The sequence below is a fragment of the Phaethon aethereus genome (genome assembly GCF_964289735.1).
Source record: "Phaethon aethereus genome assembly, chromosome: 21".
Classification (NCBI taxonomy): Eukaryota; Metazoa; Chordata; class Aves; order Phaethontiformes; family Phaethontidae; genus Phaethon; species Phaethon aethereus.
Genome location: NC_138597.1, coordinates 3929183 through 4217540, shown reverse-complemented (window position 1 = coordinate 4217540; position 288358 = coordinate 3929183). Strand labels below are relative to the sequence as shown.

Here is a 288358-nt window from a genome sequence, read left to right as displayed (position 1 = left end):
AAGATCTGGAAACTTGATTACTGAAGTTCAACAATATTCCCCCATAAACTCTTCCAAACCACCTTTAGGGTAGCTAACAAGGTGGCAGCGACACATAAATAAAGGATAGGTGGGAAGCTGGCAGGACTTCTGGAAATGAGAAGTCCAAAACCTTCGTAAGAAATTATTCCACACTGGGAGTCAGCAAATCAATAGAGGAAATAAATTCATCAATGAAGTTTTAGGAGAGACAGCCACTCTTCCCGGGAGCCGGCTGCGAGGACCTTCTGCGCAGTGCAGGGCGGACAGGAGGGGGCACACAGAAGGTGGACGTGCAGCTCCTGAAAAGTTTCCCCTTCCCAGCCCGACAGGGCAGGACGGCTCAGCTCGATCGATCAAACCCGCCGTGATGCGGAGCAGCCTCCAGCCGCAACCGACCCCTAAAAGTTTGCCGACGAAGTTGCCCGCAGCGCAGCCGGGCGGCCTCGGGGCGAGCGGCCGCGCCCGCCCGAGCCTCTTGACAGCTCGCTCGCCGCCCGGCCCGCCGCCGAGCCCCGCTCCTCCCCGCGCCCCCCGCGCCGCCGGGACCGGCACTCTGCGGCCGGCGGCGCTCGTGCTGCCGGCCCGGGACCGCTCCTCGCCGCACCCGTCCGCGCCCGCGGCCCCCCCGCGCCGGCCGGCGCTGAGTGACGGCTCGGGCACCTGTTCCCCGGCCCCAGCGGCTCGGACGCGGGCGGCGGCGGCTCCCCCGGGAGCCCCGGCCAGCGCCCCCGGCCCCGGGCAGCCGCCCCCGCCGCCGCTGGCCTACCGCGCAGGGGGCAACGGGGGAGAGGGGGAAAGGGGACGAGAGGGGGAAGGAGGCGGAGGGGGGAAACTTCCTGGCTCCGGATGGCAAATCAGCTGCGCATTCTGCAAATGCCACCGGGTAAAAATAACCTGCTGCTTCGCCCGGGGGGCCGGGCACCGGCTGCCCCGAGCCGCCGATCCCTGCCCTCCCCGTCCCTGGCGGGGTGGGGGGGAGGCTGCGGCCATCCCGCTGCGGTCGCCGGGCGAAGCGCTGCCGGCCCCGGCCCGGCCACTTTGCAGAAAGTTCCCCGGCACGGCTCTCCCCGCCGGCCTCCGGCCCTGCCCGCCGAGCGCTCCCGCCGCCGCTCGCACAACTTTGCCGCCGCCGCCGCCCCCCCCAACCCCCGCGGTGCTTGCGCCCGGCCGCGCCGGGACCCCCGGGCTGGGCGGCGGGGCTGCCGTTACCTGCGCCCGGCGCGGAGCGGGAACACGTGTTCCCCCGTCCCCTGCCCGGGCTCCTGCCAAAGTCCTGGAAACTGACGGGCGCCACCGCGGCCCCGGCTCCGTCAACGAGCGGGCACGGCACGGCGCTGCCCCGCCGCCGGCCCCCCGCCGCCGCGGCACCCCCCGCCGCTGCCCGCCTCCCGCGGAGCCGGGCGGCCGCCGCCGGCCCCGCTACCGGCCGATGCCCGCGGAGGCTGCGCGCTGCCCCGCGGGAGCCGGGCGCGGAGCGCGGCGCGGTGCCCACCTGCCGGGCAGCGCCGCCGGCCGCCCGCCCGCGCAGCGCCCCGGCCCTGTCGCCGCCGAGCCGGGGCTGCCGGCGGCGGGGCCGGGGCCGGGACCGGGCGGGAGCAGACGGGCTTACCTGCACTTGGGGCTGCTTTGGGTGACTTTCCAAGTCAAGGGAAATGTGTGTGTGTTTGGGATGGAGGCTGCAGCGCGCATGCGCCATCAAACTTGCCCTGATCCCGGATTTTTCCTCCTCGCGCTCCCCTTTGCTTTGATTATTGAATTTTCCTATTTCTAACAGGAGGGCGGGCGGCGCGCAAAACACGGCCCGGATTACGCCGGCGCCTGCCCCGGCCCGCCCGGGGAGGGAAAGGGGGGAGCGGCCGGGAGGGAGCGGGCACGGAGCGGACTCGGTCTCCAGGCTGGCAGGGCAGGCAGGCAAGGGAGGGGCACCTGCAAAACCCGGACCGGATCACCCTCCCCTGGCAAGGGAAAAGGCGAGAAAGTGTCCCCGTTTCCCAGCCCGCGCGGGTAGCTCCCTGTCTCCTGCCCTGTCCCGGCACCAGCCGGTTCCTCTCCCCGGCCCGTCCTCCTCCTCAGCGAGGCACTGGAAGTTCTGCAAATTTTTCTACTTTGCAGCCTGGTGACCTCTGCTCACCTTAGTTCCCTAAGACTGAACAGCATGGAGGCCACAAATAGGCTGCGTGTATTTCTTTATTCTCAAGCTGATTTTCCTAGGCATAATGTTCAGTTCCTATTTTACAAACTTCTAAACTTTGGTACTTTTCTTTTGCTTATGTTCTTCATTTGGATTTCACTCCAGTTTAGAACTAACCACTGTCTTTTTGCATCTACAACTATACTGTTTCTTGGTTTCGTAGCCTGCAGTACTTCCTTTGCTGGCATTTATGCACAGGACTAACTTTTGCAGGTCTGGATCCTAGAGAAAATGTCAAGGAACAGACGCGCAAGCCACGGACAGCGCCGTGGACTGAGCTGGTTTTGGGGGATGCCTTGGCAGGATCAGAGCCAAGGGTTTCCCTACATTTGCATGCACCTGAATTTCCAACAGGCAGCATCACATGTCTGTGTTAAGAAACCACATTCTTCAGCTCTACCTTTTCTTTCTCAGCTCTATCTTCTGTCTTACTGAGGCAGTTAGTATACGTTAATAGCTACGTGTGCACATTCTGTGGTGGTGGCTCTGCAAAACCATCCACAAAGACCCCTTCCTTCGTCCCTCAGTCCCCTCTATGAGAGCCAAGAGCCTCGGCTCACGGGCAGCCCTGCCCTCTGCGCTGGGGCTTGGAGGTACGCCTGCCTGCCTGCCCCTCGTCTTGGCATGAATTAAGTCTGTGGGACTGCGTGCAGGTGAACGTATCTGCCTCCATCACAGGGCTTGCAGGATTTGGGCCCTAGGCCCAAGCTATGCAAACCTGTAAACTCTTGAATAACTTTACTCATTCAGAGCAGGGAGCTCTGCGTCAGCACACCCACACAGAACCCCTTGCAGGAGCGTCTCAGTCTTCCCATGCGCTTCCCTGTCTGTGTCTGTCTCCACCTGTTGCCTCTTGTCCGATGCTTACACCGTAAGGTCTTTGGGGCAGAAACCATGGGTTTGCTCTGGATTTGTCAGTGCCTTGCACAATGAGCCCTGCTCCATGATCACAGCTCCTACGTGCTATTGCCACACACATAAATAATAACAATAATTAATAATAATAGACTAATTCCTCTGATTTTGATGTGACTACTCATGTGAGTAAAAGTGACTCACATACATGAGTGTTTGCAGGACTGCTGCCAGCTCTTGAGCTTTTATTGTGAGTCTTCCAATATTTGGTGTTCTCCTTTGATCCCCAGCTCCTGGAATGACATGTTTCTAGCACTTGTGTTTACACAAGGAAGCTTGGAAATGTGGCCTAGTGCTCCCAAAAGCCTCAGAAGGCAGCGGACAAATAAAAAACTTCCAAAGAAATGGATTTTTAATAGCTTTTGAGAAAATCTGTAATTTGGCAGCTCAGGGAGGGGGGCAGTCTGCCTCATGAATTTTGAACAGACCAATTTAGCAATGTACATCTATTGAGTTAAATATTTAGGTCCCTGTAAAGACTAGACTTTTACTAACCAGGCCGAATTTACAGTGGAGAGATATATTTCTGTGAAAATACTCAGAGTGTTTAAAGTGTCTGTGTCTTTGCAGAATCTGGGCTTTTGTTTATTTTAATATTGTTTGGTATTTGTCATTCTGTAGTTATTTATTTTTACCTGCTCACAATAAGAAAGCAAGAAAATGGGGATGAAAATGGGATAATTAAAGTAAATAGGACTGTGTGAGACTTGTGGCAAGTATTTATAAATTGCTGAAAATAAAGACCAAACTTCTTGAATTCGTATGCTGGAGAGACAACGCCAGGTTAAAAACCATGTGTTTCTGAAAGCAAATGTCCAAACTTCTAGTACAAAAGTATAAAAGAGCAGGTCCCAAGCTATGAATTCTTGCTTATGAGGCATCCCTGAAGAATGAAGGGTTGGGAGAATACGGCCCTTTAATTAAATCTGCATCGTTACTTTTAATTGTATTTACTTCTTATTTTCCCTTGTTTGCCTTTTTGCATTTCTCTCATCTGGGGTGCTGAACACAGACTGAATGGTCTTCCTTCTGCTTGGAACTTGGCTAATTTTGGAGTGCTGTGGAGTTGTCCTAGCCAGGAGGAGAACCTGGGGACAGTCAAGTGTTTTTGAAGCGGTCATGTGTACCACCAAAGAGCTCTCATGCCTGTGTTCCCCTACACGCGGCATGAGGCTCAGTGTCTGAGCTCTACCAACTGTACCTCTGACAACAGTTTCAAGCCTCCTTCCAAACCACACCTTGCCCAAAAGTGCTCTCTCTGCATGTGTTTTAGAGCCCCACTCCACATGCTTAACCTGTGTCTTTTGACCTTTTAGTCCCTGTTTTCTGAAGTTTGCTTGTGCAAAGCCCCATTTAGCCCATCTGACATTTGCCATCCTAGCTCCCGGTAAAGGCCTCAGGGTGCATGGCTCCTCAGTCAGATAGAACATGAGGTAATGACACCTTACACAGCCCGTTCTAGATAGAAAGAAAATAATTTAGCAAATTACAAATGATGCATACTTAACTATTTATGCAGCATCTTCCTGTCATCAACCCAAAGCAATTTTACTTCCGTGTTGAACAGTGGATGAAAATGTTCTATAGATTTAACCATTGCGGGAGTTCCTTTTAAGTGGTGCAGTAATCTCTCTCCAGCTAATTTAGTGTTGTAATAAGGCACCACCCTCACAAGTCCTTTGTGTTCTTGTGTCAATACTGCCCCCAAACCATAAGTGCTGGCATCTGCATCTATCATAAAACTAGGTCTGAAACACAGAAAAACTAAGAAAGAAGTGATATGGCCATCAGCAGAGCAATCTCAAGAGCCTTTTACCAATTCTGGACATACTCAATTTTCTTTGGATGCCTCTAAAATACTATTTACTTTCTCAACAAATCTATGCTACGGTTTAACAGCACTGGCTAATTCAACAATAAACTTTCTCTAACAGAAGCAGAGTGAGATGTACCTGAGGAGCGGGACAGTTCAACACAGATTCAGTTTTATTCTTGCAAGTGGGGGTTCCTTGCCTGCTGCTCAGGATTTGACTTGAACCAGACTACCTCTCTCTCATTGGGACTGAAGACCTTTTAACCAATGACCTCTAACCAAAATGTCTCTCGTTTTTGCTCTTTTCTTTTTTATGTATACAACCCAACAGTGGAAAAAATCCAAAAGGAGTCTTGGGCAATTATCATTCCCTTTCCCCTTACAGTTTCCTTTACTAGCATTTACTAAAACCAGTGAGACCTTACACAGTTATGGTTTCTATCTTCACTATTTCCTGCTTGCCTGAACATTAACAAACAAACAGTTCAGTTGCACAAGATCACTGGCAGCTCAGATTCCACATGCTCCTCCATCTCCAAACAGGTTTTGTCTATTCCCAGTCTTTCTTTAGCTAGCACAGCATGTAGCTATACCATTAGTTGCTGCCCTTGGGGAGAGGACATCCTGCTCTCTGTAAGCTTACTGCCCATAAGACATTGGTTGTATTGAGCTATATATTTCAAATAAATTTCCATGGACTGAAATTGTAGGACACCTTTCATGCTATTTATCATTCAGCAATTAGCAATAATAGCATCCAAACTCATTATTAGGTCGTCCTCTATGTCTGCTGTCCACAACTCTTGGTCGAATCCAGAAATTTCTCTCTTAAACCAAACTTTGTGAATGGTTCCCCCTTTTGCTCAAGGACCTCTTATTTCCACACCAGGGTGGTGTGGTTGCAGCCTTGTGGAGGCATGCTGCAATTACCTACAGGGTGCAAGGACACAGAGAGCGAATATCTGTCACATTCCTTCCAGCACTGCTGCCCAGCAGTGAGATACAAGCATGAAGAGGTAGTACAAGCCATACGAATAGAAGTGAACAGAATATTTAGACTGATGACAGGGTAGCTGTTGGTAAAGCTAGAGACTATGCCTCTAACTGTAGACTAGACATTAATGTATTTATTCACACCCAGTAAATGCCCCAGAACACACTCCATCTGGCTAAGCTGTGCAAGTGCAGCCTGAGAAAACTATGTACCCTTAAAAAATTACTCACACAAGAAAAATGATGCTAAAACAACATGAGAAGGGCCTGGATTAAAATGACAAAAGCAGAGAAATACATGCTGAGGGCTCTAAGTCTGTCCTCAGCTCACCCTGCTGTGACCTGCCTACTGCTTTTTTTAGAGGGGAAGACAAAGGACTGCAAAAGGGGTTCCTGTTGCTCCGAGGCACGTGGCAATAGAGAATCAGGCCTAGATGCCTTGTTCCTGACCACTCTGACCAGATGGCACGCTTTACACAGGCCTATATGCCACATTAATTCCTCAAAGCGAGACTTAATCTCTGGCAAGTGAGAAGGAGGCTAGGGTCTAGGCTGAGCAGTCTACCAAACTTGACTGAAACAGTCATCTGGACTACCCAAAGGCCACCAGGCATCACAAGTGACCTTTACCCAACCTAGCGTAGACCAAGGTGCTACCCAGGACCTCTCATCCTGCTTCACAACTCACTGGAAGAATAAAGAAATCACTCAGACATGCACTAGAAAAATCTTGTGGATTTACTTAGTTTCGTAATGGAAAATGAAAAGTAATTGCAAAGAAGGGGAGGCATTTTTTCAGTTGCAAGTGTAATATTATCTGCTTTCACTTTTTATCATAAGAGGGGCACAAGTAATCGGAGAGGGTCATGTGGTCATTGTTTGTCAAGTGCCGTTTTCTCACAGGCAACTATTTCTTTGCATACGTGCACTTCAGAAGAAAAAAGAAGTCGACTGAATCCCCACTGTACCCTGGTCCAAATCCTCAGAGCAGAGTAGGCATTGCTTCACACTGATGGCAGTGGGGCAAGACTTATTTATATTGAAGAGGATCAGGCCCCATGTTTTGAAACATCAAACTTTTCTTTAGAAATATATATAATGAATATCAGTACATAAGTATATAATCAAAATATTGAAACTGTGTGGGGCAAATCATAGGCTTACAGACTCATACTAATTTTTGGCTGGTATAAATGAGGGTAGACAAGAATTTACTCAGCTCAGAATCTGTCCTTATCTGTTTTATTTGCCTTAAATCTGTATAAAGGTTCAAGCAAAATACTTGGCATTTAGCAAGAAACATCTGGCATTTAACCCCAGTCCTGTCCCAAAATTTCCCAGTGACTTCACTATTCTGTGCGTCTGGGTAATACCCACTGCTTTGGGGCTTAGTCCTAAAGGAGGCTGCTAAGTCAATAAATAAATGCAGAAGAAAACAATAATAAATAAGCAACAACAATAACAAAACTGGAATTCAAGTGTGAAGTTGTATGTTTGTAATAGCCTGCCCGTGTTAGAAAATAATCAACTAAATAGCAATAAATAATAAAAATTTATATTAACAATTCATTTGTGCTGATACAGACCTTCAAGTTAGAGTTCATTATATTAATTTACTAATTAATTAAGCACTACATCACTTGGCACCTACATAGGTTTTATTACACTTTATAGATGGAAAACTTAAGAGTCTTGCCTAAGGACATAGTGAATCAGTGGCAGAGCCGGACACAAAACTGGAATATCCTCCACAGCTCTAAGTCTGTTTACAGCATAAAGTTGCCCTGATTTTCTGACTAATTTAGTTCAACAGATGCAATTCTCAGTGTGGAGACTCCAATTTGGGTGCAAGAGGGAGTTATTTTGTTTGAGCTTAAATCAGTTCTTAATTATATCAAGCTAGTTATATAAATGCAGTTTTAAAAATATCCTTGTAAACATCTACATTTCGGGCCATTGACTTCAAAACACACCTTTAGTTTAAATGCTGCTATTTTCCAGATAGGTCCCAAGTCACAACAGTTCTTTGGGTCCCTCCCACCTGCATTTCACCAGGAAGCTTCATCTACTAAACCGAGATATGAAATTTTGAGTGTGTTTCACTAAACAGTGCAAACACTGGTGAGCACCCTGATTTTGGTTAGACAGAGTTACTGCAATTTAGTCTGGCCTTTTAATAAATGGTTCAAACTTCTTCAAAGTCAGGCTTCCCAACCAGGTTTCAATTGCTTAAGGAGCTGCTACTAAGCAGCTGAGCTGCTCTGTTTTAAGTGCGCAAAGCCGAGTTAACTACAAGACGATAACCCTCCTACACTCCATCTCTCAGGTATCACGGAACGCTTTTATCAAGGCATATTTATCTATGGGCTTTTCTGAAATTTGGCTCTTTCCAATATGTGTCCTGGGCTGACACTTGCTCCCATGTGGCCACCCTGCACCCGTGTCCTGGGCAAAAGGAGGTCGCTTTATTATCTCTGCCTTGCTCAGTGTCTTCAGTGGTCATGTTGGCCCTGGGGCACAGGCACAAGGAGTTGCTTGGCCCTCTCCTTTTCCAGCAGTGTATGCCAGCCTGCCGGGATGGCATGGGGGGACTTCACAGAATGGCCAACTGAGATGGAGGCGAACCAAGGGCTGCGTAAGGAATGCATGAGAACTGCACAGGATAATGGGAAACATTATTTACAGCCTGAATGTAGAAAACCTCCCCTTCTTCCCCCCTCGTCAACAGACAAACCCATGTCCAGTAATGACAAAGTCATTACCTTTTTATTATTTTTCAATAGGGTGCAGATGTAGCGTGTCTATTCCTTACAGGCTGTCCTGATGGCTCTGGGCTCCCGTCTCTCTGAGAACAGTCAGATAAATGCACCGAGTGGGTGTGGAGTCACCAGCCCTGCTTTAGAAAATTTGGGCCTTACCCTCCCAGCAGCCTGTTATCTCACTTATTAAGGGAGAATTATAATGTTTCCCTTCCTCCCAAGAGGCATTTGGGACTACAATAAAGGCCTTGTGAGAACTGCTGCAAGATCAAAGCAGGGATCCCATTGGAGAAGTTCAGCATAGTGCTTGTTCCTGATAAGATACAGTTTTGGGGGCTCTTAATAGAAACTGTGGGCTTTTCAATATTTTTTCTAGCATGAATGCTACCCTTGAAAGAAATATTTTTTATGAGGAAATCCTAAAATCATCTGATCCTCAGATACTGAAAAGGTTGAAATTCTTTTGGATTTGGTAGCTTGCCAAGCTTTCCATCCCAATGTCCTATGTCCCATGAGAAGTTCCTATTCTGACATGCTCACTGATTATTTCACCGCTGATCATTCTCCAAAAACCTTCTTCCTTCTTCACCTGCTGCACCTCTGTAACTCCAATCCTCCTTTCTTCCTGCATTTAATGCCCTTTCTATGCTTTGTCTTTGTCCTTGTCTTTGTCTCCTGCTTTTTAAATGTCCTTCCCCCACTTTGTATCTCCAACAAGACCCCTGTGTGCGGGTATGATAACCCACGTAGCACCCATGTCTCTGGGATTTATTTTGAGATCTGCTTCTTGTTTATTTATTTCCCTTTTAGCACACCCAGCGAGGCCTGTGTGGCAGGAGATGTGAAGGGAGGTGATTATGGAAGACTATTTCCCCTCACCGCTCATTCATGACAAACAAAGAGCAATGATTGATGATTAAAAATGCATTCTCTGGGCTTGTTTTCTTTTGTTTTACCATTATGGAGATATTATAAATACTGAATACTAATCAATCCAGACCTGGCAGGACCTCACAGACCTTCTGCAATCCCAGGGCTTCGCTCTTCCTTACAATCTCTGCAGCTTTCCCTTCCCTCCTTTGTTTCGAAATTGAACACCTAGAGTCCTCCATCCCAACCAAAAAGGATTAGGTTAACTTTGGATGAATTTACAATGTCTTTTTGAATCGGTTGGGATCTATCTTCTCCCAAATAGCCATATTCTCCCCTGCAGGGACAGTCTCTGTGTTCAGGCACCCTGGCATTCCCTGCCCTTTTCTACCCTGCATTGGGGTCGAAACAGAAATTCACTCACCAGATCAAAGGAAAATTGGTCTTATTTAGGAAGCCCAGAGTGCCACAAATTCGCTTTCAAAGTGGATGCCTTCTGGAAAGGAGAAGAGATCAGGAAGTCTCTAAAAACCTCTCATTATTGCTAGCAGTAAGGCTGGATTTCTCCCTGGGCATTTCTGTGCAAAAGCCAGAGTGCCACATCTGATTCCGCAACATTACACAATGTCCAGATAAACAGCAAACTCGGTGGCGCTTGCATTCTTTTATCTTTATTCAGTCAAATTAACTGCTTTCTCTTTCTCTTCCTGCACACCCCCCCGCCCGCCTCATTCTCCCTCACTCATGTAAAATAGAGACACATCGCACTGGCCACTGCAAAAATTGATCAAAATCATCTACCCTAACTGAATGAGAAGATTCCTCTTCACTTTGGCCTAAACTACTACTCTTCTTTAATCAGCTATTTCCTGTGAGATTTTTCCAGTGTTCTGCTCCCTGCTGAAGTCAACATTAAATCTCCCCACACAGCAAAGCTCTGACTGACTGCAGTGGGAGCACAGTCAGGTTGAGGCTAAGTTTTTGCAAAAGTCCCCCCCAGAGAGCAGATTGAGGTCCCTTTTCTGCTCATTACTGCACATGGGCACTGACAGAGGCCCCACGAAGCAGCAGAGTGTAACAGCAGGGCAAGGAGTTGCCCATGCAGCTCAGATTACTGAAAATACACTACAGTGGGCACTGACATACGTTTTTCTTAATACGCTTAGGACCAGCCCAGGAATAGCTGAGCTCAGCTGGAGCATATCAAGAAGGAGAAGGAAGAGAATCTGAGCTGGGCTAGCAAGAAATTTTAGTCTGAACCATATGGCAAGAAACTGCAGTATGTTCTTATCTTGAAGCCTGAGGATTTATTTTATGCACATAATTCCCTGATCATCTTGATGTAGCATCTCTTAGGAGGATGGTGTTACACTATCTAACCACCACTGCTGGAAGTTGACAATCTCTCTATCATCTTGACTTTCTTAAATAATTTTAAATATATATCTCTGTTTATAAAATATCAAGGGCCTGATCCCATTGAAGTCTGGGGAAGGAGTCTAATCAGTTTCAGTAAGCATTTGGATCAAGCCCATAGATGTTCACTACTCTTTGTAACTATTGTATCTCTGCATTACATCTTTGCATGCTACTCTTCCCTAGCACGCACAGGATCTTCCTCTCCCTTTGAAATCTGTGAAATTTTTCTATGAGAACAGCACTTCTTCGTAATCTGTGTTCAAAAATGGAAGCCACTACTCCCAAGTAACAAGGGAGCCTAAAATGCTGATTATTAGTCAATATACTTTATCCCCGTGTGTCTCCAAATTTACTTCTTTTCCTCTTCCCAGAGCAGTGTGAAACCAACTCATGGTGGAAGGGGCTTTGCAGCAGGTAATAATAATAATTAATATGCTTCAGATTTTTTAGTCCAGCCTTGAGTCTGCAAGCAACCTTCAGTTGCAATGTAATTACCACCAGTTCTCCAACAAATTCTGTTTTGTGGACTCGTTTCACCAGATTTAGCACACAGATTGAGTCAAGCCACTCTTTGGTGAGCCTCTGCAATGGAATTATATCTTTATACAGTGGTCTGTTCAAAGGAAATATTGTTATTGCTATATTTTCAAACATATACACTTTCACCCAAAGATCCTAACTCTGCTGGCAGTTTATTTCAATGATACCACTTAGCATAAGCTTGGCAGAGAAAGAAATGCGTGTATATGCATGTCTATATGTATATGTATGCACATGTACTACACCCACCCACACAAGTTACTAATCCATTGGCTGATGTATTTATGGCTATTTTGCTTATAAACCACTGCCCTCTAAGAAGCTTACAGCCTCCTTCTGCAACCATGGGAGATACTTGCTTGCCTCAACAGTAAAAGACCGCACTTCAGAAAAAGAAAGACTCGGTTTGTCACCTGGTTAAGGACGGTGTCCTTCGTGCACACAAAGAATCAGTTTAGCAGTCCAGTCCAGACCAGAACTGCCTTTTGGAAACGTTACCTTTAAGTTTTCCTTTCCTTGCTGCCTGGTTAATGCACTACCCAAGCCAGTTCTCTGCAGTTACAGTGACCCCCAGAGGCCAGTCCCAAGGAACAAGAGGACCACCCCACCCCCCCCCCCCGGTCTGGTTTCAGCTGATGGCCACTCATTTCTCTCTTCTTCAGGTTTTTCTCATTATTCTTAACTCGCATGAAAAACAGACCATGTTTGTTTTCAGGTAGCATGGTAAAGTCAAAAAAGCATCAATCAGGAGCTAGATTACAGAAAACGAGTCCAGAATGTTTTCTCTGGAAAAATTAACCTAGAACCTAAAAGTGAAGAGGTGGGAAATACTGCTAAGTCCCACCTGAATTCATTTGCTAAAACCAGGGCAGGACTGCTTTCTGCTACATGCTTACCAGTGTGAAGAACAGAGGCTGGAGCAATTCTTCAGCCCATGATATGAAATAGGTCAGACAGAAAATCACACTGGTCCTAGGAATATATGAATCAGATTACAAGGTATGACGACACTGCAGAGTACAATGCTGGTTAAAGATACCCAAGCTACTGCTGAATAAGTACAGCAAGCAGTGGAAAATTATACCACACAGATCACTCTACTAATAGAGCTGTACTCTTCTGATATCAAGCTAGCTCAGGTATCTCTAAAAGTCCCTGCGCTGTGCAGTGTATATATATACTGAATACTGCAACTGGTACTTCTACTGTTTTGCCACTCTGTACCTCAGCATTCTCATCTGTAGAATGGGGGAAAACATCACTACCACATTCATAAGGAGCTATGAGACTTATCTGATGTTTTTTAAGAGCCCTGAAACCTCAGAGAAGGGCAATTTATTGTTTTTATTTTCCTGTGATCACACTATTCCCACAGGGATTGTTTATTTCTCAGCTCTGGGTTTCAATTTATTTATTTCTCATTGTGTTCTGGGTTTCCATACAGAGCAATTTCCACTAGCAAAGACTGAAGGGACTATTTTCCCTTTCCGGCTTCAACTTAACAAACGTACAGGCTGATAAATCCTCTTGTGAAAATCCTACAGGGTGAAACAGGCTACAGATCAAAGGGAAGGAACATTTGTCCTCTAGTATGATACCAATATGAGCAGAGCCTCCTCACCTTCAGAAAATGATCCTTCATGAAAGCTCATGTCCCACCCTCCCACTCTCGGTTCCCAGACCCAGACTTCTGACTTTGCACACATTTCTGCCACCCAGATCTGCCAGTGGAATCCAGCTCTATTGGCACTAAACGTTCCATTTATTTGTGAAAGACACCTCTGAAAACAGCAGGAAACAAGCCAACAGAGAACAGTACTGGATCCAGAGAACAGCCTGGATACCCAGGCTCTGGTATTTGGAGTCATTTGTGAGCTTAGGGAGAAAACTCAAGCAGCTCTATGTAACCGGGCCTAGCTCCACCTGTGAATGCCATACAGAGAGCAGCCACCTCAGTGCACTCTCAATCTGTGGGGTACTCAGATCTGTGCAGAATTTCCTTCTCTCTGCTTTGGTCTGGTTCCAGGTAGCTCTCCTTCCTGTTCCAACAGCACAAACATGCTGTACCTGAAATACCTATGGAAATACAAAGGTCACTGCACTGCTGTGTGTGAGTGTTTGCCAGAGTTTGTTCGCAAGCAGAAGAAGGTATGCTCAGCACACCCAAGGACCTGCTTCGATATGATCTCCATGTGATGTGTTCAGTCCTGGGAGAAGGTGAAAGCAGACTGCCAGGTAACCCCAACTCAGTCTTGCTCCTTCCACGTGCTGGAGCAGTTATTATGAACACCTCACGAATGGTCTTGGGCCCAGTCCCAAAGTCCTTGCTCTAATTCAGGTGTCAGAGAAGGTGCTGAAGTTGAGTTCGTACAAAACCTGGCCAAGGGAATCGGGATATAGACCTTGGATGTAAAATGGCTGGCCCATTTATACTGCCAAAGTCAGATGGGATGTTTAAGGTGGGAAGTGTCTGACATCTTTATATTTCACTTGACTCTAGTACACATGGAAGCCACAGACTAGAAGAGTAGCTGAGCACTTGCTTAACCAGAAGTACTGGAAAGGTCCCAAGTGGTATCAAAGAGTTTTGAGCAACTATTGAACCAGCTACTTATCTCACATTCTTAAGTCCTGGCTCATGATTCACAAACAGCTATTCCCTTCAGTGGATTTAGGGAAAAACTATGAGCTTTGATTTTGCTTACCTATCCTCTGTTATTAAACTGGTTCTCTCTGGGACCGTTACGAAGTAATCGGAATGTCCACAATTGGTTCATGTACTTGAAAAAGTAGATATTATGGTTATGTCATGAAAATTTGTAAAGGAAGTTTGGGGATTGCCTGTACACAAAGGGTATGTACAAATTATCTCAAGTGGGTGAATTAGTACAGCTTAATGTTCCCCTCTCCCCAGCTGAGATGCAGTACCTGACCGTAATCCTGATCAGCTGCAATGGTCAAGTAAACTATGTTTCTCTGAACCAACATAAATACCAACATGGTTCAACCAGGCAAATTCTACTCTGGAACTGCACTGATAATTACTGTAGCGACTTTACTGGTAACCTATTAAGCTGAGGTTTGACTTGAATATACCCTAATACCAATAAATTTGGCTTGGTGCTATTGCAGACACACTGCCTTTCCATGGATTGAAACAGTTTATCAGTTTCAATGGCTTATAATGATAAACTGGGTTATATAATGGTACATATCAAACTGTCCCCAGCAGACTTGCACCAGTTCATATAGCCAGGTTTTAAAGTCTTGTCTTTAGCTGAAGAGCTCTAAATTTTCAACTTCAGTCTCCCTAAGGCTTGAAGCACACTTAGACAATGAATGTGCAAACCAGAGCAAACCAGGGTAACTTCCTGCAGGTGACTGGAAACCCAGTGCAAACTAAAGTAGCCTTTGCCTCTTGTTATTAAAATTAAACTCTATGATAATCAGCACTTAGGGCGAGCATCTCAAAACTGACTGTGTAATTTCAGGAGCTCAGTGGGAACAACAATCGTAAATCCCTGTAGGCACTTTTCTAAAAACACCCCCTATGAGTGTAGCTAAAATGGAGAAAACAATTCAGGTGAAAAATTAAAAGGAAAACTCTAGAAAGCTTAGGTGAGACGCAGCTTCTAATCAGTCCAAAAGGGTGGGGAAGATAATTTATTGCTATAAAGTGGACTTATGTTCCCTTACCTGTGAATGTTATCATCTTTGATAAGCCATATGCATGCATATTTTATATTTCTATGCTAAAAAGGGAAGTACAATCTTATAATAAAAAAAAAAAAAAAAGCCCAGTAACTGCAAGGCCAGGTTGCCCATGGAGGCAGGTGTGTGTGTTAACGAAACGCTCCTTCCTCCCTGCCCCAAAGAGCCTGCCTTTATAGCCTGGTCACGAGCTGAAGTTACTGTAAACATGGCCTTCTAAAGTCACCAAAAAAGTTCAGCACCCCTTGCAGGAAGGATCAGTTTACACCATCTAATTTTTCTGTCTGACTAATACATTAAGTCAGATATCGTTTCCTGCTCACAGGCCGTTTATCCATTCAACCAAGCTTTCTCCCTGTCCTCTTCTGGATTACTTCTTGAATCTTTCTGCCCCTTTTCTGCTCCCTGTTTTTCCACTGTGCTCATTATTTTCCTCACTAGCCATTTCCCCTGAGCTTTTTCCAATATGAAGCTGAACACCTTTATGGGTATCTGTAATTCCCTCTGGCCCAAATCCTGAGAGACCCATTCAGTTTATATTCCAGAAAATTTCTATCATAGCCACTGGGAACACTAAGCTTCCAGCACATCTCAGGACCTGACCCGCAGAAAAAGCTCAGTGATCCCATCTGCAGGGAGAAGAGTAAATCAGTGGCCAGGCTGCAGAGATGGGGATAAGCTCACTGTCCATCGGTGACAAGTGCACAAAATCCCCACTACAACAGCGAGGAATGGGAGTGCTCTGTGGTGTGCACGAGTTGTATGTCCCTGGGCAAAGCAGCACAAAATACTGTTTCCTACTACGCTCCTGTGCTTATATAGCACAGAACAATTTCTGAGCACAGAATGGCTGTTGCTGCTACCAGACAGAGAGACGTCAGCCAAAACATTTAGGATTAAGGGAAGGCAAGAAAGAAGGGGCTAGTTTTAAAAATACGAAGGGTGCCACTGGGTGAGAGAACACTATCATCAAGTGCCTGCAGCACTGTACCAGTCTGCTGGGAAGACTGCTGGGAAGCAGACGAGTTGTACTTCTCTGGGAAGTAGAGGACACTCTGTATGTGCTGCCCACACATCCATACTGCCCACAGGGGGCAACAGTGCCCAAAATATTTGAAGATGGGCAAAATTTAATCAACCTCAGCCCCCAACAAGGGGTGGCTCTGATCCAGACACCTGTCCACTCACGGAGTCTGATTTTGGCTTATTCTCAATGGGCCAACTTGGGGAGGCTTACTCCAGGAAATTACCACTGATTTCAGCTGAATTTTACAGCCTCCCTGGCCTAGACCCGAACAGCTTTCAGCAGACTGTGGGGGTGTCCGCTTCTCTCTCACTGCGTCATGGGGCTTGAAGGAGAGGGTGTCCTATTAGCTCATACACTGTGAGCCTGCAGCCCCTTGGATGATCCTGGCTGGAATTTCACTAGTCCCAGTAAAGCTCCCTGCCGACAGAAAGGGGAAATAGCTCTGCGCTCTGTTCCCCTCCTGCACCCAAACATGGTATCTGCGTCCAGGGAACAATGACTTAAAAAGGACTTCAAAAACAGGCATTATTTGTCATCTGGAAGAGCTATAAAAAGAAACACTTCTCAAGTAGTGAGTGTGAATACCATTACTTTACAGATTCGAGGGAAAAAAAGCAGATAACCTTGGGGAGACCCGACCTTCAAACAGGTTCAAATAACTTTACCACGCTTTCCCTTCCTCTCTCCTACACAAGCACAAAATTACATACATGCACATGTTCCCACACGTATATACTCCCACATAAACACAAGTCTGTAGACATGCCTATGCCCTCTCTCTCTCACACACACACACACACACACAAAACCCCTTGCACATGTTCTCATGCACAGGCTCTTGCCCATGTTCCCATGCTTCCACGCGTTTTTCTGCACTTGCAATAGCACTCATCTGTGCGCACACATGCACACACACAAAGTGTAATATGCAAATGCAGTATGATAACTGCAGGAGAAAGATCAGACCTCTTAACACTGATTGTGTTGGAATTTATTTTGGAAAGGAATTCCAGTGTTTGTTCCATACCCAGAGTGTTTGGATCATCAGAATATAATCCTGTGAATTTACATAGTTAAAAATCAGACTACCTAAAAAATAAAAGCCCTTACTTTTGCAGTTTCCTATCCCTTCAAATCCAGCTTTCTAGCCAGTCTGGATCAGCAACAGATCCTAATACTTTCAGAGGGAGGTGCATGCCTGTCTGAGGAGATTCGCTAACTGTGCAGAGATTCACATCCAGAACAGAACTTTGCAGGATGTTGCTCTTGCAATCAAGCCCTTGATCTGACACTGGGGCGGATCTGCGTGGCTCGTTCTCATGCAGTCATGATTGTGACTGGACACCTTCATGCACTTTGCGTGTGCTAGGGGTACACCTATGATCCTCCATCAGCTACCCCACACATCTATCTTGTGATCATGCAAAGTACCAAAACAAAGGAGGAGATTCAGAATAGCTCCACTAAATTCTCAAAGCTGGCAGGTATGGCTACCCACTGTGTCCTCTTTTTGCTAGAACCAACTGAGACAAACATTCTTCTCTACAACTTTCAACATCAGATGAATATTCTGCTCAGGTGGGACTTGCTTAAGTCCTTGGCAATGATAACAAAAATGCTGTCTGCTCCTCTACTTCCTTCTATGTGAGTACCTCAAAGTTCGATGCACATACTCAGCGGCCTTATTCTCCAGTGCATTAGGCACCTTGACTCTACAGTGATTTCGATTTAAGACACAGGTGTTCAGTAGTTCAGAAAATCAGATCCTACCAGCTCATTTCACAGCACAGAGATAGACAGTGGTAAGTTTCCTACCCTGGCCTGTTATCTCAGATAAAGTAATTGTACTGTGGCACATGAACACGGTGTATGTTTTGAAAATAAAATATTATATAAAGCATGGTATGATTTCGCAAGTATGTTAACCGAAGAAAAGAATATGGAAAACTTTCCCCTCGGACCATGCAGTAAAGCAGTGGCACAGCAGGGTGAGAAACTCAGAAATCCTGTTTCCTAGATCCTGCTATAATCATTAGATAATACACAGTGTCCCTGCTTGCTAGGGAAAACAATTATTTCATCCTTTCCATAGAGGGTGAGTTTGGTGGAAGGTAGTGCTACAGCTGGCTTTGCATTTGCTTCTACTGCAAAACCAGGTATGCTGTTGCATATCTCATTTAGAACTCACTCAGCTTAGTTTCAAAAGACTGGATAACACCCATGCTAAACTTTTCCGTGGTTTAACTCTGATCTGCATCATCCTCTGGCAAAATGCAATGAAATCAGTACAATTACTCTACATTTTACCTATTGCCGCGAGGCACAAAATTCAGTGTTTTGCAAATTTTGGTGGCATTTAGTAAAAATTTCATGTCAGCTAGTAAAAAGAGCCTCATTCAGGCAAAAGAAATCTAGGAAATAAATTTAGTGTATGGCCACAGTTCTCGGAACTGCAACAAGGAGAAGAAACATTGAGGCTGATGTCCTGCTAAGATCCCCTTTCAAGCGGGAGTAAGCCTAGGCAGTACTGTGCTAGCTTTCACCATCCCATGTATCTTCTGAAGGTTTATCTGAAGACTGGTAAAGACTGGCACTCATGACAGAGAGCTATCCAGCAGCCTTGCTACCTGCAGTCATTGATATCTGGGAAAAATTATACTTGAATTTGAAAGGCATGAGGTGCTACTGTGGCCACAGCAAAGCTGCTTTCTTATGCCATTGCACTTGCCATAGGGGACAGATCAGCATTTATTGCATGGCTCCATCCAAAAGGGGAAGGTTGCAAGGCAGAGAGAATACAGGGCAGGATCAGGTGCTCAACTGCTTGTTTCTGCTGTCTTTTGCAAGAAGAGAGGAAAGACCTCTGCAGGGTCAGACAGCAACTGCAAAACTCAGGATGAAAACCCACAGCCCAGTTCCACCTGCCTCCATACACACCCAGAAACCTCAGCTGCTGGCTCCCTGCAGCTGCTGCTGAGGCTCTGAGGAGTCACAGAGTAAAAATCTACTTCTGGAGCGCTCACAGTGCAGGCTGACATGGGGCTGGGGTGGAAGACACTGCAGTGAGAGCCACTGAAGTGGTCCTGCTTTGTCACATAAGGCTCTGCAAATCCACTGGGGCTCTAAGGCCCAGGTTTTAAAATGTACTTGCTGTCCTGAGGAGCCGAGATTATAGTGCCTCAAGTACCAGTGCTCTTTCTGGCAGTCACAATGCAGTGTTTTCTCCAGTTCACAACCAAAACCAGCCAAGCCATCCAAAACCTGGTAAAGACTTTTCTCACTCCTGCTTTATGTGACAACAGTACAACTGTCCTTACAGAACAGACTTACCTGCTCCTCAGTGGGTTTGGAAAAGGGAATGATCATACTTCTTGTATTTTTATTGCCCACGGCCAGGGAAGCAGTTAGGAAAATCAGGAGGTTGGAAGGAAAGAGAAGACAGACTGCAAGGCTAGTCTATTGACACCAGAGTTTCTGCTGCTGGTCTAAACTAAGAAGTGTTATCTTACCATAAACTTTGACCAGAGAGAACTGAGCTGCTGTGAAAAAGAGAAGTAAAGCAATGTCAACTGTCACATGAAATACGCCTGGACTCTGAGAAACTCTTTGGGTCAGAAAGCAGTGCCTGACCAGTGAAAATCTTCCTACTGGCCCAGACATCAATAGAAATGTCTTTACTGACTCTCAGAGAGAGCAAGAACATGGCCTGGATGACTGCTAGAAATACCTGTCTTGGTTAACTGCTACAAAGGTTGTTTCAACCTGTAAAACAATGGGAAGACCTCTCTCAGTAGGCCTGGATGACTAGCAGAGAGTTCCTTTTGTCTGGAGAGTCAGCTGGAAACGCCTGTGCCTTGCTCAGTCTCAAAGTATTTCCAGCTTTAGAACAGAAATTATGTTGAGACCTTCACAGTTTGCTCCAGACAATGTGACAAAAGGCCTCCAGAAAACTTGTGAATGGCCAGTTTTGTCATTGAGCATTGCCTGCCTCTGCTGGCATCATGGATGTGATAAAAAATCTTGCAGTGGAATGGCAGTGAAGCAGAAGTAAAAAAAAAACCACCACCACTCTAGTGCCTGACATTCTTTTTAGGATGCCAATAAAAGATAATGTTACCTGTAAAATGTGCAAGCTGCTTCTAGCACTGTGCCTCCCTCCTCTCCTACACTCTTCTTCTGAATTTGTACTACCCCTGCAATGGACAGAAACTCAGAAGAGCACCAGGGCAAGAATGTCACAGACAGACCCTCAAGACTAAATCAACAGTTAAAGGAAAGAGTCAGTGAGAGAGGTGCTGTGAATCCGACAGCTTTGCCTCCTACACCATTTACAGCCTTGGTGCTTCCAGGTAAGATTTTGCACTCTCTGATTGAGTTTTGGATCAAGGTTTCTCTTGGTGGATCTTCTAACATCCATGTCAAATGCCAGGTATAAAAAAAGATGGGGGTGGTTAGGCTGGGAGAAAAAAAACACAGTCAGCATAGCAGAGCAGATCCACTGTGTCAAATTCAGCTCTGAGAGCACTCTAGTGGGTTGTGTTTGTCCCGGTGAGAGCCATTTCAGCTGCCTCACACTCATGCATAGTGAGAAGTTCAAGGACAAATGCTTTGATTTGGAAAAATTTTCCTGTTTGAGACATAAACTATTTAGTCAGGTGCTCAGAAAGTTTGGCTGCATCTCTTTTTGGTTCAGTTTTCCTGTGCATTTGGGATGCTCCTGCTATTGGGATCTCTGTATGTAATATAGATTAAATACGACTTTGTGCTGATGCAGTGAATTTCATCAGAGGATCTCACAGCGTTTGCAAATTAATTAATTAAACTCTCATGGTACCCTACAGCTAGTATCACCATCTTATTTAGATGGCAACAGAGGCACTGAGAAAGAGCTGCCTTATTCTGGACCACCCAGAAGGTCTGCACAAAAGCTGGAAAAAGAGCTCAGCATGTCAGACGCTAAGTCCCTTCTTCCACCAACCTGACCAATTCCCTCCCTGCCCATTATCACACAAGCTAAGGATCTCTGTTGCAGCCTAATATAACATGAAATAGTCCAGCAGAGGAGATTTTTGTGGGAGGATACAGAACTGCTTTTGGGCAGCAAAGTATGATAATTAGGAGGGATCCAGGGGGGGAAAAGCAGAGGTTTATTCCTTGGTCTGAATTGAATTGCACAGATACTGCCTACAAGACTTGTCTAACTCTGGCAGAGGACACCTTGGACTTGAGCTTTGCTGCTTTCATCTGCCTTGCAATGCCTCCAGTGAACAGGATTTATCTGAAAAAGGCATTTTCCCTATGGGAAGCTACTGCGGTGCCTTTAAGATTTGGAGTGATGCCCTCTGAAAGGGAAGCAAGAATATTTCAGAGGGACTCTCTCCTTCAGGAAAAAAGCCCAAACTGTGTCTTTCCAAGATGGGGTCAACTCCTCAGCCCTTTATCTGGAAGCACTTACTACACAATTAATGGAAGGAACTCTCATCAAATGAGGGACAAATCATAAAATTAGGGAGATGGAAATTAGGCATGGACAAATGATCCAGGTGCAGGGGAGATTTATGGGGGAGGTTGTATTATAGCTAATGATTTCTGCTAATGATCCTCCAAAGTATAAAGTGGCAAAGAGCCCACTCTCAATGGGACGAGAGAAAATCCTATGTGTACAGTGAAGGGCATTCCTCTCGGGAGGGGAAGCTGGACCCACAGCACAGCAGTAGCATCAGACCACTCTCTCCATCTCCTAACCCAGAGATGCTGGTTGTGGAACTTGCCAGCCAGAGGGATGCAAGAACAGTGGGGACCGCTGCCATGATGAAAGTCACCAAAAAGCAGCACTTTTTCCTGTGCCTCTCCCTCAGCTGCTTCCAAGAACATCCTATCCCAACTCTCCGCATTCTTTCCTGAAAGTAGTTCCTGACACAGCACTCAAGCAGACGGACGTTCCCCTGCCATCACCACCATACTGAGCTGGAATCTCACTGCTAAAAATGTGGAGGGGGAACCTGATCCTTCCCAGCTCTCCTCTCCCCTGCAACCTGCCTATCCGAGTCATGTAAATGATGAGAACAAAACAAGGTGGGTCAAGTTAAGCTCTAGTGTTCACGAGAAAGGGTCAGCCTCAAGCAGTAAGACATTTCATTAACTCTTTCATTTTCTGTTTGGGAATCTCTTCTACTGACAGTAATTTCACCTTCCCCCTGCAGAGCAGCAGAGCTCCATCATAATCCTGAAAGCCACTGCTTTGACTCTAGCAGAGATGAGGTGAGCTGTGTGCTCTTCACCAAAACTTATAGCTGGCACAGAGTAGATCTTTGCTTCCTGGCATTACAACCCTCATCATTGCATTTCTCATCTGGAAGAGGCTGAGCCTCAGCCTGCAGCAGCTGCAAGCTTTCCACACAACCAGAGCTCCTTGTGGCATCTGTACCAGCGTGGGCTTGCCTAAACCAGCATTTCTCTGTTGTTACTTGTACCAAGCCTTCACTGATGCCCTGTGCTATGTCAGTCTCCACTTCCTGGTAAAATTTGAGTCTAGAATGGTTGGGAACACCCTTTGCCATCTTTTATGATGAGGGGTGTAATGCCAAGAAATGAGGCTCTAGAAACCTGGGCTCTGTGCTTGGCTCTGGCCCTAGGCATGACATCCCACCTCTTAGTGTCTCTGAAAAAAATCATTGTGAAATGAAAATAATGATCCTGACCTGCTTCACACAAAGCTTTGAGATCTAGGGATAACAACAACGAGGTGTTCTTACTAGCTAATCCAAGTGGAGGATGTTATTAATGATTTGTAACAATCAGACTCTCAGCAAGCAATTCAGCAACTACTTTCAGCTACAAAGGCAGCATTATTCCAAATACATTTTCACAGGAAATGTAGATTATAGGATCTGAGTTTTTAGAAGAAAATATAGGATGGGAGAGTTATAAGGGGGTTGGGGTTCCTTTCCTACTGTCAGAGAAAGGGAAAAAAGAAAAGGACAATTAAAGCTGTGCTGCCCTGCACTCCCCTGGGAGCCCCCTGCTGCCAGCTCCAGTGATTGGTAGTTCAGACTATTGCTTCAGTGTTCTTGGAGTAATAAAAATTCCTGGTGAGTTTCATTGGGCGCTCTGATCACGAATGGCACAATGATTCACAGAAATATGTGTAGGATTGGATGCCAAAACAGTACCAAGTACAATCTGCTGAGCTGGTGGGTTCATGCATTGTGGGTTGTGTTATTCTCCCCCCCACCCCCACGAAGGAATTGGATCTATCTGCTACAGGGAGGTGAAAAAATGAGGGAACAAGGGGAAAATGTAAGAGAGAGAGAACAACGTTTGAGACTACGGAAGACAGAGCACATGGAGGTAATGGGAGTAGAGAGCTACACTGAAAACTGCAGGAGGAAATTGCAGTGGCTTAAATAGTAGGTGAGTAGACATCTGGGTCACTGATGGATGTTAGCAACTGATATTGTGAAGTAATACATGTAGAAAAGACATAAAGGAGATATTCTGGGTGTTAAGGCATAGAGCAACCTGGGAGGGCTAGAGATAGAAGAAGAAAGTTAATCCTGTTTGTCCAATCTCTCACTGAGCCCCTCCAATCTCTACTAGCACATGAGACTCCTCTTCAGGGCTTGTTTCTGTTTATGCCCTACTGGATATATCCTAAACTTGGAGCGTCTAACAAGAAGTATCTCCTTCCCTCAGCGTTGTCATTAACTACAGTCAGGGTCCTAGTCTAGTCTGTAATTTGCTTCAAAAGCCCTTTTGTACCCACAGCCTTTGAAGGAACAGAGTTTTTATAGAGACCAAAGAGAGCTTCAAATCTTCCCCTTCTCCTGCTGGGAAGAGTTTCGATTAACACTGACTGCAGTCATAAGCCATACACCTCAGAGAAGAGTCTCAATGAAGGGAAAAGACCGCAGGATTAATGAACAAGGAGAGAAGGGTGGTTAAAAATTAAGAATGTGGAAAAGAAAATATAGCCTAGTATTATCTTTGTGTATTGTTTTCTCTCCCCTGTGTATCTTTGCCCTCTCCCTAAGCCTGCCAGGATGAGGATTTTCTTAGTTTTGGTTGTTTGTTGGTTTTTTCCCATATAGAAATTCTTGTTTCCTACCTCTTTTCTTTTTTCCTTCCTCCCTGTTAAAGAGGTGAGGTTGAGCAGTTCTCCTATAACTAAGATGACATTCATTGTGTTCATCTTCCCAGATCTGCTCTCACCCAATGCAACACAACCCCACACCAAGTGAAGTTCTATATACCTGCGGCAGGGAAACAAGCCTTTGTGAGACCCTGCACAATATTTGTGATTGCCAGTCTATTTAAGATTCAATGCTGATGGGCAGCAGTACAAAACATTGCAGATGGACAGACAAACAGATAATGTTTTGTGCTTAAATAGAAAAGCTAATGAGTAGACTGAGATGTTGTAAACTTCTCTTTCTTTTTATCAGCCTGGTCTGGTGTTGGTTTTGTGCTCTGATTAAGCAGAATGAGCAGTACAAGCTGAACAAGATTGACCTGATGGGGAAAAGGGTCAGGGTGAAAAGGGTCACCTAAAGTGTATAAATTAAAACCTACAGTCTGAGTACATTCTCTCCAATTCTCTCTTTCAAAAAAGAAAGGAAAAAACCCCAAACCCAGAGCTAAATAACCTCCATTTATTGTTACCATACCACGTGTCCAGGAAAGTATTTTACATACTGCCAAATTTTCTCTCCAGGTGCCTACACCTTTGCCAACCTGTGCAGTGTTCAGCATTCCCACATTTTCCCATTGTGGAAATAGATGTTCAGCTGAAGTTGCTCTGCAAGGCTGCCATGCAGTAGGTACTGGCTCTGGTGACACAGTAAGGCATGCTTTTCCCCATTCACCTCAAATCACTTCCAGAGCAATATTTCAGCATGTTATGAAGGTCACAAAGAGGTATTGCTTGGATAAGCTCTAACTAGCAGAGGTCTCTAGTGTCACTAGGTTCTCACCAAAACAGGAATTTTATCTGTGGCATCCCAGTCAGAGTTAGGACTGACTGCCTTTCTCAATCTGTCCTGCTTTTTTCTAAATCCCGGCTATCATATCTACTGGGTACTCTGTTTCCAATAGAAGTGTAAATTCTGAAGCCAAAAGGGATCAATGGATCATCTAACCAACTGAGATTAGCTGTGCAGAGATCAACATGCTGTGTGCAGAGTAACAGTTCACAGTTCAGTGGGATCTAGTCCTAAATTCCTGTTGTTGCTGACCCATCCTCTCTTGGGCCAGATCCTTTAACATGTTCAAGGAAAGTTCATAGTTCAGTCATCACGTGATTTGCGTAGAGGATGGACTACATACTTTCCTCCCTCACAGGAGACTTCTCTGTCCATTTCTATGATTATCACGCTGGAAAGGATCCCTTTAGGTCAAACTCACAACCACCTTGAGTTTCTTTCAGAGAAGAGTAGTGTACACATTAGCCCACTCATTATGCATTTTTCCTGCTGCATCTCCATGTTTTATTCCCTCAAGGGTATTACAAGTTTTGACCATACGCCTGCAGCCCTTACCCACACAGAGAGACCCTCTGAAATAAATAGCAGCATAGCAGCCTGAGTCTGCTGGATGCTGAGACCTCCCAGCCATGGGCTGCAGGACTATATATATTGTGCAATTTGTATGTCCATAGTGGTATTGATCACAGCATTTGTAATGTTTCTCCATATACAAAAAGCAAACGGATGCTGTCAGTCAGAACAACATTCATTTTAGATTACATGAACAAACTAACTATATGCAAAATCTCCATGAGATAGCTCTGTATGTGAGCACATCTCTCTTTTTCTTCCTCTTTCCTCTGGCACGCTGCAATGAAATTAACTCAAAATAGTCCTTAAGAGCTAACAAAGTGCAAATAATGCTTAGCTCTCATGTAATGCTTTTCATTTGCGAACCTCATGGCAAACTTCATTACCCATATTGCACAGGCAGGGGAGCTGGGGCACGGAGGGACAAGGCGGTATGCCCAAGGCTGCAGAAGTGAGTGGCAGAGCTGGAAGAAGCCCCCCATGACCCTCCACTCCCAGATGAGTGCCTCAAAGCCCACCAGTCATACAGCTATGCACACAGCAGGCAGACAAACATGCAGGTAAGACCCACGGTTGGAACAGACGAAAGGCCCTTCTCTTTGCAGACCTGCTCTTTAACTTCTTTGTCCTCTTGTCAGATTTTATTCCTGAGCCCAGATGGATCTGATTATTGTGATTACTCACACATCACTGTGAGGTGAAATACACAGCTTCACCCCACTGACTAAGAAAAATAAATAGGACTCTCTCCCCACCACCCACACCCACTCCCACACTTTCCTCCAAACTTGAAATAAAAAACCTGCAAAAAGATTCCCGATGGCTTTGTCAGGGAGGGGGGATGGTGAGGATTGGTACAGTATATAACATCTCAGCTCTCCCGGATCAGTCACGCTTCCTAATTCAATAAGGTGAGAAGGAGCATAATTTGATCATATTTGTTTTGCATCACTGCAAAAACAGAAAATGAGGGGCTGCAGAGCCGCACCAATTTACTTCATCCGACCTTGATTAAAAGAAAATTAATTGCCGCATCTCTCAGGATATCTCAGGCAGCAGCCAATGGCTCTCCAGAATGGCACAAAAAAAAAAAAAAGAAAGAAAGAAAGAAAAAAAGAAGGAAAAAAACAGGGAGTGAGGCACAGAGAATCTTTGCCCTTTCATCTCATAGCACAACTGGAACAGCACGACTGGAAGTGTTGGCAGGCTGAGGGAAAAAACCAAGTGCTCAGAAAATCATGGGGAAGTCAACACAGGTTTGCCAGGGTTTTCAGCCTAAATTTCCCTTCTGGGTTTACCACCACGTTCCCAACTGTTGGAGCTTGTACTACTCTCACAAGGTCAGTCTCGTGAGGCCGCAGGAGCAAAGCTGGGAGGATCTCAAGACAAGACTTGGCTTAGGGCAGCTGGTAATAGGACACAGAAGCTTTTCTTGCTATACTTCCCCATTCACTTAGAGCCAGGTCTATGCTAGAAATTATTTATGGTAATGTCAATTAGGGCCATGATTTTTTAACTGTATTTCTACACTGTGAAAAGCTGTAGTGTAGCTGCAGTGATACAGGAACCAAAGTGCTTTTACCAAGATAGCTGATTTCCCTCAAGAAACTAATCTAAGCCATGCCAAGCCAACAAAAGCACTCTTTGGCTGATCCAAGCACTGTCTCACTAGTAGGATGTACTGACAGCAATACCAGCCAACATGTTCTAGCATCAATTAGGAAAGACAGCAAGATGGTGTAATGAGTCTGGCATAGTCTTAAAGAAAGGAGAATACATTTCAAGTATTATTCCAATACCCTTTCAAGAGGTATTCAAAAGAGCTAGCTTTTTCCCAGGCAACTTTAGCCTTAACCTTTCAACGCCAAGGAAGAAAACAGGCTGCCCCAGAGGGTGGCTAGATAGGCAACCAGTGGCTAGGTTGGCTTCTACTCTGAACTGCCACCTAGGCAAGTGTGCCTCTCTCTGTGTTTGCACAGAGAACGGAGAGATTAACCTCAATAGGCTAAAGATAGCCTCTGTGAACAGTCCCCATAAAGACTCCACCTAGAGGGAAGAACCTTTCAAAGACTCACTTGCACTATAAAGGCAGTGACTCTCAAGCAGCAGCTCCTACAATACTTACACTTTTGAAAGTGAGGTACAAAGGGAGAAAAGCATCTGTGTTCAAAACAACATACATATGTCTTTTTCTTGTTTGGTCCTTTGGATTCAGCCATCTGAGGTACTATTTAGTGGAGAGGGGTCGGACCCTAGCTCCTAATAGCTGGCTATGCTCCATGCTGTTGGTGCTACTGTATGCTCTTTTTGGCAATTTCAGTAGAGGCCACTGACTAAATAAACAGCAAGAATTTATCTCGACCTTGCTTCTACTGACTGGATGCAAAGGGATGAGAGCTGGTGGCTGACCCTGACCTTGCCCATTCTGTCCATGCTGCTGCGCAGGCTCCCCATTCGCCAGCTACCTGGAGACCTCACAAGCCCTCAGCCTGGGAACTTTCACCAGCACTAGATTCTCACACAAAATCTCTGATGGGGAAAAAAAGATGATGACTCTGGCTGATCCAGTGCAATTATCAGATCAGAAGTGCCTGCTGCAATCCCACTCAAATCTGTATTAAAAATTCATTTCAAGTGTTCTTTTTTTTTTCTTTAGCTGCAAGTAGAAGAATTTATGCAGCTGTTTTATTAGGAAATTAAAGGGCACATTTTTCTAAGTGATGCACTGGAATTTAGATGGACCATAACCATGACTAGTGCTAATGTAAGAAAATATGTAGCTGTCCTCAACATCCATCCATCCATCCATCCATCCATCCATCAATCCATCCATCCATCCCTCCCTCCCTCCCTCCCACTGCACACATTGCTGTGTTAGCTACAACCCAAGCAATGCTAAATCTTAGACTCTCAATATCATAGGAACATAGGATTAGAAGGGAGCTCTAGAGGTCACTTAGTCTGGCCTCTTACTTCTATGCAGGACCAACTACAGCTACATCATTCTTGTTTGCCTAGCCTGTTCTCAAAATTTTCCTCTGATGGAGGTTGTACAACCTACCTAGACAATCTATTCCAATGTTTAACTATCTTTATCATAGGAAAGATTTTCCTAATGGCTAACCTGAATCTTTCTTGCTGCAATTTAAGCCCATTATTTCTTGCAATTTAATTCTTACTTCCTGGGCCTTACCCTTTACATAGGAACATTTCTGCAAAAGTCTCAAAGTTTTGATAATTTAACATTTCCAAATTCCATCCTGATAAGGGTCAATCTTATTGAAACAGAAGAGAGACATCCAGTCCCTTCTGAGGTAAAAAGGAAAACAAACAGGTCATTCCACAGACAGAAAACTTTTATGCCTCAGAAGATTCCCATTTAAGAAAGAAACTACAATGTTTTAAATTTGTGTTTTTACAAATAAATTAAAGGCAGAGTGTTTGTTCTTTCCATGTTATCCCTACTGGAAAACTGTAGCTTAATGTATCATACCATCTGTTGTTTTGGAATGGGTGGTAAACGTTTAAAAAAAAAAAAAAGGCACAAATATTTGCTAAAGCGTCCTGATTTAAACATAAATACTTTGGGCAGTCCACAGTCCTGTCCTGGTCCCTGAAATCAAAGGAATGATCCCCACTGAGGTTTGCTCCATGTACAAAGCAGTCACAGATTTTACCCAGATTCCCAGCTGCAGAGTAGAATATGGGTCATAATTAGGATGGATGGGGACAAAGAGCAAAACTGGAATCAGATTTAATTTTCTCAGTGCTCCAGGATGCAGAGATACAAACCTTTGATTTGGGCTGTTATAGAGCTTTACAATAGCAACCACAAGGCCCAAAGACAAGACAAGGCACTGCATGATGTTTTGTTCCGTACCAACACCCCCAAGCAGAAATATGCCAATGAAAGGCCCAGTGCCAAAAAAGAGTGCTTCCCATTTGAACTCCTGCAGTCCCATTTATTTCCCAGATTACAGGAAAATTTTATTTCATTTATGAAATGGTGGGATTCTGCTTGTTTAAATTAACTGCTCCTTTGGGTGCTTTTGCTGGGCAGTCTTGTAGAGAAAAGAACAGTTTTAAGCCTGATTCTGCAAAATTTGAGGTGGCACTTAGCAATAAGCAATGCTGTGCAAACCCATCAAGTCATACTGAGGCCAAAAAGCGTCTTCCTGCACCAGAACTTAAACCTGTCTGTAAGTGTGAAGAATCAGAGACCAACAGAGCAGTTTGGGGAAACAAACACATTTTAGACATGAAATCAAATTAAAACTCTTATGGTCACGCAGACAGTAGAGTCAACCAACCATGAGAGGTACAGTGGAATTAACTTAATTAGCACTCCTGTTTTTAACTGAGCAGTCCACCTCCTCCAGAAAAACCCTGTAGACTGTAATGGAAATGGAGTTCCATAGAAATTTTCCTAAAACCCTCCAGTCAAATGGAGAATGAGGTCCAATTCAGCTTTTGAATCATTCTACAGATTGCTATAGGAAAGACAGAATTCTGTATTGAGTCGACGTAGTTAATCAATAGAATATATGCAAACACACACAGTGCACACAAGTATGTGTAGATAGACAGGCAAAGTTTGTAAGCTAAGAATTTGCAAGTTACCATAGATCTCAGCATGGGGTCATACAGGAACTTGCACAGGACTTTTGCTCAGTATGTATCGTTTGCACAAATATTTATGTAAAAATAGTATGAATTGTTGATTGCAATTTGGGGATGCATGAAACCTAAGAATACTGTAATAAAATATTTGTGTATCTATAAATGAGTCTGCAGAAGTATTTTGAGTAGTGTAAGCACGGTGGGAACAGGCTATATTTATCACATGTTATTCTATGTGCAACATTTAAGTACAGTATTCCAACTATTTGTGTGATACATACCAGGTCTGACTGCTTTTATCCTGAGTGTGTACGGAGTTTGGTATATAACAGATAACAAGGATGCACAGGCATATATGTACTGTGCACATGTAGCAAGAATATTTACAGACTCTGCTGTGTGTGTATGCATGGAAGCACATATATGCACATAAGCATGTGTTTGCAGTGTATGAGATGCAGTGGGGGATCTAATATCATTGCAACCACATGTGCTCTTATACAGAACATGTGTCCCAGAAAAAATCATCCTGATGTTCTTTCTCTGCTCTCCAAGGTTAACTTAAATAAAACAAAGAAAGCAGTTTCCCTTCTCAATAATTCATGGCTTGCTTTAATAGCCCATCTTAAAAACATACATAATTTCCCCCAATTTTCTGATACACTAATTACCCAGCTCTAAAGCCAACTGTGTTCTCTATTTGACCTAAGTGATACATTATCTGGAAATCCCTTCCAGCCCAGACACAGAACCATTTGCTTTCATCATCCATCACTTTTGATTTTCTTGGTGTTTGTCACCATCTATCACTTGAGCTTCCAGGTCCTGATCCTGCTTAGACTGGAGTCAACAGCACAATTCCAGTGGGAGCAGCACTGGAGGAATACCCAACTTTCCCTTTCTTCAACTCCATTCCTTTCTTTTTAACAGCAATATATCACACTGATACACTGAGGAGTTCCTCAAAGATCCCAAAGCACTCTAATAGACTACCCAGACAAGTACTTGCTAACTCAGTAAATCTCAAATCACTTTCCAAAAGAAGTTCATATTACTAGCCTCATTTTACAGATGATGAAACTGAGGCAACTGGCACAAAATGACCTGACTTCTTCCAACAGGCAAGGGACAGAACCGAGGAAGACGTGTTATCTCCTAAGTCCCCACTGAGGCTCCACCAACTTGGCCACGCTGCCTACCACTGCCCTTTCTGCCACGCAGCTGTCTCTGTGGTGGAGCACAACTGCTGCTGAACAACCCACAGGAACAGTTAGGCCAGTGCAGCCTGGAATAGGAAACGAAGGAGTATCCTCTTTGTAGCTGAAAGTGCCAGGAAAGTTTAAAGAGGTTGAATGCAGCTTCTCAGACTGAAATTTGCCCACAACTCCCAGACTAAGACTATTGTTATTGTAGAAGTGCTACTAGATCTTCCCTGTCAAACAGTGGGAAAGTCTCTGGAAGAGAAGATAACATCCCCCCAGCAGTGCTCCAGATATCGACTCAATGGCCAGCACCATTCCCCTAGCTTATTGTGTGGTGTCTAAATGGGAGCTCTTGAAAAAGCCCTCAATTGTGGGTGCAAAGTATGTGAAAATCTAACCTTGTAAGAACAGAAGTTTTAAAGGTTATGGTTACGGCCGTTGTACACTTGTATCAGAGCAAAGTGTGTAAGCAGATACCATTAATAGAGCAAATAAGTCACATGTATGTAAGCATGTAACGTACTCTCTGCAGGTGGGGGACTATATGGTGCCTACAGTGTGGGTATAGTGATGTACAATGTGATTCTTGGATTGCCACCTGAACTGAGAAGAGGCAGGGACTGAACGTAGGATATTCAGCACAAGAAAGAAAAAAAAGTAATATTTGCTGGCAGGCAGCGGTAGCCAATTCTTATTCTTTTACAAACTGGCCACAAGGAGGGGACAAACAAGCCATTTCTGTCTTTCTTGCATTTCTGTAACTGGGTGTGTGGCTCTAGAGGAGGAATATGTGCTATAACTTCAGTGCACACATGCACCTTCCATGTCCAATGGCCAAAACACATTGGTGCAATGCAATATGAACCCTCTACTTCCAAAACACAAGCTGTGTGCAATGTGGATTCAATAAGTGTGTGTTGCAGAGCGTAGTAGGTGTGACTCTGTGTGCATGAGTATTATATGTGCTTGTGAGTACAGTAGGTGTGGTGTATATGTACAGTACAGCATGTGTTTGGATTCTGGGAGTAGGGGATGTTTAGTAATTAAATCCCTTTTCATCCTTCTGCACCTGTCTCCTTCTGAAAACTGAGAGAACAGACGTCAACCGGGACAAGGGCTGGATTGAATACAGCCAATTCTGAAATATTTATTAGCTTGTGACACCACTCAATGGAGGAGAAGGAATGCTGGCTAATCCACCCAGCAAGTGCTCGCTTGGTGGAGGGGCATTTTTCTACAGTGCCTCATTATATTTCAACTACTGTCTACTTTGTCAAAAATGGTATCATTTTAATTTGTGTCTATATTTATTTTCAAATGCTTTTGCTAGTAACCAGAGATTTCAGAGCACTGGGTTCTGAATTTAGGCTTACCTCCTGGACACTCATGGCTTTCTGGCCATATTACAGAGCTGTTTTAGAGATTCTGTTTTGTGGGTGTATTTTCTTCACATTGCACTCTTCTAACTACCATTCACACCAATGTGGACCACGCAAAGTACACTGAACAGAGAAGAGACATCTTAAATTTCCTGGTTTTGCATTCATACACCTGCACTCTCTCAATTTGTAATGGAACATGAGGCTCCCCACAGCACTACAGATAGGACTTGAAACCCAGATGTATGCAATGCCTCACTCTCGCTAGCCCTTAGATTTCACATAAATGGAAGTTGCATGGTCTTCAGGCTGCTGCAGGACACTGGTCAATGCCTTATGGTACAGTAGTCAGCAAATTTGTCTGGATCAGTGACTATGAATTGACTTTAGCCTCGGGTATAACTGTGTAAAGTTTAAGTCATGACATGGAGACCCAGATTTTAAGCTTCGTTATATTTGGGAACTTTTGCATTTGGACCCTGGTTTTGAGTCACCATCTGTGCTGGCAAATGGATATGAACTTTCACTTGTTCCTTTGAAAAGGTTCCGACCCATATGGGGCCGCTGCTGGTGAAATCCTGAAGCATTGTGGACTGCCTCTGGGGCAGTGCTGGACCTCCCTGTACTTAAAGAACTTAATCAGTGCATTAAAGAGTATCCTAACCAGCGGGACTCCTCCCACCAGGGTATGCATTATATTTGAAACTGTTCAAACTACCACAGGCTGAGTTTGTATGTATCCATTTACCTTCCTATATATGTACACATAATGTATAGCTATGCATTCTTGCATATATATGTATATACATGTGTACAGGCAGGCATCCATATGTGTACTTACAGCCACATACCTGTATGCGAGCTTGACATTATCTTTGTTTGCTGTAAGTGGCCACACCCTAATCCCTGAGAAATGATGATGATTTTTGAAAGTAAAACTACACTGTGGGGGATGACAACCAGGACTTATAGTGTCAGAGGAAGGGTTCACATAGAGCCAAGACTAGGGTTGGCTCTTGTAGCAGCAGAAACGTTCATTTTCTTTCAAATGGGAGCTTGTTAGATGCCTTCTCAAAGACACTATCACTAGAGAGAGTTTGTCCCCTCCTGTTAAAGGGCATTCAGTGCCCTTAGAGATAACTTCAGTACAGAGGTTGACTTCAGTTGAAGGGGAGGACCAGACTTTGATTTCTAGTGGAGAGCAAAATCTGCCCACACCAAAAGCCTCTGTGTGCAGAGACTTCCTGGGAAGGAACTTTCTCTTCACCAAAGCAGAAAATAACCAGTGATCTTCATGGAGTTCAGTAGTAACATTCTCTTTAGGGTCTCTTGGGGATTTGACCGATACCAGCTAGATGCAGATACTGCAGGTCCCTGAATAAGAATGGGGGTTAAAAAGTTTTCTTACCAGCATTGCGCAAAAAAAGAAAAATAAAAAAAGGCAGGACTGACAACAAATCCCACTGTGTGAGGCTTATTCTGGATGGTTTTGGCATGATGCATCGTTGCAACTATTGTGTTTGAGCAGTAATTAGACATGGCCCTGGGGACTGCAAGTGCATTAGAAGGGACGAGGCTCACCATGAGCCAAATGGCTGCTCTTATTGTTCTCCGCAGGGTACTTAGGATGTTCTTAGAACCAAATCCTTCCATAATGCTGCAGAGAAGGGACTGCAGCATGAGACCTGCAGCACCACCAATTCCCTACATCTGATAAAACTCACTCATTTTAGCACTTGCACATGCTCCACTCACCCATTTACCTGATTACATGGACAAGAGCAATTCATCATGGTGGAGCAACCTGACACTGTTTCTACCTCACAGCAACGTGTTCACTCTTTTGCAAACTGTGTGCTATATACGTAATAACAAACATCCTTTAAAGCAATTTGCAGTGACAAGAATGGACAGCATGAGGGTTGAAAGCCAGAAGACCTGATGTCCCATCAATTATATCATTATCATTGTCTCCACACTCACTGATAACATTCAGTCCCTTTTCCAATTGATCACATTGGGTTCCTCATGTCTGTTGACCATATTAGACCTGTTGGTTGTGGAATTATTCTGTTTGTCCCACAGTGCGTCATCACACCAGCTTCAAAACACCATAGCACGTATTGATTGTACCAGGTATTCTCTGTCACACAGATTATACTGATTCCTTTCACTGCATGAATCATATTGGGCCTTCCTGTCTCATTTGCTGTACTGGCTTCCTCAGCTGTACTAATTATAAGGGTATTTTCCCGTCCCAACAGTTATAGCCAATCTCTTTCACAATGATACTGAGATCCAGTTATCATTGATTATATTGGAACCAAAGAGCCCCTATGTCCTGCTGCCTCAGTGACTTCATAGCATCTTTTCACTGAACACCATACTGCTATTTTATATGATATAATAGTCTATACCAAGAAGCCCACTTAGACACTTCAAGTCATTTGGTTTCCTTTCAAACTTGTGCATGTAATAAACAGACAACACCATACAGTTTCACAGAACAGAGAGAGAGAAATACTATTTCCCATAGGTGAATTCCTCTCTTGACCCTATTTCACAATTTCTGCTCAGATTATGTTGCAGCTAAATGGAGGGAAAGAGTGCCGGTAGGACCCTCTTACAAAGATGGAAGCCTCATCTTTGTCTTGATCTCAGCTTTTGAAGTGCTCACCCACAAACTGCAATCTCAGATTTCAGTTTCCCCTCTTTAAGACCCTGATTTCCCTCTAACATTTTGAAGAAAGCGGAAAAGGAGGACTAGACATAATGCATGCAGTATACCAGGAATTAGGACAGCAGTCTCATTTTAAGCAAATCCAGACAAGTATGAGACTGACCACTTTGCAGCTCACAACAGGACCTGTCCCTTCCTTCTTTGCTCAGTGTTGCCAACATGCCATTGACATACTGGCAAGAACCCCATCAAAAGTGAAGAGATTCTGGTTATGCATCTTCCACTTACGATGAAAGTCTCCTAGAAATCGCATGTCTCAGCCAGGCAGACACAGCACTCAGAACCTACCAGAATCAATTCCGGGGTTAGTGCGTGGGACAGCCTGGGATCGTCATGCTGATGTAGGTCATGGTGAGCACCATTCCACTCTGCATCTCTCACTCTTGCTTAAAGGGTCACCTAAAAGGGACAGGAGTCCCCAGACTGTGGCCACACAATCCCTTCTTGCAGATGGGCCAGGCCTTCTGTTGAGAGCATTAGGGCCTATATACTACTTTCCGGAGTGCTTCCCCTTTAAGACAGGACTGTGCAGTCTTTATTTGCTTGTTGAAACTGTTCAGTTTTAGGACAGGGGGGGAGGTCACACCTGTTGTGGAACTTGATAGAAGGCTTATTTATAAACTTTCAGAGCTTGGGATTCTTGCAGAGCTGAATGCGCTGATGTCCGGAGGGGAAGGTCACCGAAATGCTTGTTTATAAAAGCAGCAGCAACTGGAAAAACCATAAAAGTCTGAAATGATGAAATTAACAAGCTATTTGATCAGGCGCATCGGCTGTGTGCTCTGTGGTCAGCCAGAAAAACCTCGCACGTAAGAGTCTACCCTGCTGGCTGCTACCCTGAAATTCTCCTTCAGACAGGCGAATGCATTGCACCCGAAGAGGGCAAAAAATAATCAGCTGCTTAGTATAGTCTACTTTTGGGTTGCTGGCTGGTCCAGTCTTAATTTGACCTTGCATGGAAAGGGGAAAGCCTACTCTGCACTTGGTATCACAGCTAATCCACTCTTTTAGTTTCGCAACTTCAAAGAGCTACACCACTTGTTAACATGCAGAGTGTTCTTTTAGCAAGGAGTCAGTCACACCCCAAAAATCTGTCACTGTTTGGGGGGGGGGAAGAGGTGGCAACTTCTGTCTTCAGAAACACTTCCGGATTTCTGCAAAAATGTTGCATGAAAGGTGTTGGATTTTTTGATTGTTTATGTTGCTGTTTGAAAAAGCACTAAAAATATTACAGTTTGAAGAGAAGAAGTAAAAACCTTCCCTTGGGTTTTAGCTTTAGTTTCTATTCTCATTTCCCAGTAGAGCAAATTCAAAAGAATTTCCTTTTCTCCTCTCTTTTTTCTCTTTTTAGTTTTCCGTATATGTCAGAATCTTGGTTTAAGGAAAGCTTCATTTTCACTTGGTGACTGATGGCTGAACAGGTGGCTTCTGAGTTTGCAAGTGTCAGATGAACGAGCAGTTTAGAAATGGGCAATTTGCAGCTCACTTTCTCTTGCTGACGGCCCTTTTTCTGCTGACAGATTCTTGCCCCTACCAGCCAAATCATACACACAGTATCTGCCCTCCACCTCAGTGAAAAAAAAAAAAAAAAGCCTCCAAGAAGAAAAAAAAACTAGGAAGAAAGAAGGTGGTCTCTTGGGAGCTCCTAGCCATAAAATGGAAAGAACTTCACACTTGAAGGCGTTCTTGCCAGCTCAGCCTACTTGGACATAATTTATAAGAGGGGCAGGATTTTCTGCTTCATTTTCTTTCCTGGAAAGCTTGTTTGTTTTATGGGATATTTCTGCAGAATCCTGTATAAAGTGGTGGGATGCCAGTGACTGTCCGCTGAACATGGTAATGTTGTTCAAATACCAGAGCCACCAACCCGTCTCCACAAACCTTTTCCTTGGCCACAGCTAGCCAGAATCCTACCTAGAAATATTGCCAACCTGGGGATTCTGACAGGTGAATGCCCTTCTGCCTGTTAGTGATGAAGTCTCTCGATGATTTTAACAAGTAGGGTTGCATATAACTTTCTGCTGAGGCTTGTCTACAGCGTAGGCATCCCATCCCCACCACAGTCCTAATCCTGTCACCCAGGGACCCAGCACCCAGACATTAGCAAGCCACTGCTGGTGGCTAGCTTGTCCCAGAGGCACAGGGGAAGGTCCTGCTGAGAAGAAGAGAGCCAATATGGCCCGCAGAGCCCAGCAGGACCCGCACAGGTCCATTACTGCTGCCCAAGCTGACAAGAGATTCTCATGCCATACCTTTACATGATCTTAGGATCACCAAATGCTGTATTCCATTAATTAAAGGAGATACCAGAGTAACCTTTTTTGTAAACTGCATCGTTAAAGTATGGATTTACCTAAGGTAGCAGTTATTCTTCTGATGTTTGGCTATGAGCGAGTAACTGAAGAGCTGTTTTTTAAAGGATCTTAGAGGCTCTTGGTACCAATTTTTCAGAAGGATTTAGATGCCTTTGAAAGATAAGTGCCCAGAGGGGTCTTAACATTTTCAAGGCAGGCTACATTAAAATAATTTGAATTTATGTGCCTATCTTAAACAGTTTTGATAATCTACAAGGTGCCTATCTGAATCTTTAGATAAAGAGAGCACTTTGAAAATATGACACTTACGGACTTGAGGAATTGTAATCTGGAGAACGCATCTCAATGACTTTCAGGGGCATTTAAACTCCTAAGCTTCTCTCAGAAATTAAACTTAGGATCCTAAGTCACTTAAGTGCTTAAAAAATGTTGCTATGTGTCTGTACGAGCTGGATGAGGACAGATGAACAGGGAAGGATTAGATGCATGCATCTGTCTTTCCGTGTAGCTCTCATAACACTTGAGTGTCTCTGCATATGGATAAAGGTGGATTGATGAGTGCATGACCATATGCATGAGCATATAATATGGCCGATTGGATGGGACAGGGAGGAACAAAAATTGGGTGGAAGTGACAGGTGATTACATGGATAAATAACATCATCTTGCTGAACATTTATTTAGTGCTTTTCATCCAAAGGTACCCTTAAGTGCTTTACAAACTGTTATGGATATAAGAATGACTCCACCAGCCACAGCAGCTCTTTAAGAGTACACAGCCAAATTATATGATCAAGTTATGACCAGAAATGAAGAGTATCAAGTCCCACCAAAATTACCTAGAATTTTTGGCCATCAGCCATTTAGGATTCAGTCAATACACCCAGGTTAGAGCTGTTACACGGGGAGAAAGTGCTATGCAGATCTAACAATGACAAATGGGAAGGACCCAGTTTTCAACACCATTCAAAATAGGAGCACTGCCAACAGCCCATGAGCTAGGGAAAACTGGTTCAGGATTAATGCAGAGAGGAGGGGGAACTACTGGTTCTGCATGGGTGGCAAAAGCAAAGATGGGGAGGGAGATGAATAAATGGTTATATAGTATTTTGAAGGGGAACAAAGTTACAGGAGTTTGTTTGAAATTAACCTGCATAAAAAGAAGATGAGCAGAACGGTAAATGGATGGGAGATCCAAGGGGGAGAGGGGTAAAGTTCAGACCTGAGAGGTTTTCAACACTGTCTGAAGCTCCAAGCCCACGTTCTCACTGGGAGGAGATCCCATCTCTTCCCACATTAGCTAACCTGGGCTGTCTTTCTCCAGGCAGCACATGCACTCCAAAGAAGGCAAGTGGTGCCAGCTGCTCTCTTGCCAAACGGTGGAGTTAAAAGCTGTACAAAGTCATAGCCAGTAAACAATGAAACAGAAACGACAACAGCAGTTTCTCCTGCTGCCTCCACCTCTGTGCCTTGCTGCTTCCCTCTTTTACACTCTTTCTCCTCCTCTATCTGCTGAAAGGATGAAAACATGATTGAAACCATACTCTGTGACACAGCCTGGGGAAAAGCAGCTGCCCACTATAGATATTTATTTCAGTACACTGAATGAATCAAGACTACTGTTATAATACAACCTAAAAACTGCCGAGCACTGAACAAACAGGGAAAAATGTGTTCATCTTCTCTTCTACTCTCCTAGCTGCATTTCCTCTATCCACCGCATCAAGATAGCCATTACCTCTGACAAGTCTAATGCTAGTGAGGTAGTGTCAGGAAAGGATGTACCATTTTTGTACATCTAACCTGTACAGAAGTCTTTTCTCACCATAAGAGGGATTTTTGGAAATGCTACCATTGAAATGTATAGTTTCCTCATCACCCCAAGAAGGTAGTGATCCACTGAACAGAGCATGCAAGGGGCCAGCTCTGTCCTGCAGCTGTAATAAAGAATATCCTACTGCCATGACAAGTGAGTGCTGGCCCTTCATGGTACGGACATCTGTTCCTGAGTAAGGGCCAGGCTGTACAGCTCTCACACACAACACTCTCCTTGACTTCGGGGGATTCAGGCAATGGCTGATGAGTGACTTACAGAACCAGTCTCCAGTAATACATGTTGCTCAGTACCAGATGAAATCCATTGACATCTCTGTGTTGTTCCTTTCCCTTTACCCCTTCTGCAGCAAATACTACTGCATCTTCCCCTGCTCTGTCATTTCCAAGATCCTACCACAGAGCCCTCCTCCCTGGCACGCTCTCCTCTCCCCACTGCCAAACCCTTCGGGTTTTGCCAATGGTGCCTTGCACAGCCGTGCTCATTGCGACCTCTGCCCACCCCGCAATGCTGTTACGATTGGGTCTATATTTGGAAGTACTGCCTGTATAGCTAGGTCTAGTGTTGGGACTATGATTCTTCCCAGTGTAACTGTACTGACAGAGTCCAAGCATATAGGCAGTTATGCTGACAAAATAATACTCCTGGTGGTAGAGTTTATTTCCTTTGAGGAAGTGGTATAAGCTGCAATAGCTAACACCTTCATAGGCCAGGTAAGCGAGGTCAGAGCTGAGAGGCTCTGACAGCACAGCTATACTGATATATTCCAATTAGCCCTTCCTATACACAAAAGTTTAGCTCAAAAACTGTTCATACTTAGTACTGTTTTCATTGGGTCTCATAACTGGATCACACAAATAATAAATGACTAGTAGCCCATGCTAAGATATATTTAAATCGGGAAAGGAGGATGAGCTCATTTCTGAAGCAATGGCCTGTGAATCAGGAGATGCAGCTCCAGTTCCTAGCTCTGCCAAGACTCTATGGCTAGCCTGGACAAGTCACTTCCTCAGGGCTTCATGGTAAATGAGAGATACTCCGGCTTCCTTTTTCTGCTCGTCTAGCTGCAATGCAAGCTCTTCAGGTCAAGGACTGTTTCTAGCAATGTAGTTAGATGGTACAAAGCATGGTGGGCCTCAGAGTTGGTTGAGACTTTTATACTAAAATATGAATCTTAATTATTGCAAGGAAAATAAACAACAAAAATAAAACATGGTTGTGTTTTTGGTGAATGCTCAGGTTGCAGTTTTGTACATCAAAAGCAAATGAAAAAATTTTAAATAAGTTTTTTAACACCACTTGCTTTAGTCAAAAAAGCTGTATTTGGGGGAAAACTGATCATAAAAATAAATATGTTTTTGTTTTGCACCACATACTTTTGCCTGCTTACAAGTGCTCCATATTTTCTTGCTTGTGACACTGAGACTACAGAAGCAGAGACTAAGCGCAAAGCAGCTATACTAGCTATCAGCTACCAGACTACACAGGATATTGTCTTGGACACAGCTAAGAAACCACCTTTCACCCTGCTTGCCTATTTGAGTATTTGCTGTGTCTGCCTGGAAAGTACTAAGTTTCTTTCACTCAAGTTTCTCAGGGTGCTGGTGAGCATCCTGTGGTGCCCCATTGAGTTTCTGTGCAGTTGTGTTTTTGTCTACAGTTACAGATGTTTTCCTGTCTCTGGGATGACTACATAAACAAGAACGGGCCCTTCTGCTCCTTGAGTTTGCTTGCATTTCTCAGTAGATACTTTCTTTGCGCACAAATGGTACTTACTATGTTCATGCAGGAATGTTTTTGCTATAGCCTGGACTGTTAATGCTTGTGAGTAGACTTCGCTCGCCTCGTGGGTAAACAGATCTCCCTGTGCCTTTGAATGTCCGTAAGTGAAATTGCTTTGCTGCTCTTGTGAGCATTCTGCCCTGAATTTCTGAACAACTGGGCTGACTTAGTGAAGGACTTTCGCAAGCATGTTTTACTTATACCTGAATATATTTCTTTCTCTGTTATTTCACTAACTTTGTGTCATGCTTACCGAGAGTGAGGGAGGTCCACCATGCCTCATACAAGAAGTGTCTGCATTTGTGTATGTGTCATGACATGTTTACAACTGTGTATCACTATGTTTGTCAGTGTTTATCAGTATGTGCACCTGTTTAACTGTATTTGTGCTTGCTCCTTTTTTTTGGCTTTGTGTGAGAATCTGTGAACGTATTCTTTTCCTTTCTTTTTCACCACAGAAGTGCACCTTTTTTCCTGGGTAGGTGTCTATATATATAAAAGAAGTGTCCTTTTTATATTTGTTTTGCTCTTCGTATGTTCCCTTGTACTTGCATTGGAGTGTTCATGCAGGCATGTTTCAGTATAGTTGTGCATTGATATTTGTTCTGAGTCGTGTGTCTTTTCCCGTGTGTGTAATTCACTGGCTCTGCCTGTGTGTTTCTCTGTATTTTCTTTCTGTTTCCCCTGTCTATGCTGTATGCAGTTACCTGGGTTTGTGCATGTATGTATCTCCCTGTTTTTATTGTTCAAAGGTTGTTTTTTTGATGGGGCGGGTGGTGGTGAAATTGTTTGTCATTTTGCTTTGTATTTATCTTTCGATGTTTTCCCTATGTTTGCATAAAGTAGATGCAGACTACAATTTGGTGATGAATTCTATGAATACTAATCTTAGGCTACCCTTGACCCTGAGGTCAGCTAAAGATCAAAACCAAACCATTTAATATTTTCCTTTTGCAGATCAATAGAAGCATAAATTCACTCTCAATGACAACTATAATTTCAAACAGATCTATAGGAGGCATGCATGCATTTCCAGGACGAGCCGCTCATGCGCCTGTTGGGGAGCACAAAAAGAGTTTCTCTGTTGTTGTGGGTTTTGGTTTTGGTTGGTTTTGTTTTTTTTTTTTAACTATTGAATCTCTTTTGCCTTTTTTTTTATTGCTCTGAAATGCTATTTTCAGCAGCTGCTGTCATATAAATATCTCTTGTTTTTCTTCTCCTCTTTCCCTCCTGGTGAAAAGGGCAGGGGACCTATTGAAAATTCTGCTTTATCTCTTTCAGGAGAGTTCAAGTGCGGGTCGAACAATCGATTCCTCCTCCTTTTCTTTTTTAAGTTTCCTGTCGTTCTTTTGCCCAGATCAGCATTGAAGGAAAATAGGAAGGGCAGCTTGGAGTATGTACATCTATACACCCAGAGACAGGGAGAGAGAGCACGAGAGTGTGCATATGTGAGCATAAAGATGTTTTTTTATATACACACACACACATGCACACACATACACACATGTTTTCTCTGTGGCTATCTTTATGTCACAAACCCATCAGACCTTCTTACAGTAAAACTACTTCAGAGACAAGAAAAAAGCTGGGAAGTGGGAAAAGTTTGGAAGTACTATTCAGTTCTAAACCAAGTATTAACCCTTCCAAAAATTTTCCTCTAGGAATTGCAAAAGCTTTTAAGGAAATGTTGTAAGATCCCAGACAGTTCCTACAATTTTCCATGTGGGGGGAAAGGAAGGTTATTCTGCCACCAGCATTGTTTCAACAAAATAAATTCAGCTGGTAATCCACAAATCTTTAAAGCTGCATTTAGTCTAAAAAAGGTACTTTTCAAACATTTTCACCAAACCAAAGTGGCAGAAGGGGGATAGGGGGTGAAGACAGAAATATAAAAAAAGCAAAACAAATGACACCATTAATCTGCCTGGATTTTCCACCTCATAGAACAATCTGTTTAGGAATGACTGAAATAAAGTGGAATGTGGTTTAGATTTTTTTTCCTCTGCAATCTCTCTCTGCAAATTCCTTGTTTATGGAGAAACATTGAAAACAGGAGTTAGTCCCACCACCCCCTTAGCAAAAAAAAAAAAAAAAAAAAAAAAGGAAAAGGCACCATAAGCACACGGGAAAGAAGGAGGGGGGGTTTGCTTTGTGTAGGAAATAAAGACCGTAAAGTGAGGACTTTTATTGCTGGCAATCAGAGTATTGCTGCTGGCAGTGGCTAAAGGTGGAAAGCAAAGATGATTTAATTTATAGAAAGGACAAAGATGTCATGTAGCAGATTTAATCACTGAAAAGAAAAAAAGAAAAAACCTAGCTAACGTCATAATTTACATTTTGGGATAATAAAGAAGAGTGAAAGAAAGAAACAACTGAAAAACCCTGAATGGGTGAAAAAAATAAATGAAGGAAGATAAATAGATTTGCCTGTAAAACTAATAAATTTAAAAACAAAACCAGAAAGCAAAACACAGCCCCTTGAAAGTGCTGGTAAAATGGACCATCGATTTTGGAATTCATCTGCATTTTGTATTTTAATAATGCTTACTCTCTCTCTCCCCCTCTCTCTCTTTTGCAAAATATAAAAGCTGATCTGATAAATATTAATTTGAACCATCATAATGTATTTGAAAATTCCAGCTAAAATGTCACCACATGGAACATTAATGTAATATTTCAAGGCCCTGAGAGCAATACTCATATTGATTGCATTTATTTCACTCTAGGGAGGAGAAATAATTCTTCAATGTGGGACACATCTGGTAGCCAAAGATGCAAAAGGCTGAGGGTAGAAATGCAAAATTATATGGAAAAAACCCCATAACCTAACCCCCCAAAACAAAACAAAAGTGCAAGTGAAGCTGACAAATGCAACTCATTCAAATCTCATGTTTCAGTTGCAGCGATGTTTTTGGTTTTGGTTGGTTTTTTTTTTTACAATACTTCTCTCAGAATTTTCAGTTTTCGGCGGGGGGGGAAAAATCAGAAAGCAACAAAAATTCCCATCATGATTTTATGAATCTTTTGGCAGGAAAACCAACAATATCATCACCACTCTAAAGAAAGAATGTGTGTAATTAGATTGCTTATTGGAAACACAGAAGCCAGGCTGAGAAGACAGCACAGCACTTAATTCTGCAAAACTTTGACAGAGGTTTCCAAGAAAGATGCTTTTATCTGGGGAGCTTCCTCTGAGGTTGGGGTTTGAACTTAGTAACGGTGGTAACCCAAATGTGTGTGTGAGATTGGGGCTATTTTCCTGTGATTCTGCAGAAGGAGCACGGAGACACTGCCTGTCTGGAGTCCCATAAAACAGATCTTTTCCTTGTCATTAAGAATATTGATGTTCATTAGGCCCGGGCGTCAATGAGTCTTTGTGCAAATGAAACGAAATCTGAGTCAAATTGTGACCCTGAGTCCAACACATAACCACAGATTGGCTGCAACTGGGGGGCTGGGGATGAGAGGTTTCCCCGGCACCAAAAATTCACCATCCCTACTCTGAGACAAAAAAATCTCTGCAAACACAGTCAACGAGCCTAAGGAAATGCTCCTGCCACCCCCCAGATCACTCTTCATGTAACATGGTTTCTGATAAAGATGGAACAGATCAGGGCTACTTTTAGTAGTCTGTCAAGGCAAGATCTCCCCATGTAAGATAGCGGTTGCTCTCTGCCCCGGCTTTTGGCAGGGCATTATCACTTTTGCAGGTAACACTCTTCCCTTTTAATTTGCTACTACGGCTTTTCTCCCTCCACTGTGGGTCTGAGGTTGATATTTCTGCTGTATAAACTCCAGGCTAATAAAGAAAGCTCGAGTCCCGTAATTCAAGGCAAGCTGCTTTGACGGAGCACTTTTAGTGTTAACAGTGTGACGGGTGCTTTTCGGAGCTAATGTCTCACTGATATTAACGGCCATGCCCACAGAGCAAAATCTGCAATGTAAAAGCGAGTGGCTTGCTAAATATTTACAGGCTTGCACATCTCGCTGTCCCATTCATTTCCTTGACCTTTCATGAAGGGGGGTGGGGAAGGAGGAGATGCCAGCGAATGGCCCCTTCTGAGGTACAAACCCACTACAGCCAAATTGGCTGCTCAGCCTCTGATAGCGAGACCTTGAGCTAAGGTCCCACTCTTACCTCACCAGCAGTCCATAAAATTAAGTCAAGAAAAGCCACCCCAGGCAGTGGGCAGGCTTGGGCCTGAACGTTCTGAGTGGGGATGGGGGAATAGCTTCCAAAAGGAGAACAGCCCTGCTGGTGTAGGTCACTGAGGCGTTTCACTGCAGACCAGCACGGAGGCTGATCCCCAAACCCAGTTGATTCCACGCACAGCTGTTCCCAGAGGAAGGCAGCATTCCCAGGGAATTAAAGACAGGAACAAATCAAGGAGACTTCTCAATTCTGCATCCAGCTCTGCCACTGACTGACCTGCTGGATGATCTTGGGCAAGCCTTTTCCCATCTCTGCACCTCAGTTTCTCCTGACAGCATTTAAAATAAATAAAGGGTGTAGCAAACCCTCCCACATGAAGACGGGAGAGGGCATTGTGAGGCTTGTTTAATGCTTAGAAAGCACTTTGAGATCTGCAGATAGAAAGCGTTACACGAGCGCCAAGTATTATAATTAAACTTTATATAACCGGGCTTTGTAGAAACCTCGGGGGCAGGAGCAGCAGCTCCGGTACCTGCAGCATCGTGCAGCCTGGCCGCCGCGCAGCGGGGCGAGCCGGGGGCTGGGGCCGGCTCACGGCGGGAGGCCGCCGAGCCGGCGTGTGCCGGGGCAGCCGGCAGCCCCCGCCGCGGCCGGGAGCGACAAAGCCTGCCTTTGTGCGCGCCTCATCGCTCAGCCCTTGCGCGGTTGAACACCCTCCGCGTTCGCTTAAACGGCCGCTCCGCCGAGCTGCCAAAATATTGTGACGCCTTGTACCAGCGCTGCCAGGCAGCCTGCGGGCAGCGGCAGCCGCGCCGAGCCCAGCCGAGCCGCGCCGCCGGCTCCGGCGTGCCCCGGGCGCCCCCTGCTGCCCGCCAGCCCGGTGCTGCCGGCAGCACAGGCCGGTACCGGCCGGGAGCCGGGGCCTCGGGAGGGCCCTGGGGGCTGGCAGGAGGAGAGGGGCTCTCCCGGGCGCGGTAGGCGATAGCCAGCAGGACAGAGGTCGCGTGCGTGTTTCGGTTCGGGTCTGTCCCGGCTGCGCTTCCCAGGCGGGCTCCCTGGGAACCCTCGCCTCGGTTACACACCCTAGGCTAAGCGAGAGCTAGAGGGAGGGCTGTTTTAAGAGAGGAGTTATTAAGAGATTATTTAATTAAGTCCACCAGAATCTGAGCTGCTTGTATAGAGGAGAGGATACTGCAAGATTTCAGTGGACAGTACCTCAGCCTGGATAAGTCAGCCCCATGTACGTATGTGGAAAGTTACAACAGCCAAAAGAGTTTAGTATAAAATTTACCACCCATTTAAGGACCAAATATGCACAATACAGCTTTTCCTGCAGATAAACCTACAGGTCTATGGACTACCCAGCCACGTCAGCCCCAGCGCTCTCTCCAAAGACACAGCATCCCCAGACTGACTTTTATTGCCAGAGTCAGAGAGTTTGGATGGTGTCTGGAATGGGAGAAATTAACTCCCTGCAGCTGGTCTGCCCCTGCTACCTTTCAAATCCCTCTGCTCAGGGAACTGCAGTGCTTCCTCCAGGCAGAAGACAACAGGAATTAGTGCTTTCCCTGCTGTTCTCCATATATCCCCAAGCAATACATAAGACTTCTGGGAAACTGTAGGGACTACACGTTCAGGGGGTCAGAGGTTTTCAGTCCATCGGACCATAAGCTCCCACCACCTGCACAGCAGCAGTGTGAGCACAGGGCTTCAGGTGGGCCTGCAGTGCACTCAGGGTGGGACTTTGTACGGGTGGCTATACCTCAATCCACTCACAGGACAAATTCTGAGGTGACCCTTTGAGCACCATGGCCTCAAGAGTCATGCTCAGGGATGTGGAGATCATTCCTCCAATCCTTCAAGTATTGCACAAGGAAATGCCCTCCTCACCGTCTCTCCTCTGCCTGCAATTTCCTCCCTTGTCATTTACACAGGCGTCAGTTCCAAGTACCAGGGGCAGGACAGAGCTCCAGCTAATGAAGCAGGGAGGAGCCCAGACGCTCCTTCAGGCTTCCACTGAGTGTCTGTCACTAAAAGCAGGGGATTAAACAGGATAGTGGTGGAAAGGTTATGATCCTAGTCTTTCACATGAGCGGTCTGGGTCACAGAGGAAGATGGCTTTGGAGTAGCCTATACTTTTCAGAAAACCAGCACCCTGTCTGGCAACCTGAGCTAAAGAAAGAGCCAGGACGAGAAGAGCAGGTCAGGAAGGAGATGCAGTGGCAGAGCAGCATGTCTGTGGGAGCTTAGAGGGTGCATGCCAGCTTCTGGGATGCGTCAGGCCCACACAGAGGGTGATAAGCAGCAATGCCTGGGGCAGCATGCAAGGCTCAGGATTTCTTTCTCAGGATTCTTGCCAGGCACAGAAATGGGCTCTGAACACAAAGACCCAGTCCAGGTATTTCAAATTTGCTACTGAATTTTCCTAGTGCTTCATAAGACATGGATGAGGAGGAGGGAAGAACAGCAAGACCGACCATTGCAGAGAGAGATCATTTTACAAAGGCCTTGGGTCTCCATAGCTCAAGACCCAAGGGCTATGAACCTGTGATCTGTGGGCAAAAAACGGCCTATAGTAACAAAACAAAAAATGTTGGTCTGGAAGCTTTTCTGCAGCACCATCCTTCCTCCTACAGACCATGTAGTTGACCTTGCAGACCCTTAGCAAGGCAGCCTTACTGTCCAAAGCCAAAGTCCCTGGAAGGCCCAGCAAGTCCCCACCACCCAGGGTGAGTCAGGAGGTGGTTCCCAGGCAGCTGCCCTTGTTCGCTGGAGGCACAGCCCCAAAGCCTGTGTATGTGCTCGCTGCCATCAAAGGCAGCCCCACCTTGGGACTAAGCTTCAGAATGCCTCATCATGGCCCACATCTCCGAGATTAATGACTGCCTACACTAGGACTTCTCCTTTATCCCAAGATGATCCCAATGCATATTTCACATCCACACGCTGCCGCGCTCCATTCCTGCCTACATCTATGAGCTCATGCCTTGCTCACCCGTCTCTACTCCCTGCACCCCACCCAAGCCAACTTTTCTCCTTTTTCTTCTTCTGCCACACCTACCATATACTTGTCGCTATACCAAAAGTGGCATTGCAAGCCAGAGTCCCCAAGTATCCCCACCATTTCCTAATTGTTCCTGGAACTCCACCTCTCCCAGGAGGCTTGTGTACATGCCATTCCAATAGCAAACTTTCCCACAATTAGCAGAGGTGTCAGCATCAGGAGCATAACACAAACCACAGTGGGGTCAAGCCATCCCTAGAGAAGGGAGTAGAGCAGCTGAGACACTGTGGGATCAGGCAAGGTAGTCACATCCCTCTGGTTAGCCTCCTTTGTTCAACTTTAGAAAGAAACTGGTTGTGCCTTGCTCATCCTCCTTGTCCTTCACACCAAAGAAAAGTGCTTCCCCTTCTCCTGGAGCGGGGGTCTACACTGGGAGAGTTTTCCATACACTTTGCACTGAAGGGAAGAATGACAGTGCAGGATGAACCATGAATGTCCCACATGTGCTACTACCCCTAATACATAGAGGAGAACACCAAGATGGAGAGATTTGCCCACTAAACGTTAATGTCAGAGCTGAAAAGCACCCTGGGCTCCTAGGGCAGGCACATGGCTCATCAGGCTGGCTAGTTTTGAGTCTAGTACTGATCTATGAGAGCTGAGCATGAAGAAACCATTTAAAAAAAAAAAAAAATCAACATTACACCAGACAATTCGTGTGTTTGCTTTCTCCTCCTGCAGCAGCAGTGCCCTTCTCTGGAGTCCCTCCTAGGTGCTGAGGCATCTTCCTTTGGTGTGCACAGGGAGGGCCACAGGTCTGTGTAGTGTCTCAGTGCTTCACTGCTGAGGCTGCAACAGAGCAAGGCAGAGTAATGCATGGGGACAGTGCTCAGTACATAAATAAATAGTCACCTCTCCCATGCTCCGCAGGAGAGCATGACTTCACAGTGATGTGTATGAATATCACACAGGCCCTAGGAGAGCTACTGCTTTGACTGCTAGCTTGGTTCCCGAGAGGTTTGCTTCTCCTTTGCTCTCCCTCTTGAGCCAGGAATCAAAGTAAGAAGCTATACGGGTTGTTGCACACAGACATAATAGGAGTACTTCACCAGCCAAGGTATCTCCATGCAGTTGATGGTTCCCTGCCATCACACTGCAAAGGCTTCTCCACATGTATCTATAGGCTACAGACAGCCACACTCCCCCCTTTCTGTCCCAGACTTCATGACACATGAAGTCACCTGCCACTGCAGCCTCCTGCTTGACTGGATCCCCGGAGTCCTGATGCCTCAGTCTCCTCTGAACCATTGCCTGCACTAACACAGCAGTATGGGAGAGGACTGTAGCACATTCTGCATTCACTGCCCTGCTGAGTCCAGGAAAGAGAGGAGTTTTTTTCCAGGACAGATGAGGCACGGAAACTTTGCCCTCAAAACAGGTATGCCTAAATTGCAGCATATGCTGGTGGATCAGTGAGTGGCAGAGGACTGGCCCCCAGTTTGGTTTAGCACCCAAGATTCAAAGTAGTGATAGATGCATATTAAGACTGGGACACCTAGTTGGGACTGACCCCTGTGAACCTCGTAGCAGTTTATCTCATGCTGTGCCAGACCTTTGCTTAATGTGGTCATTCTTCTCAGCTGAGCCCATGCTGACATTACTATACTGCTTCTCTTGTTTCTGTGCTGAGACGTCACCTCCTGCGCAGCCCTGCTCTATATGCCACAGACCGAAGGTTGCTCTGAAGCAAAACGGTGGAAAAGAACCTGGGGGTGCTGGTTGACAGCCAGCTGAATATGAGCTGGCAGTGTGCCCAGGTGGCCAAGAAGGCCAACAGCATCCTGGCCTGTATCAGAAATAGTGTGGCCAGCAGGAGTAGGGAAGTGATTGTGCCCCTGTACTCGGCACTGGTGAGGCCGCACCTTGAATACTGTGTTAGTTTTCGGCCACTCACTACAAGAAGGATGTTGAGGTGCTCAAGCATGTCCAGAGAAGGGCAACGAAGCTGGGGAGGGGTCTGGAGCACAAGTCTTATGAGGAGCGGCTGAGGGAACTGGGGTTGTTTAGTCTGAAGAAGAGGAGGCTGAGAGGAGACCTTATTGCTCTCTACAACTACCTGAAAGGGGGTTGTGGCGACGAGGGTGTTGGCCTCTTCTCCCAAGTAACTAGAGATAGGACGAGAGGAAATGGCCTCAAGCTGCGCTAGGGGAGGTTTAGACTGGATATTAGGAAAAATTTCTTCACCGAGAGGGTGGTCAAGCATTGGAACAGGCTGCCCAGGGAGGTGATGGAGTCATCATCTCTGGAAGTATTCAAAAAACGTGTGGATGTGGCACTTCGCGACATGGTTTAGGGGGCATGGTGGCATTGGGTTAATGGTTGGACTTGATGATCTCGAAGGTCCTTTCCAACCTTAATGATTCTGTGTGATAACCCTCCAAGTGCCCTGGAGAGACCAAGGTGGATACAGTCATAGCTAAGTGAGAGCCTGTGCTCCATGTTCATCAGAGAATCAGATCAGAAAATACTGCAAGTCTCCTTTATCACTTTCTATGGATCTGAGCAAACATTTCTAAGCATTTGCCCTGCACTGTCCTTTCTGTTACCTTACACCTGCAAGCACTGGTTCTCCTTCACTCCCCACCACTGACTCATTCAGCAACTTGGCAGGGCAAAGGGGAAGGTGGACAGAAAAGCTGTGCTTAATTTCCTGCGTAAGTATTGTGGCAGGACAGGGAATGGGCTAGTGTGTAAGTGTGAGAGGTACCCTAAGATAGAAAAAGCTTTGCCTCAATTCACTATTGCCCTCAATCCTCTGTTTAAGGGGTATTTAGGGAGTGAGATTTCCCACGTATCCTCTATGGGCATCACATCCCTGGCTCACCTCATTTACTCAGCTAGAGCATGTTTTATTAATCTGGAGTCTCGACAAGGTTCTTTACTTCTATTAATTTATTAATATTGCTAATTAAATATCATATTCGCAAATGTAAATTTCCTAATAGTGTCCCTTCCATTTTCAAATTTAGAAAAAAAGAAAAAGCAGCAGCAGCTTGCTATGTTAGTCAATTGAAAGCAATTCAGCCTAATCAGAAGACTGGGGCTGCCTTGTGTCTGCAACAGAGGGAGGGCCACTGTTAGTTTGCTTTTGGACAAATATCCACCTTCTACCACAAGTTTTAACAATTGGATTTCAGAGTAGGAACAAAATGGGGTGTGTGGAGTAAAAGGAAGGGGGTGGGAGATGGGAAAAGTAGAGAGTACATGGGAATAGGTCCCAGGAAAATACCTTAGCAATTGGCACAGCGGGATTGATGAGGGCAGGGGGCACACAGATAGCCAGACCCCAGGGACAGCACTGGGTGTAAGGGAAGGAATAACTCAATAGCAGCCAGCAAGCCTGGGGAGTGGCCGGTCTTGTGTGGAAAGTGTAATGGGAGGGGACTGGCCCCTCTGCAGAAATACAGTTGGTGGGGGAGATCCAATCTGAATTGTATTTTGCATGTTCCCCTGATGACGTTTTCATCTATGTATTTACACATATATATTCAGGAAGAGGTGACAATCTGAGTGTTGGGATGACTGGGCTGGTGTTGCATTAAGGAAAGTTTTAAAAATACATTATATCGTTTTTATTATTAATGGTAATGATAGGGGCCTGCTCGTTATCTTTCCTTTTGTATGAGCACTGTAATCTGAGGATGCTGTGGCAATGTGAAATGGATAATGCAGTGGTACTGCTGGATTTGGTTCTATTTTAAAATTCCATCCTTCTTGATATTTATGATCAGAACCCAGAAAAATGACATTTCGTTGCCTTTTTCAAAGGGTTTATCAAAATAAAATAAAAGAAACCTTTTTCTTGCCTCCATTATGCAAAACAGACTTCAGTAAAAAGAACCTTAGGTTCATTGTATGGATGGAGAAACAGAGGTACAGACAGCAAAATACAAATCCTAAGATTATTGCTGAATGTCTCATCAGATCCCAACCCCTTCCCTAAGTTAGGTTCTAAACCATTTGCAGGAAGGCACAAAACAGTACAATGTGAAATATTTGGGTGCAGAATGTGGGCCACCCAGTATTTCATCTCTTGCTGTAAATGCTAAAAACTGCCCTAGCCCAAAGTATGACAGTAGTTAGAGGGGTACACACTGAACCAAGGGAAAATAGAGATCACTGTCTCCTAGCAAGTAATTTTTTTCTTTACACAGGAAAGAATTCCCAAATGTAAACCCACGGATGGCTACAAGATCCCTAAATGAAGAACAGTACTGACCAGGAGAAAAGCAGATCCCTTTCAGAGAGCTCTCTGGTGGCACAGACACATTCACTCAGATGCAGTCAGACCTGTACCTTCTGGGACATGGAGGTGGAAATAAGGTCCCAGACAGAACACCTGTACTGAATCCCAGCAGCTGCCCAGCTTTTCCTGGTGTGTTGCATTTCCACACGCACAGAGGCTGTTGAAGGATAAATACTCTTGCAGTCCGGTCAGAGTGAGGTATGTCAGGTGAAGGGGTACGATTAAAGGAGCAGAGAAGAAGGGAAGCAAATAGCCGCAAAAAAAGCCCTTCTCAGTTTTCCACAGACAACAGAGAAAACACAGAAAGCCCTGGCTGAACTGGAAGGAACTGGTTCTTGTCACCTCACACACACTGGTCTCCAGCTGTTAATGATCTCTGTTGACGTGAACATCATTTCCTCTGCGTCCTGGCGTGTATAATTGAGTGGGTCTGCGATGGGGAGACAGCACTGCCAGCTTCCCAGTCAGCAGTTACTGACAGCCTAATCTCAGCTCAAGAAATGTTGCCGAGGTATTGGCTTCTGATGCCATGTTATCTCCCCAGTTTGAGAAAGTATAGAGCTTACCTCCCCGTGCAGATATAATAGGAGAGGACATCACCTTAATTCCACCTCCATTAGACCTCAGAGAGTTGACTGCGACCCCACTGACCTCATCAATATTCAAAAGCTTAACAAAAAAAGGCTATAACTGGGGAAGTCAGAAATAATGTAATGCAGTATTGATTATTTTATGGTACGATTAGGTGTAATTACATCTCTCAAATTTTATTTTAATGTTACTTTCTACTACTTTTAGCCTTTTAAAATTATCCAAAACATCTCCATTTAATGGAACGAACATGCCTTCAATTTAAATGTGAAACACTCTTTTTCTGCTAAAGTGTGACCTCAATATATTTGAAAACATAAATTACTGCTATGTATAAACCATAAAAAATGAATGATGAATTTAATTCTGGTGAAGCGTGAGGGACTGGGAATGCAAAGGGGAAATACTGTTTATCCAGAGGATAGGGGACAGCCCAGATGGAGAGTAGGCAGTGAAATTTAACCTTCTCTAACACTGAATGGGACATGACATGCAAAGGACTTGACTTTGGACTTACAAACTAAGGGCAAAAATCATTTATTCCCTGGATCAAGTCCTCAGCTGACCTTGAGCAGCAGAGCTTCATTGCAATCAAAGGAGTGATACTGATTTACACCAGGTGAGATTTTAGTCCACTGTATTTGCTTGGTATTTGATTCCCTCCAGCTCTGTCAGATGAGCAGAGATGGATGTTACAGCCAGAGACCCATAGGATAGCCTCCTAACTTTTCACTTCATCTTTCAGGCTCTTTGCACTGCTAGACTGGTGTAAAAGGGCCTTTGCATAAACAAGAACAGGGCCCTAACAACCCAACCAAACCCTCCTGTCTCTCATTTGACAGTATCACCTCACCCATTATTAGAACTAATGACACTCATTACTGTGAGATCTAGGAGCCTTAGTCTTGAACCAGGGCTCCATTACTGGAGAGGAGACAACTGAGCGTCCCTATTCAACCTCTGCTACAGAACCTTCTTTAATACACCAATGTTTGGGTCCCTGGGCATTATCGCAAGACATACATTAATAAATAACAATAGCGCAGAACTGCTTCCTCAGTGACCACAGAGTTGATCTTGTTTCTCTGGGAGCCCTGTTTTAAATGTAAACTAAACCTGGACTTCACCAATGCTATCAAGTCCTCTGAGCACTTATTGTGCAAGGGTAAGTTGAGACTTCATAATATTCTCAACCTCCATCAACAAACATTTCCCTATTTTACCTCTTAAGATGCAGGTAGGGAAGAAAGTATGCTCTCACCCATGAGTGTGTATAATAGTTCAGGTTTATGCTTGAGGAAAGGAGAAGCAGGGTGGCTAGTAGGGTCACTGATAATGGTCTTAGAGTTCCTTTGGGCCAGTGTGAGTGACAGACTGTTAAATCAAAGTAATTTTCATATTAGTTCCTTCCCCACCTCCTGCCTCTCACCCACTAAAATCATTTAAGTCTAAGCTTTCTGTGTCACTGGGGGGTATAAAGAAGGTATGTAGGAGGAGAAATTAGAGAGACAGACAGACAATTGAAATGTAACTGCTGGAGAATCTCAGCTTCTGTGCTAATGTATTCCATACATTATTTGCAAATGGAAAGACTCTACACAATCAAGGTATCAAATACCTGGGGAGAATTATCCTCCACTGCATCTCTCAGCTATACACTCTGAAGGACATCACACACAATGCACTGTCCCTTATCCATGTCAGAACTGAAGAGAGGGTGGGTGCAGTTAGCAAACCATCCTGGCTGGGCAATCACTGATCCCTGAGGTAGATGACCAGGGGCTCCTAACAAGCTCCAGACTGCAGCTGCGCCGTTAGATAGGTCTTGCCTGAGCATAGGCTTTCAGGGCTAACTCAGAATTCTGTAAAACCATATACCAAGTCAGAATGAGTTCCTCTGGAGGAAAATTAGAAAGGCAACAGGTCTTACTACAGGATAAAAATCCACCTCTCTCCTTTTAACCTGCAAAGATAACTTTAGGCAAAAGCCTGTAAATTACCTCAATTGTTAAGAAAGTGCAGGAAACAAAAATTTATTCACCTGAAGCAATATAATCTGGGGAAGCTCTGTATTGCTGAATGATTTATTCAGTAAACTTCAGAAAAAGGTACTAATAAGACCTTAAGTAAATTATCCACCTGTGTAAGTGCTTCATATTCTGTTTGATATTTTCTTTCTGTTCATTTAAAAAAAAAAAAAATCACTGAGCTAGTTCTAGGCTGAGGAAAGCACCAGCCTATGATATGCTACACCAGCTTACATGGCAGCTCAGAAAGATCTGCCACCTTGAAAAATGCTTGTACGTTGCTTTCCACTAGCCATCACTGTATTTAGTGCAGATTCCTCCACGCTGGCAAGCATTGCCCTTTCATGGACATTTTTACAGGAGAAATCCTTTTGTAACGGGAATACTATCCAGTGATTCACACTCTGCTTACCAATTTTCTCCATAAGTCCTGGCAAAGAGTCAGGAGAAAGACCTAGGATCCTCTCTGCAGACTTGGAAATTCCACAGGTTTTTAAGGGAAATATACCACTTCTGCTTACAGACTTATGCCTATAGAAAGGTGGCATGCTTATTGAGTGCTCCCATATTCAGAAAATTAATTTATCCCTTCTGGATCAGCAGAGAGAGACTGTCATTTTGACAGTCTAGAATATGCCCTGAGCTGCTTAGCCTGTGCTATTGTACTTCACCTCAAAGAAGCAACTTTAGCAACAAGTACAAACAACTAAGTTCAGCCTCAGCAGCAGCACCAGCACAAAGTTGGTTGAAATATCAAAATATTAATCTGGAGGAAAAATCAGTGCAGCCTGGAGTCTTACAGCAGAAAGCTTACACCAGTAGAGGTCCATCTGGTTCTGAACTGTTCTAGACTGTTCTGAAGGAGCTACATTTTTGAACACTAAGCTAAACTGAAATCCACAAACCATTAGGTAAATTTGTTAGGTGGGTTTTCCCTGACACAGTTGAATCAGCTCTGGTCAAATTGTGCAAGTCCACTGAGAAGACAAAAGTGGTAATTCTAATTATGTAAAGCAAAGGCAATATCTAGTTTGATAGTCAGTCTGGCCAATTTCTGAGCTTATGCTTCTTCAGACTCATGTACCCCATCTTAGCACTTGTTCAAACTGAAAATACAAAGGGCTGTGTAAAGTTGTAATTGCAGGGATCACTCCCAATAGCTTTCTAAGGCTGGCCTTTGTTCCAGAACTACTGTTATGGACTTACCATGAAGGACCTGCCTGTTTAATCCACAACTTTTCAAAATACCTGCCAGCAGTTCAGTGAATTCAGCAGCCAAACATCCCAGGATGCTCATCAGCTGGACTTGCTGATTTGTTGCTATCCATTCTTTCAAGTGTTCCCTTATCTGCTTTACATCAACAGCCAGGGTGCCAAGATGCTCATTACTTCCTAATGGTCCATATTCCATTTCTATATTTTTCTTCTTAAAGACCAATTAAAAAAAAAGTTAAGTAGCTCAGCCATTTTAGAATCACCATTGATTCCAGTTCTCTCCTAATTTATTAATGGGCTTACCTTCTCTCTCGTATTTCTTTCCCCCAGTATACTTGGAAGAGCTCTCATTATTTATCGTGGCCCTTTGGGCCAACATTAACTCATTCTGTTTCCTACCTACACTGAAAGCTGGAAAGGTTTCTCCATTTGCCTGCTGGCTTCCTCCCCATTGCTGGATGAGTTCAGACATCTAAAGGTTGTCAAAGTTGAAAACCAAGGAAGTTCTTTATCATTCCTATTCAAGTCACACCAACTCCAGTAAGCCCTGGAGATTAAAAATTGCAGAAGTGAGCATGTTCTAGTCTCTCAAGAACACAGAAATGATACAGTATTTCAGGAGCAGTCTATCTAATCCAGGTTCTGTTACCCTCACTTAAGAAACCAGTGCTTTGGAGAAAAGCACAAGAAACCTGACAAAACTGGGGTAAGAATAGTTTTACTCCACCGAAGACTCCATCAGCTCCAACAAAAACAAATCAAATACACAGGTTCAGCATTACAAAGTGTCCCAAGGGAGCCAGGCACGTTAAGTTCTCTGTTTTTTCTCTGTATTTTGAGAGAATCTCACCCTGTGAGGATAGTTGCATTAGCTGCCAGGATTTAGTGGATTTTCAGTCTTTTCAGATGAGCAAATTATTCAGAAGACTGAAGTAGGGAAATCCACTCCTCCCTGGCCACAATGAAGTCTCCCATCAATTAGGCAAATTGACATGAGGTTTAACATTTTCCCACTTACGCTTCCAAAGTACTATGAAAACAACCCCTCAAATTTATATCTAAACTAACCTTGTCCTGTAAAGCAACTTCAAGAAAAGCTTTAGAATGTGAAATTGTTAACCAGAAAGACAGAAGTATATCAGCAGTAGAACATCAGCCAAATACAAAAAAAATTCTAAGAATAAAGGAGGGACTGTCTTCAAACAAAGTATTTCACACAAGCACTGAAAGAACTCATGGGTCAGACAAAAGATTAGTATTCACAAGCCCATTATAGAGAAAAATTATTTCTACAAAGATTTCAGGTGCCTATATTGTAGAGTAAGTGAAAAAAAGGATGCTTACAGACACGTGAATAAAAGGTACGGGGTGCACAAGGGTGCATGCGTGTACCTCTGTGTACAGCAGAATGTTTCTCCATAGGTGAATGCGCTTACACACAAACAGATCTTCTGCTCTTTCTCATTATTATTGCCCCACACCACTGGGTTTGCAGTAGTGACAGAGAAAAGGCTCACAAATGGACTTCACCACTTCACAACTAGTCATTTTGGTCTATATACAGACTCTGCTCTCATCCTGACTTAGATTTAGAGCAAGATGACTAGAGAATATCTTGCAATTGTGCTTACTCCCAGTTTTATCCATCGTTTTGTAAATCTCATCTGCAGAAGTAGGAGTGTAATCCAGTCAGCAGCAATGTTAATCCCAAGGGCATACCAATCCCTGGGGATAGCGAAGGCCCTGCTTCCTGTTTAAAGAACATGCAGTGACTGGTTAGGCAAATTGTGTGTCTGCATTTCCAATGAATATCCCTGACCATCTATTCCCAGCTCTGCTTTCTATTTAAAGTTGGCATGATGGATGTTCAGAGAGATCCTGGATGCTCATCCCTAACAGAGTACCAGTATCAATTCTCCTGAGGTAATTCAATTTATCCATTATCATCATCTGTAGCAGAGTAGCACCTAGATGCCATATAATGCTGAATGGACACATACTAAAGAGGCAGCTCTATCCAGAAAAAGAGAAGTCTGAACGAACAAATATGCAGAGAGGGAAAACAGAAGCACGGTGATAGAAAGCTTCCTCCCTTTGACCAGTCACACACAGCAAGCCAACGGCAGAGCTACAAAGGCAGGATTCCTGATCCTCAGTCCAGATCAACAAGTATAATGTGAACAGCTAAAGGCTTGAGCAGCACTCTTTTAGTATACACTCAAAATTCATTACGAAACAGTATAGATCACCAGCTTCCCTTCCCTGATGCTTCTATTCTTTATTGTATCAGCACTGGATGGCATAGAAACTCCAAATATAGCAGCTCATAAATCTCTTGCCTATTCCCTACTTGCCGGCAAAAAAGTTTGTTTTGATATTTGCAGGAGTGAATTAATTTGGTATTCCCGATAAGATCTCAGACACACCCCAATGACACTTACACCCACAGCCACAGAGGCTGATAACATCATCAGCTGACTTCTCAGCTCAGCAGCAGTCTTTTTCACTCGTTTCTAGGATTATGAAATACATATTTTGTGTGGCTGGCTAATGCCAAAGTTACAAAATCCATGTAATTAAGATTAATTTAAGAGCTGGATTGGATCAACTTGTGGCATCCACCCATTAATTAAAAGAAACACTTTGAATTTCAAGCGGCTGCCTTAATATTTCGCTCTGTGCTGGCACTGTTAACCTCAAATTGGCAAGCACGATGCGAGTGCCCAGGTGCAAGAGGCTGGGGGCCATTGGTTAAGAAAGGCTGCTTGCATCAGGAGACAGATGCCCTCTTCCGGGAGGTGTGTACATATTATCTGTACTGGACTACTTGATTCAGTGCTTGTATGAATACATGTACATATACTCCTGGCTAAATATACACAAGCATAAAATCTATATATGTTTACACAGACTTATGTACATGAGACACACATCTTCCCAATGCCACACATAGATGGCTACCTGCAATGACGACACATTTGACATATTATGTGAATATTCATGAGTTGTTTCTGAAAGTTTGGGCTTTTTACTACATATGCATATGTATATTATCTCCAAAGAATAGTATGTAATGCCCACATGTGCTAGATTTTATGAGCCACACAAAGACAACACTGAAATGTGTTCAAGGCTGTAGGGGAAGTATTCCAATGCCGTGGAAAAAAAACAGTGACAAACCTTCCGCACCAGTTTACATGAATGGCTTTGCAGGTTCTTTGGGGGTCCTTCCTGCCTGGCTCATCTCACCTTTCCATAAAATCTGACCATTGTTATTAATTATTCACCCTGTCCTAGCACCTAAAGTCTTAAACAATCTGACATTGCCTTTGTTGTGTAAACAAGTAAGGGAATCTACTAACTGCCCTGAAGAGCTTACAGTCCATGGTACAGAGCATTAAAACCACACCATATGCCGAAACATAAAACTTCAGGTCCCAAGATTACCTTTCATTTGGAATGGGTCCATTTACCCCTTGGGAATGAAATGAGAAATAACACAGATTTGGAATAACTTAGTCTTTCAATTTGACTATGTTGATCATCTCATGCATATATGGGAGTATGAACAAAGATACATATATGCACCTTGGGACATACTGATGTATATGCATATAAGCACATTAATTCAAAGAGGAAGTTCATTTTGATGAGATGATATACATGTACATAAAGTGTGTCAAATGTACAAGAATGTGGAGATATGTGCATATATATATAAGGAGATTGCATTTATACGACCATATGAACATGTCTATGAAGGTCTTTTAGCAAACTCGTCAGAGAGGACACAGACTATGTGTAAACAGCTTGAAAGATGCATAACACCAAATGTTTTTTCTTACTGTCACGGTACAAAAAAAGTTAAGAATCTCTTCCAAATCCAGATTTTCCTTTTGGATTCTACAGCTGCTGAGTCTATTTGTTTTATGTACTTTTTATAATCTGATTTGCTCTCATGTAAAGACATAATTTTAATTCGTTTAGAATATCCCTCTTCCCTTTATGACAGTGTCACATCTTTAGGGGAAAAAAGTGTGCCCCAGCACAGCATGCTGTTCTCTTCAGCACCTCCTGCTGGGTGCAATTAGACTGGTCTCTTCAAATATATCCCATCATTTAACCCATGGCCTGTGGCTGAATCAGACATCAATAAGTCCCTCATAACAGATTCTGCTGGATGAGATGTAAACCAACCACTGTCTTTCTGCCTTATTCTCTCTGTATCATTCCATCAGCACTCAGTGCTGTCTGAGTACAAGGCTTTGATCAAACTAGTAGTTTCCCTTCCAGACATCATTGTGATCCATATACAACTATCCTTCAGCAGGGCAGGCTCCAACACCCCTTATTAGTGGCTTTGTATTTGCAGAATTGTGGCAAGTACAGGCTGGACAAGAACTTGCATATGTTCAATACAATCTAAATAACTGAGCAAGTACTGGATTTAGTTTACAGATTTAGTTTACCAATTGATTATTCCCAATTCTATTACACTTCTTCGTTGCCTCTCCTGACACCCTGATCAACAGAGGTAGTCCAGTCACATTTCTGATACTAAAGCAAGTGACAAACAAATAAAAGAATCAGATATAAATGCAGGCAGAACCTTACCTGTCTGTGAAATGCAGCCACATCTGGAGTGCAGTACAGCAGATGTTCAAGAGAGCATGGAAAAACTGTGATCCAGTGTGTCTGCAAGGGATAGGAAGAATTTGGTTAACATGTTGTCCTGTACCAACTCTAAAATCACCTAACAGATTTTTTTTATTTTTTTTAAATAGGCATATCTGTATTTTTGCACCTATGTATGAAAGCGGGGTTGGGGTGAGAGTACATGTCCGAGGTTATCAACAAATGATCCAACAGTAGTTAGAATCTAGAATTAAGCAGCAACACAGCATTGTCCATTTTTCCAGCACCTCTGCTCAGTTATGTTTAAGACCTTTATACGGCCATAAGACCTTTAACAACCAGAGATGACTAGAAGGTCACCCAAACAAGACTGCAGAAGCTGCTGTAGCTGTAACTAATAACCAACACAAGTTTCCATGGTGAGGATTATAAAATAGCCACCTCTTCCAATACTAGCAGATCTCTGCCCTGCTGATATACACAAAGCCTACCTGCACCTGAGGCCAGGACACAGCAGCAGATTTTGAGGTGTCAGTGTACTCTACATGTGTTCTCATTCTTGGGGAAAATGTTCATGATTATTTCATTTTGTGGCAGTAATGGAAAATACATTTTAGTGCTTGTGTTCTGCATTTGCAATTCATGTTCCCATACATGATTACATTAAGTCTGTGTTCTGTCATTTTTGATGAATGTAGCTTGTTTTCTGTAAAAAACAGACTCTGGGATGGAAAGTGACAGAAGTGAAGCTGTAACAAAGGATGATCAATTTTTTATGGCCAGCACCAAATGCAGGAGAAGTCCCTCAATGTCTCTCCGAAGCTGGGGACCCTTCAGTCACAGGCTGAAGTATGACTCATTCTTGCCACCATACTGCTTCTGGCAGTCACAGGGCAACAGTGGCTACTACTGCTTTCTTCTTTTGCCAAAGTTGATAAACTAGCTTTTCATTAATAGGTCAGTGGCTGAGAGCGATTTGGCCTTGGCAAACAAGTGTACCCAGGTAAAAAGCAAGCAGCACAGCAAGCAGCAGTGGGTGGGTTTGATTCCCTTATTAGGCCAGTAACATCTATGATCCACAGATGCATTGTGCTAAATAATGAACTGAGACCCTGGAGCAGGGGCTCTCTCTCCCAAAGTCGAAAAGCAAAGAAACAGGTGGAGAAAAAAAGGCATGAGGAAGAGAAGATATTTACTCAGAGATAGCTGCTGGAGGCTCCATTGGAGATTAGCCGGATAGCTGGACTAAAGGTGACAACCCAGAGGACTTACTCAACCTTCCAGTGACTTCAGACTGGAAAACCAGAGTAACGCAAGTCAGGCATTCTGCTGGAGGCTTTAGCTGATCTGGTTGAGACTAAAACCCTGAGTAAGAAAAACTGACCCCACATATTTTTAGGAACAATGGGTTCTGATGATGGCAGTTCCAAAACCTGTCTTGTGTGTTGTTTTTGTTCAGATGGTCACGAGCCAGATCTTGACCTCTGAGACTCAACAGTAGCCACCTTGAAGTTGGGGAACTGACACTGGAGTTTTCCTGCTTCATAAAAGCTGAGAATAAGGCCTCTTGACACACATCTCGAGCTTATTCTGCTGGTTAAAATTTTTACTCAGGCCATAGTGGAAGAAGCTCTGGGGCTGCTGGATTTGCTTGTGGCCCCCCTCCCCCGGGACATGTGCTCACCATAAGCAGATGGCTTCAGAGATTAAGTTCTAAGGAGGCATTAGCAGGAATATCTGCACACAGCGCCCCAGCAGCTGCCTGCGCTCACACCTGTTCTAAGTTTCACAGCTTTCAAAGAATCAGTGTTCAAGGCTTTTTTGCCCTTTCCTTTTTTAGAAAATAGAAGCTTTCAGGGCAAATGCAAAGCCAGCTTTTACAGATGCTCAGGGGTTTCTCCCCTTTGCAAACAGATTCCCTGGAGATGCACCTCAGTCCAGATTTTTGGCTATCACAGTCATGCTGTGAAAGACAATAGAGCTATTTCCCTAATCCAGAAACTACAATAATAAAACAAGCTGCAACTTAGGTAGAGTCAAAAGCCCATATCATAGGAAAGGGAACTCACAACTGTTCTTTACTACTTTAAATACTAAAAAAATTGTTGGATCTCAGCTGAAAGACCAAGGGATCCTGTCTTCACATTTTAGTATATTTCCTTAGCCATGTTTCTTCTGATCATCAAATTTAATTCAGACAGGCAACAAGAAAAATGGCAGCAGGTAGCATTGGGGGCTATAACAGTGGTCTCCAGCTGCTGGGTGCATGGTTAAAGAATGTAACTCCAGGTTCTGCATTGCTAAGGATGGTGTCTTGTGACATGTGACATCACTAAATGAAGCTGGAGGTGCTGAGCTTGGGTCATTTTTTGCAGGAAACAGGAAAGGGATCTTCCTTCATAAGAGGAATTTAGGCACAACATAATCTGGCACCTGGAACACAACCAGTTCATATAAGTAAACAGAAAAAATAATCTTCAGCAAAGCAACTGTGCCAGAATGTCTCCTTGGTTTAGCCATACTCTCCAGTTGCTTGCCGTCAAAAAAAAGGGTATCTCACAGCCTACTGCGGCATCCAAGTTGCCACACAACAGATAGTGAAAAAAAAATCATATACATACAATAATGAATATTTCATTCATTCATGTGTACCTGACTGTGGGAAGCTAGGAGATGAGTAGCCATTCTTAAGTGTTCCTGGGGTATAAATAGAATTCCTAGTGCACATAAGCACTTACTAATGTATCTAGCACTCCTTAGAGTTAAAGCATTTATGTGCTTGGTGCACATGCTCCCTACTACTGCAGTTCATGTCAGTCCGTGCAGTCCTCTCTATGGTAGTGCTGCATGTTCTGTCTCCTGTTCCAATAACTGAAGCAACAGTCTAATTAAACATTCAAAAACCCAATCTGTTGAGCAGTGATGAATCTCTATCACCACATTTGGAATCAAAGATGTTTATCCTAGGTGATCCATAGCCCTCTCTCAGGCCTAGTGTAACTCCCACCCTCTTCTGTAACAGCCATCAGGAATGTCCTTAGTCTTCACTCCCTCTCCTACCCAACATGATCCAGTGAGGTGTAAACATGAAGGGGATGCTACTGGTAGCCAAAACCATTCCAGGCAAAGTCATGAGCATGAAATAACAAAAAAAGGGATAGAAGCAGCAGACAGAAAGAGAGTGGGGCTAGCACAGGAAACCAGAAGGAAAGTAAAGGTTCAGGGAAGAGTTTAAGACATTTAGACTTCAGACAGAAAAAAGGAATGAATGCAGACAGGACAGAGATGGTCAAAGGTGCCCTTCACTCTCCCATGGCATTGTGCCACTCTGCTATCCCACTGGCCCAAGCACTCCTCACTACTCGTTGCTTATTAGCAACGAGCCATCTGCCTCCACCACTGCCAAGGCACCAACCTCGGCAATCACTGCAGGTCTGTTGGTGACATCTGTTGGGACGGGCCGCAGATACCAGCGGCTTTCCACCGCGCGCACTTGTTTGGAACAACGCTCAGCTGGCACCCGCGCATACCGGCCGGAGCCCCGCCCCCTGCCCCCGCCCCGCCCGCCGCAAGGCCAGGGCGCCCCCTGCAGGCCGCGGGCGCTCCACCCCGACAAGCCAAGCGTGCGAGCGGCCCGGCCACCGGCGTCGCCAGCCCCAGGGCGAGCGGGCCGGTGGTTTGGAAGAAGAACCTGAGCGCTAAACTCGCCCCCTCCATCTACTGCAACAGGAGGATGGTCCTGAAAATAGAACCACGGCTTCACAATGTGAGCAGCATCGGACATCTTGTGGACTCCGAAAAAAAAATGGAAAGGCACAGCCACACTAGGCAGGACAGGAAATTCGTGCTGCTGCGTCACATGTGGCTAAGCAGGGTCTGCGAGTGGGCAAATGTGCAAAAGCTTCAATACTTTTTGCTGCCAGTTTCTTCCCTGTCTACCTGACCGCCTCTTCTCAGCCTCTTGGAGATGTGCTGGAGCTGTTCCGGAATTTGCACCTCCAGCTGCAAGTACACATCTGCCAATTACCGAGGTGTGCATTCACCAGCAGCTGCCACCAAGCTAAAGTGCCCTATGCCTGTGGTCCCCCAACAGTGCCAATACTCCATTCCCAAACGCTCAGACCCAGCTACTTCCTAACACTGTTTCTATATATTTGAAGAAAGAATCCACAAAAAAAACGGTGAAATCCACCCGATGAACTGCATTTGCCATACACACACTGTTCCCTTCAGATAAGATTTTGTTTCTACTCTTCACTTTGGAGAAGCTCACAAACAGTCATCTATAGAAAAAAAAAAATTAAAACTCCAGAAGCACCTGCATAATTGCGGCAATAGTCTTCCCTTCCCTCTCTGCTTTTAAAGAGAAGCCTGCTATCCCTTCCTTCCCTCACTATTAAATAGAAGACGGACAGAATTTGATATCAGGATTACAAACATATTTTGCAGACCAATGTAAGAGGAAGGCAAGGGAGCTCTAGAACTATTAGAGGAGAGGTAAAAGTGGTTCCTGCCTAGCAAGGGAAAGAATGTCTGTCTTTCCCTTCCACAGAAACCAACAAACAGATCTTTAATCATGATGACCTGGCACACAGAATGGCTACATGACATTTTGGTTAGACATTTCTACCATTGGTTACTTCTGTTTTATCCACACACGGGGTTTTATGGCTTTGCTTGTGACCCTGAGGCAGTAGGAGCTGACACTTTGCCAGATGAATAAGATAAAAAACTGGTTCCAATGCAAGATGGTAAACTTCAGAAAACAGTTCTAATGATTTTAGGTGAAATATAGAACATAAGCAAAAACCCAGTCAGATGTAGTGTGGCCTGAAGGAGTTCTAGACACTTGTACAGGAATCATAAAGGTTAGCAGTCCCTGCCCATCTCGGCAAACCTCTGCCCTCCCTCCACCATCAGCCATGCCACACTGATCCCTTGCCACTGACTCCCATCCCCATATGGTGGTTTATATAGCATTGCAAGGGCGCTCTGTGTGACACCACCAGCGTCACCTAGTGACATGGCTATGTCCTCTCCATTGCACAACAGACTGCCACTCCTCTCCTCGTCTATTGACCATTTCCTCACATTTGACAGCAATGTGTTCCACAAAACTGGCGAGCCACTCACAGTACTAGAGTCAATACCATATCAATGACATCTACTGCTCTCGTAAGATGTTAGCTCTATTAATGTACATTCCGATGCTAGATCATTTTCATCTCCCTCTCCATCCCAAGCTCTAAGGATGCTTGGTGGGAGAGAGAAAATGGCCATATAGCTTGGGCAGAGGCTTTAGCATCAGAAACCCGAGGACCAGCTCCCAGCTCTGCCACTGTGGCTCTGCCGTAATTACTTCACCCACCAGTGCCTCAGTTTCCCCATCTGTAAAATGAGGATAATGATAATGACCTACCTCAGAGGGTGTGGTTTTCAGATGGGTTAGCAACCAGCCCTACAGAAACACCCCCCACCAATAAATAAGACAGACTGGCACTGAAGGAACCAAGGGCACCGCATCCTCCCCTCACTGATCCTGCTAAAGAGAAAACTGCTTGCCAGAGCTCTCCTGCCTGCGACTGCGCAAATGTCCAGCCAGCTCCATCCTCATCGAACCATCCTGCGTCTATTTGATAAAGACGAATATTGCTTTTTAAATAAATATAAAAACTCCGCTTCCTCCTTGGCGAGTTCATTTTGAGTCATTTTATCTCTTTCCTCCCCCTAGATTTTTCCCCAAATAATGTGATTAAGTGAGTCAGCGTTCTGCTTTCCCTGACAGCCTCTGGATTTAATTCAGTTTGAGGACTGTGACCTTTGACTCCTTTTTACTATACTAACCCAGCTAAGAGAACACTTAGCGATTTCTCCGCTTCCTACTGGGAGAGTATCTGGTGGGGGGTGAGGAGGGGGAGCAGGGGTGGAGGGGGGAGGAAGAGAAACAAACTTTCACATAAAATTATGGTATATGGATAATTGAGAAGTTTAAAAACATGAATCTAATTGTGCTGTCCCTTGAGAAGCAGATATTGAGCCATCCTATAAAAGGCTTGGAGTATCCCAATGGTGATTTATTGCTAAATCCTAGTATTTTTCAATACATTATAGTTTTTAAATTGTGTTTAAATTGAGTGTAGAAGAGCAGAGGCCATTAGGAGATGCAGAAATGATGATTATATTTAAATATTCATGCACGCAGTACCTTATTATTGAATCTGAACACTAACAAAATCAATATTAAGTGCGGTTTGACATGAATTTATTTATGAATTTCGACTTTCTAAGTACTGTATTTTTTCACTCAAAAATTGTGAGTATAATGTAGTAATGATATCAAAACAGAGTGTCAGAGAGCATTAGCTGAGGAGGTTATAAACCTCCGTATTACAGGGCCCCATATCGCCCTCAAAAGTGCTTAGTGCACAAAACCATAACGTTTTTTTCTTTTTTTTTTTTTTTGAAACACGTAAATACACACACACTCACTCAGAAATAGGAAGGAAATTCTCTGACGGAAATTGCACTGCAGTGGCTTTGATTGCTCTCTGAGCCTGCTTCAGGGACCAGGCAAACTGGGATTCAAAGACAAACCTGAATGGAGTGCTCTGGGCATGTGGTTTGTGGGGGCACTTTGGTGCTCTGAGGAAAAGCTGGCAGAAAGAAAACAGCCCACAAGCACAGGGCATAGCCAGGGTCCCATCCAGAAAGGAACCAAATATATCAGCCTGTACCAAGAACCCACAACCCCTGTCCTACTCAGCAGCACTGGATGAGTCGCATTGGGATCCCAGAAGGCAACACCAGTCAGAATAATTCTCGTTAAAAGAGTCTGGTGGTAAGTTGTGCTCAGATTGGCTCGTTGGTCTGGTAGAAAAGGATGCCCCACCTCCCTTCAAAACGTAATGCCAGCAAAGAAAATAGAAACAGGTTGGAGGTCTCTATTCACAAACAGTGTGCAAGAAGGCAGGTACCTCAAGAATTTTCACTCAAAATGATCCAAAGATGGGGAAACTGCCTAGAAATCATCTCCCTTTGTCATCTCCAAAAAAAATGCTTCCTATATGTTGCATGCTTCCTTTTTAAGGTCTTGGTATCTCAAGCAAGACACTTGGTAATCAAGTTGGGACTTCCCCAGGAAAGAGGAAGACAGCTTTCGAAAGCTTGGCACTTGGTGCCACTCATTTACCCATGATCATTTAACGGTAGCACCATGGCAATCCCCCTGCTTCACTGACTCCTTGTCCTTTCAGTTCAGAGATTGCTGCTCTATCACCACTGCCACCTGTGGAGATCTGGTGGGTTTTCCATGGAGCTATCACTCCCTCCTGCTTAAAAGATCAGAGATTTCAGCTGTGGAATATAGAAGCCTTTTTGGTAATGGGGAGGGGAAAAGGAATAATGCAGACTAAAGCCTTGACATAAGAGGACACAGAGGAGGGGTTTGCGCAGATCTGTCTACAGATAAGTGATGTATATCAAAAGCTACTGCCCTTCCTCCCCCACCAATTCATTTCAAATGTGAGAATAATTTTGAAGATTTATTTGCTATTGACAGGAATCTGGACTGAGCCCTCCGCATGCTGTATTGTGCATCCTTCTTTGAGTCCAGTCTTGGTTGAAAATACTATGCAGCCCACAGGAGACACTCACCTCACTTTCATTCTTCAGTATAAAACACTCCTATCCTGGCATCAATCCCAATGGAAAGGGCTATCCTTTCCATATACCTACAAGTGTCACACCACTTAAGTTAAAATAAGACAAAACAATTTTGGTAGCTCTCAGTCCAGTCCATTGTCAGAAGCCCACAAGGGGCAGCAATAGACACCGTGACAGCAGGCTTTTCCTAGTCTTTGCTCTCTGTAGGGACTGATACAGAAAGAAATATAGTCTGATCAAAAAGAAACATCATTCATTTTTGTCTTTAATTTCCAACTATGAGCAGGAACTAATACTTACTGAATCCAATGCAATGCCAAGGGCCAGATATTCAAAGGGTTAGTACTTAGCCATTTCGTTTGAAGCAGATTGTCAAAGAGCACAGCCCCAACACACTCATAGTTTTCTCAGGCTTCTAAAATACCAGGTGTTGCCAAGCAAGAGCCACAGATGCCAAGCAAACCACGCAGTACAGGAATGGTGCTACAGTCCTAAGGGAAATCCATTCTGCTAGGAAGTCTTCTAGGTAAGCCCTTCAGCAAGGTGAACAACATTCTGCAAAGTACAAGCTGAAGACAATACACCCCTGGAAAGTTCTTTTTGGATGCAAAATTTCTGCTCAGATTAAGCTTTCTTTCCTCCTTATTCTCAGGCTTGCCTCTCTCTTCTCATGCTAGCATTTCCCAGTACAGCCTGTCAGGCTCTTAATGGATTGGCAACATTCTTCAGGGACTGGAATTGACACAGAAACCCATGTAAAGTATCCCCTCTTGTAAGGGGTTTGATCATGGAGCACTGACATGTGGCAGATCACACTGCATACACAGAGGCCGCACACGACAGGGCAAGCAGCAGCAAAAACATCACTCATTAAAATTAATTCCTTTCTCATTTTCATCTTAAAAGGAATGCTCAGATTTAGTGGTCTCAGCTGAGTCTCTGATGGATAGAGGTCTGCATTAACAGAGCCTAACATGCCCAGTTTGACTTGGTTTGTGCTCTGCAGAATGGATTAATTCAGTGACTTTTCCAGGAGTAAGAACCAGCGGAAGAGCCCAAGACTAGGAAACAGCATTGGAAGAGACTTTGTGGGTCACTCAGTGAAGTCCCTATTACTGCATGCATCCACATTGTATTATCTCTCTGTTAAATCCAAAGTGAAGCTGTAGGATTCCAGGGACCGCATAGCCTCTGGAAAACCTCCCATCTGAAATGTTTGAGATCTCTCAGTTCAACAAGAAACTCAAGCAGCAATAGCAGCTGGATGTCAGAAGCTGAAGCCTTGATCAAAATCAGGGAACCACAGTACTGAAGACAGTAAAAATGTGCAAGAAAGCCATCACCCTTTCTATCATGTTTGCAACCCTGCAGAACCAAAGGGTGTGACATGAAGAAAAAGGGCGAAAAAAATGTGTATTTTATAAGTGTAATACAGAGAACAAATGATGTGCCTAAGGTACGTAAAGCCTGGCACAGGATTTAGAATAAAGACTGGATAGCACGTGTGCCAGTATGCTGCCTTAACCACAAGATCTTGGTTCTGAACTCTGCGTATACCGTTGGTAAGAGATGCAGTATAAAGGGCACTCAGGCACATTCAGCACCCAACCTTACTCTAAGCTTTTGGTAAAAATAGTCAGGTCTTAACCATGCTATGGCTTCCATCAGCGCTACCTTCTGCGGTTAAGGACAGGACAGTTTAGATGCCATGGGAGAGGACACCAAACTGAAGTGTCACTGGTCTGACCCAGGTACAGCAATTCCACATTTCTCATGAGATCTCTTTCCCAGAAATGCGGAACACCATCTTGGAAACTCTGCACACAAGAGATGTCTAATGCTGGCATTATTTCTAACACTAACAACTCGTTAAGTTTTTCCACTATGCATCTGTATCAATATTTTAACACAACTGTTACAAGGAAAATTGCTTTTTTTTGTGTGTCTGCGTCTCCTCCCTCCCCTACTCTCTCATTAAATCAACATGACAGATTTTAGCCTATTCCACAACTAAGTGAATATCTCGGAAATTTAAAAGCCCCAAAGCACAGTGACGGGTTCTGAAAGCTTTCCAGTGGTGCAGAGTATGAACAAACTCGATGGCCTTCAACTGTTCCCTCCCCTTATTGTAACTACATGCAGGCTGCTGTGAGAGAGCTCAAAAAAAACCCGCAAAAAAACAAGTGATCAACCCAAATCTTCAGAGGAGATAAAGAACCCAATCACAGCTCACAACCATGAGATTCAGCTCTATGCCCACAACAGGACTAATTTCTCAGGTAAGATTATCTCCATCAGGGTAACACCACCACCAAGTTTGATCTGATAATTTACAGCTGGCTCAACTTGGTTTAAGAGGCAACAGAAGGAGTGGGGCAAGGGGGATCCATTACACTAAAATGGAAACCAGACATCAGGTTATGGATTGTACAATCTATAGATGGAAAAGAAGTAAAAAGGTCCCATCCAGATCAGTTCCCAATATGTGCAGACCAGCCATTTACTGGTATTTGAAGATATGACTAAAATGCATTAATGAAAGATAATTACCTCAGAAGATCAGCATAGACAAAATGGTCTGTAGTGGGGGCAAATAGAGTATTCTCTACCAGAGCCAAGGCGGGGCGGGGGGGGAGAGATATCATTCATTGGGGAACTGATAAGAAAACCCCGAGAAGAAATTGGAGGTCTTTGACATGGAATATTCACGAGCATTTTTAAGGGGGGAGGGGGGGTATGTGTGTGAGGAAAGTGCTATCACCAAGGAAAAAAAAAAACCCAACAAAAAAAACCACCAAACCCTCTTTTCCAGTAAATCGATGTATTTTGCTCTAATTTTATTAGGAATATAAAAGGAGCCCTTAGAAAAGTGCTTAGAGAGCAGAAAGAAAAAAAGAAGAGATAGGGAGGGCTAGCAGTGGAAACATTAGTCTGTCTGTATTAGGAATCCCATACTCACATTTTATTGTTACTGTCAGGATGCAAAAGGCAGCGCTTAAAACAAAATAATACATAATGTATTACAGGGGCATAAACATCAGCAGTCATTTTTATTTTAAAAAGAAAATGCAAAAAAAATATGGAGATAGCTTGCAAGTGAGGGATCCAAGGCGCAGCATTTATATCTGTGTCCACTGAGATAATCAAAAAGGTATTAGAGCAGCTGATGGAACAGGGTACCACAAAGGACTCCTCAGCAGTTTACCACTGTTCTCATTACAAGCTGGCTGTGGAAGCTCGTTCAAAGAAATCATGGGGTCAATTTTTAGGTTGGGTGGGAATTTGCTCCAACTCTAAAGATGAGATGATATTTAGGGAAATAAACTCCATACTTTTGAATGACTAGTAAAGAAAATGGGTTTTGTACATTTGCGCACATTTTAGGAGGAGTTAAAGGATAGGGAGAGAAAGAGAAGATGCAGAAATAAGGAGCCACGTATGTTTTCCAGCCAGTCCTTTTCAACCATTACTTTTCTGTTATGCTTGCCTTATCTATGTTGACTTCTGCCTTTTAGAGTCAGCTCACTTAGTCTCTGCACAGCACACCTAAGCCTCAGAGTCTAAATCCAGCATCTTTTGCCACTGCCATAACATAAATAAGCTTTAAAATAACTGCCTGGCACAGAAGTAAGCAATGCATGTGCCATCTGTCTTGCTTGATGGGACTACTGGGGGGAAGGAGGGATCCTGCTGCAGCAAGGACTCTCCCTTCCACAGACTCCACCTGTCAAATTCCTTTTCCTGTATATTTGGTGTTTGAATCAGTCCTACCATTTCCTTCAGGTATCTGTCTACTCACAGAGCTTATATCTTAGAGCCAGCTTCCAGCAGAGACTGTCCCATACTCAATGGGTTGCTTTCGTACCTCATGTTAGCTACACTCTATTGCTGCCCTGCTTTCCATCGCCATAGCTTCACTGACAGGGCTCAGTCCGGCCACTGCTTGGTCTTCTACGCCATGCAAACTGCACAACCAGCCCCACCTGCCTTGTTCAGCTTCCTGGTTTACAACACTACCTGTTCACCAGGAAGAGGGGACTCCTTTTTCTCTTAGGAAGTTTCTAGAGCCACACCTGCTTTTGAGAGCAGTCACTGAAATCAGCAATGCAAAGAACACCATGTGAGTAACAGTGGAAAATGCAGGTGAGATGCAATGAAGCAGCATTACAAGGGGAATGCTTTGAGGAATGAAGGGGATTTTAAATACAGAAAATATCCCCTTTAAATATTTCAGCTGACAGCTGGACCTAACAACCCCCAAAACAGCTGGATCCTCCTCTGTAAAAGACACAGCTTTTCCCACTCATTCCCTGTGATTCTCTGAAGGCCTCAGGGGTACTTGATCCCCATTTCCCTATCCGGTTGTACTGCTTTTGTCACAACATATGCACACTAACATGGCACAGCCACAGTTTGCTGATGGGATGATGTCAAGAGGATGTGACTGTTGGTGGCCTGAATGGGTAGTCATTCAGAGGCCAGGGAAAGAGAACAGGGGAGGCAGACTGGCCAAGAGGTCTAGGAGAAGGCAGGTAAGAAATGAGATAGGCAGAAAATAAATAAAAGACAAGCAAGTTCAGGAATGGAACAAGATTAGGGAAAATAAGAAGTAGGAATGCAATAATCTGGCTTTTTAATTGCCTGTCACAGTAAACCACGATGTGCTCATCTGCCAAAGCTTTTCCCATTTACTTACTTAGTGGGGCAAATCATGTCCACCACAGAGCAAATCCAGAGGTGTTAAAAAAAGAAATCAAGCTTGCTCTATTTGCTCATTTCAAGTGATCTGGAAAACAAAGGTCTGCTCCAGGAGCCAGGAATTATTGAGAACCAAAGTTTAGAAGTCCCTTATGGAGGTGATATGCATCAGAAATTGATGAATTAAGGAGTTCTACAGTTCTGGAGGACTTGCTCTTGAGAATTGGAGAGGACTTAACATCTAAAGCTGGATTTCATCCCCAGCTATGTTACTTGCTTCAATTCTCAGCACCTGAGATTAACTAAAATGCTTAACAGCTTCACAAAAATAAGTAAGGATATCGCTCTTAAAGTGAGGACTCTGGAGATGATCAACATTAGTGGGACTCAGCAGTGTGTTTATCTTTCATACAAGCACAGGTATACACAATTTGCTGATTTCAGGTAGTCTTAGAGGGTGCTAGTTCCCAAAATGAAAATAATTGCATGCATGCTAGCATCATCTGCTTGGGAGAGAACTGTGGGTGGTAAATCAGAGCAAAGATACACTGATGTAACTAGGTAAGCAGCCACGTTGCCGGACATGACTGCTTTATGAGAAGCTGCTTCAGGTCAGGCCTGAAATGGCACAGAGAGCTGTGCAGAGAAGAGTGCATTGTGCACCTGTTTGGATAGCATTTGCAGTCTCCTTCCTCTCAGTAAAAGTTGTACTGTTTTTCTTTAAAAAGAAAGTAAAAAAGGAAATCCCACAGAAGAAAATACGAATTGCAGAGCTTGTGAAAATTCTGCCCACAACCCATGACCCAGAAGGTAATCTTTCCCTCCCTCCCCTCATGCCAGCTCATCTGTGACATCTTTCCACTTCATAAATCTATTCCTTGATTGAGAGGCAGATCTGGGAAGCAGCCCCTGGGGGAAACAGTTCCTGAAAAGCCTGCATACCAAGCCAGAGGCATCTTCTCACTGAGGTACAAAGCAAGTAAAGGCCTCACGCTCACTGCAACTGCACGAGGGTTCTTGGCACCATCTAGCGCCAAGAAAAGAGACTACGGACACCATGCTGGAGGGGAGAGGCGCTTGAAGGAAACTTGGAGAATCTGCTTGGGTAGTAGGGGCAGCTCTGCTCTCACAAGGAGGCTGAAGTAAATGCTTGCCATCTCCAGATGCTCTTTGTACAGCAGGTTCTTACTTGTAGCATCTCCTCTAGCTTGTTTGCTATGTTACATGGGGAAGTCGTTATGGAATCTTCCTGGAGGGCATTACATGCTGTTCTTAGTGGCAGCTTTGGTACTACAGGTGGGGCTGTACATGCCAACGGTGCATACCCTCCCTACTGTCCTACAGACAGCAGTGGGACCACCAATGATGGCTTCTAGAGCACATGCCAAAGCCTGGAACCCTCCAAGGAATCCTGAAACCCTGAGCTGTAAATGAAGTTGCATTAAAGGAATATGGAAGACAACATAAGGTAATATCAAGGCCACAAACTGTATGAAAATGGATCTGACAGAGGGTGTAACTAGCACTTATGAGCAAAGGAAAGTCATTCATCAGGGTGCATTACTCATTCACTTCCCTCCCCTCCTGTACAGCAAGAATAGTAAACAGTCGCCCAAGTTATACAAAACAATCAGTATTTAAAACAAAACAATGCTTCTCGTTTTTCAAGTTTTCCTGGAGCCACCTCCCTTCCCATCCATGCACATCATTTGTCACCGTTGCTGAACATATAACCACCAGGCACATGGAACTACAACAATACTGAGCCCTAGTACTGAACCTCAAAGAAATTTACCACCTGGAAAAGGCTACTGGCTTGTGATGTTGACAAACGTGGGCATGCGCTTTGGAAGACTACAAGCATCACTCCTGCCTGCAGTCCTCAGAAAGTGACAGAATCAATGAACTATCCAGGAGTAATATTCTCAAATCAAATCAGGTCATCATCTTTCTAAGGGAAGCAAGCCAAGGACCATGCTCAAACCTTAACCACAGAGCCCAGCCATTCTGTGGACACTAAAGATGCCAGGGCAGTTTCCCAAAAAGCAGGTGTTAGCTTTGGCATCCTTGGCCAATATTTACGTTCCTCCTTGCTGTTGTTACAAAGCAGCCTTTCCATGCAGTTAAAAGTCAGATCCCCAGGGGGATGTAGGCGCCTAATTCCAATTTCTTTGGAAATAAGATGTCTCTGTAACTCTGAACCTGGACTACACAGTGCTTCAGGATCCCTGACAGGCAAATGGGTGTGGGAGAGTTTAAAGCTCATTTCTACCCCGTCTTGAAATTCGTGTTATTGTTCATTCCATATAAAGCAGTTCTGAAAAGCTCCCAAGCCAAAACTCCCTGCTTGCACAACTGGGTAATGATTTACATTTACTTTGCTAGGGTGCAAATGATACCCTGTGATGCAAGGAAGTAATAGGGATCCAAACCTTGTGACAGTTAAATGGGAAATCACTGCCATGGCAGTGGATCAGACAAAGCGGATACAATCCTGTTAGTTGCAATGCTCAACACTGGAAACATGCAGCACAGTCCAACAGCATCCATTCTGCAGTCCTGTCTCCTTTAAAGACACGGACACATGCAGTTTTAAAGTGCTTTAAGCAGCTAATTAGGGTGTCTTCCCCTCCTTTATCCCACAAGATGATAATTGCATTATAAAAATGAATATGTAACTAAGCAGAAACCACAAGAACAGTGATGGCAGAAAAGGAGATGGAACCAGCAGCAGCCTCACTCCACAGTCACAGGTGGAAGCCCTCACATTAGAGAGACTAGCACTCCAGTGCGGTTTCTATAGCTGTGGGGAGGAAAACCTCGAAAAAGCCCCACATCATTTAGAGTCACAAGAGTCAGCGAATGGTTTAGTGCTTAAACAATCGATGTCAGGAAGAGAGAAGATCCATGGGAGTGTGTCCGCCTCTTGCTCTCCCTGCATACATCTCCCCAGAACGTCTACTATCATCAGGGTAATTTAGAGAGGAAAAAAAAGACAGACTTGGCTTGGCCTAACTGGGGCTATCACTATAATTGTGGAAGGAAGTGAGAACATACCAGCAGGGCCCCAGAGAGTAAAGAGCAAAGCGAGGGGAATGGAGACTGTATTTGTAGGACCCTGTGAAGCTGAAGAGGTGTCAGAGAGCAGCACAGCAATGCCTGAGGGTGGAGCTGAGCTAAGGCAGTTAGATCCTCCTGAAACAGCAAATAGCGAAGGATCTGGGTTTGGAGCACAGCCTCACAGCTAGCACACTCTTGCTTTCCCTCAGTAGCTAAAATCATGGATGACCAGGTAATGGGGCACATTCTAAATACATTTAAAAAGAGAGGTATCATTGTAAACAGCTGCAGGGATGATAAATACTTTTATGCTTTCAGAGAGGAAAAGGGGGACTCTTCCTACCACCAGTTCTTCACTGTCCCCTGCGGTGCACAGGCAGCCTCTATTCTGGCAGTCCATTCTTCCACATCCAGTGCATTATTATGAACCCTCCAGCACACACAGCTAATTAGGGAAAATATCCTTTCTAGCAATTTAAATGATTTTGGCATTTTCAGGAGGGCACATGTAATATTCAAATTACTTCCACTCTGCGCTGCCTTGTCTTGCCTGGCTCATCTTCCCAGGTGAATTTGCAGTCTCTGAAATGCTCTAATTTCCCACACAAGCCATGTCAAATATAATTTTGGTGCAAAGTTGGTAATTATACGTAACATCAGTCTGATGTTAAAAACACTGAAAAATTTAGCAAGAAGAGACGAATGGAGAGACACAAGTCTGAGACCAACGAACGAAAGGCGTGCGGCCCCCTTAGTATTTGAGCTCGTTAATTAATAATAGCATGTTTTCAGGAACTGAAAGGATGTGTTTCCCGAACTGACTGGAATTCACTTATGTCCCAATTACACTGTCTCAGTAAAGAACTTCGGTCAGGTCTCGCTGAAGAGCCACAGCTAAACCAAAAGCAAAATCCAGGCTCCCCACTGAAGTCCATCAGTTGCAAGGGTATGTAAAGGATCTGAAATCTCACCCTTGGGCTTAAACTCAGAGATTAGATTGTCTCCTCCTCTGCCACCCTCTACTGCAAACCCCTCTGGAAGCAGTCAAACAGATTTGCATCAGTGAGTCACCAAGTGTATGGATATGTATTAGAGTAAGTGTAATTATAACTGCTGGCCCCAAAGTATTGGGCAAACATTTTAACAGACTTGTTCCTTGGCTCTAAAGAGAAGAATTAAGAGGAAGAGTGAATAATCTGACCCCATCATCAACTCTTCCCCAAGGATGTCTGGTCTGCCTATTTCAAAGGAGCGTCCCAACTCAGCTTGCTTTTTGACACCATTATTCCAGTGCACTGGCTGCCTGTCAAAAACAGTTGAGAGTCCCTAAATTAACCCATTCCACTCTAAAATCCATGCCTGCAATAACTACTGGGAACCACGGAGCCCATTGCTCTGAACTTGTTGCTCCTAGTAACCTATTCATGGTGTTAATACACTATGGAATGAAAAACCCAGGTATCTCATCACTGTATGAAGAGCAGTTTCCGTCTCGTGAAAACTTGGACCACCGCTGGTAAGGAAGGCTTGCTTCATTTTGATCCCAAAAGCTTTATGCCAATAGTCAAGAACAATAATAAAAGGCCTGATCACATAAGTAAATTCAGTACACCCAAGCAAGGGTTTGACCCCCACAGGATGAAATAACAGCCATTGAATAAAAGCTATTATTTCAGAGGAGTGAAGTTTTGAAGAACAGATGAAGCCCTAAATAAACTTGAAGCTCCTGGACATATGCAAACCCTGCTTTTATCACGTATTAGCCATTGTGTACTTTGTATACAGGGATGCCAGAGCTAGTCTTGAATTTCAGTCTTAATGTTTAGCATGTCACACCCCTCTGCTTTCTTCAATCCCACATTAGAGAAAAGGAAGAGAGAACACTCCCTGGTTTTGCAGCTTGCTCCATCTACTCCCTCAAAATCAGTTCCAACTTCTCATACCCTTTTTCATTCTCTTGAGTTTGCACTGCTCATTTAACAGTGGCTGGCTGTGAATAAACAGAAAATTCATCACACTCAGACCACGTGGGCCAGAGAAACCCAGAAACTTTCACCAAACCTTTATGTGAAGAGATTAAAAAAGATCTATATAGCTCCAAGCAAACAATAAGCAGGATAGGATTATGGATCCAGAAAGCATGACCCACAGTCCTGTTAGGGGCACTGCGTACAGGTACCTGTTGCAGGGATAGGGGACGAGAGAAAGAGAAAGGTTGGAAAGAGTCTACAGAAGATCAAGGTATATGTCCCGAACAAATATACATCGGTGTTACCTAGCCAGGAATATGTTAGTCCTGAGGTAAACTATCAACATTGCTATTGAAGCTTACTGTATTTATAAATGTAGCAGCAGAACAAGACAACACGGACTTGGAAGAGGAAGCTTTTTTTTTTTTTTGCCAGACCTGTTGAGATCTCACCTTGAAGCAGTTGTACCGTATACACTGACCCTTTAGTAAACATCCACATATTGCTTTATACTAAATGCATAGCTTACATTTGACAAAAAGAGGGCTTGAATTCCCAGTGAAAACTCTTAAGAGGTATTTGTGTAGCCTCTAAGAACAGCAAGACCTCACTATATATATCTGTTGAGATAATTATTTCATAATCAACCTATTGCAACACAACACTAGACACAGAATCTCTAACCCTTACCCACTGGCTGGAATACATCAAGAACATGCATTTATGCACTAATTAGATAATCATGCATGTAAATACAACTGATATGCAGGATACATTAATTTATTTGCCTGTTCTTGAAAATCTGGTCTTGGCCCTTTTGATTCTTTTACAGGACTCCCATCTCACTGTCCATTTGCTTATTCCGCTCACTGACTTATTCTGAGTTTTCAAGGGCTACTTTAGATACACTGTCTACAGATTGCTGACATAAAGGCGGCAGTTTTAGTGAATATATTGTGGCCACGACACAATGTTCATAGAGCTCAAAGGCCTTCTACTGCTCCTCAATTTTGCCAAAACACTGCTTATGAGACCCCACAGTAAACTGTGGCTCATCAGAAATAACCCTTTTCCCCAAAATTGGTTTACTTTAGCTTAGAAAACTGGCCTACCTGTTAGTCCCAGAAATGTTCTGGGGGCACAACTATGAGGATGGAATAGTGGCATGAAACGCAGTGGAAAACTTTAAGAGGCAGAAAAATAGGAAAATATGACATTTGACCTCCAATTTCCTGAGTGCTAAGTAGCTTTCCTTGCCATTTTGAATCGGGTCCGCCTTTGCATCCAACAGAAGGCCAGGATGTGGTGAGGTAGCTGGATGAATAAATAGTTTCTTTGCTGCCATGGTAATGGTGGAAACAGAACGAACCACATGCCAAAGGAAGTTGTCATAAATCACAAGTTGGTTAATTCTGTTTAGTTTCCAAGCAAGGGTTATGCAAACTGGTTGGAAAGTGCTTCACTGAAGAGCCAATTTTCATTTTCATCACGAAAGTAAAATGTTTCCTCGCTTTTTAGTGCACTGCTTTGCAGATTATTTAGTCTTCTCTCAACTTCAGACCCTGTTCCTCTCCAGGCCTGACAGACTCTAATTTCAGAAACATCCCCTATTTCCTATGTAGCTTGAAATCCAGGGTATTAGGAACATAAAGGGTACGACCACATCCCCATGTTCAGATTTTTTTCATCTGTGACTTAACAAGGAGTCAAATAGATCCAGCCCGAAGAAACTTGCTTACCTTCAGGGGTTATCCTTATCAAGGATTCTGCAGGGTGAGCAAAGAATGTGGAACACACATTTTCAGCCACCACCCTCTCCTGTCCCACTGCACCTTCCAGCAAGGAAAGAGTCTTTACAAGTCTGCAGAGCTTCCTATTGTCTCACTGATGCACTGGGACAGTTGCAACAGTTTGCTGTTGCAAACAGTAATTTCTGTGAATCTATGCCTGTAAACTCATTCCTTTTGTGACTGAGACAACAAACTGGGGACTTTCTGCCCTTCACACCGGGGAATGAAACACCATGCAGACACCACCACCAGCAAAATGAAATCCAGTTTGTTCTTTGACAGCTGTTTTGGTTTTGTGGGTTACGACCATTGAAGTGTCTGGGAAAGGGGGAGGAGGAAGTTCTGCTTCATCATTCAAGAAGCTGCACCCTCAGCCTGCTTTATAAGGTACCCGGTTGGCAACAGTCTCCCATGCGTGGTTCTGTTACTGCTTGGGGTGGCCAGCTAACAAAACTCCACTGCAAACCTTGCTGAGTCCTGTCAACACTGCATCTCATCTGGGCTAATGTAAACCAGAAACTCAGCCTCCATCCCCGGGAGGGGTCAGATATAGTTGTAAAGCATGAGAGTGCTGACAGGGTCTCCAACAACATGCTCCTGTTGTATCATTAGGTCCATATTCACTGCATCTCAGACTCCTCTTGGATGATGCCTAGGTTCATTCTGATGCCAGAGACATCCTGCAGGCAGACACAGGCTTCTTCCCAGTTCATCCAATTCCAGTCTGCCCAATTCCTCCCCCTAAACTTCACATTTACACCCATGCTAGGAGAGTGCAAAACTCTACCTAGTCAAAACAGTGGAGCATTTGTCCTTCAGATGCCTGATGTTTACGTTGGCACAAAGCAAGAAAGGATTTGGCTTGTTCCTGGTCTTACTGATAAGCCCTTCTTGATTTGCCAGCTCCTCCAGCTGGTGGGGCAGATGTAACAGGGCAGAACTATTTGCTAGGCTAAGCAGAAACCTCCTGTCCTGAAGTCTACAGGCAGCAGAAAAACAGCGATGGATTTCAGCAGACATTGATTACGTGCAGACTCCCTAAGAATGGTAGAAGAGCAACAGCTTCACCTGCAGAAATATTCACAGAATCACAGAATTGTTAAGGTTGGAAAAGACCTTTAAGATCATCAAGTCCAACCATCAACCCAACACTACCATGCCAACTAAACCATGTCCTGAAGTGCCACGTCCACATGTTTTTTGAATGCTTCCAGTGATGGTGGCTCCACCACCAATTATGTTAATTCATAATTAACAGATGAAATCTGACAATAGTATTTGCATAAGGGCAGGCAGCCTCCTAAGGAGCAAGTCTGTGCTGGTACTGGACCAAGAGAAGGTCTCCATGACTTAGTAGTTCCTTGTGAAACACACTGCAGGCTCTTCCTCACCCAGGATAATTCACCAACTAACTAGCAGCAAGGAAGTAAATAGCTGGAAAAGGGATTTTGCCTTTCTGTTACAAATGTCCTGTGGCCTGGCACAAAATAAAGGACACACTGATCACTGTCTTCAAGGCTTCTGAAAGAATTTAATGCTAACTGAAGTTAATTCTGGACTCCTTGTTTAGACAGAGAGGATGAAGGAAGAGACAGAGTGAGAGCGCCAGGGGAGAAACTGATTTCCCGTCATTTCATTTCATTATTACCAGAATCAAATAAGCAAAAACTCACGCATCAGGCTTTTATAATCATGAGATCTGAAAATGAATGAATACATTGGATTACTTTGTACTGACTTGACTTCAGAGCCTTTACATTGATAGAATTTCAGACTTCTTGTGGAGATTATTGATGTCAGAACTTGCCTTTGACTCATGCAAGTAAAAAAAAAAAAACCTCACCTAATCATAGGACTCCACAGCTGGGTCTTTAAGCAAAACGTCCACCCAGTTCAATTCTACTCTCATCACTGTCTCCTGAGGTTTGAAAATGAATTACCATTAAGCAAGGGGTCAGAATTAGACACAGAAGAGTTAAGCTAAAATTCACCCACAGAGCGGTGTCTTTGGTGTTGTCTTTAAATGGACTCCACAGCACATGTCACCATAGTTCTATGCTTTAATTTCCCCCCGTTTCCCCATACAAACAGACTCAAATTATTTTATGAAGTAGGTTGAATGGAAATAGAGGGTACCTTTGGTCATCAGTGCTTGACCACAAGACAGGCTGTAGCCTACAAGATGTGGTTAACTCAAGGAGTGTGGCTGTGGAGGTCCTAGATCAAAGTTTTGCTGAAGCAGGTGATGAGCCAGCTAAAATTTGGGATACATTCATGGTTTTGACTATGTAGCAGTAGAATGGTCTCCTATAATTTTTTGTGTTGAAACCCAGCTGGCCTGTTACCAGCATGATATAATCCAGCAGCATCTAATCGGCTGCTGCCACCCTCTGCCTTCCCCCACCCTCAACACTGGCGGATATGTCAAAGCAAAAACATCTCTGCATTTCTGATCTCCCTGGGGTCACATCTGTTTTGAGTCAGGCTTCTCATTTGGTTCCAATCCACTGATTTCCTGCTACTGTCCATGAAAAAGAGAGTGCGACTCTGTGGCTTCCCCTGGGTGTAATGGTCTAATCTGTACCTTGTTGTGCACTGTAGAGGGGAGGGGGAATCAGTGCTACTTGGGAGCAGATTTCTCTTCTCTTATGATTGCATCCTGTTCTTATGCAAAGCACCTTTATTCTTGCTAGCAGTGGCAGCCCCAGATGTCCTGGTGCCCTCCCTGTATCATCCATATTCCTCTGGCCTCCTAATTGAATCCTTCCCTGGCTGGGACAGGCTTTCCTGATTATGATGAACTGGATCCAATTCTATTCCCTTCCCTCCATCTCCCAGTCTTTCCTTGTGAACACAGGGCAGGCCCCACAGAGCTTCTGTGGGTGGATGACCGCACCAGTGAACTGTTTTTGCAGCTACTGTAAAGTTGCTCATGAGGTTAACGGAGCAGGAAGGCCTCAGACAGGTACAAGGTGGTACACACATCTTCTCTGCCAAGATTCTAGCAGCATCAAGATGCAGTTTAGTTCTGAGAAATAATATCTAGTTCTTTTAGTCTATGGCTTTCAAAGTCAGTTATCTAAAACATCAGGGTTTTGCAGCTGGTGAGGTAGCCTGAGAGTTCTCAAGAGCAGTGGCAGAGCCCAGGAGTTGAATGGGTCTCTTACCTCCTCATCCCATAGGATTCTCTCTGTGGGAGGTCAGTATCCATAAGCAATGTTTCACTCACGCTCTGAACAAGGCAGGGTAATATAAACAGAACAAATCATCTTTTTTCACTCTCACTTATCCATTGAAAATCTCAATATTGGGGAAGAGAGTTCAATCCCCTTACCTTATTTATCCTTCAGCTTCTTAATCGGAGATAGATTACCTTATATTGCACCATACAATACATACACAAAGACCCAAGTTTTCTTTGAATGCTCTCATTGTGGAAGTAGGAGCAATGTAGCAGTATCACCACACTTAAGATGACTCTGCCATGAAGCTGTATTAGCCCAAGCAGAGCATCACACTGTATGTTGGCTTTGGTACTTTAACTGGCTTGTTCAGAGCTAGTTACCTTATTATTACATGGATTGCATTAGAGTGGGCAGAACAGCCAGGCTTATGTCAAGGCATGTAAGCTCAGGTAAACTGAGGCACAAATACATTAGCTGCATCAACTTCAAGGCAAGTTCTCAAGAGTGTTGGGAGGAGAACCAGTACTGCAAATTCCTCAAGTGCCACCACTTTAACTACTAACCCACGCTCTTCTACTGCACTAAGTACATCTGGATTTCATCAGAGCCTGGATATTATTTTTTAAAATAACCAAATCTTTGGAAAACAACACCACCCCACCACCCTCCAAACATCAGAACAAAACCTCTGATCTAGAGGCTTTTCAGCATCTTAGGGAATGACAGATGATATTATTGGTACTAGAAAGGCTCTAAAGGCAATAGTATGAGGAATGATCTATAGGGCGCAAGTATGTTTGTTATGAAATAATTTGGATCCACAGAGGAATTCCATATGTGGCTTCCCCTCTGGTGACTAGAAGTTCCCACCTTGGCAGTGATCCTGGAGTCCCATGCCTACAAGCTCAGCAGCGTGGAACGGGAGGGTGGACGCTGGAAGAGTAATGGGATCATCAGCCGCTGAGGCTGCTGCTTGGCACGCCGACAATGTTTGTTTGCACCTCTTTGAAGATGAGAGATGAAAGTGGCGCCCACATGGGCTGCCTTTGATTAGCTTCTTATTTTTAACATTGCAGCTGCAATTATTTTTCTTTTTCTTGAAGCATTTCTTCCCCAGCACCAGAAACTCTGAGGTTCCCTTCTCTAGGGAGGTTCAACTTCAAGGAAACATAACAAAGAGAAGTGTGAATGTAAAGGAGACTGGACAACTCGGGACCAGTGGGGACTTAATGTCATTTTATTTTTAATTTTACTTCCATTTTTTCCCCAATCCCCCATCCTCAGTGGGTCTCAGAAAGAAAATACTTGTTTACTTCTTTTTTAATAGGGAAAATAAATGAGTCCTGGGATTGTACAGAGCTGTCATGAAGAGGAAAATGCCTAATGGTTCAATTCCCAGCTCTGTCACTGAACCACTCTGGGACCTGGGGAAAAGTCAGTTCGCCCATCTGTAAAATGGGATTTATAATGCGTTGCTTCTCAGGGGTATTGAAGGAGCATGAGTAGCATTGATGGAATGCTTCATGCACCTTGGATAGAAGGGGCAATAGCCCTGTGAAGTGCTGTCCTTAATAGATACTTAGAGGAGTTTCCTTCACTGTGGTACTTATCTGACCACAGCAGCCGAGTGCCTCACAGCTACTGATGGATTTTTTTTTTTTTCTATTACCTCACTGCATCATAGGATTGTTACACAGGAAAAAGGCAAATAGCAAATTGAATGAAATGGACCCAGTCACACAGAGAATATGTGGTGAAGTCAGGACTAATCCTTTATTTCCTCTATTTCTGCCACATCCGTTAGACTTTCCTCCTAGTCATATGAATTTCGTGATCTGAAGTCATGAGGGAAAGCCATCTTCCCTTCTTCCTATATTGGTCAGTCACACTGTGGCTGTCTTCCTACTGCATAAGGAGCAAGTGGTCTGAAAAGGGAGTCAATGTTCGTTGTGCATTAGGCTATTTCCTATCACAACATTTTCGGTTTTGTTTCTTTCACCTGATATAGTAGTTTTCAGCCAAGAATTTGGTCAGACGTTAATCCAGTTATCCACAATGAGTGCTCTAGCTTTAACAGGATGATATCAGGAAAAAGTTTAGCCTGCTGTTCCTTGTTTTCAGGACCAATTTACAGAGATGCTAAAGAGCTATAAATACAAATGATATCAGAGGAAACTGCTGGTAACTGGGACTTCAAAAAAATTGCTTCACAAAGCCACGCTGCTTGTATCAGCTCAAGTTTAACTTCTGTCAGAAGGCTTAAAAAATGCTAGGCAGAACCTGATAGCAACAATGTCAATTAACAAGATGGAAAAACCTGGAGCGGGGATAAGAGAAACAGCCAAAGATAACCTGATAACAATCAGGTTCTTGATACTCACGCACTTCAAAAGAAAAAACACAACTACATATGTTTATATTTATTTCTTTGTGTTACCTACCAGGACATTTACCAGCCAAAAAGAAGTGGGGGCAAATGAGTTGAGTAAAAAATTATAGCATGCTTACACAAATCCAACCAACTCTTGAGAGGAAAATCCCTTTCCACCAAATAAAGTACCCGCTAGATCCTCTAAAAGACACTTCAGCCTTGGCATGGTCAGTCCAAAAAGCTTATACTAATCCAGTCAAAGCATATCATTTACCCAGGTTTCTTTGTCTTTATTGCATTTCACCTGCTCCCAGGAAAAGAGGCAGCTGGTTGTTCCAGCCTAGTGCACCATCCAGGTAATCCCAATGCCCAAACACCATTGTGCTCAACCCAGCTCCTCACAAAGAAATGAACCAGTCTTATAGGCTCTTCTCAAACGTATTATAAAGATATATATTGTACAGGATAGCTTATTATATATACCTACTTCAGATTCACTACAGAAAAACAACATACTCCAGCCCAACTCCATCCAGTCACACAGACTCCAGGACATTAAATTAACCCCCTGACAAATTTACTGCAAGCCATCTGACCATACCATTTAGCCACAGTAAAGACAAAATCTATACCTAGCTACAGTCAGGAAAGCAGGCAACTCTGTTGAAAACCTATTTATATCACTCAAGGAGATCAATGGAGGGCCCAGGCCTAGAGGCCAGTGACCCTGGATTGACACAAAACTTAAAGGAAAAAATTAATGGTGTCAACTCAGGAGACCACAGCTGTTATTTCAGAGGATTCAAAAGCCAGCCCTGTAGCTTACTGATCAAGAAAAGGTACTTAAGTGGGGATGCATTTTTTGGAAATAGAGCAGATACTCACCTGTTGCTGGTGCAGGAGCAGAGTCACAGAGCTGCTTCCCCAGGACACCCCAATGGCTGCCTGTGCCACACAGGCAGGTCCTCGGCAGCAGATGAACCTCCCCAAGTCTGTCTGAGATGTCATCAGGTGTGGTATAACACCAGCAGTGATTTTTCTGGAAGAAGTCTCTCCTCAGGCTGTCCCATAGTGACGCTGTGGTGAGCCTTCCACAGGCTGTCTCCAGAAGGTGCTCCTTCAGGGGCCTTCCACCCAAGGAAAGGTGCAGAGGAGATCTGTGAGGAGGTGGCGCAAGGAGGGCGAGACACCCATTGTCTGAGGGATCTGGAGGCCACACACACTGATAAGATGAATTTTCAGGTCTAGGATTTCTCAGTTCTGCCTCAGCTCTTCCTTAACTGCCCCAGCCCAGAGCAGCAACAATCCCTGAGGAGCCACTCAGGGGGCTCTGTCAGTCACAAAATGGCCGCCGGGGGAAAGGCGGGGGGAAGGGTGCCCTATTCCCAATTTACTGAGGTACCAGCATTACACCATATAGATGACAAGGCCAGATACTGCTGCGTGGACAATAAGGCAAGGCACCCATGGCAGGAGACCAATGCTTGCTCATGCTGTGGCACCAGCACCCACCTGCTGGACTGGCAAAAATGGAGGGAAACAGTAGCTGCCTAGGGGCCAGGGCCCAGACCACACAGCACTAGCTGCTGAAAACCACCTCTCTGGTGTAAACTCCAGCCATACCAAGGTAACGCTGCCAGGAAGCACTTTTGAAGGTAGAAGAAAAGCCCCCACTCTGTCACAGCTGGTCCCAATTTAGAGAAGACAGCTGCAAACAGGACCTACCCCACCTGGCATGGCTGTCTGGTAAGTCTTGGGGAAAGCTAAAAGATTTCTGAGTGTGTTTCATTGTTTGTTTATTTTTCAATTCAAATGACAAAAATGAAGTCCTGAAAACAGCAGTTTACAGGGACAGTGATGTTCAATGGAAGTTATACAGAGACAGGTTTTATTTTTGGAGTAGCCGCTGACTGCTGGTACAGTGCTGTGGACATGTTTGTGTGCCTCTGCTGCCTTTAACACCTCTTACTTCACTTTAACTTAACTGGTTTTAGGGAAGAACATATCTTTTGGCGTACAGGTCTGCGCACAGCAGGGCTGTGCGCTCAAATGTAGCCATATGGGTTACTGGGATGCACATCATAGCAATGCTGGCCATGCTCTGATCTTTAATTTTACTCAGGGACTTTTTAAAAAATTCTTATTATTTTTATAATTTTTTGCACTGGATGAGACAGCCAGGAGGCTGATCCCCAGCCTTGGACCAGTAGCTCCCATTTGATGTCCAACAACCCAGTCAGCTCTTGCAGCAGAGCTGGCTGCCACATTGTGGCCTGCTCCCCCAAACGTCACATCTGGCTGATGTAAAACACACATGTTTTGACTGAAGCTTTTTCTTTAAAATGCCAACATTAAAGGAAGGTTTGCTTTGTAAAACTGAAACTGTAAAACTCTTCTGAAACCCAATCTGGGGGATTAAAAGAACCACATGAAAAGGGATAAATATGACCTGGACATTTACTTCCTGTGCAGAAGTTCGCTGAACATGTGCCTCCCAGCCTGTCAGTGCGAAACAAGACCTTCTGCTCTTATTTTCAGAAGGGGAAAAAAAGAAGGAGAAGAAAAGAGAAAGACAGGAAATTTTGTAAACTGACAATCCCTTTCTATCTCATGGCTAATGTCAGAGACATTGGTTTCTTCACAGTGGTATCTCATACACCTTAAAATCACAAAGATACACAACACAACTAGTAATAAGAAATTTAGTATTAATTAAGCAAACTGTTCTTATTTATACTATTTGGTAAAATAGGGCTTGATCCATTTTTAACTGGGAGTCAGCAGCAGAAGTCCTTTGGATTTCAGTGGGAATAAGATCAGACCTAAAGATACAATGGACCAAGTCCAAGGATTCTCTGATGATGCACAGAAGAAACACATGGATAGACAAACAGATCTTCAGTTAGTCAGAAAATGGCTCACTTTCAAGCAAACGAATGCAAGATGTTTATATCAGTATTGCCCATTTCAAGTATTAAAACTTGGGTTCCAAAAAACCACTTTACTTAAATATTGTGAGACTTGAAAGGGGGGAAAAAAAAATCAGTTATGGATTCTCTGTATTTGTTTCCTAGGTTTTGAATCTTTAAGAAGGTACAACATTTTTTCTGGTTTTCTTTGCCAATAATGAACTGCTACAAGCTTGATGTTTTTAAACCAAAGCTGACATTGTGATATATAACTGTATGATAGCAGAAGATGAGACTTAGGGGGAAAAAAAAAAATATAAGAGCAGGCAATACATTAAAGTAACTATTTGTCTCAAAATACCTTTCTGATCTCAGGTCCCAATACATGAATTGCAGAGGACAAAATGCAATATAATGTAAAATTTAGCATCGCCATTCTGTTTTGGTAAAAAAAGTCCCTTATATCCCAGTCAAGTTTCCTAGCAGCCAGTTGCACACTAAATTGGGATTATATTTTTCCTTCCCCCTGCCATGGATGATGTTGTTAAATTACACTGAAAGTGACATTAGCTGCCCAACATTCATCATTTGGACAAACACAACTGAAATATATAGGAAGCACAGCACTGAATCTAAAGGCAGACTTCCAACAGAAAATATTGGACTCTGCACATGAAACGTTGTGGGGCACCTTCTTGCACCACTGGCTTGTAACTACTGCAATAGCTGACCCTGTGGACGCACACACAGGATCTAGCTTGAATATGAGTTTGAAATTCTCTGTAGTTTGGGGTACTTGAATCTGGAGCTTGTCAGTTCAGTCCCACTGTCATTTGAGGGTTTTGGTGTGTTTTTTCTTTTTAGGTTTTTTTTTCATTTTAGAGTGATTAAGTCTGGATTGCTATTGGTATTCCTGGAAAATGCGCTATGTCCCCTGTGTGAGATATAGACACCCAATAATCTCACACTATACTACATTTTTTCCAAATACTCTCTAATCTTAACTGGGTTTGATCTTCGCGATGGAAAGTTCATCTATTCTACTTGAAGCCGTGGTTTTCTAATTCTCATTGAGGTCTTTCACAACCTCTGCTATTGTATAGATTTGGTAAAAAAAAAACCCAACACCTTTCTTCTTTCTGCCTAGTCCTGGCCAAATTAAAAAAAAAACACTTCTACAGTTTCAAGCCAGAATCAAGCAAAAAAAGGTGCGTTTCAAAGTCATTGTTCAATGGAGAAAGACCAGTTCCCAAGTCCTTTCAAAATCAAAAATGGACAGTTCCTCAGTCATTTCCAAGCCAGAAAGAGGCCATTTTATGAGCCAGAAAGCATCCATTTTCTGCATCAGTCCTGAGCCAGAGAGGCTAGTGTCTGAGTCAGTTCCAGGGGGGGAATGTCTGGCACTTTTCCAAGCTTGGGAGTGTTGCTATCACAGCAATTGTTTGGTGATGCCATCCCAATAAAGCTTCATTATGGTGTTCCTCTTTCTATAAACTTCAGTGCCCTCCAGTGTCCCCAGCAATCACTTATCTAATATTAGGATATTAAAAAATATGGAAAGATTTTAAAGAGACTTATTAAAATGCAATTAGCAGCATGTATGACTTAAGCAGTGAGATTATTTAAAAAAACGACTTGATTGTGTGGAATGCCACGCACCTTACAGAGATAATAAAGCTGCCAATCAAGTCCATTTTCAAATTAGGAAATTTTCATTCTTTTTTTACAGCCCCCTAAGTGAATATTAAAACTGATTATTAACCTCGGAGTGTAGCAGCAGCCCCTAAGCCTGCAAGCTCTAACAGGGAGGTTTCATAACTGTTGGTAGCCTGGGCATCATTCCCCATTTGGACCAAGGGCTCTGTGCTTATTTAAAGGGATAGTGCTCACCCTTTGAATACGGAAATCTGAAAAGCCTGGATGGGTCTCTTGTTCAGAAAGGGGCAAAGATCCAGATCTTGGCATTGCAACTTGGGAGGCCGAACCAACCTGCTTGTAATGACTCTGCCTCGGTATTACACAGCGGAGTTTTGCTATCAATAAACTGCAGGTAAGACTGCCCCCTCATGTCCAATCTGTGAATCGCACCAAATTTTTTAACTCCCTGGCGCATAACCTTCGTTTTGTCTAAGTAAAAACGTGTAGGTTAAATGAATGTTTATGTGGGAACACAGACCTTTGTCATACTCAGGGTGCTGGGCATGGATTCGCAGTGTATGTTATTATTCTCAGTTTATGTTATTACTTCCTTTGTTAAATGTAAAACCATGTCATTTACCTTGCCTTCTTTTTATTTATTTTTTGTCCTATGGAGAGACAATCAAGTGTGACACTTCCTACTATTTGACTTTGCTGGCATTTCTATTTAATCTATAAAAAGGACCTTTCTCTGAGAAATTAAGTCACATTACCCTGACAGGTTATTCCTTTTGGAGCTCTTTACTCTGCTGTCAAAGTGGATTTATTGATGCTTCCTGGATTTCTCTCCTCAAGCTTGCAAACTGGAAATGACGAATTCTCTGGAAGGCAGCAAGCTAATTCTTGACTAGAATTATATAATTCTTAAATATCCCATTTATTTTGGGATAAATGCAATGATTCAAAGGAATTTGCTTAGCATGGGGTAGTCACTCATTCTGACTCCAAAGCAAGAGTATATTTCAGCATGCGCTTAACTTTAAGTATGTGCTTAAATTTACCCTTGCTGATCTCTTTAGGACCATGCACAGGCCTGAAGGTATGTACTTAGGCATTTTATGATATTGGTGCCAGTCTGCTTTGCAGGAGTCAGAGTCCAGACAATATCTAAACAAGGAGAATGTCACTGAGTTTTGAAGTCAGTATAGAAGTTATTTTACCAGCACATGTATCTCATGACTATAGCTCCCTCTGGAATCTAGCTATGGCACCTGGATCTACTTATGATTGCATGGAAGCTATCTACACATCTTTTCAAACTAAATAATCTGCCTGAGTTGGATAATGGGGGTTAGGAGGATGACAAATTGGGTTAATAAAATGTCAGCAAGAGCCAGGTTTTAAGTCTGGAATGAGTCACAAGTGAAACAAGTTTAGTGGCCAGGGTTCACCCTTGATCTTGAATTGGTATTTGTCTACATCACTGAATAACCACAAGTGATCCAGTATAATTCAGCATAACAGACAAACCAGCGTCGGCAATATTGTTGGGGTGGAGGAAGGGGAAAGACGTTACTGCCTCTTTAGAGTCATGCCACAGTTAATGAGAAGCACTGAAGAAACAGCAGCCACAGAGATGGCATTAGGCTTCCCAGGTCTCTGGGCTGAAAAGCAGCACCTCCAGTGCACCGAATGTCTTGTGCTGCTACTGAAGTTGGCAATGTGCCCCTCTTCTACTCCCCAGCCCGGAGCAAGTATTTTCATGGCTCACCCATTAAGCTGGTCTGGGTGGGGAATGTATGGAGTAGTTTAGTATGCTCGTCAGGATGAACTGAATATTGGTGATATTTTAAGAGTCTGAAGGCTAGAAGGGAAAGATATGCAGTCAATCAGTGTTGAGGTACACCAGTGAAGACATACAGGGACTCAGGGAGGTGTACAGGTGGATTAGTGGAACTGCATGTAAGAGTTCTGAAAATAATTTTTGTGGGTTTTTTTGTTTGCTTATTGGTTTTTTTTCTTCCATAAACAACTATTCACTGCTCAGCAAAGTTTATGATGATTGGAACCATACTGGCAATGACAAAGAGAATTAAGGAGATGTAATGGACATATAATCTTTGGGTTCGTGAGATACTAAGGGTATGGTAATGCCAGCACAGTAAATAACTCAGTTATTAACATATTCTAAAATTAGATCAAGCAAAAACAGCATTCACAAATACTGAGACAATTCCTGGCAGAGATGAGAGATTACTGAAAAGGTTTGAGTAAGTCCTATGAATGGGTGATTGCCAGGCTGGAAAGCAAACTTCCAAAAGCATGAAGACTTTGTCCCAGAAGCTGCCCTGCATTCCTTGATTAGGATCAGCTTCAAGAAAAGCCTCACCGTGGGTGCTGGCAGAGCCAGACATGAAAAGAACAAGCTCTACCTAATGCCAAATCTTCCAGCTGCAGCTTTGACAGTGGGAATTGCCCTGCAAGTCTGTACTCCAGAAACTCACAGCACATTTACACAAATGGTAAAGCAGCAGAGAGTCTGATATGCAGCAATTCAAATACATTAGACTAACCAACTGAAAAAATAACCTTGTATTATTTGTAGCAGTTTATTGAGCAAGACAAGTTTTGATCCGAATATTTCTGAACATGGAAGAAGTGAATAACTAGATGAACAGAGAGTTTGCTTCGTTGTTCTTCTCCACTCCTAAAAACAGACAAGGAAAATCTGAAATAGAAATCTGGGTTTTTCTTTGTTGTTATAAAAGGGGAGATGGAAGAATATATAAAGCACTCCTTCACTAAAATAGAGCAGTTCCAAAACCTGGGATCCTGCCACCCCCTCTGAGCTTTCCTAGTAGCATCCCTGTCTAACTCCTCCAGACTCCCTAGCTGCATCTCAGCAGTCCCCTCCAGGTGTCAGCCTTGCACTTTGCATGACATTTTCTTCCCTTAGCCACATCTGGAGTGAAGTGCTGGGTTCAGTGGAGATTCCTGACAAAAGATCACCAGAGATCTTAAAATATTCCCTAATTTAATTTCAGGAAAAATGCTGATATATCACAGCCGCACCAGGCCTCCCTCAAAACTGTAAAACCGATGCCATTGTGTAAGGGATGGGCTCTAAATGGGCCCATTAGCTTCCTACAGTGTCTGCCAAGAGAACTGTGAACATCTGCCAGCCCAGAAACAGTTCAGGAGCCAGGACTTTCACTTCAGTTTTTTTTTAGGATGTAATTGACATGACTGTCCTGTCTTTGGCCTTAATTCCTGTCCTTTCTTTGGCCTTAATTCCTGTCCTTTCTTTGGCCTTAATTCCTAACTACTTCCCAAGATACTAAAAGCTTCAGCTCTCCTTTGCACTTTTGCACATAAATCAGAACTACGCTGAAATTTTCTCAACTGGATCTCATTGTGGTAGAGCCACTGAAGCTAGAATGAAGGCAAGCACATGCAGGCCCACCACATCATCTGACCCTGCTCTGATTTCAGGATTAAGATTGTTGCCAGTGCCATCGTTTGGTTTAGGACTAGCACTGTGGGAAAGACAGCAGATAGAGATAAATAGGCATTGTCAAACACACTTGTAACTATAGGATTGGGCAGGTAGCCTGGATATCAAAAGTAAGATTCCCCTTAGGATGTTGCTTTAGTTTAGGACGTTGCTCACAATTGCTACAAATCTTTAGGCAGGTTAAATTTGGGATGTATTTTTTAAAACTACATGCATGAGCAGTAATTGTGAAAACAGTGAAATCCTTTCACAGAGCAGGAAGGGAGATGTGCCAAGACTCAGATATGTGGTATGGGTGGGGGAAGTTTGCAAAAATACAAAGTTTGGTTCATACTTAACTGTCTTTCAATTTCACGAGTAGAAATTAGACTCTCAGTGTCTGTTGACCTAGCAGGTTTTGAGACAACACCCATGGATGAGAAACTGGGCTGAGTTCAGGTGTTTCATTCTTGTAGTGTAGGCCACTGAAGAGCTATTGGGTAGCAACAATTTTCAGTAACTACTGAGCTGGGAAGCCTTCAAATATAGGCTGCTGATAGGTCCAAAGGTCTGTCATAAGACAACCAGTAAACATGATAATGAATGTGGTTTTCCACAAGGTCTTTCGAAAAGTCTGAGTGTTTCAAGATTTTTATAGCTGGTAGGAGAAAGTCTGTCATGAAAGCACAGTTCTGGGTGGCAGGTGCCACCAGTTTTTCACTATGGAGTTTCAGAACGACCTTGGGGAAACTGGCTTACCCCAATACCTCAGTTTTCCAAATGGTTGCCTACAACTTTATCTGGCCAGAGTTGCATTAATTGCGTTATAAATGTAAGGGCACTAAAAAGACATGAAAAAATTCAGAAAGAGAAAGATAGAAGTCTATCACCTCTGCCAGTTTCAACTGCACAAAAAGTCCATTTAGTCACATCTGGGTGATCAGTAGTTCTCACCATTCTCATCAAGAATGACTTTCTGTTCTACAAGCATTAGTTTTCCCCTTTCCACAGCTGTCAACTATTTCTCATGTAGAGGTCTTGCTCCTCTTTCAAAATTACCTGTATTAAGGCAAATTATGTGTTCTCTTCCTTTCCTTGTTGAAAGTCATTTACATGAAGAATCACAGAACTGAGATACTGGGGGAGGGAACGCAGAAATATAGCTAAGACTGGAAATTTGGGTGGGCCTCAATTTATGGTGGACAGCCAAAGAACAAATGTCTGATGTCATAGTAAATCATTTATATTGCAAATGACTTAAAATAATGAAAACCCATATGCATTAAATTTTGCCCTGTACATCCATTTGACATATTTTAAGTAGACAAAAGATAGATTTTACATAAATCTTTAGTAAATGTGCTTTGAAAAAATATCACCAGGCAGTAAAACATAACCATCTTAAAAACAGTCTTTGTCTTACACTTGAGCTCCTGCTTCAGTATGCATCATTCAATAGCAGCAAAAAAATACCCCAGACTGTTTGCCCACTCCTTAAAGGAAAAGAAAGAAAAAAAAAACCAAACAAAGAAGGACAACTAGACAAAACAGCTTATGAATAGATCCTGCCAAAGTTATCCTTCACACTCTTCCAGGTCTTACAGAAATAGTTGCTACACCTTACCCAAGCCACCTGTGTCTCTGCTTTTGAAGGAGTCTATTTCCAGCCTCCAATGTAAATACTAGTGTTTGTATTCAATATTTAGGATCTGCCACACACCGACACTTGCCATTTTATAGACTTGAAGCTAACTCTCTAGCACAGTTCCCAGTCTGTGGATTTTTGTCCTTTGGTTTACAATAATCTGTGCTGATGGAAGTTCATGCTTTACTGGGAGTTACTACACAGTCTAGAAAAAAAAAGTCTCTGAATCCCAGCTCCAATACACTGTAAGAGGCAACAAATTCCTTTGGAAGATGCATGGCACATCTTCACCAGGAACTTAACTCTGGGAACTGACTAGATACCTCTGAGAATCACAGGCAGAAATTCTTCCCAGGCTCAGCTGTGGATGGTCCAGAAAGGCAAGGGAGGTGACTTGAGAGGGTTTGATGTTTGACTCTGCCAAACAAAACAAAAGAAAGTTAATTTTGCATTCTCTGTGTACAAGATGCAAACGTTTGACAGTTCCCACAGGTTTCGATCAAACAAGAAGGTGGAGATGTCAGATACTATGCACCGCTGTGCTTTGAGCCCTGGTTCACAGCTCAGAAACAAAGATAGCAGTCAGCACCCAATTACCAGCAGCAGCTATGGAGCTCAGAGGGGTCTTTTGTCACCATTGTTGGGTTTCCAATTGCTATATGACATTTTTAGTTCCTAACAGAGCTCCTACCCAGGCTGATCCTTTTGAATGATGGGGTTGGGTTTATTGAGCAGCAGCCAGGACACCACCACACCTGGATGGCTGACCCCAGCTGTTTCAAAGACATACAATCTAATCAACCTCACTCTTAGATAAGTTAATTGTCTATTCTGATTGTTTCTTGTCGTACTAACACTCAACATCTGTCTCGTGATAAAACAAGTAGCAGCAGCGACTCTTTTAACCATACTAAAAAAACCCTTCCTGTTCAGTTCAGGAAATATGGCCAAAGGATTTTTTCAAAACAGCTACTAGGGCTGAAAGGACCCAGACTGATGGGCATTGAGTCCTTCCAGGTCATTACAAGAGCCAAGCATGTAAAATACCTGACTTTGATTGTGTTTCCTGACAGATTAAAAAACATATCACCTTTTCTAATCAGTTTTGAAGAGTTAAGTATATAAGGATGTGAACCAAAAGGAACATGGAAATTCTGCCTCTTTAAGAAACAGGGCTAAACCATCTCAGGTGGATTAAAAATTAAGTAATTGAAATCATGGCTATATAGGATCATGGGAAAAGTGCCTGAAATATTTCAGGTGCTATGATGAAGTCTTAGGTTCTGTTTCAACTGAGGGATTAGGAAGAATGTCACTGTGAGAACTATGGACTAAGTGATCTTTCCAGGTACTTTACATGGGTGGAAGCTGTTTATTTTGTTTAAGGAAAGCTTTTTTTTCTCTTAGTAGTTGTTTCTAGGCTGCTGGGTCTTAGTAAATTTTTATATTGATAACTTGCTTGTGTATGGAAAGCTCTATTTATGGTAGGTGCTTCTGGGGAGGGGAAGAAATAATTATTATAAATGTCCCTGTGGTTGTGGTGAAAGCTCCTGCAAAGAAAAAAGGGGAGGGGGGGAAGGGGAGAAGAAAGTAAGTATTGTAAAATGCTGCTTTTATTGTGTGTGAATGGGTTTTCAATTGCACCTAGGAAAAAAAAAAATACTATTGATCTTGTTCCTTCAGGGGAACAGTGCTTCCTTTTCTCTGATGCAGCATCTGTTTAATTAGAGGCTTAAATGGCTTTAAATTATGAAGAGAAATAAATAAACTGAAGGCTGCCCTGCTCCTTCAGGCAACTGCAGCCACAGTGGGCTTTATTTTGGTGTATGTGGTAGAGAAGATTGTGCTTAGGCATGAAAGAGTAAGGTAAGGCTGATCAAAAGGACACACACTACTTAAAGGCACAGTCCTAGGAATAGCAATAATAAGCTTTTTTTTTCTTGCTAAATGTATTTAGAATGAGAACCAACACAGAGGATCTAATGTTTCTATGTTGCTCGGACTTTTCTGCACAGAACACCTGTTTCATATCCAGAGAGGTGAAACTGTGATCATCCTCCTCACACTCAGAATAAAGCAGGAGAAACTTGATGTTGAAAAAAAAACCCAGAAACGTTCACGGAGTAAGGATGAGAGGTAGGATTTATTAACTATTGGCACAATCGGGCCAGATTTTGACTACACTGACATGCCGTCATTTGTTAAATCCTCCTGCTTTTTACTGTTCTAACTATGACTAGAAACAGGCCCAAGCACTCCATGTTTTTCAGTATCCAGAGTTGTGTGGCTGTTTTTATCATGAGGTTATATTTAGATGCCCATTGATGTAATTTTTCATCCCAAGTGCTTTTGGGAGAGTGAACAGCTGATCATTACACTGAGTTTGCTTGTACCCATGAGCACACTTAACCCAGAGCAGCAAATAGTTATTGTATTGCATTTTGTTTTGTGCCTGTGGGCACACTTAAGTCAATATACATGATGGCTAGTACCACAGTATTGCATTTGTCTACACCCATGGGCACTCCCCATTGCCAGTCTGAGGGAATTGGTGAATTAACTAGCTGTATACCCACTGGTGTAGTTACTTCAAGAGCAATACTACTGTTAATTGCTTAACTTAAATCTAACCATAATGCAATGTAACAGAAGGAAAGCACTGCAAGAATCCCAGTTCTTACAGAAAATGGGTAGTAACATTTAACTCTAAGCTTGTTTGTTGCCAAAACTGAGGAACAAACTCTTGGGGCAGAATTGTCGGTTGTGAGTAATTGCCCTTCTTTCCCTGTCTGTTTTACAGCCAGCAAGCTTCATTGAGCTCATTTCTCTCTCCAAGCTTTTACCTGCATGAAATCTAGTTCAGGGTTGATGCTTACTCTGCTCATTAGTGAAATTACCACCAGATGCTTTGTCAGATAGAGGTCACTCTGGCTGAATGCCATGACAACCTCTTCAAATAGTGTGATTGCTAAACTATAGCTTTGACTTGAAATGGTGCAGTAGGTAATGTTGACACGCTACAATTACTGCACAGTCCTCACAGCATGTTCAAACAATGCTGACTACCTCAGTGCTGACTTGGCAACACCAGAACTGGGTTTGGGATGCATACTGTGGATGACTAGAAAATGTAAGAATTTCAGGAGAACGCCTACGTGGAGCATTACCTTATCTCGTTAGCCTGTGTCTAGTCAGGTCCTCTCAGAACTCTGTTGAAAAATGGTAATTAAATGATAAGGCTGAGTCTAAAGTTACATGGGCATAGATGGGCTAGGCTTCAGTGGTGCTGGAAGCCAATTTTTGCAACTGATTAAGTCTTAAGTGGGAGTCTTAAATACTCAGCAGAACACATTAAAGCAAGGGACTGGATTAGCCTTTCCTAGCAGTAGGATCACTTTCCTTACAAATAAGACTTATTTTTACTTCTTAGGAGACTGGTGCAAGGAAGGCCAAGCTAGATGGGCGCTGGGAACATGGCGTGCATGTGGACCGGATGAGTGTCACAGAGGAACATGAGTGGAAAGGAGGGAGAAGGTAGTAGAATTATTTTCCTTACAACAGTGTGGTGCAGTCCACCAACCAAGCCACAGAGCTGAGCTGGTTAGAGAAAGCTCTTTGGTGCATTATTTTTCTCTGACGATGGCAGGCGGGACTTTACAGCTCTGCTAATGACAACCCTGGGTGGCTTCCTGTTCATATACATCTCTCTCTCTTGTAATGAAAACTGATCGTGTTACAGATGTCTCTGGTGTGACTTGCAACTAATGTGACTGATGGACCAGATAAGCTTATTATTAAAGTATCAGAATAAAATAACTTGGGAGATGTGGAATGGCAATTATCCAGATAAAAAAATGATTGAGTAAAACTGTAGAACAGCTACTAATTTATACCTTTATAGTATTATCACTGCAGAATAAAAATGGAATGTTTATTTAGAAGATTATGCTACTGAAAGCAGATGATTAACAATATTAAAGGAACCAGACCAGGTGGAGAATACCATGTTCCTGCCACCATTGTGTTTTCTCCTCTGTGGGGTTCTTTTGCACACAGAAATGTGTAAGCTACATGAGCAGAGAAGGCTTGGCACAGCCTAGCTAGCAGTCCTTCCTGTGACTGCAGCTTAGGAAAATGTATGTAGACAGGCTCTTCTGCACACTTCTTAGAGTCAGAAAAGTGGCAGCAAGAACATGAGTGCCCCTTAGCCATAACTGCTTTGGAGTTCAGAAGTTTATAACACTGTATAATGAGATTTTACCATTAAGTCTTTCCATTAAGTAAGGGGAGATGAGGTCTAGAGAGGATTAAGCCATGATATAGCAAACACTTACTAGGTATTAAAGGACAGGGCTGGAACTACTAGCTTTTTTTGAACTTCTAGCAATCCTACAAAGTTGTTTTACACCAGGTCAGAGCAGGGCAGTGAATAGGGGAAGAGAGGCCAAAAAAAAATCCCCAGACATCTGGAAGAATTAGTGAAGACATCAGTTCTGAGTGATGAACCAGTTGCTGGGGAAGGGGAGGAGGGTATCAGACTGATATGCTAAGTGTGACGCACAGAACTAAGCTGCCATGAAACTGTCTGCATTAGTCAGCCTGGCTAGTCTAGTTCTCTCCAAGATCCTCAGGGACTGCCTGCAGGAGATATGCAGATGGAGGCATGTTAGATCAACCCTTCCTACCAAGCACAGAACTATGCTATTCAAGTGGCAACAAGCCTCAGTATCACTCATTCATGGCTCTGAGCAAGAGGGTTTGCCTCCTGCGCTAGCATTAGATGCCCTTGTATGCTGGTGCTTGGATACTGCAGCCATTGCCATACTTGGCATCTCCAATGTTCTCTAATGTTGCTCATGGCAGACATCTCCCCAGTGATGGAGGCCCCTCGTCTTCCCTGAACCAATGGCTTCCCTGGTTAAGCCTTGTTAGACAGAGGGGGTTTGATCGGTGGGTGGGTCGGTTGGTGGTTTTTAACCTTAAGCCTTCTTTTGGCTACAAACGAAGTGCACTCATTCTTGTCTTTCTGGTGGTGGAGATGGGACTGCTGTCCCTTGATGAGATGGTTTTGCACACAGGGCAGCCCCTTTCCCTGCAGACCCCTTACCGAGGTTTCCCCGGGAGCTGCCCCGGCAGGCGTTGGGCTCCGAAAGCGGGGCCGCTGTGCGCACAAAGCGCCAGCACGGGACCTGGCCGGTCTCTGTGACTGACCCCGGCGGGCGGCGGAACTGCCGGTGCGGCCGTGGAGTCGTTACAAACTACCGCGTTTACCTTGAGCAACGGCCGCTACCGGGAGAGCGGGTCCTTACAGCGCCGGCGGGACCCGCCTCAGTCAGGGCTGGCCCAGGCCACAGAGCGCGTTTGGGGCTCTGCCGTTATCGCCGTCATTTACCGGCAACAGCTGCCCGGCCCACGAGGTGGCGTTACAGGGGCCTCGGCCCGGGCGGGACCTCTCGTCCCGGTGTGTGTTGGAGGGGTGAAATCCCGCCCACTCCCGGGGCAGGCTCCCCCATCTCGGGTGCGGAGTACGGGAGCCGCCCCGCCACCGCCCCTTCCCGGCAGCTCCCGCGCGCTGGCGCGGGCGGGGCTGCACCACTGGCCCCGCCGCTGGGGGGGTTGGAGCGGGGCGGGTAGCGGTCCCTTCACCGGCTGCCGCCGCCATCCCGGGAATACAGCCTGCAGCTCCAGTTGGGTGCGGGCCGCGCGTCGCCGGGGCGCGGCCCGGGGCCCACCGCGCTCCCCGCGGCCGGAAGCGCTGCGCTGCATCCCCTCCCCGCCGATGAGAATGGTTCGCCCCGCGTCCCGGCCCGGCCTCTGATGGGGGCCGCGGCCGCCATTTTGTGCGGCGCTAGCGGAGCGCGGCGGGCTGGTTCGCGGCGGAGGCGGTGAGGGTCTCGCGGAGCCGCCGCTCCCTTCCCTGCCGGTGAGCGGGGAGCGGTGGGCCCCCTTGGGCAGGAGCCGCCGGCGGTGGCGGGCGCAGGGGGCCGCGCCCGGAGGTCGTAGGCTTGGGTGGGCCCTGGCCGGCGGTGGGGCCGAGGGGGCCTGTTCCCCCCAACCCGTCACCGGACCCAGCCCCTCGGGGGGAGGAGGCTGCCCCGGGGGATCCCTCCGTGCGTCGGGGAGCCGTCGCTGCCGGTCCCTCCGCAGGCTCCGGGACGGGCTGAGCTGTTGGTCCGTGTGTCTGTCGGCACGGCGGGGCCCGAGGCGTTAACGCGTTTCGGTGCTCCTTGTAGTGTAATAAATACAGATGGGCTTATGCCTAAAGGTTAGGAAAATGAAAACCAAAACAAGAGAAACAAGGCAGTGATAGCTTACGCCGGCTTTTCTCCCCCCTCTTCTGTAGTTTAATAACTTCCAGCAAAGATGTCGGAGTATATCCGGGTGACGGAGGACGAGAACGATGAGCCCATCGAGATCCCCTCAGAGGACGACGGCACCGTGCTGCTGTCCACTGTGACCGCCCAGTTCCCCGGCGCGTGCGGGCTGCGCTACAGAAACCCGGTGTCGCAGTGCATGAGGGGGGTCCGGCTGGTGGAAGGCATTCTGCACGCGCCGGAAGCCGGCTGGGGAAACCTGGTCTATGTGGTTAATTATCCCAAAGGTTTGTCTTTGTTCCTTTGGCTTTTTTGTATGAGCTTGCTTTTTTTGGTCGAGGTCCGTGTGAGTCACTGCTCATTTAACATTACCGTTGAGCCCTCTGACTTAGAGACGTTCAGCGATGTTAGTCATTTTCAGATGTGCAGTAAGATTTTTAACTCTACCCGTACAAGCGCTTCAGTGACAAATTCTTGCATTATCCGTGGAGGGTTCACAGCCTTATATAGACCTTTGAAGACTGTGGTGTAATGGGATCTCGACGTACAGACAGATGCTTCTTCTCAGGCCATGGTTTGGTCACAGGTACCATTTAAAACAAATGGTCAGTAAAAGAGGAGCTCACCCCCCCAAAAAAAAGGGGGGGGGGAATGAAGTAAATTGCTAATGAAATATTCCTGTTAAAAATTCCTGTCTTTTCCACATCCTTATAGGACTGAACGTTACTGGATTATACTTTAGTAAACTAACACAGAACTAACACAGTGAAATTGCATTTTGGAGGAGGACTTAAGCGTAGGCTGCTCTTTCCTCTCTCCTCATATGTTGGCTGTTGGGTATGTATTGTAATAAAGGTCCCAGCAGCAGGCATGTGTCTTCTGTAGTCTGTACTTTCTCTCATCATAGTCTACAATTTTATACCATGTGGTTCATAATCAGTGGAAGCAATTTCCAGAGCTGAGCATGATGTCTGATGTACTTCTTTATGTTCAGATAATAAGAGAAAAATGGATGAAACAGATGCATCGTCAGCTGTGAAAGTGAAACGAGCAGTACAGAAGACTTCAGATTTAATAGTCTTGGGTCTTCCCTGGAAAACCACTGAACAAGACTTAAAGGAATATTTCAGTACATTTGGAGAAGTTCTGATGGTGCAGGTAATCCTTTTGCAGCTCAAGTAAGGAGGGGCATTAGGTAGAAATCAGTCTTCTGATGAAGCCAGTAGAAACACACAGAGCCGTATAAACTCGGAGAAGAGCTGAAGCTGCGTGTCTCTTCCTAGGTTGCATATTGTTCCATGAGCTTTGTAGCTGCAGGCTTGTGTAGGTACAGATGGCCAGGAATATTTGGGAGTGGTGATTCATGCGGATCAGCTTAATGGGTACAGTGTTTTTTAAGAGCTTTTCCATTTCTATTACTGTTACTAATTGTTACAGCTGAATGTGTGTGTGTATATTTTTGTGCGCGTTAAGGAATTAGAGATTGCTGTGATGGGAGTGTTTACAAGACTGATAAACAGGTCTTTACTGAATTAATTCAGTAACAGCACACTTCATATTAGCGGTTACTTATGCGTTGTCGCTGCCTACGCCCGGCTCTTAGTCTGTCTCTGTTAGTCTGTCAGCAGTGTGCGCACGGTGCGCTTGGTCAGCATGGTGCCTGGGACCTCGGTGGCCTTGGCTGCCGACATGGGCGGCCCAGGTGAGGGCTCTTTGATGGCAGAAGTCAGAAGACAAACCTGCTTCTGTTTTCTTCTGCCTTTACATGTGGGGTTTTTGTCTTCCTGAAGGCGGATCTCACCTGATCCCGAGGCGCTTGTCTTGTTCTTCGCCTTTTGTTACTTGCACGCCTCCTGTGTGCAGCTACACGTCTGCCCCTTTGGTGGTCACGTGGCTTATACAGCTGGTCTGGGCTATGCCATCGCAACATTACAAAATATTTATATCCCTTTTTTGGTTATGCTTGGGCTCAAGGCAAGCTAATAATTTTAATGTGTAGGTGTCACAGGCCCTTGCTTTGACTATGTAATATTATGGTAACTTTTGTAAGAAAAGGTAAGCATATACAGTGAGATAATAAAAACTTTTTAAAAATCTGCTTTTCTTTTGTCTTAGGTTAAGAAGGATATTAAAACTGGCCACTCAAAAGGTTTTGGTTTTGTTCGGTTTACGGATTATGAAACCCAGGTGAAAGTAATGTCTCAGCGGCACATGATAGATGGAAGATGGTGTGATTGTAAACTTCCCAACTCTAAGGTATTTTGTATTGCTTGTTTTCTTTTTGCCAAATGCTCAAAGTGCACTTCTTTAGCAGTGTGTTAGGTGAGCAGATGAAGAGATTAATAATCCACCTTCAGACGTGGCTTTTCAGTCTGAATGGACAGGACAAGTGAGGGCGAGGAAGGAAAATAGGGAGGCGGTGGGTGAGCAGGAAGTGAACAAGCAGTGTTGGGAAAATAGCTAGTTATGTGGGGGAATTAAATACAGATGGAAATCTGAAAATAATGTGTTCTAATGTCCCGCAATACCTGCCTAACTTGTCCGCTACATGAATAAATGGAGAATAAAGCAGATGGAATAACTAAGCTAGGGAAGGTCAGAATGAGTCTTTGAATTCAAAACTGAACCCGAAGCTTCTGTCTGTTTATTTCCTGTGTGCTTAGATGCAAGTTGTTTTAAAAAAAAAAAAAAAAAAAAAGTCCTCCTGCAGTGGCCTTGTCACTGTTCTTGTGTGTTGCTCCCGTCTTAATTTTCTTGTTTTCTGTACTAAGGTGCAGGCATGTTCTCTGAACAGAACTTTTAAGTCTTTAACTGACAATCTCAAACTTTCTTGATCTTCAGTCCTCAGAAGAGGTTAGATTAAAAGGGGCCTCTGTCATAATGTAACTCGGTTCTCAAGGGTAGCTGTGACATTTTTTCTCCCTCCCCCCCATCCCCTTTCAATTCTCTCCAGCAAAGTCCTGATGAACCTTTGCGTAGCAGAAAGGTGTTTGTTGGGCGCTGCACTGAGGACATGACAGCAGATGAACTCCGACAGTTCTTTGCCCAGTACGGAGAAGTGGTAGATGTCTTCATTCCTACACCCTTCCGAGCTTTTGCTTTTGTTACATTTGCAGATGATCAGGTACGTCTTAAAATAGTTTAACTTAATATTTAGAGAACCCACATATCAGCAGCTTGATACAGCATTATTTCTGGAACCACATGTGAGACACTTACTTGTCCACTGTCCTGAGAATTCCAGTGGTATTAACCGGGTCCGATTTATTCAGTTGTCTGAGGTTACACTTTTCAGATGCTATTGTACAGATGGGTTTTTATACTGCAGTTAGCGTAGTAGCAAGCATGAAGATAAACTACTTCAAGTTGGATTAAGTGTGTGCATATGCTTCCTTTGCAGGTTAAATATCTGCTCAGAATCATGTGGGATTGTTTTGTCTTGTACTACTAACATTTAAAAAAAAGTCATCTAACATACAGTTAATCAATCCCTTATTTCTTATAGGTTGCCCAATCTCTTTGTGGAGAGGACTTGATCATTAAAGGAATCAGCGTACATATATCCAATGCTGAACCTAAGCACAATAGCAATAGACAGTTAGAGAGAGGCGGAAGATTTGGTGGTAATCCGGGAGGCTTTGGGAATCAAGGGGGCTTTGGCAACAGCAGAGGAGGTGGGGGAGGACTGGGTAACAACCAGGGCAGTAACATGGGTGGAGGTATGAACTTCGGAGCCTTTAGCATCAACCCTGCCATGATGGCGGCAGCGCAGGCAGCCCTGCAGAGCAGCTGGGGCATGATGGGCATGCTGGCTAGTCAGCAGAACCAGTCGGGGCCGTCGGGAAACAACCAGCCTCAAGGCAATATGCAGCGGGAGCAGAACCAGGGCTTTAGTTCAGGAAGTAACTCCTACGGCGGCTCCAACTCGGGGGCAGCGATAGGCTGGGGTTCGGCCTCAAATGCAGGCTCCAGCAGTGGGTTTAATGGAGGCTTTGGTTCAAGCATGGATTCCAAATCGTCAGGCTGGGGAATGTAGACGCAGTGGGCTCTGATACTGACTCTATGGTGGGAAATCAAATTTTTCTAACTTGTGGTAAGTATAAATTACATATATACTAAAATTTTCAAAATCGGTTTGTTCAGTGTGCAGTATATTCAGCAGTATTTTTGACATTTTTCTTTTCTAAAAAAAAAAAAAAAAGAAAAAAGAAAAAGAACAGAAAGGTAAAAGGAATTTTATAAGTTTTGTTACATATCTTGTGGAATACTGAATGTTTGGAAGTGGACTGCTGTTTGCCCGATAGGCAAACTAACACTACAATCGTAAGGAAAGGTTTCTCCTGTAACACTTTACCCCTTGTTTCCTGGCTACCTGAATTCTTTGCATGTTCAAAATGGAAACCATTGGTCAGAAACAGCATTCTCTCCCTCTTGTTTTTAATTTGATCCCACCATAAGACTCTCCAAGTGCCCCAGTTGGAGAACACAGTGTCGTTTTTGTTTTGTTTTGTTTTTTTTTTAACACTGTCTCCCCTCCATACTAAAGTACGATATGAAGGCTTCATTTAATCTCCGCAGTTCATCTCATTTCAAATGTGTATGGAAGAAGCACTTCATTGAAAGCAGTGCTGTAAATATTCTGCCTTAGGAATACTTCTGTCTACATGCTTTCTCATCCAAGAATACTTCATCACACCGCACATGCTGCGTCTTAGACGGTGGGTGTTCCATTTTTATCCGCTACTCTTTATTTCATGGAGTCGTATCAACGCTATGAACGCAAGGCTGTGAGATGGAACCAGAAGGCTGTTTGAACTTTTGAAACCTTGTGTGGGATTGATGGTGGTGCCGAGGCATGAGAGGGCTGGTATGAGCGAGATAAAGGAGCGAGCGCATGCAGAGACCTGGTGGTGCATTATGGGATTTTATTTTACTGGGCGAGATGTCTCTCAATCCTGTGGCTTTGGTGAGAGAGTGTGCGGAGAGCAATGATAGCAAACAAAGTACGAGTGTTTATTGCATTCAAAGGACATCCATATGTGGAAGACTTTAAGTGGGTTTTATACCTAGTTAATCAATTAGTTGAATGTGTTATGTGAAATGAATATTTGTATTTTTTTTCCCTTATGTCAACTGCTGTGAATGCCGTATGGTGTGTGGTTTTTTTTCTGTTTAATGATCTGTAAGTGTGGTAATGTGACTTGAAGATGATGGGGTTTGTGATGAGAACATTGAGCTTGTGGTGTGCTTTGCAGTAGCTCTTGTAGCAGAGATCACTAGCGAGCTCAGTGTGCCTCTTCAGGGTGGAAGTTCCACTGTCTGTAAGATATCCATAAGAATGCTGTTTGCTGCAGTTTCGTGTTTGGATGCTTTTTATAAGATTTGTCACTGTAGGAAATTCTTAAATAAAACTGATTTAAGTAATATGTGTCTTTGTTTTGCAGCCCTGAATGCAAAGAATTCATAGCAGTTCATTAATTTTACCCTTTTGAGATGAACTTCTGTAAAGCTTTTTTGCAGTAATTCGGTTTGTTTCAGATAAGCATGCTCTAAAAGTTGACAAGTCACACGGAGCCACCGCTCATCATGTATCGATACCTGACACCCAACTTTAATCCACTGTATTTTTGCACTGTTCAGTGATATGTATATATCTAAAATCCAGTTCACACGTGTGGGTGTCCGCACCTAGAATGGTAAGCAGCTCCCTCCAGATTGCATCTGTACCAAGGAACGTTGCTGACTTATTCTTTTAGGAGTTGGGAGTTCCTCATCAGGAGTGGGTTGGGGGAAGCAAACACTCGAGATGTACTTCTGTCCACAGCATCTCCTTTGGGGATGTATGTTTTTAATGTGTTTTTAGACCAGTCTGCTCGTGGGAAGTAGGGTTCTGCAATGCTTTCAGCCCAGAAGCAAGCTATAAACTTGTGTTTAAAACTAGTTGCAGGAGAGACTTTCCAGCTGAATAAAGCATTAGTAAATGTACATAGTTTTTCAGATTAAGACTTCTATCAAAGTCTAAGTTTATTACAGGTGCAGAAGTGTCAACTAAGAGGCAGCTTCTTAACAAAGAGCAGGATGTTTCAGCAGAAACTGGTGGAAGATTATTTCCACTGGTGGTAGGAGCTCAAGCACTTCTGTATCTCTACTAATCTCTACTGCTTAAAAACCACTAAAGCTTAATCCATATTTTTTTATACACCAGACTACTGTGTAGTTACGTGCTGTAGCTATGAATGTTCTGAATATGGATATTTACAGTTTTTAACCTATTTAACTTTTCAAGTTTCATCTTCATTAGTGCGTATTATACTGAGGCTTGTGAATAGGAAGACCATCTAAATAGTGCACAAAACTGCACTATCGTTAGTTTTCCACTTGCAGTATTAAAAATCAGCTGGGTCTCAAGGTACATTAAAGGCTTTAAAGAGGGGCTCTAAACACTCATGCTCAGAAGTAATCCCCCACTTCTGTTGTTCATATCCCACTACAAAAACTTGCTCAGATTTTTTCTTTTTCCTGCACCTAAGTCAGAAACTCTGTACCATCTGTGAATTTTGCATTTTAGCACTTGCACTATTACCAGCTACTTCTGCTGAGTAACACTTAAAAATGGTATTCTTGGACCTCCAAAGTGTGACCCCCTGCAAGGAACTTCATGGTAAGTTTTTGTCATTAGCATGGCTTTCATTTTGTTTAAATTGTGCAGGTTTAGGTTTTAACAGGCTGGTTGGCACCATTGAGTAGTCTTTGCTAATAAATTTAGCCTTCCTTCACCCTCAAACAAAATCCCTGAAAATTTTAGAATAATTTTCACGTTTTAGTAGTATTTTCTAACTGCTTTGCATACTCTAGTGTTTATAAGTGAGTAAATAAACTACTGTTGAAAACATCTTGAAGTGTTTGGAGTTGTTTGTTTTTTTTTAAAGAGATTTCAATTTCAGTTCTATTATTCTAGAAAGTAAGTGAAATACTAATGAAAGAACATGAGATGCAAGAAAGGAAGTTTACATAAATTTTAAGGGAATATATATTGTAGTCAGATCATTTGTTTTGTAACATTGCTTCTAATTCTGAGAATCTGCTGTCAGCTGAACATGTACTGACATTACAAATCTGAATGTGAGAGCTTATTATTTATAAAACTATGTTCAGAAAAGCACAGGTTTTGCAGGTGACAGCAGGAACTTCAGGCAAGGGCTATACGGCTGTGCCCACACTACCTACAGGGGTACTATGAAGTGTTCAGCGTTGTAGGTAGATGCCCCCCACATACAGCGCGGAGCTGGTGCTGCTGGGATTCTTCACCTGCCACTGTGCGTGAGGGAGTGGTGCAAGGTACCTTGATGCTCTGCGTGCTTTCACTGGACGGGTGGTTATTCCAAGCTGCAGTCTTAGAAGAATCCACGATGCTATTTAAAAGAAAACAAAATATACTTGCATTAAGTAAAGAGTAATGCCTTCTCTAGGCAGATGGCAATTTTGAAAATCTAAAGGTCTTTTAACAGCTGCTGGGACAGAATACAAAGATTAATGTTGTGTTTGGACACTCAAGCTTTTTTGCCTTTAGAGTTTTTTAACAGATCTGTTAAAACCTAATAAACACTAAGGATTTAGTGTTGTTTTTGAAGTATTTAAATACTGTAGCTATTAATGTAATCTTAGTAGTAATTCCTACTGGCTATTACTTAAAAGTCTTTTAAGAATTGTTTTAAAGAATGTGACTTTTAAGTAAGTGGCAACTCCTGTAAAGCAGAGTCTAGCCCAGGACACGATGCCAGCAATAAGCCAGTTGCTGGCCTGAGCACCAGTGGTCCTCTGCTGCCCCTCAGCTCCAGTAGGTTTCTGCTACCAGAAGGGGCTTCCCAGTAGGTGTTTGTTTGCGTATGTGTCTGTATGTTCCTGCTGGCCAATGCCTACCAACTCAGTGCAGCAGCAGAACAGAGGAGCTCCTCCGCCTGTCGGCTCTCCCCTGTCATTTGCTCTCAGTTGAAATCCATCTTTTCCTGGTAAACAAATGGGTCTGACATTGGTACTGAGACTTTATGCTCCAGCCTAACCAATGCAGTATCATTGTCAAAGCTGTCAAGGTAATTTTTATGACCTTCGTGAATAAACATTTTTTCTGCCTGGGCTTCTTCATAGGAACATAGGATTTGTTCAAAATCCTCAAAGCTGAGGGGTTTCTTTCATCAGCTACACCACCAGCAGCTGTCAGAACCCAGTTGTCACACAAAAGGGAACCATCCCCTACTCCCCCTCGCTCAATAGTTACCACCACTTGCCAGGGCAATTCTCTAGGCTTGGCTCGCCTTCCTGCGTATACACGCTCCACAACTGCAAAACAACGAATGCTGCAATAACTGCTAAAGATTTGGACACTGAATTATTATGCCTGTATGGATTAAATTAAGTTAATGATTCTAAATGTAATTCCTAGATTGTTTTGGAATGGTAAAATTGCTTGCAAATGAATATTTGATTTCGAGTACAATTTTCATTAGCCAGTATTACATACATCCTTTGGAAAAGTTCTGTAATCAAGAGAGACATTTTTGCTTAGGAATCTGGGCACAGAGAAATAACTGTATTTGTTCTGAATGTAAATTAAGGTAATTGGAATATATGCATATTCTCATCTAAAAGATAAGAGGAACAATTACGCTTTTACATTGTAAAATGTTTCTCCCAAAACTCAGTCTTGAATCTCAAGTAATTTTACAGAATAACTACTTTAGCTGTTCAAGCGTTTAAAAAAAAATTAAAAAAATCCCCAACCCCATCCTCTGCAATAAGGGCATTCAGTGGCTTTTTCCCCTCACAAATACGTCTGGAGTGTGGTTCCATTTTCCTGTCAGAAACAATGCCAAGCAATTTAAAAGCAACAACAATTTAGTTACTTATGAAACTGCATTCTCCAGAAGAGAGCTGCAATAAACTGAAGGTTCAGCTTTTTACTCTCTTCAAGGGGAACTGAAGTGAGTTTCTGGCATTCATCTGCAATGCTAGCGGCAAGAGCAAGGCATGTTAAAATAGTAAGTCATTTAACAGATAAATCTAAGGTCAGTATTAATAACTACAGGGAATGCCAGTCACACTGTGTGCTCATCTTAACGATTTCAGTTTTGTTATTGTTCCTCCCTGTTAAACAGCGATTGTAGCACTTGCCATTTTGAAAATCGGAGTAACATAAAGGTGGTAATCTGATTTTTAAAATGAACATTCTACAGCGAGGTGGTTCTGCCTCATCAACTTAAAGGTACTAAAAGAAAATCTAAGAATGCCATGCTATTATACCTGCTACTTAACTCTTTACATAAACAATGGAATAGCTTAGCTGAGTAACTTGCTAACAGCCCAGCACCTGTACTTCACTGCAGGCTGGCAGTTAGGAACAAGCATTACAGAACAGAGCTTGGCCCCTTCATTACAGGAAACATTCTTAAGTTCCAACTCGGGTGCACCGAAGTGTGTTACTTCAAAGCAAGCCGTGTCCTGCAGTATTGACCTAGGTGCAGCCTGCCTCGCCGTCTCTGCAACAAAGCGTGACCTCGGCCCAGCAACAACCAGTACTAGCAGAGAGCTTGTTAATGGTTTTGCAGTAACTGCTCATTCCAACTGTTTTGTACAATCATGCATTACCTGGTTCACAGACAGAAGGGGTCATTTCTCCTTTGGAGTTCTTCCAGTATCCATCATCACTGCATATATATTTACCTGCAACTCACAGAGACAACAAAAATAACAACTAGTGAATATGGATGGCTGGGCATCGTTTTAAAGCAACGAAGTGGCACTCCACAGGCGTTGTCAGACATTGTATCTTAGGCCTCCTTTGAGTTTACTCCAGACTCATGAGAAGGGGACTCTTGCAGGATCTAATACTATTAAATGCCACTAATTGGGGAATGATAAAAATGTGCTAAGCTCCCAGCTGTTACTGAACTAAGCCTACCTGAGGTACCTGTCAGTTTGCTTACGTACACGTCTTTAAAAATACAAATAAAACTTCCCAAAGTTAACAGCCTTTGTATTGTGTTTCAGAAAGGTTCTGCTGACCTTTTCAGGCATGTCCGTGTAAGTCGGGGGATTCACTCTGCATACCATCAGAACCAAGAACCACTCCTCACCTGATCGTTAGGACCTACTGTTATTATTAGCCTTCATGATGCAGAAGGAGGCTTCACACTGGTACTGAATTTCAGCGCTGCAGGTGGCCTCCTCAGGCCCCATAACATATGTAACAGCAACACTGTCTATGTCCGTGGGCTGACCACAGTCAACAACTAAAGCAGTTCAAAAATATATTAAAAAAAGAGAAAATGTAGTGCGCTCAAAAAGTCAACCTAATCAAGCAGGATTCAACTGTGATCTTCAGGGAATGGTACAGGGCCTCTTCACTTGAGAGAACAGAAACAGAAATACTGGTGAAGGTTCTGTGCCACAACTAGGCAAGCAGACATCAGTAGCACCACAACTGAGTGCTGGGAGCTGGAAATGTTGTAGTTGATTCTGTGCTTTCCTCAGAAAATTTGCACTCCCATCCACTAGCTTAAGCCGTGACTGTGCAAGACTCACACTGTACACCATGTATACGGGAAACAGATACATATATTAATTAACAGAGAGTAATTAAAGATAAATGGTACCAGTTGTCTAAGTGTACAGGTACTATACTGATGATGATGCTTTAGCTAGTTACAGAAACGCACTGGGAGATCGTACACTATTTCAAAGGACAGTACCACAATTTATTTTTTTAAATAACCATCAGTGCTTTTTAGAGATTTTAAAGAATGGCAGAAATTGAAACATCTTCTAACTTAGAAATACAAAACGCACTTTGACAAGAAATGGAATAGTTACAAAGCAGAAGAAAATGTTTCTCATACTTCTATGGTTGCCTTTGCTAAACCAATGTTTTAAATATAAATATTTATACAAAAGCTTTCAAATTTGCAAATACTAGCACTGACTTACTGATGTACTTTGCCATTGGTTTGTTCCAAGCAGCATCCTTCTGACATTCCACTATGAAAGATGTTACAGCATTTTATTTGTCCAAGAAGCATGAATAGAAAATAAAAGGTCAAATTAATTTCACATCAAACAAGGGTTAATTACAGAAAACCAACATCAGTTACACATTTATTTGCTCATTCATAAAAGAAAAACAGTAACTAGATTTTTATTTGCTTCAAATGTCTTTAGTAAATGTACTGCTTTGCTGCACGCACTTTCAGAGTGGGAAAGGTAAAGAATTCTTATACCATATGTATCTAAATGTGGATGCTAATAAAGGCCGTAGTGGATGGCTGTGAACATCAGGGGGAGTTACCCTCTCTGGAATCTTGCATGTGTTGTGTAGCAGTTCCACCACTTACACCTGCCTTGTCATCGCATAGGATGGCGCACAGTAGTGGGCATTGCACTTCAAGGACAACACGGAATGGAGCCTTCATTTATCTATTTCCAGGCGCACCTTGCTTTCCTACTATCTGCAGTTCAACACTAATGCTCACAGCAGTTCAGTTATTCTTGGTTTCTACATAAAGACTAAACAGTAAATGTGTGCAACTATCAGATCAGACAGATTACAAAGTAACTGTTCAGGTAAGCCTGTGCCTTCCTAAAACACAATCACCTAACCATGATTTTAAAATTCTGCTGTACACACACACAGACTAGAGTACCTTGTGAAACTGCCTGCTGGGAAGCGGGATGTTATTAAGAACTAAGCCTGAAATGTGGTGTTCAGCAGGAATGACCAAGTATTCCAGTTTTAACTTCCCTGGAGAGATGCAGTAAGAAATGAAAGAACATGAAAAATTCTTGAAATCTTCCATAAAATCATTCTTTTCTTTCAACATAATTACAAGCAAATCTCTATGCAGCAGTGTTCAAAGAGCATCAGCATGGGCATATATACATGCAGGCGTACACAGAAACGTAATTCTTTGGGGAAGGATATCAAAGAAACAACAATTGCTAACAAATTCAGTGTACTGAGTACACTTCATAACGTAAGCAACCGAAATTGCTAATGAGAAAAGGCACCTGCATGTTTAATCCCTGAGAAATTAAGTCCACCGGGGCTGACAGCAGCTTCAAGTAGCACATGTCCAATGTCACAAGAGAGCACAGTGGTCACGAACGTACTGCGCTTGCACTGGTGCAATGCAACCGTGGGGTGGTGCTTCAGGACCGGGACATGGCAAATCTGCAGCGGATCAGAAAACAGAATACTCCCCTTAGGAAGGAATTTGTTACAGCTAAAGGCTCTTAGGGAAAAAAAACACTCTTTCTCTGCCCCTTCCCTACACTGTTTCACTCATATGGACACAGATCTACAATTACTGAGAATAAAAGGAAAAACTGTGACTAACTTACCGTGATGTGCTAACATCAAAGGTGTGCAGCGACGTGCACAGAGCCCGGCTACACCGACAGCACTAGCCCAGTACTTAAGCCTGTTGCCTTAACATGTGCCTCGTAACTCTTGACAAGTTGGGAAAATTGTTCCCTAAAATAAAATCATATGCCTGGACCTGACTTGAACTGTAAGATCAGCTGGAATTCTGGAGTTCTCTTAAAACTTTATTTCAGAAGTAAACTGCTTAGTATCTACACTGTTTAACAGGTACACTACTGAAAAGCACCACTATTTGGTCACTCTTCAGGCCTTTCCAGAATGACGTTCTGGGAATAGTTTGGACTTCAGAACTCAACAGAGGTCTCCGACCCACCTGCTGCAGCGTATTTCATCTTCCACCCAGTGTGTGCTCCTGAGATACCAATTATGAAAGTAATATTCACAACACTAGCCTGTGCCTCAAGTTTTGCAGACATTTCTTTCCACAGAACACGCCAACTTGTTTTTTGGGCGTTTTAACCTGAAAGGAATGAGAGAAGGTTCCTCCCCCCAAGATGCTTATGGAAGAACAAAGTGACTTTAATACAATGACTCCCTGAACTTGAATGGTCCTTTCTTGCAAAGTTTAAAAAAAACAGGCAGGTGGTTAGAGTGATGGCTTGTCACTCTGGTAACTCACAGAGTGCCTTTTCTCCAAGCAATCCTATGTGCTATGGAATTCCTGGGAAGCGATCACTGGATCCATTTTATAGATTAGCAAACTGTATGCAAAAGATTTAACTGACTCCCCTGGCATCACTGATCTGTGATAAGGGCAGAGGTGGTGATGAAATTTGGTGATCAAATCATCACACATACGTGTGCTTGTTTTTGTTTTTGGCGAGTTTCCCAAAAGAGAAAGGTGTTGGAAGAAAAAAACCTGGCAAAACTGAAGGGACAATAAGAAGAAAAGAATGAAGAGAGATACAGGAAGACCAAATTGTAAAAAACATGTCAAGACACAGGCTGAAGAAGATGCAGTAAAAGAACTGGGCCTGTCTCACAAAAGCTGTGATGAAATGCAATAAACCTCACCTTACCTTAAGGACATCATAGGGGCACCACACTCCTGGGCGTGTCTCCACATTAAAGGTCTCCGTGAATTCCAGCGTGATCAGGAAGCCACCTTCTACCTGGATACTGTAGCTGCAGGAGCTGAGCAGGAGATAAAGGTGTTGGACAGTCAGGGCTGGTGATTTCTCCAATTCTTCAGTAAAAACCTGACTCTGACAGTGGGCTAGGAAAAAAAAAAACCCCACACAACACAAAATGATGATCATAGTCAGTTCAGCCATACTTAGCTAGTGGATCTTCTTCTACACTAGTCTGTCCCTTTGAGACAGTTTCAGAGCCACTTATCTAACTACCTATGAAATGAAGCTAGGCTCACACATTTCCCCAGCAGGCATTTGTCACTGTTGAGACGATTGCCTTTTCTCTCTCTGTTGTGGTAGGACCAGGGCACGAGCATTATCCTGCACTGCTGCGTCCGAAGTGGTGCAGGGAGGGACACCGGGAAAGCACCACTTAGTCACAGGGCTGGAGGTCAGAAATAAGTGTGATAGCTAGAAGCTCATCAGAAACATTCCGAGGTGTTAAATTTGCAGCTTGTCTGCTGCACCAGAGTGTGTAAACTGGTAGGATAGCTATCAACTCCTCAATTCCAGAAGCCTCTGAATGCAGCTCTTCCTTTTTAATGCCTTTGTTGCCAGACATTTAGAATGCAATTGTATTCTCTGAGCAAAACCAGCTGTGCCTCTTGCCGACACAACTGGAGCCACAAATGCTCCCTGCTGAAGAGAAGCAAGAAGGAACAGCCACAAGTGCCCCGAGGATCTCTGCTTGTTGACAGCATCTGATCACTGTGAAGTGGTGCTTTGATCAGCTGGGAACAAAGGCTTTATGATGTGCTGCAAAAGCTGTATGAGCAATCCTTTAATTGATGAAGGGTGCTGGACTGGCTGATAACACCGGTATATTTTTGCACCACTGTGACACTAAATTAATTATAAGAGGGAATTGTTTGACTTTGAATTGCATCCTCAAACACACTACGCTAACCTCCACCAACAAAAATGCCACTATGCAGTCATTAGTTACAGATTATCATCTAAAATGGACCATATGGTTTAAGGCTGACATTTTAATGGAAGGGAACAGAGTTGTGAATGAGAAAATGACCATTATTGTCCCTTAATTAACCATGGATTTCATTAGCCAAGATTATAAGCTCCTTCTACTTTAGAGAATGAAACCTACTTCCTCCCCATACCTATGCAACTTGTGGCTACAGGAAGTATTCGGATACAAGCGTTTACTTGGAAAAGAAAGCAGGAGTGGGTAAAAGGATAATCTTTTTGGTTTATGTTTGTGTGGCTCTTAGCACAACTACAATGCCACAAGACAAGTAATAATGCACTTGGGTACTAAGTGTTTCTTTTAGCACAAGCTGTAAATTCAGAACAATCTTTCTCTGTCCACCTTCCCAGAAAGTTATGAGCAGCTGCTTTTATGTGATATAAACCTACCCATCACCACAGTGACTGAGCATCTGTGTGTCCTCTAGCCTGAATTCATTGTCCTAGGTTTTCAAATAGAGCTGACAAATACACAAGAGTAAAACAGTTAGTAAGTACCTAGAAATGCCTACTCCGTTAAAAGTGAGCACTCTCCTAATTTTTAAATCCTGTTTGAAATGCCTCTCTTGGCCCAAAGAAGTAGAGAAAGCTTGACTAATTCACCTGGAGGTTCTGGCTGCCTCTGAATCTAGCCTAACGCACACTGCTTTGTGCCAGCAGAAATCCGTTGAGCTACAATGGGAATTAAACCTTTTCCTTTCATGCTATGCTTGTAGAGGATTATCAGCAAGTGGGTTTTTTCCTTAATTGTTATTACCTCATTCTTCCCAGCTAAATGCACGTTTCTGTAATTCCACCGATTGTGCCTCAAACTACAGAGGCATTTGAGGGCTATGTAAGAATAAAACATGTTTTCCAGCACACTCTCCTGAGCCGCTGCAGGTGCTGCTTACAATACTGCCAGTGACACAGAGTTCACTGCTTCTCCCCAGGCTTTAAGGTCCCAGTATAATGCTTCCTTCCACTTGCTGCAAGCCCAAGTTAAGAAACTCCCCAAAACCCCAAACTTACTTGATATGCAGCTTTAGCAGTGTACTGCTCACAGCCATATAAGTGCAAAAAAATCTGCTTCTCTTAAAAACTGAAATTTCCTCACGCTGCTAATATCTGTCCCAGTTCTACAGCCCCTACAGGAGGCAATTATAGAAGGAGATGGGAATGAAAATATGAAATCCTTGAGTGTGAAAAAAGACTCGTCGTGAAGTCTTAGCCTAAGCATACAAGCCACAATATATAATGAGTACTAGCTTTACACCCCTAACTCCCTACTGAAATCATTGGAAAGTCAGAATCTCAAATCTTCTGCTAGTTCTACATCAGAATCCTTTCCTATTACCTACAAAACCATTCTTCCCTGGGCATGAAATCTACTGTGTCAAGAAGGGATGCTCAGGTTGGTAAAGTTAAGTTCCGTCTTACAAGAAATTCAGAGCTAGAAGGCAGCAATACCTTGACTTCTATATACTGTAATGACCATGTCATCTTCCTTTCTTAAAGTATGTTTAAAGGAATGTTATTAGACTAAAGCTCAGCATGAAAACATTTAAGAGAAATGGTGGAGAAAAGACCCACTGTGTGGTAACACACACACATGCGCACAGACACACACACATATACGTATGTAGAGACAGAATAACACTGCATATAGCCAAACACTATAGTTTCTGAAGGCTGTTTACTTTCTCTAGTAATAAAAGGGCAAAGGGACATGTGATGAAATTAAAGGCCAAAAACCCCACAAATCTGACATAAAAACAGGACTAAGAAACAGCATACAATTGATGTGTGCAACATGCTGTCATATGCAATTTAAGGCAAACTGTCATATGCTAGTGCCATAAACTCAGCTTAAACTAAGTAGCATACAGACAACACAGGATCTATTGCACAGGATTACACTTCTGTATGGGAGTATGCTTTAACAATCACTTACTGAACTCTATCTTCCACTGAAGCATAAGATGCTGGCCAGTATCAAAGGCAGGAGATTGGACTCGAAAGATCCTTAGCCTGGATCCATTCTAGCAATGCACATTCCAGAATTGCTCTGAGCTGCCCAGGTGTTAGTCGAAAGACTCTTCAAAGCACTGATTGCTTTGTGTTCACATAGCAAAAAATAGCACCACGCCGCTGCACAGAGCTGGGATCCCATACGCTGTTATAGTACAAATAAGAACAGTGCCCCATTAATAACATAGTAATCCAGAAAACTGGCCTTCACTTTGTTTTGAAGGACTAAAGAAGGAGAAAGATAGAGACTAATAGTTCTTTACGCTTCATTACATCTGTCTCCTTCAAACCAAAACTAGCTGACCCAACAGAAGAAGACGCTCTGCTAGTCAAGAGAATTTGCAGCTTGAAGATTAAAAGGCTTAGACTGGACCTTACTTTTCTCCTAAGAAGTATCTCAGTGTCTTAATATCTCCTGGATGTGGCCGCTGGGAGTTCCCTTTGTCAGGGCAGTATTTTTTTTCCACACGTCTGCAAGCAAGAACATCATAAACTAGCCAGCATAAAAAGGATCAAATAATTTTTTAAGATCTGCCAGCAGAAATGCTGTCCCTTGACTTCTCAGTCCAAGTTTTAGAGCTGTCCAGAGAGTGCTCAATTATGCTTAGGCCATTTTTTTATCAGAATCACAGTAAGCTGTTTGCCAGAGGCTTGAACTCTGAAAAATGACCCCCTCAAAACTTGCAAGTCCATTGTCATTGGCTCATTAGATCTCCAGTGAAAGGTGGGTCATAAATTGTATCACCAAGCCATGAGAAAATTTCAAGCTGCTTTGATCACAATTCACTGTGACCATGAAACAGCTTCTGAACAAGATTAAATACAGCAGAGGTAAGCCTTGGTAACTGCTTGCAGAGCCACTCTACCCCCAAATGAGTTCTCAGCAGCATCCAGCTTCTGCAACACTTAGTAAGCATCTTCCCAGGAAGCCAAGGCAGTGATGTTATCTCTCATTTTGCAGATGGATGTTCAGAGCTGGTATCAAGTGACTTGCCCAAGATAACACAGAAGTCTACAAATGTAGTGACCTGAAGTGAGTCAAGTGTCTCATCTAAAAGACTCTCTGTCCCTCCCATGCTCACTTGGAAAAGGGTTCCTCTCCTGTTTACTGCACGGACTAAAGAGCAGAGATGGGGTTGGAGAAACTGAGCCTCATAAATGACAATTAAAAGCAACTCCTGCTAAATTGCAGAAATAAGGAAATGCTGGTCGACTAATGCTACTTAATCCCCATAGCTTTTAAAAAGCATTGTTTTAGCAGCTTCAGCAGCTCACCTACAGCTGCTCAGCTCTGACTTGTTAACCTCTTGTAATAATCATCATGTTCCCTCTACAGAGTTGGGGAGTTCTAGTCACTGACAAGTATGGAGCATGGCATTTGTCCCACATGTTTCATGAAGATGGTCCCTGCCCAAAGAGGGTACAGCCTAAAAGAACAACAAATGGATATTAATGTGGAGCAGTGAGAGGCACTGTGAGGGACTGAGACAGTATCAACCAACACCACAAGCAATTGCGCTGAAGGACAGCATTCCTTGTGTTGCATTTATTGTGGGGAGGGCACTGTTGCCTTTCCTTCTATGAAGGCAAGACACGTAAGCTGCCCTGGTGACATTCATATTACTTTACTAAATTCCTGGAATTCTGAGGTTTTGCTCAGCCATAAGGCTAGGTTCCCAATGGGAGATAAGGCCAGAATCACCAAATTTGGGTAAAAAAAAAAAAGAAAAACAAACAAACAAAAAGCAAACCTTTCCAAAGAGTGAAAGGGCTCTGAATATAAATAGTTTCAATTTACAAGTCTGGGTGCAGTCAAGAGCATCTCTAAAGGAACATTAGGGAACAAATGTGTGTCTCTGGTCTTGTTGCAGCTTAAGAACTATGGAAGAGCAAGCAACAAGAGCTGGACAAGAAATTCAAGAGTCTTCAGGTAGCTGTGATGCTTTCACAATAGCTTCTCTCTTATCAACTCCTGCCTTATCTACCTTCTTCTTTCCATACTGACACGTGGGAAATGCAAGAAAATGAATGCCCCAGAGGCTGCCATCAGCTTTCAACAAGGAACAGCCTCTTTATTGTCTGAGGGAGGCAGGTCTGAAAGGCAAAGAACAAAAGACATACAAGTCATCGAGCAAGAGAAGCCTGCAGCCCTTGGGTGCACTGCAACAGGCAGGTCAGGAGGGAGGGCAAACCAGCTCTTCCCAGCACATCTGTCTCCATCTCTGCCTAAGCGAGGAGAAGCTTAATTATCTCACGCTGGAAAATAAGGGAGAAAAAAAGAGCCTGTCAATGTCAGCCTGCTCAGACAGGAGTCCACAAATCAAAGGGGCAGCTTTTGCCCTCATCTCATGAAGGCGATCCGCAGAGACCTTTGCTTTGCAGCCCAGCCCAGTGGCTGAAGCGGCTTCAGCACTTGCATGTAAAGGTCTCTGAAATGTGAACAGGTTCCAGCACATCAGCTGCACCACAGTAATTCCCAGTGCACACATCTCCACCCATAAGGACAGCCCAGCCCTTCAATACTGCTGATAAGCTCCCTCTGCTAGCATTATCTTCAAGGAGGGGGGCATAAGTGTGCACACATGAATGGTCAACGCAAAGCTGCTAGTCTGCTAGTTCACAGCTATTCATTTTGCACCTTCACATTAAGACCAGGCACATGCTTTATAGCGTTAAGTAAATCCATGTATAGTTGTGCTAAAAGCCATCACTTTCGGAAGGGGAGGTTGAATGAATAGGTCTGTTCCAATACACTGGAGATACGAGGAGTCTGAATCTTGAATCAAACCCAGGTAACCACGGCTGGAGAGGGTTTGTTATAGGCTGGAGCTGGGAAGCTAAATGCCAAGGTGGTCTTAAGCACTGGAAATTAGGTCCAATTCTGCATTTGAGCACTGGGTGCTGAAAGAAATTATCTTCCTGTTTATGACAATATTCAGTGAGCAGTATTGTGCTAGTTCTTTCCAGACAGGATTCAGCTCCAGGTGGGCAAAGCTGCACCCACAAAGGAATATGACACCACGTGTAGGCACACGTTTCACTGCAAAGTGAATCCTGAGGTGCCAATCACTGTGCTGATTCAGACAGACACTTTGCTGCCTGACAACACATTAAGATTTCCCTAGCTGTGAACTCAGAAGCGGAACCAGGCAGAAGTCAGCTAGGTAAACCTCATGCCATATGCCCTTCTGAACAAGAGATCTATGCCCTGCCTTGTCTGCCATTTAATAAGTGGAGGATTTTATCTGGTGTCAGTGATATGTGGACCGTGCTGATTCTTGGCCTGTGTCCTTACACGGAGAGTAAGCAAACTATTTCTCCCTTTGACTTCACAACTTGACTGTCAGTTTTTCCAACACATCTACTAACTTGCGTCCAGAATACTCAGTGTCTCAGTACGACGAAGACTGAAAGCGTCGGCAGTGGGCAGTGTAAGATGAGTTTCTTACTTCTCCATTCAATCTGTCTAAAGCTGAACACAGGTGGATGCTGCCTAAGGAGTAACCAAAACCAACTGCCAGTGCAGCATTTTACTGTGACACAATATTGCTGTCCCTAACGGTGGCAATTAGCCCACAGCCACTCTGCAAACCAGGGCCTCTACTCAGAACCCTGACTAACCCCCTTTTACCTTCTTCCAGCTGCACCAGGCACATAGGGAATACAGAAAACAACAACAATAAAACCACAGCTTTCACCTCGATGCTAGTTTCAGGACTGGATTTAAGTCAACGTTGTAGGTAGGGCAGTACCTCCTGATCTAGCAAAAGCTCACCTGTGCACGTCTTCTTGTTTTCATGCAGCGTATAGCCAATTCGACAGCTGCAATAGTAGCCCCCCACGTAGTTGTGACAGTGATGATTGCAGAGAGGTTCACCATCAAACAGCTGTTTGCACTCATTGATATCTAAGGGGTGAAGCACAGAATTAGGCAACCAACACCCTTCAACACCACTTTGTCTTGGTCTGAGCCACTCTGTGTTTTGCAAGGTTGGCTTGTTTGCCTTTGGTTGCTGTGTCCTTTTACATCTGCCTCTGTACAATGAGACCTCCTTCTCCCACCTCACACCAGCAGCCAGACTCTGAGAGCACAGGGAAGCACCAACCCCACCATAGTTGTGTCTCTCATCTGCAAGAGGGGCTGGTCTCTTACCTTCAGCAGCATAAAAGGCCTCAAACCCTGTGAATGGTTTCTCATTGGAGTAGTCAGACCGAAACACTACCATGAGGTTGTTGTCAATGGAGACGTATGTCTTGTTGCCCGGAGCCTCCTCAGTGTCTGTGCTATCCTTTCCACACAGCGTAGCCAAGGTCCTCCCACCAGAGCTCAGCTGCAAAATGAGCAGACAAATCTACCAGATGAGCACAGAGCTTTGCTCTTCCCAACCTGCTGCCATAGCTTGGAAAGCATGTGTTTAATGGTGTTAGAAAGGAGCCTTGGATGCTCTCAAAAGGTGTTTCTGGAGGTCAATCCAGACCCAGAGACAGATAAGAGAAGATTTCCCCTATTCTCTGTGACGTTAGCCCATAATTTTGTCTCTCTTTTTCCTTTCAGAGGCCCACATAAAGCTGTGATGCCAGCCTGGGTTATCAGCATCATGCTGTTTATAATGCTCTTGTTAACTTGGCACTTTCAGTGACAATCACATCTTGGTAAAGCCCGAGACAACTGGAGTAAAAAGGTTTCAAACACTGACAAATCCAAACGTATAGTAAAAGGTCTCTTCAAACTACTGACTCACTGGCTCCGTGATTCACTTATTGCAGTTCTAGCTCTTCATTTATCTTGTGTTTTTAATACAAATGTTCTGATACATGGAGTTCATGTTGTACATGGTAGTGATAAAACTGTGAATCTACCAGAAATGAGTATTCTGTTCTGCCCAAAGGAAATTGCATGAAGAACAATACAGATTTGGAGAACGGGAGCAACTTGCCATATAAAACCAGGGAAATGAGATCTTCCTAAACAGGAACAAGGCTGCCTGATTGGTTCCATCAGATTCAAAAGTACTGATGATGCACTGTTTTTGCATACTCCCTGTATATACAGCTCCCTCTTTAATGTATATCAGGCCCATCTGAACAACAAAATGAGTGCAGAGGTAGCATGGCCCCAAATCAGCGACAGGGCCACGCAGACTAGAGCACATGCTGGCACATGGAGTACAAACCTTTCAGGTACACCACTGATCACCCAAACGCCTCTCAAAGACAGTATCTTTGTTTCTTTTCCTGAGGTTGTTTCTCACTTTAGCTAGCAAACACACCACAGCAAGTGTTGCAAGTGCACATTTAGACAAGCTGACAGTATCTTGTTTAGACTATCGCTTACATTTTTATGGTCTCTCATTATACTCTGTGTAAAGCACTACTTGTTAATTTAAAACACACACTGTAACTTCAGCAAAATTAAGTTCAAATGTTGTTCTGGGCAAAATTTCAAACCTTTTGCTTCACGAGAGGGGAACGTCAGAATTGTCTGAGCACAACCAACTCAAGTTTCGATGTTCCAACATGACCACCAGTTCTTCCTACTGGTCCCATGGGTGTCAATAAACACATCGTTTAGAAGTCATCTGAACCTGAACTTCACTAGCACACTAGAAGCAAGTGCTCACAACAGTTATATTGGTCCTGCATGCATCCAGGATCACATATACACAGCTTTTAACAACTTAGTCTGCTATAGGTCACCCTGCCCTACACATACCTTCACATAATCGTATTCACACAGGTAGGACAGCTCCAGGTTGAAATGTGTGAAGTAGATGCGGACGTAATATCCGTTGGGGACAGTAATATTCCAGATTCTCTCCTTGTGGTTTGGGTAGGCACTTGGGAAGCTGGGGGACGTGATCCTCCCATACATTTTCTGCAGCACAATGCTGCTGCTTACTCCACTGTAAAGCATAGCTAGCAAGACAAAGAGCCTGTGTCAAAGGAACAGAGATTAATGGAGAAAGAGTGAGCATCAACTCAGATCATATCCCAAAAGCCACACATCCAAGTTGCCAATCTTGGTACCAAATCACAGATATCTCAGCCTAGCTGAATTCGTCACGCCCAAAAGCCTTCTCACTTGACAATGGAAGAAATCAGGAGGCATCAGTGGCGTTGTACTGTAGTAACAGCTAAACAACACGGGTTTAAGTAACAACTAAACAACACTTGTGCCTTCTAAGGCCTGCACAAAGCCTTGTGTCCAGGGGAGCTGGGGAGGTCCCTGTGACTGCACTCACCTCATCCTGTTGCTCTCCTGTCTGAGCCTGCTCTGCTCTGAGCCCTGGGGAAAAGAACCTCTTCTGATATATTTGCATTTGGGGGCGGATGTATTTATTGTGTGGCTCTGCTGTGTTTGTCTGGATGTTGAACTCTGATGTTTATCTCCCTTCCACCCCCTTCAGCCTGCTGAGTTCTGGGAACAGCAATTACTAAACACCAGGCTTGTGTTCAGTGCATGAGGTCTCAGTCAATGACAGGGAGAGGCAGACAGAGATGGAGCGGATGGATTAGGAATGCTGCGGGCTCTTGGAGGGAGCCGTAGTATTGCAGCTCTGTGGGAAGGCAGGCGGTGGGAGGAGGTAGAGAGTGGCTCCAGACAGTGTCTGCATAGGGTGGTGAGGGGAGCTGGGCAATACTCTTTCCTTCTAACCAACTGATCAACAACTACTATTAATGCAAACAGCATGTTACTGGAAGTACAGTTTTTCCCCATTGTCAGAGCAGGAAGGTGTTGAAAACAAAAGAATGCAGCACATAACAGGATTTCAGAATAGTGAGTGAGCCTGGTTAGACGGTTCTGTGTAATGGGACAGGAATGCTCAGGTGACACAACGCTATAGCGCACACAGGCACAAGTTTAAGAGATGCCAAAGTCTTCCAGTTTTCAGCTGCACATTTTAATCCAGTGCAACTTTGTGTTGACTGAAACCTGCTCCATGCCTTGTTTATACGCATGGATTGCTTTTTATCCCGTCCACTTTGGAACATCAATAAGGTAAAAAGGTATACCTAATAAATTATGTCTTTTGAATCTGGCTTGCTACAGAAATTAGAGAAAATCCCTCTGCGCTCACATCTGTGTAACGTAGCTCACTAACTTTAAAAGCCCAATGGTCAATTTCTACCAAATTTGGCAGAAGAGAGCAATTCCAAGGATATCAGTGCAATGGAAATAAGTGGTTGGATAAAAAAAAATTAATCCTATCCCTACTGGGGATTCTCTGAGGGAAAAAAAATTAAAAAATTAAAAGAACTCTAATTTCTTTTAAACATCTGTGAATCCACACAGGGATTTCACACCACTAGGAGACCCCAGGGAATTCAACTGGGAGAGCCAATGCTACAAGACATAAAGCTTTATTAATTCCACTGCTTGCAGGCTGCTTCTTTCCAAGTCTGCATTTAGGTCTCCCACAAAAATCCTATTCCAGCACATATGGAGATAGGCCTATATTCATAGAGGGTGAAAAGCCAGGCATGTTAATGCAGAACCGAGGTCCCACCTCCTCCCTGGCAAAAACGGACTGAGAGGAGGAAAACTGATTTGCAGCAGGGAACAGACTACTGCACTGCACATACAGGAAATTTATACTGAGATATGCTGTAATTAAATGGACACCTTTTCATACTCATTTTTGAACAGCCAAAAAATCATTGCCCCAGGCAGTGAAATTGGTGCTGGCAGGAAAGTAGGAGTTACTGCATGAACAAAACTAAAGCCAACAAACCATTTCGCAGATTGCAAACAGAAAACACCATTTAATAAAAGTGAAGGAGAAATCAGTAGCAGTAATAATTAATTGTGTAGCAGCAGTACCTACAAGCATGGTTAATGGACAAGAACCCAGAGGGGACCAGCTTTTCCCAAGGCCCACTAGCTGCTAAAATGATCCTATCAACACATGCAAGACGTGGACTTTATACTGTCTGGAAACGAGGGAAGAGAAAGAACATTTTGCAAAAAATCAATCTGTACCTAACTGAGCTGCTGCCTGATTCCCACAGACATAAACACTTCCAGAAGTGCCCCACATTAGACCTCCTGCTCAGTTCAGCAGCAGAGGCATGGAGAGTCAATTCCGATCTTAGCTCTGAAAAGTTTCTCACAGCCCCAGAATTTGATGAGGCCCCTGAAGCCACCCGACGGTTGCCACCTAGCACTGAAGTAAGAAAGTTGACTTAATAAATTGTAATCCTGGAGACTGAGAAACTTAATGCTTGGTGCACATACTGGCTTTCCTCTGGCATGGTCTGTGGAGAGACAAGACTGCTGTGATTTTAGTCCTTAGCACCTGATGTGAACAATGCCAAAAATGCTGTCCCTGTTTCTTTGCCCAGAAACTTTCCACCTCCAAAAGGCTGCTGGGCATCAGCTAGCCAGGTGCAGCAGTATTTTGAGAGCACTGTGATAGCTAACCTCAGGCCCCACAGATGCTCCTCTTGTCCACAATTTCCCTTTTGTCTGCACAGGACTAAGGCAGCCTGAAGGCTGAGTGGACTTCATCCATGTCACTGCAGTTTCCAGCTGTCTATAACTTGCCAAGTTACTGATCCACTTTAGGAAGCCTGGGTGTTACCTGAAATGACAGATGCCTCTTGAGAAGTCTGCCCAGCTGTCTTCTTGTGCCCCTGCCTCCTTCCATGCTTGAGAGCTGAGGTAGCACAAAGGCAAGCTGTCATTTGCAAGAGAACCACCAACAGGTATGAAAAGCAAGGTTCAGAGAAAGGACTTCCCCTTGAAAAAAACCCAACAAACCCTTCCGTGAAATGGAGGAATATGGAATGACACAGAGATACTTCATATGAGCCCATACTCTCCCTCAGACACTGTACAGTCTCTCAAAATATGCTTTTACTACTTGATGCTAAGGTCTGTCAAGGAAAGGTTGACACCCCTTTCTGTGGCAACAGTAAATGCAGACAGCTAAGCCAGACACATGAATAAATCAGCAAGAGCAGAGCTGCTCAGCCAACACAGTGCCCCTCAGGCTGGTACCACTAAGATCCAGAGACCTGATCTCCACTTTCCCTGCAAAGCCAGACAGCAGCAGGAACCAGCTGAAAAGATGAGTAGACTGGAAAGCAGCTATGCATCCAGGACCTTCATCCAAGCTGTGTGAGATCCAGGCTAAGTCCCAGGTTAGCTCTTCAGTTCAGATTTCCCTCTGACCCCAAGTTTTGAAACTGGAAAAACGTTACCTGAGGGAAATTCTGCCAAAGTTATGTTCGTATAGAAAGAGCTTCAGCTGTGACAAACTCTGAGATCCTGTAAAAATTAAGTCAATACAGTCCTACATCCACTTAACCAAAAAAGTCCCAGACAGCTCTATTCTCAAATGGACCATGCAAAATCACACACTGCTGCAGAAAATCATCTTGTGCTGGGGGAGAAAACCATTTTGGGCCTTTGAAAGGCAGCTCCTGTGCTCTGACAGCAATTCCATGAAAAGCACTGCAAGGACTGATCACAGTCAGAACCAGACGTTTCAGGTGTAATAAACAGGACAGTGAGCATGTGAACATGCCTCCAGATCCGAAACACAGGTACAGTGCCAAAGCAAGAGGCTGTTTAATGAGTGAAGGAATAGCACACATAGGCCTCCCCAGCTTCTAAGACGACACAGTGCAGTCATCTAACATAGGAGTGGCTATCCTTGCATCACAAACCAGGAGAGCAAATGAGCATAATAGCTGCTTGCTGTGACCACCGAAGACATTGCTCCCCACTGCCCCTTATTTCTCAAATGCCAGCTGCCTCTGCAGAGCCCTAAGAGATTGCTTGTGAATGCCAGCTTGCTGTTCCATGGCTAAATCCAGTCCTCCTGCATTTAGGGGTTCAGAGGACTGGGGGGAGGACACAGCAAAGGGAAAAGGCATTCTGTTTCCTCATTACAAATCAAATAGCGTGACTGACATCAAAAGAGAAGCAGACAGACGGAGCAAACAGAGCATGGAGTAGGGCAGGGGGAAGAGCCTGCCTGCTGTGAAACAGGAAAACGAAGTCTTGCCAGACAAAAATAGCAGAGAGTGCTCATGCAATAGGCCAAGATACTTTCCCTCTTCAGTTAGGGCATACCTTCCTCCTTCCCATGCTCTCTACTGCTACCTGATTCTTTTATATTCTATTTGCAAAGATGGACTCCAGCTGCTAGAGAGTACTAAGGCAGCGAAAAAATCACTGGACTTGTCCTCTCTACTCTGCACTAACTGACTTCCAAAGGACAGTCAATGCAATTCTACAGTGTCATCCTTATCTGAAAGCACTCAGGTCTAAGCTCAAATTGTCTAGGAAGATCAACAAAAGCTCTGGCGTAAAGATACTGTCGACAGCTTTGCTCCTCTGGCATGAACAGAGCTCTCAAAACCAAGGGTAACCATCATCTGTGTGAGGCTGGTCTCAGCTGTGAAACATGACCTCTCCAAGAGTACCACAAATCTCTGAGTGCAAAGCACATGTCTCTGACCATGTGTGTCTACGTATGTGCACACACACAGAGACACATGTTAGAGACCACACACACACAATTTATACATTATGTATGCGTACATGATCAAAATGATAATGTGCAAATACACGTACAACTTCTGTTCAACTATATAGCTGCAGAATCCAACAGCATGTAATTTTCATGTATGTCAGCGCATTTCAACCACTGCATGGATGTATGTGTATGTATTTATGCACGTGACTATACAAATTCCAGGGTAAACCCCTGCACTGCGCACACATCCCCTGAGTGATGACAGCACACAAGTAAGAGATGCTGGTCACATTACTCTGCCTTTTCCTGGAAAAAACTCCCACTCTGCCATGGGGAAGACAGCACAAGAATTGCGTAGGTCGGAATCTCTCTTCCCCTCGCCTGTCTCCCCAGACCCATTAGCTTGGCTCTCAGAAATTGAAATAGCTCACAAAGCTACCGTCTCGCTCCCGCCCACATCCTTGGTAGCTGCAGCATGTCTGCTGGGCTGGCTCCAAGTCTGTGACTTCACTGGAGCAGCTGTTTGTGCTGGGAAGAGAATTTGGTTACAATTCAGATACAGCTAGAGCCAAAGCTTTGAAATAGAGCCTTGTCTTCTCTCCAAGCAAAGATGCTATGCACGTGACAGGCACAGCCAACACACTTTCCTTGGGTAAGCCTGCCTCCAAAGAGCTAAGAGGAACAAAGGGGATGGGTGAGTACTACACATCTAACGTATCTCTTGTCCAACATGAAGCCTCAAAGCATTGAACACAGACTGGGGGTGATAACAAAGAAAAGGAAGAAAAATATGACAAATGTCTGCACTAGAGGACACAAAGACCAAACAAGGATGAGCCCCTCAGGAACCTCCTATTGTGAATAGACTGAGGCTAATCAAAAGCCTCCCCTGAACCTACCATAGCCTCATTCAGCAAGCACCTTGGCCTTGCAAAGTAATTAGGAGACTTTTCAGCCCCCAGAACAGCATCCAGGAATGACAATCTTATTCAGAGAGTAGTTTAAGGTTATACACCTGCCATGATGACTGGAGGGCCTGGAAAGTCACTTGCCAGATTAAAAAAAGCTATTAGCATGTGCTGTTCTCTCCAGTGCACAGTCTCCACCAAGAGGATCCACTTGACCAGTAACCTCTCTCCAAAATCATTCCTTGTCAAGGGAGAACTGAAGAGGAACCTCAGCAAAACCACAGCAACCTCAGCAGAACCACATCTATCTCCTGCTGGAGTTTCCATATACTGGAAAGAATATAACAGTGTTATATTCTGTTATATTCTTTCTTAAACAAAGCTTAAACTCTTTCCTATTTGCAGAACCAGACTCTGCAGTGTACAGCGACCACTAGTAAGTTTGGGACGAAGCCCTTCTTTTTCAAAGAAGGGGAATCCAGACTTCACCTTCCACATCAAAACCACAGTAGACAAGTTGCTCTCAGCTGAGAGCACAAGGTCTGCCTTTGGAAGTCAGAGCTTGGATGCCTGTCTCTTATTTCCATCTCCCTTTCATTTCTTCCTTCTTCTTTCATGACCGCTCTTCCTCTACATGCAATAATTAATACTGTGAAGAACTGTATTCAACTCCCAAATGTATAACTCGCTGAGACTGGAGGAGACGGCAAATTCCTGAGGCTCTCTTCCTCCTCAGGAGCTGAGAAACGTGCTGAAGAATAGGTTTCAACAGCGTTAGGACTGGCAAATTCATTAAACCCACCTGCAACAGGCTCCTTGTCCATATATACATCCAGATGCATTTTCTATGCACCCCGGTTCAACTCAGAAGCATTTTTCACAATTTCTCTTCCTCTGCAATTGTCCATAACCTCATTTTTTTTCTAACAAAGAGGCTATTACCCCACTAATCTAGATAAACAGTAAAGCCAGCTCAAAGCACTCCCAAAATAAGAGCTACTGCTCAGACATTAAAGAGTTAGTATGATACATTGAAATGGACAAATCTTCCCTCTGGCTAAATCCCTCACTGAATACACACAACCTCATTCCTGCCTTGGAGAAAACAGATTGAAGGCCATGTCAGAGCCAGCAGTCGCATCAATCAGAACCTGTATATTAAAATGCCTGTAGCACTCCAGGAAAAAAACCCAAACCTACCAAGTAACCAGCTGTGCTAAATCTTTGCATACCACCTCAATGGAATAATATGCCTTTCCCAACTATTTCAAATCGCCCCCCTTCAAAGAAGTCTCAGATCCCTGATTGTTCTCCTCTCTTTGGAGGAGAAATTAGGGATAAGCAAGGTACCTTCTAGATGCATTACCCTTTACAAAGGCTGGCCTTATCTACCTTACTTGTAAAGCAGGAATGTCAAATCTGTTTCTCCCCAAAAGAACTGGAAGTGTTCAAGCCAAACAGTGTCTTTCAGTCTAGATCTAAGCTCACTTAGATCTATGCCCCAGGGAAAAGAAAACCCAAGCCCACCAAAATGCAGGTCAAGAGTTCTGTGCTGCATGGACACTTGACTCCTCAGCTGCTTTGCTCATTTTTGCTTCTCTCACAGAAACCTTCACAAAGCAATAACCAGCAAAACATCCTTTGCTCCTGTGTGCTTTTGTTTGGAGCGATGTCAAACACTTGCATTTGAGGTGAGACTGCTATTGTTTCATACAGAAATTTAACTTTGTCTTTTAAATGAGTGGGACACTTACCTGGGCTTCCTGCTCCTTGCTTTTCAACACGGTTAGTGAAATCCACAACACTGAAGTTTCTGCGGGAGTCATGACTAAAGCTTGAACAATAGAGGGGATCTGCAAAAAGAAAATAACAGCCTTTAAATACAGTTTTCAACAAAACACAATTAAACAGAAGCACTACAAAGGAAGAGCGAGCTCGTGCCAACACAGCACTGCATTCTGTCTCAGAAAAATCTGCATTTCAGAGATAGGGAGAGCTATAACCTGGTTGTACAAAAACAAATGCTCAGGTGTTGATATTCAAATACTCCTTGGATTAAGAGGTTACCAGACTGCTGAGAGTAAGTGATTACATATAGGACTTTTTCACACCTGCTGGACATATTGCCACCTGTTTTTACCTACTAACAGCAGGCTTGTTGAGCCTTAAAGCTGTATGCCAAAAAAGCCCACTAGAAATTGTTGACATACCCTGGAGGCATCGGGCCTGCTGGCAAACGAAGGGAGACTCGGTGGGTGCTACAGCCCTCTAAACTTAAAATTAGGCACATAGTCTATGAAATTATGTCCTAAATTGCCCCAGCCATAATATCTGCCAGTGACTTCCCCTAGCCACCAAACAGCTCCAAGAGCTTACTTTGCTCCAGCAATGCTCAGCTCTACTGGAAAGGCAAACAAAATCACTTGGCTCTATGCAGAGCTAACTTGGTATAAGGATATTGGATCTAACCTGGATTCCAAGCTGAATGCCAAGGCACTCACAGCACAGAGTGCTTAATGGTTTTAGTCAAGCTCTGAGCCTCCTCAGCTAAAAATTAAAACTAAAAGAAGAAACTCTGGGGGATGAAAAGGAAAACACTTCAGGTGGGGCAATATAAAAAAATAAATACTGTGGGGCAAGCAAAAGGGAAACAGTTTTGCTATGGGATATGTTTATCTGAACTGGCAAGAGCAATATAGAACCACCAAGCCACCTGCAAATTAGAAGATCATTGCATGTAATTTAAATGTTTGGTTGGGATCCTCTGAGGCCTGGTAGGAAGAATCTCTGAGGAAAGACAGGTATTTTGTTTGATGCACAAGGAGGAAACTGAGACAGAGCACTGGCACGGCTAGAAGAATTTCCTTGCTGAAGTCAGATTACTCTAAATTGTCTTGTTAGCCTCTGCTTAGCAGCACTGTAATGACCCAAAATTGCAGCTGACAGATTGGTGCTGAGAGTTTGTCTCATTGAGGCTACCACATGTGGATGGGCCATTACTCTTTCAATTTTGGTCTCTGATGCCTGTTAACATACATTAGGCTTTTCCATATGGTGCTTTTTAGCCTGGTGTCCAGGGCAGCTGCCTGGGTCTCTGTCCTCATCCACATGCTCAGGCCCTGTCTAATGAAAATGGATGATGGCCCCAGCTTAGTAATGGGACACAGATGGACCGAATGGCTTTTCGCTTTGAAGCATATTTTCATTTAAGAAAGTCTCCAAAGACTGAGGTTTTTATTCTTGTATCACTGTAATATTCCCCCCTAATACACTGCGATCTTCAGACAGGTGAAGAATTCAAAGTTGCAAACTTTCAGTTTAACTGGACCTGGAAGTCTATAGACCAATGTCCTATTCTAGTACTGCTATTCTGCTTGTGGCCTTGACAGTCACTTGCATGTTCTCTCATTTTCCTCCTCTCCTATCTCACCTCTTCTACTCATTCTGAAAGATCCTCAACATGAGAAGCGCATTTTTTTGGGCAGACCTTCTGTTAAAAGGTGGCCTGATGGGCTGTCAAACCAGCCTCAGCGGGGGAACTGTACTGCCTCCTGCAACAGATAGTAATGATAAATTAAGCAACTGTTTTACTATTACGAAGGCCTTGTGCAGACAAAGCAAAAGGAGCCTCCACAACCACACGTGAGAACACATGACTGAGGGGACTGTGCAATGGGAATGGCTATCAAGAGTCATCTCCCAGCAAGACTCCTCATTCTTCAAGTTATTCTTCTTGTTAATAATATTTGTATTCCAAGAACAAACAGGCACAAGCAGAGTCCAAATGCCAGAGAAGAGTCAAACACTTCCACGTAATTTGTGGAAAAACAAAGCTCATCTTTTAGATGACACCAGTGTAGTACCATACACTCACCAATAAATGTGCAGAGTTAAGGTATCCTATAGGCAAACATCTGCTGCAAGAAGGAAGCCATCTGTATCTTGGGCCAAGTGTCCTGTGCCATGAGTTGCCACTGCAAGCCTATAACCCAGCAGTGTTTTGCAAACAGCATTTCACACACCTCTTATGCTAACTTGCTCTTGGTGGCCAGCCTAGGGCATCTCATACTCAATTCCATGCAGATTAGGCAGGACTCAGTTGCAGCCTGCATTACCACAGTGATCTGGGAAGCCACACAGAACAAACTCCCCGTTGCTGCCTGCTTTGGTGACCCGCTTGTTCTAGGGTACACCCTCTAGAAGACAGAGTTCCCTTGTGTTCTACGTCTGTACTCTGCACCGGGAAGTTCCCAAGGGCTCATGAGGCTGTCTCCAACTTTCCAAAGTGCTCTTTGTTACTTACGGTTTCTGTCCTCGTGCTAAGTCTTTTCAAATAACTTGGAAATAATTGCCTTAATGTTAGGGCAGTGTTTGTCCATCACATTTCATTTATCAGGCAGTCTATCTTCCCAGAGAGGTGAAGTCTAGTTAAATGTTTCTGAGGGACAGGGCGTATGTCTATATGTGCATGTGTGAAAATGGGATGGGACTCAGGAAAACAATTCTCCTGAAATCTCTCAGCCTTCATTACAATTCTTCTTTTAAGTGCCAGCCCTGATTTATAGCCTGCCATTCAGAGGCTACGAAGGCCTGCAGCCAGAACTGACCAGCTGTCAGAACAGGGCTTACAGAAACAGGAAATATATTAACCTGTCTCTCCGCCTGCCTAGATCCTGCAACTAATACAGGAGCTGACAAAAGATGGGCTGTTCTTGACACATTACTTCCACCAAGAGCATTGCTTGGGGATGTGACTGTTGAAAGGTGGAGACACCCAGAACTGTGTGAAGATTCCCCACGTGCAGTAATTTGGATATAGCCATATCTTGTGCCCCAAGAAAGAGACTTCCTGGATTGTGACCCTCCGTTCCTGCTTGCTTCCTGCAGGATCTTTGACACATTGGCTGGCACTTTGTTTTGTCTCCTGTTAAATAGGAATGATCATTCTTGTTTGATCCAAAAGAATGTTGCCAAAGATGGATCATCTCACAAAGACTCCTTCATGAAAACTGCTAGTTAAATAAAAATGGAGGCAACTACTTATCTGAAAAGAAGAATACGCATATACAGACATGCACAGCCATTTTCTCCTTGTAGCAGGAACACTCAGTAACATCGTATTTTATACCACGCCACAGTAATAACATAAGATTGACAAAATGCAAGCCTGTTTGTGACTAAATGGCTAAAGAAAGGGAGGACATTCCCTTACTTCACTCTGAAAGGTTTTATATACCCTCTCACACAGCTTCTGAGTCACACATGGCCAGCTTTGCAGCATGCAGACATTCCCATTTTTATTCTGGAATGGAGCAAAAGGCCACCAGTGGCATTTCTTCTCAGTTATTCTGCTTCTAGCCCACTCTGTACCATGACAAGCTGCCTTCCAGCACTGAACAGGGTTCAGTTATCCTTTTCGGAGGAGCAATCATAAGGCACTTTCCAGCCCACTGGCTCCCAGCAGTGGGTAAATTAATCAGTTCACAGACGAAGATGAGCATTGTTTGCAAGCCAGTATTTTGGAGCACAAAGACTGCTGTTTGCTCCCCATGGTTCTGGGCTCCTAAAGTGTAAATCCATGGCTTTTTAGGCAGCTGCAGCTCCCTGTCTGTACACCTGCACCTAAGCTTCTGGCAGGGCACCTCTCGCCACAGGACTGATTTATCTCTGACCAGATTAGCAGCACAAGACCAAGGACAGAGGCAGAGCTCTCGGAGCAAAAAAGGCTTGCACAGAGACATGTCCTGACCTCTGGGTTTTGCTCTGAGCAGAGGACTCCCTGCACAGTCTTGTCCCAATTGGAAGAGTTAAAAGCTCTGTACAAAATACTATCATAAAAATACTCTCCTTTCTCTTTCTCTATTAGCTAAGCTGCTGCCTGTGCTAGGTTCAGCAGACCAATACACCCAGTGCTATCTAGACCATCTGCTCTTCTTCAAATACATAAATAAAGTCACAGTGAAATCAACCAGATTTGAGGGCTCTTCCTGCTATGCAACAGTGACCGAAGCTACAATGTATGTAAAATGATGGACCTAAAATCATAATCTAAGGGACCAAAAGATTCCTGGACAACTTCTGGAACGTACAAACCAGGAGTGGGCAGCCTTCCGCAGCCATAAATCCATGTCTTCTTCCTCTCTGTCACGAAGAGACTAAAAATGTACCAGCCAAGCATGGCCCAGTGAAACTGAAGGCATTTTTAACAGCAGACTTCCCTATCCAGCAAACAATCTTACAATAGGAACTTGGGTGACTTCAAGGCAAATTCAACAAGGTCCCACCTATAAAGATTGTTTACATTTTTTGGATTTTTTTTTACACTAAACATTAATTGGTTTAAAACAAGCATCCTCCAGGACTTCAAGGTACTGATGTAACAGAAATTCCTCATTCCCAGCTGAATACTCTGAGCCCTGGGAAACAGTATGCTCTCCCCTCTGGCACAACTACCTATTCTCTTGTGAAGCTGTAGTCCTGCTAGACAACAACCTTTATCCACCCCAGCCTATCTTAACCAGTCCCCTTAAGACTAAGACATTCTCTGGGGAAGCGGAAGACATGCATTTGAATTGTTCAGATCTCTTTCACCTCCCAAATGCTTCCTCTGAGACTTTCTATGAGCCCTACGTAATTTTAACAAGTGGGAAGCAGACATGCTGGAAGGTTTGAATCTAGGTTCAAATAGCTCTCTCCAAAGCGCCTATCTTAAGGGACTGAAATGTTGGCTTTTTTTTCCATCTGTTACCTCCCTCCCAAGGCAGCAAAAACGAGATACAAATATAAGGGTGAGAGCTCAGTCAGCTCCAAAGGTGCTGGAGTCAGCAAAGAGGAATACACAGATCAGACATGTCTGTTACAAGGAAGCTCACAGGCTCAGCGCAGGTAGTTAAACTGATCTCCCTTTGCATAGGGTACAGCTGCTCCTCAGTAGTCTGGGTTACAGGCTGATAGCTTCTAGAGCCTCTGGTTGTACTTGCAGGCTTCCGCAAAGGGCTTATTCACACAAGCTGTTTAACAGCAGTGTGCTGCTCTCCATTAGCTCCCATCTCGCTTATGTGACACAGGCCCTTTGACTTCCAAGTATTTCCTGCTTTAAAGGCTTAGTGATTATTATGAAATAAAAAGCAACTTTAACCACAACCGATATTCTGCAGTAATGCTCTGTCAGAATCTTCATTCTGAAAGTTTCCCCTATGCTGACAAGTCACAGTTTGCTGTGTGTCTCTGAATAACTGATTTTTATCTACCTGCACTTCATCATCTACTGCCTTAGTGGTAACTCTGACTGTAACTCCTTATGAATCTCTGAAGAAAAGCTACATCTCTTAAATCCTTGTTGGAACAGTAGAGAGCGCCTTCTGATTTCCCATCTTTCAAGCATTTACAGCATACAGACCTTCACAAACAGTTTCACCAAAAAAGCACAACACATTAACACTGCCTGTCCTCTGACCTAGTCTACAAAAACTAGTGTTCTAGTAACTCCCTCTTGCTCCCTGGCACCCTCCTCTCAAATCCCTGCAAGTTCTATCAGGGTTCAGCAAAGACAGGAAAAATCCACTGTGTAAGACATCCTCCCAATTCACCAAGTCATCATTTGTACTCATGATTTCCTACATTGACCGTACATTCTGAATGGTCAAGATAATAGCTTGTTTCATTAAGCAGTCTTCATGGCATATAAAATGCATTTACAGCCTGCTGTTACTGAGGGTTTTGTGAATACAGGAGCTCAGAGAAATAACTGAAGTTAAATCTTCAAAACCCACTTCACAAGTAAAAGAGGCTTTCAGAGCTCAGAGAACAAGGTCACTGAACAAACTATTTACAGTGAGTAACAAACAGACAGTGAACAAATGCCTCATCTGACCTGTGTTATTCTTCCACTCAACAAAACCTAGTGTGGCAGGAAAGTCAGCAGAGCCACAGGCAGTGCACATGTGGCACCATGGTTAGAACAAGACACAGAGCAATGTCTCTTGGATCAGTATCTCCCACCACCAAGCCCAAGGCATAAGGCAAATCTCCTAGCCCATAATTCCAAGAAAGATAAATAAAAGCAAGACTTTTGTGTCACAGGGATGTTGTCAAGTTTTTTGCTATCTAAACCACCAACTTACCAGATGCAGGTTGTCAAAAACAAACATTTCATCAGCACACATTCTGTGAGCCACTACATTAATCTACGACCAAGAGCAACACCAAAATTCACTCGACTCAGTGAAGATTCCCCTTTAGTACGAATCCAGTTACTCATTTCGCAGTTTGTATTTGACTGCTTGTAACACTTGCATCTGACTGCTTATATGCCAACAACCTCAAAACAGATTTTTTTTTAAATAAATGGACTCAGTGCTTTTCAAACACACGTTTAGTGTTTCTGAGCAGAGACAAATATAATAACATAAGACTAAAGACACCCTGTGCAATCTTATGCTTCATTCTCTCTGCAATACTAGGTTTAACCTTAATTTTCTACGGCTGTGATCAATGCTAAAGGTGCCTCACAGGCCATGCATTGTTTGAGAATGACAGACACAGGACCAGACTAGCCATAACTGTGGTGTTCCCACTAAACTTAACTCCATTTGCCAGCTACCTGCAGACAGACGGTATCTTTCTGAAGTCTGGTCAGATTGCAACTCTCTCCTTTGTCCAAGGCTGAAAACGCACACAGTGAAGTACTGATTCCCTGCTAGCTTACCTGACAGTATATATTAAAACAAGATCTTCACTACTAAAAGCACATACAAAAAAGTCACCGTGGAGGGTACTACACTTCAAATTAATACCTCCTAGTTCCTCTGTCTTATCTGTCCACATATACACATGCTTTGATCTCAGAGTAAATGAGATTTACTCTGCTTTCATCAAGGAATAAGCTACCTTGGACTGCTTCACATTTATCATAGGACAGAATATGAACACACAGAGTTACCCCTGGGTACTGAATATGCTGTAGGTTCACAGCTGAGCTTGTCCCCATGATAATTTCTTCACTTGCCTGCAGCTTGAGGCTAGCTCATAAGTATGAGCTAGCTTGAGGTTTAAAAAAAAAAATATTAAAAATACAGTGAATACCACTGGACTGTGCATTGAATTAGGTAAGATCAGCACTGTGTGTGTTAGCTGACTTTAAAAGTTTGTCTTCTAGCATCTTTTTTACTTTTTAATGTGTCTTTTTCACTTTTTAAAATATCTGGAGATAGCTCATATGTATTATCCACTTGCTTATACACACAATCATTCTGAGTTATGACAAGATTTTAAAATGCATTGGCTATTGCATGTAAAAAAAGTAAAATACTTGTGCTCCCTTCTACTTAACATATACCATTATAAAACTCACAATTCTTCTGTGAAAATTTAAGTAGAAAATGCCCATATATGACATGTTATTTATAACCCTTCATTAAGCCCCTCCCACTGAGTCTGATTTATCATGCTACGCTCCCTAATATTAAATGCCATCATCAGGCAGGATCTCACATTGCTTCAGCCTCAGCACACTGACTTACCAAGGAAAATGCAAAATTAAATCCAACTCAAACACTGATTTCAGCACTGATGAAAGAAGCTGCCTCAACTGTGTTGGCCCCTATCCACAGCACGTGCACTGGCAGTGCAGACTTCCTGCCTGGTGCTCAGCCAGTGTGCCTCAGCCTACACCAGCAGGGACCATCTGTAGGGATGAAATAAGAGTTCAACTTAGAAATTTACTTCCAACCTTGAGAGTAGCCAGCCTACTCTCTCCTCCAGGAACCACTAATACAGCATACATAGTTTGCTGAAAAGGCAGTCTCTGTTAGGGGCAATCTCTATGTCCATGTGCTGTGGGGTTTCTCATTTTCACTACACATTGTTTTGAACATTATCATCACAGCCAAGATTTAATTGTGGATAATAAGGCAACTCTTATGAGAACACTTCTAAGATACTAGCATCCTGGTTGGTCTCATGCTGCTACACTGGTTTTAGTACCAGTAACGGCTATAAATAGGTCTTATACAGCACTTGTCACCCACGTATCTTTAAGAAAAATTATAAAAGGAGACGAGAACTATCATCCCATTTTAAAGACAGGGAAACTGAGGTATTGAAAGGGACATAATGAAAAAATGCAAATGCCAGCAGCAAAGTGAGGCATAAAACCAGGTCTCCTGCATCCTAGCTGGGTGCTCCAGGGAACACAGTTGGAAAGCTCCATATCCCATTACTCGTATATTGAGTCGCTGAGTTGCCCCAGCAAGGATCTTATTTTTCATTATGGAGTGAAAAATAAAACGAGCCACAGGGCTCTAACTCCTCTTGCAAGCCATACACACACAGCCAGAAATTTCTATGGCAAACGACGCAGTGAAAATGCAGTCTGACAGAGAGCAAAGTGGCAGCAGCAAGCCAGCCCATCTAGGTGCCAGGATGGTTGTATCACTCATTATTCAGGGAGAGAGGGGGAGTTGGAAGCATTACTTCAACTGTAAGAAAACAGGCTGGCTGCTGATTAATCCAAAATGCTGCTGTTGAGATGACAGACCTCATGGTCACCGGCCTCCAAGGACAAATGTAAAGGTTCAAAAGCAAGCCACTACAAATAACTACCTTCTAGTTCTCACCAGTGGCCAGTCAGGCCTTGGAGACAGGCTCAGTAACATACAGCTGAAGACTGCTATTTTGTGTGGTCATTCCCAGCAATGAAATAGATCTCTGAAACTCAACTTGTTAACACTAAGTATTAAAGGAAATAAAGCAACTGAATTTGATATGTGTTTTCTGCCAAGACCAAGGCCTCAGCAGTCTCCTTTAGAGAGAAATATCTGTGCTGAACTCAAACATGCCTACCTTTCATACCTCTACACTACCTGTAGAGATATAGATAGAACCTTAGATAAAACTAAGGTTCGAAAAGCTCCTCAGCAAGCCAAAAGAAATAAAACAACAGGCCCTACTACTCTCCAGACAGCAAATGGCACTGAAGAAGATGAATAAAAAAAATCAGATGTTTCATTTTTGGTTTTTTTTTAGGCAAGATGACAAGACACCAAGAAACCATGAGAGAACCACAGCAGAGCCAGATCTGTTGGCCCCAGGATCACAGCCAGTTTATTTCAATCAGTTTCAGATGCAGCCCCAGAGCAGCCAGGGAACTGCTTTGGACATACCTGCCGTCAAACCAAAAGTGGGCCAGGGCCAGACTCTAGGCACATATCCCACTCCAGCATCCCCAGCAATCCCCAGACAACGCCCCTGCACCTCCCTCCTGCAGAGCACCGCCTGGGTGCTTCACTCAGCCACTCCCAAGTCACAGCCAGCACGGAAAGGAGCACAGGGGGCTGCGCTCCCACATACCCAGGAGCAAACCACCTTCTCCAGAGCATGGCACAACAGCTTATCCTGACCGGAGGCTAAGACAGAGGGCTCTCCCCAAAGGGGACAACCCGGGCTGCCCAACGCTTGGGCCTCACCCTGCCTGCCCTCACACAGAGGGGATGTGCACACCCACCTGTTCCCTCAGAGGCTGAGGGGGCAGCTGCCGCAGCTTTGAGGATGGCTGCACCCCTGTTTCCACCCCAGGGCTCCTCCCGGCGGCGGAGAGCGCCTCAGGCCCCATCACAGCCCCACCGCACACCCTGAGCCCCTCGCCGCTGCGAAGCCTCTTTTCAAAATGGCCGCCTCCCACCATGGCCGCCCCACAAGATGGCCACCGCCTTCAACGTCTCCCGACAGACCCCGCGCGGCCGGCCCCGCCCATCTTCCCCGGTACTGCTGCGCAGGCCCCGCGCCGCCCCGGCCCGGCCCGGCAGGGCGAGAGAGGCAGACACCAATCCCCGAGGCGCCATGCTTTATTCTCAGGGGTGGAGAAGAAAAGGAAGGGAGCTCGGGGGACAGGGTGGCCGGGGGTGGGGTGAGTGGGGGGTGTTCGCGGGCAGGCAGCCCGGCAAGGCCAGGCCAGGCAGCACTAGCAGGAGGTGAAGGTTTTCCAGAAGAAGTTTTTGCAGGGGGCCTTGCGGTCCCGCTGTGATAGCTGAGCAAGCCGCCCCAGCACTGCCCGCTCCTCCTCCAGCTTGCCCCCCTCTTCGAGCTCTGGGGAGGCCATCTCATGCCCCACATCCACGCTGTCCAGCAGGCCCACCAGCATCTTCAGGATGGCGTCTTTCCGGACTGTGTTCTGTTCCTGCAGGCAGAAAGCAGCAGAAAGTGACGGATGGAGGCCCTGAGCCCCTGGCCGTTGAGGCAGGGGATTGTTGCAGGGCATGAACATCGCCCGTGGGGTCCCTTCTCATTTCCCTGCCTCCCCTGCTGCCCTATCCTCAGAGCCAATGGTTTTCTCGTTGGCAAAGCTGTGCTGGAGCTGAGGCATCTGTAGCTGCAGAGGTCACTCCTCTCTTCTCCCGTCTGCTGACCAGCTAAGCTGGCTGGACAGGGCCATGTTGTAACTGGAAAAAAGCTGCTAACAAATAGGCATGAATGGGCTGTAAAGCTCCTTGCTGCCTGCACTAATTAAATTTCATTGAATGCCACGCTGCCTTCTCCCCTAGTAAGCCCATGCTCACTGCTCTGACTGCCCAGCATCTGCTGTGGGAAGTTCAGGGAAGAGGAATGAGTCCTGAGCAATATTAAATTAACCGCATGGGGGGCTGCAACCCACTGTAAAATGCTGAGAATGAAATGTAACCAAGGAGAGACCTGGGTTGGTGGGGAGAGAGATGCCCTAAGTGTCTGGAGCAAAATATTTAATCAGTGGAGACAGACAGCTTGTATTTCAGGAACAAGAACCTGTACTTCAATAGCCTGACCTTGTGGGAAGGCAAAATGAAAGAGTTACTGAGCTCCATCCCTTTGCCATAGCAGTATGCAAAAGACCATACATAGCATGTGGTTTGGGGCTTGAGGGATTTCCGTCAGTAATAAGCTGCGAGTTATCTTATTTCTCTTAACTTTACATCCAGCAGATCTGAGGAATTCTCTCTTGGATGAGCATTCCCAGTTTCTGTGACTCATTAGCAGAGACAGCTAATGGTTTGACAGGAACAGATCCTGTTTCCCATGCGGATGGCAATCTTGGAAGCACATTTCCATGTCACTTCTCACAAATGCCATGTTTACTGCTGGGACTGCTGCATCTATCCACTGGCTCTGTGAGCACCAAGGTCTAAGGACCACTTGGTGAGCAACTCAAAAGGCGGATAAACAGAGGCAGAAGCAATTATTCTGAGTTTACATTACAGAATAATTATGGATTTCTAAAATCACTTTCTTAGCTCTATTAACTAACCCTCTTAGCTCTATTAACTAACCCTACTTCCACACAAGAGAAACGGAGGCATAGAAAATGACATGCTGTGTTTGTAGCAGAAGAAAAAAGCCAGTTTGTGCCTGTCCTGATTCCTGCTCTTGTGCTGCAAGTACAGAAATGTCTTGAGCGTTAGGGAGATGGACTGGGGAACCCAGCTGAATGTGTCTACTGGGTCATGTATTCCTCATAAGCTTCTTTCCTCGCTGCAAGTGCTATGTTTTGAAATAACCTGCTCCACACAGAGCCAGCAGCTTCAGACTCAGAGGTGGGGAAGGCAAAGCTCAGCGTGCTGTTAGGGGAGATCAGCTGTGGCTGTTAGTGAAACTAGGCAGCTCTTCCCCTGCACTAATCCATTGCTAATATCCTTTCTGCTTATAGCTGTTGCTGAGCTACAAGAGATCAAGACTCTTTGGCAGCGGCTAGAGATCTTAGTATGGGTGGGTGGTGGCACACCTTTGGGTAGCTGATAATTCCCTGTACTACATCCACCAGTGCGTCAGAATGCGCAGATCTTTCTTTTGCATTGTTATGCATGTTATGGTGGCTTATACGTAAAATTACAATATTCTCCATACTTAAAACATTTGTCTGAGTTACAGCAGTGGTGACTGTAGGAATTGGTTCATCAGTATCTAACAATTTTTCAGTTTGTAGAATGCTCTAAAGAGAATCATTACATGTATTATATCATTATTTTGTAAGCAACAGCATGTAGAAGACTAAGAGTCATTACCCTTGAATTAATTTTTACCAAAGCCTTATATACTGATTTATTCCCTACAACTTGTTTCTTTTTTTCCCCAAGCAGCTAGCATTTGCATCAGAAAGAGTTTACTTTTTAAGTACTGGATTTGTTATTGTAAGAATGTACAGCTGAAAGTTTGCGGTTATCCCCAGAAGGGTTAATCCCAGCCAGCTGCAAAAGCCCTGCTCTCTAACAGAACACTAGCCCTAGTGCCTCACACTGTGTAAGTTGCTTTCTCGCAGCCAGTTTTGTTATTAATGGGATGTGAGCCCACTCCTGAAGCAGTAAGACACTGATGGATGAGCTGGAGCCAACGCTAAGACAGAAAAAACGATGTGGATACGCACAAAGGAGAGGTTCGTGCCTTTGCAACCAGCATTGGGATCCTTCACTTCTCTGGGTAGCTCCTCTGCAGGACTGAAATAACAGCAGCCTTAGAGATACAGCTGTGAACCGGACTGGCAGAGTGTGGGGTGACTAACCGCAGCTCAGAGGAACACCAGGGATGGCAAGGAACATGCAGGTGAGAAAACTGCAGGGCAAGGGCAAGCAGAACAGGGCACTTGCTTGTGATTATGTTATGCTATTGCTTCTTACCCCTTTGGCCTCTTAGGGAAATAGTCCAGCAAAACAAAGTTATTATAATGCTATAACCATTACAATATTAGAGTTTTGCCAGTTGGTAGGATAATTATATTGCTATAATAAGTTCTGCCATTGCATAGAGCTGTGCTGGTTCAGAGTGTAATTATTCTAGCAGAACTATGTCAGTATAACTCCCCTTGTGAATACTACTCTGGAAAAAGCAATTTTATTCTGATATAATTACTTCATTTATTATTCCTCTGTTACTTTCCTACTGAACCCATCTTTTAAACATTTGTCCTTCCCATGAGTCCTGTTTAAAATATCATCTCCCTTGATCATTTTACCAATTATGTATCTTTTCCCTCCCTCTCTAGTACTCTGCTTCATTCTCTCATGCTGTATTCTTTCAGCAATATTATTTTCTCCTTTCCCCTCTCCTCCCTGCTCTGTTCTTTTTGCCAGTTTTTGCTTAGCTCAGACTTCAGTTTAGCAGCTCTCTGGCATCTGCCCTGGTACCTTTCCTAAATAAACTGGCTAGTAAGCTGTAGTAATAGCCTGTGCTTCAGCAGTGCAGGAAGCTGTAGTGCCTTGGAATCTAGAAGGGTGGAAGAGTTATTTGCATCAGGTAAAGCCGAATTGCCCTTACTACCCCTCCCCTGGCTCCAGCCTGCTTCTGCATGCTCCCACCTCACCCAGCTCCTGCACAGGGTGCATTATACTCACCCTAGTGTTCTGTATTGCGAGTCTCTCTTCTCCGGGCAGTGCAGTGGCTCTCACGCTCCACACCAGCAGCAGAACGGACACCAGGCTGGCCACCAGCTGCATGATGTACAGGCTGTGACTACTGTGCTGAATTAGGAAGACTGGGAGAGGGAGCTGTTTCTGGGCTCTCTTCTGCCTCAGACAATGGCTGCAGCCCCTTTTATAGCCCTCCCCCTAGCCCAGTGGGTGACGCAAACAATTAAGTCTATATCAAAGGCAAATTAGACTTTAGAGAGGTTGTTAACACTTGGCTGCTTGAGTGGGATACTTCAGTGCCTCTGGGCTTTCCATGTGCCAGACCTGCAGAGACTGAGGAAGCAAAGGTTTGGGACTCTCCAGTAACATGCTGTTTCTTCACCCCGAGAAATTGTAGGCACTGTCTGTGCTTCTCCTAGTTAGCTGAATTCTGCTTGGGAACATAATGTTGGATAGAATAGGCCACCAGCTTGCACAAACCTCTGGCCAATGCTGGATGATTCAGAGGGAAGACGTACTAGCCACCAGTACTTAGATATGGGCTTGGACCCTCAGCCTCTGTGTCCAAACACCTCCAGACTCTAGGGTTATTTGGATCAGGATCTCTGCATCCAGTGATGCATCTCACTGGAATGCCAATATGCCTGGCTTTCCCTTTATGGTAACATGGGGACACAGCCTGCAGCTATGCAGTAATATAATCTGTCTTGCAAATGTACATAAGACTACCTGGAAGCCAGCTGGACATTACTGTTTTTTGTTCCTGGTATTGTTTCAGTATGTCTTGACCCTATCCCAGACATATAGGTCAACACAGTGAATTCTGACTTGGAGATGCTGGGTTTAAATGTATTAAAGGGAAAACAAAGTACTGAAAGGCGGGTCAGAGCTGGAGCTGCTCTGCTCAGTGAGGCTTCAGAAGAAGGCTCAGGGTATGCTGGCACTGACTGCAGGCTGCTTGGAGTAAGTTCCTACCATTTCTGATCTCTGGTTAGCAGTTCTCCTTTTGCCCAGAATGCTGTTCTACCAGTGAGATTGGTTTGTGGGCCAGCAGAAGGTGCTATTAAGCAGTGCTATCTGGTTTGTCTTGTCCCCATCATGTGGGGATGGCTTCCACTGTCACATGCCTGAGATGCAGAGACAGAGCTAAGATCCCATCTCACCACTAGCCCTTTCTCCAGAAGCACTTGCCTCAGGGCAAGTCCTCTTCTAACCCAAACAACAAATGACAGTCAAAAGATAAATTGTTACCCTAATTTAGCACATTAAAAAAAAAACACAGGGAGGTGACTTGGACAAGGGAATGCTGTGTCAGAACTAAGAAGAAAAGGCAGAAAAACCTGTTCCCCACTTCTTCTGCTTACCAGGATTACAGTTCCTGGAAACTGTATGATGAAGCATGGTGAAGCTTTGGCTGCACTTAGTGCAGCTCCTAATGCCAGTTACACCACCCTGGATGCTCTTGAGGGAAAAGATGCCATCACTTCCACGAGTATTTGAAAAGAAATGCTGGATTCCCTCACTGAAAAATACAAAGAAAAAGCCCTGAGTCATATGGACTTGTGGGGAAAGGTGACAATCTAGCAATTTCTAGAAATGAATTTTCCTCAGAAAACTTTGTAACCTTATTGTTTCTCACCCACCCCCTTGTGAGAGCTGGCTTCCATGCACCAGTTTCACATGAAACATTATCTGTTTCCTTTTAAACTGATCTTGCTAGTTTACCAGAATTGCTGTGTTAGCCCTTTGTAATGGATTCTGTCAAACACTTCCCAGCCTGTCTGGGGCTTGAGTCAGCGAGCAGTGAAGTACCAGGCTCCAGCAAGCAGACAAATCACAGGGACTTGCCAGATGACCCACAGCCGATTTGCTCCAGGAGTGGTAAAAGTGGGAGAATAGCAAATGAAAAAAGCACACTTGGTTGCTCAAGAGGAACACAGGGCAGATACCTGTGAGTGTGAGATATGCCTGGGCTGACAGGCAGGCAGAAGGTGATTCCTGTACTGTTGTTATGAGGCAGGACTAAACCTCGTGGGCCTACTAGCCCAAAAGCTAAACAGACAGCAGAAGCAGTGCAGCTAGGTCTCCATGCTGGGGGCCATCTGGTCTAACCAAACTGCTTGTTCTAATAAAAATGGTTTTGTTTGAAGCTTTGCCTTCTGAATGTGCTGTTTTCTGTAATGCTTCATTGAGCCAATGGGGTCACAAGTATGACAACACTCTTATACCAAAAAAGGGATGATGTGCTGAGCCAGAGATCAGCTTCTGGGGAGGCCCACAGGGATGTAAACAGTGACCAGTCTGTCGTGGGATTAAAGGGCAGTAATAAAATAATTACCACCTCTTGAGGGGGCTGGCTTTGGAAAGAGTTTCTGCCCAGATATGCCAGCACCAAAGCTGATGAGCACACCACAGCCAAAACCTGTACTTCTAGTCTGGGCAAGGGTGGGTGTCTCTTCCCAGCTGGGAGGGAAGGGAATGGGAACACAACAAAGCACTTAGTGCCCACAGTAGGACTGGATCTCTAAATCCAAACAAGTTCTCTCTGGGCTCTGCTACAGCATCCCTCAATATCAGATGCCTCTTTTCCAGACACCTACACCTTTCCCTTGTGCCCTTCCCTTTCCTCACATTGCCTCTGCTGCTTCCCCAACATTAGTCTGCCCTTCTCAAGCTCTGGTCCCTTGGCCCCTTTGCAGAGACCCTGCTGGTTCTCCTACCACCACTGCTGGCCATCTCCCCATCATAGGTTATAGCACCATCTCCTTTTCCAAAGGAAGTAAAATAACTCTGTGGTGATAAAATTTGCTCTTTTTAGTAACTGCAAAGAGTTCAACGTATAGCACCAGGATTGTTCTTCACTCCTACTGTTCCCTATTCCATACAGCATTGGCTGTCTGACCTTTAAGAAGGCCCCAATTATTTTTTTTTTTGCCAAACCTTAAATGCTTATTAATCTGTACAGGGAAGGTTAAAGGTCTTCCCTTGGAGGAATAAATATTTCTGACAATTCTTTCCCTGATTTCCTCGTACCACTTTCTCTCTCTGTTATCTGACTCACCCCTTTAGATGGCGTCCTCCTTGATGCTCTCTTCTGTCTGGAGTCGCACATGGTCTGAGTGGGTTTCTAACACTTTACAGTGAGGGTGAATCTGTCTGAAATCAACATACTCGTGAACACATCCATGGCAACCTGGTAAGGGTGGGGATGCTCTAGAAGGAAGTTCAGCATACAGTAACTTGAAAAGGCCTGGCTGTCCAAGGATTTTGGCTCACAGTTAGTGTGGCTTCAGCAGAGATGCAGGGTGGGTTCAGAATTACAGCAGAATATACTTACACAATCACATAAGACAACCCCCATCTTTTTGTGATTAAGGGTGGTCAAGCAACATGCAATGGGAGAGGTTTTTTCTTTCAAGAAAGAGGTCCCTGACCTCTCCTCAGTGCACCTGAACAGCAGCAAAGACTGGGCATTGCTGGAATGCAAAAGCTAAGACTATGTCTGGCACCAAATGCCACGTTAAGGAATGAGGTAATTTCTCAGTTGCTTTCCTCTATGGCCTGGGTATTTGCAGTCTTCTGCCCATTTGTTGCTGGTCTGGGTTCAGATCACCATGACTTGAAGCACACAGCATCAGGCTTCCAGAACAAAGTCTGGATCCCAAAGGTGAGGCACTCAGCTGCAGCTGAAGGAAGGGTTCAAATGTTTCTGCTTTCCTGTCATTGGAACCCTTTCTCTCTGCCCTCATGAGTCCCTAGTTGCAAAGGCTAACACAATAAATAAAGCAATAGTCAGCTGACAGTTGTGAGCCTTCCTGGAAGGGGAAACCAATTTGTTCATGGGCCTGAAATCACAGCTCATTTATCAGGCGAGGCTTGCAGTATTCCCTCGCACTGTGCTCCCCAGGGTCCTCCGAGAAGCACGCAGGTGGCTGCTCCAGCCACGGCTTTTCATCGGCACTAATCTAACAAACCCAAGGAAGAGATTGCGTGAGCGTGGGCTGGAGCCTACTGCTCCCGCTCATCTCTGATCAGAGCTGCAGAGCAGGTGCAGGGAGGAGGGGGGGGAGTACCGCAGGGATGCTGCTGCCAGAGCACGCACGACTACAAGCCTGTTACAGCTCTCCAGGGAGGTGGAGGGAGTTGTGCTGCCTTCTCTGTCTGTTGACCCCAAAGAGACTACAGGAGGAGGAAGGGAGGGTGAGCAGTGGTATGCTCAAAACCTTTTGTTATTTCAAAACGCATGCAAAGTTAGACATTTCAGTTATTCCACAAAAAATCTTCCTCAAAAATAACTACTTGCTATGAAACACTTCTATTTCAAAATACCTCTATTTTCCACTGAAAATGTTGCGCCTGGCTCCAAGCAGGAGGCATTGCAGGCTGTGAAGCAGGCTGAGGATGCTTGAGGTTACCGCCTACTGATGTATGAACTGACCTCTGTTACACCACACTTGTCCCACTGGTGGCAAGATTAGCTGGATAAGACTTGGACGGAAATGTTTCTTTGCCATTTGGATTTCCTGAGGGATTGCATACGTGCCACACCTTGTGGGAATTCAGTCAGAAAGAGCTCACCAGGGACGTCAACACACGGGACTGTGAGATTGTCAGCACCGCAGAAGGGACCGCTCAGCTGGGAGAGCTTTAAACAGGAATTCACATGCTCCATATAGTCTGGAGTTCTGATTACTCCTCTCCTACAGCTGAAGGGGGATGAAACACATGCAGGGTCATCACATACATCTTGCCCTTATCCCCAGCACAAAGAATTAGCTTTGTTAAGCAAACTCCTTCCCGGAGATGCCCAGCCGTGGGCTGCTGCAGCAGCCCTTTAGTAACTAGGAGAGGGCAGCCCCCTCCTGCTGGGTCCCTGCTCCAGCCAGCCCTCGTCCTCACCACCGGCACTTCAAACCCTATTAGTCATGAGCTGGCATCCTTGAAAGGCCTGCCACGGACATCCCTAACATTCGTAATGATCCCCTCTGCCTTTATCTGCTTCACACATCACTGTGCTACAATTCAGATTCCCTGGCTCCAGTTCCCCACCTTTTGCATATTTTAAAAGCACTTAACTCCATCCTATAAATGACCAGGAAAGAGCATCACCTACACTTCTCAGTATTTAACTTTGTTAAATTTTTCAGCTTAATTTTTAACATTTTGTTTGACTCTTTTGCAAGACCTGAGCTGCTGTTTCACGCTTTTCTCCACGCTCTCCCCCCACCATTTCATCAAAGGAATTTTCCTCTCCCTGAACTTGGTGGCACTTGTTACTACTATTTTGACTGTTTACTTACTGAGGTTGCTGTTCTCTGATGAAAGATGAATTGTCATTCTTACTTCAGCAGCCTTTTGCTCCAGCCAAGCTCCATCAATAATTCAGCCAGGCCTCAACAACATTTGCTCTGGATGAATACGACACATGCCAATTAACTGGCTGAAAGGGCTCAAGAGATACAGGCAAGAGATTTCTCTTGATTTTTTTTAAGCTCTTTTCTGAACTTCTAAAAATTGAGTTAGTTCAATAAGTAAAGCACAGAGCAGAGAGTCTAATGCAGTTCAAAAGGCGCCAAGAGGCTTAAGGAATTGTTGTGCTAAAGCCCATCAGGCTCTGTTTCCTCGCTTGTCTCCACCTGCTCTGACTATTACATTGTATGTTACCTGTGACAAAGCCTACCCCTGTTCATATGCTCGTAGCTTAGTAAGATGCTGGAACATGACTGCAGCGTGTCTAGACAAACAACATCTTTGTGGATCTTTGCTTACGAACAGGCTTGCTTGACTAGCCTTGGGCAAAAGCCAGCTAAAACTCCGACAAAATTACTCAAGTCTTTTAGTTGCCCACCTGGAGACACTACAGAGATTGTTTCAAGTGTTCAGTGCTCAGTTCTATACAAGGCTATATACTATTAAGTTTTCTCCTGTTGGGCATTACCCTAATTGCCAGTCTCTTTTCAATCCCTGGTGTCCTTGGCCACAGCATCCTACAGCGTAACAGCTCAGACCTCATACATTTGTGGAAGGGATAATCAATCTGTAGACACAATTGCTTGACAGATGACTGCCATGCCAAATGCCATTCTAGCAGCTTAAACGGCACGCAGACCTTGTGGCAGCTCTCCACACAGGGGTGACTTTTAACAGTCCTGAAGCAGAGCTGCTCAGATGGAACTAGCTATAGGTGCACAAACTCTTGCTCCCTCTCTTGCTGCACTGAGTGCTTAATTCACGCACTGATCTCTGTCTTCAACTATTGCAAGGCACTAAGTATTTGATATATCTGCCTGTAAAGAACAGTGATTTGCAATGACTCGGAAACTGTCATTTTCCTATATACATATAGGACCCTATGGTCATTTTCCTATAGACATATAGGACCCTATGGACAGAGTATGTGCGACTTGGATGGCAAACAGCCTTGCCTTCCTGCTCTCATCACTGGGCACTCGCTGAACTTAGAAATTTGGACAGAGCTCAGGGAAACAGAAGGAATAATTAGCTGTGTGGAGGCTAGTTACGGGTTTGAGGAAGCTCTTTCCCTCCTGGGTATTGTTGTACTCACCAAGGTGGATGGAGGGCCTGAACTTGTTACTAGCTGGCAGCTGCTCTAAGGCCTTCCTGGGCTACAGTCCTGGTCTTGATTCCCATTCCAGGGGAGAGAAAGTGCCAGAGGTAGTTTTCTGTCAAGGATGAAGGGCTGACTGGGGTTCAGGTCCCATAGCAATTGAAACAGGAGTAGCTAGAACCAGCCTCCATTACTGGTTTGCTCTTTATAACAACACCACAAGAACTGAACAATGAAAATGCCTCAATGGCCCTAACTAATCAGTAGCTGTGGGAGAAAGGAGACAGTTACCCAGACAATTAAAGAGACAAAGGGGGTGTAATCTTCTCAACACAAGAACACAAAAGAGATCCAGACTCAGTTCTGCAGCTTAGCCATGTTTTGCAAACCCTTATGATCACAAAGAAGCTGTACTGATACTGGTAGTAGAAGGGGACATTGGGAAAAAAGCGGCAAGTCTCATCAGAAAGAGGAGAAAGTAGGAGGGTTGGTACTGACACCACAGAAGCCCCTTGCTGTAGGCACACAGTGGCTGCACCGCCTATGTGGGGTTTGGGTGTTTGTTTGTAGGGTCACAATTATGGTAAAGCTCAACCCCCAACCTTTGCAAAAGTCTGCTCCTAGTTTTATCAAGCCAAAAAGCCTCCCTCAGAAGGAGCTTTTTTGTCTTCTCCTGATGCCACCTAGCGACTGTTCCCAGCCTGTTCAGCTTGAGCTCAGTCCTTGGCTCAGGCCCTTGGAGCAGCTAAGCCACCACAATTTTTGCAGAGGAAAGGATGCTGCAACTGAATGGGATCAGAGATTGACAGGAATTACGTGATGCTAGCTGGATGATGGGCAGCTAGAAAAAGGCTTGGAAAGCTGTACCAGAGGCAGCGTTTGGACTAGAGAATATCTTGGATAGAAGGTACTGACTTCTGTAGCATAGCGGATGACAGAAGCTGGAGCTATTATGCAATCAGGTTACAACACAAAATGTGCAATGGGATCACTCTTCAGAGCTTATTTTTGATGGTAACTTGTCACCCCTAGAGGCAAGGGAGCAAGGAAGTCAGACCAACTACAGAGCGCCCCTGGATGTCTTCTGACAAGCACAACAAACTTTCAGGATCTCTGTTTCCAACCCCACACTCTCCCCAAAGAAGCACACCGACCCACACTGATGTCACCTTAACCAGAGCCGAGTGTTTAATTGATTGCAAGGGAGTAACAACTGCTCAGTGGTTGTGCTGGGAAAATACTCGCTGCACAGCGGTGGTACGGAGTCTTTAAAACAAAAGTAAAGAAATGGAGACAGATCCATCTCATAACTGAGTACAACAAAAAACAACTTATGCATCTGGGGATTCTGGGGGCAGCATTGGAAATAATGATGCCTCCTAAGGACTAACAAATACCTAGGCCTGAGGCATCTCAGCATGACTGAGATGAGAGATTTGTCAGCACAACTGACTCCCCAACATCAGTACTTAACAGCAGGCAATGGATCTAAGGTTTGTTTTTTATATATATATATTTATATTTATATATATAAAGCGCCTATCACCATATTGATAAACATTCTTTGGAACCACTCTGATGGCAGAGGTAAGAACAGGAGTCAGCCTGTTAGTACCTCAGCACTTCTGTTTCCAATCAATTAAAAAAAAAAAAAAAAGCCACAAGACACTGCTGCCAGCCTGCCTGGCTGGTGTTTAATACTGCTACTCCATCAGGGTTGGAGGGAGACCTATTGTGAATGGCAACAGTTTGCACTGTGACTTTTCCAGCTGTGCTGCAGAACAGTGCAGGTGTCACAGAAGGGCAGTGGGACATAAAACCTCAGACCCGTTACCAGTCAAAACGTCTCAGCAGCAGGGAGCTCCTATTAGGAGAGAGCAAGCTAACTTTGTGCACAAAGCTCTCGCTCTCTGTGCTTTTAAGGCTGAGTCAGTGACCCTTCTGGACTCTTCCCTGGTTTCAGAAGATCACCAGACAGAAATACATGTCAGTTATAAATATATCATGTCAGTTGCAGGGGGTGGAGGTCGGAGGGGGGCACAGGGAGGGGACAATTTCGAATGGATGCAGGGAGGAGAGAAAGGAAAAAGACATCTTACGTTTCCAGCACTGCAAAGAACAGTTTTGACCTCACGCAATAAGTCACTGGACCTTTTCAATAGTCTTATCTGGCTTACGCCCCATCATCTTTAACACATCAAAGGGAGTGTTGGCTGGCAAAGGGTTAAACAATCCCACACAGTGGAGAGCAAATTTGCAGTCTGCTGGGAAGGTCCCCACCACATCACTGATGATCTCAGGGTCCAACTTGAAGGAAGGAAGCAGCTTCTCAGTCTCACACATCACTCAGGGCCTGGAGACAGCCAAAGACAAAAAGTGTCAGGATGGACCTGCTGCAGCTCTACCAGTCCAGAAAAATGGCTCTGAAACACAACCATGACATTTTGCCTTCAGCCCTAGGACACTCTGAGGAATGTTTTTCTGGAACCTGCAGTTGCAACCCAGTTAGGAGATGATGGATTAATGCAGAAATACAGACTATCCCTCAAGAAGACAGACTGAGCTACACTAGAGTATCCTTTCTTTACCCTCTGGTTTGCACTAGAAACCACAACCACATTTTGTCTAAGACTTGGAGATTTCCAATGGGAAACACCAGTTCTGCAGGCTCTTGGACTTAGTTTTGGTATGTGAAGTAGGAGTGATCTGCCATCAAGGCATGGGACATCAACCCAAAGAACAGTTCCAAACTGAACTCCAGTCTTTCCGGACTGACTCATACTCTGCTATGTCATACAAAATACCGTCCTGCTCCGACTTGCCCACAGAAACCTTTAGGGCTGCAGGAAATCCTCAGTCCTGTATACTCCCACTCCTGCCGAAGAAAAGTCATACCTCATCCTTGATGGAGGAATAGCAGCACGGCCTTGCTTACCTTCCGTGCAAATTCTGGCAGAATGAAAGCTGCCCGATGAATGTCAGAGTTGTAGTATTTTAGACTCCTCTCCTCTACTTGTTCCTGTGAGAGCTGCTGCACAGGCTCACGGAAATTTGTGTTCTGCAAAAAAGAAGCCAGGTAGCTCTTTAGCATTTGGGTAACAAGCAAAAGGCTGTGTGACAGGCATCCTGATTCATGGCAGAGAACCAAGAGGACTTGGAGGACTCCCACGAAAACAGATGACTTTCTGTTCTAGTATGAGGTCAAAGGTTCTGCACAGCTCCAGTCCCAAGGGCCCGAGTTTACACTCCGTACCTCGTGTGACTAGCCCTTATTCACAGATGTCAGCGTATGAGGTCAGACTGCGTGTGAGCCATGTGCCAGATGAAGCTGTCAGATTGTGCCTGAACATCTGAGGAGCAAGGCTTTTGCTCTTCAGAGCAGAATCCACATCTGCATTATGTCAGGCACAGTGCATGCTGCCAATGCCCCAGATAAATCAAATACAGCAGGAGAAGTGCTGCTGACTCCCTAAACCAATGTGACAAGTTGCATTACAGGTTTGCTGTAATACAGCAGATTGGGAAGGGAGCAGACCTCAGTGGTCTGACACAGAGTTAGCAGCCCAGATCCTAACACTGACTCTCGCTTGGAGGCCTCTGTACAAGCAGATTACCAGTTGCAAGCTGATTCTTATCAAGCAGGTGCCCACTTTATAACAGTCAGCATCAATAAGCCAAAGACTTAACAGGCTCTGGAAATTGGTAGGGGCTTCCTCCCTCACAAGTTTGTCGTACTAGAGAGAAAACGATGTCCTTTCCTAAGGCAAACGGTTACACTACTGGTCAATTCTGCACTCACTCAGCACGAAGCAAGCTGCATCGCAGCTCTGGGGCCTTGGGCTGGTGGAGCTGGGTCCCAGCATGAATCTAGAGGCCGCATAGCTGGGAGAGCTCAGTGCCACAGCTCAAGCTCTGTAAGGACAGCCTGAGGCAGGCTCTGCAGGTGCTTTCAGGGAATGGAAAAGGGCACTTCAGGTGCCTGAAACTCACTGGGTTCTTGCTGCAGAGCATGAAGCCAATCTGCCCGCTGGGATATGTGGGGATGGTGCAATAGGCGTATTCCACAACAGGGAACAGAGACTTGCAGAACTGACGCATCTCCTTAATGAGATCCAGGTGCAGCCACTGGCACTCACCTACAGGGAGAAAGGAAGACAGGATGCAAGGTGAGAACTGCCCCTCTTCTCTGCACAGGCCTGTGCCAGGTTAACAGTGGTTCCAAGTCCAAACCTGCTCTACTCCACACAGCTCATGTGGTTTCAAAGGCAAGATAAGACCCTTACGCCAGTTTTACTAAGCACAGTCCAGTTAATGAGTTGACGTATACAGATCAAAAACACTCCTGTGCCTGGGAGCTGAAATGGATTTCAGTCCCTGCGTCATGTCTCCCCACGCAGAAAGTCCCCTTTGTGCCTCATGCTTTGCATGCAATGATCTGGCATCAGCCTCTGCCCAGAGACAGCATCCTCACCTTGGCAGCAAAGAATACCATCTTCTCGCAGGGCTGTCTTCATCAGCTGGTAGTAGGATTCTTTGAATAAGCTTTCTGCAGGACCTGGGAGAAAAGTGAGTAAAGAGAGATGTCTAGAGAGAGACTAAGAGGGTAGGTTTCTGAGAGTTTTCTGAATACCCACGCTGCACAGGGACTGCACTGGAAAAGAGGTATTTCAAATGGCTTTTCAGTGAATCACAAGTGTTGGAGACAATATGGAAGCAAAAAGCTTTGACCCTGGGTGAACCCTAGCCTGCACCTAGCACAGCAGAACCATTATGGTTTTAGCTTTGCCCAATAGCAAGCCCGGGACCTTTATCGAAGAAAGTCCTAGCAGCTCCCTCTTGCTTCAGTGAGCATTTTTAAAACTGAACTCCTGCTACAAACTGCCGTTTAGAGATGCCTCTCTCTTGTGTTGACTACAGCAAGAGTGAAGGTGACTCAGGCACTCGTAATTAGGTCCCTAAAAGGAGGCACTATAACTACATTTGGTCCCTCTCTACCTCTAGACTCAGGCACTCATAATTAGGTCCCTAAAAGGAGGCACACTAACTACATTTGGTCCCTCTCTACCTCAGTTTTCCCCTTCAGAAATACAGTAAACTTACACTCCAGCCATCTTTAGGCTAGGTAGCTACAGCAACAGTGCGTGAGCCACTGCTTCATTAGCAGGCACATGCACAAAGCTGTCTTTGCCAGCATGGTGCTGTATCCCCCATGGGATTGCTGGACTCAAGGATCAACTCTCTGCCAGAGGCAATAGCTGCTGGAGTTGAATTTTGAGGAGAGAAACGTGACAGCTGGCTTGAAGCCTTGCTAATAAAATTTTCTCATCTTCATCCTTCCCTTTTTCTACCAAAAGAACCGAGTCAGTGACAGCCTTTTCACTTGAACGGAGCCTGGGCAGGCTGGCATTACTTCCAGGAGGTAGGAAGAAGAGAAAAGGAGGAAGAGTGTGGAAAGCAGTACCCTTTTATGGCCAGAATTCTTACCCATGGGGTCAGACGAGTCCGTGATAATTACATCAAAGGCTTCTTGATTTTGTTTCATGAACTCAAAACCATCTCCCACATGCAAGGTCAGCTTAGCGCTGGAATATCCCACTGCCATTCCTGGGAGGTATTTCTTAGATACCTGGATCACATCCTGCAACACAGAGAGCACAAGTGGGTCAGCAGGGGCTACAGGGAGCTACTTCTCAGGCTACTGTGCAGCTGCAGCTGAAAGAACAGCACAATGAGTCATTTCCTCCCATGCCTTCAGCACAAATCCGACTCACTAGCTAAAGCCTCAAGAGCTGTCAGCATCTTCAGCCAACAAGCTACACTCAGCCCTTTCCTACGGCCTCAGGGTTCAGTGACACTGTTGGTCTGTCCTTGCCAAGCTCAACAAGAAGAACTTGGAGCTTCAAAAGCTCCCTGAGGAACTAAGAGAATACAATTACAGATCTGACTGCTCTGTGCTCCTTTTCCCTGTGGACATCACTTGCAGAGGTGATCTCAGCTAAGGACTTTGGGGTTTTTTCTTCCTCAATAAAACCATGCCAGCAGGTTTCTAGATGCAAGAGGAAAAATATCCCCACCTCTGCTCTATAGTCATTATATCAATCCCTCCAGAAGATTCAGTTTTCTCTCTAAAATGGTCAGACAGCCACTGCCCTAGCCCCAGCAGTTGTACTGAACACTACCAGCTTCTCACAGTTGGCAGAGACAAAAAAATATGCTGGTGTCAGGCAGCACTTGTTCAAAACCAGGCACATATGTCTATACAGCTTGGCAGTCAAGAGGACACAGTCTCATATAGCAGCATTTCCCATTCCTAATACAGCCTCCCTTTGAGGAAACAGCAAAACTTTCTAATAAAGTAAAACATCAGAACAAACTGACCTAGAGGAGGAGGATGAGCCCATCTATCACAGAAGCATATACCCCCTGCTTATTTCCTGCTTTCAGTCGTAGAAGACTCTTAACAAAGCGACCATCCTCCTCTGGCAGGAGCAGCGCTCTGTTCCACATGGGGAGAGAGGGAAAAGCAGCACCTTCAGACAGCCAGAGCTCTCGTCCTCCAGCTCCCACACTTGGCCCACGCTGGCCTGGAAGGGCCTCTACCATACGTGTGTGAAAGAAATCACATGAAGAGGCGGCCAGCTGCCACGTAGATGACTCGTAAGGCAAAGAGGTGGCGCTGTCAGTGTCACGCCAGCAGAACCGGCAGCAAACGCACTCGCTCCTGACAAGGGACAGCAGGTGAAGCAGCAGCTCCCACGGATGCTGTCAAGCAGGGCTGCTTTTCGTTGGGCAGCCCATCCGTCTGACCGAAGCCCCGGGGCACCTGCACGCAGCCGGGAGCCCAACGCACCTCATCGATTTCGCACTGCACCACAGACTCCACGGTCGGGTGTTTCACCACCTCTCGCAGCACCCCTCCGTCCCCGCCACCGATGATCAGCACCTGGGAGAAGAGAGGTCAGAAAACCGGCCGTCAGCGGGGTGGGCTCACAGAGCAACTTCCACGGCACGGCCTAAAGACGATGGCTTGAACGTCAGCAGCCCTCTGGGCTCGTCCTGCTCCGGCGCTTGGAGATGTGCTGCGGAGGCCCACGGGGGCTGCCTGTGACGAACGTAGATGCGCCAGAAGCGACGGCCCACGCCAGCCTCTCGCCACGGCAGCCCCGAAGGGGCCGGCTGGGAGGACAGAGACCGATCTGCAGGCCCCGGGGCCGGCTCGCAGGCCACGGCTGGGGGAGACCCCGCGGAGAGAGCCGGGGACGACTCACCTTGCGGGGGTCAGGGTGGCTGCAGAGGGGCAGGTTGGCGATCATTTCCTGGTAGGAGAACTCGTCCCGTTCCGTGCACTGGATCACCCCGTCCAGGACCAGGACGTTGCCGTAGGTGGTGCTGGGCAGAGCGGGGAAGCGAGGTTGAAGCCGGCCCGCGCCTCGGGCCCGGGGCCGCGCTCCCCCCCCACCTCACCTCCCAGCGCCGCCAGGCCCCACCGCATGGCGCTGGGCGCCGCGCCGCCGCCCCCCCGTCCGCCCCGCACCTGCGGAAGACGAGTATCTCCTGGTAGCGGGAGCGCTGGTGGTGCAGGAGCTCCTCCACCTGCAGCGACATGGCTTGCCCCGGCCACAGCCGACACGTCTCGCGGAACCAGCCCTCGCGGATCAGCTCCGCCGCGCCGCGCTCCATCCCGGCCCGGCCCGGCCGTCGCCGCCGCCTGACCCCGCCGGCGCGGGAGCCGAGCAGAGGGGCCCACGCGCCGCCCCGCCCCCAAGCCGCCAGCGCGCGCGCCGCCGCACCCCCATTGGCGGACCACGCATCGCCGCGCCCCCATTGGCCCAGGGCGGCGGTGACGCCGGCGCCAGCAGGGTAGGACGGTCGGCGCCCCGCGGCCACGTGGGGCGGTGCGCCCGGAGCGGAGCCGCCCCCGCCCCGGCGGTGAAACGGCGCGTGCCCCCCGTCCCACCCCCCCACCCCCCGCCCGGCCTGGGCCCCCGCCGGCTGCAGGAACGCGACTACCAATTTTCGACAAAAAAAAAGAAAAAACCGAAAGAAGTCTAATTTGGATATCTTAAGGGTTAGACGTTACGAAAGCAGATTCCTTCCTAGTGTTCGCGTGCCCTGGCGTGCCCTCGGGAGCGTTACAACACGCGGTGCGCGCAGCGGGGAGCAGACTTCGGGAGAAATTCACCAAGGTTACACCAAGAGTAGTTCTCCAACCAGGTTATGCAAAGATCTTCTTGAACAACCGCTGCATGACAGCAAAATAGTCTTAGATTATGGGATGCAAGCGCTACACCGCCATTGATTAACAGGTGTAACCAGGTGAATAAAGAGTGCATGGACTAGCTACTCACTTCCGCTAGTGACATTTTTAAATCCTATAGCAGCAAGCCGCAACTCAAAGGGAAAACAGAAAAAGACTAAAATTAAGACCATCCTTGAAACATCACCTTGCATGGTGTTTTAAGTAGAAAGCTTAAAGAAACTACAGAAATGTTTATGTCTCTGCAGCCAATACAGCTTTTGGTAAGAGTTACTCATTCTTCAAGCCACAGAAATATCAGAAGTGGTAAAGCAGACATGAAGGGGAATTGGCAGCCACTGCAAATGCACTTAGAGACAATTGCTATTTAACTGCCTCTTTTCAAAAACATTCCCCAATATTCAGCCATGCAAGCAGATTTTATGAGCAGAAAGGGACTCTGTTCTACCATTACAATGCTGCTCGGTCAGCACTGTTCATACTAGATACCCAGGGAAGAAAAACCCTCCTCTGTTCCTTCCGCTCCCTACTCCGCAGAAATACGTGAAAAGATTGAAAACAAACAAAATCCCAAACCTCCTCAGAGTCTTTGTAAAATAAAGCTCTCCGATTAGGAGCGGAAAGGGTACCGCTGCCCACTCAGTGCTTGCACCTAGCTTAACAGTCAGCGAAATAAATTCTGTCATGGCCAAAACAGGCGAGGATGAAATGGAAAATCCTTAGTCAGAAGAGGAAATCAGAGAGTAAAGACAAGGAAAGGGAGCAAGATCCATTGGTCAGCACAGCAACCAGTAATCCAGACAGCACCTTGGCCACTGATTTAACGTGGCTTCAGGCAAGGTCACATCAGCCCTATCCTTTGGTATTCCCAATTTTTAAAACTGTAATGTTGCTTACCTCTTTCATGGCAGCATTACCAGCCTTCAGTTGTCAGCATTTAGAATAAGCTCTGCCATCCGTCCATCCAATTATGGGCTGATACTCTTTCTACAAGGACTTCAGGATAACTCACTGTGGGTATTTAAAACTATGAAATGTTAGTATAGCTGTACTGAGATTGGCTTTCTCCAGAAAACCTCACTGGCTTTCTCCAACCCAATATTGTACTCTGTTTTTACCTTCTTCAACCTAATGCTATTGCTTTTACTCTGTAACTTTATGGTGAAAAACTTTCTATTAACTTCATGGTGAAACCGCTCGTCTCTGATCTCTGATCCACTTGTACCCTAACTCTTTTTTTTCCCTTAAAATAAAATCTGTGATTAAAAATACACAAACACTGCCAGGTAAACACACTCACTTTTTGTATTACCTTGTCTTGTAAGAGATCAGATGTGTGGTTCAATTTGTAAGGAAGGTCTAACATAAGAGACAGTCTGGCCTTATTTCCTCCTCTGGACTGCTGGGGTTTGAGTCACATCTACTGAATCTCTCTGGTGTTTTTGTGCTGGCTTTACAGCCTCTTTGCCAAGAGGTTCCTCATACTCCACTGACATGTTGGTTCTGGACTTCAAGCAACTCCAGGAAGTGACAAGTTTAGCCTAACTATGTTTGAGGACACAGGATAAACTTTCAAAATTAGAAACAAAGCGACATTGTGAGTATAATTAGAAAAAACCCAATGTGAATATAATAAAAATGAAATCAATTAAGATGTTTTTCCTTTTGGAAAAAAAGGATTTTAATGGGTTTAAAAACATTTCTGTACAAAAACTGCTCAATGACCGGTATTTGCCATCCCATGGTGACAATACTTCTGACTATTGTTTCACTCAGCAGCAACTCCCACAGGTCCTGTAACAAGGACTATCTCTTTGGCCAGTGGTGCCTGGAAGCCCTGCAAAAGACAGTTACAGAAAGACTTTAAACCTTGCTCTAAATTCACTCAAGATTGAAAACCTACATAAGTTACAATGATTCTACTGAGAAAGGGTCATGATGCAGACAGAACCTTTCTCCTTACATAATGTGTAAATAATTACTGTGTAATATTTATGACTAAATAATACACAAAGATCAGACCTCATAACCTACACGTTAAGTACCTATTCAGAACAAGAACGTTCATATTTGGCAGAACTGTTATTTACCTTCCTCCCAAGCTAGGCAAATGTTCTCCCCACCTCTACCTTTTGTGGCCAAAGAAAGCAACTCCCACATCTATTACGACAAACTTGAACCACAGCATTTCAAACCTTCCACCCAGAATTGTCTTTGATTGCATTAATCCTGACTAAGCTTTTTTTTTTTATTATTTTTTATTTTAAACTGATGTCAAGCTGTGATGCGACTTCTTCCCATTAAACACGTGCTTAAGCTTCCACTGCAATAGAGGACAATAGTTATGCTCTGCCCATAGCTCCGGGGCACAGGCATGAAAACACTCCACCACTGCGATGAGAGCAGGCTGACAACACACCTATCAGCCTTCCCTGCCAGGTAGGACATGCTTCGGTTTCCAGATTGTTGAAGTTTGTTAGCTCCAGCAAATTTCTGCACAGAAGGAAAAAAACACAACACCACAATGACATACCTGCCAAATACAGCATACTCCATGAGATTTGTGTGCTGTCAGGTCCCTCTTTATACGCACATGCACTGAATGCATCTGAGTAACTGCTGTTCTACTGGTCTAACCTTGACATGTGAGACACAATACCCCACTGGCGCCAAATCTTACCCATCAAGACAGAAAGATCTGTACAGGTTGTCCCAAATTCACCCATCACTTTCTTTTTTTCTCCCGAAACAAGCTTCAACTGACACAGAAAAGAGACTGTACAGGAAACTTGCCTCCACTATCAGGCATAAACTTATTCAGCTTCTAGAATACCATTTTTAATGAGTATCTAAGATGCTTGCTGGTACCACTTGCCTTCCAGTTAAACACGCAGGAAGGCAGCATGCACAACAAAGAAATGCAAGAAATGAGCTTCAGGACTTAAAGTAACGCTCAAGCGCCCAATGGGAGCCCTATTGCTTCATGCCTGAATGCCCACTGATGTCACACATCAGCACCCAAACTCTCCACACACAAGCACCATGCAGGGTATACATGGGGGTTTTAGGTAACCCAGGTCTGCAGGGGTGACCTGGGGTGGGGGACAATGACGACACACGAACTGCCCCATGCTGGTCACAGATTTCCTTAAGTCTGTGTTTGATTGATTATTTTCTTTCTTCTCTTCAATCTCTCAATCTCAATTAGCAAAAAATTAAGTAAAAATTCTCTAGGCTGAGACTGTTTTCCTAACGACAGTACTTGGTGGAGAATGTGGGCAACACGCAGACCTGACATGGCCTGGAATAACTGGACTGACTTTGAGATTTTTGAGAGGTCCTTGAATTTGGTATCAGGAATTTGTGTTGTGCTGTGATCTAAGTGGTGCGCCTGTCGTGTATGGGGGCATAGGTGTGAACAACGTATGAAGGGGTGGGAAACAGCAAGAGAGCCTGAGGCATCCCAAGAAAGCTCCTCCTGAATGGGAAGAGGCTATAATACGAAGTATGAGCTTGTGACTGGAAGCTGCACCTCAGTACCAAGTGCTGTTAGGGAACGTTCTGCAGATCCAGAAAAAGTCATCTGCCTTCCCCAGCGAGTCCCCAGCTGGGTACATGCTATCATGAACATTTCTGTTCCTTCTTTCATGACATGCCCGTACCTTGCCTGTGTAAGCTTGCTTGGCAGGATCAAATTGTGGCAACTGCTTCCATTTGCTGCTTCCTAAGGGAGAGAGGAGAGAAGCTGTCATTAAAATTTTCCATAAAGAACAGTATGAATGTGTTTCTCTAACGATAAGGTGGTTTCACTGCAGTCTCCCACATGCTAAAAACCAGAACAGCCTCTTAAGGGCAGAAGATGCTTTTGAATAGATACTCGTTACAAAGGAGTCACATTTCCTTCGTCTCCTAGTTCCTGGAGTCCAATTAAACAGACTACTTTCTCTACAGAGAAAAGTAGCAAAATCCAAATCCACAATGCCCTTGGCCACTGGTTTCAGGATTTTCTTTCCAAATAGAAAAAGGGATGCTAAACTGTACATTCCCAAGTTAATTTCTTTTAGTATTTCCCCACTGTAAGGTAAGTGCATTATAACAGTTTGTACTGCCTTGGCACCTACATTCACACACAGCCTTCTTAGGGCTCAGCTGGCAACATTTTCCGCAGCCTGCAGCACTGTAGCAAGAGATTCAAATCTTACCCGCAAACACTTTGAAGTCGGACTTGCTGTAATCAAAGGGGGTAAACTGCTGCGGTGCTTCCAGCTCCTCTGGTTGCTGGGAGGCTTTTGGCCGTTTCTTTTCTGGTTTTGGCAACTCTGTTCCCATTTCACTTACGACTCTCTCCCTCTTCTTATTAGCTTGTTCCTGCTATGAAAGCAACCAGCAGAACAGAAACCAGGACAAGTTCAGGAGAAGGGAATGAAACATCCCTGTGTAGGCATGAACACCAGCACACAGATGAACTGCCCAATGGGCCTGGGCCTCAGTGACAGCTATTGCCTGTGGCAATAAATAGTGCAGGGAGAAAGCACTGTGTTCTTCCTTGGGCCTACGCTGCCTTTTTTGTTTTTCCACTCACAGCAGGGACTTTTCAGACGAAAAGCCAAGTTGTCATTTCACAGGATACTAGAAGGCTAAGATCTGCTGTAGCCCCACAGGCAGATTTGGGGGAACCTAGGCAAGTGAGGAGCAGAGAGGTGCAGCAGTGGAAAACATTCCACCCTGAAGATATGGAGGGATGCGAAGATTTGCAAAGCACAGCTGCTCAGGGCCTGTTGCTACACACAGGGCAGAACCGCAGAAAGACCACTGTCAAAAGACTGTCATTCAGGTACTTCAGAGTTACAGAGCTTAGGGTTTCCTTCTGAACTATGTTGTAAAGGCCAAAAGGGGCAAAGGCTGGAAGTAGGGAATTCAATGACATACCATAGCTTGCTGACGAACAGACACAATATTTTCTGTTGCCTCTTTATACATCTTCTGTGCCTGGTCACGAGCAGCTATGGAAACAAACAAGCATTACTATAAAAAGCAGGAGTAAGTTAGCCAGGAGCTTAGAAAAAGCAAGCAAAACAGCCTGTAGCAAGTCTCAAACTAATTAGAGTACAATCTTTGTGAAACAATCTCATCAGTCAGGAAATCCATCATCTAAGGTTTTCTTCTAAATGGGAAATGACCAATGTGCATTGGGAAAAGCATGCTAGCCAACACACTGAGGAAGGGAAGAATGGCTGTACCTGACTGCTGGGCTGCTTTCTTTTTGGTTTCATCCTTGGATTCCTTCTGTACTTGTGTCTGACTCATCAACTTCCATCGATTGCTGATCTGCAATGAAAAAAAATTACCTGGGATCACTTTCTTTGAAGTTTTATGGCAAAAGGGAGTTTATAAACTTGCTGCCGCATGCTGGTCTTCATTAAGAGTACAAAAGATCAAATTGGATTGTAAAAGAGATTAAGATCTGCTGCACCAAGTAAAGTAAAACCATGTGCTTTAAAAGTTCTGAGCTACAAACAAGCCATGAGAACAAAGGCAGATACAGACTTCAGTAGTAGTTTGTAGCTTTGACAGACAGGGTATATATAGTGGAATGCCTCCAATCCCTGGTTCTTTGAAGGATACAAATGCTACAGAAACAATGAACTACAGATTAAGAAACATGTCAAGTTTCTCAAAACTTATATTCTTTTACTAAGTACAGAATAATAGAATCCATGGATTATCTAGGATTAAAAAAAAAAAATAATCCCATATTGCTGAGGTTCCCAAAGGAAAATAATTCACTTGTTTCTTTTGTACTACTTGGCAGGAAATTTTAGTACAAGTCTTACTTCATAAATTTTTGATGACGGGTCAAACTTTGCAGATTGTGAGACATAGGCAGGATTCTGTTCTGCAGGTAGGTACTGTAAAGAGGAAAAAAAAATTTTGCTTTAAACACAGCACATGACATTTAGCTCATTGCTAAAATGCTACTTAAAATGTTCCAAATAAAAAAGTTCGTATTTGAGAACCATTCTGCAGATAGATCACCGTTTGGAAAAAGAAAAGTTACCACAGCTATGGCCAGGAGAAACGTTAAAGAAAAACCAAACAAGAAAAACCCAAAAAACCAACCCCCAACCACACACCAGAAAAAGTTCATTTGATATTATTTCCCAGTAATTTGCCACTCCAAATCTATAACAAAGTATTCTATTGTTCTTCTGATTAATTAGAAGACTAAAATCAACTCACTAACTCTAGTCATAAAGTAAGAGATGAAAATGTGATGCAAATTAAAAAACCTCAAACTATATTAAAAAACCAGCAGTGAAACGCCTGTTTACTATGTAGAAAGACATATATCTAAGAGGCTTTTCAATGTGTTTTGAAAACAAGTCCGCACGTGTGTATGTTGCAAGAAGGACAATCTCTCAATTCCAGTAAGAGAGCAGCAGCTGATTGTCTATCAAGCTCTTTCAGATATGCCTGGAAAAACAGCTCAGTGCATCCTCTGCACTAGGTAGTTTGAGTCCCACTGCAAATATGTATTGGGAGCTTTTACCATTCTAAATGGATTTTCAAAGGACTCCATTATACGCTGAGCTTTCTGCTGTGCCGTGGTTAAAGCCTTCTTATTTCCTTCATCCTCATCACATTCCTAAGGAAAAAAGAAAAGGGAAGCATTATTAACATTAATAGTTTTTGGGTTTTGGCTACTGCCATTTCATGCACATTATTTCTCACTTTATCTGAAACTCCAGTGATAGCAGTAACCCTCGAGAGAGATGTAATTAACTTGCCGGCCTCTTAACCTCGTTGTCTTGGTTATGCCATATGCTTGACAGGAAGCCAGTACCATCTCCATGCACATCCCACCTTACTATTTCTTGCAACACTTTCACACAGTTTTATCAGATTATTACGTATGTTTTCTACTACTTAAATATTGACACTATCACAAACATGTTGCTTACACTGAATATGCTGACAGTGGCAGTAGCAACAAGACATGTTGGCTCTATCTGAACACCCTGAATATTCATTGTCTTCTCACTGTCTGAAAAAAGGCAACCATGTTCCAAAACTGGTGCAGGCTCTATATGAAAAGGAGACAAAATTTTTATTAGATACTTGTATATTTTACTGCTCTTGTGTAATGAGATTTCACTGAAAGTTTCTTTAGGGCTGCTTATTTCCCCATGTCAAAGCCACATCATGTCATTATTAGCACAGTTTTTAGGTTAAGTCCAAATTACCCGTGGCAGAGTTGTTCTGGAAGTCATCCATAGGAATCCGGGAACTGTCATGTGGTCCAAAGAAGGTATTCTCCAGCCTCTGCAGAAAGATTCAAATTACAAACACCGTTAATACACTGATCCATGAGTCTGTATATGTTTTCACATGTTGCAGAGACACATTAATGAAAATTCAAGTAAAAGGGTGAAATTCAGAGACTGAATATTCTTAATATAGCTCACGTGCCAGACCACACTGTGTCTGGCATCAAAAGGCTATCTGTGCAAACACCCACCGGCTAATGGAGATGCTTTACTTCAAACACACAAGGAGAGTAAATAAGTCAGCCTTAGAAACTCATCTGAAACTTCACTTCTTACAGATCAGTCAGTATAGACTAACATACATGAAACTGTCCAGCAACTAAAGTCTTTGCTGATGAAGCCTTAAGTGCTGCTATTACGGTGCTTTATAAAGTACCAATTTACAGGTGGTAATGTTATGAGTCTAGCACAGAAAAGTAACATTAAGCTAAAGGAGAGAGACCTGTAAAATGGAGGAGAATAAACAATTTACTAGCAACCAGAATTTTGCTACATTTGTTTCTGAGTTTAAGCGTTAAGACATTAGGTAACAAATATTATGTAAATAGTACCTCAGGGTTGGATAGAGGTGCTCTCTTCTTGACTGCCAAAGCGAGTTCTGACTAGAATGGGAAAGATTGTCAGTTAAATGCACCTGCCCTATTTATTCTAGGTTGGCCTCCTTATCAATGTTTTCAACAGATTTATTACAGGCTAGCAGGTTAATTACATTATATTCTTTTTTCTTCTCCTGCAGTGTTTGCATATGGATACATTAAAACGCCTCATGCAGAAAGGACACATTCATGCTCACAAATGGTTTTCTTTCACTGTATTAATATCAACATGCTGCTGATGTATTTTAACTAATGAACCTCTTACACATAGGGTTTTTTTTTTACTTCACCATAGCTGTAAAAGATTTATGAATCCATTGACACGGCCAACAAACTCCACAAGGTCCAGTTCTTCCTCACAAAGGCAAACATGATGTGCAATGTAAAACAGACAACTGTACCCTGTTCAAATGGTGTCTGTTCTTTTACTGCTCTAGTTCTCCAGGAAACTACACCATGTGTAAGCCAGTACACAGCAGACAACAGACAGGTAAGAAATTGCAATGTATCTTTCAGCTCCACTACAGAACACCATATTCACAGTGTTCAAAAAGAAAACTTCAGCACACACATCATCACAGGTCACCATTTAGCTCATCCCCAGCTTATGGAAAACAAGTGATGAGTCTCTTGTGTGGTACAAGCTACTCCTACCTTGAGAAGAGGCATCTCCCGGGCCTGCCGAATGAGAAGATGTAATTCATTAATCTGCTGGCGAACTAGTGGTGGGACTGGATTACAGCAAGCAATAATGCCCTGGGGTTCTCTAAAGAGAGATGAGAAAAATTCAGTGTGCTATATGGCCAGTATGTTAGGCATTTGCATTCAAAGGACATGCAGCCAGATATAACCACGGTCCTGACTGTCACAGAATAAGACAAGTCAGATTAATCTGTCAGAGTTTATTCTCTGTGATGAAAAATTCTTCTGTACCAGGTTTGTGCAGATAAGGAGAAACCATTCACTCAGCTCTCTTCTCATTTATCTTTTCTGTGGTCTGTCTGTCTGTCCTCATCTTCATTTTGTTCCTTGTTCAGTATTCATCTATGGACGTTGAGCCCAGCAGTGGACTTGCGTTTAAAGATGCATTTTTATTATTCTCAAGTATGGATGTTAGATGATGAGTGCCAAATGTTTTGAGGAAAATATTGTACAAACTGGGTGTTTTAAAGGATCTGCCCCTTACTTCCCCCCCGCCCCCCCCCTTAGGAACTGAAAAAAACGTTATGGGGGAACTCACCCCTCCCTTGCTTTGTAACAGTGTAGGAATCTCAGGAGGGGACATATGACATATAGCAATGCAAAGGAATGTGTTTTATTAGTGGAATAAAATCAGAGAGAGATATATCCCAGAAGAAGTTTGGAGGTTTTTGAAGGAGTATTGCTATTTACTTCTCTTTGAAACTGAAGAACTATAGCAAAAAGCAGTATTGACAGCTGGAAGGAAGGGACCAACTGCAGAAGTAACTACACGCTAGGAAACAACTTGCTAGGTATCAAAATCAAGTAAGACTCCTCAAGGGTGAACAAAACTTACTTGGGCAGCTCCTCTGCTATCTTCAGTAGCATATGATTTGGTAGCACATATCTACAACACAAAGAGGTGGTATGAAAGTTACAGAATGTTAAAAGCTCTTAAAAATACCTTCAAAGTGCGCAATTCTGCCGCAATTACATAGTCTGAAAAGAAAAGTTAAAAAGAAATTAAGTAGGGCAGATCTAGATACCTGTAAGAATTTACTGCTAACATAACAGGACTTCTGTGTAAAAAGTACCCTGAGGTACACTAATTTTTACAGGTAACGAAGTGGTTCCACCTCAGCAGGGAGGAGACTCATTGAAGCATTAAGCCGGTGTCTATAACAAAAGGCTTCCTACCCTGTACTCTCATCCTCTTGACGTGCCATCTTGTCTCTCCATGCAAACAGCAACCTAAATGCTGCTAGCTGCTGTGTGTTGAGATGTTTTTTCTGCCTCCTGTAGAGGTCAAGGTAGGATTCATCTGAAAAGAGGGGCTTGATGTATTTCTGGACAGCAAAAAAAAGAAACACTCATGATCAGTATTAGATTTGTGCTTTCTAATTTGCCTTGCTTCACCAAGACAAGACAGAATCTCACACAGACATAAGGGGACTGAATAAACTCAGGTACAATGTGTCTTGGAGCTTTTACCCTAAACTATTGATAGGAGCCTATCCCTGAAAAACATACAACTTACCCATTTTTAGGGGAAAATCACCCTCACCAACTCCAGGAGCAGCTTTACACATATAGTATCTTCACACTTCACTTCATTAGGCAAAACCTACTTTCACTTTCATAGACAGTGTTTTCCACAGGCACAATGTAATTATCTCATAATGCAACTCCAGCTAGACTTTGAATTTCTAGGAACGTCCAGTAGAACTGGAAATGTAGCCTCTCTCTTGGGAAAGACACACCTGAAAGCATCAGGAGGCCAAGGAGTGCCAGCAAAAAACAGGAAGAAGGCATCTGAATCTAAGGATTTTAGCTAGTGAAACAAGTGACTGCACACAACTGAGTCAAGAGTTTACACAGCTGTTTTCAGACACACAAAGAAAAGAAAAACATGATGAAACAGAAATAGAACAGGGAAAGGACTTTGTCTTTCACTAAGCCCATACTCTGATCCAGGTAATCCAACCAGGTGAAGCTTTACCTTCAGGCAGATGTCCTTGCTGCGTTGCCACACAACCTGCAGCTGAGTGGGCTGCTCGTTCCCTCTCTCCCACAGTGCCTCCCTCACTTTATCATAGATGTAGAGCAAGTAGTGAGTGTCATCACGGGCATACTGGATCATTTCTTCTGGCAAAGGGCTAGAAAAAGAGCCAAAATTACACTAATATATTTCAGTTGGCATGCCAAACTGCCACCGTCCTCTTGCAAGGCATATTAGAACAAACTGCACATAAAACATGCCAAGAACCAATATGGAAATTCTTCTGTTTCCTTACTGAAGGATTTGTTGGGCAACAGCAGTAACACGCTGTACACTCTCCAATTCAGATGGCATCTTGTTCACCTGCTACAGCAGGACTGCCGTGTAGCTAAGGCAGATGGCAGAACTGCTTGCTATGGTATTTGTCATAATTATTCTCTCTCTGCAGAGCCTACATAAAGTAGACCTGGGATCTGTGGTGTGCAGAGTCCATCTGCACAGCCAAGCTCATTGCTCCAACAGCATAAACAGCATATGACTCTAACCTAGTACTCTGCTGAATGTTTTCGTGGGGGCTCTAGAGGAGCAAGTACTGCCTTTCTCCATAATCCTGCAGTGGCTAAGTGCTATTCCTAAGAAGTGAGCCTCCAGGAGCTTTTCATTACTTTATCTTCCCAAAAGAACTAATTTTCTAAAGAAACATGGGAAAATTTAACACTGTTAAAAGAACTTGAAGCATAGCCAGGTAAATGCTGTGCTTGTTCACTTTGAGACTAACCTACAACTATGGCGCTTGCAACTAGAAACATGCTCCTGCTCTAACAGTACAAACAAGGATAAGTGCTACCTTGCAGCTCCAACCCATGTAAGGGGTCAGTTTTTACCGTATCCTCCAGTCAGCCAGCTGGTACTGCTTGTCAGCATCTATACTGCAATACAACTTTAGCAAGTGATCCAAAGAATGTCTGCCAAGATTGAGGAGACGAGCAGCTTGATGAGTATCAAACATGTTCACCAAGTACAGACCAAAGTCTTTTTGCAGCCATTCCACATCTGAATCAGCACCATGAAGCACCTTGAAAAGTAAAACAAATTGAGAATGGCATGAAGCACATTTCTACTCCAGGCTCGCAGTGCTGTGGTTTCACATTCATGTGCTAGGACCAGATTTCTTTTCTCTCTCTCTTTCACTGGACTGCTAAATGAGTACACTTGGCAAGTAACTCCCCACTTAGATCAAGGAAACAGGTACATGAACAAATTACAATGAAAGCAGAGCCAAGTGACCAAGACAGAGCACACAGTGTGCTTTTAACTATAATAAAGCTTAAACTAAGGGTGGGGGGAGGGAATTCTGGTAGTGAATAGGTGAATTTGGCAGCTGACCTTCACAATTGCAGGGTCTGTGAACGTCTCATTGAGAATATTCATGTCACTGCGCAATTCCAGTGTATCAATAATGAAATCTTCTGTTCGGGTGGAAATCTGCATCAGACATGTAAAGCCCAGGAAGCTCCTGTAGGAATGGTGCTGAAAAACATGGGAGAGAGATGTAAGCTAGGATCCATTACAGAATCATAGAATCATAGAATCATTTAGGTTGGAAAAGACCTTTAAGATCATCAAGTCTAACCATTAACCTAACACTGCCAAGTCCACCACTAAGCCATGTGGCTAAGCGCCACGTCTACACATCTTTTAAATACTTTCAGTGACGGTGACTCCATCACTTCCCTGGGCAGCCTGTTCCAGTGCTTGACAACCCTTTTGGTGAGGAAATTTTTCCCAATACCCAAGTAATACTATAAAACAAACAGCACCCCAAATGAAGTAAGAAGTAGTAACAGAGGACTTCTTAAAGCAAAACACAATCGGATGAGCAAGCTTTCTCTTTGCAGTCACTAACATGAAATAAAAAAACATGGGATGAATTGAAAGCAGATCAAATTCAGTACAAAGTGTGCAGCCAGTACTACCATTGGAAAACTTACAATACTGACATGGTTTAAATCAATTTTCTAGATAGTATCTGACAGGTCAGGGTCACGAACTGCATTTTTATGTCAGAAAGCACATGAAGCAAGAGAAAGAGAAGACTACAAAACCGACTAGAAGAATATAATGGTCTCCTAGGTACTAACAGTACACACGTAACTTTTAAACAGAAAAGGCAATTTGATTACCTCTAAGTCCAGGGCAAATTCTTTACAGTTCATAAGCTTTTCATTTAGCTCTACCAGCTCATCCAGTGTGGTGATAAAATGACAGGGTGTTTCTTTGATGGGCCTGTACATCTGGTGGAGCAAATTATTAGACACGATATGTTGTCTGTCAGTTCCCACCCTTGACCTCCACCTTCAATTGTGAAATATGTCAAGTATAGCTGGCTGTAGACTTTCTGCATCTACAGTAAGTTTAAATGAATGTGGGCACCAACCAACCTGGGGTTCTGGTTTCTTGAGAACTCCATCTGGTGGAGAAAAATGCTCCAGTTCATACTGGTAAGGGTGAGCAAACCTGTGAAAATTAGCAAGACAGGCACAGACTAAATTTCAGTCATCTTTATAAAGCCAGAGCACAGAGACTTTGAGAACTATGGCAGTTTCCCTAGTGAGTAGCAATTTTGCCTCTTGCTAAGCACAGGTTTAAAATAACTGCAGAAGCCTAAAGCAAACCACACGCAACGTAGTGTGCGGACACAAACACATGCAGAACTGTTACACATAAATAGCATCAGCACAATGGGACCATACAAGTGCATGTTCACCAATGGTACTCCAAGCACCTTGCTGTCAGTTTAAATTCTTACATGTCTTGCTCAGTTTGCTGTGTCCTCTGCTGGTGTATGAAGTCTGCCAAAGCAGCTGGTACATCCAAGTCTTCAGGGCGCTCCTTTCGTTCCCGTCCACTTTTTGTGAGGGCTGAACAACCAATATGGAACAACTGGACTGGGTCCCACACTTAACATGTTCTCAGCCTACTACCCTCTCCCCTCCACCCAACACAAGATCCTATTAAAATCACAAAGTATCAAAAATCTTAACAATTTAGACCTGCAGGTTTTGCTGTCAGCAAGATTTCTGTCTGCACCTCTAACGACAAGTCAGTTACTAGATTTTAACAGGCTGTTGTTAAGCAAGACGCAAAGTAGTTCTACTCAAGAGCTTGGAAGGAGATTGAAAACAATCTTTCAATCATTCCCAGTTACTAAAAGTACAACCGCATCAGTGCAGACTAAAGATGAATCATCAGCAGCAGAATGACACATAGCCGAGATAGGATGTTATGCTAGGTGGCTTATCAAAGCCACCAAGGCAAAGGTAGGTCTAACCATACACCTGGCACACCTCACTAATTAGAAAGAACTATCTGTAAAGCCACTAGACTAGTCAAGACCACTTCTGGTGCCAGAGTGACTCTCATCACACATGTTCAATGGTGGTCAAGAGAAGCAACAGAATATCTGTTTGGAACAGATTATGTACTGTATATCAACAAGAAGACTCTGTATGCTGACCTACCCTTACATTGCACATATGTAAACCACAGTCACAGAGCTTACTGCACCTGAATGGTCAACATCTCCGGCTGTAACTTGTCTTTACAGTCAGTAATTTCTCCTCTAGACTGTGAGGACAGGTTTGTGTCAAATACTCTTAATAGGCTACCCAACAAAAAATACCCCCCTTACCTTCAGGCAATGGTTTCAAAGCATTTGGCTTGATAAAAAGTTTAGGTACAAAGGGAGTATTGGAATTGTCAATCTTTTCCCGAAACTTAAGCTGTGGTCGAGAGATATTCTTGGCATGAAGCAGTCGGAAGGTTTCAGATTGACTTCTCTTGTGGGATTCTCCCGCCTATTTAAGAAAAGGTAAAACTCACATGAATTAACAGATGTTCAGAGCTTCTTTTATTCAGCCTGACCCAATATTCAGAGGAATAAAGTTATACCCCAAACTCAAAGGTGAGTCACTATTTTGCAGTGAGTCCAGCACCTAAGAATGAAAGTCCTCTGAATCAGGATCCTGAATTCATATGAATAAGCAAAAGAAAGGCTGTTGTGTATATGAAACTGAAATGGCAGTTGAAAGCACACAGAATCCACAATCAAGTTTGAATAAATAGAAGAAGGAAAAAAGAGGGCAGGAGTTAGGACATGTAAAAAAACATGACAGAACATTTAACTACTCAACTCCACTGGAAAATCAGTAGTGCCAATGCTGAGAGGAAAAAGCTAAGAGAACACAGCAAACTGAGTGCAGAGGCCTCACCTTCCGGTTCCAGCTGGAAATGATCGTCTGTGGGGGCTGTAACCCAGCAGGGAGGACTGGTTGCTGGTTTTTGTTCACTCCTGCTGCTTCGTCCAATAAGATACCCTAAATTCCAGAAAAAGAGAGGTGAAAACCAAACATCTGTTAAATTACCATACTCAGCCTTTCTAGTCAGACTGAAGAAAGTCAGTCACACAGATAGATACCTCTACAGATATTTCCCCCAAATTCTGTGCAACATGAGACAGCCAAATGTGGGAGGACCATGTTGAACATCAGCGGTAGGAAGAATTTTCTCAGAGAAGCAGCTCTATGAATTTACAGACCTCTTCTCAGGTTGTGAGGTTCTTGTGCCAAACTGTATTTAGTTTCCTCACAGGTCACATATTACCTTCCTTCCCTCTGGGCCATAATCCATCTGCTTTAGCTGCTGTGACCACTGGCTTAGCACATGGAAATGTTTTTAAAATAAAAAGGAAAAACACCAGATTGAGGAAATGCTAAATGTGTCAAAACAGTACCACTGCAGTTTTTGCAACAACAAAAAAAAATTGTGGCTACTGAACAGTTTATAAGAACAACACCCAGAAATAATTTGCTTACCACTCTTTCAAGAATGATGTCATTGGAGTCAACCAGCATATCAAATTTATCTTCCAGCTCTGTCACTTTGCTGCGATCTTTCATGTGGCTACGGCAGCCATGGTATTGCATCACTTTGCTCATGCTTGCAAGAGAACAGTACAGCTATTAGCAATTTGAAAGCACGCACGCTGAATACTAAACCATCCAGTTCTCTCCAACTTTCTACATCTTCAAAGTTTGAAAATAAATCAAATGCAGTACCTATAGATAACATTGTGTGAGCAGTGAATAGGAGAAACACCTATACAGTATTAAGCGTTAGAAATAATTCCTTATGAACCATGTGACTTTTAAAGTAGATAGTCTAATATGTTTTATATCAGCTTCTGCTCTCTGCATAGCTCTTTATCCAAATCATTATGAAAGGCCCTCTCTCAACTTGTTACTTAAACTGTCTAGTGCTAGAACAGCAGTTAAAATTAGGTATGTAAAATAAAGTATCTTTTTATTTATAGCAAGTTCGGAGTCTCCAAATAAGGGTGCTACCTTCTGTTTTGGATTGGTAGCTATTAGCAATGGCCCAGAGATGTAAAAGCATCCTTACCAGTGAAGGAGACGGTCACCCTGTGTTTCACAGTACGCCCTGAAGCCAGGGAAGCTTCGGTAGAAGTCATACTCATCGCCAGGCTGAGGAAGCCCACTAGATGCCTTTGTCGCAGCTACCACTGTGCCAAGAGCATACTGTGCAAGAATACCACGTTATTAGCATTTTTTCAGTATTTTGTTCCTCCATTTACCCAGGATACTATGTGATAGAAATGCATTTTGCCTAGCTTGTTTGAACCGTGTGGTTCTAATAGTATCATGGGGCTTTTTAACATGAATACGTTTACAGTCATTTAGTTCATACTGTCTATTTAGAGACCTTTAAAATAATGAAAACCTAATAACGAGAACAAGACTTAAAACTCAGTCTAGTATTTACGGTCTGGAAAAAAGCTTATTAAGTCTGCAGAAATGCAAATAATTACTTTATTATTTTAACAAAAAACCCAAAACCCTGCAATGCTTCCTGCTTGAGAACCAATAGGTGTTTCCTCTCTTGGAAGAAGCAGCAGTGTGCAAGGATGAAACACAACGTGGCTGATTTTGAGATCTGTAATCGAAGGGGCAATGCCCATCGCCACATGTCCAGCAACGGCCCTCACGAGGGTCCCGATTCACCCGCATTTCAAGGACTCGCGTCGGGGAGGCAGCAAACCGCCACCCAGGGACGGTGCGCTTCTCCTTCGTGCTCAAGACAAGAGGCCCGAGAACAGGGCGGTGACAAGACCCAACGCGCAGCCCTGGTCCCCGGCGCCCGCGGGACCGGGCCGCTCCTTCCCTGCCGCGCATAACGGGGAGCGCCCACAGGGGGGGCTCCTCACGGGTGGCATCTGTTCAAGTGGGGGTCCTCAGGCAGCCCTCACAGGAAAGAACTACGGCTCCCAGCATGCCCCAAGCCGCGCACAGCACGCTGGGAGCGGTAGTGCACGGCACCCGCCCCGCCCTGCTCCCCCCTCGCTCCTCCCGCCGCACACCTTGACGAAGGCGTCGGCGTCGTCGAAGCCAGGTAACGCCGCCGCCGCGCTGCCCCCGTCCGTCTCCGCGGGTCGCCCCGCCGCTCCGCCGCTCCCCTCCTGCCCTGCGGGGCTCTCCGCTGCCGTGCTGCCGCTCTCCCCACCAACGGCGGCCGCCATGTTACCCCCACAGCCACGAGACGCTCAGACGCTCTCGCGAGAACGCGGCCGGCGAGGACAGGGGAGGCGGGGGGACAGGCGAGGACGCATGAGCACGGGGAGAGAGTGCCAGGGCTGCACTCTGGCGCCCCCAGGCGGCGTGGCGGGACAGGCCCCTGGGTGGGAAGAAAGGGGGCGCCCGGTGGTCGGGGGGCACTGAGGGGCACCCCTCAGGGCTTGAAAGGGGAGAGACCCTCGTCCCTCTTCCCCCACAGGCACCCATCAGTGGGGCCCAGGGGCTGCCCTCACAGCAGCCACACTAGTGCCTGGAAAGGGGCCAGGGACATTGCCACCCAAAGCCCCTGACTGCCCCCTCCCTAGTTCCCATTTTGGGGGCAGAGCACCAGCACAAGCAGCTGGGGATGTCCATGGAGCCCTGGCCAGGACAGTGACACAGCCCACACTGTCCCTTGAGCTGTGGCTGTGACCCTGAGACGAAGAAAGCTGATGTTCTTACCACTTGGATGACATTGCAGCTGCTGGAAACTAGAATGTAGGGGTTGTATGGTCAAGTGACAGACATCATTCAGTTTTGGTAATTTTGCCTCCAGCTGCTATGAAAAGGGAAATATAGCCAACCACCTGAACTGATGCAGAAAAAGACAAGTCAAATCCATGGCAACAGGAAACTTTAAAAACCCCACGTTAATCTACTTCCCTGTCTCTTCCTAACAAGTCCTTAGGAATAAACAAGAACACAGTGAAAATGTTTACATTTTGGTGTAATTTATTGGCACAAAAATATTCAAATACAACATGGCATCTAAACATGGCTACTCTGTTGTATTTTGTGCATTATTTTAAAATGTTTAATTCATAAATCACAACTTTATCTTCACCCTCATGTTTAATAGCCATTATTTTCTGTTTCAAGTTATGACCAGCTCTACCCAGGTCTGCCTCCTATGCCAAGCACTAACTTTCCCTAGCTATTTCCCAATACTGCTTTTTAATTGAGACACTGTGGGAAGCTCCCAAGTGGTATTTCATTTGTACCCTGCATCCAGTTTGCCACTGATCAATCTGCATAGAGGCACCTGACTTCGCTCAGTTCAAGGTCTTCAGTTCTTGGATCTGCTCTGATATCCTGATCTAGTCTGAAACACGACTCCTGCACTACTGTAATGACCTGATATACAATTTCCAATTTTGGGGCAAGAATCAAGTTTGAAAACAAGGTAACAGGTTGAAAACAATGGCAAAATTCTGCTTCTCACTCTTTCAAGTTATCTAGCTCACCCCCAAAGCTAAATGAAGCCTCCTGCACAAGCACATTGAGCTCACTGCAGACACACCAATAGGACTGACCAGGGCAATAATTAATCTGCAAATGACTTAGTTACACTGCAAAGTCAGTCAAAACCCGTATATTGTTATTTTCAATGGATCACCAGTTCCCCAAAGACCAAGTGGAACCATAAACATCTGTGGTACAATCAGTCTTCGCTGTTCAGGAAACCCAAATCAAGTGTTGTGTTTCAGACAGCTTGTGTTTTTCCAACAGCAGCTATACATTGGCTTAAACCAACTTTTAATATACAATAATTCTTTTCATTTACATTTCAAAATATTTGACAAAGGCTGTATTTCAGTCCAACGTTCAGTTTGTATTTGTAGAAGAGCAAGTTTGGAGTGCAAAAGCCTCCAGAATAAAAGGCTGTGGATACTTTGGAATCTTCCGTTACCAGAAGGGACACCTAAAGAAAACAGAGATATTTTAGTAATGCCGACTTGCATATAGTTTCACAAAGGCAACACTGAGAAGGACTGAGATTACATACTAATTAGGTACCATTTTAGTATAGGAAAAGTTGCAGGTGACCCCCACACTTCTTTCCAGCTAACCAGTGTTTAAAAATGCTAAAAAGATCTGTTTCGTTAAGCGTAGTCCAATGTTAGCTAACTTTCAAAATGACAGTAAATCATCTTTGTTTACTTTAAAAGATATGGTTCTTCACTGTAACTGAAATCAGTAACCACCACATACCTTATTTCAAACAGTTAAAAAGTTCAGGCTGATCAGGGTTTAAATGATCTAAAATCCCTGTCACTACTTATAACAACAACTTTCTTACAGATGACTGTCTATGGGATCACTATCATAGGCTTGTAAATTTACCAGAGCAGATGCTACATGTGGTAAGGCTCCCACATATAACTAACTACACAAGTGACATATTCCTTAGTTGTTCTCTGCTCAGATTATTCAGAGAAGAATTCTGCAGGTTAGCTGAATGACAAACTCACCATCCAATGTAGCACTGGCACAGATTCTCATGAGAAGTAGCTTGCTTAATGAGCAATTCTACTTGTGTGGGTACATCAAGAGTTTCGTCATGAGAGAAGTCTCGACCTTTGAAATTAAAGGATGAAAAAGCCCCATAAATGGAAGGCACAAATCATATAACATAACTTGCTTCTGGGTGGCAAGTTAAGGACTGATAGGACTTTTAACTACCTTTCCCTTACAGTATATAAAATGCAAAATTTTCCAAACATGGAGAACCTCTGAAGGCATACAGAGCCCAAAACTCTGTTTTCCTAATTATTATGGTTCTTCCTTTTACCTTCTCCAAATAATGGATAAACCAACAATACATAACTTTCCAGTAGCTGGAATCCTGGTTCTAATCCCTTCAAGTACATTATTTGGCTGGTGGGGGTAGTTTCTTACAAACTTCAGGAGCATAAAATTTTGCTACTAAATGCTGCAAACTATAAAGCCAGGACAGTAGAAATTCAACTTCCACTAACAAGCTCAGACATGCAAAATATTATGTCTGTTCAGTTACAATCACCTCCATACTTTTCAAATTGGACTCCTTTGTATCTAAATGCAGGCACCAGTACTTTGGTGCTTGACAAAAACAGTAAAATGGCCTCATCCACTTAATCAGAATATGTTAAATTCAAGGATTAACACAAAATACAAACACTAAAAGTAGTGCTTATCCATCTCATCAGATTTTATCTTTATCTTATATAACCATAAAAACATGCTCACCAGTGAGCTTATCTCGGACCCTGTTGATGATTTGAATCGCCTTCTTATTTAGAGCTTCTGGCTTCACTAGACCATCTCCTACTAAAAAACAGAAGTAGGAAAAGACAATTAGGACTTCGTCTGAACAATAAAAATATTTGTACTGCTGTTACACCTGCCCTTCCCAAACACCAGAAATAGCATTTTGAGAGCAAACCCACCCAGATACCAGTATATTTTGTCTTTTTTTTTTTTTTTTTTTTTTTTTTTTTTTTTTTTTTTTGAGTTGAGAACACAGGTAATTATATTCCTCATTTATGCTGACAAGGAACTTTATCTGTCCCATCTCATGTAATTTTATCTGGACAGTGATGAAATTTTCTGATCTAAGAACAAATTTCTGCATCAGTATAGAAACAATGAAACTTACTGAAGGAATGGATGGATTCAGGCACTGTGGTCCCAGTTTTCTTATGGGCCGTCTCACCCAATTCCACACTGTCCAACATTTCTATTGAAAAAAAACACATGAAAACATAAAAGCATAAATGTGAAGCTGAAAAGCAGGTAAAATAACATTCTTCTCGAAACATTAACAAAACTGTTAATCAGCTCATTTGAAAAGCATATCTGACTGTGACCCAGTGTACAGTGTACCACACATCTCTACCACTAATGGAAGCATGTCACAGGAGCAAACATTATTTTCCCCTTGCTAACATACTGAAAGGCCTGATCCAACTTGTAGGAACATTTTGTATAACAGTGTAATTGAAAGATATTTTGAAACGATATACAGTTAACCTAAACTTACGATCAAATGAGTATGTTTATTTGTAGAACTCTCCCTATGAAACACTGTCCCTATTCTGCAGTCCAGTAGCAAACAAACGCTAAGATTCCACACAAAGCTCTCAACATTCAGCCAGGTAACTACTTGCCATGTTTTGCACACTAATATTTGGTAGTTAAGTAAACAACTATCACATATCAATTATACCTCTGTATGTGCCCCAGAAGGGTGTCAATAGAACTGTAAAGGAGCATCTGCTTTTTGAGCCGAAGTACTGAACTCACCACTTCCACTCCTAAAACTAATAAGCTGTTTATCTGTCTACTTTTCAGAAGAGGACTGAAAATATTCACCCCGTCTTGTGCACTATTGAAAAAAACCCACTCCAAACATTCATGACATACATCATCTTTTCTACTCACCTACTGACTGACTAGCTGAGTAGGAGTCTGTTCGTGTTCGTGAGCGCTTATTGCCCTTTGTATTTGCTGCAAGAAAATAAGGAGTTGAAAAGTATGAACTGGAGTTTCAGTGTTTCATAGCAAATCTGTCCACAAACAATACAGATTTGACTGTCTTTCTCCAAATTTTATGTCACCTGAAAGTAGCTTTCAACCTCCTGATGACAATTAATACAAAACCATCCAATTTTGCTTGTAGTTTAGTTTGGTGCCTGTGTTTAAGGGCAAAAGAGTTTTAACGACTGTGGTAATTTCACATTACAATCCCTAAAACCGTATGCACACAGAAACAGCACTTGCAAACCAACAATTTCATCAAATTGTCTTCAAACAGACATTGGATTTCAGGCCTTTGTATTTGTTGTATGAAATCAGACTGATTATTCTTTTGCTGTTGCTGTTTTATCAGAATTACTTACTGTCCATCAGCCGCCAATTCAATAATGGATCATACACGAAGGCTTCAAGCACAGCCATGACACTGTCCTTATGTTCGCGCAGGACTTCCATCACTGTGTGACAGGTGATTCTGTAATTGCCATCGAGGCCCGTCACCTTCAGAAGAGAAAGAAGTGAATCAACCATGCTGCTTCACTCATTATGCAACTCCTACCCTAACATTCAGGCAGCAGGACGTGGCTTGTGTTTTGAACTTGAATTCACTTCCACTATGCTTTGTTCATGAAGAGAAAAAGATAGATGTTCATTACAAACAGAGAAGCTCTCTTCTGCCATTAAGATGATCTTTGCAAAGTACCATGCCATCGGCTGTGTCTGGTTGATGGTCAGCTATTTGAAATGAGGAAGCTAAGGAACACCTAAGAAACTGGAGGAATTTCAGGGGTTTTTGCATCAATGAAAACATTGCTTTCCACTATAATGCATTGTAGAGATCACAGGATATATTTTAACTTCTAGAAAATGCAGCTGAAGCATTAATACCTTTGGTTCTTACAGTAATGGAGAGGTTTAGCCACCACAGAAAATAGAGGAAAAAGTGAGAAATTGGTGCCGTTTTCCCTAGAAACAATCCCCTTCATATCGAAGAGGTGATGCTTACCTCCATAGCATTTGTCAGCATCCTTGTTAACCTAAATGGAATCTTCTCAGGGAACTTTTCTCTTGTCATTGCAACCTAAACACATGATGATGAAGAATTAGTAAATTAATAGCCATCTTATTATTTAATAATTAGTAAGTACTGTGGGTGGTTTTTTTTTTTTTTGGTTATAACCTGGAAGGTTGTATTCCAAATAGGAAGTAAAGTCCCAGCTTTATGTACCTTGGTTTCCACAAATTTTTGGGAAAAACTATGTCATCAACTTGATAACACAGAGGGAAAACTCAAGTGCATGCCCAATTGCTAGTGGGCAGACTGCCTATCAGTAGCTTAAATTGCTCCAAGAAATTTGACGGCAGAGTGATGTTAACACTTCTTTGCTTGTTCCAGTGGTTAGCTAATTCCCAAGACATGCCTCTGAGATAAAATGTTTATTATTTTCATCTTGACTGTAGGTAAAGTGAAGTCCAAAAGAGAGCTAAAGGACTTGCCCAGGATCACACTCCAAGGTCAGTTTTTCCTGGCTTATAGGTTCATTTCTGTTCCACCAGAAAATGTGAAATATTACAGACAATTTAATGTCTGAATACAAAGATTTACCTCAAAACAGTCCCCAAAGTCGATATGCAGGATCTTTCCACTCAGTCTGTCTAACATCAGATTGGAGGGGTGTCTTTGATGATGGAGTAAAGAAAAAAAAAAACAAACCAGAGTGACAGACCATTATAAAAATCCAAAGTAAACCACAGCAGCTCCAGTCTGAAATGATATTTATCTTCATGAACAAGAATGGCCAGTGACAGCTTGCTTGTCTGAGATCTTCAGTCTCAGGATGAACAGAATAGCTTCCTGACAGCGCATCTATCACATTATTTTTATAATTACCTCTCAGGAGTCAGAAATCTTTTCACCTTAGAAGATAAACAACCTATTGGACCACAGCCATCAGTACCTTTCTTGGATATGAACATTTATTTTTCAGTTAGGATAAATTCTTCTACCTGTTTTATGCTTTTTCATTTTTTTGGTATAGGAAAAAAATAATGAATTTTGCTACAGGTGAAGTAATGCAAATTGGATTACCACCAGAAGAGAAGAGAATCAATCCAGAATAGGAAAACCACAACGCTGCTATTCTTGCTGACTTGTTCCAATTTTGTTTTAATTCAATTTTCAAAGGCTTATAGTTTCCTTACATAGACCTTTAACTCCAGAAATAAAAGCTTTTGTTATGAAAACATTTCAGGGTTTAGCTGTTGTCTTCAAAAGTACTTTGGAAGTTATGACGTCCCCTTTTGACAGCAAGCCATATACTAAATCAAACATTTGCTCTTTTTTTTTTTTTTCATTATTTGCCCAATCCATTTGGATTGTACATACTTCCCTCCAGAACATGGCTGCGTTGCAGATCAGAAAAAGCACCATGTTAAGTAATAGTTAAACCAACATTAACTTTCACTTGTTTTAAGTCTAGAGCAGTATTTATGGGGGACTTATGTGTCTTTGACAACTGCAGTGAACACACATAACACTAGACATTCCTGTTTCACAGAATAAATAACCACCAGACAAAAAAACAATGTGCAAAATAAGTAGTGTTACTGAACCCATTTGGAGGGAGAATCAGAAGACCTCTGCCACTAAATACTTTCTGGATTTCTTTTTGCTACTTCAGGGAACAAAAACTGATGCTTGATCATGGTGCTTCTTTCCTCCCCAAAAAGCTGGATGTATCTGTACAGTCCTAACAGGCTTTGCAGAAAAATTGGTCTCTCGTATGCATGAAGCACACACATGCACAGATTTGTGGCAAAAGTCAACAATATTTCCATTTTATAGAATGGATGAAGAAAGATTTCCCATTCTGTGAGTGAAAGGGCAAAATTAGAACTTGTGGTTCTTGATGCAATTGTGTGTGTATTCCTCTCAAAATAGAAGAAACTCTTATTTGTACTCAAGATACACAAACCCTACATCTCATGCCTGCAGTGCTGAAAATAATGGCAGTATAATTAGAAAGATGGTATCATTGCAACTTAGCAATAACCACAATTAAAGATGTTATCATAGGAACAGATCCAAGGAATTAATTGATAGGCCTACACAGTCTGTGCTTTTATTTAAAAGAAATATTTACAATTTCACTTACCTGTCCCCAAGGCCCAAAATGTACCCAACCATTGACATTACAGCTAGTGAACGAGTGTAGTTTGTTCTTCTGTCAAACCACACCTACAAGTGGAGACAAAATAGAGTCAGGCAGGCATGTTGCATGTTTCAGCTTGTATTTTAATTTATATTAGGCATTAACTACTTGCATTTTGCACAAAGTGAAACTGTGATACACTTAGGTTTAATACACTCCATAGCCTGAGGGGGTTCAGACATCCTGTGGACTCGAATTAGATGTCTAAGCCATTAAGATAATATATTCTGAGTCTCCTGCTTTTCTCTCCCCAAGCACAGTATATGGAGCTTCAGTCTCCACAGCCTTGGGCTTTGGACTGCACTCTGGCAGCCATTGTGATTTGAGCCTTATAATGCCCCTTGTCAGGGGATATACATGTGTGGATACACATTCTGCAGTGATTCGTCTGGAGTTTATGATGAATAAACACCGGCTCCCACTCATTCTGCAGAGAAGGCAATTCCACGTTATGCTGATTTCCAAACACAAGCTATTACATGTGCTGAACTCACCTCTGAGCTTGGACTTTTCAACCACAGCAGTTTGGCAAGGTCATCGCCAGCCGTATTATTGACAGCGTGTTCAAATACTTCTACTTTCTGCATCAGAGTCAGGTGGTCATAATCTGGAGCCATCTATAATTGAGAAGTGACACTCAGCAACTTGAAAAAAAACACCTCCAGTAATCCCAAGTTGAACCACGAGAAACACAGTAATCACAAATAATTTCATATCAAATTTATATTGAAATTATTTGTAGACTGACCAGTATGTTGCCAAAATAGAGTCAGATGACCACCCAGCAGTGAGGAATTCATTTTAAATGGAATAGCAAATGATTTAGCATCCACAAAGTAGTTGATAGCCATATTTAATTAAAATACTGCAAAGGTAAATACGTTTCAAAAACCATCATTCAAATAAGACTTCTGGGTTGGCACACGCTTTCCTTTTTGTCAGGCAATTCCAACTTCTCTAGCAATGTTCAGTTTTTCCAGTCAATCTAGTTTTAACCCTGTTGCTTAGAGAAAATGTTTGTAAACGCCAGCAGCATGGCACCTTGTGTAAGGCACATCATAGTCACGCAAAATTCCAAACACATTTTAGTCACCAGATGGTAACAACTTGTGGTCACTGCTAAAACATGAAAGGAGAAACAAATAAACCTATGGCCAATATTACCTCTTGGTAGCGTTTATAACTCTATCTGATATTTTTGCATTTATTATTGGTACCAATAACAATCAGAAACAGGCAAAGGAAGAACAAGCTGCGCACCATTATTCTTCATTAGGACACTGGAGTCCTAAAAGAATGTACCAAAAACTCTGCCAGCTTTGCCCTTTACCCTCAGCATGATGCGATGTTCAATGTTGAGCAGGATCTTTTTCTTCTCTCTGTAGTCTCGGATGAGTGCATGCAGTGTGTCACAGTGGGGGACCCAACCAATCAAGCCTGAATTTGTAGACAGTGGAATAACAGCATATCTTTGGATGCTACAGGGAAAAAAAAAAAAAAAAAGGAGAATTAGAGCTGAAATTGTTGTATGTTGTGAATCATTACATTTTGAGATACTTAAAACAGCTACTATTACATCTGAGACTGATCCAGGTTGTCTCTTCAGCAGTTGCCCTGCTTTTCTTCTTTTCAAACAGACCATGTTTGATCCATTTGCATAGATTGCTGCCTAATAATCTACAGACATTCTCAAAGCTTATGCGGTTTTCACTGAAAGACTGCTTTCAGAAGGTACATGTTATGTCACCCAAGATGATCTATTATTTGCATGTGACGTTCAATATGTTCACAATGAAAGACATGGTACAGAACTGCAGTCAGTGACTATTCACCAAGCTATTAAGTGTCTATAATAAAAAAGGTTTTGAGGTTGCCACAAAGACCATAACTATTTATGAGATGGGACTTCAGTTAAGTAAAACTAATGATCCTCTCAGGATGCATTTCCTCCAAGTTTGAATTCTATGAATGTTTTTTCCCCTCTCTCTGTTTTTTTTTTTTTTTTTTTTTTTTTACATTAACTTAGTTCCAAGATTCACCATTTCCTCACAACCAGCTGGGTCTGCCAACGGTTACTTGGAAACTGCACCTACACAGGGTGTCACTTGTGCATAAGCACATTCAGTGATTATCGACGACATACCTGAGGTTTTTACGAAGAGAAGTTGGGTCATTTGCTAGCAGAGTGTTGACCAACCCAAAAAGCTGCATCACTCTTTCATCTTGGCGAAGGTCTTCATGACCTTTCAGAAGGAATACAAACTCATGCCCATTGCTTCCTGCAAAAGAATTAATACACAAAAGTTTATTCTGGCTGAACAAACAGACAAGAGTAAATACACATGCACCCAAGAACTGGAAAGTGTGGCAGTCTGTCTGACCAGACCACTAAGAAATACCTCACTTGAAAGGAAATGTTGGGGAGGTTCTACCTGGTAAATACGCAGTTTGACCTAAAAGCAATGACTGTTTAAATACTAGAATAGCTAAGTGAAAACTGCGCTCTCTTACCCATTAATGTTAACTTCCTGGGCCGCTGCTTGGACGTGATGACCTGCAGTGAGGGTGCAATGGACTGAATGCGTATGATGGGCTGGTTGGGATCGTACGTTCCTGGCACTGCCAATTCCAGGTCCCGGCACATTAAGAGTTTTGGTGACACGTACTGTAGTTCCAAAGAAGTGAGCTACCAAAACCAAAAGAAACACAACCCCCCAGAATTCCAGTTAAATCTCATGGAAACCTCTGAAGAGTTCATGCTGTCGAGGGACCTAGAACAGTTCAGTCACTTGTCAATACTTCAAATGCTTGCAGGAAGTGCTGCATAAGCAGCAAACTTGCAGCAAAACGTATGCAGGTATTTCCAGAATACTGAATTTGAATGTTTTGAATAACCAGAAAACATGGAACAAAGATTGGTATTGACAATTTGCACTGTAAAACCCACAACAGAACTGTACCTCTCCCCCCACCTGAGGCAGCTGCTTTGAGATACGCCGGAACACATGGTAATAGAGGTCCCAAGCCTGAGTTAGGTCTTTGACATTTCCCGATTTCATGTACTTCCTGCACCATTCCTGAGCTTCCATTAGATCTCTGCCATAGGCCTAGGGAGGAAGTGAAAAACAACAGAAAAAAAGACATTTCTACAGACTATAGTGCAACAGGTGGAGACCACTTAATAACTACAAAAAGCATCACATCTTATTTTCAAATTGCTTTACAAATGCTTGATCTCACATTTTTATAGCGTATTGGAATTAAAGATCCAGAAATTCCTGGATATATGCACCGAGTTTCTTAGACAATGATGCTCACAAATAGACTTCGTGATAGGAGGTAACAGAATGAACAGAATCACCCTTTAACAGTAGGCTCACAAACTCAAATTAATCCCTTTTGCTGGCTTGAGAGAGGTCATCTCTACTATCTGTGCTAGTGGTTACGGTGAAGCAAAGCAGACTGGAGTTAGAAGAATTAACTGCAGAGTAGTTGTATGTTTTCCAGACCCTATCAGGCACCCAGCTGATATAAGACTCCAGGGCAATCTGTACTACCGTGGCCCCTGTAGTACTGTAGTCACCAAAAGCAATACAGATCTGAAGATAAATGTCAATAATGAAGTCTGCAACTAACATAGTAAGTGCCAAGAGATTCACTCTTTGTGTTAGATTGCAAAGGTCCTTGTAACACATCTGGGGCAGGTGGCTACGCCCTGCCTGTTTTTGAGGGCATGAAGGTTATGCTCTTGGCCATTTGCTGATACCTGATTGAAGGATGTCTCTTTTAAAGTCTGAGGCCCACGCTCCATCATTGCATGAAGTGGTTCCAGCACCTCAAACATTCCCTTCACGTTCCTTTCTCCGAAGTATAGACGAGATGCTTCTTCCAAACCTTCATGCCACATCTCATGCCATAGGATGGCTACACGGATTAGCTCTTCACTCACCTGTTTTAGGACAGGAAAAAAGATTAAACACCTAAAGGAAAACACTGTGACTGTATACTGACAAATGCAAAACTACTTTCTTCTCTAATGATTATGAAATATTTGTTGCTGGCGGCTAGAGGGAGCCAGAACTCCCACAATACTATTAGACTTTTTTCTGCAAGAACCTGATCAGGCTTTTCTCACCTTATTTGTTGCCTTTGAAATTGTCTATATATTTGTGTAGCTTGGCCTGAAAGCATTACTTTTCATTTATTCATAAAAATCCTTGGCAAATGAATTAAATTACTCTTTCCATGCTATGCTCGGTAAGTTGTGTTTCCACTTTTAATTAAGCAAAACCATCTCGTTATTAAACAATGATTCTTCATTTATTTATTCTCTAGGTTTATTCATAAGGAAACACAAGAACTCAGTGTCTGAACGTTATGGTCCTTTTCAAATTAAAGCATTCTCCTGAAATTATATTAATACTGCAACTTGATCCAAATGCAAAAAACCAAATTAATTGTACTCGAACAAAATTAACAATGAATAGTCATTCTGTGTTACTACACCTGTGGTATGTCCATTCCTGAAACACAATACACTTTATGGTATGCTAAATACTCACCATCATTGCCTGCTGCACCAGAGTGTTACTGTGCTCACACATGTTTTTCAAGATTTTATTCGCAGCGTTGTGGCGAGCAGTGGTTGTAGATTTAGAGGCCACAGTCAAAGGATAGATCAAAGCCTACAAGGGACATCAATCAATAATATTTTAGAACCACACAGAAGAGTTACATAAATCGAAAGATTAGCAAAGCATTAATAAATAGCTGCCCTAGGGCTACACAAGCTTGCTTCTGGAAAGAGGTTATAGAAATTTGCTGTTTGAAGTCTTTTGATCTGAAAAGCTTGCAAGACTAATTCACTGAGTAGCAGAATGATTTTGAGAGCCTGTATCAAAATGGAAGAACAGAAAACTGGTTTTAGCATTTTGTGATTTTCCACATTGTAGGAAGAGATTCAGATAGAACACCTGTGGGGTAGCCTCTTAGTAGTCACTTAATGAGATTCAAGAAGGTGATTTGCACTACCCAGTATTCTATTAGATGGAGAGAGCTTCCCCTGCTGCATGGCTAATCCACCTCTTTTTTTTTTAATGCAAACAGTGCTGAGGTGAAAGAAGCAGCAGCAGAAATAGTCCCCCATCCTCACTTGCTGTGACTTCCAGAGAAGGGATCTAGACTAGGTGAAATGGAACATAGAAAATGCCTTAATTGGCTACCAGTCTATGGAAATTCCTCCTCTAAGCCAAAGCTTACCTGGGGATGATACCGTCCAATATCTGTGAGGAGCTGATGAATGAGACGTCCTACTAATGGTCGAGGGGTGTCAATTCTTGCAATGAGCTGAGGGATAACCTAGGGGTAAGGATAGTTAAAATAAACATCCATGTCATCTCATGTGTTTAGTTCACAAGCTGTTCTGCCCTCTGCTAGAGACCTCAGTCTTTAAAGGAGACAGAGAGGCCCGCCACTTATTTTTGAGATGGTCAGAGAATAACACAAGGTTCCAAACAGTGTCAGAAATGCAGAACAGCTCAGTGAGATGACAAGTGTTCTATGCACAACTGTTACAGGATCCTCTTATGGAAAGAGTAATGTGTGTCTTGAAGTGTAATGCTCAAATAAGAAATAAAGCCTTTTTTAGTTTATTTACAAGAGCCATTCTACAAAGCAATCCTGAAATAGGCTGTCTGAATTACATCAGAGCAGCACAGTGGTATTTTACACTTGATCACCACTGAATGCATGCCATCTTCAATTTTAAAGTTTTCATTCTTTCTCATTCATATACACTAATCTGCATATAAATACAGAAGTGCATGCAAGAATGTTTCTCATGTCTCTGTTCAAGAGGCTTGTTAAATCCATTACAAATTGTACTTCACACTGTTCTCACCACTCAGCTACAGAGGATCCTTTAGCAAAGGAACATCATGGATATCATGTAACAAATCCCCAAGTACCCCCAGAACTGAGATTTGTCTTAGCCCTTTGTGTTCCTTACCTGCAGCCAAGTGTCTATTTGGATTGCCTTGACTCCTTCTACCAAAGCCTCATTCACATCAGGCCAGTGACCATAGTCAAACCACAGAGTAAGGACTCTTAGAAAGGGAAACACATTCATTAGGAATGAAACAAAAAGACCGAAAATGTTCTAGTCAAATACCTTTGGGCCCATTTACCAGCAGCTCTTCTTCCCAAAACCTAGACATAGTAGGATAAGGGCTAATCCACCTAACATAAATTAGCTTGGACTGAAGCATTTACTTAGTTTAACCATAAGAAAAAGAGCAGAAACGGGTTCTATCTAGTCTTAAACTACATGCCCGTATCAGCTGGATTTCATTTACTATGTGCTTTATTATGTACCTTAGAGTGTCTTGTAGGTTGTTTCCTCGAGACAGAGATATGGATCGGAAGAAACCCTGGACAGCAGGGACTGTGTACATCAAGAGGGTCTTGGATAAATCCTTTTGGAATGAAAATTGTTGCATTAGTTCTACACAAGTGCATCAGTGCACATGAATCCTAAACTTATCAAGGGAAAAGAGGGAGGAAATATGTGGGAATATAGAACTAATCCACATTATAGTTGACTTCTGCTCATACTCCTCACAGGACCTGTTGCTCTTGGAATTTATGTTTTGCTTGACTACACAGAAGTCTTTCAGCCTGGCAAGGAACATACGGTCAAGTGTTTCTATACTTCAGTTTGTTGGCAAAACTACGGATAGCAAAGCAGCCTAAAAACTACAACCCTACTACAACTAGCAAGTAAAAAAGATTCTTCACCGTCTTTCATGAAGGGCTTAAACAACAGAACTTGTTAATGCATATTTTATCCCCTACGATAGCCATCCATGCCTTTGCTTTAGTTCACAGCTAACTTACAGTCATTTGCAGTAATTTAGTCCTCTTCCCTTAAGGCTCAGTTAACCTGAACTTCCTCACTTTTGCTGTAAACTATGAGCATATATACACACACAAACATCCCCCCCACACCACCCCCATACACGCATACACACACAGAGACAGCTTCCACAAGCCAGGTACGCATAGTAGCTTGTTCCCTGCCATAACATTTTCCTGTGTCTAAGCAGTGAGTACCAATCTCTCAACATAAACAGGGAAAAAGGGTACCTCAGTGACTTTTTTCTGCACTGGAGATGGGATGGGACTATTCTCTGTGCTCTCTGCATCACTCTCACTATTGCTGCCCTCGGTGTTAGCGCTGGTGATGCTGGCTCCACTGGCATGACGTAGTTTCTTCTTCTCATCTCTGGCCTGGTTTTGATGTTTGTAGTGAAGCACTGCTTCAAAGTTCATCACTGCCCAGGCATGCCAGGCCTGCCAACAAGAGAGAACAAAAGTCATAAGGAAGAAGAATCCTTTCTGCAACCTGCACTTTCTAATTATTAGAGATAATAATCTAACCTTTCTGAGTCCACACACACCAGTAGTAAATAATAACCTGCAGACAACACACTGTTTTGCTTTCTTTAATCACTTGTAGTTTTAGCTACCTTATTATCTTAAATAACATCATGGTGAGTTCTTGGCCTGATGGATACTAAGGCAAAGGAGGTCTGTAGCAAAAATTAAATCACATTCCATTCACTTACACCTTAATTTTTCAAAGCTTAACATGAAGATTAATGTTAGGACTAGGGGAGGTGTAACAGGAAGAAATGCAGGAGATGGCTGCCCAAGAGAAATCCGGCGCAAAATATTAATTGAAATTTCACAACCCTGAAATCCAAGGCTCTGAAGAATTAGCAACAAGGCTATTTTCCTAGTTCAAGTTTACTGAGTAAGAATAAGTTAATTTTTTTCCATCCTTTCTCCTTCACTGTTAACTGATAGGACAGAAAGTCCCAGAAGCAAGAATAGAAACTGAAACCTCATGGTTGCCTTGGGCTTCTTCCTCTGTTTTTTTTTAATCCTACTGGCAGTAACAAGGCATAGTTATGGGAGATCTTCCTTTCCTGTAGTATGGGATGTGATGAAATTTACTGATCTCTCCGCAATGGTGCCTGGAAGCTTTTCCTTACTGACCTTGTACCAGTTGCGATCATGCTCTGTTGCAGCACTGTAGTACTGCAAGACTTTGGGGATGGTACTCTCATTGATGCCTTGCAGGTTCAGCTGCCACTCGCCCAGTTTCAGGAAACACCTGGTTAGGCAAAGAGATTATTGACTCAGAACCTAGAATGAAAATGAAGCCTGCCTCTTAATCCAGCACACTCCTAATCTAACGTCTGAAAGCCATTTCATGTGGTAAAAGCCACTCAGTAAGCCTCTTCTGCAGACTGGGAGTGTACGTGTTAACATGTAAGGTTCAAAACACCCTGCTTGTAAGTGTGGAACTAACTAGTTAATGGCTTAATTTTTTAGTGGTAAAGGTGAGGGTCAAACTTTGTTCCTCATTTATAGCAGTTATAAAATAAACATAAGTAGCAGCTAACAGTAGCATCAAAAGCCTTTATGAGTATTGATAAAATGCACACAGCATATGCGCTCACTAGCTATACTTACCACCATACGAACTAGCCTTCTGGAGAGAACACTGCGACAGACAAATAGTGGAAACACAGAGCAACTGCTCTTCCCTCAAGCCAGAACCCCATTAAGTCACCCCCTCCCAGAGGAAAGGAAAAACAACATATTTCTACTGCAGCAGGGAGGGGCTGTGAAGGTTTGTGCAAAGCTTAATACTTTGCTCCCTCAGCAGGCTTTAAATACCACAGTTACACAGCTGTCCTTTCTATATTTTGAGTTTTCCAGAAAGCATTGTGCAAGAAAAATGTCGTGTGCAACTCATTACTAATTTGTCTTCTGTGATAGTCACTCTGAAAAAAATGAGACAATGGTGTTGTCAAGTTCCCATTCTCATAAAAGCAAATTAAGTGCATGCTTCCCTTTACAAAAAGCAAACCTTCAACAGTAAGCACTGTGCAATTTCTTCTTTAAATTGCAAACAACTGATCTGGCACCTCCAGATCCATTGAGGAAAATACAGATAAGATATGTTTTTCATGCAACAATACTTTAAAAGACCATCACATGCTGGATGCCTATTGCCCAAAGCACTGCTGTGGCATTAAGGGCACACGCTGCCAAGCACGGAAGTGCCAGGCATGTGGGAAGTGTTTCTTTCCTACTGACTGGATCTCCTGAAAATCAAAGAAATAGCCATGCTGACAGCTCTGCCTTCTGCCTGTGAGCCACAGTGCTGGAAAAATACAACCAGCCACGAGCGACAAATACAAGCTTGTTTACACTGATGTGTCACAATAACATTTAATGAAAATTATATGATAGGTAAGAATGTAATACCAAACGGATCTCTACCGGCTAAATGAGAAATCCCTGTTCCTTTTAATCAAAGCATGGACCTTGTCTGAAATGGGCAATCTGCATGGACCCGGCAACCTCAGGAAAGACATCAGTTCACTATACAGCAAAAGGGTGTCCAAGGACCAGGTGCTGACCGTGCCATGAGCTTGTGGAGTTCCTGCTTGTGCTGCTGGTCCTCAGTTGCAATAGCATGCTGTGCTTGCTGCTGCATTGTCTGCACGAAGTGCTGCATGTGCTGGAACGCATCAATCTGTAATTGGATGATGGTTGCAGTAAGGACCACAGGAGTTAAACACAACTTCACAAGAGAGGAAGACAATGTGGAAATAAATTTTCACTGAAAGCAAAAAATACAGTTTTGTTTTCTCTCAAAGCTTTTTAGCCATTTACATCCCTCTAAAATCAGTTTATACTCGACATATGTAGCGCCAAATAAATGAAGAAGTTAGAGATTCTTGATGTCTCAGAAATCTGGCCACAGAATTGCTACACTGAGGAACGAATAACTGCATCCTTCCAATGCTAGGCACACCTCCATGTCATGCTTACATTCAAAAGCATGACCGACCATAACATAAGCTAACATTGTGTTCTGACGTGCAAGAGCTCAACTCTGGCAAAGCGACAAGGTCACCTGTACAAGAAGAAAACTTCAGCAGAAGAGAATGTCCTGTTACTGGTCATGAGATTCTAGTAATGATACAGAGATGTCTCATTCGCATTGAGCATGCACATCGAAAAGAGTCCAGCAATTCCAACAATCAAACAAATGTTCATAGCTTACAAACTGTATCTGACCAGGTCACTATCATAATAGACACGTTCATAAACCCAGAGAAGCCTATCTATAATATGCTATGGCCCGAACAAAAAATTTGAGAAAATAATGCCTGAAGGAAAACTTGAAGCTTCCTGATCTTCCCTCCTAAGCCCTCAGCTTTGGCTAGGCTTACAGTACGCACCATGGGACGTAAATGTTGAGTTGTTTCAACAAACTGGTCTAGATTTCTCCAAAGGTTGTTTAAAAAGTACAAAGGTACATTGCTCTTTTGCCAGCAGATTACATAAGGCTGTAGCGCTACAGCAACTTGCACTACCAAATTTTGAGGGACAACTTTTTGAAATTCCATGGAAAGAAATTTGGGTTAAGAAAACCCAAAATTAAAGATTTAAGACAAAAAGTATGCACACTTCACTGGAAACAATTAGAGTAAAGCTCTTGCAATCTGCAAGGTCATTTAAGGTCAGAAACTGCAGAATATGCTATTAAGAATACAATTTACTTCTGTTCTATCTATAGGAATGAGCTACTTTAGTGAGACAAGAATCACCTGAGCTAAGTGCCTCATCTATCCCATTCAAATGTCAGTATCAAGTCAAGGAAAGGTATTGTCAGGAAAAAGGGTATTAGCCCAGTGTAAAATAAAAGAAAGTATCACACTATTAACATTAATGGGCGCATTCCACAGCTTGTAACCTGGTTACTTGGTTAGAAGGGGGCAACACAGAAATAACATTCTTATAAATAGTTATGCTGTTATGCCGGACATTTGTCAAAAATAGACAAAATATATTGCTGAACGGTTATGTGCCCCTCTCATATCTAAAGACACCCAATCTGCTCCTCAGTTTCCATTAATGTTGAAAACTGATCATGATAAAATGACAGGCAGAGCACTTAAGATTCAAAGCAGTCAGTTTTCTTTAACAACTAAATTCCTGAGTTTGCATGCAGCCTTGTTATGGTATATGTCTGTAGAATGCTGCTGCTGGCAAAGGTCCTTGATAGAAGAAATGCAATAGGGTTTACTTATCCATCTTTTTATATGTTGTTTAAGAAAATATTGTTGTGCAGCTCTGCAAGTGCTATGTGGCTGGTTTCCATCTAGATGCCAGGTTTTTTCCTGCTGGATCTGGCAAGTGCAAAAATGGCTGTAAGGAAAACATTTTAGGTCAACCAAGCAACCTTCACAGAATCACTAGGTTGGAAAGGACCTTCAAGATCATCAAGTCCAACCATTAATCCAGTGCCACCATGTCCCCTGAACCATGTCCTGAAGCGCCACATCCACATGTTTTTTGAACACTTCCAGAGATGGCGACTCCACCACCTCCCTGGGCAGCCTGTGCCAATGCCTGACCACCCTCTCAGTGAAGAAATTTTTCCTAATATCCAATCTAAACCTCCCCTGGCGCAACTTCAGGCCATTTCCTCTTGTCCTATCACTAGTTACTGGGGAGAAGAGACCAACACCCTCGTCGCCACAACCCCCTTTCAGGTAGTTGTAGAGAGCAGTAAGGTCTCCTCTCAGCCTCCTCTTCTTCAGACTAAACAACCCCAGTTCCCTCAGCCGCTCCTCATAAGACTTGTGCTCCAGACCCCTCACCATCTTCGTTGCCCTTCTCTGGACACGCTCCAGCACCTCAACATCCTTCTTGTAGTGAGGGGCCCAAAACTGAACACAGGATTCAAGGTGTGGCCTCACCAGTGCCGAGTACAGGGGCACAATCACTTCCCTACTCCTGCTGGCCACACTATTCCTGATACAGGTCAGGACACTGTTGGCCTTCTTGGCCACCTGGGCACACTGCCGGCTCACGTTCAGTCGGCTGTCAACCAGCACCCCCAGGTCCCTTTCCGCCGGGCAGCTCTCCAGCCACTCCTCCCCAAGCCTGTAGCGTTGCATGGGGTTGTTGTGGCCAAAGTGCAGGACCCTGCACTTGGCCTTATTAAACCTCATACAGTTGGCCTCTGCCCATCGATCCAGCCTGTCCAGATCCCTCTGCAGAGCCCTCCTACCCTCCAGCAGATCAACACTTGAACTCCTCAGCTGGAGAACATGGTCATTTCCTACCATACCAGCCTACCTCAGTAGCTTATTACTTAGGATACCAAATCAAATGAACACACACAGTTACATAAAACACCGGGCTACATACATCACTAGGTAAAACTATGTTTTATTTAGTTAGTGATAGTCACTCAAATAGGACATAAGGATACGCCCAACCATGTAATGCTCCTGGTACGAGGAGAATCCCCTAAACACTTGTAGCATTTGGTATAAACAAACACTTAAGTCTCACTCCAGACTAAAAACTCTATTGTACCCTAGGATAGCTTCTTCTGCCACAAAGCTCCAGCTTTAACCACGAATTTAAAAAATAAGCATCTACTTTCCAAGTGCCACAAAGGACTGAATCATTGAGTCAGCCCTTCCAGCAGAAGAGGGCTCAGAGAAAATGTTGAGACTTGCAGGCAGGTCTAGGATTAGTGCTACGTTGGGTAAAGTATTTCTCCCTCAGCACTGTAAACAAAATCTTCTTTTAATGTGTTAGAAAGAAGGAGGAAAAGAAAAAAAGGCCCCTAAGCACAGAGCTTATGTACTGTATTTAAACAGGAAACCATTCACCAAGCAAGAGGAGGTGATTCTAACCACATCTTTGCTGTTTTTCTAATCATTTTTTCCTGTCTTCATGGGCTCCACATATTCTTCCATCAGTTTATTTTAGATACATTCTCTTTCCCATCCCCTTCATCTTCTTTCATTCTGCTTTCTACAACTGCACCAGTTTCCTGCATCTTGTCTATTTCTTTATCACAGGTCAAGCACGGAAAAGTCCACTTTCACTCAAAGAAACAGGCAGAGAAGACCCATATACTTCTTGGGTCATTTACTGAAGGAAGTAAGAGACAATTACACTTTTACAAAGCGAACAGAACAGGGCCTCAGCAGCAGCTCCTTCTGGTTTTTAAATTCAAATAAAGAATAGTTAGGTCATGGCACTGTTCCCATAGCAGTGGCTCTGCTCCAGTGTTGGCAATCCCAAAGACAGGATAAATAAGAAAAGATGTGGCAGAATATGAGAATAAATGGAGGCTTTAATGTATATTAAAAAAAAGATAAGTTATCCAGTCTGGAGCTTACTGGATTTGATTATGTAAATTCTTCCTGTGTCGCAATGTCAGAAACATTCACCCTAGGCTCTTTTGAGCCAGTTGTTCCCATGACAAAACCCTATGTACTTTTCAGCTGTCTTTCAGTTAGACATTTTCAATAATGTCCTTAATAAAAAGTCAGTTCTGGTCAGCAACTAAGCACAAACTGTACCTGTTTTTCTAAAGCTGGTAATAAAAAAACCTTACTTTTTCAACATGTAACCCTGACCATAGGTACAGTGTGGAAACCTGGCAATCAGAACAGTGGACGAAAAGCCAAGCCTACACAGTAAAATCCTGGTGAGGATAGAAGAGCTACTATTGACCATTAATCTTGGCAGCATCCCTTCGGTACCTGATACTGGTTTAGCAAAAATAATCTTTCCACGTAGGAAATAAAATTAGGGCTAGGCCTTCGCTGTCACTACAGAGTTTTAAAGGAAAATTTCAAAAGCTTATCTTCTGAATAACAATAAGGAAAGGGATTAGTTACTCTTTTTTATGTGAGCAAAAATAAAACCTTCAGCCTTGACTTTGTTCTGTGGCGATTATGAAGAGCTAACATGCATGCCCCTGCACAAAACCTGAGCAATGAATACATAGGGAGTGCTGCTCTTTTGTACCTTACGGGCGCTCTTCCACATATGTTTCATGTATGCGTAAGTCACTTGGGGATGTACTGTTGGCAGTGGGTGATCCAGCTGTCGAGATGGATCTACTCCCAAGAGTAGGACAAGTGTCTTATGGGCCAAAGCCTGGAGAAAATTACAAAGAGAAAAAGCAGGTTAGAACAAGCTCATTCTTACCTCCATTTCATATAGACAGCAGAATTGCCCGACACTAAAAAATACCTCCAAGTCGCCTGATAAAACACAGACATAGCAGCCTTATTACCACGCCTTATTATCACGGATTCGTAAGAATAGCACATGATAAACCATGTCTTCATTGGGATCACATGATTTCATTGGAACCTTGGCTATAAGCATGAACTCTATGCTGGTTACAATTTCAGCGTTTCAACAATTTCTGACCAGTGTCCTCCTTAGAGGAGAGCCCATCCCACTGGGGCAGTAAAAGTATTTGGAGGTGCTCACAGTTGAAGCAGCACAACAAAGCAAATCATCTAAAAACCTGCTATAGAGGTTAGAGCTTGATAATGCTCACCAGTCTCCCACTCTTGCCACACAAGCTGGCATACTTGAGCCAAGTTCTCATGTCCTCATGAGGATTCACAACAAGAGATCGGACCATCAATATTCTTTGCCAGTCTTCTACAATTCGTTGACAGCCCTGAGAGAAAAAGGAAGAGAGAATTTGTTAGCGTTTTATCGCCAGTCTACTCCACAGAGCCTTAATTCAGAATCTGAAGGGACTTTTCCCAAGATGGAGAGACTTCAGTACCCATAATTCACAGCAGGGCGACAATACATCTGCTGGAAGTATAACACAGCAGAGAGGAAACAGTCTAGGAGGTTCCTGGAGTGTGTGGAGGATAACTTCCTGACGCAGCTCGTGAGTGAGCCCACCAGGGGAGGTGCCTTACTGGACCTGCTGTTTACAAACAGAGAAGGACTGGTGAGAGATGTGGTGGTCGGAGGCCGGCTTGGGCTTAGCGACCACGACATGATAGAATTCTCAGTTGTGAGCGAAGTAAGGAGAGGGGTCAGCAAAACTGCTATCATGGACTTCCGGAGGGCAGACTTTGGCCTGTTCAGGTCACTGGTTGAGAGAGTCCCTTGGGAGACAGTCCTGAAGGACAAAGGGGTCCAGGAAGGCTGGACAGTCTTCAAGAAGGAAATCTTAAAGGCGCAGGAGCAGGCGGTCCTCATGTGCCGTAAGAAGAGCTGGCGGGGAAGGCGACCGGCCTGGCTGAACAGGGAGATTTTGCTGGGACTCAGGGAAAAGAGGAGAGTTTATCACCTCTGGAAGAAGGGGCAGGCAACTCACGAAGAGTACAAGGATCTCGTTAGGTCAAGCAGGGACAAAATTAGAAAGGCAAAAGCCCAGCTAGAGCTCAGTCTGGCCACAGTTGTAAAGGATAATAAAAAATGTTTTTACAAATATATTAACAACAAAAAGAGAGGCAAGGAGAACCTCCATCTCCTACTGGATATGGCGGGGAACATTGTCTCCAAGGACGAGGACAAGGTTGAGGTACTTAATGCCTTCTTTGCCTCAGTCTTTAATAGCCAGTCCAGGTATCCACAGGGTATTCAGCCCCCTGAGCTGGAAGATGGGGATGGAGAGCACAATGTACTCCTCATAATCCAGGAGGAAGCAGTCAAGGACATGCTAAACCACCTGGACACCCACAAGTCTATGGGGCCTGATGAGATCCACCCGAGAGTACTGAGAGAGCTGGCGGAGGAGCTTGCCAAGCCACTCTCCATCATTTATCAGCAGTCCTGGTTAACAGGGGAGGTCCCAGAAGACTGGAGGCTTGCCAATGTGACGCCCGTCTACAAGAAAGGCCGGAAGGAGGATCCCGGGAACTACAGGCCTGTCAACCTGACCTCCGTACCGGGGAAGATTATGGAGCGGTTCGTCTTGAGAGTGCTCACAGGGCACCTGCAGGACAACCAAAGGATCAGGCCCAGCCAGCATGGGTTCATGAAAGGCAGGTCCTGCTTGACCAACCTGATCTCCTTCTATGACCAGGTGACCTGCCTAGTGGATGAGGGAAAGACTGTGGGCGTTGTCTACCTGGACTTTAGTAAAGCCTTTGACAGCGTCTCCCACAGCATTCTCCTGGAGAAACTGGCGGCTCGTGGCTTAGACAGGTTTACTCTTCGCTGGGTGAGGAACTGGCTGGGTGGCCGAGCCCAGAGAGTTGTGGTGAACGGCGTTAAATCCAGCTGGCAGCCGGTCACAAGCGGTGTTCCCCAGGGCTCGGTTCTGGGGCCGGTCTTGTTCAATATCTTTATTGATGATCTGGATGAGGGAATCGAGTGCTCCCTCAGTAAGTTTGCGGATGACACCAAGTTGGGTGGGGGTGTTGATCTGCTGGAAGGTAGGAGGGCTCTACAGAGGGATCTGGACAGGCTGGATCGATGGGCAGAGGCCAACTGTATGAGGTTTAATAAGGCCAAGTGCAGGGTCCTGCACTTTGGCCACAACAACCCCATGCAACGCTACAGGCTTGGGGAGGAGTGGCTGGAGAGCTGCCCGGCGGAAAGGGACCTGGGGGTGCTGGTTGACAGCCGGCTGAATATGAGCCGGCAGTGTGCCCAGGTGGCCAAGAAGGCCAACAGTGTCCTGACCTGTATCAGGAATAGTGTGGCCAGCAGGAGTAGGGAAGTGATTGTGCCCCTGTACTCGGCACTGGTGAGGCCACACCTTGAATCCTGTGTTCAGTTTTGGGCCCCTCACTACAAGAAGGATGTTGAGGTGCTGGAGCGTGTCCAGAGAAGGGCAACGAAGATGGTGAGGGGTCTGGAGCACAAGTCTTATGAGGAGCGGCTGAGGGAACTGGGGTTGTTTAGTCTGAAGAAGAGGAGGCTGAGAGGAGACCTTACTGCTCTCTACAACTACCTGAAAGGGGGTTGTGGCGACGAGGGTGTTGGTCTCTTCTCCCCAGTAACTAGTGATAGGACAAGAGGAAATGGCCTGAAGTTGCGCCAGGGGAGGTTTAGATTGGATATTAGGAAAAATTTCTTCACTGAGAGGGTGGTCAGGCATTGGCACAGGCTGCCCAGGGAGGTGGTGGAGTCGCCATCTCTGGAAGTGTTCAAAAAACATGTGGATGTGGCGCTTCAGGACATGGTTTAGGGGACATGGTGGCGCTGGATTAATGGTTGGACTTGATGATCTTGAAGGTCCTTTCCAACCTAGTGATTCTGTGATATGAACTAGCTGGCTATTTCTTTAATACTGCAATGTGTGAAGAAGGTTGAGTCCTTGACTGTTATTCTCTGCAGCCAGCTCAGTGTTTGCAGTCTAACAATATCCTCTAATGGAAAAAGAGGAAAAGCTTCTAAAGCAGAAATGCATCCAAAAATCAGGGAAGCTCTTTGTACAATTCCGAAATGAGTCAGGAGTTTTATAACAACCCTTCTCAACCTAGTTTTAAAGCCCGTTTGAGGTTTGTCACTGTTTAAACCGAAATGTGGAGATGCTATAAAACTAAATGGTTGCAAAGATATTTTTGTTATTGCCCTTTTTCTTCTCCTTGCATGTGTTGCTTTTAGAGGCTGGCATGACTGAACTGATATTCTGCCAGAAACTGCAGCTCCAATTGCTATGCTGCTTGTGCAAGCACTGTCTGGTTCTTGTCTGTCTGAAGGGAGAGGCACAACAACATTGTCTATCAGAGCAGGATGAGTCTGTATTTCAAATGTTAAAGGATGCTCCAGAGAAGTCGAATTGTGGAAGGGGCAGTAACAACCAAATACATGGTGCTTGCTGTAATGGCCAAGTACCTCAGCAGAGCAGTGATGTTTCTGAAGTTTGTATTGATCCAGAGATGACAGACTTAGTTTTGAGGTAAACAGAAGCATTTCCAGTGGCAGCAAGCACCTTAGCACCAAAGCATCTATTTCTTTTTCTTCTTCCCCCAAAATTGAGAGCTGGGAAGTTAGGCAAAGTTTGTTCCCCAACACCCAAATAAATGTCATCCAACAGGCATTTTAAAATTATTGAAAAGCAGCTATAAAACGTGCAAGAACTGCATGTACTGCTTTCAGGACTATAAACAGCTGTATGCAGACATTACACTTCCTGTCACCTTCAGTTTCTCCACCCCAGTGGAATGCTCCTGAGCTTTTCCAGACAGGAATGCAGATGGGAGACTAAAACCTTTGTCACAGTTTCCCAAACAGCTAAAAAATATGCAGCAGCAACAGCCTTTCATAAGGAGACAGATAAAGCAGTCACAGTGAAGAACTCTGCACAGGGAGAAATTCCTCATCCAGGCAGTGTATCAAAATTTGGTATAATGAGAGCATTTTACCCTAATTATGCTTCCCCCCACCTTCTCTTGCAGGAATCACCTCTTTAAACAGTATTTCTGTATGTACTACTTCATCTGATGATGTTCACTTTCGCTGTAGGGATGCCTCCTGTAAGGAAGTAGTCTCAAAATATTTGGCTGATTTAAATCTTCAGAGGTGCCTTGGATTTTTGCTGTTTAGAGTAAGGCAGGCACAAACTTCTCTTTAAATACAGGAAAAGCAGCATTGCTAAAGATCTCTTAAGAGGGCAAGGCTAATCACAGAATCATAGAATTGTTTAGGTTGGAAAAGACCTTTAATATCAAGTCCAACCATTAACCTAACGCTGCCAAGTCCACCACAAAGCCATGTCCCTAAGTGCCACCAATCAATTGGAAATGTTCTTGTAAGAGGTCAAAAAGGAACAGGACAATCTTCTACAAGTATGAGAATTCTCTGTCCAGTTTTCTAGCACTATGAGAAAATTTACTACTTAAAATGCAGCCAGTCAGGTAAAAAGTTCAAACTAGCATTATCCAAACCAGTATTTCCAGGTGTGATCCAACACTGAGATAAGCAGCCTTGGAGATGTTACTAGTGTCTCCACTCTGTACATATCTATTTCAAGGCTTCAATCATCCTACTAAAGTGTCACATCAGTAGACACCTCAGGAACTTTAACAACAACAACAACAACCAACTAAAAAACCAAACCAAACCAAACAAACAAACAAGCCCCAAAACCCAGGACAAATGCAAAGGAGACAGAAAGCATGCAGCCATGTAAGCATATATGCTATTGGGACAGAAAGAGAAATGGAAAGATTTGCTGAGCCATTACAGACTCAAAAGGCAGCTGTTCATGCCAGCACATCAGCATCTCCATCCTCGATCTTTGCATAGATGTACCTGCAGTCTTTCCCACCAGATCTGGCGGATGATCTCACGGCGTTCTGGTACAAGTTTATACTGGATAACCTCTTCCAGCTCTGACAGCATCTGGCAGGACACCATAGCCTGAGGGAAACAATCACATTCCATCGCAATCACTACAGAACAAATCTATAATTAAGGAACAGTATTTTGGCATCAAAATCTTAAGTACATATGCTGCCTAACAGGTAGAGGACTGACTGCTGTATACTGGTATCTAGACGATCTGCTGATTTAAATTTTCTAAATGTCAATGCTTATTTCTTTTCAGGGGGGAAGCTCACTTAACTGTTTAATTTGTCCTAAAGCAGCTCTTACAAAGTTGTATTTCTTATCTGACAAGAGCCATTTAGCTTGTGGGCCTACGCAGGTCTTATATTTGATACAAGCGCTACTCAGAAGTTTTATGCAGCTTCTAGAGATAGTCTGAAGCAGCAATGAGGAGAACGAAGGCTGAGTTAGACACTTACCCCATAGGCTCGACTGTAGCTCTCTCCTGCCATGGCAGTCAGCTCAGCATCTAGCAGATCTCTGGCTTTGTCAATGCACTGAAATAGAACAAGGTATTGGGGCAAAGGTGGTATGTTTTATTGAGAGTCAACTGTTGGAACAGCTATTCATCTGTTCCATCTAACGAACAAAGCTGGCATTGTTCCCATTCTCCAACAAGAATGAGGAAAGGATGTTATCAATAGGAAGAACTGACAGGAAAAGAGTGTCCAGGGGCAGGTATAGGGGAAGTGAAGGGCGCTTCATTTATCACCTGGCACAGTCTGAAGTTTGTCTTTCTACCAAATCAAAGTTCGCAGTATTTCTAATCCTACTGTCATTGTAGAGATCCTCATTAATAACATTTATAGAGGAAGAGAGAAGTTCACGTTTTAGTGCAAGAGAGTCAGTTACAAAAAGCCTCAAGAAACGTCTCTTGATCGTATACAATGATTGAAAATAGCTTTCACTATTTTACGTAACCCAACAGGTTTTTATGAATTTTACAGATCAGCAAATTCCATTTCTCTTCTTCCAACTAAGACATGCTCTTCAAGCATGAAATGAATCCTGCTCTGGTTCCAGTCATTACATAATCTCTCATCTATAGTTTTTCCTGTTTAAAATGTTGAAGGTTCATCACAAACTCTACCCTTTGAATGCCTGGCTAATTTTACTGTGCACATCATGCAAAAAATCTATGTATGGGTTTTGACAGAGTAGACCGAATTACTCCTTTATCTAAGTTGGCAAGCCAGCACAGAATTCTGAGAAATGATACTTGAGCTTCCTTGGAAAGTAAATAACATGCTTCACAACTACAGAGGGGAAAAAGTCGCTCTGCAAATCTCCTCTGTGACAAACAAGCATACCAATATGGCTCTGTTTAATAGACTCATTCCTTGCCTTGATTTCCCATCTCAATCGTAAGATTTAAGATTTATCACTGCTACCAGAAAAACTAGAGCAAAAGTTCTGGTACATGGTATATATGAGCACTTCACTGAAAAACTGCAACAGACAGACGTGCACAGAACACCCATGAAGAATCTTATGTGTGTCTTCTGCCATGAATGCCTTTTATGAAGCAGTGCCTTGTAGAATGGAACCTCTGCTGAGATAATCCTTGTGCATTGTCTGTCTCGAGAACAGATATAAAAGTAAAGAAGCCTAAGATGACTAAGGCATTCTTACACTCTCCAGCACTAGACCACTACTATCTGTACATATATTCAATGCTGTGTTTCTGGAAATACAAGATAAACTCAATCACCAAGGTCTAATATATCAATGGAGAAAAGGTTATTGGGCAATTCATAGGTTATTGCCAACTGCTTTAAAACAGCATGTCTTTCCATGCAGCAATATAGCCTAGTTCATCTTAAACTAAGTTTTGGGAAGCCGACAAGGAAGATAATTACCTGCTGAGCCAGTGAGAAAAGGTCCTGATGAAGAGCCAGTACAGCCCTGTAGAAAGCACCATCATGGGTGTCCCTTGGGATCATGCAGGTATATTCTTCCATGCTATCCCACTGACCTGCAGAGATACAGATATCCTCAGTAATACAACAGCCTTCTCTGCAAGATAAGAACAGAACTATGCTACAGTGCTTAGACATTGGTGACTAGGCCTGAATGCTGTGTAGTATTTTTACATTTAAGTCAGCTCTCCAGCAGCTTGTCTTTGGCAGGGACAGTCTGTGTTATATACAGAAACTGTATCTGCACATACACAGAAGAATTATAGACATGCAAAAACACAGGCATTTTTCTTCTAGGCAAATTGCTATCCTCATGGTAAAGATTCTTGCATTCCTCATGATGAAAAAGTTGGAATACTGACATTTCCAGAACATTTGAATGAATTAGTGTCCTACAAAGCAAAAGATTAACTTTTCTCAGCAAGGCTGGCAAACAGCAAGTGATTTATAAGCTTCTCTAGTAAATATGTGGCTATCAGGATAACTGATATTTGGACCATTTATAGACTTATTCCACTAAAGACTGTTTACTCAGCAGACACAACCTATCAAAATGCTCAAAAGATATTGTTCCAGTTTGTAAATAAGAGTCTGCCACAAATCTGAGAAATCCCATTAATCTCATTTCAAGTCTGAGCTTTGTTCATATAAAACTAAGTAAAAGAGACCAGTTAAGCAACTGATTATCTGCTCAGACGAATAAGGCAGTCAGTCTCTTTGATACCTGAGACCACACACTGGGAGACCTTATAGTAAAGATAGGTTTCCAAAGGGCTTCAGTGTTGAATGATGCTTACTTCATATCCCAACATAAATAATTTTGTTCTTTGATTTTGCTGTTTCTTATATTTTGTAGTTCTGAAGTAAGTTAAAACTATCTGTGCTTCCATATTGTGGGTTGTCACATACTACGACACAAGGATACATTACCTAGACCCCAGGCAGCAGCAGCAGCCATCCTAGCCATCTTGGCTTGAGTTTCATCATTGACCTGTGTCCACTTTTCACAGCATTGCTGGTGGAGCTGCCCCCTAAAAAGGATCCGCAATTTCTGATCAGCGAAAAGCCTCTTCTAAGAATTCCACCTTGTTAAACAACCACCTTCCACAGATAAGATGACAGCCAGCCCCATTGTTCTTTTTATACAGAGTAGAGAATAGGATTCTTCTCCTCCGGCCAACTCAGACACACTAGTCTGATGACAAATACTCTATCAGCAGAAAATAATTTAAAGGCACACTATGCTTTGAAGACACAAATCCAGTGCATTTGTTCCTCAGCAGTTAGAAATGCCTACTTTATGAACTGAACCGTCAACTCCAGTCTACAAATACAGAAAAAACCCCCCACATTCCTGAGGAAAAAATAAAACCAAAACCACCACCAAAAAAGGGATGCTTAAAATTTTTTGCAAGTGTCTGTACAAGGAACATATGATCTGAATAGCTTGTGCATGGCTCCTGCTATCAACATTTTGAATAAACATAATCATCAAGTTTGAAGACAGAGGCTAGAGAAACAATGCTGCTCTAACCCAGTATGAAGACTTTTCATGGCAAGATCTCAGAAGGGATCTGAATCTTTCATCTCCAGTGGAGAGGAAGCATCAGGATTTTTTATATTATTTCTGTGAAATAAACTGTGAATACTCCATTAATCAAACCAATTACTGTGGGTGTTGCAGTTCCAGAATTTCTCAGGCTGGATACTCTGTAGCAGTGGAAGAGCTGCCAACTGTGAGGGAGGCCAACTTGCCTTCTCTACTGTCATCCTCTCCCCTCCCAAACATGAAGATGAGTTAGTCAAACAGAACCAATGGGCTGCCACAGTCAAGATAGTCATTCTGACAGCTTAATGGCCCAGGAGGGACGCCCCCCCCGCCCCCAACAAAAACCAAAAACCCCAAAACAGATGAAAACCCAAGCCAAACCTAGCAACAGCAGTAAATCAGGACCTCATGGATGCTAATAAAGGAGTATGGCTCTTACAGACATTAAGAAACAAATAGCTAAGAATATTTTGTCTGTACTTCCAAAATGTCACTGCATAGAGTACTGAAATAATGATGCTGCATAGTATCAGTTCTAGATTAACTGTCATATTCTGCCAGGCAGACTCCAGAAACACAAATAGTCAAGTTGAACACTACTGAAGAATATCAGCAGCCAGACCATGCAATCCTCAGTCTCAGTATGATGTCTCTATACTCAGTTGCAAGGTAGCAGACAGCACTTTGGAAAGGCACTTCTCAATTGTAAAAAATATCTGCATAGAGACAGAGTGCAGTTCCACAACAGCAAGCACACAGATCTTGGAGATTGTGATTGCTCTCATCACTACAGACTATCAACAGATGCACAATATCTAGCTCCAAGAAAAGAAAAGCATCCTTTTGTAATGTATTTATCACTGATATGTGAAGAAGCAGGAGGTTCAGAGAGGACACCTCACACAAATACATGTCCTGCAGGAGGGAAAAATGCTGTCACAATTAGGTTTCTCAAACAGCTCTGTTTCTCTACCAGTAAAATGACTTTAGTGAAGAGGAATCTCTACTGTGTGCCATCCCATGGGTTCACGTCAGGACCCATCAGGAAAGAGCTCTAGTGACATGAAAAGTTCAGTAGAAAGGCGGAACCTCGATCAAATCACATATGCCCCTGGGTACAAATGCATGCTACAGTGCACAGGATGCCTTCTCCAATTACCTTCTTTGAATTGAACTGAACAGGGAGGAAAACAGAAGCCCCTAGTTAACCAGAAAGCTGTAAGTCACTGCCAGCTTCCCCTCTCACAAAAACTGACTCTCATCAGTTACATACATTTAACACAGGGTTTGAAACATGAAGTGTCCAAAAAGACAATGCTTAACAAATGCTAAAAAAGAGTAATAATGAAAAACTCAGCCACCTACAAGATGGGCAAAAGGATTGTAAAATGGTAGTAATTTATTTGGCATCTTACACCACGGTGACTATTGGGAAGCAGACAATTTCACTAACAGTTGTGCAAAAGACCATGCATTCTGGATAGGCATAGGTCCAACCACGAATAAATCCAGAAATCTCTCATGTTTTAATGAGAATTTAAAAAGGAGGGCCACAACGAGCTCCTTTTATGATTGTTTTTGACAAGTGCTACCCAGTAAAAGTTTTTTTAACTTTCCTGAGAGGTCCCCTCTCTTAATTTCTTTCTCTGTTACAAATGGCATTGATCTGATCATAAGACTGCAGATTCTCTAAGAGAGACCTTAACTTATCAGATGATCCATCCAAAGAGGCTTAGAGATGTTACCACCAATTCTGACTTCAGTGAACAGAATGATAAATTGCTGGAAATACTCAAAATATTAAGTAAGCAGGAGTAAATAGAAATTCAGGAAAAAAAATTTCACCTGGATGACAGCATCCAGAGATGGGTTAGGCACCATTTTCCTCAGCCTTCAGGCATTCCCCTCTTACCATTCACCAAGTGCTTCCAAGCAACGCATCCGTCCTAGCATCAGCTCAGGATCATCTTTGTTTGTGTCCATCTTCTTGTCATAGGCCACCAGAGCATCTTCCCATTCATGAAGTTTTTCATACCAGGTAGCTTGAATTTCCTAAGGGAGGGAAAAAGAAGTCAGAATAAATAGCGGGATTAATATTCACCATTCTATATTAAACACTGCAGCTTTTTCTGAGAAATTCTGTGCCTATGGTCATCAGTTTGCCCTTTTTTTCATTCTAAATATCTTCATGGACTTCTACAATACAAAGAAAAGCCTTGAGCTAGTGCCAAAACAGGAATCCTGAGTATCGCTTAACCTGCACAGAAATGAATTCAGGTTTACCCCAGGGATCAATCCAACGTCATCTCCCTATTCAGTGCCACTGAAATACTAGCTCAGTAACTAGTGCTTTTCTTTTTGGAGAGGAACAGTGAGTGGAATAGGAAAAAGGGTAAATCTATAAAATATTCCACTTCCCATTGTTGCACATGCTTATATTTAAAAAAGTGTTCAGGAATGGAGTGACTAACCGTGGAAAAAAAAAAACCCAAACAAACCCAAACCCAAAGAGCACACTGTATCTGGCTACTGGCAGGACAATTTTTAATACAGCAGGTAGTATGATGATGGGGTCTAATCATAGCCCTTACAAGGAAAGGCTGTGGTTTGTAACAAAGACATTAAAAGTAAGCCAAGCAGTGATTCTTATCAGCTGCACAAACTTTTCTTTAGTCTTTGTTTCTAGATTTTGTTTCTAATTTTCAAGAAATAAAATGCCTTAATATTTTTTCCGTACTCATCTCTGCCAATGTTCTCCTGCTCAGTCCTTGGCAGCTCATGTCTTGACATAGGCTGCAGAATAGATTCTTTTCCCAGCCCTGTGGGCAGGGTCAGTATAAACCATGGCTCTGCATGCCAGGTCTTCCACTTAGGACATTGATATACCAGCCCTTTAACTTCTCAGCTCAGTCATAATATTTCAAGTTCCTGAAAGTAGAGCTCACAGCTCCTCTTAATTTCTTTTCACTGCCTATTCTGGCAAACTCTGTGTTTTGAACTACATTTACTGCTAGAACTACATTACTGCTAAAGAGTGAGGTCAGAATCAGGTAACACAGAGCTCTGCGCAACCCACCCAAGGAATCAGAAGAAGCTGCAAAGATGTTCTGAAGTCCGTATTTCTCCAGAAAGGACTTATTTTGTAGTCTACGTTAAATCCACACATAATCCTACACCAGAGAAATTCCATCATTTTATGCTTATACCTGTTCCCACTTTCTAGCGGCTCCTGTTGGAAGAGGCTAGTCTACTATGCTTCCAGGGCTGCCTTCCTTTTCCCAATCACCCTAAGGCACTGCAGGAATTATCACTACAAAATCGTCTTTTTAACAGAGTAGAATTTGTGTGACAGCATAGATGCTTTAGTTCCTGAACACAAGTTGGGAGGAAGGGAGGAACATAGAACAAATACAGAAAGGGGTTATTTTATTTCTGTGAGCAGTCAAAATTGTAATGGACTGGTTAAATTGCTGTTTTAAATACTATCTGTGAACTCTCTGACAGGTTCATGTGCCTCCTGGATGAGAGGCACAACTTACATTAAATCCTTACCTGGAAGGTGTTGATGCAGTTTCCCAGAAACCCTCAAGCATTTAAAGCTTAGAATAGGAACTTCCTCCCTCCCTTCCCAGCTTCTTCTAAATAAAATAACTTATTTTCTCAAATTGCTAATTGCCCACAGCTGCATTTAGTGTCAACAATAGCTGCTAAATTCTCTTCCAAATCAGGTTCTTGCAGCCTTCCCCAAATACCTTGCCTGTATAAAGTGTTTGCTAGTATACATCCCCATAGGCAACAAGGCACCTTCAGTATGCATAGTGCACTATTATAAGCAGGGATAGAACCTCAGTGTGATTGACTGAAAAAACACACCACCATCACCACACACACACACAAAAAACCCCCCTTACAAAAAACATGAAAACATAAGACATGAAGAAGAGACGTATCCAGCAGAACTCACCAGCTCCCCGAAGTGCTTCATAGCATATTCCAGTACCCCAGCAGCTGCTTCTGGCTGTTGCAGTTTATTGTTAATGCTGAAAAGGTAGGAAGAGAAAAAACATTTAATACAGTTGGCAATTATTAGGGACTGGTATGAGCTTCTGTTTGATAATACCAAGCTCTATCATTGAGAAATACCAATGGAATACCTTCCTTTTTGTTTAAAACTTCTAAATGCATGACATAAGACAACAATGACTACGTATTTGCAAAACAATAGGTGCATGCGTATCTCTGCACACATGCCCAAGACTTGTTACACAAAACAGTGAGTGTATATCAATTCTAAATAGCCATCTGCATAGGGAGAAGAAGAGTTGCAATAGTTTGAGAGTTGCACTTAAGAGTTTCACAGTAGTGATTTTTGCTCCCCCTTTCTCTTAAACAGACCACCAACTCCTTTAAAAATCAGAGTAGAAATTTTAATGATCCAGGAAACAATCTACATCATGAGAACAGTTGACAAATGTCACCAGGAACACACACAAAAAGCTTGCAACCCTACTTTCACATTCATATAATGCTTCTGCACTGGTGCTCTTCTATTGCTGGTTTTCAAGAACATGTCAGAAACCTCTGCCATCACAACCAGTCCTCATTCTGTACCAGCGAGGCACCTTGCTTTGCAAGGGCAGCTGAATTTTGTGAAGCACAAGCAAATAGGCTACTCATGAGCCTGGTTCCTCATGAGCCTGGTTCTCCAGTACAGCAACATGATGTACAGCTATTCTCTTAAATAATTTCTATTTCACATCGTTTTTCTGATCTTACTGTCAGAAATGGCTCTGCCTGCACATTGGTGCTTGTTGATCAGCGCTTTTACTAACCCCCAATTTATTGAGGAAAGAAACTTTTTACGAAGCTCCTGCTATTTTATAAAGCTCATTTACGAACTCTCTTTGGCTCATTGCTCTCCTCTTTCCCTAGTGGTGCTGGAGAACAAGGAGTGCAAGTTGTTCAAAGCAACATTACAACACCTGAGCATGCTACAACATACCCTACAGTCCAATATTAATACTAGTTAACTTTTGGAACAGAAATAGCATAACCTAACAAAACAAAACATATCAACCGAGAGCAATGCAAAGAGACTATCAGTGGCCTTTGAACATGCTGCTGTATAGGCAGCTTTCAGAAATGTCCCTTCTTGCCTGCTATCATCAGAATGATTGCATATTTTCCCCGCCATGAGAGGCCTGTTGATCAGTAAGAGACAAGGAAATCTATGGTATTAAAGGGAGTACTCTGAACAGACAAAATAGGGAAAATTTTCAAATGAGTGCTGTATTTCTTCTGCCTGTGGAAGTTTCCTTCCCTGATAGCTAAAGAACCAAGCTCCTAGACACACTCTGGATATCTGGGAAGGTCAAGTAAAATACTCTTGGAAATCGGACCGCAGAATGGCTTCAGCTCAAATCTGATTTAGTCAGGTTAAGAATGCACCATAATCACAGTTCAAGATGACAAGCACCCAGAAATGGAAGCACTTGAAATACATCCATGCCTTTTTTCAGCCAGATAGTCAAAGAACATACTACCTCCGTGCTTCCCAAGGGAAAGCTAGGCAGCAGTGCCTCATATAAGTGATAAATGGCTGTCACATTTCATATCCTGATGATTTAAAGAGCCATTGGCAGACACATCACTTCCAGCATGTCAGACAGTTAATTACTTCCAACTTATCTTTCTTGTCAACGCTTCCTGACAACATTGGCCGTTATCTTTTATTCTTCAACAATTAACACTGCTCTTTTGCTGATGCTCCCTGGTGCACTCAATTACTCTTTTTTTTGTTTTTTTTGTTTTGTACTTTCTTGGCTGTCCAAAGTAGAATTAAATGTTTCAAAGCTGTCTGTGACTAGGTTTAAGCAAAGGGAGGGGAAAGAAGGGAAGGGGAAGGAGAAAGAGTTTGATTTAAAAGAATACACAGCAGTAGATACAATACCATGTTTTCATTATTAATCATAAATTACTCTCTTGTAACAATTGACCTAGCCCACACAGTCAGTAAAGATAGGTAATTTTGTTGACTAGGATAAGCCACTGACTGGTAAATCTCCTGTCAATTATTTAATGTTTTGATGTAACATATTAAAATAGCATATACACAAAATGGAGGGGAGGGGCGAGCAACAACATTCACTGCTTTGTCAGAAATGGACCTTAAGACAGAGAAGTACAACTGTCGGGAAGAGTACAAAAATCCCTCCAAAGCAAGATTCATGCATCAAAGTGGGTTTTATTAATATGGCTGAACAGAGTAATAAAACCTCAGTAATCACTGCATCATTTTGCTATTCAGTTTTACAGGCTAAGGGAAACACAGTTTCTGATCCTGTGGTGTCTGGGATTTTTTTGTTCGTTTTGAAAGACCTCAGACTTCTGCTTTTTCTCAGCCTCTGGATTCAGTGTGCTCTGATTGTTGGAAATACATTGACAGTTCCCAGAAATCACTACTACCACAGCTGACTGGAATGTGTTTTCAACAGACTCACAACTCTCTGCCTACAAATTCTCTGAGAGGGGGCCTGCAGATTGTACTCCTCTTGGAAAAGCATTTCCACATGGAGTCCTGTTAACGCATTCAAAATACACATCTAGAAATCATGGCATTCTGTGCTTCCCAACCCTTTCACCTTCCTACCATTGAGGTGTTGCCTCTCTCCCTACAGATCTGATGAGGTCTGCACTCAGGCAGAATTTTCTTAAATTTTGTAACACACTTAAAGCACTACAGAGCTGTTTTCTAGTTACTATGTTGGAGACCAGACAGCATGAAAAACACTACAGAAAAGCATCCAGGCACATAGAAGAGGCCCCGAAGGGCTAATATTCCAGCCAGGCAGAGGTGCCAGGGGGTTTTAGTCACAGTGTTGCTACTGGAAATCAGGGCAGTTTACCAGATTAGAACCAGAGGGATAGATTTCTCCTTGTATCTGGAAAAAGATAACTACAGAATCTTTCTGGATTAAAGGAGAAGGTGGGAAAACATCTCTCAAGACAGAAACAATGCTGCTGGCTAACTCAGCAGACAGTAACTTAAGTCTTTGTTTACTGGGAGGTGTCCTTGCAGTTGTTCCTAATTCAGGACAATATGAAGTTTAATATTAAGGCGAAGATCAATTTTTCACCATATCCACTAAGGAGAGAACATATTAATCTGTTCATTTTTGTTTAGAAGCTAGAAAAAAGCCACCACTACCACCTACTTTACTTCAGGGCTTGGCAGCAGGCCATAGAAGACAACTACCGTATCTGCTTTCTTTAAAGTTTTTAGGTATAGATTTGGTATGTCATAGGTTACATACATCGTCTTTCAGGAAAGGCCTAAGTATTCAGCTATGCTGCCTGGTACAGACTGGCAGAGTCTTCCAGTATTCATGTTCAAGTAAAATATTTCAAAATCATATATTTTAAATGCCACATGAAACTATTTCAAGACAGAGCTGTCCTCATGTTTGCAGGTAGACTATTAAAATGGGAGTCCACAGAAATAACAAGATTGCCTCAGTCATATCAACAAGATTTTTATATACTTTGAACTAATGCAGTAATTTCACTGTTTAATACCCATTTGATTTCACATTTTATGCAATGAACAAAGTGATCAGCAGAAACAACGTAAGATCCTTAGACTTTCCTTCAAAACCAGAATCAATCAGTTGGAAAATTGATTTCCATCAATAAAGTTTTGTATGAGTTTGGCCCACCTGAACTTACTGCATAATTACATAATGCAGCACCATAGAATTAAAATTGATATCCATCACAGTAACAAAAGCATTAATTCCTATATTCCAAGTACACAATATTCAGCAGCTGTAAGGAGCAGCTGGATAAGGAAATGAGACTGGCACAGAAAGCTTTGTGAGAAGACAGTTAAATCCAAGATTATAGATTATTTTTTCCCCATTTATTAATCAGTATCTGCACTGTAGCCAGGATAACATCCAATCTTCTTGTCCAGCCCTAAACTATTTGTAGCACTTTATCATGATGAGTAGGATATTAAAATGTGACAAGCCTTCTGATGAAAAAAATTTTGTAGGGATGGAATGACATAGTAATTGGAAAAAGTGACTACCCTTGGCAAACTCCCTGATATAAAAATCTTGGGCAAAAATCTTAAATCTTTGAATTTTATTAGTAGTGAAAGGTTATATAAACCTACTGTTTGATTATAGAGACATCAAATAAAAATGTAAGTCTTAGATGGGCAAAGGACTAAAATGTAGCATACTGAGCTAGAATCACTAAAAAAATAATCAATATTTAAGATTGTTCCTATTGCTTATATATTTTAAACAGAAACCAGACATGAACAGGGAATGAAAAACAACTTCACTGTCTTCAGCAGGAAGAGCAACCAAACGATGGACTTCACTCCTCCACAAACCGCAGGCATAGATGGTCTAACATTTACTAGAAATTGTCTCTTTTATATCGTCCTGGGAGCTTTCCAGTCTTCCATTATCTTTGAGGGTCTCTAACAATATTCTCTGTCACTCAAAACATATTAAGTTTTCAAGAACTCAGAAGTAAGAGACATGACCCTTTCTTATTTTCCCATAAAAATGAAAAACTTTCTTTTAACAGAGTCTATTCAGGAGGTCCCAAGCTTATCTGTCAGGGAACACACACACTTCCTATTGCCAGAAAGCATCTCAAAACTTGGTAGAGAAATCTTATTTTCTCAATAAAGCAGCTTGTGTGCAAAGTCTAGACAAGAAGCCAAACTCTTTTTTTTAAGTCTTCCCGAGTTTGTTTAAGAAGCTCTTCTGTGTGACAGATTTTACGAAACTAAGCCAAGCTTGTTTTTCCTTCTGAAGAAGTGCTGAGCGCTTGCTTCTGGGATTAGAAGTGAAAGGCACTGCTACTTTGTGGATACTTTGGGGAACAGATAATCCCCTGGCAAAAGGAATTGGCTTTGTTGGCCAGTTTCCCCAATTCTCCAGTTTATTCGTGTTCAGGCATCCTCAGTCCTTGATTCAACAAACCTCACAAAACAACCAATTGCCCCCCAAACAACTCTAACAACCAATGCATCTCCCTCATGCCACTAAAAAAATTATACCCATGTTGGGAACAAATAGTTGGAGAAACCAATACCAGCAAAGAGCTGTTTCCAACAAACAGATTGACTACTTACAGGCCAGAGTAGCAGCCCCTTCAGCTTTTCAGCAAGGGCGCGCCACATTGCTCACAGGCATTAAAATTGGCTAAATTCCCAATCTTGATATACATGCTTACAAATCAAATAAAAGCATCCATGATCTTTGAAAGGAAAAGCAGTGAAAACCGTTACAATAAAATTCTTAGCCAGCCCTGTTGCTCAGGCTGCAAAAGGTTTTGTATCACTTATTCTTTACTAACCAGAATCAGTGAAGGCAGAGAAGAAAAAAAGTTGACAAAGACGATATTTAGCAGAAAAAGATGAAACACAGAGCCAGAGTCTTTGTGTATTGGTTATGCAAAAAAAGGATACATTAAATAAAAAAGAAATCACAAATTATTGTAGGAAGTATCAGTGTTTTGTTTCTTATCAGGCTCTCGCACTTGTTCTACGTGTTCCTATGTAACTTCAGAGATTTACAATAATTATTTAGAGCAGGCAGCAATTTTATTTGACTTTACTAGGGATTTAGTCATTATTGTAAAACTATAGCAGAGTGAATGTTAGAATGCTTATGAGCATCTTCAAAGCCTTCTGGCTGAAGGTGAACACCTTCATGTTTCCTGGGAGGGGAAAGCAGTATTTTACAGAGCTTTGACAAAGTGTGGACCTCGGCGATCTGCCAGCGGAGAACTAATGAGAGCCTTTGCCATCTCAGCAAGCACCAGGAATGCTAGATTCTAAGCATTTTCCGGATGCATATTAAGGGTTTTGCAATGACTGGCTACCAAATAAATAGCCACAGGGCACTGAGCTTTTCTTCTTGTCTCAGCTTCACATATACCTGCCACAACAGCTTCCCACAACAGAGAAGACAGTCATTTAAACCCAACTCTGACTTAATCTGGCCCTCCAGGGACAAGAGGTATCTGCTTCTAATCAAGTAATACTAATGTAATTGAATTTGGTAACATCAACCAACACTATAAGCATAGGGTACATACTAACTGCCCACATGTTTAGACTCAATTCTCCCAACCACTTCAAAGCTACATCATTAATGAAGTCAAAAAGGATGTGCCTCATGTTCTTGACTTTAGAATCTCATCTTTCTAGCTACCATGTAGCAGAATATTTCCACATACAAAATATAATGGAGGAAAACTAGGGCGATGGATTTCAGACCAAATGGTACTTGATTTCTCTTTTGGTACTGGGAAAAGAAAAAAAACAGGACTAGGATCCACTCAGTAATCACAAAACTAGCTTCTCCCTAGCTATGTCCAAAACTATGTCTGGACAACTTTCCAAAGTATAACAGGATCCTGAATTCAAGTTGTAAGTACACCAGTCCATAACAGTGGAACAGTTTCCTACAGACTGTCAACTTCTACAGATGATCTAATCTGGCAATGACTAGCATCAGTAGCTATTACTGCCTAAGGGACTACACTCAGTTCTCCCTGCAACAGGGAAAGATTCATCTTTCAAATACTCATAAAGGAGTCAAATTCCATTAAGGCTAAGGTCTCTGCCAAGAGAGATCCGTCTGCCCAAATCTCTCTTAATGCTTCCTCAAAAGTAATGACAGATGGGAAGATCTGTGCTCTTTTCCATTCCTGCATAATATGTCTGTTGTCACCCCCTTAAACAGAACAAAGTGAGACAACAAAGAAGTATTATCTCTGTTTTAAAGCAGGTAAATCAAAGTGTGCAAAAGAAAGATGGCTTGCATTATTATACACAAATCAGAGGCTGAACCCAAAATAAGACCCTGGCTGTCTCATTTTTCAGTTAAATACTCCAGTTTAGACAGGGGATTTGGAGGCCTTTCTGCACTGTTTCGTAACATCTGTGTGCAACAGAGTTTCACTGAATCCTGGATCCTTCCAAAATTTGTATCAAGAGGGAGTGCATGGACCTTCAAGTGGCTCCCCTCTTCCACATCTGCCCCTCATGATGTAACTGTGTGTGAAATCCAGACTGTACAAGACAGAAGAGTTATGGTGAGTGAGCAGCAGCAGAATGGATTGAAGTCCTATGTAACACAACAGGGTGTTAGCAGGGTGGCTTTTTGGGGCGGAGAAGCCAGAGTCTGGCCTGTCCTATTCTTTGTTCCAACTTCGACAAAAACACGTTTCTCATCACAGGAAGCCTGAGAAGAATTTGCCCCTGGGAATGACAGAAGCTCCAGCTGGAAGAGGGCTCAGACAGGATTAGAGGCAGAACAAAAAGGTCAGGCTTTCATCTGTGTGCAGTGGCACTTTCTGGTCTGAAGTATAAAAAGCAATTTTGCTATGGAAGGTTTCTGGAATGTCCATGACGAAAACGTGACTGAAACCTATGGTCTGCTATGGAGGTACCATCAGTACTTTAACCAAATTGTACTTGCATATTTCTAATATCTCATGACACCAATACCACACAGTAGCCTCACCAGCTGATACTACAGACTAGAGTGGTTTCTGCCTGAAGTACAGCACACAGGCAGTCACCCACAATGAAACTCAAGACACTTACGTTGCCTGTTCGGAGAAGTCTAATTCCGACCTCCTCCAAAAGATCCCCTCTTCTTCTTCTAAGAAAATTCAGGTTTATGAAACATCTGTATTCATACTCTACCCCTTCAGTGCTTCCTAAATCTTTGCACCCCACGGAGCCTCTCATTACTGTTCTGCAGAAAAATTATTAGCCAGCTGCGGTGCAAATCAGAGGCAGAAACAAAGCATCTAGCAAGAAGTGTAACACAGCTAAGGAGGAAGAGAAGCTGCACCAACAAGAAATTGTGCTTCCTAATTCTCTGAAAGTGGATGTCATATCACCATGGCTTTTCTAATCTTTTCTAATTAAGCAGAAATCCTGCAGCCACTTTGGATCAGCAAAAGAAGTCTAGATGGGATAGCATGTCTCAGTTGGGTTTGTTCTCATTTTCTTTGTAAAAGGAGCAAGATTAGCTTTCTTTTGGTTTTGTGGACAACAAGAAGCTTTAATGGCATTTAAATGCAAATGGCATTTATTTAATATAAATATCCCAGGAGCAGATGCATGAGCCATTTACTCCCTCATTTGCATCTTCTCTCTGCCAGTTATCACAACCAGAAACTTTGCAGGAAGATGCAAGAACCAACATGTCAGCCGATTACAGAGTGGCTGGCCTGTGGAGAAACAACTTATCCGTAAGGATCTAGAACAAAAGTTGCAGACCTTTTGCAAAAGGCTACAACACTGCTGAAGCAGTTCTACTTTAGGATCAAACAGCTATAATCAGCTTTTGAACTGTTAAAGATATGAGAGGAGATCGAAGTCACTACCTCAGCCAGCTGATACTTGACCTATACTTAGAATGCCTAAAGATTTAAGATTTACTCTTAAACCTACACTTTTATGTAACTGTGGACATTTTAATTACCCATAGATTTGCCTCTCTTCAAATCCTGTTAATAAACTGTTCTCCGTAATACTGGAGTTACACGGATGACATTGCCTACAAAAAAACCATCCCTTGTCAATTTTAAGTAGACTCTCTTTCAGCATTACTTAATTAATGTCTTTTTGCTTGCCCACTGTGAATAGAGGCATGAGTTTTGACTTACATATTTTGCAGACTTCTTTCCATCCCACCCTCACAGGTGTTTTTTTTTTTTTTTAGAGATATCCCATCTCCCTATAGCACCGAATTCTACAATACAAATAGTGCTGGGACACCAGCATCCAGAGAGAGGAGGATTAGATGGTGAAATGATGAATTTGCTAAAATATTTTCTAAATTAAGAAATACTGCAAATATAGAGTTACTCCCTACAACTTCTGGGGAATATGTTATTAGGACCTATTGCAGCTAGGGCTGGCTACCTGCTAGGGTGTTACCTTCCTTGAACTTTTATAAACTCATCCTGTTTGGACAGCCTTTTCACATTCTGGACCTCTAATGCTCTTATATTACTGAAGTGCCAGAACTAGTCACCAAGAGGGCTACAATCCAAAAGGCAATAACTGCTGGAAACTCTCCTCATTTCCTAGCCCTCTCCCACACCCCTTCAAGACAGAACTGAATGAAGTCTCTCCTGCTCTCCTAACCTTTCTTGGCTGAAACTTGTTCCAATTTCACCCTGTAAACACCTGATACAAACAGATGAACTGGGAGGGGCCAGAAAGCTCTTCATAGCTTCAGGGGGGTGGAGGTAAACAGAAAAATAGTATATAAGATGCTTCGAGACAGACTTCCAAAGTGCATAAACTCCGACAGGAGGGGTCTGAAAATACGGCTACTTCTTCAGGCTCCACCTTCAGAGACTCACTTCATTGGAAGACGGCTAGGTACCAGTCTGCTGTAGCACTTGCAGAAAATTTCATACCTACCCCAGCTGCATTCAGACTACTCGCAGTCAGCTGGAAGTTTTCTGTTGCTGTAAGCAAAAATGCCAGCAAGATCCACTGCTCAGCTGGCATGGCTCTGCATTGTCACTGTGTCTGTGGCAATCTATCCAGCACTGCTGCAGAAGCCTCCTAAAAGGAGAACAATCAATGGGAATGCACAGTCCAAGACGACAGGCTGCTGCGATGAGATTAAGGAGCTCAAGTTGCAAGTAGCCAACCTAAGCAGAATGCTGCAGGAACTGAGCAAGAAGCAAGAAGGTGACTGGGTGAACGTGGTCATGCAGGTGATGGAGCTGGAAGGGAGCACCAAGCAGATGGAGTCCCGCCTCATTGATGCTGAGAGCAAATACTCCGAAATGAACAACCAGATAGATATCATGCAACTCCAGGCAGCTCAGACCGTCACACAAACTTCAGCTGGTAAGGAGGGAGTCGCCAAGCTCCCAGATACACCTCTTCATGTACAAAATGAACTAATGACTAGTTCTTAATGCTAGCATGTCCCACTAATGTGATTAGCAAGTATGCTTACTGGATACTTCTGCTTAAAGTACTTCTGTAGGCAGGTGATCCTGAGAAAACTAGTTTCAATTCATCTGTCAGAAGTTCAAAGGTCCAGCTCTATTTTAATATCTGTATGTCTGTTATCAAGAAGTGGAAAAACTGAACAGGTATTGTATTTGTACAGTGAGGAACTCTGTCTAATATTTCATTTTCTGAGCACTACAGTACCAATCCGAAAAAAGGGAGCTGGCTTTGTCAGGGGATGGCCCTGGCAGTAATATCCCAAGCTCACAGTGCTGACAGGGGACTAGAAGTTGGTAAAACAATTAGAAATGCTCTCCAAGCTTTACTAGAGATTTGCAACTGTATCTTTATGACTATGTCTCAACCAGAGTAAAAGAGTGATTCATTATGCGAATGATAATTCTCGAAAACTCAAGGCTGTAGATGATGCAAGATGCAAACTGTGATATAAGCCTAGCCAGAATACAGTTAAATTGTTCAAAATTCTGTCTTCCCTGAGGGAAAATTCCACTGCACACAGTGATTGCACAGGCCTGTACTAAACATGGAATGCAGGTGCACTTTGTAGGTCAGCTACCTGTAAAGCCACTTCTAGAAGAGAAGGAAGTGTCATTTTTGTCAACTTTTCTCTTAAAACGAAATTCACTACAACAAGCTTATAAATTCCTTAAAGTGCAACTGCTTTTGTCTGGGGTGACGATGTTTCCCAAAAGGTTTTGTTTTTTTTTTTTTTTAAATACGAAGGAAAAACTTCTAAATCTATTTACTAAATTCTTCTCACAAAAAGTTCCATTTGGCTAGTTTTGACAACATCACTGTTTACAGTAGGTCTTAAACAAAAATTATACCATAACAAATCTCTTTGGAGCTGTAGTAAAGGCTTGGAAAAAATACAGTAACAGACAGAATAAACTGTCTCAGAAGGTATTTAAAACAGATGCATCTTTTAAATTTAAAACTTTCAGAATGGATAAAGCCTTGCTTCAGCTATTTTATCTTCCTCAGAAGAATATCTGTGCATTTTACCACCTTCAAGTCAGCTTCTGCACCGTGAGTAAAGGAGGCTTGCAGAGACTGACAGATTGACTGCAGCTAAAAGCCACCATCTCTGTCACAGGCTGTAGTGCAAAAAGTGCTAAGCAAATATGCCTTATCTGCAAACTTGGTTAACCTGTTCAAACACACAACCAAAACAGGCATCTGGCAGCAGGCCTAGCCATTCTATTAGATAAGCCTTTATTACTGGGAGCGCGGGACAGCAAATATATACCTTTTTACCTTCCATCAGAGACACACAGAGTAGCAATGTGAAGGAAAAGCAGACATGTCTCTTTGGATAGAAGAAGTAAAAAAAAAAAAAACAAAACACACACATAACAGTCTCAGTACTACAATGTCTTTTTCTAATGCATGCATTGATCAGAATTAAACCGCTTCAGGAAAACATTAGACTTGTGGGAAGTAGTCTTCACTTAATTACTCCCTATACTACAAACTAAGCCTTACAGAAACCACAGGTATAAGGGGGTCGTTCTTGCTGTTCAGATTCTTACTTTCTGGTTTTGATTCAAGTAGATGCTGTCTATGACTGCTCATCACTTTACCAGAGGAACTACCGAATCTCTGGTGTTTACAAACTACCTCCTGATGAATTTTTGGGGAGTCCAGATCTGGAGGTAAGGATGTCAAGTACGAAATGTATATTACATGTCTTTTCAAATCAAGAAATACTTATCTACCTAGAGATTAAAAGAGCACATACTGAGTTATGCACTTTGAATCAGCATCTTTATGTAGGCAAACTTCAAGGAAGGAAAGAGTGTACATTTAAGAGGGAAAACAGAAAAAGGGTTTGTTTAGGAAATTTTTTACATGGCTTAAACTAAACAGGAATTTCTTCAAGTTGTGAAATCTGGAAATGATGTCAGGTCTTGTGTTAAGAGAACTGAACCTTCCTAAGGTTACTGACAAGTAAACACTGCCTTTTTTCTTGTTCTAGGTGTTCTGTGACATGGAGACAGATGGAGGTGGCTGGACTATCATCCAAAGACGTAAAGTTGGTTTGACATCTTTCAACAGGGACTGGAAACAATACAGGGAAGGATTTGGCAATATTCGGGGAGATTTTTGGCTGGGAAATGAAAATATCTACCGCCTTTCAAGACGCCCCACTGTTCTGCGAGTGGAGTTGGAGGTAATTAATTAAATTAATTATATTAATATAAGTTCTTAATTTCAGCAGCAGAAGGCTTTTTGTACGAAGTGACTCTAGAAGCAGATAGAGTCTCCTATCTCTATAAAAGGCCCAAAGAATTTGCATGCTTTAATTACAGGAGAAGGAGGTAGGCTAGACCTAGCGATACATTCAAGGACAAGACCGAATTATGCTCACCATGCAAAGTCAGTAGGACAGCCTTCTGTCTGCATACACATTGTGTCTTAGGGAACATGCGGGATTCTAGAGAATCCTGCAGAACCTGCTGCAGACAAAGATCAAACTTCTGACCACCTCAGACTTAAAGATTCACAGAGATGCCCTGTGAAGTTTCAAAGACTCTTCTCCTTTTGCAACACTTCCTTCCAGCCCGTGTACAAGAGTTCTCATTGTATTACCACAAAACAATTTCCACAGTCTACTAAAGGCTTGGGTTTGACTTACACTAGTTTATAGCTGGTACAATAGCTTTGAGGGATGGGATATGTATTAACAAAAAGTAAGCTGAAAGGCTTTATATTTAAAAGTCACTGTTTCAGAGAGGGAGAAAAAAAAAATTACTTGAGGTAGCACACTAGGAGACAAGAATGTTGAATGCATGACCGGCGCACCAGGTTTCCATACATATTGTTTAATACCAGTGCAAATAAGACTTGGAAATATGACGCTTTTCTTTCGAAAGTTTCTTTGCCTTAACAGGTATGTTTCTGCAGCCCGAGACAAAAAAAAAACTCATGAAAAAAATCTAGCACTGAGAAAACATACACAACATGCACTGTATATAGCCATAGATGGTTGAGTCTTTTCATAACTATTCTAATGTGACCTATTTCTTCATTGTTCTGTGGCAGGATTGGGAAGGTAACATACGCTATGCGCAATATAAGCAATTCACCCTAAGCAATGAAGTCAATAGCTATCGTCTTTTTGTGGGGAACTACACTGGCAACACAGGGCGTGATTCCCTAAGGTATCACAACAACACAGCCTTCAGCACGAAGGACAAGGACAACGACAAGTGTGTGGATGACTGCGCCCAGTTCCGTAAAGGTAAAACATGCATAAACAACTGCGTGAGTAATTTGTAGAGAACCCAAGGCTCCCTCTTTCCAAGTAACTAGTAACTAGTATCTGGATGGCAAATCAAGGGAGAGGTAACGAATTCTGGAATACACGCTCATCAGTTATATGGGAAATCTGGCAGTTGAAGCTGATTTGCAAAGAGCCAGACTGTATGTTATAGACATCAATAATCTTCAAATGATTTAGTATATGCTCTCACTTACATATACTGTTATCCGGCCCGTTATGCATATCTGCCCGGCTACCTCAGATGTTGATGCAATTCAGTGATGCAGGAAGTTATTCCTGTATATCTATAAGGTTTTTATTTTTTCTTATATTTTTATGAGGTTTCAAGTTCTAGTATTAGGGACTTGTAATTATTCTAATTCTAATATCCTACATGCACCTCAAGGTTCAACCTAAATTCTAATCTTTATTCCTACTCTATTAACAGCCTCTAATGAGGTTACTCTTTTCATTCAAGTTATTATCTTTATATGAGGTATGTCACAAAGATAATTGTCTTCCCTGCGACTTGCCCTTCATTTTTAATTTCCCCATTGTGCCCCCAAGCGACATGCAAATAAAATTGTTGATATTAAAGAGTGCAGCTTACTTGCAGAGTCCAGAAACCTTTTAAACACCTTAAGATGCCTAAGCTAAGAACCCAAATTCACTTCCTATGCTAACTCTCAGAGTCAGAAACATGTCAAGGAAATATTCTAAGAGGAATGAGCAACTAAATGAAAAGCTACTGGACTAATTTGACTATGGAACTGTAAAGCCTTTATGTATTTAGTATCTATGTTAAGTTTTGAATTTACCTGCAATCCTAGCTATTAAGGCCATAGGCTCCAGGGATTAAATGCTGCATTCTGGTCCCTCTCCTTCAGAAAGAGCAATAATTGTTAATACAAAAACATACCTGTTTTAAGTAAATGGCTCACCAGGAATCTATTAATTTGTTTTCTAAAAAGGTGGATATTGGTACAACTGCTGCACAGATTCCAATCTGAATGGGGTTTACTACCGCAAAGGAGAACACACCAAGAACATGGATGGCATCACCTGGTATGGATGGCATGGATCAACCTATTCATTGAAGAGAGTTGAGATGAAGATCCGGCCAGAGGATTTCAAACCATAGAGGAAACCAATATTTGAGTACAGCTACATTATGCCACTGCACAGAAGGTGGGCAACAGCCACCTTAAAATCAGCCAAATAATTGTTTATTTCATCTAATACATGCAACAGTTACATGCTGGCTACGTACACACACAAACACTAAGACACACTAAGCACCCGCCACAGCCACTAGTGTTATCAGGGCTCAGACTTATTTCTTCCTCTTAAGGCTCTTTCCAAAGGGAAAAATACTGTATTAGCATAGGTTAGAACAGAATGCACTTACAGCACCTTCAGAAAACTTAGCGGTGTGTTTTCACTAGCATTGTGACTAGTGGGTTGCCATAGTATTAACCAGCGAGGCAGGAACCGAAAAAGAGAGCGCCTTCTTGTCGCCTTTCCTTCAGTGTCTAGAGTAAGCATTGCTGAATAACTCCTTCCAAGGGGGACTCAAATCACAACAATGACATACTCATTTCAAATCAGAGGAATGAGTCAGAAGTGTCCTTGATACACCTTTCTTTAGTGTATAGTAAGTGGCTTACATTCCTACAGAGTTAAAAATGAAGCTCAAAGATTTTGGATTAAAAAGTATTGGCCAGGTCCTCTCTTGAAGTTTCTCTGCCATCTCCTGCTGCTGCCTCAAATAAGTCCCCATAGAGGGCTGCACACAGCAGATAGTAACCCTGGCAGAAGGGTTTGTCCCATATGCTCTGTGATGCTTATTCCTACCCACAGATCACCTAAAGGTTGATGAACTAGAAAGCAACTTTCTGGGCTGCCATCAAATTATGTTCAGATTAGAACATACGTGTGCTATATGTCAGTAAGAGTAGAAGAGAACAGCATCCAACCCAACTCCAACACTTAAAACCACTACATCCACGAGCAAAACACCAGTACGCACCAGAGAATCTCTAAGCGCCAAAAATTATTCAAACGTAAGGGAATGTTTGCTAGCATACTGCATTGAGGAATATTAAAATCTCTTCTGAAGACTACCCCAGTTACAAGTTACCTAGAGATGTTATGTCAAAAGTCAGTATATTTCTTCCTCACATAACATAGCGTTAAAAGTAGCAGTTAAAAAAAGAAAGAAACGACTCCTGTAGCTATACCATTGTTTGAATATGTTGGAAAAGATAGTTATAGTTAATATAATCTATTTTTATTCACCTTAAAAAGAGTATGAATCTAATTTAAATTGTTCAGTCTTGTATGAAATGGGAGATAAAGGTGTCTTGGGAATTGCCTTACATATGTTTGACTATTCATGCTGTAAAGTTCAACTGTGTGGAACTATAGTTGGAACTATTTTAACTGTGGTCTATAAAATGGATTTTCAAACGTTTCTAAACTTTTCCACTGCTAATAAATTGTCTTTCATTTTTAATCCTGCTTTACTTCAAGTCTTTGCTCCTTAACTTGCTTTTTGATACACAAAGAAACAGCTGCACAGGTGGCCAAGGCCAGGAAAGGGATACACTGAATTCTATATTTTCCTCAGAAAAACACGAGAGGACAAAGGATGAAAGAATAAAAGAAGGGAAAAAACAGGAAAGCACAACTCCAAGGAATTGGGAGGGATGAAAAATTCACTGCATACAAAGCTAAGTTTTTGCTCAACCAAGATCAATTTGTCCATCTCAAATGGTAGAGTTAACATTTCTGTGATATGAAACTGAGATTCATGTTTTAAAACATGTAGTTTAGTACCAAATCCTGTGCAAGTACTTCAGGCTAATATCTTTCTTGCTGACAAAGCTCAGAAAACAATATACTCTTGTTAGAATATATTCTACCTAAGCTACATGAGCAGAATTTGATGAGAAATTTTAGTTAAGAACTTCAGCTTTTCTGGCTTATTTATATGTAGGTGTAGAAACCTCTCTCATCTAACTTACAGCCACTCCACAACATCCCATATTGAATTTGAAAGGCGAGAGGTGGAAATCAGAAGACTCCACTTTTTCCTGCACAACTTCCCATGGCTTCTATCATAACTTTAACAACATAATAGAAGGGCAGAACTCAGCAGCTAGGAGTGTACATCTGCGTAAGCCCACAACAAAGTCTTGTGACAGAGACTGAAATCCTAAGAATCGTCTACCTTCACCCTAATGGTATCCTAAATTGGGTACTGATGCAAGAGCAGAAATCTCATCAGTTGTTGTCCTACCTGATGAGAGACTCTAGAATGGCCGGGGTGGGACCCTTCTGAAATTCCAGTTCCTTGTAGTGAAGGGCCTTGGCATATGCTCGACATTTTGCAGCTCTTTCCCCCAGGAGGACAATGCCATTATCATCTCTCAAAGGCAGTGGACCCTGGATAGAAGCACATACATCAAAAGCAGAATGAGTATAAAAAAAGAAGAAAGTATGCATGAATTCTTCACACCCTCTCCATAGACATTAGCCAGCCAACATTAGAAAAGAGTTGCCTAACAGCATCTCTACCTTGTCACTGTGTTCCATGAATTCTGCCAAGTTCAGCAGTGTCTGAGTGACTTCCGCAATGTCCTGAGATGTCAGGGCCAATTCAATGCTTCGGATCAGCTCATCCTGCTGGTCTTCATTCAATTCAGACCAGCATGAAACAAAAGCAGCATTGAAGAGATCTCTGAGGAGGCAAGCGAGAGGTTGGGATTCATTACTCATGAGAAAAAGTCTATTTGACAATGGACTTGCCTTCTTATTCAGCAAGAGAGATACACAAAATGCATTTATATGTCTGCCTGCAACAAATAGTGATTAGTTTTTATAAAGCTAACTTCTGTACCAAATACTTAGTGAAACGTGCATTTTAAAAATATAATAGGATGATATACTACCATAGTAGAAATATTGTACTATCATATGCTGGTGAGTATTTTAGGCTAGAATAAACTCTTCATAGCAGCAAGGATGCTCTTCTCTTCTGCTATGAAGAACCAGGTCTAGTCTGTCTTAGATCACAAGGGAATGTAGTGAAAAAGATGATTGTACATTTCTCTGGGCACAGATGCCACAACACTTTTGTTTTCTGTGCTCACTAGAGGACTGCAATAGTTGGAGTTTGCATTAGTGGTAAAGCTTGAGAAGGAGGAAAGGTGAAAAACAGATACAGTGACAGCCCTTGTCACTGCTAGCACTGTAGAGAAATACTGTGGGATGGGTTTGAGATGCATGAAGTATACATGGGGGATGCTAGCTTAGCCTCTGCCTACCTAGGAATTGCTGGCTTTTCATCACGCTGTTTACCCTTCTATTTCAAAAATGATAAAACTCTCATTAAGACAAAATTAAACCAGGAATGAACACTTTTCTAACAGCAGCAGTAGTCAGACTGATAGCCACTGAGATGGCAAGTGTATATCATCAAGAAGAGATAAACAGGCAACTGCTTACAGAGACTGAAAGTTTCTCCAGACATACTGTTTGCAAAAGAGAGCACTGTGGCTTATTCAACTCAGAGGCATTTTTATTCACCCACAGTAGATCCTCAAAACTCTTTTATACTCTGCTGTTTTTCCAGCTCCACTTTTATGTACCTTATGTTATTTCTAGACTAGACTGCAGAATTCCACTGAAAGATTTTGTGCACATCATGAAGTAGCCAAGTGGGAAGGGTGGAAATTAAATCAAGTTGCCAGCTATTTGATTTGTCCCAAAGCAGGAACTATCTCTATTTATGGAACCTAAGAGCTTTTAAGAAGCTTTTTTTCCCCTTATAATATCTGGCTTGCATACGCAATTTCAAGCGATCCAAAAAAAAACCCAGAATTACTCTACCGAGCCATGGGATTATATGCCTGAGCTAGGGCCCAGCATGAGCGCAAGGATGGTGAGGAGGAATCTTTCAGCAGCTCCAAACTCAGTCGTCTTAACCATTCCAACCAGTCATCTTTGGAAACTCTTCTTGCTGCTCCCCAGGCCTGCAGTACAAAGCAAGACAATTCAACTACCAAATGAAGCACTATCCAAAAGCAGAAGAAATCCATCAGCATGCAGCATTACTTCTTTACAGCTCCAAATCACATTGCTGAGACTCCCTTTTCGACTCCCTGAAATCCGTTATCCTTACCAGATAATTTGCAGTACTTCAGTCTCATTTCTAAGAATGAGTCTTCCCTAAATGTATTCCTGTCATGATATGCCAAGTATTTAACATGAGTAATTCTTTCCCTACAAAAACACATCAAGCCACTGTTGAAACATCAGCTTAAAAATAAAAATGTAATTCTAAATGCATTAACTAAGTTTAGCACTTTCAAACCAATCCATCCCACTACTGAACTGAGTGCTATATGCATTTACTGTTCAAATTAGCCAGTGCTTGGCTATTAAGTTCTATACTGGCTTCAAGAGAATATAGCACTAAGATAAGAGAAGCAGCTGACAAAAAAAGGCAGAGGCTCTGAAACATATGTCTCTAGAAGCTACAGATGATTCCTTGTGATCTAGGAAGTCTTGTTCATACTTCACATAACAAGACAGTGTCAAGATTACTTCATGGCCATTAATAGTCTGACAATTCAGCTGCTCTTATCTTTAAAGTTCTAATTTTAAACAGAGTCTTAGACGCTGCTTTGACCTCAGTTTTGTACAGAGCTGGCAACATAAAAGAGGTGTAAATAAACGTGGTTTAGATGCACTGGACAAACTCCTTAGGTGTGACACAACAGCTCCTCTCTTCAGTACCAAACTCACGCTGTGCAGCGCTCCAGTCTTACCTTCTGCAGGTTGATGGTGCTAACATGTAATTTCTTCATGGGACCTGTTTCCACAGGACCACTGGCCAAAGTTTCTCCCTGGTTGCTTCTCAACATTCGGTGCTGATAAATCAGGGGATCCTCCTCTTCATCAGCAAGAGTATAGCCCTACAATAAATGACTTGCAATGAAGACTGCAACCCATGCATACAAAAGCAATTTTCTACAAGCCAGATGGATGATGAAGTCAGAGCACTATCCAATCTCACAGCAAAATTTGTGAAGCAAACAGCCATGTTTCATTATAATGATTACACCTTATAAACCAGAGAACTCGAATGATACCCATTTTCTATTCAAGGTAACTGGTAAGAAATCTTAGCTCCTAGTATTAAAAGCCAAAATAATACACCTTAAAACAAGCACTCTTTCTTGTTTGACTCACTAATAACCTTAGAACAGCATTGTGCAACTTGTTTCACACTAATCACATTGCAAAGCAGTTACTGAGTTTTTGAAGCATGGGACATAGTATGGAAAATACCGAGATAACAAGGTCTCCTTAAGTCCTGACACTGTGGAAAAAATAGGGTGAATCCATATTTAAGAACTACTGAGAAAAAAAAGTAACGACACCGGCTACAAGTCTAAAATCCTACCTAGAACTTGCAGTGATTTTCCTTTAGGAAATAATTAATACCAGTTGACAATAATTTTCCCAATGCAATCTCAAAGTCTCCTTAAAAAGCTGTACTTAACACACAAATACAGCAACAACCATTCCTCGTTTTATGAGTAACTCAAAGCGAAGTTTCCAGCTACATCTGTTTCAACAACAAAAAAAAAAATTCCCAAAGTGCCCTTATGCAAACAGCTATGTACTTGTCAACTCACCTTTACGATTCTGCAGATAAGAACATCATAGCGTTGATGGTTAATTCTGTGTCGCACCAGAACTTTGTTCACCATTGGGATAAAAATCTGGTACTGTACAGGGGAATGCATCAAAAGCTAGTTACTCGGTGTCACCAAAAGCAATAAAATTCCACCTTTGTTTCATTTATCTTATAAGAAACCAATTCTGAAAGTTTGATTTCAGCAAATCCCAATTCCAGAGGCAACTAAGAGAAAAGTCTGTTTTCTTTAAAATCCAGAATGAGTACATTACAAATATTCAACTTTAAGGCCTTGATCTTTGGGACAGTCCCTCCTTCTATGCTTTCAATCTTAAGAAGATTACCTTCTTTCCCAGCTGGAACACCAGAGAGGAGAGGGTGTCCATTGCAGTTGTTCGTAGCTCAGGGCTCTGATCTAGTGTTCGCACAATGGGATGAATAATCCGTGAAGCATAATCAGTGAAATCCAGGGACTCCGTCAAGCGGTCCACTGTTTCTAGAGCAGCTCTAAAGTCAGAGCAGAAAGAAGGAAGGACTTACCTCTCATGGTATAAGACAGGAGAAACGAGATGTAAAAATACATAAGTGATTCAGTCCTCCTAGGCATCAATAGTAATAGGAAGAACAGGTCACCAGAACTCTGTTAATACAGCTAGTACTTGCAGGACAGCTTGCAAGTTGCAGTGACTAAAATACTGGCAGGCGAGAACCAGAAAGTCGTAGTCTATACCCAAGAAAAGCTAGTAATAGTGCTGTGATGTCCAATCAGAAATGACCTTCCATAATGATTTAACTCAGAGAAAACCCATGGAAGGAACTAAGTGGTATTTCATTCTACACATGGATGGCTAGGGCAGCCATTGCAGAACTTGGATACCACGGGGGGGGGGGGGGCGGGGAAGAGACTGCAAAGCCACCAGCACTTACTTGCGAGCCACCACTGGGACATCTGGGGCATCAAATAGCTTTACAATGGGAGGTAGTAACAAATGAAGGTAGTCATCCAGGTTAGCTCCAAAGAGCTGGATCGCATTCAATAGCTGGAGAGAAAAAATGACCCAATGTGACTCAAAGTCATGAGAGATGCATTTTAAATGTCCGTACCCAGTGAAAAGTTGGTTCAACCCTGCACTTTAAACAAAGTACTCTCTGCCTCATTTCGTACCAAGCCACTGCTAAGCTGTGCCTATCCCGCTTGCTTGCGACACACAAGCAAGAAGCCCAGCTGGAGCATGGTACATTGGGCCCACACCTGCCTCGGCAACATCCAGATCAACCCAGCTGCTGCAGCTTCCCACTCACCTTGACAGAGACAATGCGACTCTGACTATTGTCATGCATGAAGACCCGTAACATGTGAGGAATGAGCTGAGGCAGATAAAGTTTGAATTCGCCTCCTAGAGCTACCACAATTTGCTCGATAAGTAAGATAATTGTGCTCTGTATGGAGTTGTTCATGACCCAGAAGTCCTACAGAAGGAAAAAAAAAAAAAGGAAAAAATTAAACAGTTCTTTAACTGAGCTGTGCCTATTACAAGAAAAGCAAACTGTAGGAGACCGTCACTAGATAAATTCAAGATTGCAGGGAGGGACTATCCTTTCCTTATAAACCAATATAAACTGGCAATTTTGGTCTGTTTTTAAAATACTCTATGCCTTCAGTATATTTATAGTTGTTAAAAAAAACCCCTCTAGACAATTGATTTTTCCTAATCCTTCTAAATGTTTGCAAAAACAGTAAGTGAAAATGAAGTGAAATGCCACATATTTATAAGTGCCAAACACCTCTTGCTAAAACTATGTTTATGAAAGTAGTAAGTGTACAAAATCCAAGCATTCAAAACAACGAAGGCACTAGCAGAATCTAAGAGCTGCTCTTATTGCAGTTACTAGTAATAACATATATTATCGTTTCAAACACATGTTATTTCAAAATACAAGTATTATTTCAAATACACGGAATTCTGCACTTCATATGAATTTATGAAGTAGTTGATACATTTGATAATGACAGAAACACTATCCACCTTTTCTGACAGTAAAATGCTGGCTTAAAAATTGTACTCACCCTCATCAGGGTGACAATTTCATCCATATAGGGCCGAATATGACTTCTCACAAAGGACACCAACATTCCTAGCTGCTGGAATAGGAACTGAAAGGAAGAAATGTGTAGCGATCAGTGTAGCTTAGTCAAACATCAAAGCAATGCTGGGTAAATGGCATTTCACAGGCCAAATGCAAGCTCATTTACCAAACAAATAGCATGCATAGCTCCTATACGCTCAAAATTTGGGGCTAAATTCTTGGCAGCTTCGGCTCACTGGTTTAGGTTTTTGGGTGTGGGGGGTGGTTTTGGGTTTTTTAGTTGAGTTTTCTTCCCTCCTTCCCCAACTTGCATCAAAAATTTTGATCTCAAAGCCTTAGACAGTCAAGCATACAAACAGGCATTTATAATGTGTCAGCAAATTTATGAAGCATCAGAACAGACTTGCAAGCACAAATGCCTCAACTACATAGCTTTGTAATTTAGGTTTGAAGGATGCTTCCAAAAATTTAGCCCCTAATCTTTTCCCCCTGCCTGTAAGCCAAACTGGCACACATTTTAAGATATTCTTTCTGCACTCTTTCCCATCCCCACCAAGATACATTGGTGAAAACTTACTGGGGAATAGAGTTTGGTCCTGGCTGGAAATATCACATTTTTTTTTGAAAGATGGTTGATTGTACCATAGAAGAATTTTGACTGAGAAAATTTTATTCTGATATGCTATGACAGTTTTGCAATTCCTTTTGCCCCAATGCTATCTCATGCACTCACTCATGACAATAAATTTACTTTTGAGATTCGTATGAAATAATGTGGGTTAAATCACTTTGTCCACAAAATAAATGTACATAGTCTTTTTTCTTCTAGGAAAATGTAAGTTATCATATATTAAATTTCATTTCTTCACACAGTATTTGAAGACTATAGTGACAAAATACAAAGTGGAGCTCAGAAAATGAAACAACAGTTTTCTGGGAAAACTAAGCAAGAAATAACATCAGCTTCTTTAGGGAGAGCAGTACACCTACATTTACCAAAAATGAACCCTGAGCTCCTGCACTGTGCCTTTTTTTGATGTTGTGAGAGGATGCTTGTATAGGACAAGGACCTGCCTCCTTTAGGCTTTAGGTGTCACGCGTACCCACCTCAGCTCTTCTCCCCAGTACACTTTCACCATCTTCTTTTACCTGAAAATTTTTAAACAGAGTGTGCACAACTGCATAGCTTTCAAGCAAGTTAGATCAGTCAGGTCTAGGAGTTCGGCCAACCCAGGCGTGTGAGATGTTTTCCTTCCAATCTGAGTAGTAGTTCAGTCTGGGAGAAAACAGTGGTTCTATAGCAGGGTTGGGATTCTGCTAAGGGAACACCCATCCCACCTATAAAACACAGTACCAATAACTAGTACAAACTGCCCTTCCCATCCCAGAGATTATTTTCAGCTGCCCGAGGAAAAAGCTTGGCAAACAGCAGCCATCTCTGGTTAGGTGAACCTTAATCCCATTATTACCTTCACACAATTCTCATTTCCTTCTAAAACTGTAACTTAAGTAGGAAGGAAGAGAAAGCACTGCTATGGAATCACCACCCACACTGTTCTGAATGTTAGCAGACTGTAGCAAATTGAATTTTCCTTCTCACAGATGAGCCAAAGTACATGATTGCATCAGAAATTTAAAGAATCCACCTCTATTTAATGACACTGTTTGCAACAGTACATTAATGCAGAGATCACTGAAAGCTCTGGAAGCTGCACAGGCTGTTTTGCTGAACAAGACCAGCTTGATAAAAACATAGAATCAAATATTGGCCTTCTAAGGATTATGCTCAGAAGCAGCTGTTTCAATGAGAAGCAAAAAATTGTTTCCACTGGATATTCTACCAAATGCTCACAGGAGAGAAAAAGCAGAGCTGAACCTTGCTTCTGCAGCATGCTTGGCAGCAACACATAGCACAGCAATGCCCAAAGCCAGTCGCATTCTCCTTTAAAAAAATTGATTCTTATTTTAGGGCAGTGGAACAGGAAGGAAGAAGGAGTGGTCCCTAGTACACTCACCTCTCGGATGGCACCATCACAAACCCGTATTACATTAAGGAATGTTGGCATGACCTGGGGCAGGAACTGCACACACTTCAGCCCAAGAGATTTGAAAATAAAGGTGATGGCCTGAACTACCATAGTGTGGTGTTGGGACAAGGATTGGTCTCGGAAAATTCTCATCAGTGCCACCATAGAGACAGCTGGATAGAACTCATCCAGAGGGAGGTTTCCCATGTTCACCAACATCTCACTGGTACTGTAGTCCGCTAGGAGAAAAAAAAAAAAAAGAGACTAGTGTCACAAGCTACATGTTAAATGGTCTTGAATACCAGTTCAGGAGCACCTGAGTATTAGGTGAAAACATGTACACTAACAATATGAAAAAGAGGAGACAAACTGGTAACAACAAAATGAAACAACAAAAAACGAGCAAACAACAACAACAAGAAAAATCAAGACCTGTTTGTAGATCATAAAGCTATTCACTTCAAATAAATTCAGATGCTTACAAGAATCCTGGCTGGATTTGGACTCTGAGAGGCTGACGGCTGAAGCATCTCGTGACTGATCAATCATGCCAATGTTCACTTTGTGTTTGTAAGGGTCCAAAGCACCCAGCAACCCTAGCACACGAATAGCCTGATAAGACAGAAACAAAAAGAAGATTCACCATAATTTCATCACCAAGGCAAAAGCCAACACGTGAACCCACATGTTTGGAAAGGTCCTGGTTAAAAAGAGAACCCCGAATCTATGCAGACACATTTATTTGACAGCTGTCTCTCCTCCAAAAATTTTTAGAAATCATTCTGTGATAGCTTCATGTTGATACCTCTCTACGGGTGCCCTGGTTCTGCTCAGTCTTCAGGAAGTTCAGAAGCACCTCCAGCAAAGTTGGGTACTTCCTGTATGGTTCCACCACATAACCAGTGCTGGCCACAAGCTGTCCCAGTGTCCAAAGAGCCACCTGGAAAGATCAATCCCAGAGAAGATTAGTTTTGACTGGGGAATTTATTATGTCTCCTGATCCATCAGTCATTCAACTTCTGTAAAGTTCCTTTGAGCATTTTAGCACCACACTGCAAATGACAGTCCACGATTTGAAAGCCTCTATAAAAAGCATTTTTAAAAAAGCAATAGTATAGAAAGTGATAATCAACAATTTGTTAGACTCAGAGATACAATTCAAACAGGCATTCAATTTGGTGAGTCCAAGCCTTCCAATAAAAATGGTTTCCTTTTTAATTCTTCTTCTTCCTTTTTTCCTTTAAGAACTCTGTACTACGTCACAACAGACAGGCACCACAATCCCTGACCTATGTGCCACGAGTGTGACCATACACTCCACAAGACAGAGTGATTTAAAGGTTCATTTTAGCAGCTACGATGCAACACGTGGATATTTCGTTACAGCAGATGGCAAGCTTAGTGCAGATGTTAAACACTTACTTGTCTTTTAGCCAGCAGGGAGGAGTCCTGTAGCATGTCCATAATTATAATGAAGAGCTCATCCACCCACTTCCTCATTTCAAGCCCACTGACCTATTGAAAGACAAAAATCAAAGTTCTTCATCTAACATTGCCAAAAGCTTAACAACTGACAAGCATGGCAAAGAGGTACCTGCAGTATCCCTACCTGTGCAAGCTCCCCTATGGTAGCTAGGACGTTGTTAATCACCCCTGGATTTGGATCTGGATCAGGATCTTTCAGTTTCACAATCAGTGCCTGGTAGGTGACAGAGGACCAAACTAGAATATGTTTAGAAGACTCCTTGCTGTACATACAATACTCAAAACGATCTTTCCTTTTGTTTGCGCCTGAAATAGACTCCATAGGGACCAACTTACATCATGGTGAGCATTTCATGATGTAAATAGTAAGAGTATATGAAACTTTCGTTTCACAAACTTTGTGCAAATCTAGAATCAAGTTAGGCTATGCTGCCGCATACATGCATTATTGTGGGTAACGTCCACAATAGTCTGATTTTTTCCTGGTATGATGAAGCAGAACTGCAGCTCCTGATGGTCATATATCCACTTGCTATATCATCTCACTCCAAAGTCACCAGGAAATGTACAGAGACCCTACCTTAAGAATAGGCTCCATATATGGACGAATGAGGCGTGGAGCATTAGAAACCAGGTGACCCAACATCCTGGCACTTTGCTCTTTAATTCTGCCAACACCACTGTGTTCCAGCTCTGTTAGAATCTGCAGAAAAGACAACGGAAGCATGAGAACAGGGTAGGTAAAAATTCTTTGCATTTTCTCCTCTCCTGTCCAACGACAACAGAAATAAAAGGCAATCTCAGCACTTGTAAAGGGTCTTCTACATTTACTCCATCCAGTCATTTACGTCTAAATGAAGCTAAAAGTTAATTAGCATCAAGCTGAATAGACGGCTCCAAAACCATACACATTTACAAAGTGGCGCCATCCATTCACCTAAAAGCAGCACAGAACATTCTTCCTCAATACAGATGGAAAGCACTCCAGCATGATGAATGCGGGGTGAAATCATGACTGCTATCCTTTGCTTTCTAGTATATCCTTAGAGCTTCAGTCCAAATATCTACCACTAAAAAGACTTCCTGAAACCTGCTAAGCTGGGTGATAAATATTTTCCAAAAGGGAGATATTCCCCCATTGTCCCACACATTCACTACAGCTAGATAGTCTAATTTTTTAACACCATCTTAGTCTCAATACTAAGTGCTCTATTTTCACTGCAGGCATCACTCTTCATTACCTGGATTAACATCTTGCGCAGGAAAGGCATGACAAAAGCAGGGTTCATGCTGCTCAGGCGACCCACAGTACAGATGGCCAGCTCTCGGATTTCAAATACTTGATCATTCAGGGCCACAAAAAGAGCTTGCAAATTTTCCGCCTGGGCAAGGTGAGCATCAAATCGCTCATCCAGAGAGGCCAACACACAGAAACGTATATCAGGGTCTGCAAGAACACATTTGTTTCTCTTTAAATGCAGTAAACTCCTGTTCTTATTATTGCCCTTATTCACAAACTGGCCTCAAAAATTCTTCACAACCTCAGGGAAATGCTGAGAGCTTCCCCAGCATGAGACGCTACATCAGTGTTTTACACGTGAGAAACAGGGTAGGCCAGCTCAAGAGATTCAGTGCTGCTCAGTACTGCCCCAATACCCAGATCAGTACAATGCCAACCTCTTCCACTAACAAGTGGCACATTTGGAGGCAGTGTGCAGAAAATGAACTCATCTCAGGTTACCATACTGCAACTGAAAGGATAAAAAAAAAAAAAAATCAAGTAGGAAGATTCAACAGAAGGGACCGATCCCTTCCCAAATTACAAAGTTGAAGGCCACGACACAGCAAAACAAGTCTCAGGGCTAGTTCAAAGGATTACCAAGGGCACAGTTTGAGCATTTTGCACTACTGTTCTATTAATACCTCAAAAATCAGGATCTGGAAAGAGAAATTGGGAGACCTTTTTAATTTATGAAGACAGACACCTTATAACTTAAGGTGTCTGTCTTTATAAATACTGGCAAGTATGTTCAAATTCTACCACAACCTTAATATCGTCACCTGCTCATGTGCTAAAATTAACATGTGGCAGGACAACCCTTTTCTCTGAACCCCACACTAACCTGGGTCAGTTATTCCAACCACAAGCAGTTTGCTGAGAACATCAGCCACAACCTGCACTGCTGTCTGACTGACCACATGGGCATGACCACTGATCAAGTGGATGGAAGGTGTGAGCAAGCGAGAGCAAGTGCGGGCTGCTTCCATCCGGATCTCCTTGTGTTCGCTGTTCAGAAAGTGGTCTGCACAGTGACGAACAAACTGAGTCAGAGAGTGGCCTAGAAAGAAGAGATGGAGAGCTTACCACAGGTTTACACCCTAATTACTGGTCTTACAAAGGAATAGCAATTTAAACAAAGTGCTCTCAGAAGCTTCCTGCCACTTGTAGTCTACTCCAATGCACTAGCGTTTATAACCCATACCCTTTGGCCCCCTGCTTCCTTATTTCATCTTACCTTCAAACTCAAAGCTACCAAGTGTACGAAGGGCAAGGGTGATGCTACCCACATCACTGGCCTCTGGGATGTTCGTGAGGCTAGGGGAGGCAAGCTGGTGGGCAAGGCCTTTTGGCATGCCTGGATGTCGCAGAGGCTTGTGCATTAGAACAAGGGAAAGCATTTTCAGCAGCCCGTCCTGGATATCCTTCTTTAGCTGGGGGATCTGACGACTCAAGTCGTACAGCACAGCTGTTAGAGCAGGGCTGAGGGCAAGAAGCAGGCAGATAGTCATTAGAACAAAAACAATATGGTGTACATAATTCAGCTTTTTGTTTGTGCCTTTGCCCATCAGAAGATAATTACGGGCATTCACACATCCGAGCAACGCCTGCCGCAGAGCACAGGGGTCCTTGTATGAACTCTGGCACATGAGATGACTTTGTATGAACTTGGTGAGCAAAGTGCCCACTGCAGCACACATTGCTACATTAGGCAATATTGCTAGAACACCGTTACGAGCCTAAGAGATTCCTTATACTTGTGGTTTTTAGACACAAAGGCAACTAAATTCACTTGCAGATGGCAACATTAATCTAATCAAAACAACTCTGTGCTACCTGGATACTTTTTCCGTACCCTCCCAAGTAACAGCTTCATGAGCTAGGAAATTTCTTATTGGAACTGTCAGCTCCAAAAAGTGAAAGAAGCTAGGAGCAAATATTCAGCACATCAATTCTCCTTGCCTGCCAATTTGATATGGCAGACATCTGCTGGCCTTCAGAGGCTTTCTAAATTTTTGCAGGCTGTTGCCAAATGTGTTTGAATAGTGGAAAGTAAAGGAGATTGCTTTTGAATTCACTAATTGTTCTACAAAAAGATTTCTTTACATAGAGACCAATGCTCTTAAGTAACTCAGACACATTAAACACTTAAAACATATTATTCTTCTGAAAGCACTACACTGGTCTTCTGAAAGATCATTTAAAAGGAATAGTCTTCCTTCTCAATCTGAAGACTTTTTTGAGGTCTCATTCTGTATGGTCAACAATGCCATCCAGTGGCTAATAGAAAAATGTGCTCCTGTGTGCCTTGTACTTACCTCAGGCCCACAGCCAGCATAGGTTCCAAAAGCTCTTTGATGTCCTGCTGGATACTGGGTCCCATGGCTCGTGCCAGCATACTAATGCAGGTGAAGACTGTGGCATCAACCTGCACAGACTTCTGCCTCCTGGAAAGGGACCACATAAAAGTTAATTGAGAAGTCGCTATTTTTCAAACATCTTTCTTCATCCCACTTCTTGTGTTATCAGTTTTACAGAAATATCTTTGATTTTAATACAATAATTTGACCCCACATAAAAAAAATATACAAAGAACAGGGAGTTCAATTTCTTCTTCTAACCTTCACATACTTACTTGTGGGCAAAATCCTTTGGAGGAAGAGCTGCTTTTATGATTTCAAGGACTTTTGGCAGGTAAGCTTGAAACTCAGACCTCACAGCTACAGAAAGCAAACCCAAGGCCTGGAAGGCTGCTGTTCGCTCCTTCTCCTTCTTCACACAGCTAAGAACATGATTCATGGTGTCTGGAAGATACTGATCAGCTGGCCACAAGAGAGAACAATACAGATATTGGAACTCATTTAGGTTCATACAGTTGCATCACATTTGCAACTAAACCTTTACAGGTGTAAAGCTAGGGAACAGACATAGCCATGTAAAATTTGCTGACATAAGTAGTGGCAAACACATGTCACCATATAATAAAATTTTCAAAACGCAGAATGCTTTCTTTTAAAAAAAAAAATAATCACCAAAATAAGACGGCTATGAGAAATATTGCAACAGGTTCTATACACAAGTAAGATCCAAGCATCTTGTTTTTATAGTGATTGATCGGAAATGTGGAATAGCACCACAATGCTTGTTCCAACCCACTTAGAATAGGTTGGTGACTTGCCTCCAACTCTGATACACTCCTAAGCTTGCTTGGAAAATCAACTGAACTGCTTTAAAAGCCAGCAGGTAGTTCCCATTTTTACTTGATATTTCCCAGCAGATGCAACAGAGAAAAAGGAAGACAACTCTGCTGATATTTGGGATACATTGAGTGGAGCAAGAAAGCAGAGTTCAACCCTCAGACTGACACACTGAGAAAAAAAAAACCCACACAAAAAGGAAGGTCTATCTCTTATGGTATTGATCACAGAATCCAGACAACAGTTTTTAATCAATTTTCCTCATCAGTGTGACACTTTGACATCAGATATCAAGTCATACTTAGCCAGAAAAAAAAGACTGTCTTCCCACAGAGGAATTTGCTCATCTTACAAGCACCACGTTTGTACTGCTGCATTGCCTGCACAAGCTCATCTGGCCCAAAGAGTGCTGGATAACTTCCAGCCCAATTTCAGCAACATTTCTAACATCCAACCAACCATCTTGTTACCTGTGAATGCTGAAGGACGGAAAGCCGCCAGCCGTGGTAGCAGATTGAGAACTGTCATCTGGATCAAAGAATTTTTGCTGGTTCTGCACTTGAGAACCCACTGGCACACCTGAAAGGAGACAGATTGAGCTTTGAAGGATGGCCATTGGCAGTAATGCACAAATGTTTATTACCTGGGTGTTTTAAGGCATTCTACTGACATTTGGCTTCAGAGTCCATCAGAAAGATAGGTAATTAAGACTCCTTCCAAAGAAAGTAAATCACTTGCTCTAATAGTGACAAAGTTAGGATACATGTAATTAATGAGGTTTGATGCCTCAATTCAATGCTAGGCAGTATTGCCTGCTAAGTAAGGACATGGAGGATAATTGCTCTACAAGAACCAGTGTTGTGAATGTTGGCAGACAAACTGAAGAATGAACACTTACTTGATCAAACTTCTCTTCCATTAGATCCCTGCAGCATCGACTTTCTACCAATGTAGACTTTGCTGGGACAGGTGAAGTTGCGAAACCCATGATTCCTTGGTGGGCACTGTACCCCAGGAGACCAGCCAAAGCATTTGACTGAGAGGGCTGGAGAGACTGGAAGCTAGTGAAGGGAGTGATATGGCGAGGTTTGGTACTGAAGCCCATCAGGTCTTTGCAGTACTTGTCATGCACAAGCTGCTGCTGAGTGATCTCTTCCATCTCCTCCCTAAGGCGCTGGACAAAGTAGAAAAGCACGTTTTTTTTTTTTTAAAAAACAAACAAAACCAAAAAGTAGCTGAATAAGAGATTCCCAACACAGTGCTACCCAAATCTCCTAAGCAGCACCCTGTATAATTGATATCCAAATGGCTGTAAAACATCAATTAAGCAAAATCCAGCAAAAATATGTGGGTCTAACATGCAACAGAGAGTCCTCATTCCATATAAAATACTTTTGCATTGTAATTAATCCAGTTAATAGTGCTTTCAGTCATTTTTGCTATTTCTCTGATGCACCTCAGTTTGTAACAATCAATGCTCCGACTCCATGTTCGGATGACTTTTCAGCCCAACAACCCCATTTCAAACACAATGGGGTATTTCCACAGATTGCTGAGTTGCTACACATTGTCAATTAATCTGGCAACCAAATGCCATAATCCCCACCTTCTTCATTTGCTCACCTCTCCCTCCATACTGCTGATTCTCACTAGCTCGTTGAGGATCAGTAAGGCACCATGGATTCGGTCATCACGGTTCATTCCTTTCTCTTTGGCCAAAGTCTCATCAAAGCCCTTCTCAGCCTCTTCATATGTATGCTTGGAGGAAAAGAGAAAAAAAATCTCAGTTATCATGAAGAAACAAAGCCTGTGGAAATAAAGTAGTACTGCCAGACAAGAGTTACTGATGTCCTGTAATTTTCCAGGAGTAGCCACAAACCTCAACTGAGTAATAACAGAGTATAACACCACAAAATTCAGATTCACCCAGAAGTTGTGGACTCCGCTGCAAAGCATTTTCAACAGCACTAATCAGCCAGCCAGCCAACCATGCCATGGTATAACTTAATCAATATCTGCATCACACATTTGACTATGAGGAATCCAAGTTCACAACATTTGACTGCACTGTCCAAGCCTTATTTGATATTATGAAGCTTGAATTCATGTGTCAATGGCAGCAAAGCTAAGGTTCAGACAAAAGATCCTTACCTTTTTCACTGATGTTTTATCTATCGAATAAAACTATCTGCTAGTAAGAAACGACAATAGATAGATGATTGCATGGCTGTAAAACTAGGTCAGGCTCAACAGCTGACAAAGAGCTGCAGATAGAGCAATGGACTCGTGACAGAGTTAAGTCTCTTGCTTATTTTTACAGTGGTCTAAAGGAACTACTCATTTTATATATTTTCAACTCTTTCAAGGGGAGGAAGTTTTCTACTGACAAATGTGACACAGGTTCTTAGTTTAGACAGTTCTTCTAAAAATGGGCACTTGATCATTTGTATTGCATTCTGAGGAGCTGCTTCAAAACAGTTATTCTCTTACTCTGTACCACTGGGGCTTCTGCATCTCTTTTGGCTCCCGCTGAGTGGTGAGGATAAGGCAGGCTCTTAAGGCGGAAACAGCTCCCTCTCGGATGGCCTGTTTGGGATCCCACACAGCCACAAATATATTGTCAAAGAACGGCTGTACTTGTTGGAAGAAGAAGGTAGGCACGCTGATTGCCAGCTCACGCAGGACAAGAACCTGGAGGTGGGGAGCGAAACGGTAACAACCTGTGAGGATGAGCACCCATAGACAAACCTCATAATTTCTAGACTGCAGTATCATTTATTTAAACTGTCAATGTCTGTAAGTCTGAGCTGTTTCCAGCTCCATACTTTTACAGTTCCTAGCACAATGGTGTGTCAATCTTCTTTAGTCACTGGGCTAAGGTCAAAGCAATGAAGCAGCACTATATCTGCTACGAGAGCATTACATATTCTCAGACATGGACTGCCAGCCATTCTGATCCTGACTAGAGCTTTTCCACAGCCTTCTGTGTACATCTCTTACCACTGTTAACTAATCCTAACCATCCTGTTTCAAGACAGGTGAACACAAAAAAAACCCATCACTTACAGCTGCATGTCTTCGACCTTCATTCCTGTCGGCTCCCAGCCATTCCAGAGCTCGTTTCACCTCAAACTCCACATACTCAGCTGTGAAGGTGTCACCAGCCATCGCAAGCCGTCCAATAGCCTTGGAGGCCATCTCCATTACAACAGGGTCATTGGATGGCAAGAGGTTCCTCAGGTAATTGGCAAACCTGCCGATACGGGTGGCGTTACCTCCTTCAACACCGATAAGGCTTGCTGTAGAGAAAGGAAGCACTGCTGTAGGTTCTCCCTAAGAGTCAGTGACACAGACAGTAGGTAATCCCTGGATGAGAGTTAGTATTCCCTATTCATTCCTTAAAGATTCCCATTAACTCCTCCTAAACTGAAAATCCACAGAAAAAAAAAAGTAAAAATCAAGCAATAGGAAAGGGACACCATTCTTTGGAACCTGAACTTGTTAAGTGGGCAGGAAAATGCATCCAGTAGCTTCATAGATTTTCCCCATTTTTAGTTTAAAAAGAAAAAAAAAAATCCACCCTGGGATCACAGACCCATTCCCAATAGAAAGGCATCCATCCACATGCAACTACTACAGCTGGTCCGCCTCAGTAGAGAAGTCAAAGACTGAATGGACCAAGGAAATTGCTCTCCCCCTCAGCCGTAGAGATGGTCTCTCCTGGCCAGGGTGGAACACATTGGCAGGCAGCAGCGTGGCAGAAGCTTTCGCTGCCAGTGCCTGGGTTGTACCTGCTCTGTAGATAAAGAGGCCATCAGTGTCCAGGGTTGTCAAGCCGGCACCTTTCAACAGCACTAAATTCACAGAAACAATTTTAAAGTGATACTGTCAGCTTAAAATCAGATGTCGTCAACAAAGATTTCCCTAGCTAAGGGACTTCCACTGTCTTCAAACACGTTGGGATTGGACGATTATGTCTGTGAGCCTAAACCATAAGCACCTCCTATTTGGTTATTAAAGAAGTAACTGCTGCAATACAGGCTACTTGCTTGGAAGGCAAAGTATTTATGCAAGCTGATTTCCCTAAGAGTCAAGATGGAGGCAGCTCTGCCATGTCACAGCAAAAGCACAACCAGAGCAACTGATGGAGCAGCTGATCAGAATCAAAGCAGAAGCTATGTGAGCCCCTCCCAGGGATGGAAGCTGCTGTTATCGAGCCAGATAAATTTAAATAACAGGAATCAATCTCCTCAGACTGAAGAGAGTTGAGAAAGTCAGCCCACCCTGATACATATAAACAGACAGCACAAACTGTTCTCAGCTGAGCTCAAGAACAGAATTTTCATGTGTTCAGCACTCACATTTGATGCTCAACTCCCAGAAGAGCTCAGGGCCCATTAAGCACCAGGTTTTCAGCCGCTCTCAGCACTCAGCAGCTCCCATGCTGACACTTACAGACAGATTTTCAGAGCCCAGCAACTAGCACGCACCCAGCATACTGAGCAGTCAGACATAAGGCCCCAATTATAAAAGCTCATTACTTTTGAAAATCTGTCCCTGAAGATAGATGCATGAAGAGAAAACTCACCAGAGGCATTAAGCATTTTCACTCACCTATAGCCAGAATGCCACCCTTCCTTTCATTTGCATCAGAGCTAGAGACCAGCTCAAATATATGATGGTTCAGCTGATCATAAAACCTCGTAGATTCTTCCTGACTCATCTGTAAAAGGAAAAAGTTCAAATCAGCTTTTAGCATTCTTTCCTTTCTTCCTGCCCCCAAAACTTCCATAAAGACAATGCTTCTTAGGTCACTTAAACAGAAAGAAATGAAATCAACCATACATCACAAACACAAAACAGTATCTCCTCTTTGCACCCTAGACACGTCAAGTTTATTTATTCTGGTGCTCAACCACCCACCTGTGTTACCAGCTCACTCACATCTCCTACATGCTGGGGCAAAGGTAAGCTCCCTGCTATGCCCCATGTCCTCTCTAAGACCACCTTCCATATTCCAAAATTCTCCACCCCCAAAGTACCCAGCCCATGCCCCACACTCATATGATAAACAAGGATAAATTATCTCATTCACAGCACTCACTTCACGGAGCTCCATGGTGACATAATGCTGCAAGTCCTTGGCAGCTTTTGCCCTTGTCTCTTCACTGCGACTCTTCAAGCCATTGGCAAATTGTTGAAGAATGGACACAGTGCCCGACATGATGGTGGTATGCTGGGGCTCGGGGGCATCAAGACCTGTAAGTTCTTCAGAAACACATTTTTTTTTTTTTTTTTTTACTGCTTTCAGTTATTTAAATCTCTAAGCTGCTTTCTTAATGCTGCCCCTGGTGCCCGTTTCCAAAACACACAACCTATTGCATACAAGGGTGCTGCGCCATAAAATTACAAGTAACAACTATATTCCTTAGGCCACAACTCTGTGATAAAACCGTATCACCACATGCTATCTTGACGCCCAGCCTATTTGCTGTTTAGTTCCTCAAATAACAAAATATGCTCCAACAGGTCAGGTGCCCCGACTCCATGATGAGCTAATTCTAAATCATGCAATAGCTGAAAAATAGCAGGGTCAGATTAGGGTTTATAATTACCCTATAACAAGTAGGCACAATCATTCACATGATTATGTCATTATGACATCAGACTCCTCCTTGAGCACTTTCATCCAAGCTTCTCCACAGAAATTGTAGTGTTATGCCAACACAAGGAAGACCTAGCACTCAGGGCCTGGCAAGTGTTACATTCCCCAGTAGATATTTAGAGATGGGAAGTCTACTTATACCCATAGCAACATCCATCATTGCAACAGGATGCTTACTATCATGACATGTAACCAAACTTTCTTGTGAGACTGTCTTTATGCAGAAAATATTTGAGAGGCTTGACACAGCCCTCCTCCCCCCCGATTTTCAGATTACATAAACCCAAACCGAGCACTTGACAGAAGGGCCCACAGCGACACAAGGCACCAAAACTTCAGCTCCTTCTTCCCCAAATATCTCCCACGCCGTCACACGGATCCACCCAGACTACGGCGTGAGGTGGCTTCGGGGCTTCCCCGCGGCTAGGAGCCAGGAGAAGCTCCCCCGAAAGAGGAGAGCTGCCTGTGGTCTCATCACCGCCAGCCACGGTCTCCCTGCGCGAGGGTTCCCTCACAGCCGCACTGGCGGAGGGACACGGCAGCCGCCGGAGAGGAGCCGCAGGCCCGAGCCCGCGGGGGTTCCCGCCGCCCGTCGCTCCACAGGCCAGGAGCGAGGAAGGCGTGAGGAACAGCTGAGGCGGGCTGAGGCAGGGCAAGGCGGGCACTGGGCCTCTAGCGGCAATGCCGCCGGGGCGGGGGGCTCGGGCAGGCTGGTGCGAGCGAGGAGCTGCGGCGCGGGGCCAAGGCGTCCGCGGGAAGCGCCAGCGGCGCTGACAGGGCAGAGGGCGCCAGCCCAGCGGGCGTTGAGGCGGCAGCGCTCGGGGAGGGCCGTGACGGCCGGACGGTGACGGGAGGGGAGGTGAGAGGAAGGCGATGCTGAGGGGAGGCTCCGGAGCCGCACTCACCGCCTCCGCCCCGACCGCCGACCGGCTCCCCTGCTCCGGGCCCCGCTCCCTCCCCTCCCCCGCGCCTGCCGGACCGGCGAGCTGCTACTGGCCAATAGTCTCCCAGAAGAAGTTTGATAGACACCGTCTTTGACCAGTAGAAAAAGAGCAAAGGGGAAGGAGGGCTTGCAGCTCCGGCCCTTCTCCCAAGGAACTGCAAGGCGAGACCGTCTCCTTCTGGCCAATCATCATGCCAGCCGAGAGCGAGTGGCAGTAAAGCTGACGAATGAAAAAGCTGCGTATGCTTGATTGGCGAAAAGTCTGCTCTAGGCCCACCTTTCCGACGCCGGCTGGCTTCCGCCCTCCCGTAAAGCCTGTGCGCTTTATGCGCATGCGGACTGGGGGGCGAGTAGCGCAGTTGCAGTGCTGCGCCGCGTCTGGTGTGCGTCGCTGAAACGTGTCCGGCTGCTCATGACAGGACCAAGGGCACCCGGGGAGCCACCCAGCTGTAGGCGCTCCGTCGCCGTCATGGCATGTATAGCAGTGGTGACGTATGCTTCAGAGTGATCCCCTCGCAGCCGCGCCTGACCACGTGGACCATTTAATGTTTACACCGGCCGTCGGGAGGTGCTGGCTGGTCGCTCGGCTGCTGCTCTGGTATGCGACCCTCCGCGGAACCCCCTGCGCGAGGCCGTGGCGGCGCGGGGGCGGTGGGGAAGGGCAGGAACGGCCGTTGGGCGGAGGCGCGCGGCAGGCTGGCGGTTGAGGCGCGCGGGGCGCTGGTGGTTGGGGCGCGCGCCTGTCAAGCGGGTAAGGGCGGCGCGCGCCTTCTCCTCAAGGCGCTGCCGGCGCGGCCATGGCGGCCGCGCCCTCTCTCCGCTGGGCCCCGTGGCGGCGGCCAGGCTAACGCGGCCCTTCCCCTTCTAGGTGCTGCTGCTGTGAAACGGGGCGGCGGGGAGAGCATGGGGCCGGGAGACCTGGTGCAGAAGATCAGCATTAGCGCCGAGAGCCCCCGGGGGAGCGAGAGGAACGACTCTGGCGCCGCGCTGGCGGGCTCTGAGAGAATCCCCGCCGGCAGCTGGAGGCAGAAGTGTGCGGCCTATGTGCTGGCGCTCAGACCTTGGAGTTTCAGTGCCTCCCTCACCCCTGTGGCCCTCGGCAGCGCTCTGGCATACCGGGCCGAGGGAGCGCTAGACCCAGGGCTGTTGGTGGGAAGCGCCGTGACCGTCCTGGCCGTGCACGGAGCCGGCAACTTGGTGAATACCTACTACGACTTTTCCAAAGGCATCGATCACAAGAAGAGTGATGACAGGACTTTGGTGGACCAGATTCTGGAGCCTCAGGATGTAGTCCGGTTTGGAGTCTTCCTTTATACGCTGGGCTGTATCTGTGCAGCTGGGCTCTACACTGTCTCAACGCTCAAGCTGGAGCACCTGGCCCTGATTTACTTTGGAGGACTTTCCAGCTCTTTCCTTTATACTGGAGGTAAGCGCAGTATCACGTTTGCTGTGAATTTGAATGTGAACATGACAGAATTAGTTCACTTGTCGAGAGTTTCTAGAAGATGCAAGTGATCTCTGTAGGTAACGGCCACAAAAATATTTGGTTGTATTTCCTGAAGTACTGGTACATAAACTTGCATTCTTTGCCATTGATTGTTGTGGGAAGATGTGGGAAGAGGCACACTAAGTTCTTCAGTTAGGACGTGGTGTTGAGATATTGTTATTTACATATATGGCTTTAGATGCTCATCAGAACTATTACTGAAACTTCTAATGATGTGTATCTCTCATCCCTCAGCAGTAGAGCTCAGTGCATGTGTTCGTTTCCATTAGTGGAATGTGTCACTTGGTTTTGGAATATTTTGTTGTTATTCTCTAGATGGAGTTTCATTGTGAATGTAGAACAGTTTGTGTTTGTTCTTAATAAGAGGAGGATATTCTTATTGGCTTCTTGTGTTGGGTAGATACAAACTCGGTTTCAAACTGTCAAACTTTCAAACAGTTATGCTAGTTTCCGTGAAAGAACCTTGTCAGTTTTGTGTTTTGTTCTGACCATTTTATATATTTGTTTAGGATCAGGTTCTATTATGCATGATCACACTGAAGAGTACCTTATTTCTATAGATTTCTGCAGGAATAGGTACTTCTACATGTGAAGATGGGTATTAGAACCTGGCCATTAGTTTCTGTTATATTATTTGACTGGAGAAATTCAGAAGCTGCGTTTCCTTTATTATCGTTGGAAAAAAGAGAAAATATGCTTCTCAGCCATAGCTTCACGTGCGTTGGTCAGTTCACAATACTTCTGTGGGAAGGGCTGATCTGTTGTATTATCCATTCTCTTCTGTCATTTGAGTTGTTTGATGATGCTTCATTTTATTCTTGTGTCTTGCCACAGGAATTGGATTTAAATATGTTGCACTTGGAGACGTGGTGATCCTGATCACCTTTGGGCCCCTGGCTGTCATGTTTGCCCATGCTGTGCAGGTTGGTTATCTGTCTGTCTCACCACTGCTCTACGCTATCCCACTGGCTCTCAGTACTGAGGCCATCCTGCACAGCAACAACACACGAGACATGGAGTCTGACCGGCAGGCGGGTATTGTCACCTTGGCTATCCTCATCGGCCCTACGTTCTCCTATATTCTCTACACCGTGCTGCTCTTCTTGCCCTACCTGATTTTCTGTGTGCTGGCCACACGCTATACCATCAGCATGGCGTTGCCACTACTCACCATCCCGATGGCATTTTCACTGGAGAGGCAGTTTCGGAGTCAGAGCTTCAACAAAATTCCTCAGCGGACAGCCAAACTCAATCTCCTCTTGGGGCTTTTCTATGTTTTTGGTATTACGCTAGCACCGGCTGGTGCTCTGCCCAAACTGTAACAAGAGCCGTAGAATCAGGCCTCACCATTCAGTATTAATGCTGATTAACTGTGGATGATGTGGGTAGATTGACCCATTACGGACAGTGGGAAGAATGGAGAGACCATCTTGAGCTGTTGGTTGTCTGTGAATTTTGTAATTTCTGGTCTTGGTTAGCTTGTACAACAGACTTTTTAAAAGTTATTTGTCTGTTCTTTGGAAGGGGTGAACTGTGCAGCTTTGCTTCAGGGGAGCAGGGCGACGCGAGGACAAGGAAATGTTTAAAGATCCTCATGTTTCTGCCACTGAATTCTTTGTCTGTCAACTCAGTGAAAGTAAGATTGAGCCTCAAATACAAACTCTGTGTTCCCTTCACAAACACAGTGGTTGCTCTTATACTCCTTTTCTTACCATGGTCAAGGCATCCAGTGGCTCCTGTGTGGTAAACAGAAAACACTGCCAAATGTTAGCATCACAACGATGTAGGTGCTATTACTTCACTCCCTTGTGAGCATAGTTCATCTTCATCTGTTGTATGTTTTAATTTTTGTTGTTTTTTTTTCCTAGACGAATTTTGAGCTTGTATTTCCAAGCCCCCTGAAATGTGCTAGATACTAATTCATTAACTGGTGTTTCTGTTTGGTCCTTATAGGTTAGAAATTTCAAAGTTATGTATCTCTGTGGGATGTTGGTGCTAAAATGGAGCATGAATAGCCCACTGCACAAACCTTAAGCCAAAACCAGTAAATTTATATTCTGCTACGAAAGCTGAAGCTGTAAATAAAAATCATGCAACTGAAAAGTCTTCAATGCATAGAAAAACACTTTTGCATTTGTTTAGAATTTACTCTCTGAAATGATAGTCTTGGAGTTAAGGAGGAGCCAGCAGACAGTGCCAGATTTCTTTGACTAGATATGGATTAATGGATACATGAGTGGAAGAACAAATTCCTAGTTAAAAAATTTTTTTTTTTCAGTTGTCATTCTCTGTTTATTTAGAGGCCTGGAGTATTATAGTCAAATGTCATATAATAAGAAGCCCAAAAAGAAGCTCTGTTGAGCAAAGGAAAAAGATACAGGGTTAGAAAAAAGGAATCGGGATTATTGCATTGGCTCTGCATAAAAATTAGGACTGGAAACAGGAAGAAACCATTTTTTTTATAAGAATTTTTCTAATAGAGTCCAGAGTTTGTGTGTCTGAATCACATTTAAATGTTGTTAGCTCTGAAGTGAAGTTCCCCCGCCTTTACACCTTACAGCGTTGTGTTGTTTTCTCCTGCAGATCTTGCCACTTGATATTCATGTGGCCTTTTTAAAAACTGATTGTTTCAGCAATTACGTAGCAGTGTGAAAAACATGCCAAACACAACTGGTGAAAAAGTGTGACTTCAGTTGAAAGATGAATTTGATTCATACCATGTTAGCTCAGTGGCAACTGAATTCTCTTCTGTGTTGAAGAAAAAGTACTCATTTCCTGTATGCAGGATTTTGGTGAAAAGTTGGTTTACAGGAGTTGTGGAAAGCTTCAGAGGAATTAATACAGGAGTTGAACTGAGCTGCTGGTGCCTGGAGCACAACCTTACTTTTGAACCAAGTGGGAGCGTGCTAACCACTATATGAAGGGCTTTTAAACACGAGCAATATAGTAGCAATAAACTCACATGGTGTTACCCTGCATCTATCATAGGTAAGTTATGCTCTTGTGTTCATCTGAAAGTGCGGAGTGTTGTATTAGTAGATTTTACTGACAGTAGTAAAGCTGAGTTGATGGTACAAGATTAAACGGTATAGCTATTTAAGTGACTGTTTTTATGGCTGCATGTTGTCCAGGGTTACCGAGCTGTTGGTCTCCTGCTTTACAGCTGAGCTGTAGCCAAAGGGAAGGATTCTTTGCAGGTGTATTTTGTGAGCCACAGTTTTACCTTTTATTAAAATTGAGCAAATGATCTCTCTAATCTGACTAGGCATAAGGCAAGAGGAGATGGTATTCAGCAACTGTGTGCTGCTTTCTACAGCAAAATACTTGTTTAGATTGGAAACATGAGGAGAAAATGCAAAAATTCACCTTAGCTGGATGGAAGGAGATATCCAGAAGGTTTTGGAAACTGTTTTCAATACAGATATGCACAACGCAGTGTCCACTGTTACTTCTCTGTGGATCTACAGAATAAAGAAGAGCCTGGCTCTGAGCTCTACTTTTCTGCAAAGAAAAAGCTTTTCTGGGGATATGGACTGAGCTGGTGAATTTGTTAACCTTGCAACTGGGGATATGTGAGTTCATTAGGTTAAGCCCAGCATGGCTTTGTTGCTACCCTTTGTAGCAGCTTTATTTTATGATAGCTTGCTTTTGGATAGCTATCAGTTTAAAAGAATGGATAGTTATGTTTTTCTGGTCCTTTAACATAAACTAGAGTACTCAAGCTAAATTCCTTAAAGTAACTAATACTTGGTTCATATCTTTGATAACTGTAATTGTAATGCTGGAAAGGTCTAGGATATGGTCATTGGTGGAGTAGTGTATGTAACTCCAGTTGTATCTAGGCTACCCTTTACTGGCAGGGAAAAGCCACCTGTGTAGGATATCTGCTTACTGCTTGTTGTGGTTTAACCTGGCAGGTAGCTGAAACAACTGCACAGCCGTTCACTCACCCTCCCCGCCGCAGCAGGATGGGGGAGCGAATTGGAAAAAAAAAAGGTAGACCTCATGATTTGAGATAAAGACAGTTTAATAGGACAGGGGGAAAAAAGTAATAATAATGATAAAAGAAAATACAAAACAAAGTATGCACAGGACAGTTGCTCACCACTCGCTGAGCGATGCCCAGCTAGTTCCTGAGCCATGGTGCCTCATTGCCCTCTCTGGGCATGACATGGTATGGTATGGAATATCTCTTTGGCCAGCATGAGAAGCTGGACAGTCCTTGACTTAGCAACAACTAAAAACATCAGTATGTTATCAACCTTATTTTCACCTCAAATCCAAAACATAGCTTTATACCAGCTATCAGGAAGAAAATTAACTTGTTCTCAGATGAAAACAGGACACTGCTGCAAAGGACCAGTGCTCTTTGTTACAGAGATGAAGGAAGAGCTCAGTAGTACATGTATATGTTAGTGGAATGCTTTTCAAGGTGAGGGGGAAGCAAAGAATTTTTATAGTAAGAATGAGATGAAAATTTGGAAATTCCTTACTAGCAGATGCTGGTTGCCTCCAGTCTGTGAAAAACAGTATCATTCCAGGTTCTTAAGGATATTAATAATAAACAACACGTTCTTCACCATGACTTTGAGGAAGTCATTTACCTTCTCTGTGTCTCAGAAAACAGCTAATTTTTGCCTACCTCACAGGGATGCTGAGCTGACATCATTGTCATAGAGAGCTTTGAAAGTAAAAAGTGCTTTATCTCTGTGTGCTTTCCAAAAAGCATGTTAGTACTAGAATACGTCTTAGGTATGAACTAACCTTTATTGGTTTGTTTTGTGATGAGGATGCTGGGTCTCTTTCCCTATCCCTCGCCTCCCTGTCCCATGCTCCTTTCCCTGAATGTAAACTTTTAAAATTTCTTTCAGGTCTCTCTTGATGAGCTGTGTTGCAATGTGATGAATCTACTCTGGTACATGAACTACATCTTTAGCCCGTCTGTTAATGTGTCCTAAAGCACCTCCTGTCTTTTCTTCTTATCCAATAAAGTGTCTGAATGTTATTCTGTTAATTATGTTGTGTTTTGATTATTTTATATCACTCCAGTTGTGTTTTTGCACATGTATTAGAGCATCTTCCTGGAAGGAGGAGGGTCTTTCCTGCTGTGTTTATAGTGTAAGTGCACAAAAGATCATACTTCTTTTTGGTAAGAGTCGTTTTATGAATCACATAGTCCTGTCCTTACATTATCATCGGGTAGAAAGTTCAGAAGCAGTAATCATCTCGTACAATGGCAGACTTCAGAGTAGTTTCAGTATTTTCATCAATGAGCAGAATTTTCTTTGATGCAGTTTTTTGTGCCATGTACTGTTCAGCATTTGTAAGGAGGTTTCAGCTGAACTTTTAATCTTTTTAATAAAAATCGGCTTTTTCATCTTCACCTGTGTGGTCTGCCATTCTTCCACTGCCATGGTCTCTGCTCCTGACTTTGTAATGATTTTATTTGCTCCCTAGGACTGACAGCGGAACGCCTCCCCTGTGTGTGTCATAAATGAACTTAAAGGCTGGTTTGAAATTTTCCTGTCTTGGCACTGGTGCAATCTACTATACAAATGAATGTACAGTTAGCTTAAGGAGACTAAGAAGTCTTACTTGTCTTACATGGTTTCTGGCTCTCTTTTTTTTCATATGTGGTTAAAGTGGTTTGAACAGTCCAGAGAAACCTCTTGGCTGTGCCACCTCTACTGCCTGTGATGCACATAGCTGAAAACAGATACAAAGAAGCCTTGATACATGAGGGATTTGTGAAACATGATGATTTCAGTTTTTGCTTCTAGATTAAAACCTGTCTGAGTAGGAGAGAATGAAAGAAGTTCCTGCAGTAAAGTTTAGTGACTATAAACCGTTGTGGAGTGACTAAACCACTATCTTACCATCACTGTCTGCTTGGAATTGATTTTCTGTTTGGGTTTGCAGGACATTTTATGATTCTAAGACAGCTAGGCCTGGGAAATATTTTTTAGCCTTTCTGAGGTGCAGAGTGGGCCCCAGGGTCATAGCATTTGGAGATAACTTTAGAGGATAAAATGCAGGATAGCATGGTATCCAGATAAACATGGGCTGTACTCAAAAATCCTTCCAAAGAAATATGATAACGCTCTTCTTCTGACTGCAGAAACCAGTCTGCTGAGTATCCTTTAGCAAGACAGCATACTGGGTGTTTTGTTAATACTGTAATTGTTCTGCACTTGTTCTTAAAACACTCTCTAATGCTTTGTCGTGGTAGCAGGTGGAGTTGCTTAGTAGTCAGCTTAAACTTATTTTAAGGAAACTGGACCTCTAATAGGAAATGTTTAGAGTTTTGAAATTCATGCAGCATTGAACACCTTTTTGTCCAGTGCCTGTCTAGGTGGACGCTGTAATTTTAAGTGTCCGCAGATGGCAGCATTGCTCTTCCATTGTTCTGTAGCACCCTGTGGTACCTGTGCCCTAGGCTGAGGGATCCTCTGCCAGGCAGACACCAAGGGTCGCTGCAGATGCTAGGATTGTCCTGATACCCTTGACCTTGTTCCACAGTCTGAAGAAACCTGATTCCTGGTGAGAAAAGTGGTGGACCATATTCTGGTATTGCTGCTCCTCTGCTGTTCTACGAGATTGATCCAGAATCCTAGCTCCACTTTTTACTGAGTGGCAAAATGTTTTATGCAGCAGAGGGTGTCTGTCCTGTATTTATAGTTTTAGGGGTTACACAGGCTCAGGTCCCTGCATTGGTCAGCACATTCTTCTTATTTGGGAGGATTTTTTTAATAGCTGTGACAGCTAGGAGTGTTTTTGGTTTTTTTTTCCCCCTCCTCTACAGCCAGTGGATTGAAAACCTTCAGAGCAATGGAGAAAGGAGACTTTCCAAATACCTACTTAAAACAACCTCATTTTTTATCTCTACAGGGATTCATGTCAGCTGTGTTTGCAAGATTTTTTTAGTGTTTGTCTGGTTGTACCTCATTTAGTCTCCTGTGGTGTAAGGGAACTTGGAAGGTAAATGGCTGCAGATGAATTTTTAATGTGCAGATTATGTCTTGACAGATGCTTCTGGCCCAGGCAGGTAATGGCAGAAACAGGCATTTGAAGAAAGCCAGTCAGCTCTATCTTGCATTTTTAAAGCCTTTTCTGGTGGGTTAATAAGCTTATTCTGGTCAGATGTTGAGGGCTGAACTTTCAAAAGAGTGTGGGCAAGATGTGCATCATGGGTAGTGCACTTATGTGGGGAAAAAAATGCAGTGTCTGCACACTCTGAGATGTACTTCAGTCAATTGCTTTTAATGCTCACATCTTGAATCACTGTTGGAAAATCTTAATACTTCTATAGTGTTTTTAGGAGCTTGGACTATATTTTCCCCATCTCTTGAGTGAGTAGACTGAGTCACTGCTGCTTAATCAAGGTCATGCTCCTTGGAGGAGAGTATATGAGAGTTCTCCTTTCCAGTCCAGTTATTACTAGGCCTTTTGCCTCACATATTGGTTTGTCTTTCAGGTCACAGATAGATTATTTTTATTTAAATCACCTTTGGTTGCTTTATTCTTGGAGTTTTGCATCTGCTGAATTATGTATTTAAGGAATGAAATGCTGCTCTGGCTTTTTAAAGCCGTTTTTCATTTTAAGTTGGAGCTAAATATCTAGCCAAGTTAAAATCTATAGCTCCTAGAGCTGCTAAAACATTCGTAAGGTTCTACTAAAACTCAGCATGGCTGGCTTATTGCAGCTGTATGTCTAAAGGAAACAGGCCCATTACTGGGTAGAATGCCTATGCTTTACCATCTGAAATAAGGTTTTTGCTCTTCTGTGTAACTCAGAGTAAGACCCAAAATGAACAACTTTATCAAGATTTCTTTTACATCTTCTGACGATAACTCTTCATATTGTCAGTGCTTATCCTTTCTGTACAGTTGCCTTTCTGTACAGTTGCCTTTCTGTACAGTTGCCTTTCTGTATAGTTAGATCACCGGAAAGCCCATGTTCTGATCCAGATGTTTCAGTGGCCACATGGATTTGTCTGAATGAGGAATACTTGAAGGACATAGTTCAGCATTCCTTTGGCATCAGCTGAGAGAGTGTGACTTGCTTCAACATTCAAGTCTTCACTGATCTCCAGGCACAGTGGGTTACCGACCAAGAGTATCTATTCCCTTGGAAGGAAACCTGTGCTTGGGCATCTGTCCCAGACTTCATGCGTGCACTGTCTCAGGAGCGAAGTTCACACACTGGAGTTCATAACCTCTATACACGAAGACCCAAATGCTTTTTAAAAACAACAAATCCAAACAAAACTATAAGCCCTGACTGTCCTCTGCTCACTTCTCATCAGGCTGCCAAGGCCAGAGTGGTTTGAAGAATTAAAAATCTATGGCACCATTATGCTGTTTTCTCATGAAAACAACAAGGAGGAGAATCTGCTCATTAATCAGATGGCTCTGTCAATAATGAATCAAGATGAACGTGCTGGCTGAGAGATGTGTCACATAGGCAGTTTCCCAGGGAGCAAGGAAAGCCATGATAACCTTGCTAAAACACAGAACTGGCATGCTGCTTTAAGAGCTTGAAAGTGATGAAATCTCAGCAACAGAAGAGGTTAGGGTCTGCCTCCTACAGTCTAACTCATGGTTGGCACCTTCCAGATGTCTTCTCCTAGGCTAGACTAGTACTGGGCAGCTCTGCTGGTCTGGCAGTGATTTTAGGTGCTAATTGAGGTGGGGGATCCTGGCATCTGCTCTTTGTTCTGGTCTCACTGGGAAATGCTGAATATTTTTCTTACACCCAGCAATTTTAATGAAGGCTGGAGTCATCTTTCCTTCTCCTCTTTTAGGGTAGAATGGAAAGTTCTTTTAGGCAGATCGTTCAATTTGTGTGGGAAACAGTGCCTTGTCACTGACTTAGCACAAAGACGATGCATGTTTTCAGGTGTCCCAGTAAGCCAAAAAAAAGAAGGCCTGCTCCCTGAGTCGGCTGACTTACTACCTGTAGAGGAATAAAACAAAAGCCTGTTCTATATAAGGGGCAAATTCAGGCAATTTGCATCTCATGCAGTGGTTGCAAATAACGCTGTGAAACTTCATCACACTGTGGGAAATAAGCAGTTTCTCAGACTTTGACCTAATGGAAAGAGCATCTAATAAACCATCTTCCCAGTCTTGTTAGCCATTGGGTAATGTTACCCCTTGTTACCAAGGGGTAATGAAATTACTTCAGGCAGATTATAAATTACTTTCTGTATGGCATAAGGCCACCCTGTGCCACAGTTGAGTCATATTTTAACCTGTGGCGGATAGCTCTATTACTGTATAAACCTTAGCTCCCATCAATATAGATAAAGGAGATGTTGGGAATAACATGGGAGATTCATGTGCTTTTTTTTGTGTGTGTGTGTGTGTTCTAGGGCTCAATAAAGCCTTACGAGTATACTTGGTGGTGTGCCATAGCATTCTTTGTCTGGTCTTTCTTCTTCCTTAAATTAATTCTTAAGCAGAAGTTAATTAGCCAGCCAGAAACACAAAGCTTCCTCCCCAGTGATGTGCTGTAGGCTTTCTATAAAGTTCTTTTCTGCATTAATCCCCTGCAGCATTCCTGCTTCTTCAAACCTTGCAGCTGAGGTTTCCACGAAAAGGTAGAACAACATTTGCACATGGATGGGGAGAGGAAGATTAAGGGGAAAGATAAAGAAGGGAGTTGGAGAGGAGAGTTATGTATTAATAAACTTCAGAAGCTGAAATCCTGTCTTTGTGCCAAAAATTTTTTCTTTTTTTTCCCCTTACTACCTCACAAGACTGGAATCACATGCTGTTCTGTGAGCAATAGCAGGTCAGCATGGCACACAGAGCTTCCCTGCCTCTGTCCTCCTTTCAGCAGTGATAGCCTGAATCCTAAAATCTGTATCCCAAATTACCTAGTTTTCAAGGTCATTGGATCCTAGAATTTTAACTTGTTCAAATGCAAGAGAAAGGATGAGCTACAGAAGCTGAACCTAAACTATTCCAGGTTTTTAGTGGTTCTATCAGTATCCCTGCATAAGAAGTGGATACACAGAAATTCAGGTGTTGTAGAGAAAAAAAAAGTATTCTTATATGTGGGGAGTTTTAGCATTTTTATATAGTGCTGCTTCATGCAGAGATACTTAGCATTTTCACAAAGATGGGTGGTGTGACTCTTATGACTGAAGAGCCTGGGATTTGGAGAAGGGAGGTGACTTGCTCCAGGGTGTGAACTTTGCATGTTCCTTCTGAGATTACAAGTCCTATGTATTTGTCTGCTGGCCTACTCCTTGTCTGCTCCAGAACTATGTCCTGGGAAACTATTAAGCAGGAAATTGGTCTGTTCCCAGTGTATGTGTGTGGACAGGAGTCTCCAGTTTTGAACAGTGTTCATGGCTGGAAGCAGCCAGATCCTACATTCCTCTGTCCCTTTCTGCAGCCTCTAATCAGTAGATACATATGTGAGATACACCTATTGACAGAAGAGTACTGGGCTGAAGGCAGCAGCACCAAGGTGTTCCTGCTTGCTGTGAGTCAGGAAGGGTTGAAAGTGACACACATACACATTGAGAGTTAACTCATCTCCAGATGGTGAAGAAATGTATCTAAGTAATTGAGGAGCCCTGAATGTCTCCTGAGGTTTGAGACATAAAAAGAAGAATATCAATCTCTGTAGCAAGCTAACCCACAGGAGAAAAAAAAAATATTGTTTTCTAGAGATCTGTGTGCTTTTTCTGTGTGGGAGAGAATGTGTGTTGCATTCTGACTTGTGTAAAAAGCATCTTACTGAGGAAAAGTTAAAGGGAAGAAATGTTTTCAGCATTTACTTCAGCAAGGCTTTGTACTTTCTAGAGAAAACTGAGTTTGATGTAGATTATTTTTCTGACACTCAGAACCTGACCATCCTAGTCACCACTCTTCTGCTAACAGTTTTTGGGGAAAAATTGAAATTCTGTGAGGCCCTGTCTGTGTATGGGGAAGGGACGGGGAACGGTTTGAGTCCCAGGAAGGTAGTGCAGTAGAAATGTCTGTCCTGCAGTGGGAATAGTGGAAACAGACTATTCAGTGTTCATCTGCCAAAGAAGGGCTTTAACAATAAAATTGACCCAAATTGTCAGGCTATGGTGGTGCATATAGAAATACTGCATTTGGAACTTGTGTAGCTTTGAACAGTTTGGCTGAAATAGTAGTATAAAGCATCTTGGGGATGGGACTGACATTGATGGAAAGGGCCACCATCAAATGGTGCCAGTCCAGGTGTCAATGTTAGAAACTGGTTCCTGTGATGGGAGGGCGGTGCACAATAGGCATTTGTAAAATGTCAGTGGCCAAACACGGTCTGTGCCCCAGTTTTGTCCTTGATGTGAAACAGCTGTCTAAAGAGACTATAGTGTTCCAGCAGGCACTGCTTCCCCTTTACTGGGGTGACAGCCCACTTGGACAGAAAAGGATGCTTGAGTGCTGGGAGCTTTGAACTCTGCACGTGATACCCATCTGTAAAAGATGCAGACAGCTGCATTATTCTGTGTCCTTGTGCTAAGAAATCAGTCTGGGGTCCTTGACCAGTTCAGGGACCAGCTAGAGAAGGGGTCATCAAAGCTGATGTGGGTGGGGACAGAAATAAAGGCATAAAGATGAAGGCAGTGCCTGGTGGAGCTCTAATGGTCTTATAATGCATTTCCAGAGCCCATTCCTGGCTGCAGTTTTACAGGTGGCAGCTGAATCAGAGATGGAAATGAAATAGTTTCATTATCAAGTCCTTACGCTTCAATTTGCTATAAATTGTTCCAGTCACTGCCAAGTGAGTGACAGTAAAGAGAGTCCCCTGGCTTGTTGCCTAGCCCATGAATATAATTTCAATCAGTGCTCACTGTAGACATCCTGGATGGACAGAATAGCATGTATATGTGGTTGCAAGGCAGGACTGAAGTGAGCTGGAAGAGCTGTATATGGGGAACCACGACTGGAAATAGAATAGGGCTGAGGGGGTCTGCCAGAGCTTTGTATAGTCCTAGACTTGGAAGAGCTGTCTACAACTTGATGAGGTGTGTTAGGAGTCCTTCTGGTCATGGGGGAGCTGGCTAGCAGTAACCAGGTGTGCTCAGCCCCTGCCCCTGATGCCCTGTTAGCTCACTGCATCACCTAATGTTAGTCGCTGTGCTTTGTCCTGGAGCATGGCTCTGGCTGATGCTGCAGCTTGTCTTATTGCCTCACCGATTGGGATTCTGTGCTTGGTAGAGTTCAAGGTTGAGCTATAAAAATCTGTTCTAGTCTGAGATCTGCCATAAAACTAGTTACTTGTGAGTGGATGTATTTACCATGCTGCAGGGCGAAATGAGCTCAGCCATTAATAAAGGAGAAAGTTTTGGTTTCTGACAGACTTTTTGTTTTGTTTTATTTTCAGTATGATCTTAAAAAGTCTCCATATTTTTCTCATGCAGGCTGTTGGAACACTTATTAGAAATTCTTTTAATCTAATGTAGCGCACACCATTGTGGTCTGCGGTGAATTGGAAAAAACACAGCAAAATGTCACCTGTGAGACAGCACGGGTGTGTGAGAGGATTCAGACAAGATCCCTCGCTTCTCAAAAGGTGTAGTTAACAGCTTGCAAAATCATCTGTGTACAGTAAGCCTTACCCATATTAGCAAACCAGTGGGTTTGATTTATCTCCAGGAATCACAAGGGTTGAATTTTCTTTTTGCAATGCTCCTTGTGCTGCTGAAACTGTAGGTACCTGGAAGGTGACATCATTTTTTCTGATTGTCCATGATCTGTATTCCTCTTTTGACACCAGTCTTTGTCTAGTGTCTCATTCATAAATGAGCAGTTCCTTGAGGATGCTTTCTTTTCCAGAGACACATTCCTTCTCCTTATTCATTGGTAGAGACCTTGCATGAAACATTTGGCGGTTGTTAGTAGCAGTAATACTACCAAGAAGACACCAGATATAATCTGGACCATAAACTTCATTAGCTTCTGTCAAGTGATCCTTACACTGATTTTTGTTCCTAATTTTTTTTTTTGTTTAGGACTAGATTTAAGCCCATTGACATTGTCTGTATATTTCCTGCTGAGATGGGGATAGTGTGTTTGACCTGCTCTCTGTTTTGTTCTGCATTTGTGAAGATGTTTTACATGAGCTACCTTGGCTCCACTGTATTTACAAGCTCCTCTGTGCTGCAGCCAAACACTTCACAGTCCTTGAGAGATTATTTTGTGATTTAATATGAGTTCTCTATAAAGAATAGAACAGTTCCCCATCCCCCATCCTTTTCTGCTGATGCTATTGCCATTCAGTGCCATAACCTTGAAAAAAGCTGACAGCACAGCAGCAATACTACCTGGACAACTTATCTTCTGAGTACTTTGTGGTGGGTTGCCAGATCTGGGCTGGAGGGGTATTTATCCATCTCTCTCTAGACAGGAACAGGCTCTTGCATACAAGCTACCCAGCCAGCACCCTTTAGAGAATGGACTTTATCATCCTTTGTGTTTGTGGATGTTGTGAGCTGTTGTTTTACAGCAGCTGGGAGAAAGGCGTATCCCACTCTCTGTTCCTGTGAGAAACACAAGACAGAAGCTGATCTATCAGAGCCTGACTTGCCTGTATCTGCAACATCTTTATTTTTTACCTGCTATGATGATTTGCAAATTGTTACCTGTCTCTTGCAGGCAAAGCCTGAGCCTGCACTGGATCATGTGATAAAAGACTAATTGGGCACCTTCTGTCCCAGCAGAGTAAACTGAGATCGTATCCTTTCAGGGATTAGGAATCCAATTATCTGGAGCAAGAGCCACCAGATTGAAATAGCCCTTCTAATCTCTTATTGGTTAGTATTCCAAACCTGTACCATCTCCAAAGTCACCTAATAAAAAGATTAGAATTACCCTTAAATAGCTTTCATAAAGATTGTTATTACCTAGTGATAATTCCGTCTCTGAGCCTGTCCTGAGTACTTTCTGGATCCAGAGGAGCCAAAGAGAGCTGATGGCTTTAAAAGACTACACTTATTTACAGGCCCTCTAGGGTGAGGCAGAGAGCTTGTGGGACTGTGTGCTTGAAATGCCTAGGAGGACACTTTCCTCTTTCCTCCCTGCTATTTCATGCTTGATTGATTTATGGACCTCACCACTGCATGGCAGGATTGAGAACTATCTACAAGAACAAAACTGAAGACAAGGTTGCAGGTGCAGATAAAAGGCAGCTGCCTCATCATATGGGTATTAGTGGGTATCTGAATAAGCACTTGCCTCGCAAGGTTTAAAATGATCATTGGGTCAAGAAGAGGTTTGCTTCCACAGTTTAGCACAACAAAAGCATTCAGCACTCATCATTACCAACCTGTAACAGCCAGAGTGAACATCTCTTTCTGCAGTGGATGAGAGAGATGATTTTGGTCTATGAATCGCCTTCTGACTTCATATACCAGAAGAACAGATGCCCTCAGTAAGGGGGATTCAGAACTATTTATTGTCCACAGCGAAGTAGTTGTTTCTGTTTACAGAAAAAGTGTGTGGCACTCGGTTTCCTGTTTCTTCGGTGAGCAACAGATAGATGAATGGGTAGATTTACACAGTATGTAATCCAGTGGAGCAGTATGATATGGAACAAGCAAGAGAATACTTGAGAGATTGAGGATACAGGTAAGGGAATGAGAGTGTAAGATGTGATTCAGAAGAGTCTGTGTTTTATACAGAGGCCCAGTGAGGATTGTGTGGACTGAAAGCACATCTGTTTCATAACAGAGGGCTTGCATTTGCCAGACTGCTGTTTAAGTGTCTACCTTACTTGTAGATTTCTGCAGAAAATTCTGTATGAGCCAGGCTTCTCTACTTCTGGTCAAAGAGATGGTAATGAAGGAGATCAGGAAAGCTCAAGACTGCAAAATTCCAGTGTGCCATGGGAATGTTTCCTTCTACTTGTTTGGTCTGACAGTGGGACAGACATGGTGGGAACCACAGGAACAGAACAACTGTGAGACATGGATTATTACCTTCAGCACCACTGCTTGTGATTCCTCTCCATTTGCAGCCTTACAGAACCTGTTCTAGAGCTGAAAAGAGTTTTATGCTGTATTTAATGCTTTTTCATTTTGGGTTTAAACATTTTTTCCCATGTCTTCACTTTCTTTTCTTAACCTATTGAGCTAGATAATGCATGTCTTCCCCCTTGCTGAGGGACTGAAGGGCAGCACTCTGCTGCAGTCAGTGGAGACAAGTGGCAGTCAGAAGCATTTCAGGGGGAGTAATGGGCAGAATTTGGGTTGAATTGTGGAGATCCTTTGCAAACATTATAGAGCTTCAATTAATTTCAAATTTAGTTCACCTCCAGGAAACAAACACCCTATGAATTGTTGTTTTCTTTAAGTTTTTAGAGAGCAACACAGAGATGTGCATTTATTTTGTTTGCAAGATGGAAAATATTAGTGCAAGAGGCAGTATACAATTACTGACTTCCTTAACCTGCCCACTGCTTGTTCTCTGTAGGATAGTGGTACATAGTGGGAAGTTTCCCACAAAAGGAGTTAGGAACATGCATAGTTTGTTCTTGTCTGGGTTTCAAGCACAGAGGTCACTATGGCCATTGTTTTTTATTAGTTTAATATGTGTTGAAGCCTACAAATAAATGCTGGGACCCAGGTGGAACAGATGAGATGTGACTAAGTTCTTGGATGATTGATAATGAGCAGGGACTGGAAAATCAATTGTGTTAATTCCTGGCTTGTCACTGGGACGGAGAATTAATAAGAAAATCCGTCTAACTTAATGGTATTTACACATTATACAGACTGTGATAAAATTGTCTTCAAGTGCTGCTTGGCATCTCAATTTTGGGATTATTGTAGATCCAGAGACAGGTACAGAAATCCACAAGTACAAAAACTCCCTTCACAAACATCAAACAAGTGGTGACATGGACCAGCTAGAAGGGCTGAAGAGAAAACAGACAGGCATAATTTTTTGCTTCTTGTACTGTACGCTTAGGAACTTAGTGTAGGGGCTGTGACAGTGTGTGTGGTGATTCATATATTGTGTGGTGCTGTGCTTGTGATAAACACTATGCTCCATGGGAATCCATCCCTCCACAGGTTTTAAAGCACTTTGTAGACAGCAAAGAGGCTGCCCATTTCTCAGTGCAGTGGATTCTAGGTATCTGTTTAAAAAGTTAGAAAGACTTGAGCCCCCATTTTCCTCAGAGTTGGGGAGTAGTCTGCAGTTATGCTCGCTGAGCATGAAGAGTTTGTGCCAGACCAGCAGTAGTATCATGGCACTGAGGGTGAACCAGTGCTGGTAGCTTCCCTACAGTGACCTGCCAAAAAAGTCAGTCAGGAAAGCAGCAGATGGCTGTCAGACTCCTGCAGAAATTTGTGAAGCTGTCAGTAACTCCTCTGCAGAGCAGAGCACACAGGTCCCTGCTTGTCTGAGTGGGGAATACTGATCTTGTTCATGACTGACAGAAAAGCGAATCCATCTCCCCAGTTGCCTCCTGTCTGCCAGGAGTTAATCCAGCTGAGGCTGCATCAGTATAATTTATGGTGTATTACTGAATAAGTCATCCATAAACCTTGCGTACTCAACACCTGCATCCCTCTTGCTTTTCTTGTCAACCTCCCGCTCCTTGCTGTTGTGCTTCATAGGCCCTCCCATCCTCCAGTCTACGTATAAGTATGCCAGGTGCTTAAAATCCCAGCAGCTCCCAGGGCTATTGAAAGGGTAATAAAAGGAGATCTTATATAGAATATGAGTGACACTTAAAGGTCTTAGTTGTGTTGTCAAGTTTTGGAAGAGAATGTTTAAAAGTTCCCCTTCTGACAGGTAGACAACTACAGGGATGAGAGTCAGAGGAATAGACCAGACCTCAAATGTTTCCAGAGCTGAACTCTGCTGGCTCTTGAGCTGCCTAGATAGCCTCTATATAGCTGCTTCTATAGCCTAGAAGTCCCAATTTGCAAATTAAATTTTTTTAGGAGAATTCCTACAGGACAAGTCCTGGTTATCTATTCTAGGTTGTGTTATCCTCAGATTTTCTACAAGGGCCCTTAAACTTCCAGTGCCTTTCTTTGTATTAGCCAGGTACTGTTGCTAGCAAGAGATGTAAGGAGCATCTTTCTGCTACAGTCTGCTTAGCAAGACCCAGATTTTTCAGTTTCCAGACTACTCTAGCAAAGATTCCCAGGTTGTCTTCTCTGTTTGCAGGCTTTGAAATTACAGCTGGGTTTGGTGCACTGGGAGACTTGTCTGGTAGTGGTTGTTTCAGAGATCACATGCGAGAGGTATCCAATATGCTTGTGGGCAATAAGCAGAGACAGGCTTTCCAAAGCTTTACTGTGCATAATCTGCTATGAAAGAAGAAAATTACATTCAGACTGAAACAATGTGGGACATACCTTTTTGAGATGCAAAGAGGTGATCTTTGTCAAGATGCAGATTTAACTATATTTTTTCATAGGTTCTCAGTAGAATCCTCGACTCAGGCAGAGACAGCCTATGCTATGTCTATGTTTAAATGCGGAAAAGGAAGTACCACAGTGCCGTGAAGAAAAGCAGCTGAGAGGTCCCGAATTTGATCTGTCTCAGGTGTAGCTGTATTTCTCTCTCTGTATGTTGCCTAGCTGGGTGGAATCAATAACATTGTAAAAACAGTATTTCTAGGGTGTGACTGTGTTACCTCTCACAAGAGATGTAAAATTCAGTTCCTCCACCTGTTAAAACATCCAGGAGAATCTCTCTGAAATGCCAGTATAAATGCACTTGTAATACATGGATTGACTAGTTCTGATTCTCTCCAGTGGAGGATAACGGCTTGCCTACAGCCTCTCAGCTTTACTACACATCTCCACTCAGCCAGTGGGGAAATACAGGAGCAGTGTGCTGAAGTAGCCTGCTCGAGGCCACACAGTGGATTGGTGGTGTTGCAGATGTAAGAATCAGGAAGTGAAACTATTTGCTAGTCCTTTACTTAATTTTTGTTTGTTGTTCATTTCATGGAGGAAGGAAAATGGGCTTAGAGGTAAGGAGAGCAATAAAGAAATGTTCTTTGCTAAAATGCAGTGAGAAATCTCTAAGCCCAAAGGAGTTTGCCACTACACTGTTCCTATTCCTTGGAACTCCTCACAAAGGAAGTAGCTATCCAGAGTTGCTTTGGACATGTGTCCAAGATAATTTGGGCTTAAGGAAAGCATGTTGTTTCCCCTTCTGAATGTAATTGAATTCAACCCTGACAAAGCCAAAGTAGGTGACCACTGTGGCTGCCAACTGTAATTAAGGACAGAATGCTCTCTGAGTAAAAAGAAAGTGAAATCCCAAGCATTCTTAATTCTCATGATGTCTGACAAGTTTGTGGAAAGCTGGCTCCTTAATCCTCAGGCTATGTTCTGCTTGGAGTCCCGGGCTTTCATGAACTCCTGCTATGCCCATGTCACACGAACATCAGACAGGAAGATCAATAACCAGATTGTGCTGTCCCTGCATGCTCTGACATGCAGGTATACTGTCTCACAGTGCATAAATACATGTCTGGATGGCCCCAAACTGAATCACTTGGGTGCAGAGAAGACAGGAATTATGAGGCTGTGGGGTTAATCCTTAATGATGCATGGTCTGCTTGGCTGATGCTCTCAATGTTGCTACTACCAGTAAAAACTACACTGATACATTGTAGGAGAGGATTCCCAGCACTGAGAGCCTCAAACAGTAAAACTTAGTGCAAGTCTATGCCCACTGCAGTGATCTGTCCTGGGAAGAGAGGCAAAGTGTTACTGAGGGAGAAGAAGGCTTGCTTCATAGTAAGTTTTATGTTTAGGTGGTAAATTATAGAAGCAGCTAGTGGTTAAGGCATTAGGCTGCAGTTTGCAGGCTCATGTTAAATTATTTGCTCGGTAACAGGTTTTGTGTCTGATAATGGAGTGGATCAGATGCTTCCTTTTCCTGGTCTCAGTTCCTCATCTGTAAAATAGGGATAATCCTTCTCATCTTGACAGAGCATTGTCACGACACATCCATTAAGACTCTGAGGCACATAGATACTGTTGTGATGAAAGTCAGTAAGATGGACATTTAAATGTTTTTCTAGGTGATCTTCCCATGCCTGGTTCTGGGGAAGGGCTTGCTGACAAGAGGCTGAATCAGAACTTCCTTTCTTTTGTTCTGCTCTTGTCTACAGAGGAATTTTACCTCCTTCTGCTGTGGGCTTAATCACTGGAAACTCTGCAGTGCACCATAAGACTGTGAAGAAAAAAAGATTAAAAAGCAAAAGGTTTAAAATCTAAAGGGCTCATCCACTGCGTGCTCTGGAGAATCTGCTCAAACTGAAACCTCTTGGGAGCAGCTGCATATATCTCAGTATTAATTCTGACAAGGAGAATATCTCTCTGTTTCTACTATTAAGGCTGAACAACTCTGTTCCTGGACCTTGGGTAGCACTTAGGCATCAGTTTCGTTAGACCATAGCCTGGAGGGGACCTTGAAGGTATGGCATGGAGAGCTGGAAGCTTGAGCTGGAACATCTAGGTCCTGGGTAATACAGTGTATTTGATGGTGTTAACTTTGTTTTCTCTCCTGGGGAAACCAAGACAAGAGTTTCTCCGATTTGTTGTTTGGTTTCTTTTGAAAATATCTTAAACATTGTGGACTGATCACGAGCATGTCTTGTGGCTGAATGCAGGCAGCTACCTCCTTCTTATGCCAGCTCACCTTTGGGAAGTGAGTAGGACTTAGACCAAACACTACATCTCAGCTCTGAAAGTCTGGAGAAGAGGGGAACCTGTGGTGTGCCAAGGATGGAGTTTGTGGCTTACCCACAGTCATTGAGAGATTTCCTTGAAATTAATGGTATGAATTGCTTAGGACTTGAGAATGAGAGGTGGCAAGGGGTAAGAAGGGCATGGAAATAAGCCCAGGAAGAGAAACATCTCTTGGGGAATAGTCAACAAAATGAAAATTTCAGCATTCTTTTTGCTGCACAAGACTTATATTTGGGTAGGTCTTCAAAGGCCTTTGAAGACTTTTATTTAGCAGAGCTGAATGCTGGCAGTGTATCAGTATGTCCTTTGCGGTGATAATAGTCCTGAATTTACTTTCAGGAAAAGCTACCTTTGCATAATTCTGTAAGGGCTCGAGCACTTGTAGAGATTCATTATCTGGCTTCAGAGGTTCCTCTCATCTAACTCCACTCCTGCCTTAAGAAGGGATTAATGTGTCACCTGCCTGGCTTCTAAGTTATGATGGGAGAGTGGAAAATTATTAATTTGACAGAGTAGCAAAACTTGATGTTCATCTTAGGGAAGCAGATACTAAAATACTTCAACAAAAAAGACTCTCTGTATGTTTCAAAACCTTGAAATGGCTGAGGGGCTGATGAGGTGTAACAATAGGAATAAGGGGAAGGTTTATTATCAATATCCCAGGAACTCAGAATAGCTGAATAATTCATAAATCTTTCATGAATTTTACAAAAATAAGGGATGAAATCCTAAACACTGTAGATAGATATATATAGGAGATCTATCTGTATTTCTTTTGCCTGAGAATATCTTAGTAAATTATCATCTTTTGAAATTAAGGAACTATCTGGTTTGGGTTTATATTATTTTTCTGCAGTCTGAGAATCTATTGAACACTTTGTCTCCGAGTATTGTGATCTTCCTCGATAGAGGGAATGGGGAGGGAGAACATTTTAAATACGTAACAACAGATTTGACTGTGAAATTGTTACTCCGAAGCAGGAATGGGATAAAGCAGGTAAACAAGATTGCACTCCAATTTATTGTGGAACCTCTGCAATTTCAGCTTGCAGTAAATAATCTGATTTGTGCCCCTTATTTGCTTCTGATGGCCCAGTAAAATGTCTCCAGGAAACCAAATTAGCCAGTCTCCCAAAGAGGGAGAGACCTGGAGAGAGCAGCTGGAGGATGCATAATGTGCATTTCTCTTTGTATCTGCATTCTTATATTACAGTTGTCATTGTAAAGGGGTCTGAGCCAGATCTCACTGAATTCTGTGCTTAGAACTGAGTCCTTCTGATGGATTGGGACCTGGCCAACAGCGTTAGGCAGACACACTGTGCCCAGGAATGCTGAGACATGACACAGTCTATTTTATGTTGCATGACCTATACTCTGTGGTGCTAACAGGGGATTAGGCAGGAGTTAAAGCCCACTCTCCCCCAAAAATACACCCAGAAGGTTCAAAAAGAGAGGAGAGGCAACCAAGCAGTATAGGATAACTCAATGGAAACTGCAGGCTGAGGTTTTAGTAGAGAAGGGCCACTGAGGAAAGGAGATAATTTGGAGATTTGCAGGCTTACAAGAAAGTTCTGTCTTATTCCAAGTAGCTATATTTCATCCCCTGCTGGGAATCTAATCCTCCTTTGATCTTCAGAGCTTTGCCTGTGATTCCAAAAGTGTGTCAGCATCAATGCCAGCTTGTTAGTAGTGTGTGGGGGCAAGAGGTCAAAAATCAGAATGAAATATGATACGGCAGCAAATGCTTTTGGAGCAGGCAATGAGCAAGAAATATGCTGAGGACTTCCTTGGCCATATGTCCAGTGATGCTGTGCCTGGAATTGGAAAGATCTGAGGATCCGTATAAAGGATCCTCATTCCCTTTCCTAGCCTCCATACCATTTTTGTGTCTGTTCCCTCCATAAATAGTACCTTAAATAGTACCTCAAGGGCCATCCATCTTCACTGTCTCTAAAATACAGTGAAGTTTAGTATTTGGTATGGATATTTGAAAGCCCAAGTAGTAAGATCTTATGACCACTTCTTCTGTAAGGCAACATTTTCCTCTCCGCTTGGAGACTTAGGTTCTCCAGTTGCTCTACAGAATGCTATGAGCAGACTGCACTGTGAGAGCTCTGGAGGCTTAGAAAGCACTTAGCATTCTTTTCCTGTGAAACTTTTTTGGCACATCTGGTTAGAAGAATGAAGATACTTTGCAGTATACTTGATAGAACCTCTGGGAAGAGAGAACTCACAGCTGAAGAAATTTGTCTTTGAGTGAGAGAACTGTGGCTTTCTCTCTTGCTTCTGTGCAGGCATGCAGCTAGATGCTGCATTGTCCCTGTAGAGAAATGGGATGGCACCCACAACAGTTTGAGAGCTTCCACCAAATCCTAGTCTCACTGGAATTGTCCTCTCACGCATGATGCTGTGCTTTGCACATCTGTGTTACATGCAGTTACAAAGGCAGCCAGATGTGTAGGGAAAAAAACTGCGTTATTCATCTCTTACATCTTTTAATTGGCCTCTGTTGCTCAATTTGAAGAAGTGATGGAAAGCTTTGTGCTGGCAGCATAGGAAGCCCAAGAGCTCTGCTGCTACAGAAGATGGTCAAAACTAAGTGTTTCCCTCAGGCTGCACAGTCAGCCTGGTTCAACCAAATTTGCAAGCACCGTTCTGCAACCCTAGGAGTCCAGCCCATTCAGTGTGTGACTACTGAAAAGGCACTGCTAAAAAAAGAGTTAGCTACTGACAGCTGTAGAGGAAATGGGGTTGGGATACCCATCTCATTGCAGATAATTGCCAGGACCTGTCTATGATGAATATAAAGGCAGTCCCCTTTGAAGCTACTGGGCTATGCTTCACCCTGTTTTCCTCTAGCTCCCCAGCTGACTGCACTGCCTATGCTACACAGCAACTCTTCGATGTTGACACGCTGTAGTTACTGATGTCTTTGGAGAAATTCCAACAGGCAGAAAGGCTTTTTATCCCAATGATGTTCAATCCCAGATCCCTCGTGTCCAGTACAAAATACCTTGCATGCAGTGTCACAACTGGCTGGAGATAAGGCTTCAGTTACATCACTAGATGGAGCTCACAACATAAGAAACACTTGGCTTAGAAGAACCAAATGCTTTGTTACTGACTAAACCAGCTTAAGGGGTGGCAAACTAACATGTGGGGAAGGATGTAACGTGAAGAGAATGGAGTGGGGCATGTGTTAAAGGAACGGGGGTACTAGACAATGAGGGATCAGGAAGCATGAAATTGAGAGCTATTGCTTTGGGGTGAAGATTTAAGCTGCAATTCAGTGAGACACTTTGTTCTTTGAGGATCTGCTGTATGCCATATTTGTGGAAAGTTCGGGCACCTGTCCTAAGAGCATGTTGCGGAAGTCTGACTGGTAAGGACAATTACTACAGGACGATGGCATCTTATCAAGCACAGGTGTTTGTGGGCACATTGTCTCTACAGGCACATGCACATCACAGAATAAAAGGACAAATATGAATCTTTTTGCATCAGTTTGTTTCAGCCTTTCTCACTCCCCAGGCAAATTGTCTAACTGACATCACTGGGAGGAACATACTTTCTCTATGAGGGAGGTGTCCAGGTTGATTCGTTTGTGTTCACTTTCTATAGCATTCATACCATCCAATCTTACTAGGCAGGAGGCAACGACATTTTAAATTCCATTTCTGACAGCATCAACATCAGAATCAATCAAGGAACTCATCATTTGTAGAGTCATGGAGCAAAAATAGTTCCAAATGACAATTGTAACTAAGCAACCTAGCCTGACTAGTGAGTGGTATAGAAAATGAAATTAGTGAAATACTTTGGTAACTGATTTCAAGTAACAAATCTGTTAGGTAAAAAAAAAATCTCCCTTTCTCCATAATTGTTTTGCAAAAGAAGGAAGAAAATCTTGTTGAGAAAGTTATTTGTTTTGATTTACCTGGCAAGTAAGCTCTTTGCGGCAGGGATCATCAAGGGTCTTTTTCTTCTGTGATTATATTACACCTATCGCATGGTCTGCCCTCTGCCACTTGTGGTCTATGCATATAACTAAATTCAGACAAATAAAAGTAGTACTTCATAGATAGGTTGTAAAGGCTCCACATGTGTCTAGTGTCTGATTTTTACATGTTAGAAGTTGGCATAAGGCACTTGCATTATGATAAATGTTTATCAAAATCTGCCAGTCATTTATTAATGGATACATCTTTAATGTTTGGTAATCACATTATTAATGCAGTTCTGATATACAGAGTGATGAAACATTGATGAGAGAAGCACAAGGGCAATTGTGCCAAAGCTCAGCATCCTGATGGACTCCTCATGCAACCCATCCCATCCCTTGGGGTACATGACTGGAGTTGCTTTCACACCTAAATGATGTTGGATTTTCCAGGTATAAATCAAGAGCAAAACCTCACGGGATAAACTAATTTCTGCCATGCTTGAACTGGCTGAGGCAGAATCCTACTAAGGATAAATTTGTTCTCTTCTGCTATCTCTCAGCATCCCCAGGGCTTTAAAGCCAGCATGGGAGAGACGGTATCTCTTGCTGCCCTCATATCTCTCTGAAGTTGGAGTCCTTCTTAAGCCTTGGGCATTAACTTACTCCTCCACAGCCAGCCAGTGACAGCAGCAGCATGTAGTGGCTGTAGTATCATTCTTTAGTTTCTTAATAGCACAGTATAATGACTAGCTCTGTTACCATATCACTGACACAGAGCATTACTAATTATGATGATTAATGAGTTTAATTTACTTAGAAAGAATAATGTGCAATAATTCCATTGTCAAAGCTGAAAATCTGGAGTTCCAGCTTCAGATGCTGTCAGCACTGTTGTTACAAACCCTTTTGTGTTGGAGAAAAGTCATTGAAAGATGTTATTTCCCACATGTTTTAGAATACAAGCTGCCTTGGGAATTTTCCTATCCACTGATAAGGCTGTTTTGCCACCAAAAAGGCTATTAGGAGAAATTCTGCCTTACTTTTTCTTTCCTGTACTTAAAATTTTCTTTAAGGATGCTTTTATAAATAATAAGAAATATTTATTGCCTGTTGTGTGGAGGTAAAGAGTCTGCTGTTTTTGTGTAGTGGCAGATGAGAGAAAGCTCTTGGTGGTAAAGAATATGAATAGTATTATTTCATCTGAGGCTGCTGGCTGGACAGGCCCTGGAGTGCTATGTTTTCTAGCTCCCAGGCTAACTGGTACTACCTATTGCAGATCTGTGCAGGTCTGCCTGTCTCCTAAGCTTGAAGGAACAGTATTGGAAGGGATTGTTTACATCGGGGTAGCTTCATGCTATTCCTGTCGATGTGCAGTTTGAAAATATCATTACAATTTTTTGTAGTGTCAAAGCCTCCAAAGATGATTGGGGCCCCAGTTGAGCTGATTCAAAGGTGGTATAGTCCCTGCACATCCCATATCTCTCCAGGACATCCTGGCTGCTTTTCCAATTTCTTTCCACTACCCAGGTTTGTCTGGTTGTGACTTCCATGCATCAGACAGTTAAGTTTCTTAGATCAGCAAGGTCACTTCTGCACTCTGTAAGCAAGGCAGAAGAGGTCAGCTGCAATGCGCCATTGTGTGTGATTCAGGAATCTTTATGGCTTTAATTGTTGATTTAATTATCTCTTCCTGTGAGCAAGAAACATTCCCCAGAGGTAAAATAATAAAAAAATCCACATTTCCTCTCCTAGCTGTCATTCTGAGATCTAGCGACTCTGTGCTCACAGCAGCTATAAATAAACTGTGCTTAAGCCTTAGTGACTATTATGATTCTAGTGAGTCACCCAACTGACACAGCTTTAATCTGTGTATCTCTGCCTCTTCCCATTACTTACCCAGTATCACATTTTGTTGTGATCTATGCTCATGTCAGTACTTTGCATCAGGGTCTGGCAAAGACATAGCTCATAGAATAACTCAAAGAAACAGCCCATAGCACTGTCTGTTAAGCCTTAATGCTGCAGAAGCATTAACAAATTAATTGCTCTGTGATTGAGGGGAAACTGAGGCAGGGAAAGGTCACCCAAGGCCTCAAATTGATTATTGACAAACAGGAACGGCAGGATGTAGCTGTGCCCCCTTAGCCATTGAATGCTACTTTCTAACTTAAACCTTCTCTAATTTATGCTGCACATGGCATAGGTGTTCGACCTTTCTTCCAAAATCTCCTCTTAAGCTGCTGGCCAGAGCAGTTGCCCTTTGATATTGATGCATGTGAAGGTCACAGTAGGTTGCTCATGATCCTTGATAGAAAGATGATACTTTTCAGGTACACTAGAGGAAGGAAATCTGAGTTATTTACAATATTTAGCAAGGAGTTGTCAGAAATCTGTGTTTTTTCCAGCCAAACCCAAGTATCATTGAAGCCTGTGCTTAGATTTTTCTGTCTTCAGCGAGAGTTGTATGAAGCTATTACGCTGCCAGTTGCCGGTGAGGCGAGGTGCTTAATGCATTTAAATACGGTATGTTGCTCCCTACCTCTTGCCCCTGTCAGTGGACCAGTATCAGAGGCCTATTGAGGTGGAGGCTGCGTAATCAGTAATGAGCAAAAAGGCATCTGATGTACTCTGCAAGGCACCTGGAGAGTCAGTGCTTTTGGAGAAAAGCACTGGCAGAAAGAGGGGATATTGCTCCAGTTATGAATATCGTAAGAATCATGATGTGGGCAGCCTGCTTTGTTCTTGCTAAGCCGTTCAAAGCCAACGGGTTGTGCTGCTGGGCCGCTCAGGAACAGTACTCCCTTCTCTGCAGAGCCTTTGCTGCATGCCCTCCTCTGTAGCAGCCTGCATTGCATGTTGCTGGGCTTACACACTGAATGCACTGTCAGCTTGCCAGGAAGCTTGTTTAATTCTTCACCTGACTCTTCAGCTGCTGGCTCTAACCATACAAAAGGGAATCTGAAACCACCCACAGGCCATTGCGACAGGGAACTCTAGCAGTATGTCACTCACCTTATGCGCTTTCCCTCTTTTCCTGTATTTTCGGTCCTTGCTTTTGAGTGGGCTCTTTGCTATTAGTGTGTGCAGCAGAGGAGATGGTGCAAGATCCTCACTGAACCTTGTGCTTAGCCCACAGTTTTAGACTGTTTATTGCATTACTGCCCCTTCTCTCCCTTGTAACTCCAAGTCAGATAAATCTGAGACAGCCAGCAAAGCCTGCCACTGACTACTGTGTCTGCTTTCTCTCCAAGAGTTTGTCTGTCATAGTGCTCAGATGTAGCCTTCACTCTTGAGCTGGCAGAACGTTGGATGAGACGTTAGGAGAGCAGGTTTCTGTGCACTTCAGGAAGTGACTGGTGAGAGAGAGGGCAACTCTCATGTCTCCACTTCTCATTTGCAAGATAGGACAAGCCTTCTTTCCTCCCCATTTTTTCCCTGTTTTTAGATAAAGTCACTGAGGTGTTGATACAGAACAAACACAAGTGTGGAGGGGCCCTAATTTCATTTGAGATCTTTAAGAATGCTGTAATATCCAAGGGGATATTTTGTGGCAGAAAAGAGAATAACATTGAACTGTATGTGATTCCTTACTGGCTCAGCTCTTATTCAAGTATCTGTTAAATCTGTCTCCCCTCAAATGAAACAGAATCTTCAGTATCCATTCCCTCTTGCTCCACTAAAACAGTTAACGGATAATGTTCTTGTTTGTAGTCCTGCCAGGAGTTTTTTAATTACCTGTATGGTTTTATTACATAATGGCAATGTTTGCTCCGTTAGGCTATTGGCATCTTTGCAGGAAGCAAACAAACCTACTGGCATCCATCAAGTTGAGTAATTACAGAGAGTTTGTTTACTTTTTTCAGTTTTCCTGATCAATACTGGCACTAGCTCTGCAGCTTGAGCTCCAAGCCTGGCTGCTCATGCAGCCAGTGCTTATCCTGCTGCCTTAGCAGTCACCTAGCTGGGATATGACGATGGCTTGATAGTCCTGAAGGAACTGGAATCATAGAATCATAGCACAGTTTGGGTTGGAAGGGACCTTTAAGGTCAGCTAGTCCAACAGACAAATGCCATAGTATCATCCCCAAGAGCCTAGGCACAGGCAATGCCCAGATTGTGCCCTGATCTCTTCCTGTATTATTTTACAGCTAGTGGAATCTAGACATTTGTACCATAGGTGTTTTTTACAGGGAGTGGGAAGTGCCTTTGGGTGGTTGTGTTTAGGCAGGCTGGGTTATTTATTCTGTGGAGCCTCCTGGGTTAAACATCTGTTGTGTGCATCCCCCGTTGCAGGAGGCTGGGTCCACTGACCCAGCTCCTGCCTTTCAGACCTATGTTTAGAAGAGAAAAAAAAAAAAAGAGCGCCAAAGTGTGTTGGCTTCATATCCTCACCCTTAGGTGCTCAATTATACTTGTCCAAATAAGGTGTGAAATGAAGGGAATCTTTTTGCATTGTAGCTAGCAATAAGATAAGGTGCAAAGTGGGAACACCCTAACCCAAGGCACGGATACAATGTCACTCTCTCTCTCTCAACCATTGCAGTGTATTGCTGGGGAATTGTGCCAGCCAACCATCTTTAGCAGTGAAATACTTCAGTGACAGACCAAATGCACCCTTAGCAGTGGAAGAAATAGGCATCATCATGGTAGAAGTGGCATCTCATGCGTAAGCCCTCCTTTCATGGCTTGTTTATACAGATGCTCTGGAGTGGGTCACTGCTAGCTTGTGGAGACCAGGAAAGACAGAATTTAGCAGAAGAGGGAAGAAGCAGGAGGTTCTGAGACTGCTGGGGAGGGCAGAAGGGGAAAGAAAGGACCAGACATTGAACTAAGAGGTTTCCATCCTGAACAGAAACAACTTCTGGTGCAGAGAGAGAACCTCTTCCATTTGTGTTAGAATTTAACTGTCGGGGCTCAGTAAGGACTGTGTGACCTGACCCTCATCAAGTGGAATGTGTTAGGTAGAGGGGGGAGAGTGCAACGTTGTCACTATTTGAGCAGTGAGGTGTGGTATAGCCTAGTGCAATGATTTCCTGAAGAGAAAAGAAGGTGCAGTGAGCTCTGAGAGGAGGTGGAGCAACTAGGCAAGTATAGCAAAGGAACAGGATGATTCATATAAATGGCAGTGCTTTAATCCTCCCCTCCAAGGCATGGTGAGTCCAAATGCCCTGATACAGGGACAAGTCTGTGGACATAACTACGAATGGGGCAGCCATAGGAGAGTAGAGGAAAAGCCACATATTCCCCCACTCAGTGCCTGCCACCTTTCCTTCCCACAATGAGAACCTATGTGAAGTGGAACAGGGCCTTATGTGCTGACATGCTGTTGATCTGAAAACTGCTGTGTCTTGGAAAGAGCAAAGGTTCATAATTGAATCCAGCAGGCGCAGGAAGCCAGCTTGGGGGCTGATTGGTATTCAGCTCTGGTGCAAAGTGCTTAAGAAAAAACTTATTAATTTCCCCTTCCACAAAAGAGCAGGAGTGCGACAGTAATCACAGTATCAAGTCATAATAATAAAAAAAACTCCATTGAAAATAGCTGTTAAGACTCTGGAGGGTTCAGCAGGGGAAGATTGTATTAAGATAAAGTAGATTATAACACCGGTGGACATTAAAGGTTGTCATTGTATGGTAAATCACATCAGGAAGTCACAAAAGCTGCTCTTTACACAGTCAGGGATAGAATACTCTGATATAGCATCTGATTTATTCTCTACCCCTGTTATGCCATCCCTGGCAAACATGTAGAAAGAGGAGAGAAGGAAGGGAGAGACTTGCCAGCTAGACTGGATTTCTGAGCTGTGGTTTTGGGGAAGATGGGTGGTACTGGGGTGGGGCCAGACTCATTCATCCCTTCCCCTTCTGCGGGGTGCTGAGGCTCTGCATACTTACTGCAATGCAGAGGCATGGATTGAAGCTTTCCCTCAGATCCTTCTGTCCTGTGGAGTAGCAGCAGTGATTTGAGTAGGATACACATGGTTCTAGAGCTGTATGTCCCACAAGGAACATCCTGTGCTCCCCTTAATGATGGACACTGCCAGCTGGGCTTCCCCACTATTCAGACTATTGCCATCACAGAGGAACCAGTCCACCAGCAGTCCCCAATATGTACATATCCAGCCTGGAACACACCCCCAATCTAATCCCTAGCATCCCAAAAGTATCCCAAGCACACCTACCTACCTTTCAGCTATCCTAACCCTTTTGAAACCTGCCCTCTCCCTTCTCTGCCCAAACTAAATTGCCAAAATCTCTTTACTCCTTGCTTAACAGTTACAATCCAGGAACAAAGCAAGAACACATTTAAACCCGCCAGACATTTCCTGATGGGATTTTACACATTACATAGCTTGAGCAAAGCCCTTTCACTGTTGGAAGTGCGTATGTTGGTAAGTAGGCAAGACAAGGGCTACCAGTTCCCTCCTCCCTTGCCAGTGCTGTGTGCGCATCTTCCCAGGAGTATAACCCAACTCCGTCTCAGATATGGATGAAACCAATGCCTAAAATCACCCCCCTTCCCATTTTGCAGCTGAGTGCTTTCAAACTCCTGCCTATCATAGTTCTGTGTCCTTGACAGATACGCAGTTGAAAGTCACTTTGTATTCTGCCCCAGATCTAAAGGTAATGTTTTACCAGATAGGCATATGAGCAAGAGATGTGAAAAAAACCTGAATGGACAGGGCTCTGCAAAGCTCCCATAGTTTTCTTCTGTACAGATACTACTGACACTTGCAAAAGAGTCTTTCGCTAGTGCAGCTTGTGTTGCTTTTGCAGGTGGTTTAACTGTAGCAGCACTGAATTCCCCAATGGTCAGAGCAAGCATTGTACCCTCCAGGAGCCTTGCCAACGGTTGGAGAACTGTCTTCTTCCTTACACACTGAAGGTGACCTGCTCTGTCACCATCAGAAGTGTCCCAGAGGACCAAGGGGTTGCCCTGATAAACTCTATGACTGGCAGCAAGGTCTGTTAGAGTCTCCAGACTGGTCCTCAGGTGAGGCCCAGCATGACACTTTGCTTTTTTTGGGTGCAGTTACATTCAAAACTTCCCCCCAAACACCATTTTTTTCAACTTGCTTTTTTAGATCAAGTAAATATTGTTTTCACAGTTCTCCTTCCAAACACTGATGTGGAAAGCTGTATGGAAGCAGTAAATCTCCACATTTTCCTAGGGAAATGTTAGAGCGCCATTTGAGCCATTGAGAAGAGCGTGGACACAGAGGTCTTGCTAAACTTGCACAAATGTCTCCTACACAAACGTGCTTCTACAATTCAAAAGTATGCTTTTTTCCTGACTTTGGCACACCAGTCTCTCTAGCTGTGGGTAAAGAGTCAGTACGCTGGTTTCATTACTGCTTCTGAGTTTTATGATCCTGAGAAGTGAAGGAGAAGGCATATTAAGTAATATGCTTTTGCTGAGATGGATGTTAGCTTGTGTAGATTAACTTAGTAAGTTGTTTCACCACCTAATATACACATTTAGGAGCAATTTTAGAGTGTGAAAACATTTAAAAGGAACGCTAATTACAAGCTGAGGAAAGTATGTTTGTGTAGAGAATAAGAAAGCCACGACTGGCCAGGCAAGAACCAAACTGAGTTAATTCAGATACTTCCGGTTCAGCTGCATTTCTATGTTTGTTAATATATTTCAGATCTTTTGCCCATCATGCTGCTTTATGAGCTCTCATGAGGTGAATTGAGAAGAGAAATAAGTCACCACATTCCTGAAGGATGTCAAGGGGAAAACATGTGTATAATAAAATGAAAATTGTGGCAACAGCCGAAGAGTTGGAATGAGAATGGAATAGCAGGCTACATATTGCAAACAAGCACTTTGATTAAACTGCATGATTTTAGCTAACTTGCTAATGCATGGTCTTCCAAAGAGCAGCCTGGATTCATCCAGGTGCTGAGCTCTATTGAAAATATCAAGCCTGTTGTGGGCACTGGGTCTGTTTGCAGGTTCTGCCAAAGTCATATTGCCCCTCCTGTTTGAAACAAAAGAATGTTAGGGGAAACCTGACTCTTAGTTTGCCCCAATACTTTTTTTCTGAAATATTCAAGCAGAGGCATTTTGCTGGTGCAGAGTTTTTTTGAAGTAACTTGAGGCTGCATGCAGAAACACTCAGAGGAGCCAACATGAACTTTTACACACTTCTGTGCTCTTCAATTGAAACTGTTCTATCTGTCTGACTTACCTGGTCAACAGCAAAGGAATAGCTGCTCAAGCCTGTGAATTTTTACCAAAATTTTATGTCCAGTGCAGATAAACTCAGCAAACAGCACTAAATAATGATTACACTTCTGGAAATTCTGTTTTCCATCATGGTAGAATCACAACTTGTGTATATTTATCCTTATACAACTCTGTGAAATGTGACAGTGCCATAAATTGCATCTGGTTTATACAAAGGAAGCTAAAGAGGTGACTTGATCACAGTCTTTACGTACAGGGAAAAGATTTGTGATAATAGAAGGCTCATTAATCTAACAGGGAGTGGCCACAGTGAGATCTAGTGCCTGAAAGCTGAATAAGCTGGAAGTGTGTCTAGTCTGACTCACTTAAACTGGAAATAAAATTTAAACAATGCAATAATTAGGTATTGGAACAGCTTGCCAAGGATTGTGGTAAATTGTCTATTAGAAGTCTTTGAATCAGGCTGGGTGTCTTTCCAAATAGTATATGATATCTTAGATGTCTAGGCTTGTTGCAGAAATGAAATGGTCTGTTTTCTAGCTTGTGCTGGGTAAGAGACTCTGTTATCCAGGTTAATGATTAAAATGTTTCCTTTTGGCTATAGTGGCTAGGAGCCTTGCTCTTGCTTCCACTTCACATCTACCTTCTTACAAGCTCATAAAGGGTGTATAGACAGGCTGTGAATAAAGTCCCACAGCTCATTAAAATTAGTGGTGGTTTGGTCACTGTCTTCAAAGGAATCAAGATTTTACTCCTTGTTGTTTTATTGGTGGCTTTGGTTCCTCCAGCCTTTGTCTATGGCATGATGGTCCTACAAGGACAGTTGTGCCTTGTAGGTCCTGCTGGCTGGTGCAGGGACTGGTCTTTCCCCATGTGAAAACCAATTCTAAGCTTGCAGCTGGTGAGACTCTTTCAACGCAACTGCAGGGTGTCCCTAACTGGACTCTGTCTGTTTCTCATTATGGCTCTGTTTCTCACTGAACAGTAGTATTTGAAACAACAGAGAAGAGGGGTCAAGATCCTGGGGCAAGGAGAGAGAAGTTGTAATCTAAAATAGACTAGCCAGAAGTGGTTGTTCTAGAGTTTCCCTGCCAGAACTGAGCGCTCTCTGCTTTCTTGATTTTGGGAAGCCAAAGAAACTGGGACATCTCTACCTGCTTCATGTAAACTATTTTCAAAGCATTTTTCTGAGCATTCTGTCATGCTCCTTCAGGGGGATTCCTACATGATTTTCCCAGGGAATTTCCCTCTAGATCGTGAGCCAGACATGCATTCCTCACATGCTGGGAAGTAAAACATACCCAGCCTGAAACTGCACATACAAATAGACTCATGAGGTTCTATGTTTGAGGCCTTAGTTCCATCATCTCCTGTTGTCAGAAGCCTAATGAGCTGTGTTATTAAATGGCTCTACATTGTTGCCTTGTGTTGGTGATGACCATGGCCAGCAGGCAAAGAGGAGCTAAGCTTCCCAATTGTATTGATTTCTTCAGTGCTCACAAAGTCTGGATTCCATTGCTGGCAGGGAGTTGGTTTAGCACTTAAGTGACTGCCCGGAGCCTCGTCCCACCTGGGGAAAGCATATGTGACCCACAGAAGTCACTACAAATTAGGCAAAGGAGGGAGCTCAGCACAACATCTGTCCCAGGAGAGAATGTACCTTGTGTATTTTGAATCCGGCCTAAGAACTCCCTAAAGTGGGGAGTTTCTCTAAAGATGCTTCCCTTGCTCTTGTTTTGCCAGGATTTGAGGCTGCGTTATCACTATGATTTCTACTGTGACAGTACGTGGAATCTCAAAGGGCAGGTTCCTGCTCTATTAGATACTGAGAGACATGGTCGCTTCCCCAGAGAGTTTGTGGTTGACGTAGGTTAAGATATATAGTGTACAAGTGGAGAAACAGAGGCATACACTGACTTGCTTGTACATTTTATCTCACCTTGGTTGGCTGGAGGGTGGTTATTCCAGCTCGATTGTTGCACATTAATATTGTTAAGCCCCAATTCATTTTGTTAAGCCCCAATTACTTGCTCACGTGTCTGAATGCCAGGGTTTGCTGTGAGGGAGAGACTGGGAACTTGTCACACCAACCTCGGTGAGGCTGGTGGTGTGGTCATAGTAATGCTCAAGCATGTACCTGTTTATTGCAGCCCTCCTGAGAAATAGCCATTGTCGCATGAAAGGGACATGTCAGCTGCAGTTCAGAGGGCAGAAGGTATGAGTAAGCACTTGGAAATAGAAAAACAAACTAGGAGAAAGTTTGCCTCATTACTCAGTCGTAAGTTGTTGATAACTCCCATTCCTACTGGCTTAGAGAGAAGGAGGTAGTGTCCAAGTATTTCTCTTTACTAAGGGCAGTTTTGTTTTAGGAGAAAGGAACAGGAAATAACAGGGGTATGAGACACAGGTAATGCAATTATGATAATATAAAACTAACAACAGGCACATCCTGAGTGACAGAACGAGGCTAAGCTGTGTCTGGAGTGTGGCAGAGCGGTACCTAACTTTCCATCTGCCTCCCTTGCCTCATAGTGGGGTGTACTGTAGGGAGCTGGAGCACCAGCAAGGGGGTGACAGGGCTGTGAAGGAAATAAATGTACCTGTACAGAGTGCTGCCCCTGGGAATGGCTTGCTATTAATAACAGTAATAACATATGCCAGGATGTGGAAGAAGCATCTTTTGTAAAGTGCTGATCACTGCCACTATCTGGGGTAGAAACAAATTGAAAAAAACAGTTTCATTATTTTATAATGCACAATAATACCACTTTTGTATTTTTTATTATTTCCTTGTGTTTGGATTTTGTCTGTAGGAGAGCTGTTTGTTTTTAGTAGGCCATGCTGCAGATTGGCAGGTAAATTGGGGTGCTGTATGAAGGAGCAGCCCTAGATAGCTGTAACAAGGGTAGCCAAAAGAGAAAAGTCCCAGAAGCTAGCAGCTCTGGAGTCTTATCTGCTGAGACATGTCACGGTCAGCTTGTCCTCCCTTTGGCCCAGATGCAGTGCAAATGGAACAATTTGGAATGCAGCCCGAATCCCACTGGAGCAATTGGGATGCAGATGGTGAGGAAAGCTGGAGGTGATTTCCTCCTCCCTTTCTTCCATACTAAATAGTGAAGGTGCAAAGAGAAAAACCTTCCCTATACAGAGGCAGAAGGGGCAAGGGAAGAGAGATTCACAGAATTCAGACAGTTCTTGGACCACAGTCTATGCTGAAAGTGAGCTGCCTGCAAGATCAAGGGATGTCCATTCATGGGATTAAAGCAAGTGTGGATGCAGTGCAGAGAATGTAAGCCTGTGCAGCACTCAGGCAATGAGAAAGAGATCACCCTGAGTAGAGATCAAAGGTTGTTCTGAAGGAGTTAACCTGGGCGATATCTAAGTACTATAGCTTCAGCAGCTTTTCTTTTATTAAGGAAAACATTTTTGTCATTCTCATAAACTATACTCAGCAAAGCCTCCTTATACGGATTCCTTTCCACAGGGAAAGATAGCTGTGAGCAGTGATAACTGCTCATTATGGAGAGAGTTGCAATGTGCTTGTTTGCATTGATTGAACAAGAGCGTTTCCTGCTGTTCCCTGATGCAGTAGGTGAGTAATCTCCAGTCCCTGAGGATGTTCCCTTTGGGTAGACAGCACAGGATTCAGGCTGGCTTCCAAGGCCCCAGCCCCAGTGCACACTGGGCCAGAACTTGGGAAGGTTGGTCAGAGCTGCAAGGGTGCTCATACAAGTCTGCTGGTGCCATAGCCTACAAGAAATGTCAGTGCCTGGATTTAGAGAGGTCATAGTACAGCAGGGTTCAATGCCAAAGTCATTTGTACTTGAGTTTCTGTGAATGGGAGGCTTCTGATCAGCCTGGGTATTTAAAACAGCCCCCAGACAGAGAGCAGGCAGGGAGAGCCGCTGCCACATCAGCACAGCTAGCCAGTGAGTTGCCTAATAATCCTAAGCATGTCACAGTGCCCTTTGCTGTGGCACTTTGGCTCTACCACATGTGACTAGTGCCCCTAATAGCATATTATGTGTATGAGATGTCAAAGAAAATGTCTAGCAACTTCTTAAGGTTTCAGCTCTCTGCTGTTTTCCCAGGCAGCAACTGAAGTGGCTCTGCTTTTTCCTACTGTGCTGAGCACCCACACAGAACTGAAAGGGTCCCCTTACCTGTGTTATCCATGTGGTCATATGGAAGTAGCAGCAAGAGACAAAGGGAGTTTTTCCTTTTCCCGGGGCTGAGACACAAGGCTCTGTGTGTGCTTTTCTCATTTCTTTTTTTTTTTACTCTTCTTTTTTTAATGAGATGCACAATGAAAGGAGGAAAGGCGAATTTAATTGTAAAGCCATGTCTTCCTCCCCTCTCTGTCTTTCCGGACTGGGAAGTGCAATCATCTCCCTTTTGATGCAAGAATGAATTCAGCAGCATACATTGTTAAATTATTATTTATTTAAAATGAAAGGAAATTATTTTCAGTTCAGTGCCAGTTTCTAGCCCAGCAAGAACAGCAAGGGGAGAAAATAAAGCAGCAGCACTTTAGGAGGCAACACCACATACATGTATATGTGTGTATGCATAGCTGGTAAAGGAGTTGGGGCAACTGCACCGAAGGGTTGCATGCTTCCCTGGACATGTATTCCCTCTTGCTAGCACACAGCTGTTACAAAAGCAGACAAAGAAGTGTCTTGTTTAAATCTCTAAAGCCCCCTTGACATGCTGAGTTGCACCATTATGACACCTAGACCCTTTAAAATAATGCACTATACTGAATTGTAAGACTCCAATTTGCAAATCAGGAAAGAGGAGCAGAGACAAGTGAAGAAAAGTGCTCAAGGCCAGGCTGTGGATCAGTGAAAGAGCCAGGAACAGAATTCAGTAGCCACAGCCCACCATAGTACTAGATTGCACATGCCTCACATCTTTAAAACAAACTGAGAACATTGGATGTGCTCTGTGGGACAGGGCCTTCTTGATATATCATAGAATCATAGAATGGTTTGGGTTGGAAGGGACCTTAAAGATCATCTAGCTCCAACCCGCCCTGCCATTGGCATGGACACCTTCTATTAGACCAGGTTGCTCAAAAGCCCCATCCAATCTGGCCTTGAACACTTCCAGGGATGGGGCATCCACAACTTCTCTAGGCAACTTGTTTCTGTGCCTCACCACCCTCATAGCAAAGAATTTCTTCCTTATATCTAATCTGAATCTACCCTCTTTTAGTTTAAAGACCTTACCCCTTGTCCTATCACTACATGCCCTTGTAAAAAGTCCCTTTACAGCTTGCAGGCCCCCTTCAGGTACTGGAAGGCTGCTATAAGGTGTCCCCGGAGACCTCTCTTCTCCAGGCTGAACAGACCCAACTGTCTCAGCCTGTCTTCATAGGAGAGGTGCTCCAGCCCTCTGATCATCTTTGTGGCCCTCCTCTGGACTCGCTCCAACAATTCCATGTCCTTCTTATGTTGGGGACCCCAGAGCGGAATGCAGTACTCCTGGTGGGGAGTATCTTTGCACCTTGTGTAACACAGAGGAGTCTTGGCTCACTGGCTGATGCTCCTGCTGCTACCACAGTGTGAATAGCAGTATTTCACCAAATCAAAACCATTCTTCTTTGTCAGAACATCATATTTCAGAGAAAGCATGGGTCTGAGGGAAGGGCAAGTGTCAATGCTGCATTTCTCTTGACTCATCACTTCATTTTTCTGGTTATGAGTCAGACATCCCCCTGTCCTTGCTGTGCACCATTAAGAGGGAGGACAAGGCCCTCCAGGCTTCAGTGCCTCTGTCTTATTCTATTTCTCTGAGCTGTGAGCAGCCTGGGACTTTGTGTAAGGCCTTAATGAGGCCCAAGCAAAGGTTGACTTAAAAAATAAAAAATTCCTTTATGATCTGTGCTGCAGATGGAGCAACAAATGGATAATAAAAGGGCTGGAGACTGGAGGCAAATCCTCCCCTTAGATTAAGGGAAATTAAGTCCTTTGGGGGTTGTGTAATGTATGAGGCTTCATTATTCTTCTTGAGGGAAGCAGCGTATGATCCCCTGGTCTGAGAGATAAAAGGATCATAAACTCAAATGACTCCACATAGTCCGTGTGACTCAGACGGCACCAGGGAATCTGCTGGAGGTAAACTAGATACAACTCAGCCGGCCTTGTGCTGTAAAAGCAGTTCCCGTGACACTGGAAATCATGTTGTCCCCATATTTTCATGTCTTCTCAGGGCAGGGGGGATACATACTGTCTGCATGGATGTCTTAGCTGGGGAGAGGATCTTCTGAGGGCAAGTAAAGCACCCCAGAAGAGACAAGTATCAGAAATAAACCCGGGTCAGGAAGTCTGTAACCCTTCTTTCACAATCCCAGGTACTCACTCTTCTCCTGTGCA

The 288358-nt window shown here is 43.4% G+C and overlaps 8 protein-coding genes across 8 annotated transcripts; 3 read left to right on the top strand and 5 right to left on the bottom strand.

Annotated features, from left to right (window-relative positions):
- Nucleotides 1–102400: 102400 nt before the first annotated feature.
- On the top strand, nucleotides 102401–107873 carry TARDBP (TAR DNA binding protein; the record flags this gene model as incomplete). The annotated part of the gene is made up of 5 exons (XM_082009509.1): nucleotides 102401–102638; nucleotides 103346–103509; nucleotides 104467–104607; nucleotides 105305–105475; nucleotides 105857–107873. The coding sequence occupies 5 exons, from the start codon at nucleotides 102401–102403 to the stop codon at nucleotides 106385–106387; spliced, it is 1245 nt and encodes a 414-aa protein (XP_081865635.1). The 3' UTR covers nucleotides 106388–107873.
- Nucleotides 107874–110336: 2463 nt separating this feature from the next.
- MASP2 (MBL associated serine protease 2) lies at nucleotides 110337–124783 on the bottom strand (the record flags this gene model as incomplete). The annotated part of the gene is given in 15 exon segments (XM_082009231.1): nucleotides 110337–110357; nucleotides 110456–110739; nucleotides 111994–112068; nucleotides 112500–112637; nucleotides 113332–113404; nucleotides 114452–114494; nucleotides 114496–114571; nucleotides 115098–115202; nucleotides 115205–115244; nucleotides 115804–115923; nucleotides 115925–115974; nucleotides 115977–116000; nucleotides 122687–122818; nucleotides 123065–123242; nucleotides 124625–124783. Coding segments are annotated over 15 exon segments (1518 nt in total).
- Nucleotides 124784–142265: 17482 nt separating this feature from the next.
- Nucleotides 142266–145860, bottom strand: CORT (cortistatin; the record flags this gene model as incomplete). The annotated part of the gene is made up of 2 exons (XM_082009327.1): nucleotides 145660–145860; nucleotides 142266–142481 (listed from the first exon to the last, which is right to left on the bottom strand). The coding sequence occupies exons 1-2, from the start codon at nucleotides 145759–145761 to the stop codon at nucleotides 142266–142268; spliced, it is 318 nt and encodes a 105-aa protein (XP_081865453.1). The 5' UTR covers nucleotides 145762–145860.
- Nucleotides 145861–155138: 9278 nt separating this feature from the next.
- Nucleotides 155139–160255, bottom strand: SRM (spermidine synthase; the record flags this gene model as incomplete). Its single annotated transcript, XM_082009230.1, has 7 exons — nucleotides 159777–160255; nucleotides 159511–159631; nucleotides 159093–159185; nucleotides 157727–157880; nucleotides 156714–156797; nucleotides 156233–156378; nucleotides 155139–155300 (listed from the first exon to the last, which is right to left on the bottom strand). Exons 1-7 carry the CDS (start codon nucleotides 159920–159922, stop codon nucleotides 155139–155141), a joined length of 906 nt encoding a protein of 301 aa, XP_081865356.1. The 5' UTR covers nucleotides 159923–160255.
- Nucleotides 160256–162305: 2050 nt separating this feature from the next.
- EXOSC10 (exosome component 10) lies at nucleotides 162306–177698 on the bottom strand (the record flags this gene model as incomplete). The annotated part of the gene is made up of 25 exons (XM_082009480.1): nucleotides 162306–162336; nucleotides 162919–162992; nucleotides 164162–164223; nucleotides 164702–164870; nucleotides 165429–165502; nucleotides 165740–165827; nucleotides 166334–166408; nucleotides 167050–167145; nucleotides 167462–167583; nucleotides 167744–167822; nucleotides 168379–168429; nucleotides 169078–169189; nucleotides 169961–170011; nucleotides 170302–170450; nucleotides 171104–171260; nucleotides 171988–172178; nucleotides 172490–172633; nucleotides 173287–173397; nucleotides 173545–173620; nucleotides 173913–174024; nucleotides 174795–174960; nucleotides 175375–175479; nucleotides 175978–176101; nucleotides 176564–176700; nucleotides 177540–177698. The coding sequence occupies 25 exons, from the start codon at nucleotides 177696–177698 to the stop codon at nucleotides 162306–162308; spliced, it is 2715 nt and encodes a 904-aa protein (XP_081865606.1).
- A 1720-nt stretch (nucleotides 177699–179418) lies between these two features.
- MTOR (mechanistic target of rapamycin kinase) lies at nucleotides 179419–241639 on the bottom strand (the record flags this gene model as incomplete). Its single annotated transcript, XM_082009229.1, has 51 exons — nucleotides 241456–241639; nucleotides 241139–241267; nucleotides 240058–240302; nucleotides 239665–239880; nucleotides 238783–238988; nucleotides 238122–238244; nucleotides 237666–237755; nucleotides 237479–237571; nucleotides 236862–236996; nucleotides 236539–236668; nucleotides 236045–236295; nucleotides 235137–235178; nucleotides 234010–234096; nucleotides 233244–233411; nucleotides 232869–232981; nucleotides 232286–232448; nucleotides 231940–232032; nucleotides 231067–231213; nucleotides 230126–230268; nucleotides 228812–228974; nucleotides 228534–228679; nucleotides 211888–211963; nucleotides 209836–209975; nucleotides 207300–207405; nucleotides 206315–206425; nucleotides 204875–204952; nucleotides 204381–204488; nucleotides 199708–199833; nucleotides 199164–199295; nucleotides 194735–194850; nucleotides 193299–193416; nucleotides 192384–192590; nucleotides 191613–191713; nucleotides 191248–191344; nucleotides 190500–190598; nucleotides 189803–189925; nucleotides 189007–189189; nucleotides 188201–188347; nucleotides 187752–187926; nucleotides 187384–187519; nucleotides 186571–186718; nucleotides 185735–185857; nucleotides 185184–185266; nucleotides 183635–183707; nucleotides 183035–183109; nucleotides 182394–182529; nucleotides 181936–182001; nucleotides 181151–181231; nucleotides 180742–180822; nucleotides 179985–180090; nucleotides 179419–179434 (listed from the first exon to the last, which is right to left on the bottom strand). The coding sequence occupies exons 1-51, from the start codon at nucleotides 241617–241619 to the stop codon at nucleotides 179419–179421; spliced, it is 6414 nt and encodes a 2137-aa protein (XP_081865355.1). The 5' UTR covers nucleotides 241620–241639.
- On the top strand, nucleotides 221460–226373 carry ANGPTL7 (angiopoietin like 7; the record flags this gene model as incomplete). Its single annotated transcript, XM_082009432.1, has 5 exons — nucleotides 221460–221838; nucleotides 223522–223622; nucleotides 223946–224140; nucleotides 225013–225211; nucleotides 226204–226373. 5 exons carry the CDS (start codon nucleotides 221460–221462, stop codon nucleotides 226371–226373), a joined length of 1044 nt encoding a protein of 347 aa, XP_081865558.1.
- A 7889-nt stretch (nucleotides 241640–249528) lies between the features above and the next one.
- On the top strand, nucleotides 249529–251454 carry UBIAD1 (UbiA prenyltransferase domain containing 1; the record flags this gene model as incomplete). Its single annotated transcript, XM_082009384.1, has 2 exons — nucleotides 249529–250051; nucleotides 250967–251454. The coding sequence occupies 2 exons, from the start codon at nucleotides 249529–249531 to the stop codon at nucleotides 251452–251454; spliced, it is 1011 nt and encodes a 336-aa protein (XP_081865510.1).
- Nucleotides 251455–288358: the final 36904 nt, after the last annotated feature.